Raw genomic sequence first — 267,500 nt, forward strand, 5'->3', positions numbered from 1 at the left:
GGGTGAAGGGCAGGGGTCGGGGGCGGGTGAAGGGCAGGGGTAGGGGGGCGAAGGGCAGGGGTAGGGTGAAGGGCAGGGGTAGGGGGGGTGAAGGGCAGGGGTAGGGGTGGTGGTGAAAGGCAGGGGTAGGGGGGGTGAAGGGCAGAGGTAGGGGGGGTGAAGGGCAGGGGTGGGGGGGTGAAGGGCAGGGGTGGGGGGGGGGGAAGGGCCGGGGTAGGGGGGGTGAAGGGTAGGGTCTAAAGTGAGGCACAAATTGTTAGCAGGAGTAAAATGTCCCTCTACACACACACACACACACACACACACACAAACACACACCCACACACAAACACACAAACACACACACACACACACACACACATGACGGGAGTGAGAGGTGGGGGAGAGTGGGACTGGCGCAGATCCGAGGAGGCTGCTTGGCCCCCCAGCGGCCGGGGAGGTAGCGCCGGGGAGTTAAGGGAGCACCGGGGAGTTAGCAGCGAGGAGGTAAGGGAGTGCCGGGGAGGTAAGGGAGCGTTGGCGGCTGGGGCAGGAGGGCCGTGCAGCGCTTACCCTCCGTCCGGGAGCCGGTTGAGAGCGAGGGGGGAGGAGCCTGACGTTGGCGGCAGGGGCTGAAGGGCCGCGCTTCCCCTCCGTCCGGGAGCCGGTGCAGGGCGGCGCACGTGATGGTGTGTGTGTGTGTGTGACTTTTGGCCCGTCACTCTGCCTCAGGCCAATGAGAGGTGTGCGGGGGCGGGCGGGCCAAGGGAGCAATCTCATTGGCCTGAGGCGGAGTGACAGGCCAAAGGTCCAATGTGATTTCCTCTAGGGACACAGGGAGACTCATACAGACACCGACACATACAACAGTTTGAGAAATATATAGATAGATGTACTACACAGCCTTAGCTGCAATACAGACTTGAAACAAATGTTATATCTATGGCGCTGGGTACATAACACAGAAATAGATAAAAATGTCATACAACCAGTATTATGGTGAACTCCTCTGGTGCTCTTCCAATGAATGCAGTAATTCATGCAAAAAAGATAAAGACAAACATAGCGTAATACAATCACTAACAATACATCAAACCCTACTAGACAGACTATAACACTAATAGACAAACATGTGCTGAGACACAAGACTGAAGTAAAATATCACATTTAATAAAACAGCATTTAAAAATTAAAGGTCACGTCAGCACAGCAGCCTCAGATGAAATGCCCGCTTACCAGATCACAATCAGTGGATAAATCGGAGAGTATCCCCTCTCATATGAACCACACCGCGTGTGCTGGCATCTGGCTGGAGCCCAGGGAGAATCCCCTGCCGTCTGTTGCGTCACGAACCTCTGCTCCCCACGTGCACCGGCTGGTGTGTATTTGGAAAGCCGCCAAGATTTCCTCAGGATGCGCGTCAGGACCCACTACCGGTTGCTCTGATGTGTTGGGGGATCAGTGCACCGACCGCCGCAACCGGAGACCGCAGGCAAGGCTTCAGATAAGGCTCGATGGCGCAACAGGTATGGAGGCAACAACTGCACCGACGAAGACCACCCTACGCGTTTCGGAAGACTGCGCTTCCTTCCTCAGGGGTAAACAAGTAGTTCCTATGCCTTGCAGAGTCCGCATCTAAATAGTCCCGGTTTAAAGGTACATGGACCCAATACATGGATTGCACATGCGCAGTAGCTCAAGGATAGGATGCTTGGTCTCAGCAACACTAACAACAACATAAAATGACATATAACACATATATTATCACTAAACAATGATTGAAACAACATATAAATTCTAACACTAATGAACATCCTTCTAAAATACCTAAAAATGAAACAAAAAACAAAAAATGTATAAGGTTATGCATGACATGGACACATAACAATGATGCACAATAACACTTAACCCCTTGTGGGATAAGGGACCCATTTATTCTCTAAGAGCTGTATAATAGGGAATTAAATGGTCCACTGAGAGTCATATTGTACTCTATATCAAGTGCTCTGATATTATATCATATATTGGACAGTGTGCAAAGGGGGCTGGTATGTGAGAACATACATATATACAAATGCACTGCCTGCTATAACTACACTGACCTTCAAGCAGCTTCCAAGCAGGACGAAATGTACAGTCCAAAAATAAAAATAAAAAATAAAAAAAAGGAAGGTGACTACAATACCTAACATGCATATAAAGACAGTAGAGAAAGTGTTATGAAATTAATATTAGTAAACAATGTAAACTTACAATGTGCTATATATATATAACGTGATTATACAGGGAAAATCCTTTGATACTAAATCATCATATTATCCATAGAAATGTAATACACCCTACTATGTGCTGGCCAAAAAAGGACTTATTTGTTAACTAGAAATACTTTGAGGTCAAATTCAATGTTCAGGCCCATAGGGGTCAGGGTCTTAAGCTCGTATATCCAAAAGGACTCTTTTCTCCCAAGGAGACTATTGATGTTGCCCCCTCGCCAATTGGGTGTTAGTGCCTCTATAGCCACACATTTCAGTCCCGTAGGGTCTCTATTATGTACTTGAAGAAAGTGATTCGATACGTTGTGCGTGATTAAACCTTTCTTAATATTGTACACATGCTCGTACAAGCGGCGTTTAATAGGCCTTGTGGTCATTCCCTCATACTGCAGACCGCAGGGACATTCCAACAGATAAATTACATTTGTGGTATTGCAGTTAATGTGGTGTTTAATATTGTAGATCTTGGATGTAACTTTGGAGGTAAATTTCGTACTTTTGATACTATACTTACATGCTGTGCATGTGTTGCAAATGAAGTAACCATTGAGGCCGAAATTGCTAGAAGTTTTATTACTGCGTAACAGGGGACAACTGGGTGCTAGACTGCGTCCAAGATTTGGAGCTTTAGTAAACACTATGCTTGGCCTCTTCGGTAATATAGTAGACAAGTCTTTATCCTTCAAGAGTATAGGCCAGTGTTTATTTAGAATTTTTTTAATATTTGGGGCCATTGAATTATACTGTGTAATAAAGGATAGTTTTGGACCTGTGTTGTTTTTCTTTTTATATTCAAGCAATGTGTCCCTGTCTAGCAATTCGACCTCAGATAAAGTCTGTTCTAATCGATTTAGTGGATAATTACGATTGACAAATTTTTCTTTTAGCTCTTGTGCTTGTGTGTGGAATGTGCTAATTTTGGAACTATTTCGTTTCAACCTTATAAATTGACCTTTGGGTATGTTATTGATCCACGCAGGGTTGTGATGGCTTTTTTGTTTTGTGTTTTTTTGTTTTGTGCAATACAGACTTGACAAAACTTGACAAAACTCACGAAGCTAAACCCAACTATCTCTAATGAGGCCAGCAAATACTAATTAACATTCACTTCCCAATGAAATCAAAGGGGATAAAGACCCAACAGAAGAACCTAGCAAAAAAAAAAAAAAAAGAACCCTTTTGCTTTAATTCTCGCCTGACACACATCTGCTCTTTCTCTGCATGCTTCAGACAGGTTAGAAGTGCACCAAACACTGGGCTTTCACAGTCACGGAAGTCCTATTTCAAAGTGAATAAGGAAGTATGTAAATGAGATCACTTTTTATGCTAATTCAATGAATTATATGTAGATCAGTTACAAGCTGAACTGACACTGCAGGGGTGAAATTCATTCATGAAAGAGACTTCTGTTTTGACCTTTCTAGTGCCAGGACACTGATTATGACAGTCCTTTTTTTTTTTTTTTTTTTTTTTTTAAGAATGTTCATATATTATTTAAAAAGATACATGTTCTTTATTTTAAGGAAGGGCTGTATTTAGTAAATGGCTCTGTTTTATGGCCCATACAAGTACGGTCCCATAAAGGCTAATACTGCCTATTAAATAGTGTCAGGCTGGGTTTCACTAAGCCGCAATATATTAACCTTTAGAGGGCCCCTATGATGTCCCAGGTATGTCATGGGCATTGCTCATTTTCTAGGGGCGAATCTGGCTGACCGATCTGCTCTGAGGGAACTGGAGCTCCCTCTACTTCCGTTCCCGGGCACCAGTTGCGTCATGTTATCGCTTCACGAGTAACCACATGATACGGAAGCATCCGAACTCTGGTAGCTCTCTGATGCTGCTAGACCCTAGGCAACGTAAAGATTCATTTTGATTATAAAATACAATTGATTGATGTCCATAACCCAAAATGGTTGATGTTATAGGGAATAAATAGCACTGTCTAGAGCAGGGGAACCCAACTCCAGTCTTAAAGAGCTATCAACAGGTCAGGTTTCCAGGATATCCCTGCTTTAGCACAGGTGGCTCAATCAGTGGCTCAGTTGAAGACTGCACCACCTGTGCTGAAGCAGGGATATCCTCAATACCTGACCTGTTGGTAGCTCTTGAGGACTGGAGTTGGCCATCCATGGCTTAGAGCAGGGGTGCACAAACTGGGGGGAGATTTTCTGGGGGGGACAAAGCGGTTACAGAGGCCCCGCACTTCTCCAAAGGCATTTAAATTAAATGCCGGGGACCGCACAAGTTACATACTCTGTAACTTCCCTTCCCTTCGTGTTGGGCGATGCGTCGCCATGACAACCCAAATTCAAATGACGTGTTGACATGGCAACGTGACCTCATATGACCCCGTGGTGTCATTTGACGCTGGAGCCAAGCCAGGTGGCAGGGTGGGGGACGGGGAGAGAAGGCAGGGGGCACACAGGGTAGAGAAGGCAGGGGGCGCACAGGGGGAATAGTTTGCGTCCCCCTGGCCTAGAGGTTAATTGCACTTCAATACTATTGTAGGATGTCAGAGAAAATGGGTGTTTCAACACTTGCACAGCATTGAATTGCAGGTAAATCCACCTCTATGTGAGCTGAGACTTGGAAGGGATTTGATTTTCTCTGGTTACTCCCTTTTCGTCTGATATCATTGTGTGTGTTACTGTCCAGCAAATGTTTAAATATTCAGAGCCCCCTCTCCCCATCTAGCCTTATCTAATTGCTAGATTTGTTTACTCAATTAGACCTATTACATTGTCTACACAAAGTTGTTTTCTGCGAAGCTACATGGAATTGCACATATTAGGTGTAGCCAGGTCCCCTCTGCGTGTTGCTGCCCCGCGACCTTCCCCCTCGTTTTCTCCGCTGCCGGGGATCACTCGATAGACTCGCCGGCATTTCTGGAGGGTGGGGGCCAGTGCAGGGAGCGGGTTAGCGTTCCGGCGGTTCCCGGCGGCTCCCGAGCAGGGCGCCGCCATTGTGTTATATATCGCGCATGCGCAGTAAGTCCCGGCGGCCCGGCAGAGTTCGCGCATGCGCAGGATAAGCGCGCGAAGCCCTAGCCTACCAGGGAAGGTAATAGACAGGGACTAAAGATCCCATGAGCCTTAGGGGACCCCATGTGACGCCAGGGAGCCAATAGGGCTGCAGGAGCTCTCTGCTTGCAACAAATAGATACAATTCGCGGGGTTTAGAGAGAGAGGAGTTGGTGACCGGAGCAGCTAGGGGAAGGAGGTAGGGTGCAGGAGTCAGTGACTCCCTGCACTAGGCCAGCAACCCCCCCCCCCTAGGCCCCAGATAGGTCCTGAGTCCCTCTGATAGCTTGTGGTGCTGTAGGGACAGGCCCTAGGTTAGGGACCCTGCCCCATTAGCTGTTTACTAGTTAGGGACACAGCGGACGTTGCGTTTCCCGCCACGAGGCTTGGGCTCAAGCCCACGCATTAAAGAGAGCTGGACTATCTTCACGGAGGCCAAGCAAGCAGTGACTGCGGCCTGCTGGCAGCAGACAGATCCTCGCCAAGGTACAGACGGTGTGGAGCTGCAGTGATATTACCCACGCCGGAATTCACCACACGCGTAGGAGGATATCTGGCGGATCCAACCCCAGTGGTATAGCAGCACCCGTGGCTGGAGCCAGGGCAGGTACCGTTATAAAGTGCACCGACAAGGCCTATCATCAGACATAGTGACTGCGCAGTCACACACGTACATGTATATGACTTGGTAGTGTGAGACAGTGGGATTACTGGACATGGGGTGGGATCCTTCCGTGGGAAGGGCGGCATAAAGTGTTGGCATCCTCCGTGGTGCATAAAGTGTTGGCGTCTGCCGTGGCGCAAGATAGCGGTAGCGTCTTGTGAGACGCTGTGATTAGTGTTTCCTTTAAAGAGGGACACCTGTTGTTATGGTATTGATGTGAGATGTTGTATGGCATGTTAGTAAATGGTATTAGTTATTATACCTCACTGTGTATGTGATTATTGTGATTGTCCTGCGAGGAATCACTCCCCCTCTGGTGGGAGCCATCGCAGGTGGAGGCGCTGCACCGATGTAAGTGATTACCCCTAGTATAATTGCCCCAGGTTCCCCGTGGCGGAAGCTCAGCCCTCCTGCGAGCCAACAGGTAAAGCACCACACCTGGTAACATTGTATGTTCCCTTTCACCCCACACTATATCTGCAATTGGGGGGGGGGGAATACCCGTTACATTTGGAGGCGTTGCTGAGATTTCAGACCTGGGGTACCCTATTCAAAACAGTATCACCAAAGATCAGCATCATGGTAATTCCCTCACGTCAAGAGGTCCACGCGTGGGTACCACCGTCCGTGAACCATCTAGACATGTTGTTGACGTAAGGAACGTCCCGGCATAGTGGCAGAAACTGACATCCGGGACTCACTGAGAAAGCTCTTAGGACCAGATAAAGTGTGGTACCGTGGCAGGGTGTTCGACTCTACTTACCATTGGAGTGCCCTACTATTCACCGTGGGGCGGGACATATGCCCAGAAGCGGCCCCGAACATTCTAGTAGCCCCCGAGTGCCCGCCAGAAGGATACCCTCTCCACCCGACCCCGTACCCCGCGAGGTGCACCCCAGGTATAGCAGAGAGAGGGTAACGAACGAAGGTTCCATAATGGGGGTGACGCTACCCCAATTCATAGAAGCCTTCACCATGGCCTCCCAGTCTCAAGGCTACCGGAAACTTAAGGCCTTCTCGGGAGTACTACCAATACCCCAGGGGGAGGAAGGAATAGACCTTTGGAGGGAGAATGCAGTAAAAGTCGTAGAGGAATGGTCGTGCACTGACCCTGTAAAGCGGCAGCGTATCATGGAATGTCTCAGGCCTCCCGCCTCTACCATTGTGACCATCCACAGGGACCAACACCCAGAGTTGACGGCGTTGGAAATGGTGGCGTTCCTGTTGGAAGCGTACGGACTAGCCGAAGACGAAGGAGCGATCTGGACGAAGTACTTCAATCTTTATCAGAAGGAGGGAAAAGACTTGTCGGCATTTATTCACCGCCTGCAGCTAGTCTTGGGAATCCTACTCAATCGTAAACTGATTCTCGCCTCTGGGATGGATGAAGCGCTCCATAAGCAGTACTTGCGGGGATCAAGCCTCATTCACCCCATAGCCAACATGCTCCGCAGCAAAATAATGGACGGGGGTCCCTCTCCGTTCACTGAGTTGCTGCGCCAAGTGAAAATGCAGGAGGCACATGTTATGCTACACTCTACCGCTAAACCTAAGAGTCCCTCCACCTCAAAGGGAAAGGGCTCTATGGACGAGAAGGAAGAGTCTGCTGCCTCGTCCAAGGAGTACAAGCCAAGACCCACCGGTAGACCACCTTCCCCGTCCAATGTTCGTCCGGAACGACGCGAGGTTTTGTGCTATAACTGCGGTAAGAAGGGCCACGTCCTTCGTAACTGTCCGGAGAGAGAGGACCCTCCAGAAGAACACCCTCCCGATATGGGGAAATCAGCCCGATCAATGGTCTGCAGTGTACCAGTGGCAGAATCTGACCCAGAACTCCCTCATTCTGGAACCCAGGATGCCCCTTCTGACGTCTCACCCAGTGGAGATTACAGTCAAGTGGGCCCCGCGGCCATCGTGCCGTTGTACTGGAAGGGATCTACGCATCGGCCCTACTAGACACAGGGTCACAAGTAACCATAATATACCGCAAGTTCTATGACCAGCACCTCCAACATTGCCCCCTGAGGCCGGCCGAACATATGAAGGTTAGGGGATTAAGTAATGAAGACTACCCCATCAATGGGATTGTAAGGGTTCAGCTGGAAATACTCCAACTGAACACCGGCAAGAAACACCCCATGCATGTAGCGGCAATGGTATGCCCTGAGCACCAAGACCAGTGCAAGTATCCAATAATCTTGGGAACCAATGCTGATATAGTACAAGCTGTAATCAGAGCCTACTTGAAAGAGACCAACGAGTTGCCGTTGGCCAATTCGCTTCTAGACCCCGTCTTACGAGAAGAGTGCCACCGGGTATATGTTCTGGAGCGTCATGGGGACCTCTACAATCGTCAACGCGGATTGACGACCATATTACCAGGGGGAGTACAAAGAATGGCCGTCTGGTGTTGTTACCCCGATAGGCAGGAGGACGATCAGTTCTTCTCTCTGGAGAGTACCCCCGAGGACGAAGTTCAGAGAGGGTATAGGGTACTACCCAAAGTGAGAGAGTGGATGACTAAAATCCCTCTACGAACCCACGTGTATGTGCAGAATCTCTCCCCTTTCCCGATGGAATTTGATGCCGATCAGAACTTGGGTTGCATATATCCAGTCAGCCCTGTGAACACCGTGCCCCAAGTAAAGGCGGCGACCGTGGCTGGACGGTTAGCCGACCTGGACTTCAACTTCGGCGAGTCGACGTTGTCCCCTGAATGGAAAACACGGTTGACAACTCAGTTGAATAAACGGCGGAATGTGTTCTCCAGTGAGATGGATGTGGGGTGCAGTCGCAGCGCCCAACATATCATTCGACTGAGTGATGCCACCCCGTTCCGGGAACGCTCTCGTCGCATCGCCCCGTGGGATGTGGACGATGTGAGGGACGCCATCCAAGACATGGCAACCGCTGGGATTGTGACGGAGGCTCGGGGGCCCTACGCCTCACCCATAGTGGTGGTGAGGAAAAAGAACGGGTCCGTACGACTGTGTGTCGACTATCGAACTCTGAACAATCGTACGATACCGGATCAGTACAACCTTCCGCGCATTGAAGAGATCCTGAATGCGCTAAATGGAAGTCAATGGTTTAGCGTGCTCGACCTCCGATCCGGGTACTATCAGGTGCCTATGAATGCGGAAGATCAGGAGAAAACAGCTTTCGTCTGCCCCTTGGGATTCTACCAATTTACACGTATGCCCCAAGGTATATGCGGGGCCCCTGCTACCTTCCAGAGACTGATGGAAAAGACTATCGGGGACATGAGCCCTCGAGATTGTCTGGTATACCTGGATGACATCATTGTCTTTGGGAGAACTCTGGAGGAGCATGAAGACAGGTTGCTCAAAGTAATAGACCGTCTTGGGAAGGAATGGCTGAAGTTGTCCCTAGACAAGTTCTGGATTTGTCACACCTTGGTGACCTACGTGGGGCACATCGTATCGGCTCAAGGGATCGCCACTGACCCAGCCAAGGTAGAAGCAGTCGTGAACTGGCCGCGTCCCGAAAATGTCACAGAACTACGATCCTTCCTGGGGTTCTGTGGGTACTACCGTCGCTTTGTGGAAGGGTACTCCAGTAGAGCTAAACCCCTGAATAATCTGCTGAAGATATACCCCACAGAAACCGGGAAAAAGGCTGTATCGGCTCGCCAACCGTTTGGTGATATATGGACGTCTGAGTGTGAACAGGCCTTCATGAAATTGAAGAAATGTCTGACTGAAGTGCCGGTGCTTGCGTATGCTGACCCCGAACAACGATACGTTCTGCATGTGGATGCCAGCCTCAATGGATTGGGTGCCGTCCTACACCAGAAGCACCCTGAGGGCCTCCGGCCTGTCGCCTACATCAGCCGCAGTCTGACGCCCAGTGAGTAGCGATACACGTCCACAAGTTGGAGTTCCTGGCTCTCAAGTGGGCGATCACTGAGAAGCTCCATGATTACCTTTACGGGGTTACATTTGAGGTCAGGACAGATAATAATCCTCTCACGTACATCAATACGTTGGCCAAATTAGATGCAGCAGGCCACAGATGGCAGGCCGCCCTCAGCAACTACAGCTTCTCCTTGAAGTATAAGCCGGGACCATTGAATATCGGGGCGGACGCCCTCTCCCGAAGGCCAGGACTACTTGCTACTCCAGATGATGAGGAATGGAAAGAACTTCCAGGACCCGGAGTGCGGGCTATGTGTAGAACTGCCGCCATCGTCAACGACCAAGTGGCCTTCTCAGAATTACGAGTGGCCGATTCATTGGGATGCCAGTCGCAGGCTGTCCCAGCCGCCTACTGCGACCCAAAAGGGATGCACATCACGCATGACAAGGTGTTACGGTGGAAAGATTTGGTAGACTATCAAATACGAGATCCTGTTGTCAGTATCATCCGACAAGCCGTTGTAAGGAAGAACCCAGCCCTTCTGAAGCGTGCTCCAGATGACTTAGTGGCTTTGCTCATGCGGGAATGGGACAAATTTGAAATAGACAATTGCTTACTCTATCGGGTGGTGCAATATCACAACCATCCGGATAGGCGGCAACTAGTCCTCCCTAGGAACTTACAATACCTAGTGTTGAGGTCCCTACATGATGATCATGGACATCTTGGGATAGAAAAGACCTTTGGGTTGGTTCGAGATCACTTTTTCTGGCCCAAAATGCGGGAGGCCGTTGAACGCCACTGTCGCCACTGTACCAGGTGTATACAGCGCAAGACCCTGCCTACCCGAGCAGCCCTCATGGGCCATCTGAAAAGTTCTGGCCCCATGGACCTTGTGTGTATGGACTTTCTGTGCATTGAGCCTGATAGCCGGGGAATATGCAACGTGTTGGTCATCACGGACCACTACATCCGGTATGCCCAGGCCTTCCCCACAAAATCAAAAAGCCATCACAGTGGCGAAAATATTATGGGAGAAGTACTTTGTGCACTACGGTCTTCCCAACCGCCTTCACTCCGACCAAGGGCGGGACTTTGAGAGCAATTTGATCAGAGAACTCCTCAAAATGCTGAACATCACCAAGTCATGCACGACCCCGTATCACCCGGAAGGAGATGCACTGCCCGAGCGATTTAATCGAACCTTACTGGATATGCTCGGAACGCTACAGAATGCTCAGAAAACTGAATGGAGTCAACACGTGGAGGCCCTGGTGCATGCGTACAATTGCACCCAACACGAGTCAACGGTATTCTCCCCCTACTTTCTCATGTTTGGGCGAGAGGCGAGGCTACCAGTGGATGTACGTCTTAGAGTTTCGACGGATGGGATACACAATGCTATCCATTTCAAATATGTGCAAAGACTTAAGACAGTTTACAGCAGGCCTATCAACAGGCTGAGAAGGCTACAGCTAAGTTGAACGCTGGAAATAAAAGGCGATACGATCATAAGGTCAAGTATCGGGAACTTCGTCCTGGGGACACTGTTTTACTTAGAAATCTGGGAGTCCCTGGAAAATACAAATTAGCTGACCGATGGAGGGACAGGGTATATGAAATAGACCGGGAGGCCAGGCATCTGAGACTCTATCGCATCAAAGACACTGAAGGCCGGGTAAAGGTATGGCATCGTAATCATCTTCTCCCCATTCCACAAGTGGGAGATGAAGAGACAGAGATACTGGCCACACCGCTCAATGGTGAACCCAAATTATCAGAGGTGGGTCAAGAGACCGTCGATAATGAGACCCACTCTGAAACGCATGAAGACCCTATGGAGGGACCCTCTCAAAGGGACTACCCTGCGGATGGGGCATCTCCCAGAAGAGCTACGGGTAAAGGGCCCCGTGGGCCAATGCCTACTAAAGTAGCACCAACAGGCCGGCCTTTGGATGCGCAGAGCCTGTGCTTTGTGCCTAACAGAGACTGTTCAGAGACAATTTTTCCCTCAAGGGACGAGGCTGAGCCTCAGGACTGTGGTTATTACTCCCCCGAGGGAGTTGCCGAAGAACAGCTTCGCCAGAGCCAGAGAGTAAGGTACCCTCCAACCCGGGTAACCTATGATCAAATTGAGGCACCCCATTATGAGGCTCAGCAGTGGGCTCGCAGCAGAGTGCAGTCCATCATTGTGATGTTCAGTGAAATGTGCAATCTGATTTAGAGCTGATAAGTGTAAGGTCACGTTTGATTGTTGCATTTTTGTTATATAACGATGTGATGCCATTTTCATTATATAACTTCTGTACATAGTTATATTCAGTTGTGTCCCAAGTGAGGACGTTGGGGTTTTTACCAGGGGGAGGATGTAGCCAGGTCCCCTCTGCGTGTTGCTGCCCCGCGACCTTCCCCCTCGTTTTCTCCGCTGCCGGGGATCACTCGATAGACCCGCCGGCATTTCTGGAGGGTGGGGGCCAGTGCAGGGAGTGGGTTAGCGTTCCGGCGGTTCCCGGAGGCTCCAGAGCAGGGCGCCGCCATTGTGTTATATATCGCGCATGCGCAGTAAGTCCCGGCGGCCCGGCAGAGTTTGCGCATGCGCAGGATAAGCGCGCGAAGACCTAGCCTACCAGGGAAGGTAATAGACAGGGACTACAGATCCCATGAGCCTTAGGGGACCCCATGTGACGCCAGGGAGCCGATAGGGCTGCAGGAGCTCTCTGCTTGCAACAAATAGATACAATTCGCGGGGTTTAGAGAGAGAGGAGTTGGTGACCGGAGCAGCTAGGGGAAGGAGGTAGGGTGCAGGAGTCAGTGACTCCCTGCACTAGGCCAGCAACCCCCCCCCTAGGCCCCAGATAGGTCCTGAGTTCCTCTGATAGCTTGTGGTGCTGTAGGGACAGGCCCTAGGTTAGGGACCCAGCCCCATTAGCTGTTTGCTAGTTAGGGACACAGCGGACGTTGCGTTTCCCGCCACGAGGCTTGGGCTCAAGCCCACGCATTAAAGAGAGCTGGACTATCTTCACGGAGGCCAAGCAAGCAGTGACTGCGGCCTGCTGGCAGCAGACAGATCCTCGCCAAGGTACAGACGGTGTGGAGCTGCGGTGATATTATCCACGCCGGAATTCACCCCACGCGTAGGAGGATATCTCGGTGGATCCAATCCCAGTGGTATAGCAGCACCTGTGGCTGGAGCCAGGGCAGGTACCGTTATAAAGTGCACCGACAAGGCCTATCATCAGACATAGTGACTGCGCAGTCACACACGTACATGTATATGACTTGGTAGTGTGAGACAGTGGGATTACTGGACACGGGGTGGGATCCTTGCATGGGAAGGGTGGCATATAGTGTTGGAGTCCGCCGTGGCGCAAGATAGCGGTAGCGTCTTGTGAGACGCCGTGATTAGTGTCTCCTTTAAAGAGGGACACCTGTTGTTATGGTATTGATGTGAGATGTTGTATGGCATGTTAGTAAATGGTATTAGTTATTATACCTCACTGTGTATGTGATTATTGTGATTGTCCTGCGAGGAACCACTCCCCCTCTGGTGGGAGCCATCGCAGGTGGAGGCGCTGCACCGATGTAAGTGATTACCCCTAGTATAATTGCCCCAGGTTCCCCGTGGCGGAAGCTCAGCCCTCCTGCGAGCCAACAGGTAAAGCACCACACCTGGTAACATTGTATGTTCCCTTTCACCCCACACTATATCTGCGATTGGTGGGGGGATTACCCGTTACATAGGGATAACACCACTGAATATGGATGTTAGTATTTAGAACTGAGGAGAGAAACAGAACTTGGGTAGATTACACACAGCAGAGATGGGTTTTGGAGAAACAAATTGTTTTGTTGCTCACCCCAATCCTTCAGATGCTTATAGTAGATAGCGTGACCCTGTGATCTTTAGGCAAGTTACTTCATTTTTTTGTACCTCAGCTGTAATTGGTCAGTAATAACATAGCAATGTAATGCCTTTTTAGGAAGGCGTGGCTTAGTGAGTAAAGACACTCACTGCAAACAATGACACTGAGTTTGGGGCAGGCGAGCCTGGTTGAAATCCCAGTGTCAGCTCTTTGTGACCTTGGGCAAGTCCCTTTATCTCCTTGTGCCTCAGGCACCAAAACATAGATTATAAAGTAAGTATAAAGTAAAATAAATAGTTAATATGTTGTACCTTTATTGGGGTAAATGATGAAAAATAATTGATTAGCCTGAAGTCCCTGAATAAAAATGTTTCATTTACTTTATAAATGAGTTATTCACTCATTAACACCCCTGGAGCTATTGTATGTATGAAGATCCACAAATGGCTATTATCTCGCTAAACTAAGGGAATGAAACTTGCTAGAGTCCACAGGCACAATAATACCATATGATTATTAATGTTGGAACCTGTAATCAATGCTGTATGTGTCCTTTATTAATTACTGTAACTCTACCAGCACTGAGGCAGATGTTAGCCCAAGATCAAGAGAGATCAAGTCCAAAGAAGATACATGATTAGCAATATTGTCTCAAATTCACCTACAGAAAATGTCTTGCGCAGATTTTAGCATCTTGGTACACAGGCTCCATATGTCCTTCAGCAAGGTATAGTTATTTTCCTATTTTTTTAAAGTTGTATTTGATTTTTTTTTGTCTTTTTTTTACAAGTTATATTTAGGGAGGGGTTGAAGGGGTACAAACGAAAAGAAGGGACCGGAGGGGGGGGGGGGGCGGGTAGGAGGGGTGCATTTCCATTTTATCTCCTTTAATAGTACAGACATTTATTTATGCTTTGTTATACATTCAGTTGCTTTTCACCTTGGGTCTCGCCGTGGTCGCTTAATTCTTCTGTGGAAAATCATTGAACAGTAGCTTCACAGTACGTCACTCATGGTTCCCATATCTTCAAAAACCCAACATAACTGTCCTGAATTAGATTACTATGTTTTTCCATGGTCAATATATGGTTTACCTTGCTTCTAACCTCTTCTAATGTTGGTGAGACGTTTTGTTTCCAGCTTCTAGCTATAATTGCTTTAGTCGAGGAAAGAATATGTACCAACAACTTGTCTATATTCCGCTCTATATCCTCTATTGGTTTTAGAATTAATACTGTTTCCATATTCCATGGACAGTCCAGCCCCGTAATTCTCTTTATTAGCTTTTTGGCCACAGCTGCGCCAACAAAGGGGGGAGAAAGTTGGAAAAAATTAGTGGAATCTAGCTGGAGTATAATACCACCTGTGTAGTATTTTAAGATTAACCTTGCGGACTGCCGAGCATCTACTGTAGATGTCTTCCCACTCTTCTCTATCTAATGGTCACCCTATATCATTTTCCCAATCTAGGATATTTTTATTTGTTTGTTCCGTGTTCTGCGTAATAGTTGTGCTATTGTTCCTTTATGGTATATACTTGCCGAGTATAGATTCTCAAATATAGTTAATGGTCTAAAAACTTCCTGCTTGGGTTTTATCGACGTAGTGTCTTATTTGGAAATATTGGTATAATTGTATATTTGGTAAATCAAACTCCTCCTTAATTTCTTGGAATGTCTTAATTCTATCCAGTATGTCTCGAAGTCTTCTTATACCTTTTTCACCCCATGTTTTATATACCCTTGATTGGAGGGCCAGAGTGAAAGCTAGATTGGACATAATTGGGGTCAAGGGTGAGGGGGTAGATGAAATAGATTTGGCTCTACAGGTCTTATCCCATATTCTTAGGGAGTGTGATCGAACTGGGTGGGCCCTAGTGTGCTAGGGTCTCAACTCTTTCCCTAGCCATAACAGTGTCGCCATATGTTGTTTGGGCTTCTGCTCTTTCTATATCTACCCATGGCTTCACCCCCCTTCCGAGTGATATATCATCAGATGTGGTTGAGACAAACCCCCTAGTTTTTTGGTAACACCATAATTTTTCTCTTTAGTCTTGGTTTTTTACCATTCCATATAAACGTTGTTATTTCTTTTTTTAACTCTTTAATATCTTTTTTGCGGAACTGTGACTGGTAGTACCTGAAATAAATACAGCATACTGGGTAGTGTGTTCATTTTTACAGAGGTTATTCTGCCTGACCACGCTACTCTATCGAAAGCCTTCTCTGCATCCAACCCCAGAATCAGGGTTGGATTTTGGCTCCTATTGCTGTTGTGGATTATATTTTAATTCTGCGAATATTATCCGAAGCCTGATGCTCCAGAGTGAAACCCATCTGGTCTGGGTGAACCAGTATGTTCAGAGTTTTATTTAGACGTGATGCCAATATTTTTGCAAATATTTTTATATCTGTGTTAATCCAGTGATATGGGTCTATGATTAGGGCATAGCATGGGGTCCTTGCCCTCTTTAGGGATTACGATTATTGCTGCTTCCAGCATTTCCTTCGGTAAGGCTTCTCTTTTTAACATTGCGTTGAATAGTCTAATTAGATATGGTATCAGGATGGCTTAAATTTTTTTTGTAGTATAGGTTTGTGAACCCATCTGGGCCCGGGGTTTTAGAATTTTTGAGGGCTTTTACGGCTTCCGATACCTCTTCTGCTGCTATCTTAATGCCCAGCAACTGTGACGTATGTTCGTTTTAATTTAGGGAGTTCACATGTATCTAAATATTCATCTATATGTACTTTTTGTCTCGGATCTGTTACCTCTGCTGTATTTAAATTATATAGAATGCTATAATATTTTACAAATTCACTATTAATTTCAGACAGATTATAGGTTGTTTTATCCTGGTCCATTTTTAGTCTGGATATTTTTTTCTGCAGGTATCTATCAGCTTTATTGCCTTTCTCGTAATAGAGTTGGTACGTCCATCTCATTGCTTTATCTGTGTCCTCTATCATTATATTTTTGATTTCTCTCCTGTCTTTGTCTATCTGTTCCCTAATAGCTGCTGTCGGTCTCTGTTGGTACTCTTTTTTTTGTGTTTTGACATATTGTCTTTCAGTTTAGCTTGTCTCTTATTCTTCTCTTTTTTCTATATGATGCTATGCTGATAATTTTACCTCATATAGTTGCCTTGTGGGCCGCCCATAAGATGGGTTCTTTGATCTGACCATTGTCATTTTGCAGGAAATATTCTTGAATATCTATCACCTATACTGTAGATACTGTAGATTCGAGGATCCCTAATGGAAGACCATTTAATCTCCATCTCCCCTTAGGGGAATCCTTGTTTTGTATCTTTTAATGTTAGCACTACTGGAGCATGGTCTGACCAGGTTATGTTATCCATCTCAGCGCTGAGTATACTGTCTGCTAAGTCTCTTAAAATAAGAATATAATCTATTCTTGTATACTGGTCATGTGGGGCTGAATAGAACGAGTAGCTCCCAGATGTGGGGGTTCATCGCCCTTCATGTATCTATCAGGGTATTCTCAATTAGGTTTTTTTTCAACACCTTAGATCTTTTTGACGCTAGGTTATGTTCCATGCTGGGATGTCTTGCCTTATCTCTTGTCGTCCAGTATGGTGCTTAAGTATTATTAATTATTAATCATCCTCTCCTATGTTGCGTTATGTTATGAAAGGCCTCATCTAAAAATAATTCTTGACCTTCATTTGGGGCATATAGGTTTGCTATGATTTAGGTCTACTGTTCCCAGTTTACCTGTAATAATTATCATCCTTCCTGACATATTCATTTTTATCTTTTCTGTGAAAAAGGTACAGTAGTTCTGAATACTACCGCCACTCCTGCTTTTTTTTTGTTCTGAGCCGACGAATGATATATCGGGAAACGTTTTATCCTGTAGTCGTGTTATATTCTCCCTATTTAGATGGGTTTCTTGTATGATATAGATATTCCTTAGTTTTTTCTTAAAATCTCTAAACATTAGTCTTCTTTTCCCTGGTGAGTTCAGTCCCTTAACATTTAGGGAGCCTATTTTTTGTTTGCTAGTCATTTAGCTATTTATGTCTTAATCTGTGTGTGTCTCGTATCTTTGTTATCCTGTTCAGACTGAGCAGGCTTGAAAACACATGCGTACACAAGCTAATGGCCTTTTCGGTCTGGTGCAGTGATAGTGGAAATGATTGGGTGTGTTTGAGGAAAGAGGAGAAAAAACTTGGTTAAAAAAAATGGGATGTTTAACGCGGGTGTGGGTGGAGCCCATATGCATCCTGGGACTTTGACTACTTTTGGGGTGATTGTGGTGTGCAGAGTCGGGAAGTGTGGGTGGGGCGGGCTTTGATACCTGAGATCCATAGTTCGTCTTATACACCCTCTCGTTGGTTCTGTCCCAACCTGTGTCCCCACTGATAAGGACCTCCTTTGAAACTGGATTTATAAGTGAAAAACTTTTTCTTTTAACCTGTACAAAATACACATATTATAAACTTTAACTTTGGTTTTGTCTGCAGCAAAAAGACTGTTAATCAACAAACTGTTCTAAATTTCTTAGCTTATAACTATTCTAGGCCCTAGCTTATATAAAATGTATACAGGAGAAAACTGTAGTGTTTTACATTGGTCTTGTAAGTTCTGGTCCAGCCTGTAGATCTTAAACATCAGCCATCTTTTCTCAGACCTATGCTTTTTTTTTTATCTCTGGTTTACTAATAAGAGACTATATTTTAACCTGAGCCTACTAAACATATTTAAACCTTTCACATTATCTTTGCTAACATCTCTATTACTGTTATCTAGGTGTCTGAACTAAATATCTCAACTTAAGTCCGATCTAGTCTGTTGTTTATAGACAGTCTAGGCGAAGAGCTGCAATGTTCCTCATTTCAGACGCTGCTTAGCTTTTCATCATCCGTTTAATTCTCCTCTAATGTTCAGTATATCTTTTCTTCCCTTTTGTGGAAACTTCACATTCAGCGTGCTGGAGCAATCTCACCGCTTGTTGCACGCTGGTCCGGGTATTTTTTCGTTCCCGTCTTTGACTTTGCCACCATTCTACTTCATCTCTCTGCTTGAAAGGGGCTGTGCCTGTTTGAGCCTTTCTGGGGTGTCTTCTAGCACCAGGGATTTGATGAATTCTGGGCCTTCAGCTAGTCTCCTCATTATAGCCTGTTTGCCGTTATGTGTGGCCAGTAGACAGAAGGGGAATCCCCACCAATATCTAACTCCATGGCCTCTAAGTAGAAAAGTTATTTAAAAGGGGGGGATCTTTTAGCACTCCAAGTTCAAATGTAATGATGTAATAATTAAAATATAAACTTTAATAGTATCAATAATTTAAAATATACAGTAGTTGGACAAAATAACAATAACACAACTAACTCTTAGAAGAGTGATAATACACACTTGTACTGTGTCACGGGAGACTCCTGTGGCGGGTAGGATCTCGGTGGCCGGAACAGCAGGAGCGTAGTAGGGGTCACAATCAGAGGTCCGAGGCAGGCAGCAGATAGCGCAGTCGGGTGACAAGCAGGGGTTCGAGGCAGGCGGCAGACAGTGTAGTCAGGTAACAAGCAGAGGTCGGCAACGAGGAGACTGGAACAGGACAGGGGAGCAGGGACAGGTCTGGGAGCAGGGACTGAGACCAGGGAACAAACAGGGACAAGCCAGATACCAGCAAGGGCCTTTACTGCGAACAGAATCAAATACAGGACTGGTACAGGAACAGATCAGGATCAGAGACAGAATCATGTGCATAGGAGTCTGACTCAAAACAAAGGCAAGGGAAACAGACAGGAAGCAGAACTATAAGAGGAGCAACAAGAAGACAGACAGACAGAGGAACCCAGAGCAAACAGAAGGCAGCAGCACACCCGGTGGACAAAGAAGAACTATGGCTAGGCAGGAGGTCTAGGCGACCCTGACATACTGCTAGGCTAATGTCTATGGTGTAATCAACTACTACAAGAATGGTATTATGTCCACTTGATCTGGGTAGGTCAACAATAAAATCCATTGATATGGACCCCCAAGGACGAGTAGGAATTGGAAGATGCTGTAGCAAACCCACAGGGGATGCTCGAGGAGTCTTGGTCCTAGTATAGGTGTCACAGGAGAGGACATAGTCTTTAACATCTTGTGAAATTTTAGGCCACCAAAACCAGCGGGACAACAGTTCCTGTGTCTTCAGGATACCTGGGTGACCTGTGGGTCGGGAGTCGTGCATTAATTTGAGCACTTCTAATCTTACCTCATTATGGATGAACAGATGGTCCTTACAGTTCCACAGACCCTCACACAGAAATAGTTCAGCTTCCAGTGGAGGTTTATCAAGAAAAGGGTAGTTTGAGTAGGCTCCCTTAATTCGTGTGAGGAGATTGGCGAAAAACATAACTCCCAGAAATTTTTTCTTTGGTAGAATGGTTCCTTCTTGCGCTTCATCTGAATAAAGATTAGGTAATAACCGTGACAAGGCCTCAGCCTTCCCATTCTTGGAGCCAGGGCTGTATGAGACGTGGAACTGAAATCTTGCGAAGAATGGTGCCTACCTGGCTTGTCGCACAGACAGTCTCTTTGCGGATCAAATGAATTCTATGTTCCTGTGATCCGTAAAGATGGTAACTGGGTGATTGGCCCCCTCAAGTAAATGCCTCCACTCTGAGAATGTGGCTTTTATCACCAAAAGTTCCTTGTTTCCGATGTCATCATTTCTTTCGGCTGTTGACATTTGGTATAAATAGAAAGCGCAAGGTTGAAGGAGTATCATGGTTCCAGTTCTTTGTGAAAGGATGGCACCAACAGCGGTGTCGGATGCATCCTCTTCCATGATAAATGGTAGTTCTGGCTTTGGGTGAATAAGGATAGGGGCAAATGTGAAAAGTGACTTCAACTGTTCAAGTGCCATATCCGCTTCAGGAGACCATTTGAAGGGGCATTCTTTCCGTGTGAGTCGGGTGATTGGGGCAATAATGCCAGAGACATTTTTAATAAAACGTTTATAGAAATTAGCAAAGCCCACAAATGTCTGAATGTTCTTCTCATTCGAGGAGTTGGCCATTCTATCACGGCTTGAATCTTGCCTGGGTCCATACTCAAACCCTCAGGGGAGATGAGATAACCAAGAAATTGCATGCTGGTCTTTTCAAATTCACATTTTTCTAATTTGATGTACAATTTGTATTTTTGGAGATGCTCTAGAACACTCCAGGCATGTTTCTGGTGATCCATGATATCTGAGAAGACTAGGATATCATTCAGGAATGCCACTACAAATTGGTCCAGTAGCTCTCAGAGAACATCATTTATTAAATGCTGGAAAGTAGCAGGAGCATTACAGAATCCAAAAAGCATCACCAGGAATTCATAGTGCCCCTAACAGGTTCGGAAGGCTGTCTTCCAATCATCACCGGGTCGGATGCGGACCAAATTATACGCTCCTTGGAGATCTAATTTAGTAAAGATCTTGGCTGACCGAATTCTTTCCAATAGTTCGGGAATCAGAGGTAACGGATAACTATTCTTAACTGTGACTTTATTTAGTTCCCGAAAGTTAATGCAGGGACGTAGCGAACCGTCTTTCTTTCCCACGAAGAAGAGAGCAGCACTGCTCGGGAAGTAGAAGGTCGGATCATACCCTTCGACGGGTTCTTCTGTAGGTAGTCATTGAGAACCTTCAATTCTGGCTCTGAGAGGGAATAGATTCTTCCGAACGGAATGGCAGCACCCGGTAATAATTCAATGGGGCAGTCATAAGAACGATGTGGGGGAAGCGTTTTTGCGTTCTTCTTGTCACACACATCCAAAAACTCAGAGTATGGAGTTGGCAGTAAATTTTCTTGGGACGAGGAAATCTTATGTATTCCCACACACTCTGGAATTGGAGTTTTAGGTAGGCAGGCTAGCTTGTAGTGCTCTGAGGGAAATGTGAGTATCTTGGTCTTCCAGTCAATTAGCGGGTTGTGGATCAAGAGCCATGGAATTCCCAGGATCACTGGAAACAAAAGTGAAGGAATAAGACTAAATGAAATCTTCTCCTGATGATTGGGCTCTATGATTTCATGTTACATTACTTGTTTCATGGATAACAGGTCCAGAGCTCAAAGGAGAACCGTCAACGACTTCCATCCTTTGTGGCGATTCCTTGGCTTTAAAAGGTACCGAATTGCTCTTGGCGAATTCTATGTCCATAAAATTCCCTGCCGCACCTGAGTCGACCATTACTATGGTTGAAAAACGATGTGTTCCCTCATCGATTATAATAGAGCCAGGAGGTGTGGATGTAGAGAAGGAGGGTTACCTTTATTTTGAGAAGCAGAGAAAACAGTCTTTGAAATGGCTTGCAACTGATTTCTCCTAGGGTTCTGGAAATAAGACCGCCTAGACTTATTTGGGCAATTGGCAAGATAGTGTCCATCATTTCCGCAATACAAACAGAGATCTTCTGTTCAGCGTCTATTCCTCTCAGGTTGAAATAGGTCCCCGCAATGTGTTTACTTGCATCGGCTCCTCCTCAGTCTCCCGGGAACATCTTGGGGTGCTGATATCTCTAACCCCGGGGTTGCTCAGTATGAAGCCCTGTCTCTCCAATCGTCTTTCAGTAAGCCTTTGGTTGATTTGAATACATAGATGGACAAATTCCCAAATCCCTCAGGAGGCACCACCCGGGCTAGTTCGTCTTTAATTTGCTCAGAGAGACCCTGCCGAAAATGATATCTCTGAGCGGCCTTGTAAGAGATATGTGCAGAGGTATGCATTGGAGAACGTTTTTAAGGTGAAATTAAAATAAGGCTTTATTGCACCTGTCCCTTTTAACACAGCAAAACATATGAAAACAACAAATGCCTATCCCTGTTTAAGGGCTAACTTAATTCCCCAGTCCCTTTCTCCAGGGCTGGAGGGATAATCCCATTACTATCCTATTCCCCAAAGTCTCAAGAGATACCTTAAAGCATGTGTCCCTTCATGTCAGTCTCTGGTAGGTTCCTGGGTCCCCTGTGTCCAGGAATACAGTATGTCTTTTGGTGTCTTGTTCTCAGCATAGCCTTTTTGCTCAAGACCTCTTTCCTCTTGTCAGCACCCTTGTGTACTGAGGAAAATCTCCTTTCCTGTCTCTGAAGCAGGCTTTTTTGACACCTGTAATCAGCCAGGTGGTGTTGGTTAATTGTCTACCAGCAGTTAACCACCACACTGCTGGATTAGAGGCACATTTCTGAACAGGGATAAGTCCCCTGTTACAGGCAACATTCCAATCAGTATCGGTAACCCATCTGCGGAATTCAGCGGTGTACTCAGAAGCCGAGCGTCTTCCTTGGCGAAGGTTGTTCAGAGTTGCTTCAGCTGTTGCACCACGGTTTGGGTCATCAAAAATCAGACTCATGGCTTTGATGAATCCCTCCAGATCCCTTAGTAGTGGACTATCCTGTTCTAATATAGGGGAGACCCAAGCAAGGGCCTCATCCTTGAGCAGGGTTATGATCAGTCCAAACTTGGCTTCTTCTAATATAGATGGTGGGCTGTAGTTTAAACTGTAGTGTGCATTGATTAAGGAAATGCTGGAATGATTGTTTTTTTCCCCAAAAAAATTCCGGAAAGGGTACACGGGGAGTGGTTTGCATGGGCACAGTGTTCTGAACAGATGCAGCGATTAGAGCTGCACGCGGTTCGCGTACTTCAGTTTCTGCGGAGGCGGTTCGTTCTTCTGAGCGGGTGGCACGTTCGTCCAAGCGGACACCATGTTCTTTCCTGCGACCAAGATGGTTGAAAACATTTCTCTGTTGTTCTTGGAAACCAACCATGGCACGTTGCAATTCAACAATCGTCTGAGCCTGGGTTAGGTCAGTTCTGGTGGAATCCATGGTAGGTCCTGTTTATTCTGTCAAGGGTTGATCTTCAGCTGGAGTGAATCCCAGTGTCAGGAATAGCAGGGATCGTGGTTGAGGTCACAAGCAGAGGTCAGGGGCAGGTGGCAGATAGCGTGGTCAAGGGCACAAGCAGAAGTCAGAGGCAGACGGTAGATAGCATAGTTGGGGTCAGAAGCAGAGGTCAGCAACGAGGAGACAGGAACAGGACAATAGCAATAGCAGCAGCAAACACAGGAACCTAGCAGGAGCTGGAGGAACCAGTATAAACAGGCACTGACAGACAGGAAGGGGACGTTTATATAGACAGGCTGAGATTTAGAATACAGGTGCAGAGGTGACAGGTTTCAGGGTCTGGACTATTCCTTGAGAGAGCTAGTAGAGCAGCATCAGTCCCGGTGGAGAAGCATGGGTATTGCAGGCTAGAACATGACATTGAGAGAGCCAGCAGAGCAGCAGCAGTCCCAGTGGCCAAGCATGGGTACTGCAGGCTACAACATGACATCACTGCACTTGCTTGTGATTGTCTATGATCAAAGATTTGCTCAGGTGTTTCGACTGAACCAGTATCTCATGTGGCCATTTTAAGTGGTGTCTTGCATGTCTCTCTATATATTCTTCCTTTAGCCCAGTTTGCTTCTCAAGACTATATGTATTTTAATGTGTCCTGTTTTAGCAGGTCTATTGTCCGTTTCTGTCTGTATCTGAGGACTGGGTGACATCAGCTCTCCGCTGTTCTCTCTGACTCTCATCTGGGACCCTAGCCATCAGAGCCAGACATCAAAAGCAAAAGAGGGATGTCTGGTCCTACAGTCAGTGCTCTGGACTGTGCTGGGCGGCAGATTTAGGGGGGAGGTTCATGCTGTCTCTGTCCTCCTCTTTTACAGGGCCCCAGTAGCCATCTTGAGCCTGGTCAGGCCTAGTCTGCAGTCTGGTCGCGTCACTCCTCTCTGTCTCTGCTTACCTGTTGCCACGTCCACCTGGGATGAGTCTCTCCTCTCTCCCCCAGCTTCTCTAGTGGGTCTGATTGATCCGGAAGGTGAAGTTAGGCCCGCTGGCTGCGCCGCTGCTCTTCCCCATCACTTTCCCCTCTTGCAGCACCACTCTGGTAGCCCAGTCTGCTCTCTCCTCTCCTCCTCCATGCCGCTCCTCCCTCCTGAGCCATGCTCACCCGCTCTGCAGTTCGCTCCCGTTCCTGCCCCTGGGTCGTTTATCTGGTGACCATCTTGTGCCTCTGCTACAGTGGGGAGAGAGGCCCGCGATCCCGCTGTCGGCGGCTGCTCTCCAGCTTTCGGAGGTCCCGATGTAGTGGTAAGTTCTGGTGTGCCAATTCCCACCTGTTAGCAGTCTATTTCAGCTGATTCTGGGGCTCTTTTGTGCAGTTCCGCTCAGAGTTTGAGCCGTTTTTCTGGCAGAGCTGAGCTAGTGTGCGACCAGCTCAGTCAGTGTCCAAGCCACACCCATATTTTCCTAATTTATCATGACAAGTAGTGTATATCCTGAAACAATTATCACTTTACTATTGTAATCCCATAACACTCTAATTTTACTCTACCTAATATTTTAATATCCTTGAATGATGGTGCTTTTTTTTTTTATAATGTTTTTGAGAGCTCCAGTTAAACAAATTGGATTCATGTAGTGCTATAAGGAAGTAGTTAGACCCATCATACAGTGAATCAGATGAAAAAGATCTGGGAGATGACTCCCTGAACTAAAGAGTGAGGAAGCTTTTGTGTGCAGTGGAGACCTGGCAGGATGCCACATTGATCAAAGCATATCAGCACCAGTCTTTATTGATGATTCAGTCTTCTCCAATGTTGCCTCTTACTAATGACCTATCCGGGACCCATCCCCAGCTGTGCATTGGCTTCCAGTCTATGACTGTATAATTCCAGCTGACATGCAGATGGCTTCCATTTTTTTGCCAAGTGCTGTCAAAATGACAATCCTTCCAAAAAAGACAGACCAGTGATCTGCTCCGACAGTCTCTTTGGCAGTTGGCAGTATACAGGGGTCGTGTGGCAAAATATGTTCACTCATTCACTGAAATTGCCTGCCAAATGAGTAATGTATTACTGGCAACATTGGGTCAGTGAAACTATTAAAACTGCGGAAAGGATTTTATATCATAAGAAATTACTTATCTTGGTTCTTTGAATTTGTAAATCTGCTTAGCTGGGATGCTTACAGTAGCTGTGCAAATTGGCAACTGATGAAGTGTGAATAGTAATAATGCTGGCTTTAGATGCATAATGTGGTAGATTCAATATCAGTGAGGTGCAAAATAGGGTAGCAGGATTCACTGTACTCTTTTTGTTGTTGTGGTATCTTGGGGTGTACAGCAGTATTCTAGTGCAACATTACCATTGAATCCTATGCAAACTGAGTTATGTCTGGGTATGCTGAGACTAGACTAGACACTATATTTGTATGTGTGAGATGAGGGGATTGCGTGTGAGGAGGGGAGAATTGAGGGGGGATTGTGTGTGGGGAGAGGGTTTGAGGGGATAGAGAGTGCGAGAGGGGGGAAAATGTGAGGAGGGGTAGAGGAGAGGGGGGGAGTGTTTGGAGGGGAGAGAGTGTGGGAGGAGGGGGGAGAGAGTAAGAGAGGAGAGTGAAGATGGGAGGGAGAGTAAGAGGGGGTATAAAATAGGGATTTAGGAAGAGTGAGAAAGGGTGAAGAGAGGTGGACTGTGTGGGGGGGGAAGAGAAATAGATGGGAGGGGGAGTGTGAGTGTGAGAAGGGGAAGATATAGGATGAGACAACAAGGAGGTGTGTGAGAGTGGGGGATGTAAAAGAAAAAGAGAGGTGGGGGGTTTACAAGGTCACCCTGGAGGAAACAAGATTAATTTTGCATGTTTTATTTGGGGGGCCCTTTAAAAAAAATTGAAGGGGACCCAAAGGATTTAGTTACACCACTGCCCTGAAGGATTTTTGAAATGTTGGGGGACCTTTGCTCTTCAGACCTTACTCATCCCCTCCTTGCTTACACACAACACACTTGCCCTTCATTTTACAAGAAAGCACTTAATACACTGCCAACCATCTTTTGACACACTCACACATCATACTCACCCTTTTACTCAATACACAATGCACATTTATCACCCCTTTTTACACAGCACACACCCTTTTTCTTAACCATAAACACCACATTCACCCACCTTCTCTTACTTACACCACATACTTTTCCCCACCCCACAAAAAGCACTAGCCTCCCTCACCCTCCCTACACAAAACCATCACACACCCTCCACTCACTAATCCATTACTTGTTCCCTCTTTCCTCTCACATGTCAGCTGCTCAGCAGGTACATCTGGCACTGTCTGGAGATGAAAACTCTTCTCTCTCCTCTGTGCTCGGCTGAGAGTGGCGAAGCGGATCACAGCCTTTGTGTCTCCAGGCAGCATGAGAGGCGCCCGCTGAGCATCCAGGTGAGTTTTTCCTTTGGGGACCAACACACCAGGGTTTCCCAGCACCCTAGTTGAGAAACTCCCTACACCATACAAACTGAGGAGTATATAAATAATTCTCAGAAGATCATCCACGTGACTCAAAACATTCCCGCAAACCTTCACCGTTTCCCAAACATGATATGCTATGAAAAATACAGATACTGTATTATGAGTAAATGCATCTCGATTTATTTATTGGCTCTACACATCCATAACCCACGCATAGTTGTCCACGTTGTTATGGGCCAGGCTAAAGTCCTACTTTGTCTGTAAAATCCACTGTAACCTCAAAACAGTGAACACTGCAGCCATAACCTGTAAGGGGAAGTGCTGGGGACAAATCCAAAGAAGTAAAAAATGCTTGAGATAGACGCAAGAAAGTTACTGGTTAGAATGTATTCAATTCAAGTCTTCTGGTAAAGTGAATGGAGTCTGTATACAAGGCAAATACAGTCTTCTTCTGACACCATTATTTTCTGCTTGCAGGTAAGTTAGGAAAGCTGTTAATTATCTTTTTTTCACATTTTATTAAGGTTGGTAACAATAACCTTGTACCTTAGATCTGCAAGAGTTTTTTTTTAGAAATAAGTGGTAAAATAATTAATGGAGTGAGACACAGCATTTGGTATGTACCTTTATAGTATGTATCCCATGCAACTCATCTCAACTCAACAGATCAAATTGCACGTTGACGCATAACAGGTGACATTTGAGCTAGGAACATTTGTATATAAATGTGAAGAGAGGTTAAATAAAAAATGTCTCACTTTGCATCATCAAAATTGTATTGGTACACAATTTCCTATGTGTCCCCTAGTGACAATTAGTAAATATGGACAGTCTAGGTGTGCAACATGCTTCCAACTGAGCCCTGGGGACTGTATATGTCACATCAGAAGCATTAACATATTTTTGTGGTATATTTATGGATATACACAGACTACTCAATGATATACATGTAAGACATAAATAATTTCTGAGAACAAGAGAGACTCTAGAATGTTAAAAAATAGAATAAAAATGTGCACATCCATCTTCATTGAGAAATCTCACTTTCTGTTCTTACACACAAGTCTAATCCAGTCTGTGGTAAAACGTCCTTCTCAATGGAGTGAAATGATTGAGTTCTACACAGAAGTTATGGTTTGAAAAGTATGAACAAGGACATCTTATTAATACAAGTTCAAATTGTAGGATGTTTTTTCTAAATGTGAATCAATGCAAAAAAGCATTGGAAGCCGTAAGCAAAATGTTGTGTTGCAAAGAAACTAGCCACTACCAAAAGGAAGATATAGCCCTTTACAGCTGCCTTCTATACAATGTATTTTATCAGGTAATCCTCTAAGTGTAAACAAAACATCTGTAGACCCTGCTGAAAAGACACAAAGATTGTACTCCACTGTACATTTGAGGCTGCAAAGGTATTATCATTAGAAAACCATTTCATTTCTCCAAGTCCATGGCCACTTAATTCTAGACTCTTTTATGCATTGTTGTACTCATCTCCACTAGACGAGTCAATCCTAAATTGCAATGGCCACAATACCATTGATTGAAAATTTGGAGATTATAACTGTTGTAGATTATTATTCTTTCCATCTTCATCTTCTTCTTTGGTTTGGACTACCGTTAGGTTTTCTTGGTTTTCATTGAGGTCTTGTCTGCTCCTATAAAGGAAACAAAGAAACATTCAAAGTCAACTTGTAATTCAACCAGAGAACCCCTTTATTTAGGAAAAAAAGGTCAGGAAGGCTATAGGAATTGGGGGAGATGTAGCTATGGCTGCCATCATAACTCATTACTTAATATGTGAAGTGCTGCAATATCTTCCTACTTCTGGACTATGGATTTAAGCAATAGCCCTGCTTCTGCAACTCAGACAGAAGCCTAGAGATACTGTAACTATTTTTGAAGTGGAAGAAGCTGCAATCCAAATACTTATTTGACACCAATGTTATTCTATATTACATCCCAATATCTCAGGGAACTTCTGCTCAGAGACCCTAGTGTTACAATATAGGCATGAATGCACTTGGAATTGTGAGAAAAATACAAGTAATAAAAATCCTGCCCCTACCATTTTTGAATATGGAGTTTTCAAGAGATGAACACACTTGTATGGCTATTACTAGATTCAATTATGTGCTGCTTTGATTGTCCCCCCTGTACTGGGATTCCACTGCCTAGAGTTTGAACTTGGATAGACTTGCCTGTTCAACATACAGCGGCTGATGATACTGATATAACCTATGGACCTGATGGAGATATTGAATCAATGGTTGGTATGTAATGTTGAATGGGTTAAAAAACAATTTTAATTGGAGAAATCCTCAAATATTTTTATTTTATTTGAGGATTTCTCCAATTATTTATTTTATTTGAGGATTTCTCCAATTAAAATTGTTTTTTAACCCATTCAACATTACATACCAACCATTGATTCAATATCTCCATCAGGTCCATAGGTTAAATCAGTATCATCAGCCGCTGAGTGCTCTCACTATAGGGGTTCTTCTTCTCCTTGTTGTTGATCAATATTTCCCCTGATTGTAGCACCTGTGTCTGTGGCAGTAGCGAGGGCTCCCTCCACCCCTTCCCCTCCCCCATCCCTGGTGATATATCTGTTCAACAAACATTGTGATTGATTCAATGTTATGCTATCCTGGGATTACCAGCTCTATTTTAGATTACATGGTCTAGTGAAATATATGTAGCTTTATATGTGTGCATTTCTCTGCTCTATAGACAGTAATTTTCTGATACTTAACATTTTTTGAGTGTGACAGTGCTTGTATATTTCTGTGTAAATCAGAGTGGACTTATCTCTTGACAGATTCAATTTTGGATACATCTAATATCGGAATTTACACATCTTGGTGTGTTGTATACCATGTAATCCAAACTGAGGGAGGAGTGAGTGGTCGGATCTAAGGGAATTACCACAGGCCCCAGGGGTCTGTGTGAACGGACTGAAGGAGAGGCTTCCTGCCCCAAAACGTTGCCCCCCTCATCCTACCATATTTATCTTTCCCACTGTTGTCTTATTCCCCCTCTTTTCCCCCCTCCCTTCCCCACCTCCTTTGTATCTTTCCTCTTCCTTCCCTTCCCCCTCCCCTCCCACCCCATCATGTTTGGTTGGTACTGTGACGGTAGGGCTAGCTGGCATCACAAAACTGGGATGAAGCCCAGCTAGCTACCCCTAAATCTATTTCACTTGGCCACCTTTGTAAGGCTTATTTTGGCCAAATGTACTTTAAATATCTGGGGAAGAACAGGGAATGTGTAAATATATTTCCATGTCTGTAAGAATGTATTTCAAAGTCTGTATTTGTTATTCCCTGTAAATGCAATCCCACAGTTTAGTGAAACAACATTGTTCTGTGATGTGATTTGGGATTCAGCCCTGTAAAATGTTAATTGGATTATGTGTACATTAGTTTAGAGGGGACTCTGATTTAATCAGGGACGGGGATGGATTCTTAGCATGCCCTCTGGCTGTTGTGGCACCAACCTAATCAATGCTCTGATTGTCCAGCAGCCCCTCCCATGTAAAGGATAGCCACAGAGGGCTATATAAGGGGTGCTGCTGATCAGAGAATGAGATCTACCTTCAGAGAGCATCTGAGAGCAAGAGAGGCTAACACAGACTGAGAGACACTCTGGAAAGGAGTGTGGAGATTTCCTTAGAGAGGCTAACAGAGGAAGAGACTCTCTGGGAAGGAGTGTGGAGATTCCCTCAGAGGACCATCTGAGAGAGACACTCTGGGAAGGAGTGTGGAGATTCCCTCAGATGACTATCTGAGAGACAGAGAGACTGAGAGACATTCTGTGAAGGAATTTGATCTTTACAGTGACCAGCTGGAGATGTATCTCAGAGATCAGTGTGATCAGCCCTGTGAGATCTGGCTGAGGAGCGGACAGGACAAGCCTTCTTGAAGCAGGCCCCTGTACCTAGCGAGGCTAGAGTCTACTCCCCAGGCCCCAGCTGGTATTGTATCTTGTTTTGTACATCTTCGTTTTGTCTGCTGGCGTGCCAGAATAAACCCCATTTTATTCAACAACTTTGTCCTGTCTGGTGCTAGTGATCCTGGTGATTTTGGTGTAAAAGTACTGGTCTCCTGTGACAGGTACCTTTTGAGTAACCCTTGTTCACAGTGTCCATATATAGCATTGTATGTAGCATCTGTTTTTCAATACATTTTCTCTATTTTGGCAGATACCCAGTGTCCAATCTTTATTTACATAGTGTGCTGGGAATCTCTGTATTTAATTGTATTATATTGAGGAGGGTTTAGGGTCCCTCCACTAATTCTCCTTGCACCTACCTCACACTTCTACAATGTATTACTTTTGGAGTGCTGCCTATACTCCATATATTTTGTAGTTTTAGAATACTGTCCTAGGCCCCAAATATGATATCTTCAGGGCACAGATTAATTGTCAATGTAATTTCAAATATAGTGGTTCATACACTGTTAGAGCACTGCATATAACTGATTATTATGTATGTACACATACTGTAGGTTTGATGTAATAAAGACAGACTAAAAAGGGAAGATTTATTTGTGAAGGTGCTTTGTCCATACACTGGCTTTAGCCTAAAAATGACTACAGTATATCAGGTAGAAAGCTAAATACTTTGCATGTGACCAATATATAAGTAAGACAAAGACTATCTTGCACTTACTTTTCTCGGTTGAAAACAATGAATTCTCTCTCCACTGAGTCCAAGTGTGTCTGCAAATTCCCATTCTTCAATAACGCATACAATGCAACATGAATATAAAAGTAATTAAAACGTCAAAATCTTAGAAACTGTATTGTGAACAAAACATAAGGAAATGATAACTGAGCTTAACTGCATCCAATTTTGCTTAAAGTGCAAACATGATTCTGGTTTTGCTCCACCATTTGTAACCTTGAGAGTAACTGAATCTTTGCATTGATAAAAAGGAAAATTCTCAAGCACAAAAAGCATTTGCTAATCTCCAATACCCACAATAACCACAGCCAAAATGACCATTATCTACTCAAATTAGGAGCAGAATATATGTATATTTCTATGGAATAATATTACAATAAGAAACCCACATTTGTTTGATGTAGATGGCACTTTTATAATTTAATTAATGTTTTAGTTACAGCATAAGATTAAGAACCACTTAAGTTAAGTGCCTTTCAAATCCATCATCAGTGTTTTACATTTTCTCGAACGTTTGTTGCCATCATCTATCAAATTGTATGTGCTGTAAGCTGGCACGGGATCTTTTCTTCACTTGCCAAATACATTTCTTTTTAATGAAACCGTCAGAAAGAATATAACAAGCTGGAAATAAAAAGAACAGCTAAACATTGCATTTTTAATACTATGGGGGTTATTCATTAAACTGCGATAGTGCCGATTCGTGCACTATCCCACGTAAACTCCCACTGAAGTCAATGAATGACCCCGTATGTCTCATCGCTGATCTAGATAACTGTACTGTTTTAACATGGCTTAATGGGAGTAACATTTTGATACACTGTAATGCACAGCTGAAGGTACAACATTTGATACAGTACAATTTTCAGTGTCCCTACACTAATACATTTCATATTGTCTTCAGTAAGTAGAACTCTCATTCTGTGATCTGATTACACATCTTTTGATAATAGACTATACTGTACCTATGAAATCTTAGCAAAAATGTAGAGTGGGCCGGAGGCGAAGATTAATGTCACTCACTTCCTGCTCTATCACTTCATATAATCTACAAGAACACAAGCAAATACTGCCAGAGGGGGAATAAAACATTTACCATTATGCCTTTGTTCAGATGCTGTTTACTTCTACAGTACTTTTTTCAGCTCAACAAGTTAATTCACCTTGCAGAAAAGTTATTTAGTGACTCTCCATAAATTATTCTAGCTTTAGTCAACAGTGCACTCTAAAATAAAATCTAATGGGTAATTTGCTACCCATTAATTAGACTTTAATCCGCATGAATCCAAATGAGCATTTTAGATCAAATTGGTACATTAATTAAGTAAGTCAATAGTTCACTTAATTGATTATACGTTTGTTTGTGCCATTGGAGTACCTTTGATGCCTTTGTCAAGTGGGATTCCAACACACAGATTATAATTATTTTTTTCTTTCTTAGTTCTAAGGCTGCAATTTATTAACATTACTAACCTTGACATATTTCTTGGTACAGAACCTCTTGGTTACACATTATTGGCCAAAATATAAAAAATCAGCCCACCAGGTATGAGAAATACCAAATGAAAGATCCTACACATTAATTTAAGGAGTCTGTAGATCAATGAACATTTGTTCTGATGTACTGATCATCACTTACCTATACCTCAACCCTTGCGGGTTGGGGGGGAGCATTGTGAGATCCTCCCATAACCACCCTTTACAAATAAAAACATACGCGTGGTTGGTAGAAACAGGTCAAAGCTTTATTACCATTATACACCATAAAACCAAAACTAAGGTACCCTGCTAAATTGCTCTGTAAACCATACAAAAGCCAGAGGGATACCCCAGGGTTGTAACAATTTCTTAAGTAGCCACCTAAACACCCCAACCACTGGAAGGACACTACCACACCAACCGCCCAAACCAAGTATGACTACACCTTTCCCAAATGTCTACTGGAGGTACCTTGGACCTCCCCCCATGGAACCAACTTTCCGCTAGGGTGCCTTACCCCTGTAGTGCCTTCTCGCCAACAGGAAGGGTATTTTACTCACTTAAACTTCCCTTGCAGCTCCTACCAAAATGAACAGCATTCTGCAAAGCCGACTGCAAGCTTAGATTGAATATGTGGTTCCCTATATCCGACATATGGACTGCATCACTTCCAAACTGTCCTGCCTGCCAACCATCCAGATCCACATTTCTCCCCACTACAACCCCCCCAGGTCAATCATAATCCCAGCCATCACTCTATTCACTTTCCGTCTGAGTGCTCAATTGCCTTCATACTCTTAGCCCCCCTCTACACAACTCTGGGAGCTATCGCTGACCACACCAAAAAGGGGTTTCCCAGATCTGCCAATACCCATACTAAATCCCTCTGCATAAGCCTAATCAAATCCAATGATTGCACCGCTGTCAGATAATGTCTCTTCACATGCAATACCAACATTCAAGGCAAACCAAAAATACCCATCTGCCTCCACACTTCAGACAAGATCTGTGATACCCTTATACCAAGCTTCCCAAAGCACAAGAACGTAACCACATTTCCCCTAAAATCCAACTGCTCTCCACCATGTATTTCCCCTGCTCTACTCGATGCGTAGTGGACATAGGAGTCCCAGCAAATCAATACGTCTGCCCGGAACCTATAATCAAATAAATTGCACTAACTCACACATGGCCTCATGTTACAGTACTTCTGAACCCAGTAGAAGACCATCTCCACACATGTACACTGTATAATAGCCTTCTCACTATCTCACGAAGACTTATCCCTTGATGTGTATTGTACAAATGCCCTCACAGAGAGCTACTATGTGAGTAACCTTCTGTTACTGTGCTCTATTTTAATACACTAGTGACATTCTACACCATTGTGTTTATTTGTCTTTGTTCCATATGGTCCGTAACATATGTAAAACAAGAGTGGGATTTAACCCTTTGCTGTCCAGTCCCCAGTGAGACCCACTATAGGAGTCCTTCCCTGGGGCAACAAGCATGCCATTTCTCTGTGCTACATGTGAGTGTATACTTATAAGAAGTGTACTTTACCAGCTGCAAGCACCAGACAACATTGCACAATTGTGTGTTTTTCTCTTTTCTTTATTCCATTGTATGTATTCACCGGTTAATTGCGCTCCCTGAAACCTTGCTCCAAAACTACCATTGAGGACCACGAGGGAAGGTCCAATGAAGGTTAAGCAGCATTATACTGGTTGTTATACTCTTTCCTACATATTGCATTGATTGTTATTTATATTTTGTTCACTGTAATTAGTATGTTTTTATCTGGATTTACACTGTCACGGAAGCTCCAAGTGAAAATCTGCTTACCCGTTTGAAGCTACGGGCTGAAAAAAAGCCATGGTTTATTTTCCCCAAATAGGTATCCCTGGTTGTACCTCTGCACTCATCTCCTACATATGGTGTCAGAAGTTGGGATACTAGGTGGCCCCTGAATTTCAAATGGGCCTCGGAGAGCGTCTGGGAAAATGTGTTGTGCTTTTGTTTCCCTACAGTCCCTGTTTACAGTTCCTGCAACAGCTTGAGCAATCAAAACCAAGAACAAAAGTGCAGAAGTGACCAGAATTAAAGAACTACACATCCAGGCAGGAAAGCTATACTGCACGCAACAGTCTGATTGGGGGGACTGCGACAGATGGTGACCCACACAAGGTACTGACTCGGTGACAAAAGTCTGCCACAACATGTGTGCGAAACTGAAAAATAAAATAAAAAAAAATTAGGTTTTTAAAATGGCCGCTCAGAAAAATAAAAAGTCTACAGAGACATCTGTGAGAGCCACAAACTCCGCAAATGAAGTCTACCCACCTGTAGGATTACCAGCTGGGGTTCTAGTTTATAAGGAGATAATCACTGCAATGGCACCTCCCGAGATCAGGGGGAAGAATACACCTGATACCACCAAAATGGAGGGCACAATGTGGTGTTCCTGTAATGAACCCGGCCACATGGAAGAGTGTCCCTTCCGGTCCTATGAAGGTACTGATGATGACGATGTCTCTTATGTGGGCCCAGAAACACGATGCACCCACAAAACACCCCTAGGATGGTAGAGCTGCCTGAACCCTGTACGCACCAAAAAGACATGTCTCTACGACCATTAATATGATTGGCAGGAGCAAGAGCAGTATCAGCTAAATACCAAATATTTCTGCAAGCTAATGCAACTGCAAGAAAAGCATGGTGAATGCAATTAAACTGCTGAAGTTTCAAATAAAGATGACCCCAGTAACCCACATGGGAAGGAATCATCCAAAGTAAAAAGGCGGAAAAAGAAACGAGGTTCTATGCTTACCATTGAAGGGTCAGTCACGTCCGGAGATCGCGCGAAAAAGAAGGGGGTCCGAGATGCCTTGTAGCCTAGAGCAAGTTGAGGATTTGTCCCGGGAATGACAGAATCCCTAGAGGGCCCAAGGCAGAGGTTGTGTACCTAGAAAAAGTGTCTCTCCAGTCCTGATAGGGAGAAATCCTCAACCAACCATACCAGGGAAGCGGAGCTGAACCAAATGAGTGATGATCCCTTGACCAACCATGAAGATGCACTGCAAACAGACCAGGAAAAGTTGTTTAAAGAAGTTCAGGGCAAGCAAAACCTGACACCATGGCCTACAATAGCACCATCTGTTCCAACAGGGTGAAAAACAGATGCCACTGTTGACAGCGTTGGGGATGGGAAATGGTTAACTTACCGCCATGGACGAAGTACAGGAACAACTGTTGACATCTCTGTAGATGGCAAGCACTGAAGTTACCGCCATGGACAAGAAGCAGGAGGAGGCTCAAAGGGAGGTCATCCATCTTGGTAGAGAGCTGGGACGCTCTGAAAGGAGTTTTGTGGCCTCAGTTTGGAGCTCAAAGTCTCTTGGGAAGAGATTTGCAGTCTCCGTGTGGAGCTGGCAGTCTCCTAGAAAGAGTATCACAGTTTCAGTACTGAGCAGGAGGTCTTCCAGGAAGAGATTTATACTCTCAGTACAGACCTGGATGTCTCTCACCAGGAGGTAAGCGACCTCAGGATGGACAGACATCTTCCTGAACATGATGCCTCAAATCAGGTAATCAGCTGTTCCGCACAGAACTGAAAATCTCTAAAAAGGATTTTTCATGGTCTCGTGGCGAAGCTGGGAGTCTCTCAAACAGATGTTCGCAATCTTAGTATGGAGCTAAAAGTCGATGCCAGGAGACCTGTAGTCTCCACAGAAGTACATAAATGGAAGTAGGACTACTAGGAGGCCCTGAGGGTTGTAGAGACTCTGGAAAGGAAGAATAGAAATCTGACAGAGGAGGTTTCAGACCCGGCTTATCAAGCCATCAAAGGAGTTAAGGAGAATCAACAACTCCAACGAGGAAAGTTTGAAGTACAGTTAGCACTAGAAGAAGCGGAGGGCGCTCTTCACCAGCAAAAGAACAAATCCCAGTGTATACAATAGGAACTCTCGCAGATCAGAGCAGACTCTGAAAGAAAGAAGAGCAGCATGCTAACCCATCGGAAATATGGCCAACCTGTCATCCATGGAAAATTGGAGAGGGAAAGTTACCTGTCAAAACGCACCGTGACGCTTGTCAGACAGGCTGCTTATCGAGGAATGAAAACTCACCAGCTTTATAAATAAAGCAGCCCGCTTTCTCTAATCAATGTGGAGAATGCAACTACAAACAATCAGTAATTGTAGTCCACTCAAATGTTCGGAAGTGTCTGCAGCAAAGATACTATAGGAATATTAAGGAAGCTGCTTGTGTGATTTAGTCCAGACATAAGTCTCACTGTATGTTGCAACCAACCAAGTTGTGCATTGCTATATGCACATCCACAATACAGTCTCAGTACTACAACCGGTGTTACATAAAACCCAGAACAAAATGACCGAATTTGGACTGAGAAGAACAATACAAATCCAGTCCTCTTACAGTACCCACAGGGCAACAATCAGTTTCCTTATGATGAAAATAGCCAATATAGAGATTGAGTCTTTGGCTAGATTAAGACAGAATGGTGTCGGTGATCATTCCTCTAAAGATGCAACCATAGTTACCCACTCAACTGTTCAAGGGAAAAAAGCACAAGACTACAGACTTGAGAACTGCAAAAGGAGAACGACAAAAAGACTATTATATTGGAATTTAGTAATACTAAACCACACACAAATGACCCCTCAATGGATAAGGGATTGGTAATTTTTGCAGGGTAAGCCCATGAGGGTTAAGGAAGCTGTAGGCTGTGGTCCCCTGGTACAGAAGGGGCTTCCAGATGGCGCTACTGCAGTAGAAATGCCCAGCCAGACATCACTGAGGACTTCCCCACATGTTGAAGAATCGGTCAGATTAGAAAAAGTAATACGTCAAGAAAGGGAGGCCCAAGACGATAAATCTACCGACTACCAAACAGATGCTATGGGGGGTCAATCAGAGTGGATAAAAACTTTGCCCAGGTTGAACCACCTGGGATCATTGATGCTGAACCAGATGCAGGTGATCAACCCAATCTCAATGAAGAAAATATCACCTAACACATGGAAAAACGTCTTGCCAAGCGGTTAAAAGACTTGGTAAAGTGGAAAAAGGAGCTGGAGCCCAGAGTCCTCTACAGAGATGAGAAATCTAAGCACATAATGGAAAACCTGTCCTTGAAAAAAGTCCTCCTCGAGCGACCAAAGAGCACAGAATTCAAGCGCATACAGGAAAAAGACCCTGGTTCGCAGGACCAGGCACAAGGACCACGTATCGGGTGTCATCTTCAACCACAGCCACATATCGGGCCCATGAACTGTTAGAAAAATGGCAACATTCACTGGGTAAAATCAGGAATGCCAGAGGGTGGCACAAAGGTGAACCCCCAAAATATTGCGAGGATTGAAGGCACCTGGAGAAAGGGCTCCAGTCCAAGAGTGACTGAGGATTTTCACCCTCCAACCATTTTTGTCTCGAGCCGCAGCCACATCTGAAGAGAGAGAGTGGACAGGTGGGCTTCAGCCGTGGCTATCCCGAGCTGCCCACAAATGGGGGAGGTATTTAACTGGACCTTTTACCAGTTTAAAAAGGCAGTACATATAGAGCCTGTCTGTGACTTACGAGTCCAGCAGGGAGCTAGTTAATTGTAGCTACAGATGTAGTCACCAGTATCGGATGACTTGCCTGGGAAAATACTGTGGCTATCTCACAGTAAATGCTGCAACATTTCTGTGAGATTCTGCAGCCATCTAATGACTAATGGCCCATCAGATTAACATGGCGGGGTCCCTGCAGTCCCATTCAGTGTAAATGGGACCTTCAGGGACCCCCACTCTGTTAATCCGATGGCCATTAGCCTGGCGGCAGTGATCTCACAGAAATGTTGCAGTTTACTGGGAGATTGCCCCAGATTTTCCAAGGCAAGTCATCGGATACTGGTGGCTGCATCTGTAGAGTCAATTAGCCAGTCTCCACATGGCTCATAGAGCAGCTTTAAATGTGTGCTGCACAAACTGCATAAATCTCTTGAGCACAGGGGGCATTGCCAGAAAATATTCCCAGGGAACCAGCCCCATTCCAGGATGCAGCAGTGGGTGGCTACCCAACGGAAACCAACACAGACCTGGAGTCTTTGGGGGTCAGAGGTTGGCAAGAGGCCTCTCCTCCCAGCCCTGCAGATAGGGACTGGGAAGTGAGTCAGCCCTTACAAAGGGATAGGTTGTTTGTTTATTTGTGTGCTTCATTAAAGGTGTATTGTTTGAAGCTACAGGCTGAATAGAAGCCATGGTTTAGTTTCTCCCTGGTTGTACCTCTGCACTTGTCTCCTACAGTCATCCTCCGCTGCTCCTCCTCCGGAAAAGGCTCTCTCATCTAGGCCAGCCTCCAAGTCTGCCATTGCACATCCCACGATCCATCAGCCAGGCCGCGCCTCTTCTCTCCTACTCATCAGGCAGTCATGTTGTTCTTTACCCAGGGGCTCTGGGCCTTGCTTTCTGCTTGCATTTCCATCAAATGTAAGAAAGAGTTCCCTCTATTTGACCCGGGTTGTAAATCCAGTATCTCAGACCTCGATCAGATTTTTAAGCTATTTAAATGCAGAATTAACACATCACCAGGTATAGTACTGTTTGTGCAATGTGAAGATACTCACAAACTTTCCCCAAACTGCAAGCTTAAGCACAGGGGAAAAAGTGAAGGAATATACCTTTGTACCTTGATACAAGACACACACGATAAAAATGATACCACACTTTGCCTCAATTTTACTCCAAAACTGTGGCAATATATCATCCCCTAAACCTTTCCCATGTCTCATGAGCAGATGAGACACAATTATACATTCGTTCTGCAGAGTATTAAGAAGCCTCCACAACAAATAGTGTGAGTTGGTCAATGTGTGCACAACCCAAATATTTTTGGGAACTTTTTATTTGCCGTACAAAAGAAGTCACATTCGCTTATATAGTACAAGTAGTTCATCCTCATCATTGTCCTTTACATATCCACTGTGTTCTTAAATGTTAAATCATCAAGCTTGTCCAAGCAGACACAATTTTATCCTAATAATTCTAACATTTACTACATAGCAGAATTTATATTTATTTATTAACTAAAAATAGAATTTGGTAACACAAGCCAAAATCTACAACAAATGTTCAACACATACACTAAAAACCAAAATATTATCGTCTGCATATGGCTATGTGTATATACAGATGCACCGGCCATTATTCAAACAAATCACGGTGCCATTTTCGTGTGCGCTGCTGTACTCCACACGGCATTAACGCCGCCAATCGCCCCAGGCACACGTGTTTATCGTGGATGCTTTGTTTGAATTTCATGGATTGTGTGCAATTAAATGCAATTAAAAGAATGAATTGTCATGTGTACAGTACTGTGCTACTGTAAACAAAAGGGGTACCGGCGCCTTGAAAGATTGAGGAACTGCAAAGTCACCTCCTTGGACATTCATCCTCCTTTCTTGAATTCTCAGGTCTATTATCCATTTGGACTTTCAAGGCGCCGGTATCCCTTTTGTTTCTTGTATCCAATTCTGATTGTGCTATCAAGTTCCACCAGGCAGCCTAGTACCCCAATAGGGGGTCCATCCCTAGCTAGGGCCTATTATATATTATTGTCTCCTTAGCGCTATTTCTACATCACTCTTTTTTTACTGTGCTACTGGGTCAATTTCAGGTATTTAAAAACCAGAACACTAAAATGCCATTTTCTGCACTCGCGTCTAAAGGTGGTACGGTTGGAAGAAATGGCACGCCATGACATGGGTATTCCGAGGTATACACCGCGTGAGGTGTTTCAATAACGGCTGCTGCATTTGTAAGACCTAATTTATAAACATTATATTAACTACAGTAGTAAGAGGAGTACAGGGAAATCTTATACAAATGAGTTATGTAGATAACAAAAAGCTTTACAAATTGCTCATTCAATGTCTTGTGGCTCAGCGGAACTATATGGCAGGGATAGACTAAGTCTAGTTTATTAAATTCATAGTTTCCTGAGCCAAGCAAGGTGAACACATGAAGTGTATACAATCAAATCAGTTTTTGCTGTGTTTGATCACTGAGCCCAAATCAATTATGCTGAAAGGTGAATATTAAAACAGGAGCATGATGAGAAGTGTACTAAGGATATGTTGCTTTAAGTACAGCAGCATTCCAAATTCTTTTGTTCGCTATACTCCTTAAAAACACTTGGGGCAAAAAAAAAGTCTACAGTTCTAAGTTACACTTACTCACCAGTGCAGAGCGACTTTTCCCAGTGTCCTTAATTCTTTTTGCTAACCGCTTCTTTTTCTTGTGCAGAGGTTTAGATTCTAGTATCATTTCTTCAAGTTCAAATGTTGGGTCACAATTAAGCCGACCTTTCTGTCATGAGAAACATGAAACATGATAAGCAGAAACAACTATTCACCATTGATTTTAATTCCTTCTTCCTAATTTTATGTCTTGAACTATTCTTCAAGTGTTGCTGTGAAAAGCTTTGGTGACATGTTGTCTCCATGCTCCCGTCCCTTCCAATCCTTATCATGCTGTTGTCTTCATGTAATCTAATGGTTGATGTGGCATTCTCATAAATGCTCCTTATGACATAAATGTACCGTATGCGCCTTCAACACTTTTCTTAAGGCATTTAAAATCGCTGAGGTGTAGACAGAATCTAATGCTTTTTCGTAATCTATAAATCTGAAGAGGAGTGGTAGATCCTATTCATTACTTCTGGAAATCACTTCTTACAACTTGAATGTGAGTCATTGTGTTCTATCTACTGCAAAATCCCCCTTGTTCTCTAGGCTGGGCCAAACCCTGGGTCTGTGGTAGCCAATTAGTGAGTACAGTATCTTCATAAAAATCTTGTAAGTAGGCTGATTGGTCTCTAGTATGATGTACTACTATTCCAATCAATGGGTACAGGGTGGGTATAGTGGGTCCCGAGTGGATGGTTAGGCCTCCCGGGTGGGTAGTGGGGGAGGGTGGTTTTAATTACTATAGCGGTTATTAACCGCTAGGGTGATTAAGGGGTTAGGGGCCATTAGATTGTATTTCTGAATGTGTTCTTGCTGGCATCGGAGGACATGGCCCTGCAGTATGCTGACGAGGACGCCCTTCATGATGGCAGGGGTAAGTACAAAGGTTTTTATTTACTTTATTTATGCTGCCTGGCTAATGTTTTGTTTCATAATGGGCAAATGATCTATTATCCATATCTGCATAATAGTTAGTTTGCACATTACTGTACTGTATGTGTTGGGGGGCAGGGGGGAAGTGTATTTATTGAAATGTAGACCAAGTATTTTTCTTACAACACGAATGGTACCGCAGGCCAGCGGGGATCCAGTGAGGACCCCCGAACGCCCGTGGGGACCACCCTGCTCACCTACACTAGTAATAACATTTAATTAAAATGTTTTTATTTCGATCGAGATTTGCGCAGAGAGAGGCGACTCTCTCTCTCTGCAGCAGAATCAACTCGCTGGGTGAGCCCTTTTCAGTTGTCGATCATCTCGTTGCCGGCTACTCGCCATGTTTGCAAATCTTGCTATCAGTTGTATTCGGGGCTTTCTGCATACCATGAAAGCAATGCTGTCAAAAATGACGAATTTAAAACACTGGCAATTTTTACTGCATGAGGCCCTTTGTATTATTTAAGCTTTTGTTTTGCTATTAAAGCTCTTTTTCTAATGGCTGATCGTAGAGCAGTAAATGTGATCAGATTAGAAGTGGCGCACCCTCCACTTCCTTTCACATTACTGGGTGCGGGGAGGGGGGGGCGAGAATATGTGATCACATGGACATGATTCAGGCATTATAAAGTTTAAAGGTTACAATTGTTAGATATAAACATCTCATTTTAACCTCAAACATAACTTTCTATCCATGTTAGGCATGAATTGAGTCAGATTTTCTACAATCAGCTGCCTCACTCCAACTAATGAGGAGTTAGCTCAGTCTTACAAATAATCTTACCGTAGATTAGACAAAGCACTCTCGGCTACGTATCATGAGCAACAATCAGGCCTTACCATTGGGGTAAACTCTGGTAACAGCCTCTTCTGTAGAACAGCATCCCAGTTTACTTCCGACAGATAAGGAAAGTCCTGGACATCTGCCAAGCAGGAAAAACGCTCCTCTGGATTCCTATCCATCAGCTACACAACAAAATAAGCATATTTTGTAATATGGATATATCATGATATTGTAGTAGGTAATAGAGATGAACTAATAGTTTACTGTATGAATCAAAGTAGAAATTAGTAGCTCCATTGCTTTACTGTGTATCAGTATACAACAAAACTATTAGAATAGCGCTTGGCCTATAGTTTTATAATACAACATAGGACAAGTCCTGAGAGGGTGCTTCTAACGTATCGAGGAGTTAGTAGACATCATATCCACTTGTAATAATGAATTCAGCAATGTAATTGGCAGAACGGACCCTGAGGTATAATAAATGCAAAGTCCTTAATACGGCTCTATATTGTGTGGTGTGCCACTGGTGATTCCGTCACTGGACAAACACAGGGATATATATATATATAGTTTTATATACTGTATTAGAATAAAACTTAACATCAAGAGGAAAAGACTATTGATTATATTGATTATGTAATTCAAGAAAATTAAATGGCAAAGCATCCTGGCACCTTCTTGCACATCTCGTCTAGGGATAAATTATTTGTTGGATAGTTTATGTTTGCTTGGAGCAAAACAGTTTATTGTGTCTAACGGGATTGATTCAAACCCTTTGATGTGAATTACTGAATGATACAGAGATAGACAAGCCAGTTGTGACTAGCAAATATTCCAGACTCCCCAGGTAATTGTCCTAAATAACCCCGCCTTGTGATTATGTGAATTACACAGCAAGAAAGAGCACATAGTTAAACCAAGAAGAAAATAAGTGTAACATAAGGAGCTGGAAACATTGAAATTTGTTTCAACACTGGAATTTGTGGTAAACTTAAGAATGGGAAGTCAGCATGACTACTGCAGAAATGACAGATGGTTAATGGACTGAAAAAAGGGAGAGCTGTACTGCTAAAAAAAAATTAAGAGAGCGAAACATAATGCGGAAAAAAAAATTATCCCCATTTATAAACGGCCTTATCAGGGAATAACGATATGCATAATATCCCTCTGCAACTTGATAATGTCACTATTGTTTTTACAGCTACTGCCTGTCTTTCATACTGATGACTCCAGTTTCAGAAATCAAGAAAATAGAATTATAAAGTGCTGCTCCACTCTTCCCATCTGACCTATTTAGGGGACTTGTTTTGAATTCTGAGTACAAAGAGCTTTTTTTTTTTAAGGAATATTGCACTTATGTGTCACTGTATTCTTTGGCATGAAGAAAAGAAGGGTTGCTTACTTTGTGCAGTAAAGAAATGATGTCTTCAGACCAAGCAGGGGGGAAGGTGACAGTGGCTGTGTGAAACACATGCACAATGTCGGTTGCTGCAGTACTGGAGTGGATGTGAAACGGTCTCTGGAAACATAAAATATAGTACAATGATCAATAATGTCATTTGGAAAAGAAAAAAGTGAATATCTTACAATACAGCCATGTTATCTCCTCCTCTTGCCTAATTTATTAAAGCCACAATCTGATTTAACCGAGACAATGTGTCCAATCTCGTAGGCCCATAATATAGTGCGCGCACGGCACCTAAAATTGGCTGTGTTAAAGCCTGGCTTTATATAGTTCGGCCGCGCGCGCGCGGCAGTGAGCGTTGAGCTGGCAAATCGGGGGAAAGACTCTGAATAGAGTGTTTTCGCGCTGCTGCCGCTTGGCATCACATTCTAATACCCAATCAGGATATTATGTGTGTGAGTACTGTGTGTTGTGTGTGTGTGTGTGATGTACGGAAAGCAGTGCCTCTTTACTAGAGCATTATGTCCAGTATATATACACAGTATGGAGAGCTGTCCTGTCCCTGTGCTGGACACGTGTCTCCACAGGCTCGGACCCCCTCGGACATGGCGGTGTTCAGCCGCAGAGAGTTCTATGAGTAGCTTGTTCATGGTTGTGTCATCCCCACGCCACAGCAAGGGCTGGGGCAGATCTGAGCTGCTTCTCGTCTGCCTGGGTTGCAGGGTGCTGTGGAGTCTGGGTGAGACTCTCCCCCTGTGTATACAGCCCCCCATATATACAGAGAAATGAGAGATCCCCTCATATACAGATGCAGCGGCCGTTATTCGAACATGTCACGTGTTCTATACCTCGGAATACCCATGTCATGGCGCGTGATTTCTTCCAACCGTACCACCTTAAGTCGTGAGTGCAGAAAATAGCATTTTAGTGTTGGGGCTTTTAAACACCTGAAATTCACACAGTAGCACAGTACTGTACACATTACAATTCATTCAATTCTGCCACGGATACGCGAAGAATTGCACCCAAAGAAACAGAATCCATGAAATTCAAACAAAGCAACCACAATAAACACGTGTGCCTGGTGTGATTGGCGGCGTGAATGCCGCGTGGAATACAGCAGCACACACGAAAACGGCTCTGTGAAATATTCGAATAATGGCCGCTGCATCTGTATACAGAGACGAGAGATTCCCTGATATATATACACAGAGAGAGGAGAGATCCCCTCATATATACAGAGAGAGAGGAGAGACCCCCTCATATATACAGAGAGAGGAGCCCCCCCCCCCCTTGTAAATACAGAGAGGAGAGATCATTTAGCCATCTTTTATAATATTTGCAAATATACTTTTATATGACAAAAGGAGAAAATACATTTCCTTCAACATTTCCTCAACTCCTGGGGTAAAGGAAAATAAATCATTCTTCCTGGTAATGCACAGGTTATTAAGAATTTATATTAGTGTTAGGGACCCCTGGAAATGTGGTCTGCCGTGCAGTGGCCCAGGGGCTTACAACAATTTTGGCCAAAAATGTTAAACTAAAAGACCATTTTATTTAATAGATATTTATACATATATATTTAGGCACTGTACCGTGTATGGGTTTCAATGGATGTGCACTGAGCTCTGTCTGTGTTTTATGTTCTGTCTCTGGTTTTAAAAATATATATTGCCATGCTCAGTAGCACTCTTCTGTGACACTCATATGCTTATATATATGTTGTGGTTATTTTGGGGGTTCAATAGGAGCTTGTTAGGTGTCCAGTATGTAAAGGAAAACGAATCTGTCAGGGTCTACATTCAATTCACAATGCATGTAACTATACTGAATATAAATCCAAAGTCTAAAAAGAATCCCCCCATAGAAACAGAACTTACAGGGCTTCTTCCCAAGTGAAGCTTATTTTGGGCTATTTGTCCCGTCCTCAAAAAACGTCATGGCCACGCCTACCCGTGCGTGTCATAGCCACGCCTACCTATGCACGTCATAGCCACGCCCATCTGTCGCTCACAGCACTGAACTCTATACACACAAAACGTGAGTTTCACATGCATGAGCTGTAGCAGTCGCGTGCACGAGCTGTAGAAGTCACGCGCGAGCATGCACGTTCGCGGCTACTATAAAACAAGCCTTAAACGGCAAGATTTACATGCGTGGCATTACAGCATATGCATAATACTTTATATCATTATGGAAATTTATAAGGTAGGTCGATATGATACAACTGGTATACAAAGTGGACTTTATTCTATAAGATTGTTTTTCGAGGTCCTTATCGTTGAGGATTGATGATCATTTTCATACAGATATAGAATTAAATTCAATGGATAAAAACGTTAAGGAATTTGTAGTACTGTAAATAGGTTTTTTTTTTTTTTTTTTTTTACTCGAAGAAAAACCATAAGGTAAAAAAATGAACAAATAACAAGAGATCACCACTGCTAACCACTGTTGTTGAACACATGAGACATATTGGAATGCATCTACTGTACAGTATCCTTGGAGATTTTAATTATGGCAAGCCGTTACGAGGTAAATGGTATATGGCAGGGACAGATGAGCCATGGGCTCTACGCAATACACTTTTTTAAGTGATTAGTCTTTAACTACTTGTGTGTTTTATGCTTTTTTTCTAACAAAAATGTGTCAAAGATATACAGTATTGCAACACAATAGTTTCTGAACTTACAATGTACCATACAACCAACATCCATCCATTGAAAAAGACTTTGCGCAAACTATAGAATAAGTTTTAACTTACCCTGCCTCTGAGAAGTTCATAGGTGGTGACCCCCAATGACCACCAATCAACGGAAAATGAATAGCAAATCTGCCCTCTGGGGTAGAACATCTCAGGAGCTGTGTATAACAGAATGTATGAGGACAGTGGGGAAATATCACTGAGGGTACAAGAAGAAATGTGATCTTTCTGTCCTTTAAAAGCCTGTGATCATTCTTAGAAGTTAGATATTTATAAACGACGTAAGCAAAGATATTAACAAAGCCTACCAAACCACATCAAAGGGCAAACCCTACTAGAGCAATGTGATGAGAATTAAAGCCTGCCTTTTTACAAAAGTCTACTTGCAAAAAAAGGGATTTGTTTAATACAGTTCACTGTTTCACAGGATGAATAGGGGATACAAAACAGGTTACTGAAGATAGATACATAGATATACTGCATGTGAATACTAATACATTAGTAATCAATACATCATACAGTAGAAGTTTATTTTTACATGTTTCTTGCTCAGATGAGTCCGTTAAAAAAAAATGTATTTAGTAACTTGTAAGTATGGCCAGGTTCTTGGGTTCGTAATCTGAATTTTGCGAACTTCAAAGTTCATTTGGATGTTCACAATTCAACCAAAAACCCAACAAAAGATCATGCTCAAATAAAAAAGTTTGAAATTCGAATTTCGAAAACAATTTCCATAATTTTAAACAAATCCAAAACCAAACCAAATTGAGCTTTAGCAAAATTAAAACACCAGTGAAAGTGCCTACCCTTAGTAATTTACAGTTACGTTGCTGTTTGCAAGCTGAATAGTATTCAACTTCCAATTTCACTGTGAGACTATAATAATAATAATTTAGAGAAACGGATATTGATGAAAATTCACGTCTCGAACAAAATTTCAGCAAACTGTTGTTGTGTAAATTAAAGGAATTTACACAGACTGCACAGGAAACAAACCAACACGAACACAATGTTCACAGATTGTAATTCATAAAAAAAGTTCGTATTTGCTAATAGATTTTGTTGAAGCAGACCTGTAAACTACTTGATATTTCCAATATAAGAAACTAATGGGGAGCCCCCGCTACTGCTAAATATAATATGTGGGTGATGGTCTTGGGTAGGTGTAGACAGTAGGAGAATAGAAAGAGAAGTAACCCAAATTGAGCACTCAAGCTCACGCTCTGATTGATACACTAAAATATTGGGTATTAAAATGACAAACTTAATGCACACTGGATCTAATGCTGAGTGTTGTTCGTACTCAATATCCTAACAGTAAAGGTTGATGAGAGGTGAAAATTCCAACCACCTACCTAATAGGTGTCCATAGTTCTGTCCATTTGAATTCAGCGGTGTGATCATAGCTAATGTCTCTTTGCATATGTGCTATGAAGATGGACAGGCTGGATAAGGGGGGGGGGGCAAAATGTCCCTCTTAAATTATAAAAAGGGTAGTGTGTCAGAGTGTACTTGTATGTAGAAATAGCTCCTGTTCGTATCAGGATAGTAAGCTACATATATGCTGGGTATGATCCAGTATATTCCATGGGTACAGGGATACCCTCTATAATAATGTTAAAAAACATGATATCACGTCTGGGAATGTGGTGAACCTATACCTCATACGTAGGCAGGATGAGGGGTACAGGAAGACGAAGCAGATAATAAAGTTAAAAGCTGTCCATGATAAGATGACAACGTAGCGGACAGAGAGTTCATTCCATCAGATACCCTTGCTAGATGGCTTGTCCTGAGGTCAAATAAAAGGGGTGAACAGGTATCCCTCATTGGGTCCTCTAGATGCTAGAGTACCAAGTGTGTAGATCCACTTGGATTCCTTCTGTAAGAGGGCTACATCCAAATCACCCCTCCTTTGGCCACTTCAGAACTAATCAATTCCACAGAATTGAATGGCATTGAATAGAATTCCCATTGTGGCAATTATTCACATGCCTAGACAGTGGCTTGTCCATTTTATTTCGGATTGTCCCGATGTGCTCGAGGACCCTCTGCTTCAGACAGCGTTTAGTCTTTCCGACATTTATCTTTCCACACATGCAGATACCCTGATAGATCACTCCAGTGCTTAGATAGTTTATCTCTCCTTCTTTAATCTACAATTAAGCGGATTCCGAGTATATAAGAACCGCATTAGGTAGGTGGTTGGAATTTTCACCTGTCATCTACTTTTACTGTTAGGATCTTGAGTACGAACTACACTCAGCATTAGAGCCAGTGTGCGTTAAGTTTGTAATTTTTATACCCAATATTTTAGTGTATTGTATTAAATAAATCTAGATTGTAATATTTATCACTTATCATTCAGAGCGTGAGCTTGAGTGCTCAATTTGGGTTACTTCTCTTTCTATTCACCTATTTCCAATATAAGCACTGATGAAGAAATATGCAAACAAGAGGACCCTAAACATTTGTTTGACAGGTAATGTTTTAGTGTCCTATCAATATGCAATAAAACTCTCTTCCCTTTACTTGGGAAGATGTCAGCTTCAGTCAAGTCCTCTCCCTGCTTGGTGAGATTTCAGATGAATTCACGTCTGCTTTAGAAAGATGAATGCAGCTGAAATCATCCTGAACAATGAAAAGACGGCTTCACAGCATATTGGAATGGGGCCTCAATGTCAAACTTTCAATGAAAATCAGAAAACATAAAAGTTTACATATTCAAATAAATATATTTGTAATGAATACAAGTTACAAAAACACATTAGCACTCAAATGCATACAACACAAATGTTCTTGGCTACACAAAAGAACAACACACATATTAACATTAGAATACTGTATGTCTAATCAATTGAGTCATGCTGTTGATAAATGGTTGACACTGAGAAAGGGCAGCCTGTCGACTGTTTGACATTGATGAACATACTGTATCTGGTGGCTTTTTGAGAGTACAGTATATCTTCTCTAAGGGAAGAGCTGGCACTTGTGTGATGCTATGAGGTAAGTAAAAGGAAACCCCCAACTCTCCAAGGAGAAGTTTCTATCTCAATCTGATATCTTCCCACCATAGAATTAATTACAGAGTTTATTAGAAAACATATGTTTTATCAGGATTAATGGCTCAGAGCTTTCCAACCTCATTAAAATAATCCTCATCTAATGCTGTGTGCAGAAAGAATAATGGATAGATTCCCTGGCATGGCAATGCTGAAATTAACTTGTAGATACCTTGATGTCATTGAACATTATCAATGAAAATGAAATCTCAAGGACAAGTTCTGAAAGATGTAGCGTGACACAGTACAGAGACAGAAGGGACGTCTTTACACTTTTTCGCTGTTTAAACCCTTTGCAACAAGGAGGGGCCATTGATCTTCAAAGGTGAAAAAACTTTGCAGGAGACAAGGTAAAAAAATGAATGTTGCTAAGAATAGTTGAAACAGTGATGTTTTGACAGGAACTGCAATAACAATACCTACAGTACATTTAGGTACTCAATACATTTTAGTATCATGACTCATAGGGAAACAAACCTGATTGGGTTATAACTTGGTTATAACTTGGATATATAGACAATTAACCGATATTACTGCCAACCAAACACAGGCCACAAACGTCAGCACAATGATCAGCAATGTCTAACAGTTTTACTTAGTGCTTGAAATAAAAAGTACTGTATCCACAACACGGCATCAACTCAGTGGTCTGAGTTAGTTCAATTAGCTCTGATATTGCCCTTTAAAAACGGATGTGTTAGACCCTCAGCTGTAATGTATGTATGTACAGTATGTACATTTTTATTTATATAGTGCCATCCAGGTACACTACATAGCGCTTTACAATACACATTACATAATATTATAACACAATGGGAATAAGCGCTTCAGATATAAAACAATAGGAAAAATAGTCCCTGTCCCAAAGAGCTTACAATCTAAGCACTAGTGACTAGTTTGATAAGATTAAAAGTATATTACAATGAGTTACTTTTTTTACTAGACATTTTTGTCACTCTGGTATCTTACTATATGTTCTCTCCCATCTATAGGCGATTGACACAGATAGCCATCGTGTGATGCTTACTTATATATTTTTTGTACTATGGTAAACTGACTAAATTTGAGTTGAATACCTTGAAAAAAATGACTAGGCCTCAAAGACCTTTTAAGTGCTTATCAGCAAGTCTCTTTAACATCAATACAAGCTATTGGAAAGTACTGTACATTTCCCATATTTAAAAGATCTGGAAACACGTCACATCAGCAGATTAATTTCCAGCTAAAGTAAACTAGAAGCAGAATGTAAGAGTGCAGCAAAGTATTACTTACCCCCTCTCATTTGAGTCTGGATATTTAGTTGCTTGTCCTTGACTCTGTGCACCTACAGTATCTCTTACTTCAATGCATTATGGCTTGGAATGAAATCATTGCTACTTTACCTTTTGCACATCGAATAACTTAGTAAAGAAAAACAAAGCATTGAAGCAGTACAATCTCCTTGGTCACTTTAGGCAAGTGAAAAAATAGGTATTCCAACAGATATTTTAGGGTATGTGAAGCACCTATCACACACAGTTTTGGCCTACCATTGAAACGGATAGGCGTTCTTAAAATGTACCAACATATTACACTATTTAGCTCTTTTATAGTATCCATGTGCCTTCTTACTATTAGGGAGTAGATACAGAGAAGAGTAGTAGGAGGAGACTTATACAGTGCACAGATTTTAAAGGTACTGTATCAACTTTTGTGCCTAGGGCCATTACTTTTCCCCCCTGCAGAAAAAATCTCCACCAGGTCTGAGTATCATAAACTGCTCTGGCTAGTGGATTTGTGTCATATGTGAAAATATAATATGTAAAAAAAACTGCAATAACAATGTTCTTACAGATGCAGCCACTTGTATCTCTAACCTGCCGCAACACATGTGCTGGTGAAATGTGGGACCAAAAGTGGAGCTTTCTCGGCACAGTGCTTCGCATGGGGAATGGCCCATCAGGATTAACACAGCGGGGGTGTCTGCTTCTGAATGGAACTCCCGCTGTGTGAATCCTACCAGGCTGCATTAGTCTGGAAGAGATGCGCAGTGAGAGTAGACAGAATCAGTCACTCTCTTGGCGTATCTCTAACAGGCAATTGCGCTGCTTTAATTTTATTTGATTAACATATTATTGATGCAGCGGTCTCCGGAGCTGAACTGCATTAATTTCAGCCCCAGGGACCCCCTTCCTCCCGAGTTCAGGCCCCAGTATGGGGTGTCTGTATCTCTGTTATGTTTAAATGTCCCGATCATGTGACGCGGGAGAATTAATCATGGCGGGGATACTGGCACCCCATACCTGGGCCTGTATCTTGGAAGCAGGGGGTCCCTGGGGCTGAAATTAATGTGGTTCAGCGCCAAAGAACCCCTGCTTCAATAATATATTAATGAAATCAAATAAAAGCAGCGCGAATGCCTGTTAGAGATACGCAGAGTTACTTACTCTGTCTACTCTCATTGACCGGCAAGCGAGAGAGGTCACGCTACAGTTGCTCTCTCATTGCGCGTCTCTTCCAGCCTAATGCTGCCTGGTATGATTCACACAGCGGGAGTTCCATAAAGAGGCAGGGGCCACTGCAGTGTTACTGCTGATGGGCAATTTATTCTGGTCGCGGGGATTCCGCGAGAAGGCGCGTGTCACTACCATGCCATTGGCGGATTCTGTGCAGACTTCGAGACAAACCATCAGGCTCCATTTGTATGTTTCAAGGAAAATAGAGTTTAATGTGCACTGTCCTAGACAGAGACAGTTTCTAGGAGCTTGATACACCCACCTCATAGCAGATCAGGACTTTTTAGTACTATGCTAAGGGTTATGTTCTACATGGTCCAAAACTGCCATTCAGACTGTTTTCAGTCAAAAATCTTACTCGACCACTTACTTGAAAGCATAGCAATGCAGTTGCTTAGAAAGATTCTTCTATAACTTCTATGGTGGTGGGAACAGTGCAAACTGCAACTACCCATCCACTTCACCCTGGGAGCCATACATTGGATTCTAAAATATACCTGGCGACATAGACAGCGCAGCCCCCAAAGCCTCAGAGTTATAGGTGACACTCATAAATCAACAGCGATGCATAAAAAGTATTGATATTGATGTAAATTATTAGTTTGTATACGTTATTTGTGGAAAAACCTTAGCAATTATTTCTGCAGCATGTTGCATGAATGTCTGATTCATTGTTTGCTTCGCGTTGGTTGGAAAAAGCATCTAGTTCATGTCCACTTATCCACAGTGGTGTGAGTTGTTTTGCTATACAGTACATTTGTTTGTAGTACATATTGCTTGTGTTGCAGCGCATTTGCAGATATCAGATTCACCTTATGGGCCTTATTCAGAAAGCCCCGATAAGGCCCTTATCGAGCACTTATAGACCAAAATGGCTACTGGTATTCAGATAGCCTCGATAAGTGCTCGATAACGGCCTGTATCGATGCAAAATATTTATCTCCGTCCGAAATTCGCTGACTGAGCAGCGATCAGGCCCTTATCGACCATTTTCGGAGGGTTGATAAACTCCCGCTATTCAGAGACCCGCGAGTCGGGTGTCGCGGCCCATCGCAGCCCATCGCAGGCTTAAAAAACGATTTTCTCCCCAAATCCACTTCCCCACAAAATTGTTGGGCAATTGGTGGGGAAATGCCTCGATGAGCTGCGATGGGTCGGGACTTAGAAGAAATCAGGCCCCTTTCCTGCCTCGGATTGATGCCGGGGGTCTCCGGAGCTGATAGCCATTAATAGCAGCTCCGGACCCCCCCGGCATGCATCCGAGGCAGGAAACATGAATGTACAGCAACTTCATTACCTTAGCGGCTAACCACTAAGGCAATGAAGGGGTTAAACACCCGTGCCAGGCTTACTGTAATAAACATACAGTACAATACAATACAGTGGCTATCGGGGGTGGGTGAAGGGGGAATTTGGCCCTTAGTGGCTGTTTAGGCATTGCGGGGGGGTTGCGGGGGGATTTAACCCCTTCATTACATTGGCGGTTAATACCGCTAAGGTAATAAAGGGGTTAACCCAACCGCTACCCCCCCGCAAGGTCTAAACACCCATCCTTAGGGCTAATACCCCCTTCAATCACCCGTGAGGCCTAAGCACCCACCCCAGACTGACTATACCCACCCTATACCCATTGAGTAGTATAGTGGTACATCATACCCATATAATAATAATATGGGCATGATAAGCCTCTATAGCACTCAATGGGCACCCTAATAAAAATACAGTAATACACAAGACACACAGTAATAAAACCTAACTATACTCCCAAAAAACACACTTCACTAAATAAAATCAGTAGCCAGCTAATCCAATCAATAGAAGCAATTACAACATCAACAATGAATTAATTAAACCATTACCCAATCAAACCAATTAATCCATAAAGCAACTCAAAATGAATAGTAACACTAACCAATGTAAACAATGAATTAATCCTACATTAATTAATGCAACCATTAAAAGACAAATAAATACATTAAAACTATCTCTGAAGTATCCATAAAACACATTAGCTAACATAATATAACTTTAAGTACAAGCGAACACCAATCGCAAACCTTTTAATACATTAACCATAAACAAACAATCACATCCACATCAATAACAAGCGAGAAATGCCCCCCAAATATTGGCATAATAATGTAGTAATCTGTACCCGAAAGAGGTACAGATTAATATATTATCAGTCAATGTGCCTCCCCCAAAAAATCAAAAAACACACCCAAAAAATAGACCTGTAAAAAGAAACATTTACAAACATAGAATATCTTACTTACCATTAGAAGCGGTGGCCCCTCCGACTCCCGGGGTAACAGGAAGCTCACGTACCTTGAAGGCCTCCAACAGCATCCGATGCCATCATCCATCAGGATCCGGCTCAGGTACCCCAAACTTCTTTTTTCTTTCTTTAATCACCGTCTTCTATCTTCATCTGTAACCATATCTTGTTGTTCTTTATCTTCTTTCTTCATCTGTCAATCCATAAAACCCCATGTTAAATCCCAGCCGATGCTGTCTCGTCGGCTTCTTGGGCTCAAATGAGGCGTCACAGCCTTAAATATGGCTTGTGACGTCACATTTACCCTCACAATGGTTAACAACCACCTGATTGGCTGTTAAAACCATGTGCAGAATTAAAAAAATTTTTTTTTGCTGTGACGTCACTTAAAGGGAATGATGCCAGCCAATCAGAATGGCTGTGCTTCATTTACCTTTAACATGACGTCAGTAAATCCAAGATGGCCGCTGTGTCACAAGGTATTTCAGCCAATCAGCGTGTGGAATTGGTTCCCACGATCTGATTGGCTGAAATACCTTGTGACACAGCGGCCATCTTGGATTTACTGACGTCATGTTAAAGGTAAATGAAGCACAGCCATTCTGATTGGCTGGCATCATTCCCTTTAAGTGACGTCACAGCAAAAAAAATTTTTTTTAATTCTGCACATGGTTTTAACAGCCAATCAGGTGGCTGTTAACCATTGTGAGGGTAAATATGACGTCACAAGCCATATTTAAGGCCGTGACGCCTCATTTGAGCCCAAGAAGCCGACGAGACAGCATCGGCTGGGATTTAACATGGGGTTTTATGGATTGACAGATGAAGAAAGAAGATAAAGAACAACAAGATATGGTTACAGATGAAGATAGAAGACGGTGATTAAAGAAAGAAAAAAGAAGTTTGGGGTACCTGAGCCGGATCCTGATGGATGATGGCATCGGATGCTGTTGGAGGCCTTCAAGGTACGTGAGCTTCCTGTTACCCCGGGAGTCGGAGGGGCCACCGCTTCTAATGGTAAGTAAGATATTCTATGTTTGTAAATGTTTCTTTTTACAGGTCTATTTTTTGGGTGTGTTTTTTGATTTTTTGGGGGAGGCACATTGACTGATAATATATTAATCTGTACCTCTTTCGGGTACAGATTACTACATTATTATGCCAATATTTGGGGGGCATTTCTCGCTTGTTATTGATGTGGATGTGATTGTTTGTTTATGGTTAATGTATTAAAAGGTTTGCGATTGGTGTTCGCTTGTACTTAAAGTTATATTATGTTAGCTAATGTGTTTTATGGATACTTCAGAGATAGTTTTAATGTATTTATTTGTCTTTTAATGGTTGCATTAATTAATGTAGGATTAATTCATTGTTTACATTGGTTAGTGTTACTATTCATTTTGAGTTGCTTTATGGATTAATTGGTTTGATTGGGTAATGGTTTAATTAATTCATTGTTGATGTTGTAATTGCTTCTATTGATTGGATTAGCTGGCTACTGATTTTATTTAGTGAAGTGTGTTTTTTGGGAGTATAGTTAGGTTTTATTACTGTGTGTCTTGTGTATTACTGTATTTTTATTAGGGTGCCCATTGAGTGCTATAGAGGCTTATCATGCCCATATTATTATTATATGGGTATGATGTACCACTATACTACTCAATGGGTATAGGGTGGGTATAGTCAGTCTGGGGTGGGTGCTTAGGCCTCACGGGTCAGGGTGGGTAGGTGATTAAGGGGTTAGGGACCATTAGAATGTATTTTTTTTCAATATATGCTTTCTGGCAACGGAGGACAGAGGGACCTGCTGTTGTGGTAAGTATAACTGTATTTATTTATTTTATTTATGTATGCGACTGCAGTGTTTAATAATGGGCAAATAATATATTATCCATATCTGGATAATAGTTAATTTGCCCATTACTGTACTGTATGAATTTGGGCAGGGGGGGGGGGGGGGCGTGTATTGATGTGTTTTTACATATTAATTTAAATATCCATTTCTTTAATAGTGTAGAGGTGCAGGGGGTCTCCGGAGCTGAAGCACGTTGGTTTTGTGTCCGGGGACCCCCTGCTTCCCGAGATACAGGCCCCATTATGGGGTGCCGGTATCCCTCTGCATTGAAATGTCCCGCGTCACGTGACCGGGACATTTCCTTGCATAGGAGATACCGGCACCCCATAAAGAGGCCTGTATCTCGGGAAGCAGGGGGTCCCCGGACACTAAACCAACGTTCTTCAGCTCCGGAGACCCCCTGCACCTCTACACTATTAAAGAAATGGATATTTAAATTAATAAATTTCGGCCGACATTTCCGCTGGGAGAGGCGGCTCTCTCAGAGCAGCTCTCTCTGCAGCAGAAATGAATCGCTGGTTTTTGCCTTTTCAGAGGGTTGAGGCTCTCGCTGGCAGCAACTCGCCAGGTTTGGGCATTCTGCTATCACAGGTATTCGAGCCTTTCAGAATACCGTGATAGCAACGCCCAAAAAACATTCATTTTAAAATCCATGGCGATTTTTTTTATGAATGTTCTCTGAATAAGGCCCTATGATAGCATGGCAACCGGAGACACTGCACACATCTTTTAAGGTACAGTACTGAGTTGTTTTCAGTGTATATGATTTATAGAAGTGCTTTGGCTTTGCAATGAAGCTGCTGCCCTAGCTGAAGTATGAATGCTCTGCTTAACAGCATTCCGAAAATTCCATAATTGAAAGTCCTTCAACATCAAAAATGAACCTGACACTTTAAACTCTTTACAAGTTATGCAAGCCTTTTAGACCTGATTACATTGAGATACAAAACAATTGAGAAAACTTTAGAATGTAGAACAATGATTCTCTGGTTCCTTGAGAATTCTGTCATGTGCAGTGTCCCCTTTTAATGCTGCTTCACAGGATTACCACCCAAAGCAAAATAAAACATTAAAACAAAAAAAGTGCAGTAAATACCTACCCATATAAGGTTTTGTTCCAGCAACTGTAGTGATCTTCGTACCTTTACTGACAAATGTCGCAATATTGAAATCTGTTACATGTACATGTCCTGGATGATAGAAACGAAAGAAAATAACATTAATTAAATATACTTTATAGGTTGGGATAGCTTTTAATGGACAAACATATCAATTGTACAAGGTTCTTTTGTATATAAACGTTTGAGGTCTCTTCATGAAATTTGCAGGGACTTGGCCTTTGGTCAAGGGACAGCATGTCCACACTGACGATGCCCCTTGGTGCTACAGGTTCTGATTGATGGTTGGGAGAGTGCTGGTAGGTGAGCAGTAGTGGGGGATGTGAGTGGTCAGTGCGAGGTCTGTGGGGGGAGGTTTTTTAAAGAGGGAAATGGTAGTTGGACAGTGTTTTAAATTAACACTATTGGTAGCTGCAGCTCTTGATCGCTTAGCTGTAATGGCTGCTACTAATGGTGATGAGCTGGAATCAATTTTACATTCACTAAGAAAAAGGGGGGCTGAATATCGGCATATGTGATTGCCTCTGTATCCAACAAACATCCGGGGAGGAATGTGGCTCCACATCACAAGGCTCTGATTCTACGTAGGTAAAAATGGATGGCGGCGTCCCCAAAAGGGGTGGGATTTCACAAAACCCCAGAGACCGGCCAGGGAGAGAGGTCACGCTACAGCTGCTGAAGTGATCAATGAATCCAAATTGATTAGGCCTGGAAGACTAGTACTTCCAGAGGATGCAATGTATATTCTCCTGGCTGGGAGGAAGGATGCTGAAAAGCTAGGAACATCTGGAGTAATAACTATATCTGGTGAAGCATCTAGTGGTGAGAGTCCATCTTTTTCCAATTTTCCAGAGGTGGTTTTAGCTTCTTTGATAACTTTATTGGAGAAGTTTGGTGAGCAAGATAAGGTGAACAAAGATGAAACAGTAGAGTGGTTAGTGCTTAGTTAGCAGTACATCAGGAGACTAATCTGTCAATGCTACAAGTTAAATGAAATGGAATTTTTTGAGAACGGTTCACATGAAAGTGATTGGTGTTATAAAGATGTAGTTGGTTTATGAATACATTTACCTTTAACTGTTAAAGAAAACATTTGGAAAAAAGAATACATATATTTATTGTTTGGGTTATCAGGTGCTAAAGGAAATGGTTTTAAAAGTGATAAATCCCATGAGGAAAAGAAAAAATACATTCCCAGATATTTTTAAAAAACTCATTGCAAGCTTTTGCATTTATGTAAATGTCATAGCAGTAAAAGATAAGTCAATTAGTAGCTCTTTATTTAAACATATTGATATTATTCTTGAAGCACAGACATTTCGTGGCTTATTATGGTTTCTATATGATGAACAGTTTTGACAAGAAATATCAGTGCACCCAAAGTGTACGTGGAGCATAAAAGATGTAGACCTATGTTTGTCTTTTATGACACCTCGTGGGCTGGCTCCCTTTCTGCCAGCTGCCGGCCAGCAGAAAAATGCAGTTGGGTAAGTTGGAATTTAAAAAAGGTATCTGTTAGGACTTTAACAAATCTTAATGCAAATCGGTAGGGGCAGGGCCGACCTTAGGGCAAGGCGGCCACCATTGGGCCCTGCGTCTTTGGGAGCCCTGTGCTTACTCCTCTCCTTCCTGCCAGTACTGGGATCCAACTTTCACCCGACCGGAGGGGGGAGCTGGAGCGCCGGGTCCCCCCCATCTCCATCTCCCCTCTCCATCAGAAATTAGATCCTGGCGCCAACTGGAGGTAGAAGAGGAAGCGCGGGGCCCCCGGACCAGCAGAAAGGTAGGTGAGGGGAGTGGTGGTGTGTGTGTTCACTCTAACCATCTCCGCAGCGGGCCTGCCACCTGCAGCGTCTGCAACACAACGTCACGGCGTGATATGATGTCGTCTTGCCATGGCAATGTCATGTCTCTGCAACTCTGCCGGAGGAGGCCTGCTGGTCTTGTTAGTCCCCCTGTTTTTTTACAGTGGGACCCCGCTGCAAGCGTGCTGCCTTAGGCCAAGCACAGCCTTTTATTAAATTAAATGCGATGCTTTCGCAGGGGTGGAATTGTGAGCACATTTACAGAAAAAATTCAGGGGCTAAAGGTGAAGACCCCAATGAGAGTAAAAGAGATGGCATTTTGGCTACATTTGTATCCCAATAAAAATAAGGTTTGACTATTAAAGGAAGGTTTTAATTTAGGTTTCTGGATCCTGTCAGTTGAAATACAGTAGAATTGCCTGAGAATATTGAACATTTAAAATCAGTTTAAAAACATAAAGTGGTGGTAGAAAACCAAATAAGAAAGGAATTATGCCTCGACAGGCTTGCAGATCCTTCCATACAATCTCCACATAAACATTTTAGGATTTCCAAGTTTGGCATCGTACCAAAGAAAGAACCTTGGTCCTTTACATTAATACATCATTAGTCACATCCTGCGCAGGTCTTTCAGTAAATTATAGCAGTGATAATAATAATAATAACTTTACTTCATATAGCTCTGTTCTCCCAATGGGACTCAAAGCGCTTCACAATTACAGTACAATGCGTGGTAAACAGCATTGTACATAAGATAGGTACATAGGAGATTCCAATCTATGTTTTTGGTGCCTGAGGCACAGGGAGATAAGGTGACTTTCCCAAAGTCACAATGAGCTGACACTGTGATTTAAGACAGAGCCCCCAACTTCAAACTCAGTGCAATTGTTTTCAGGTCAGTGTTTTTACTCACTGAGCAGCCTTTGCCATGTGTCTTATGCAACATTTGAACAAGCGGTACGGTTAATCAAGGTGACGAAAAACCCTCCACCGTAAAGCACAAAGCAAATAAAAATATCCATTGTGAGCACATTCCTCAGTCAGCGCGCCTGCACTGTAGGCAGGCGGCGCGCTGACAGGCAATTGACCGCTACCTGCGGTCTGTAGGGAGCGGGAGCGGCGGCCGTGGGGCGTGGTTTGAGCGGAGGGACCCTCTACTCTCCCCCTCCTTCCTCCATATGCCCTCTGCTGCTCCCGTAAATCCCCCCCCCCCCCCCTGCAGATGCTGCAGCGGGGGTCGGTCTCCCGGGCTGCAGGAGGCGGTCTGAATCAGCTGTGCTACAGCTCAGCGGCATCGGCAGCATCTGGTTACCAGCGCATCACTAATACGGTCATATTCATCCTCTCCATGCTGACACACACACACACACAAACCAACACCACCCCCCCTACCTTTTGGAGGAAGCTCTCTGACAGCTCCCGCTCCCGCCGCTGATAGGCTCATCAGCGCACCACGTGACGCGTCACCACTCAGGTTCGCAATTTTCTTGCATCCCCTGGCGGCTGACGCGTCACAGCGTGTAGTGAGCCGTGCAGCGAGGGGGAACTGGGACCGGCTCAGAAGGATACCCCTGCTGGTGAGGAACGCGCACACAGCCGCGCGCTTAACCGGACGAAGCGGGACCAAAGCCTAAGGCTGCGTCCATGGTCAGGCAGACCATGGGGTGGCATGCGCACGCTGACCGATCAAACTGCCCACCCCAGCCTGTCTCTCTCTCTCTCTGCTCTCTCCTCACCAGCCTTGCTCTCTCTCTGCTCTCCCCACTCCAGCCTGTCTCTCTCTGCTCTCTCCCCACTCCAGCCTGTCTCTCTCTGCTCTCTCCCCACCCCAGCCTGTCTCTCTCTCTCTGCTCTCTCCTCACCAGCCTGGCTCTCTCTCTGCTCTCCCCACTCCAGCCTGTCTCTCTCTGCTCTCTCCCCACTCCAGCCTGTCTCTCTCTGCTCTCTCCCCACTCCCGCCTGTCTCTCTCTGCTCTCTCCCCACTACAGCCTGTGTCTCTCTGCTCTCTCCCAACACCAGCCTGTCTCCCCCTTGCATCTCAGATCCCCCCCTTGCATCTCCATTCATCCATTCATCGTCCCTTGCATCTCCGGTCACCCCTCCTTACATCCAACCTTGTTCTTCTTGCTCTGTGCTGCACAACCATCTTTCACCCATTGTCCATTCTTAACCCACCCCTGGCCTGACCTCACGGCTCCTTATGGGAGGGTCCCCTCAGCCTTAAGTCATGTCTCCACTCCCCTTACAGGTCCGGGGCTTTCTTTATTCTCCTACCCCTTTTCATTATGTTTTTCTATTGTGTCTGAAGTTGCTCTTTGCAACATTGGCTGTGTTTTGCTTGACTATCTTGAAAACATTTATCGGACTGTTGTAAGCAAACTGAAGTCAAACCTATTCTTGTGCTGTACAGAGAGATAATGCTGACCCTACCCTGCTGTGCCATTTACAACTAAGAAATTGTGTTTTTTCCTGACACATTATATAAGTGAGATGACAAATCTCTGCAAGCCTGAACAAACCAGTGAGATGGAAATACTCTTTCTGCAACAAAATGCTTCATCTGGACAAAAATGGATTTTGAATTATGTGTCCATGATGCTGACAATGTCCTATATTCTCTACAATAGTTTCAGTGCTGGAGAAAATCTGGGGTGCTCCAATATATTGGAATTTTTGGGGGGATCAGTGGCGTAGCTAGAAATGCGCGTTCCCCGGGTAAAAAAAAATTTCAGGGCCCCATTAATATTAATACTGACTACAATTTTTTCTCCCTCCCCCATCCACTCTGAGATCTCTTCCCATCCCTCCTCATCATCATCCCTCATCATCATCTTTCCCCCTTCTCATCCTCTCTTCCTCTCCTCATCTCTCCCCTCCTACCAATACATAATAAAACATACACCCCCCTACCAATACATAATAAAAAAATACACACCCCTTCCCAATACATAACAAAAATACACCCCCCGTACCCCCATAACATAATAAATACCAACACCAGCTTGGTCTCAGGCCGGGACCCGTGGCTGCAGGCGGCCTGGCGGCCGCACAAAGCATTTGCCGCTGGGTCTCCTCCTGCAGGCTTCTCTCCCTCACATGTCAGCGGGCACCGGAAGTGAGCCAAGCTTACTTCCGGCGCACCAGTGTGGAACAGAGTGCGAGGGAGAGAAACCTGCAATTGGGGAGAGCTGGGCCGGGTGGCAACTGCGTTGTGCAGCCGCCGGGCCGCCCACAGCCACCGGGTCACGGTCTGTCCCCCCCGGCCGGCCGCAGCATACCAGAGGGAGAGCGGGCCCCAAGAGCATGGGCCCCCGTGCTTTGCCCGAGCTATAGCTATGTCCTTGTGGGGGATGCAGGTGGATGAATCAGGACAAATCCTACATACTATATACGTAAAGAGAAGTGAGTTACACCATACAGTGTGGCAGAATGGCCTCACGGTGGGTTCAGTAAGAGCCCTTAGACAGTGCTTCACTATAATATGGGTATTTAGGTAATATACTTCTGTTGCAGACACACTTTGTAAGTATGTATAGAGTAGTGAATGTACAGTTAGGTCCGGAAATAATTGGACACTAATGCAAGTTTTGTTATTTCGGCTGTGTATAAAAATAAATTAAAGTTACAGTTAAATAATGAATATGGGCTTAAAGTGCAGTCTATCAGCTTTAATTTGAGGGTATTCACATCCAAATTGGAGAAAGGGTTTAGGAATTACATCTCTTTAATATATAGCCCCCTCTTTTTCAAGGGACCAAAAGTAATTGGACAATTGACTCAAAAGCTGTTTCATGGACAGGTGTGGGCTATTCCTTCGTTATTTCATCATCAATTAAGCAGGTAAAAGGTCTGGAGTTGATTCGAGTTGTGGCATTCGCATTTGGAAGCTGTTGCTGTGAACCCACACATGCGGTCAAAGGAGCTCTCAATGCAAGTGAAACAAAGCATCCTTAGGCTGCAAAAAAAAAGGAAAATCCATCAGAGAGATAACAGGAACATTGGGAGTGGCCAAATCAACAGTTTGGTACATTCTGAGAAAAAAAGAACGCACTGGTGAGCTCAGCAACACAAAAAGGCCTGGACGTCCACGAAATACAACAGTGGTGGATGATTGTAGGATCCTTTCCATGGTAAAGAAAAACCCCTTCACAACATCCAGCCAAGTGAAGAACACTCTCCAGGAGGTAGGCATATCATTATCCAAGTCTACCATAAAGAGAAGACTTCATGAGAGCAAATACAGAGGGTTCACCACAAGGTGCAAACCATTCATAAGCCTCAAGAATAGAAAGGTCAGGTTAGACTTTGCCAAACAATATCTAAAAAAGCCAGCCAAGTTCTGGAACAGCATTCTTTGGACAGATGAAACTAAGATCAACCTGGAACAGAATGATGGGAAGAAAAAAGTATGGAGAAGGCTTGGAATGGCTCATGATCCGAAGCATACCACATCATCTGTAAAACACGGTTAGGCAGTGTGATGGCATGGGCATGCATGGCTTACAATGGCACTGGGTCACTAGTGTTTATTGATCATGTGACAGAAGACAGAAGCAGCCGGATGAATTCTGAAGTGTATAGGGATATATTATCTGCTCAGATTCAGCCAAATTCAGCGAAGTTGATTCGACGGCGCTTCACTTTACAGATGGACAATGACCCAAAACATACTGCGAATGCAACCCAGGAGTTTTTTAAGGCAAAGAAGTGGAATATTCTGCAATGGCCAAGTCAATCACCTGATCTCAACCCGAACGCGCATGCATTTCACTTGCTGAAGACAAAACATAAGGCAGAAAGACCCACGAACAAACAACAACTGAAGACAGCTGCAGTAAAGGCCTGGCAAAGCATCACAAAGGAGGAAACCCAGCGTTTGGTGATGTCCATGCGTTCCAGACTTCAAGCAGTCATTGCCTGCAAAGGATTCTCAACAAAGTATTAAAAATTAACATTTTATTTATGATTGTGTTAATTTGTCCAATTACATTTGAGCCCCTGAAACAAGGGGACTGTGTATGAAAATGGTTGCAATTCCTAAACGTTTCATACAATATCTTTGTTCAACCCCTTGAATTAAAGCTGAAAGTCTGCACTTCTATTGCATCTCAGTTGTTTCATTTCAAATCCATTAAGGTGGCGTACAGAGCCCAAATTATGAAAATTGTTACAGTGTCCAATTATTTCCGGACCTAACTGTAAGTGTACATGCTGGCATGTGCAAACGGATACAACAGCATGTTAGACCGCCTCATTTTTTGCACATGATAATACTTTTAAAATGGCTGTTGCCTGTGTCATAGCATTGTGTTTGTCCTACTGCAAAGCACCAGCGGAAGCTTTAACGTCTGCTACATCTGTTTGTGTTTAGTTATCGTTATGTAAATTTGTATAAGCTATCACTACGAGCATTATTTGGAACAGAGGTTTGTCCAAATACGTTTACACCTGGCACAGGCAATAGAGAGAAAAATGACAGCCCTAGATACAGAATTTGATATGCAATATTATCATGTGTTATGAACTTCTGCCCTTCATTTTTCTTTTTCATACTCGGCTACACAAGTTTGGAATTTGAGAAGCAATGTATTCTATTTGGCTACTCAACACATCTGCCCTACCTAACACATAAATCCTGGTACCAGTGCAGGCAATGTTAGAATTAATCCAGGTTTTTCCCTGCAGTAAACAGCTCCCTTGAGTGACAGGATGGGCGGGCTGAGGCCTGTGTTCTGCCCAATCAGGGGCTCAGTAGTTGTAGGGGAATGACCCCCGTATTGTCCGGTGCTTCTAAAGTTCCAAAGGAAAAACTGGGTGTATTGTAATAGCAGTCTCTGACACATGAAGTATGAGGATGGCCACTACACGGGCATGAGGATCCTGTGTGAGGGAAACCAGCAAGCAGAGCGTGCGGCAGGATAAAGGATAAAACCTGGGTGGGGGGCTGTTGTGCAGGGGATAGTTAGAGACAGGGAGAGAGGCAACCAAAAAGCTACCCCTCCCGTGTACTCACGGTGTTATCGCCTGCTGCCCTGACCCAACCCGGTGTACTCACTGCCCGTGCCTGGCTGGTTCCGTCTCCTCGGGCGTCGCGCTGGCGTGTGACGTCATCGTTCCTGTGTGGAACTTTATCAAAGAGATAAACTTTGATAAAGTTCCACACAGGAACGAAACGCGTCAGAGTGTCTCTGTGATGCGCAGCACTCTAGTTTAATAAAGCTGTTTTTAAACATTCATGTTTCCGGTTGAATTCCTGCTGCAGTGACCATCTACACACCACGAACAATCAGGGGCTCAGACCTTACACCCTCCCCCAGGGTACTTGAGGGGCTGCACAGCCAAATTAAGTGGGTTCCCTCACACTGAGAGTGATTGCTGGGAGTGTGGAATCAGGGCTCTGTTCACCTCCATCCCCTCCCTTAGGGGAGTGCGACAGCTACCCCTCATCCCACCAGGGGGTGAGAGAACAGCTGAGGAGAGACCCTTGAGGCCTCAAGCCTTCTTGGTTGATTCCAGGGACTATCCAGAGGAAGGACTAGAAGTGAATCAGTTATATGCTGTATTCGTGTTGGAGAATAAAGTGTTTCAGTTTTATATAATACCCTGCCTGAGACTGCAATTAATCAGGGGGAGTATCAGAAGTGAGTTCTCCTGCAGGGATTGCCTCCAGCACTCCTGGAGCCTGCAAGAGATGGAGGCGCCGCATCAGTAAGAAAGAACCAACCATCACCCCAAAAGCCTGTCCTGTCTTCCCCACTAACACCGGCGGAAACTCAGCCCTTCTGTGAGCCAGCAGGTAACCAGCACAACACACCCTGTAATAGTGAGATTTCCCAGAGGGTGGGGGAAAACCTGATACACTAGTGTAGCCATGTATAAAAATGTTATACAGATCCTTCTCATGCTGGCAGTAAACCTGGTAAGTATGCAGGGTTGCCAGCAACAATCATGGAGGTTTGCCCTCATACCCTGGTGAGGTGTCATATGTAACAAGGGAAGTGACAACGTGCTCTGTGTCCACTGTTAGTGACACAGAGGGCTGTCTTTTCTGAGTCTATATAAGACACTGCACTGCCTAAAGTTAGTGGTTCTGACTGTGTTCTGTAGGAGGTTAATCAAGTGTTCAAGTTCAAGAAGAGTCTGCAGCAGTTCAAGGCTGGCAGATCTGAGTATTAGCTGAGTACACACTGTGTCAGGGACCTGACACAGATGGTGATCTCCCTTAGGGGAGAAGTGACCCAACTCTATTGAGAGAGGAAGAACCTTCTGAGAGGAATGGACTCCAACAGAATGAGCGGCTAGTACGACCGCAATCAGGGGCAGACTGTCCAGGATGATGCCAATAAAGATGCCCTTGTTCACTACAACCCTTCTGTGTGAGTGTGGAGTCATTCTACAGAAGGATGTACCACAGAGGAGGTCCCCATCAGATACATCCCCCTGCGGCCGCAGAGATCCTGATGGGGTGGAGGCGCTGCATCGTATGTGAGTAGGACTCAGAGCACACCACCTCAGACGCCTGTCATGCTGATATCCCCATACCAACCAAGTGGGAGACTCAGGAGTCCTGTAAGCCAGCAGCTGCACCACACGACATACAGACATGTAATGGGGCCAGTAGACCACAGGGGCCAATGTGAGATTCGGTGGGGCAAGGTGATAGTGTAAAGAAGGCGCTGAAACAATACTGGTGTTCACCGTTCTATAAGTGAATAATTAATAAAGTGTATAAAAATATTTATAATACTTATAATACCTTAAGTGCATACAATAAGTGACTAATGATAGTGAAAAAAACGTATATAAATAGTTGTAACCCCTGCTCAAACCCTCTGGAAGGGACTGTCTTCACTGGTCCCAGATGATCGATATATGTTCTCACAACCCAGGGGGAGCATGAAGGAAAAAACAACAAGAAACACAAACTAAGTGCAGACTGTAAACTTCAATTTAGCTGTATGTGAGGAGACTTGGCTCTTCTGTAAAGCCTACTCACAGGATGGCAGATAATAAAGGGCAATAACTGGATCTGGTGAATCTGTGATGTCGTCTGGATAGACAGGACAGCTCTCACACATAGGCATCAGGTAGATAGGAACATGCAAGAATAAAAAGAAATCTCCATGGTGCAGATCAGTATAAAAAGGATAACTTTATAGTGTAGTTTAAAAATGTGCACTTACAATATTACAAAAAATAACAAGCATTTAGCACTTATGCCAAGTGACTCAGGAGTGTCTGTGACCACCGCTCACCGCTCACTGCACCGCAGCTGCTTGTCCTCTCCACACGACAGTAACACTGGAATTGCCTCCAGGAACAGGCTTGACCGCCACACCTCCAAGGTAGCCCCTCTGTGCCCCGAGAAGGCAGGCTCGATCACCGCGCTGCTGTATCTGTCCCAATTTTCCTGGAATGTCCTTGAGGGACAGATGACATCACTGGAGGCGTAGCAATGCTGGAGGCGGGGACAGGAGTAGAAATGCTATGTTGAGCTTGAATGGTGTTATATTCTTCAGCAATGCTGCTGTGTGGAGCTGTGTTCCAATTCAGGGGGATTTCCTTCTTTCCTGTGGCTGTTAAATCTTGATATTTCTCCTCTTAGCTGTTGCAGGGCTTCCTGAGGTGTCACTGTACTTTGTACTGGCCAGCAAAATCCACCAGTCTCCTCACTCCATGGATCGGTCAGGCCCTTGCAGAGTGTTCTGCCGCAGCCTCACCATATCAAAACCACAGCTCCACACAGCAGCATTGCTGAAGAATATAACACCATTCAAGCGCAACATAGCATTTCTACTCCTGTCCCTGCCTCCAGCATTGCTACGCCTCCAGTGATGTCATCTGTCACTCAAGGACATTCCAGGAAAATTGGGACAGATACAGCAGCGCGGTGATCGAGCCTGCCTTCTCGGGGCACAGAGGGGCTACCTTGGAGGTGTGGCGGTCAAGCCTGTTTCTACTGGCAAGCTAGTGGCGGCATCTTAACCCAGGGTTCGGGCTTGTTTTTCGCAAGCGTGATTCTCAATGCTACGTATATAGCATATGCTGCGTGCAAGATTCACAGGTCTAAAACCGACCAAGCGGGAAGGGGAGCGTGGGCCACCTCACGATGGAGAATAACGGAACTGCCCAGTGGTGATTAAGCGGAACGCAAGGCACAGGCCCAAGGTAGGGGGCAATTTCCTCATCCATCAGGATGCAACGCCACTCACAAGGTACCAGTTTCAAAGCGTTTTAGACGGTGCCTTGCCGCTAGGGGGGATGGATCCAAGTGTATTTGGTACCCATTCCTTCAGAATCGGCGCCGCTACAGCGGCAGCTGAGAACAGCTGTACGCCGGAGCAAATAAAGAAACCAGGGAAGTTGAAATCCAGTGCCTATAGGGGTTACATCAGGGCCAAAGGGCACTGCAACGTGCGGATGCAAGAAGATTAACATGTTTTTCACTCTCTGTAGACAGCTGCACAAGGAACCTGGAAGTGGGGATCATGGGTCATTCATTCATTCATGGGGCGCACGCATGGGCAAAGGATCAGCGGTGCGGCCAGCAGCTGTGTTTTACGGAGGAGGAGGTGAATTGGCGTTGGCCTGGGAAGAGAGGAATGTTCTTGGTTGATCGGTAACCGGCTCTGGACAAGGCACTAGCAGAATTTCAGTGGTAAAACTCTTAAGCGCAGAGAGATTGACGCCAATGATGGCAGCTGGCACAGAAGGGACGGTGTGCATCTATCGCCAAAGGGGTTGGAGGTGTTCTTAAGTAACATCAAGGTTTTTTTGCGGGAAGAATTAAGGTCAGAGGTCGCAGCTTTGGGTGGGCGTGTCGGCCCCAAGGTAGCCAGTGCCCGGCAGAGGGGCCTCCGGGTGGCGGAGCAGCAGCGTCAGCCAAGTTCAGGAGATCGAGAATGGGCGAGGACTTTAGGATCCGCCTGTCAGCTGGAGCCCCTAGAAAAGCTCGGCAGGCTGGAGGCGCCGGCTGTAAGGCTGGGCTGGCCTATGCCCAATCAATGCTGGTAAAAGGCTGGGCGCCAGCTTTAGGGCTGGGCCTAAGCTGACCCTCGGGGCTGGAAGGGGAGGGAATGCAGCCCAACATCGGCTGATAAGGATCTCCCCCTCCCATTTTACAATGCTTTGGGCGGGGGGGAGGTAACGGGCCAATTGCTGGTCGCTGGGCAAGGATCTCCCCCCCCATTCACATGCTTCGGGGGGAGGGAGCGGGCCAATTTCTGGTCGCTGGGCAAGGATCTCCCCCCCATTTTGCATGAGCATGCAGGGCTGGCGGGCAGGCTGGTAGGATTTTAACAGCGGATGTTAAAATAAAGCTGTGACCTTTTCTTCCAACATTGTGTGGTCTCCATTATTTGGTTTAGCGTCACAAAGGAGGGGCGGCGCATAAATCCTTTATACACACAAAACAAAACAGACTGCCACCTCTACATCCACAAAACACACCAGCAGCCCCCTCCCTACACCCACTACAGCCCCCTGTTAACCCACACACTGCAGACACACACACCAACAAAACACTCTGCACCCCTCCTCCACCCACAAAACACACACTGAAGACACACACTGCAGCTCCCCCTCTAACACCAACAAAAAACACACACAGCAGAAACACATCAACAAGACTCTGCTTCCCCCTTTACACCCACAAAACACACAAACCTTTCCCCTTTCTCCTGTGCGGAGCTCTCTGCAGGAAGGGTGGAGGAGGAGTCAGTGCCTTCTGTCCAATCACCTCCCCTGTCTAAGAGCAAATTTCACTCTCTGTGAATGAAAACTGAAAGTTGATTGGCTGAAAAACTTGGCAGGGTACCAAAAATTACGGGTCATTACTGATTGGATAATGCCTGGAATTTTAACCAATCAGAGAGCAGAGATTTCAATAATGCCTGGAATTTACCAGCTTTAGCCTATAATTCAGTATAATGCTGCATTATCTTATAATGTGACTTTTCTTTAAGTCTTGACGTTACTCCCATCAAGGTATTGACATTTTGCTAGGGAGAGAGGGAACAGGTGTGTTAACCATATGGATATGGTTGCAAGGTGTCAGGTTTTGAACCGGACAGACCAGCAAAATACCGATCTGTCCGGTAAAAAAATGAGAGGTAATACCGGACATATACAATACCGTATTTTCCCTCTCTGGACGTGCGGCGGGCAGTGGGAGTGTGAAGGGTGGCCGGGTGCAGCGTCCCCGCTCTTACCTCCAATTCAGAAGCAGGCTGCAGCGTCTGGTAACCAGAGCAACAGGCGGTGTCCTCCCAGCCAAGGAGAAGACTAACCAATGGGAGAGCTCGATGTCATTAAGGAGCATGCACAGCTCCCCCATTTGCATGCTGGGAAATGTAGTTTCCTTCCAGCTTTGCATGTGGGAGAGGAGAGAAGAGTTTCACTGAGTCCCTGTCTGCCAGGAGGATCTTGACAGGTAATATACCAGAAGGAGGAAGAGGACGAGGAAGGAGGAGGGAGGGGTGAAGGTGAAGGAGGAGGGGGGTGAGGAAGGAGGAGGAGGGGTGGTCGTATGAGAGAGGATGAGGGGGGGTGAGAGGATGAGGGGGGTGAGGAGATGAGGGGGATGAGGGGGTGAGAGGATGAGGGGATGAGAGGACAGGGGGGTGAGAGGACAAGGGGGGTTGCAGCAATCTTTGAAGTAGTGAGAGAGGAGCATTAAGATCAGTATTGCTCGTCATGTATGACTGCAGGTATGTTATTTATAAATGATCTGATCGTTATGTAATTTTGTTTCTAAATTTCACTCCACGTATGCACCAATTTCATATTCTATTTCTTAAAAAATGTTGGGAGGTCTCTCAATCCCCAAACCTCTTCCAGAATTTTTAATGAAATAGAATATGAAATGGTGTAAATTGGTGCATACATGGAGTGAAATTTAGAAAAAGTTACGTAACGGTCTGAGTGTATAAATAACATACCCCCCCACAGACTTTTTGAGCGCGCCGCATTTTTCGCCATTGTGTCCAGTATTTTTTGGGAAGCCACCTGGCAACCCTACATATGGAGTTTAGATTATCTATTGGGGGTTATATTGTATGTCACTAGGCCCTCACCTAATGGGCCCTATTTCAGCGTCTGAATGGGAGTAATACCAGAATTAGGTATGACCTACAGAATAATGTAGTTTTATTTCCTGGCATTGACCCTAACAGAATTGAGTGAATATTAGGTTGTATTGAGCTTGTCATTTAGAATAACAGCAGTTACAATAACACCATGATTTTTACAGGTGTAAATCCTGATTAATATCACATTATTTGCTTTAGTGAGTACCGTGTTAGGATTAAGCGGCGTTAACGTAAATTAACCTTATGTTAAATAGGCTAACAGAACTTAGTGAATCTTAGCCAAGAAGCGTTATCTATTTTTATTTTTTTTAGATCTTCCAGGATTTCCTGGCACTAAGAAACATGGGAACATGACTGGAGCAGAATCACGTAATCACGCAGTGTTCTAAAGTACATGGAATTTTGCAGGCAAAATAAATACCTGCTTGAAGAGTTTACAATGACATGGTTGGTGCCTGACGCCCAGGGAGATTAGGGCTCACATTTACTAAGCTGCGCCGTTCCATAAAACAGTTTCCAACAACAGAAGATACCGTTAGGCACATTCAAGTGAATAGATTGCAAGGGTGTCTTTCAGCATCAGAACATGTCTTATGGAATAGCACTGCTTAGTAAATATGTCCCTAAATTTGGTCACGGTCATAGGGAGAGTTGACACTGGGATTCAAATCAAGGTCACCTGCATTAAAGGTAGAGTTTATACCACTACGGTGCTCCACAATATGGTCCACTAATTTGCTAACTAAATGTACAGGTTGACCTATCCAAAGTTGGCACATACATGGCAATACATGAGCACCTTGGCATGCTGACATTAAAATATGCATAATGAACATCTCATCAGTTGAGTAAGAAAACACTGTTGTGTCTCTACCTGCAGTATGTTAATTGTCAGGCATCTTATTTTCTTTCTTTTTCTACAGTGCATCATGCGGCTGAATATACTGCTTCCACTCCAAAGATAATAAATTACATAGTACTGATGTACTGTATGAATAATTTGTTATGTTACTTAATCAGAGGGCTATTCATTAAACTGCAACAGTGCCGATGGGAGTTTCTGTATGATAGTGCCCAAATCAGCACTATTGCAGTTTAATAGATAAGCCCCTAAATCTGTAGTGGGACTTTATGAGCAACACAGATACATTTATGTAGATATTCCTTAATGCATTAGACATGGTGTTCACTGAAGAAATAGAACAACTAAATGTCAGGGATATACTGTACCATCCCCAAAAGCTGTAATCTGTAGTGATACCTAAATGCCACTTACTCCTGTGCCCATGTAACAAATAGAGATGCTCTGGAAGCCCCTGGCCCCATTCCTATTTGTGAGGGTTAGTGGAACGTTAAGATTTGCTGTGATTATTTAACTACGCTGTGAAGCTCCCTTGTGCTGTATTTCAATCAATTCAGTACATGCTCTATGGGATTACCTCTGAGAAAGAAAGTCCCAGTTGAGTTCTATGCAGCTTCCTGTATGAATATTTAATACAGTGATACTTTGACAAAGAGAAGGATGCCTAAAGAATTTACTAGTGCAGCCAATGCTTGAAGAATACAGTACAGTTGCTGTCACAATCCATAAATCACACACAAGATTAAGATTAGACAGTATTTGTCCTCCCCTTTGCTTGTTCTTTTGTTTGTGTAGCCATGTATCCTCTTGGCTACTAATCTGCCTGCCTAACACATGAGCCCTGGTACCTGTGTTAGGATTAATCCGGGTTTTCCCCTGCAGTAAGCAGCTCCCTTGAGTGACAGATGGGGGTGGGCCTAAGGCCGTGTACTGCCCTATCGGGGCTCAGACCTGGGACCCTCCTCCTGGGTACAAAAGGTTGCTGCACAGATTAAATTTAGTGGTTCATTCCTGGTGTTTTCTGAGAGTAGGAAGTGTGGAGCTAGGGCTCTGGCCACCTTCCTTCCCCTCCCTTAGGGGAGTGGGGCAGCTAGTCCTTATTCCATCAGGGAATAAGGGAGGTAAGGATAGACCTTTGGGGCCTTGGTTGAGTCCAGGACCATTTTAAGAAGTGTACTGGTTGTATGCTGGTTCTTCTTCAAGGTCTGCACTCATTTCTACTGGAGCCTGCTGGAGATGGAGGCGCTGCACCGAGTGAAGAGCTAAGAATGTTCCTAAAGCCTGTCCTGGCTTCTCCACTAACACCGGCGGAAACTCAGCAATCCTGTAAGCCTAGCAGGTGAGCAGCACAACCACACTGTGTAATAGTGAAATCTCCCAGAGGGTGGGGGAAAAGCTGTTAAATTTGCATTGTTACTCAAGTTTCAAATAGAAACCCCTACACATTCAAAGTGCATTGCAGCAGAGCACAGACATATGCATATACTAGTGCATGTGTTACCAAACAGTCAGTTAATTTAGTGTGCTTAAGGAAAATAAAGATTTCTAGCCTCCCAAACAGGTGATATCTCCTGTTACAAGCAACAATTTCGTCACAGCTACAAATGGGGAAGAAAAAATTGTTCATTGAGCTTTTCATTTGAGGGGGGAATCATGGAGACCCACATTCTATCTGTAATTAAAAGTTTTCTGGTCCCTCTATCTACTGAACATGTCCTGTGTAGTGGAGAAGTCTTTTACTACTTACAATTGAGGGGTTTTGCACGCCCTCCTACCCCAAATCCCAGTCTTACAGTTTTTGAAGAGATTTGTCTCAACTCCCATAACCAGTCAAAGATAACGTCAGTATTTTATTAATCTAGTTTTCTCATTGGCCTACAGGAGGCTTGTAAGTTTATCCATGAATGGGAATCAGACCTTGATAGGGTATTAGATCCAGAGGAATGGGGGGGACATCTTTGCGGCCGCTTCAAATATATCTATTTATATGACCATCAAAGAAAACGCTTATAAGGTCCTATATCAATGGTACCTAACTCCAGTGTTGCTCTCAAGGATGTTCACTGGGACCTCGCCCAATTGCCCTAGAGAATGTGGGCAGCAGGCTGACTTCCTAAACGTGGTGGTTGTGCCCTAATTTAGCCCTACCCTGGACCAAACATACAACATACCTTGCCCTAAGCTCACCCCATACCTCCCCCCCCTTAACCCATACCCCCCCTTACCCCATACCTTCCCCCTCTTACCCCATATGTTCCCCCATACCTCTTTCTCCACTTAGCTCATACCTTCGCCACTTACCCCATACCTTCCTCATTTACTCCATACCTTCCCCCCCCCCCCCATACCTCTGCACCCCTTACCCCATACATGCAAAATCACGATATTACTCTGACAATCTTCTCCAGAATACATCAAACCTAGCTAACTTCTGGTAGGTTATCAACAATATATTCCAGCCTTCTAACCATCAACAACCAAGTAATATCACTAAGGCTTTGGTCCCGCTGCGTCCGGCAGCACACGTTCCTCACCAGCAGGGGTATCCTCCCGAGTCGGTCCCAGTGCCCCCTCGCTGCACGGCTCACTACGCGCTGTGACGCGTCAGCTGCCAGGGGATGCAAGAGAATTGCGATCCCGAGCGGTGACGCGTCACGTGGTGCGCTGGTGAGCCTATCAGCGGCGGGGGCAGGAGCTGTCAGAGCTTCCCCCAACTCCAAAAGGTAGGGGGGAAGTGTGTGTATATGTGTGTGTTGGTGTGTGTGTTGTGTGTTGGAGGAGGGACGGACCGACGGAGGGACCAGGGGGGAGGGATCAGCACGGAGAGGTGGGCATGTGTGGGGGGGAGCTGCTTACCTTCCAGCATACAGTCGGCAGCAGCTCCCTCCTGCAGCCCGGGAGACCGAACCCCGCTGCAGCCATCCGCTGGAGGGGAGGGGGGGGAGTAGCAAGGAGAGCAGTAGAGGGCATGTGGGGGTCCCTCCTGCAGCCCGGGAGACCCCCGCTGCAGCCATCCACTGGAGGGGAGGAGGGGGGTATCGGACGGGAGCTGCACAGAGAGCAGCAGAGGGCATGTGGAGGTGGGGGGAGTAGCACGGAGAGCAGCAGAGGGCATGTGGGGGGTCCCTCCTGCAGCCCGGGAGACCCTCGATGCAGGCCTCCGCTCAAACCACTTCCCACGGCCGCCGCTCCCACCCCCTACAGACCGCAGATATCGGTCAAGTGCCTCTCCACGTGCCGCCTGTCTGCAGTGCGGGCGTGTGGTCTGAGGCAGCGGGGCCTTAGCCTAAGGAGGATATTACTGTTCTATGACAAACCCTACTGACATTGCAAATGCATTCAATGATTACTTTGTGGGGTGTGCTACTAACTTATTAGCGAAATGCATCCCAAACTGCAAACATGAATCTCATTCTGTGAGTACCCCTATAGTCCCACCCTCTCCCAACACAGCCCACAATTTTCAATTTGTCCTAGTATCCGAAGAGGAGATTACACAAATTCTCCTCAAATTAAAACTAAGCAGCCAATGTGGACCTGACTTACTGCAATTTAAGTTCCTAAGACTTGGTGCCCCAGCCATCGCCAAACCAATTACTTCCATAGTCAGCTCTATCCGGTCTGCAGGCCATATCCAAAGATCTGGAAAACTGCCAGAGTTGTCCCAATTTTCAAAAGTGGGGACAAAAACACTGTCACAAACTACAGGTCAATCTCTCTTCTCCCAATACTATTCAAAGTCATGGAAAAATGTGTTCACTGCCAATTAAGCGATTACTATACCAAGACAAATTTCCCTAGCCAATTCCAATCTGGCTTTCACTCCAAACACTCCACCGTAACTACCCTGCTGAAAGTGTGCAATGAAATCCAGTGTGGAATGGAACGGGGACAACTCACTGTGGGGGTGCAATATTCCTAGATTTTGGCACGGCTTTTGATACTGTTGATCATGCTATCCTGCTTAACAAACTCCAGTGCTTTGGTATAGGGAAGCATGCTTTAAACTGGTTTCATTCCTACTAATCAGGTAGATCCAACATGTGTCCATCTCAGGCTCTAACTCCAACCCCCTGGATATCACCTGTGGTGTTCCGCAAGGCTCTGTTCTGGGGCCCCAACTCTTATCAGTGTTCATCAATGATCTTCCTTCAACTTGTAGGGGAGCATCAATACACAAGTATGCAGAAGACACAATCTTAAATGCACACAGCATAGCCTCTCTGATCTTGAACACATACTTCAATCTGACTTTTTGAGACTTGAAAAATAGATTTCCCAAAACAAACTGTTTTTAAACACTGACAAGACTGTAACAATGGTATTTGGGACCAAGGCTACATTTTTAAAGCTTCCAATTACTAAGCTCCAGATCAGAACCAACGCTGCCACCACCCTAACTTCTGTTACTAGTTTTAAATACTTAGGTATATGGTTTAACCCCCATTAATAATTGGGATGCACATTGATACCCTGACATCCAAAACCTATGCCAAACTAGGTGTACTTTACAGAAACAAATCCTCCCTAAGTCTGCTAGTCAGAAAGCGTATCACACAGCAGATGCTAATGCCAATTATCGACTATGGGGGCATAGCATACGGCTCGGCACCCCAAACCCACCTTAGCAAACTGAACACCCTCTACAATTCAATATTCTGTTTTGTTCTCCAATGCAACTACAACACACATCTGCGAAATGCTCAAAGAACTAGATTGGTCATCACTTGAGTCTAGGTGCAAAGTTCATCTCTCCTGTCTTGCCTTCAGATACGTCTGTGCAAGCTACCCGTCTATCTGAACAAGTTGAGCATTACGAAGGCTCTCACATATATGGCAACATCAGCTAGTTACCTAGAAAGCTGCATGGACAGAATATAAGGTTGCGATTTTCTGAGGACAGTGGTTCCAAACGCCGCGTATATAGCCAATAGTTAGCCTTACCTCTTCTGCCAGACTCAGTGAGTATAGCATAGCACCACGCATGACTACCTACAGTATGTTCCCTTCAGATCATACATAGATGCCTATCATTTATTTTGCTCCAGCATCTTACAAAAGGTCGTACTGGTATACTGTGAGTACCTATAAGAACTACATTGAATATTATATACAATTGTTATGTTACGTTTTGGCACAGGGCTAAGCAGCATTGCTATACTCTACTACTGCAATTTTGAGGCTATATTATCAAGTTACACATTACTGAGCCTCAGACGCTATATATTTAAGTTTGTTCAGTTACAGCACTCTGAGCTCCTGAGTATAGCACAGCACCGCACCTGATTACCAACGGTGTGTTCCCTTTAGATCACACACAGACGCTGTGTGTATATAGCATTCATATAAATTCATACCGCTACAATGTCGCTAAGTGCATATAACAACTATACTGAAAACTTAACACTCACCCAACACAACTGCTACATTATGTATTAACACAGGGCTAAGCAGTATTCAGATACTACTGTAATTTGAAGGCTACATTACTAAGTTAGTTACTACTGAACCTTAGCTTCAGAGGCTATTCATTTAAGTCTGTTAATTATACATATTACAGCACTCCAAGCTCCTGAGAGGGGAGCCCACGCATGAAGCAATTACTTGCTAAATTACCTATCTGATTGACAATATGTATCGCAACTAAAGATATTTCTGTCGTAATCAGCATTATCACAGATAAGGATACGGACCAAGTACCTCTTCTTTGGGGGACAAAAATACAAACTAATCCCACAAGGGACAAAGAAATTATGCAACAACTCTATCTGTTAATTAGAAAAAACGTTGTTCTAGAAGACATTAACTCATTTAGTAGTGGGACGTGGATCACACAGGCGATCGGAGGGCAGCTCAATACGGGTCCTGCGACAGCCGCAACCCGGAAGCAAGACCTGAGCTTTGCCGGGCAAGACAGCCCCAGCGCGCGGGACTGATCTGCAAGTACCGGCTATTACCCTCTGCGTCTACCTATCCCTTCGGATTCACCACCCATGCACTGGCCGCTACTGGACATTTTTATTTTGATATGTAAGTTTTTACTGTTATTATACAGGACTACTATTACACTGCCCTAGAGTAGCGTGCACCTTTCTGTGAAATGTAGAAATTGGGACCTTGTCCTGCAAAGGTACAATTAATTATATGTATTTAGGAGCATTATTTCAGACTGACTTATGAGCCAGTCAATCATTGCTATGGGCCAACTTATGAGTCAGCCAATCATTGTGTAGGCAGTGGTATATTAAGCAACTCAATATCGTAAATAGTATTACCCCTGATCAGTGGCAGATTTCCCATTAGTCCCGGGCCTAGGGTGGCAAAGTTTTGGGACGGAAAAGCTGTCTGCCCCCATATACAGTTGCCCCATCCTTTCTGCCACCATTCTCCTCCTCCCGATTACGCAGCAGACATCACCGTGGCGTCACACAACCTCTAAATGCCATGGCAACATGACGTTGCAGTGTCAAATGACGTCGCGTTACCATGGCAACGAGACGCCACGTGACTTCACTTTGGTGGTGTCCGTGGCGTCATTTGACGCTGCGAATTGGGAGGAGGAGGGCGGCAGAAAGGAGGCGGCCGGCATCTGTAAGTGCCTTAAGGCGACGGATTTCAAAGTATGATTATACGTATGATGCGCGTTGAGGTTGATACATTTGTGTGTATGAGGTTGATACATTTACATGAGTATGTCATCACGAAGACCTTGGTGTGTTGAGTGCATCATAGCTGCAGACTTTCCATTGCTCCTTGCCGCACCATATCTGTTCAGGTCGTGTTCTTTTGCTGATGCATCACTCGATGGGCCCCTGAATTCCTTTGTTAAATGTAAGTTATGTACAGTATACTTACTTTTATTTTAAAGACTTACTATTTCTAGACATCTCTGGTGCACTTTTTTCTCATTCTTTTCCCTTTGATTTTCAATGCGCCTAGCTTGTAATTATATTAGTTTTGTTATTGGTGTTTAGTGGGTTAAGACCGAAAAATGACCATTTGTTGCACTCCAAGCAATAGTAAGAAGTTAATGAATACTTATGCCCGTGCTCCTTGCTCGTGGTCAGACTCGCTGCTCTCCGTGACATCAGAACAACTTGAAAAGGAAAAAGGGCACTACGGATTTACTTAAATAAAAAAAGATTTAATGCCGTTTCGTCTGTGGTAGGATTTCAGGGGGGAATCCACAGGGAGAGTCTGGAGATTCACCTGGGGTTGTCGCAGATAACTGGAGCTAGGAATCCGCATCGGTGGTGTGATGGTCAGTTGAGAGATCAGAGATGAGCAGGCAAAAGGGGTAGTCAGGAGATCCAAAGTCAGAGCAGGAAGCAAACAGAAGAATAGTCCATCAAGAGTTCAGAACAAGAAGAGAAACAAGCGCACACACCATGTAGTGATGTATCTTGTGTACACACTGGTGATAAATAAATATAATACTTAGGGAGGTAGTGCAGCTCCGGAAGAGGGACTCAATCCAAAGTCCAAATAACAGATGATTAGAACAGGGAATCAGGAGCGCAAATACATCCAAGTGATATTAAAAAAAAGGAGAAAATATACATATAGTGCACACTGTGTATAATAAACAATAAATGTGTAATATTACAGGTGATCCACTCACAATAGTGCAGAAGAATGAAGGCAGTATGGTTGTTCCGAGTGACCAACTCAAGGTTTAAATCTTCAGATGAATCTGAGCAGTATCCCTCAGAGGCAGGAGGGAAGTTCAGTATATAGAAAATGGAGAATAGAGAAGGCACAAATAGTGAAGTATGCCAATTTAATCAGGTAGACAGAGGTAGTACACTTACAGAACTACTGTAGAGAGAGGCAATTGGACCACCCTGGGTCAGAGGTGATGAGGACCTGCAGCAATCCTGCCTGGTATAGATGCCTGCGGTGGCCACCCACAGTCAGCAATGTCCAGATCCAGGTAAGAGCAGAAGGAACAGATGGTATGAGTCCAGGATCCTCAACAAACTCCACCAAAAACAGATTTCCGGTCTCTAGGTGCTTCTGTGTTAACCCCAAACTTGTTTCTCTCATAAGAGCTTCATCAGTAGTTAATATAATCTTATTTCCGCCTAATTTCTTCTTTTAAAGCCTCCTCCATTTTCGCCAGCGCTGATGTCACGAAACGCTTGAAACGCGTAGGTGTGGGCCTCCTGCTTGTGTATGCTGTTTTTTCCATGATCTAATAAATTAGCCTTTTTCCACTTTGGGAACGGTCTCCTTTTTTGATATTTTATCCCATCTGGATGTAGTGCTGTGTCTTTTTTGCTCCTGTTTCTAAACCTGATGAAAGATGGAAGCACTCCAGTACTTGAGGACGTGGATCACCACCCAAGGATGCTGCACTATATGTGAGTCCTTGAGATTTATCTAATTTATCATTCATTACACTATATCAATATATATGTCTGGACACTTTATTGTGTGTACTCCCTACTGCAGTGCTAAGTGGGATGTTTCCAGTTGAATTGATCTTATGTGAGATATGCCTCATCATCTGATACCTAAAGGGTACTCCAGCTAAGGACTTTCTACCTTTATCTTTACCAAGTCACTTGCTTACTGTATGTGTTACGAGCATTCCACAATGTTTCTGTGTTATTGGGGGTCTCGGCTACAAAACTTACCTTTCCTAGTGGAAATAGCACAGAGAACAAAGTCTTTACAAAGTTTTTCAGATGACCGTGACTAAACCGAAAAGTCCTGGAACTGAAATCGGCATGCAGTTCCTGACGCCACCGCTCTTTACACTCTGGAGGTGCTGAAATACCTTGACCGGGAGCGAGTACTTACTGCTGCGGCCGAGTTTATTTGAGCATTTGCCCGTTCTCGGCCGCAGCAGTAACCTGGCGCGCGCCAGAGGGTGCCGGGCGCGCGCCGAAGACACGGAGGAGCGCCCTCCGATCGGGGCTTTCTCTCTCCCTCTGCCGGGTCTGCCGGGTCCCCCGGAACCCCCTGCCACCGTCCCCCACATCGCGGGACACTAGGGCTCCCTCGTGCTGGGGGCGCAGGCACCCGATGACGCGTGACCGCGCGTCGATGAGGCGCTGCACGCCGAGGGAGTGCGGCTAGCATGCCGGGGCATCCCCAGGCTTGCGGAGCTAGCCGCACTCAAATAAAGTGTGCCGGTAGTGTAACGTCCTGGTACACTTTTCGGCCTGCAGTTCCAGCCGCGACCTCTACGAAGTATTTTGGAACTTGGCACAGAAATGTGGGACTTAGAAAAATTCTCGCCTTGAAATTTCCGAAGCCGGCTCACTGACATCTCTCACAGAGCATCTTTGAATTTACCGCTGCTGTTTTGGCGCTTAGAATCTGAGGACCGGATTGGCTGCTGGGTTTCTTATAGTATTTCAGATTCAGGGTTAGGTGCCTCCAAGTCTGGGAAGGTAAATGCTGGCCGCGATGGCTGGCATTATTTCCCGGACGAAGGTACTCAACCTAACCATCCTGCCCAAATGGCTTTAACACCTCTGGCAGCATCTGTGACTTTGAAGTACGGACCTAGGGAAGACTCAATGGCACCACAAACTGGTAGCCCACTAGCCCCCCTCAGAGAACCGTCTTTGAAAGTCCCAGCTTATAACACCATGTATAAAGCATAATACCATACAAACATTCAACGTTAATAAAATATACTTTTACACTTTTCCTGGCTAAAATGTCTAAGTCTTTTTGGTATTAGGGATAGAATGAGAATTTTTACTTTTTACTCCCACTAGCCATATGCCTAACACTCTGCCAACCTGACTTACATTTAAAAAAACAAAAAAACACAGCTTTATAACTTAGCTGGAGTACCCCCTGAATCCCTATACCAGGTTCAGGGTGACCTGGGCATCCCCCCTTATACTAGGAACCCCTGTACCATTCTTGGGATAACTTGCACCCCTATGGCCCTTTTACCTTTCTGGTCTGTGCTGAACCAGGGACTCCTGGCGGTGAGCTGCAAGAATGTTTTCAGGGTAGGATTTTGACTGGAACATTGCGCCTATATGTATCCGGGATTCTGATCTAATTCCCGGCTACATTATTGGGGTATCCAGCAACTCTGGAACCCCGCTACCTAGACACAACCTGACAACACTTTCTCTGCAAAACCCACCCTGAAACGCATAGCCTAGCAATCTCTGCTTGCTGGCACCCCTGGAAAGGCAGAAGCATAACAATTCTTTATTGTTGCATATTTTACATACAATGCATGGCAGTACATATACAACAGTCAGGCCCAAGAGCTGACATTCTAGGACCCAAAAACATGGATATGGGGCAACCAAGTGGGCTTGACCTTTATTAGTGAGCCTGGTTACCCCGTCACAGTTACCGAGTACTATCTTACAGTTGTTTGGGTTCAAAACTGTCCTGAATTCATGTGGAAGTCCCATATTTGTAGGGAATGCTCTAACTCATGCTGATCAGTACAGTATCTGATTTGGAGATATATCAGTAGGAACAGGAATGAGGTGAGAAGGGAGACACAGGAAAAGGAAAGGAGAATGTCAGGCTTAACTCTTTATATAGAAGCTGCAAAGTTGTGATTGCAAGAAAAACGTGTGCTATACATTTAGTACTACGGTGTTATCCCCAGCCATGTTCTGTTATACAGAGGATGATATACTGTATTTTATCATGGGTATAGTAGCTCTTCTTCCCTTGCTTAAAAGTGGTTAACCCTAATAAGAATAAGTACACAACACTCTATTCATGAAGGAGATGTCCAATAGAGAGAAAAGGTTAACATTTTCTACTTTCGTCATCATAAACAATGTCAACAACTAATGCATGTGAATGAAAGATGAAGATATTTCGCTCATTTTCCTCTGAAGTCTTGCGCATATCAGCTTCCATATAATTGAGAGTAAGCAATAATATCACTCTGAGAAACCAATGGGCTCCTGGGATGAAAGATCACTCAGGAGTTAGGTCAACCTTAAGGAACCTGGGAATTTCCCTGTATGTATTAAAGCTACTGCTAGAGCACCCAATAACTTCTTATTGACCACATTGGCCATTTAAGTAACATATCTATATCATGAGATTAAGTGGAAGTCTTTTTCTCTCGTACGGTATGCATGGGAAAAAAAACCTTAGGTGGTATAATAACTATTATTGGACTAACACAATTTACAGCATACAAGCTTTAGAACCTCACATGGTTCTTCTTCAGCTGAGGCAGTGGTTCATAGCCTCATAAATTATATACAATATGTAATACAATATGTAATATGATGATTACTTACTTTTGTACCTTTTCTTTTCCATGTTTTTATACTTTTCACATGAAATAAGAACCAATGCGCCAGCTGACATTCTTTTTTGTCTCTTACATTTATTTTTTCTCGAGGACTAATTACCCCAAAAACGCAAAAGCAAAGCATTTAATTTATTTCAGATGAATTCACTAATCCGTTCAGATAATAATGTACCTTTACAATTCTTTAAAGGAGAGAGCAGGAATGGAGGGGTTAGGAGCTGAAGTGGAAAGCTTTCTCAAGAAAGAGAGGGATTAAGCAGGAAAGACGATTTGCTTAGATTTCTTAAATAAATAAACACCCATTTACACTGAAACGAGAGGTCATATGCAAAGCCGGAGGCTTAGGTGGAAGCAGGAAAACACATCTTGTGGTAAGATTAGTCAGAAACCCCCTAATGACTAAAAATATTGTAATCAATTTACATCCATTTCTGAAAATGTTATGTAGCTGTTGTTATCCCATTACAACTTGCAACTTTTGGTACTGGACTTAGTTATAGCCTAGGGCCGGATAATGAGAAAGATAATATAATTCTTAGGTGTGTGCGTATATATATATATATATATATAAAATAATTTCCCAGAATCCCTTGCTGCAGTGGTAGCGCTGGGTGATAATGGTGAAAAAAAAAAATATATATAAAAATAATTTGTCTATCAATAAGTCTAATTGGGTGATATCTTGAAATAAGATAAATTATTCAATACTGAAACAAATAAATGTACCAAGTGCTTCAATCTATATACAGTTGTGTGAAAAAGAAAGTACACCCTGCTAAGAATCTTGTTATTATGTCCTCATATGTAAAACCATAGAATGCAAAGAGGGTGTACTTTCTTTTTCACACAACTGTGTATATGTGTGGTATCTATCTATCTATCTATCTATCTATCTATCTATCTATCTATCTATCTATCTATCTATCTATCTATCTATCTATCTATCTATCTATCTATCTATCTATCTATCTATCTATCTATCTATCTATCTATCTATCTATCGCAAATAAAAAGATCACGTGAGCACATTCACATATCTGAATGCCCGTGTGGCTTGTTCTATGTAGGGCGCACCAAGCGCCAATTAAAAATACGTATACAAGAACATATACGAAACATAAAGAATGGTCTGTTACCCCATAGCCTCTCCAAGCACTATGCCCTACATCATAATAAAGACCCCATGTCCCTGCGCTTTAAGGGTATCAAATATGTCCCTAGGAGCAGAAGGGGTGGGGATAGGGTAAAAGATTTATCCTTTCAAGAGACCTTCTGGATATATAAATTGGGCACACTATATCCGGGAGGCCTCAATGAGGATATAGATATATGGTCCCTCTACTGACCACCTCACACTGGTGATGTAGCTAGGTTATGTATTTACAAATAACATTTATATTCTGAGCTGGCATACTTTTTTTAAATAAATATCTTAACCTTTTAAATTTCTATTAACCTTAATTTATGGTTTTAAGCTATTCATTGATTTTTTAGCTCGTGCTTCATCTTCAAATATATTTTTGTTTGTTTTTTAAATCACTAAATATGTTCAAATACATCTGCCAATAGTATTGTGTACTAATTCTTTTTTCTTTATTTTAGAGTCACCGTTTTTTAATTGTTTGTCAAAATATGTATAAATAAAGTTGTTTTTAGTTTTTTTGTTAGGATGCATTCTCTGTTACCATGGAGCTCTTTGACTCCTCCCCGTTGCTTTGCGATTGGTTAAAACCCTTAATGGAGGGACCAATTAGTGACGCATGAGGGGTATTTAAATGTCAATAGACTGATTAGTCTTTATTCCCTGATGAAGAGACCCATGTGGTTTCGAAACGCGTTGGACTAAGAACATTGTGAACCCTCTATATCCCAACACTCCCAGAGAACCGGTCCGGTGTCTTGTAGACTTGCGACGAAGTCTCGCGTTTTTGTGACGTCACAGACCCGGAAGCGCTCGACCAGGACGCCAAACAGCGTGTACTCCGCTGCTCCGTTACAAACGAGATCCATGCAGTGACGGGCATAACGCATACAAGCGGAGGTCTTTTCTGGACTGCTGAAGCTGCACTAGCCTTACCCTAAGGCGAGAGGCTGAAATACCAGCGTTTGGAGTTGAGATTTTCCAGGCCCTACACCGAGGTTGTTGGAGTGAGAAGGAGAGAGCCACGAGACTATCACGGGCGTCCGTTGGTGCTTGGGTAACAATAACCCTGAAATGCTTGTTTAAATTTTATTTAATGTACGCACAATACTTACCTCCTTATTTTGGTTACTAAAGATATCATTTAATGCACTATGAGCGTTGTGCGCTGTGTTTCTTGTTTTTTTGTGTGCATATAGGGGGGACCAGAGCCATCCCTGGTGTCACAGCTGCAGACGCTCCATACTTTTCAAATTATACACAAGGTCACCTATTTAATTGATCACACTTATCACGTTATTTATATATTGTTGTTGCGCACTTTTCTTTTGTTCACCTTTTTCACAGGTCTGCAACCCTGCCTTTCACCATTATCCCCAGCATGCAGTGCTTCCACTGCAGCAAGGGATTCTGGGAAATTACATGCAAATGAGCACACTGTGTCACCTGCACTGCCCTGAGGAAGATCCCTCTGTGAGGACCGAAATGTTGGCTGCCTTGTGTTCACAATACACCTTTTTTTGGATTATCTGCGGTGTGGTGTCTTTTTTGTTATCAGGTTCCCCTGGTTACTGTGTGCCTATACTTCATCTATGGGACAAGCATCTGCCTTCTTTGGAAACCGTGAGTGCAAACTACACTACCATTGACACACATATATATATATATATATATATATCAGTGAATGTGATATCAGTGAAAGAAAAACATATATAATTAAAATCTGGTGAATTATGTTCCCTGTCTACTGCTAACCTGTTGAAAACACGTGGCACAACAGCACAAAGATACCTTTATGCACATTGTAAAAGATTGGAATTTGTGAGTACAAATTTCATTTGATTTGGGAAGAAGGCATCATCTTAAAATCACCAGACATATTGCACCATTGTATGTATGTTTGTTTCCACATATATATATATATATAAATATATATATATATATATATATATATATATACACGTGTGTGTGTGTGTGTGTGTGTGTGTGTGTGTGTGTGTGTGTGTGTGTGTGTGTGTGTGTGTGTGTGTACTGTAAATGTATGTACTGTTGAATAGTAAGGCAAGTGTGTTCAAGATTATTGCCAATAGCCACTGGTTTTACACACCTGCTGGAAAAAGGCCTTCAGTACAGAAAACTGTCTCATGACAGTACAGATAATATTACATATAACTAAAAAGGCTCTTACCTTGCTCGTCAAGTAAAATATTATCTGGTTTGATGTCCCTGTAAAGCAAAAGTGAAACATGCATTAGCATCAGTAAATATACATCAGCTAACCATAGTTACATTATTGTAGGTTATGGATTCAATAACCATATTTGTTCTGCTTTTGCAAAGGGCTCACCAATAACTGGGAAGCAACATGAAGTGATGTTCCTATTTCACCATCACACGCCATGTCAAGAAGTGCACCAATAAACTATTGTTTCTAAATATTAAATGGCAACATTATACTGTGTTTATAAATCTTCAAAATGAACCACTTCTTTCATTGGGCTTCCCATGAACAGAAATTATCCTTGTGAGCCCCACAAATCAGAATTATTATTTTTCAGGCAAATTGAAAAATAAATTGTGATTTACAATAAGTTAAAAAAAAACAAATGAGCTCTTATATTAGTGCACGTCCAATACCCTATATGTGTCTCCAACTAAACTGGCATACATGCTTCAAAAGTTTGTTCCTAAGGCAGAAGTCACAGGTCAGTTCAACCAGCTAGTAACTATTAGAATGATCAATAGGGCAATTAAAAATACATCCCAAGCACAGGTTTGTTCCAATCATGTTGATGTTATTTTCTATACTGTGTAGGGCAAAGATTTCAACTTGAAAATGTCCTGAACATGGAGAGTGACATGAGAGTGAAAATGGACAGATAAGATTACAGGATCAAAACATCACCCCTGGATCATCCAGAAAACGATAACCTACGCGTTTCGGGCCGTGCGCCCTTTATCAAGGTGTATTCAAACTTGTTGTGCAGGCCTGTTTTATAGTATGGGTATGTTTAATTATATAGACTTCAAAATAAGGTTATATATATTTTTATTATAGTTTTTGGTGTTCTTTTTACACTTACACTTTTTCTTAAATTATTCTGTGTGTTCTTTAATTACATATCGAAGTCTTGTCCACTTTACCTCTCTTCTAGAAAAATACATTGTATATATAGGATTACTATAGGAGGGGGACATGGTGCTGTTTTGTTTTGTTTTATCTTAATTTTATTTTATTGATTCTTCATTAGGTTTTGGATTATATTAATATTGAATTATTTAATTTGAGTAGAAGGGTCTACTCACTTTATGTTCTATATGTCAACACAGCATATGGTGTGGTTATTAATAGGGTGGTTCTCACATACTTTTTTCCCTTTATTTAATTTGTATATTTACATTTTTTATGTATACATGGATATTTTTATTTATATATGTTTTAGGTATAGTACACATTTAGTTAGGTTTGGGGATCTGTGTAGTGTATGGGGTGACGTTTTTTCTGCTAATTTTGATTTTAATATTGTTTGTGTCATGTGTCTCTCTCTTTTTTTACTTTAAGTTTTAAGTTCAAAGGCTTATTCCCTGTTACCAATCGGAAGCTCCGCTTCTATACCCTTGGTTGTTTCCTGAGTGTTTCTGGGGAACTAATAAAGTTTATTTTGATCTATGGTCTTCTGGTCCTATCAGGACAGGGTTACGAAGGGGGAGCGTTCCGATTGGCTATACGAGCGGTGACGTCACTGTCATGCCGCGAACGGCGCATGTATTTATATTTGTCTGTTTGTTAAGTTTGTATACACCTTGAGAAAGGGCGCATGGCCCGAAACGCGTAGGTGAGCGTTTTCTGGGTGATCCAGGGGTGATGTTTTGATCCTTTAATTTATTAAAAGGTTTTTTTGCTACCATTAGCCTCCTCCATTTATTGCAGGCAGTGCACTGCCTTTTTTCACCTGTTCTACTTTTCCTGCTTATTTGATTGCACGCTGTTCAGGATACCTGATGGGACTGCTCCTCTGGCACTATAAGGGAGTGTTTTCTTACATACTATGCCTAGTTATTATGGTTGGGACAATCTTTGTACTGTTCATTGTGCTGGCTAGCACTAGATACTAGTTCCTTGCCCTATCAAGGTATGTTTTCATTGCTCACCATCATATTGGAGTGTTCCCTACAGAAGAATTATTACAAAATTATTGGGACTCATATGTTTTGATGCACCGATTACCCACATTTTACAGATAAGATTACAGCCTGGGAAACCATCCGGATTCAGCTTCTTATAAAATAATGTAGGGGATTTTTTACTAAGAATGGGCAGAGTTTAAAACTAGGCTTATTTCTAGTGCTTCAGTCAGAAGGTATCACAAATGATGGTGCTCCAGTGTTCCCCACACGTCTGGCTGAATACAGATATAAGCCTAAGTATCAGCACTATCTCTTTTGAATCTCCGGATTGGACTTTGTTTGATCATTTTTGCTAGATCATTTTTTTGATCTGATTGAGGGAAGTACTAAAGTACATGTTATGCATGTAGGAATGGGCCAGAAGAAAGGGTTTATTACCCTGAAACGTTAACGTTGCCCCCCTCCACACTATTGTGAATATTATTGTTATTTTTTTCTTATTTTTCCTTTTTTCCCCTTATTTTTCGTTATCCTTTTGTCCTTCCTGTTCACACTATGTTTGATTTCTCTGTTATCTGTATGCTTAAATTGCACAGTATTTCACTCATTTATTCTCATCTTTATGAGTAAAATATATTATTTTTTAAATATTTCTGACTTAAGTATTTTTGAGTGCAGGCAGGGTTGCCATTTGTTTCAATATACAAACCTAAGACACCATTCTCTTTATTTTAGAAACAGTACTGTAACAATTTTAAAAATGTCTTAATGAAGTTGAGTATCAGGACAAAAATCAAATGTTGACTATGTGAAATATCAAGCTCCATTTTTCTAGTTAAATTCTACCATACATTTTATCTATTGTACTTGTATCGGATTTTAAAAAATGCCGCCCTTAGGTGGTTATTGCTGATAAAGGTGGTTCTACAAGCTATTGAATAATAAGTGGTACTTAGTTTTTCACACATGGCTTCTCCATTTTGGCTTTATTTTTGTTAACTAAATCATGACACAGTGTAATATGTCATGTGTTGTTGTTCATCTGAGGTAGTATTTACTTAATTTTTAGACCTGCTAAGGCAGCGGTGCGCAAACTGGGGGGCGCGACCCCCAGGGGGGGCGCAAGACTTCTGGTGGGGGGGGCGCGGGGTTTACAGAGGCCTCGCGCACTTCCCGAAGGCACTTAAATTAAGTGCCGGGGAGCTGCAGAGCCTCTCTAAAACTTTACTTACCTTGGCTCTAGTGGCTTCCTACATGCGTCACCATGGCAATGCGGTGTCAAATGATGCCGCGAGGTCATGTGACGTCACGTTGCTATGGCAACGGGACGTCATGACGCCAGAGCCGCCGCTGGAACCGAGGTAAGTGGGGTGAGGGGGGGCGCGGGTGTGAGGTGACCGCCAGCAGGGGGGCGCAGGGAAAAAAGTTTGCGCCCCTCCTGTGCTAAGGTAAGTGGTGCCCGCATGGGAGCTCCATTTACATATTGCTACTGTTTGCACTATGTTTGTCTTTTTTTCTTTTTAAAGGTATCAATGCTCCCCTGGTTTTTCTTACCTGTGTTTCGTGTGGACCTTGAAACAGTCCGTCTAAGGGTTTGAGTGTCTTTACCTTTTTTGTGTTTATTATTTTCACATTTTTCCACTAAGTGTTTATATTAAGATTTATTGCACTGTGATTAAGATATTGAGCGCCATCTAGTGTGTATTACTGTATATCCTCCTGTGCTAAGGAACAGATGATTGTTATTATGTTCTGATATGTAAAACCATGGAAATCAAAGAGGGTGTACTTTCTTTTTCACATGACTGTGTGTGTATATATATATATATATATATATATATATATATATATATATATATATATATATACTGTACAGTGTTCGACAAACCTATACATTTGCACGCCCCGGGCGAGTGGATTTAACACCGTGGCGAGCTCCTATTGGCCCAAGCAGCACACGTGTGGTACTAGGTGGCAAGTAGATTTTTTTGTTCGGCGAGTAGATTTTTTGGTGATTTGTCGACCATTGTATATATAAATAAATAACTATATAACTATAAAACATACACATACAGTAAGATAATTGCACATAGTTTTGCCTTAGGGAAAATAAAGGTCTTGCCTGAACAAGACACTGGTCTGGCTCTATTGTGGTTTAACATATGTAGCAGGGTCACCTTACCCTGCCTCTGGGTTGGGGAGCCCCTCCGGGGCAGGCGGCAGCCATTTGCGGGGCTATTGCGCCTAGGACCAGGCCACAGGATCCTGAGACATTCAAGTGAGACCCTCCTGCTGGAGCTCACCCCGTAGGGAGGATCAGGACCCTAAGGAGTGAGGGATTGGTGTCGGAGGCCCCGCTGTGTGGGACCTGACTGTTCCTTACTCTACCAGCTGCACCTGGGTACAGGAGTGCTCAGGAAGGTATATAAGTGCACCGACAGTTCATACAGGGGTAGCGCTACCTCACATTTGGGTGGAACTTGCTGGGACAAGACACCAGGGATATTGGTGCCCAGGGCACCCTCAGTACTTTGGGGTACCACCATTGATGTTAGTGTATTGTATTGATGTGCTGTATGTTATCTTTGTTCTACTGCAATACAGTAAAGCCGTTATATTATACCAGGCTGCATAGTGATTATTGTGTCCTATGAGGAGTCATCCCGCTTGCGCTGGGATCCTCATAGGTGGAGGCGCTGCACCGCGAGATATAGTACCCCAGGATCCCCAGAAGCGGAGGCTCTGGCCACCTGTGAGCCTCACTGTTAACAGCAGCATGTATAATCGCCTGCAGTTTCCCATAGGCATAGGGAAAAAGGGTTACACATACAATGAACGAGTTTCCCTAGCCGAATAAAGCATACACATGATCTGCTTGTTGGATGCACTTGAATAGCCTTACAAGACATTACCTGGGATTAGTAGCCCAATTACATCACTGTTCAGCTACTGTTTTGATCCTGCAGGACCTCAGCTGCAACATGATACTTTACAAAGAATAACCAGGCCTACTAGAGTGAAACTAATGATACCATGAGCAGGCTTAATCATATTAACACATTGAGTGCCTAACACATTAAGTACTAAAGAGATTATCATAATAATTGCACATTGCATATTTTTCCTTTTTTTCTGTTGAAAGGGCATGCAATAATATAGAGAGTTTTTTTGTAGGATGTTGCGATATTATGGCCTTATTCAATATCTACAAAAGTGACTGACTCGACCATTTTGGGCACAGAAAGCCCCATTGAAAACAGCCCAAACTGCTGCTTCGGTTGATATAGAATTACCCCTTAAATATTTAACAAATTGTAGTATAGATTATATAGTATGTAACAATAGACAAAAAGGCGCCAATGCTACATCCACTATGTATGTACGTGTGTATGTCTATGTTATTTATATAGCACCAAAAGTGTACACAGCGCTTCACAAAGACAATACAGTGCAGGGAATGATAATAATACAATAAGCGCAGCAAAGTCAGACAATAGGAAAGGAAATCCCTGCCCCGGAGAGCTTACAATATGACAAAATATTTACTTCAATACTAACTTGTTTTTTCTTCCTCTAAATATGGCTCATTTAGTTCAATGCTTTTGACCAAAACATTTCAAGTCTGCAACATCAAGATATGACCCCCTCAGCAGGTCCTACACTATCACATTATTTACTGTCTTTTATATTTCTTCCACTGCATAGAGAAAAGAGGAAACAAACTAACACAGCAGCCAACAGCATGGGGTGCATGACGAGTACGGTGCCTCATAGGTTTACATTTAGAAGCACAATGCGCTATGTATCAGTTTCAGTGCAGTTTTAAACCAGAACTGCCCGACTGAAGTCCAATGGACACAAATAAATATATATAATGCAGTGGTTTGGGATTTTGAGTTTGCTAAGACTGTGTATGTCAAAATGTAAACAAATTGTGGAAGGTCTGTGACCCCTCCTCCTTAGCTTAAGCTCACCCATTCAGCTTTTAATTAGTAGGTCCTGATACACACATGTGAATGAGGAGTCTATTGAGAGATTTCTTCCCCCAGGAGAGAGCTGGTGACTGGTGAGATCCTTTAGCAATAAACATGGGAAGTATAAATATATTTTTCAGATTTTCTTCCCACTATATTTATTAGTAACCAAGTAACTCCTCATAGTGATTTATATAACCACTGCTCTTATAATTAGAAAAGTTCCCATTTGTCACATCATTGGTAAACTACCCACAAATGCAACTTAATAAACAGTTCAGACAATACTGGTCTCATTTGTGACCCTTGAAGTCCACAGAGCTGGTGTGTTACCATCTGTAATTCTCCTCATTAGCAGCTCAGCAAATAGGACTACTATGACCAAGGTATTCATTACCATAAAACAGGTATTATTTCAAAACAAGTTAGGGATTCATCTTAAGCCCTTTCTTTGTTTCCAAGGAAATATGCTAGGTTATTCGCAATGAAATCCGCTAACCAGTATTTTAGAAAAAACGGCAAATATACACGTAGGACATTTGCTGCTTGAAAATTTTATACACTCAAATATTCACTCAGAATAGAAAAACTAACCTACAGTATTTAACTTTTAGTGACATCTACAGTATATTGTGCCAAATCTCGGGGGTGGGGGGGGCGGAGGGGGAAACACTTTTATTGCAAAAAAAAAAAAAAAATGCAAATTTCCTTGCAATGTTTTTGTATGTTATTCTTATTGAATATTCAAACAATTGCAGATTTTTATCTCCAGAGAACTGCAGATATTTATCTCCACAACTGTCTCTCGTTTATAACATTGTATCTTATTCTACCTGCTCATGTACGGTACACACCAAATCTGACCAGTTTGCAAAGAACAAAACAAACAAAGTACCTAAATAACATTTGTTCAACAGTTGGGAATTGCGAAAACTCTTGAATGAATACAGCTAGGTGTGTTTTCATGTGAGATAAAAATTTGGAATTCTCATTGTATTCAATAAATATTTATATATGAATAATTCCATATGTTTTTGTGACAGGAGTTTGTAAGAAATAACAGTGTTATGCCGACAGAGTATATAGAAAGAAGAGGAACAAACCTCTAAAGACCGATGCTCCAAAACAGACGGGAAAATTGTACTCTCAAAAATAAAGTCTAATGCTGCCACTGATCAGGCTAAATTGAATATGTTGGCATTGTTGACTCCCAGTGTGTAACCGGACTCACCATCAGGACGGGGGTACTATTATGCGGTAAGGGGAGGCAGAGATGTCAGTGAACGTTAAGTGCATCCCACGGCAACCTCAAAACGTATCCACCACTGCCCTCACTAAATTCTGGCGTCCCATACAGTATAAGCAGGCATGTACTGACAGTCTTGTCACGACGTTGCTGCTGATACAGTATGAACGCTGTAAGGATATAGTTGAAACCAGTGCGCAGACTCGGCGTGCTCCTGCCCAAAATCCAAAGGTAGAGAAAAATTGCTGCAATGGCAGTTCACTGCCGTCTGGTAGGTATTTAAAAAATCTGGTACATTACTTTTGCACTAGTTCTGACCCAGTTTTGACAAAGTCCTATACCTGGGACGAAACACGTCAGTTATTTTTGCCATGTGTATGACTATCTTTGCACATAAATTTTTGTTCATTTTTTTTACTGATTGCACTTGGTTATTTTTAAATACCCACCGGACGGCAGTGAACCGCCATTGCAGCAATTTTTCTATGCCGACAGAGTACACAGCACTGCGAACCTGTTTTCTACATGGCCTCTTGCCTCATTATTTTAGACATTTTTGAAATTTCCTGGGCTGATTAAATCTGCCCACAAAATCTGATACAAGGTGGCAGCAAAGGATAAATAAAGTGCCCTACTGGTCAACATTTGGTAAGTAAATGTGGGAGATCCCTTCATCTTCCATTGACTTGCTGTGGGTTGAAGGAAATGTTTCCACGTAATAAAGGAGAAAGATGATATATATTTGCTGAAAAATGTAAGTAGGGAGAGCTGGTCAGTACACATGAGGTCAGCAGGGTCATACAGTACCTGCACAATAGGTTTATTTTATTTTTACAGTGCCTCATTTGTAGGTTTTTCATACTCCATGACAATATTGTGAGGGATGGTTTGGTTGCAGAGAAAGTTCAATGCAGTAAATATACCACTTCTAACAATTAGATCAAAACATCCTTTTTATTGTAGTTCATACATGTATATGCAGATTTCAGTTAACAGTTACGTATACCTGTATTACTGTGAATGCAATTGCTTCTTAGCAAATTTGGAACATAGATTATTGGGATATTATTGATCACTGTTTTCCTCTGTTCTGCATCATTTCATAATAAATTGCTGGCTCCTCTGGCACTCAAGGCCTTAAACTGCCCCATCTAACCGAGCACAAAATCTGCTAAGAAATTATGATCAAATGTATGAAATGTGCTATATTATTTTAGAAATTACATGGGACATAACTGATAAATGACAGTGTTAATCAATAATAATAATTATTCCCTTGTACAGAGACTTCTCTATGTGTCGTACCATTTATTACAATTACTACTTCACCAGCAGTTTGCTATTATTAGGTGCTTTGAGCTGTTTCAGCTCCTATGACACAAGTGTTGGTACCATGGGGTGCCTTTTGTTCTTCCTGAAATGGCTGGAGACTTTTTGCTATTTTATAGAGCTGATCATAGCCACTGATCTCCAAATGTCAACGTGAATAGAAGGGGAAAACTACCTCTTCTGTTCATGCTATCGTGGGAGAAAATGCAGAGGGGAAAAATAGTGCTGGAGCCAAGATGTTCATAGCACACTGGGCCACTACACATGTTGGAATACAAGAGGGTAAAGAGTTCTTTGTTCAGATAGGAGTCTAAGCAAAACCACTGGAAAACATAACACCACATTTATACTGTATATAAGAAAGGAGCCCCAATGTGAAGCAATGGGATTTTAACTGTGATAAATCTGGTGTAATACTTTTTCACTGGTTCTGACCCAGTTTTGCAGCCGGAAAACTTTAGTAAACAAACCCACCTAGTGTTTATTTTTATATTTTATAATGGTTCTTTAGATATTTCATGCTACAAACGATTTATTCCCAAATCTCATATGAAGTTATTTCTCTTCGCACTTTAATTTTGTGTGTCATTTACTCTCCTTGTTCTTTGTTCTCTGAACCCACTGACCTGATGACCTTTAAGTGCACGGCAGTTATAACTGCGTGTTACCCTGCTCCTCGCTATATTTTAATAGGGGTAAACCTCTTAAAATGATTTTATCTAAGAGCTCACTATTTATATAACATATTTTTAAAAAATCAGATTTTACTGCAAAATGAGGTTTAAATATTTCTACAATTAAGTAACAAAGACGAGATGACGTTACAATTGCTCGTGTCTTTCAAGCTCATTTAGGCAGGTGCGTCACTCAACCTAGAAACAAAATGTAGTGTACTAATGAAGGGATTGAGTTCATGTCCTAAGCCCTACAGCTGCTCCCAGGCAACAAATAATATATGAGTGTCTGTTACACAGTGCAGAAGGGTACTTGGTGCTTTATGGACCATGCGATGTGCAAAATGAGCAGAAAGTCTTTCTTCAGGTATACCACTTGGAATGGAAACTTGGTTTTATCAAGAAAGAAGAGGGAATATTGATATCTCCAATACAAATAGTAAAATGCTCTTAAACCGCAGCTGTCCATGTAAAGTTGTGTAATGAAAACACTGTAAAAAACAATACAGTGCAGTAAAGACAACACGCAGGAGCCGGTACACACACCTTCCCCAAGCCTCTTCTCTTCATAAAGTGCTTAAAAGCTCAAAGTTCTTAGTCATTTTAATTGAAATTGTAAATGAACACAGGGAAGTCACTATTTCAGGCATCACAGACATCACTGTCATTTGATGTAGCTTTCAGCTGAAGCTAGATGACAGGAAGATACAGTACAATGTAACTAAGTTATCTAGCAATATACAATAGATGCCTTTAAATACTAGTGTACAGAAACTCTGTCTCAAAGGAAAACTCCACACTGATGTCTGATTTCCCTAATCTTTAGCTTCTGAGGTTACCATGACAACCATTAGACTGCAATGGGCATGGGAAGAGCTTCATTGTAACCTCCCGTAGACATAATATTTATGATGGTTATATCTCCTGAACGAAGTATCAGATTTAAAAAAAAAATAATAATATAAAAACAGATTTGGAAAGGGCAAAAAAACTGGCGATAAGTATGGACTGCTGTTTTAATACTTTAAAACGAGAGGTAACTCTCAATGTATTACTTCCTGGTAAAATATTTTATAAATAAATAAAATAAATAATATGATAGACCCTGGTATGATTTGGAGTCACGCTATACATACAGCCTATAACTGACTAAGAGGGTAATTCTGTATACTCCGAAGCAGTTCTTGGGCTGTTTGTGCCTAAAAAGCCCCATTGATGTCAGTCCCTAACTTTGCTAGACATAGGGAGTCTCCTGGACACAAAATTGGGCCAAACGAACTCCATAAGGTTTATCAAAGGAAAAAGTTGTATTGCTTTAAATGGGATTTGTCTTACTTTTGTTAGAAATATGGCGCTGCCTTTTGCACTGATCTTGCAGCCAGAAACCTTTAATAACTAGACCCCATGGAGAAGAAACAGGCAGTTCTAAACAAGACAAGCAGTTCTCAAAGACACCGTTCTTTACACTATACTGCTACCAAAGGCAAATGACACCAAACAGACCGTCTGGTTCACAGATATTTGCATTTGTATTACCGAAGATTCAAATACTGGTAACTAAGGTAGGACCGTTGTGGTTAACAGTTTAATATAAAAACACGTGAAAAAAGTCAGAGAAGCATGGGTAGTTGCTACTGTAAAAATGAAAACATTATTCTTGCAGTTTGCTTTAAAAATGTTGATGCATTGCATGCTAATGTGAACATATTCAGCATTGACGTTAAAAGAAAGAAAAAATTAAATTACTCAGCCAGAAGAAATTTTAACATATTTACAATGGAGATCGCATTCAAAAGAGTATTCCAGATAAGTTCTGTGATGTGAATTGTGAGTAAATGGGTATAATTAGAACATCATTCAAGCCTGGAACTACATGACGACATCACAGTAGCTGTGCATGATGAAAATAAATTACTCAAGCTGCTTTAGGGTATGTCCATAGTGAAAGCGAGCACGAGCGCGAGCAATGGCAAATTGTGGACTGTAGGTTTTTGGAAAGAGAGTGAGGGGTGGGCGCAGTCGTGATGTGGAGGGGCGTGTCAAGGAAGTGTCATGTATGAGAACACCTTTAGCAAATAATAAAATGCATAATGCCATGCAATTTACAGAAGTATTCTGCAAACTTAAATACACTATTATGCATGAAAACATGCCTTATTAAAAAAAATTTCTAAAATGTGATGCATTGAAATAACCATTGTACACTACAAAATTTTTTTTTAACAATTATATAAAAGTAATGGACAATACATCAGAAATTTCTCTCCATAAATTATCAATGATATTTCTGTCATGGTATGAATTAAAGGTTCACGTTTGTAAACCTCAAAAATCAAATTTTCAATAGATGAGTCGCCCATATTCTCACAGGAAGCAAGCACAACTCAAACAAACAGAAACAACATAAGTTTTTAAAGATGTCACTATGATCCAAACTGATCTATATAAAATAAAAGTAAATAAATGATGCTCCTTCCAAAATTAAAGCAAGAAAAGAAGCTGACAAAGCACTGCTACCAATAAAATACATCACCAGCCCACCCCAATTGATTAATTAGGACAAGTTTTCGTAATTAATTGTAGGCAATCAAGTATCAGAATGTGAGCAAACTATCAAGCTATGCAAGGGAAAAGCAGCACAATAAAGTCACAAAAGAACAAATGTAAATCATCCTATCAACAGTGAAAAATAAAACAAAAGTTACCAACAATCGCCCTTACATACAGTAAATAGAATTTTATGGATAATCAGTGAATCAATTATTTATGTATAACCACTTCTCAATGGGTTTAGCCAAGCTATCTCGTGGTTAGTGAAAATGATTTTTCATTTTGTGTGTGTGTGTGTGTGTGTGTGTGTGTATGTGTATGAAAGAGAGTTGAAATCTTCAACAAGAAATTGTACGAGAACACAGATAACACAGGGCATAATACAGAAGATGAAGGGCAAGAAGAAACCACCAATGATATACCATGCGTTCTTCCAGATAAAGTTGCAAAGACTATTAAATCCATAGAGAATGGGAAGCCCCCCAAAACTTTGAAAGAGGTTTGGGACAAAGTAGAGAAAATACGTGCAAAACTCTTTACATACTGTACAGCATGGAGAAGAGGAACTATGGAGCAATGCCATAGTTATCCTCATCCATAAAAAAGGAGACAAAAGAAGACCTTGAGAACTTCAGACCAATTAATCTACTTCCAATCACTTACAAGATTTTTATGAAGATCCTCACTAATTGGCTGAAACAGATCCTGGACTGTGCGCAACCTGGAATACAGGTGAGATTTTGGTGTAAAAGCTATGTAATGAACCTCATACCAGTTGTTCGGGAAGTGATTTCCTAAAGTAATGAATATGATCAACCAATCAGTTTAGGATTAATAGATTATGAAAAAGCACTTGATTCTGCCCACACCAGCAATTTTAAATGCCTTAAGAAGACACAGTGTTGAAGGAGTATACATTGATGTTATAAGGAACATTTATGAGCATGCCACATTGATGATTACATTACATGAAAACCCAAGCAAGATAAGGATAAACAAGTGTATGGGAGAGTAACATACCATGTCAACAAAGCTTTTTACAGCAACACTTGATGGTTCCAGAAAGTGAATTGGGAAGAAAATTGAATTCAAATCAACAGTAAATACTTGAGTCACCTACGATTTGCAGGCAACATTGTTATTGTTGAAACAGTCCAGAAAACCTCCAACCACATAAGAGAACTAGCTGAAGCAAGTAAGAAGGTGGTTCTCCATATGAATCTCAGCATGACCATGTGATGTTCAACAATTGTGTCAACTATACTGTACAAATATCAAAATAAATGGAATAGAACTAGAAGAATTTGAACGCTATGTCTATCTTGGCAAGCAAGTATCAATGGATGGGAACCTTTTGAATGAAATCAATAGAATAATGGAGAAAATCTGGGAAAAAAAGAAGAAAAACTTTCAAGGGAACCTTTCCTCAATAGGAAAGTATTTGACCAGTATTTTCTGCCTGTCCTCACATATAGATGTGGAACTTGGACCCTAAAGGCAAAGAAAATTCAGACGGTTCAGACAACCCACCGAAGAATGGAGACATGTATGCTGGGTATTACTCAGAGAGAGCAAAGCAGAATTGATCTGCTACCAGTGCTCAAGGGCCAAAAAGCGTAGGAATGTCCTTAATATTATAACACACGTATGAGGCACTAACATGAGCAAATGAACAGTTCTCAGCGGACAAAATAATGCAGGTTGGGAGGAGGGGTGATAAGGGGTGACAATAAGAATCGCCGACTGTCTTCAATGAGAACAGCCTGGCTAATGCTACGTCACCCTCAGCCCACTCTGCCAATGAAATACCTGCTATCACGCTGCTTGTATCCAGTGTATCCATGCTGAAGAGGAGATAATCCACCGGAGTAAGTATATATAGAAATCCACGTGCCACCAGTAGGAGTAACCGGAACAATGAGAGGAGGGAGCGGTGCACTGAGGTAAGTAGGTAAACCAAACGCAGCTCTAACAAAAACGACTATTTATTGAAAAAAGGGACAAACATCACAAAGCTAGAAACCTCTGATGAGTTTCATCCCACAGGGGACTTTGTCAAAGTTTGTCCCTTTTTTCAATAAATAGTCGTTTTTGTTAGAGCTGCGTTTGGTTTACCTACTTACCTCAGTGCACCGCTCCCTCCTCTCATTGTTCCGGGTATTACTCAGAGACAGGAAAAAATTATGAATGTGTTCACAAAAGCAAACAAAAGTCTGTCATCGCCACAAGGGTGAAGAAATGAAAATGGCAGGGAGCCAGACATATTACCAAAATAAATGACCATCATTGGAAAAAAATGGTACTCAACTGGATTTCAAGGGATATTAAAAAGTCAAGATGACAACCAAAATTAAGATGGGAGAATGAAATAACAACATTTGTTGGAGCAATATGGAGAGGCTTGTAACCGCAGTACCTGGAAGATCATTGGGGAGGCCTTCATCCAAGCAGAGGGTCAACAAGGGCTAAAATGATGATGATATACTCTATTTCACTGCAAAATGGAAATAAACCAACACAATTCTAAATGCAATGACTGGTTCGTTTTGGGAAACTCACATGGGAACATCAAGCACTGCAAAGCTTGCAGGATGAACTCAACCTAGCACATGCAACATGATGAAATATCTTTGCCAATTGAAAGACTTTAATAGTATATAATTATGTTTTTGCCCAGTGGGGACAAAATAAACACAGTGAATGAATAGGTTGATAGATTCATATCCCTTTCAGAACAGCTGTACATTATTTGTAACCCACAAGAGGAATCCAGAAAGCATGTTTACATGAATGCAAACTGCACAACTTAGCAAAGATAATGAACCACGAACACATGACCCAATCACTTCTATAGTTCACCAGCCCCTGCAATTTTAGCTGATTCCCATAATACTGATATTTATGATCTAAATAGATATACTGGAGAGCAGCTTTAAATATTCATTCATACTGTACCACTTCTCATCTCCACTATAAGTGTTTTTACAATTTTGACTAATAGTTTTAGTTGGCCTTTGTTAACTTTTAGATATGATGTGTTTTAGACTGAATGATGAAGGAGTTAAATTTACATGACAAATATCATAAACTGCACTTTTTGGATAATACTTGCTGCCAAAACTGTACAGGTTAAAGCTTTTTTTATGCAGTACAATTCCCAATGTAGTTAGTCAATGACATCTGGGACAATTCTATAGTGAAACCACAAAGCAAAAGTCTGGACATATCACAGTGTGAGATCAAATATTTAAAGAACATAAAAGGGCTTCAGCACCCTTAAATGCCTCCCCTGTAGACTCTGACATCTTTCTCCTCTTCTTTCTCTATTTGCAAATTAGACATAAGAGTAAAGAGAACAAATCACCTTTCTCTGTAAGAAGTAATTATCTGTTTGAATTGTGAAGCACCAGTAGCTGCTAATATGTAATTATTTCTCACAAGATGAAGCAGCTCATGTCTATTGTAGACATCTTAAATCTCAAGTGCCCGATCATTTTATGGCTGGAGTTACCAACTCCAGTCCTTAAGGGCCACCAACAGGTCCATTTTTTTAGGATATCCCTGCTTCAGCACAGGTGGCTCAATTAGTGACCTGTTTGTGGTCAGTGATGACTGGAGTTGGCAACCCCTGTGTTATGGCTTTGTAAAGGTGAACGTTGCATTTAAATAGTGTGAAGGTAGGAATATTATGCATTTTCTCCTTTAGGCAGCTAAATGTGAAGGATACATACAGTAAGTTGATGATTAGTAGTGACCAAGATAAATAAATAGTTAAAGTGTGTTTCAGTTAGCAAGACATGGATTTGACTTCCTTTTTTGGGGGGGTTTGCACACAATTATGTTAAAACAGGGATTATGAAATGAAGGGCACAGAGATACAAATTGTCAAATAATTCCTGGGAGGAGGGGGAAAAGAATCCTTCAATACATTCTTAAAAAAAGGAAATGTCAGCCGCCTGCACTAAGGCAGTGGCCTCACGGTGGGTGCGAGCCCCCCATTCCCCCACTGTGGGACTTTCTGCATTGCCTCCCTTCGCTCCATTCTGCCCCGCCGGCAGCTCCGGAATTAAGCCTGGGGGAGTAGCTATTGATGTAATTAGGAAGGGAGGTTATATGTATGGAATGCGCTAGGAGGTGGGCCCATAGATAGTGACCACCAGGTAGCCTCCTGGCAGAGAATAATTGGTCAATTCCAATTCTGATATGGTTGTTGAATTGAGGTAGAATGGCAGATGAGGTAGAGTAAAAGCAGGCAGCTCTTCTCTCTCTCTGACAGCTCCACAGAACTAAAGTCCAGCAGGGTGTGATAACTTCTCCCATAACTGAGACAGAGTCCTGGATTGGTTCTTGGTGTGTAGCCCCTCACCTAGGTGGAACACAGAGTAGGGCTGGGCGAACCAAGGAGTGACTAAGCTCCGGCTGATCCATTCACAATGATGGGCGGTTTAAGCGTTTGCCGCCGAAGAGGATGCAACTTGTTTTGCAAAACCCATGCGGTCCCGTGGATTTAGTCGGGAATGCCATCTTGGTTGCACAATACATGCTATGTACTCCATTTTAGAGTGCACAGCAAAGTCCATTACATTAGAGGTACACAGGATCCCTGGTGACGACTCAGGGGCCCATTACTCACACTTTACATTGTAGAACAGGCCATGACAAAGGTGCACAGGGTCCCCCAGCTCCAACTGAAAGGTGTCCGTCCCTATTTTGAACAAGATGCGGGGTTCACGCTCTGGATGCTTTCACACAGGGTGCGCCACCATAACACGATTTCAGGTACTCAGAGTCCCCAGCAACACTGAAAGGAGTCCTGACACCAGTATTTTTCTTGGTTAGGAGCTTGAAGGGTACACGCTCTCTGGTAACATACCCTCAGGGTGCGCCCCAACTAGCACAGTTCATCGTGCAAGGTACACAGGGTCCCCAGCCTACAACTGAAAGGGCCCGTCCCTGTCTTGAACTTGATGAAGGGTCTTCACGCTCCCTGGTAAAATGCCCTCAGGGTACGCTCCAACACCATCTGTCTTTCGGAAAGGGTCTAGGCTAGCCACCTCCCAAGTGTCGCATCAGGGAGAGGCTCCCCCCTTCCTTAATGCGGATGGGTGCCCAGGGTCGCTGGTGGAGCATCAGGGGTCTGGCCCTGGCCTCATTTACTGCTGCCGGCTGCAAAGTCTCTAAAAGCCTGCCCTGTTGCTGCATCTCAGCAGCGCCTCAATTTGTAGCGCTGCTTCCCCCCCACCCCCCTCTGGTGGTTTCTGCTTAGACTACAGGTATATGTGGTGCTGGCTACCTGTCAGGGTCCAGGAGAGATGAGCTTCCACGATGTTGTGGGGAACAGGACAGGCTTTAGGTGATCCTCAGGTTCTTTTCATTCAGTGACAGCACCTCCAGTCACAGCAGGCTACAGCAGAGCTGCAGGCAGTCCCTACCATGACAGTTCTTTTCTCCTATACTTTTCTCCAATAGACTGTGACTTAGCCAGAAGTACAGTATATAAAAGGGGTCTTTATTTGATGCAGCCACTGCAGATGGTATAACAGCATTTGCATATAGTGGAGAATGGGTTTCGGGCCCTTTTTAAGTGTCCTTTGACATCCTTGGACCACACTCCAAAATATGGAGGAACTGTACCTTTTAACCCTGTTAAAATTTTGGACAAAGTTTACTATGGAATAATAAATGATATAATCCTACTTTATTTGTGAGTCCTGGAGAATGACAATCATCAGATATTCATTTAGCAGTTCCTCAAAAATAAATGTTATGTATATTCCTCATTAAATTATTACTTGATAATATTTTTTTATAGAAATTAAATTAATAAACTATTATAATATGTAACTGTGTATATACTGTTTTATATTTCTATTCAATAAACAGCCCCTGGTTTTGGCAACCTTTATAGAATCCTTTTAACATGTATTACCACAAATCTGTGCATTTGTGATATTGCTAGTAGTGATTATTTAATCATACAATATTTTTTTCATCTGAACTGAATGCATAAAGTGACATTAACATTTGTATCACAGTATCAGACTGAAAATACCTGATATTAACTCATCTCTGTGTCATACATAGAGCAGCAATTAATTTCTGAAGAATCAGCTTTCACATACTTGATTTGCTGATTGCAGTCATCTAAGTGTGAGTCCCATAAGACATCTCACTGTTACTAATGTTATCTATTAAGGGTGAGTATTATGTTCCTCTTCACTTTAATCAATGTTTCTCCTCCAGAACAGTACTTTGACTCCCCTCTGATAATTTATGAATATTAACCTTTAAAGTGCCCTTTTGATATAACAGACATGTCGTAAGGACTGGTCAGACCTAAACGTACCAGGTATGTCATGTACACCCCTCCCAAACCCCATTGTGCAGCTGGCAGGGCTATTACTCTACCAGCTGCAGCAGCTCATAAGTACTTCATAGTGCCCCAGTCAGAGGGCCGATCACTGATTAGAGCAGCCTGGCCCCATGTGCAGGAGCCTGTCTCATTGGCTGCCCCCTCACCCTGTCGTTTAAGTTTCAAGACACCCGGAGATACAGCAATACAAGTCAATAATTGCCTTCTTGAACACACCCTAAGAACATGACTGACAGGTATAAGGATGGGTGGGCGGGGGGAGGTGTGAACAGAGTTGTAGGAGAGGGAGGGGGTCGGAGTTGTAAAAGGGGTGGTAAGAGATGTTGGAAGGGGATGTAGGGTTAAATCTGTATGTAAGGAGTCAGATGTAGGAGGGCATATGGAGGCCTACCTACTTACTCGCTTCAGCAAGTTCTATGATTTGTTGCTGGAAGTCTTCTGGACTTATGGCAAAAATAATAATGTCGTCTTGGTATTTTAATCTCTCTTGAAAACCATTAGAGTATCATCTTGGTCCAACGATGATCATTTCTTCTTGCGTTATATCCGGCCCGCTGCCATTTTAATTTCTTCACTCTTGCGATGATGTCACAGATTCTTGTTTGGTTTCGAAACCCATTCATTTTTTTCCCTGTCTCTTCGGGTAATACCAAGTATACATCTCACCATGCTTCTTTCTGTTGTCTAAAACATCTTAATTATATTCGTATTTAGAGTCCAAGTTTCACAACTATACGTGAGCATGGTCAGAACACACTGGTCATAAACCTTCTACTTGAGGCACAGAGGAAGGTTCTCTTGAAAGATTGGCTTGTTTTTTCCAAATGTGCTTAAACCCATATTCATTCTCCTATTGATTTCATTCTAAAGGTCCCCATCCATTTTTATTTGCTGGCCAAGGTAGACATAGTCTTCGACGACTTTTAGTTCTAGTCCACTTATTTCAATGTTTACAGACTTGACACATTTGTTGAGCATCACTTTTGGTCTTGCTAAAATTCAAATGGTGGCCAACATTCTTACTTTCTTTGGTGACTTCTCCAATTTGTTGCAGGAGGTCTTCTGAACATTTTAAGTGAAACTTCTTTGTCTTTTGTCACATAAATTGTATTTGTGATGGGGATGTTTTTTTTTTTTAGAACTTGTATTTTATTATACATAAATGCATGATATACATAAAAAAAAAGACATCAGGTGCATATTTAGCATATCATATACAATAACAAAAGCATAATAAACTCACGTAGTTTTTCGAGCCCTACTTAACCACGTGAGTGGGAATCGTCATGTGTAAGGTACTGGGGTAAATAATAATAAAAAAAAAAAAAAGGGGGTTGGGGGGGGAGGAGGTAAAGGAGGGGGTGGGGGGAGAGGAGAGAGGGAAGGTGTATCCAAGGATAATAATACATCTGCCTCCGGGGAACACCTGGACAGCGTGAGGACTATGTATCAACTAGTGAGGCCTTTCGGTAGAATAAGTGATTGGGCGTAAGGAGTATAAGGTTCTAGGTGTGGGGTAGGTTCTTATGTCCCCAAAGGAGAACGCATTTATTACTATTATAGCCAAATTGTGTTACGCTCTACCCCAGGGATGTCTGTTTGGGCAAGCCAGGGGGCCCAAACTTTTAGATAATTGTCGCCAGTGTCATTAACTAAGCTCGTTAACTTTTCCATCTGGCAGATAAACCAAATACGATTCCGAATCTTTGGGATAATTGGAATATCGGGGCGTTTCCATAGTGCTGCGATCTCGCACCGCGTAGCTAGAGCAAAATGTGCAATTAGTTTATTGTGTGATTTTGATAGGCCCTTTAGGGGTCTGTTCATGAGAAACAGCCACGGGTCTGGGGGAATAGTGAGATCAAATATTCTCTGAATCCAATTTCTGATCTTTTCCCATAGTGGGTATATCAGCGGGCAAGACCACAGCATATGTAACAGGTCAGCTGTTCCTCCACACTGTTTAGGGCACAATGGGGAGGACCCTGGTACAAACTTAGATAATTTGAGTGGGGTGAGGTACCATCTCATAAGAACTTTATATGCGTTCTCCTTCAGTGTGGTGCATATAGAACTTTTTGCGGCTCCTAGGAATATAGCATTCCACTCTTCGTCGTCCAGGGTCTCCCCTAGGTCTCTTTCCCATTGGGTACGAAATGTAGGTGATTGGTGCTTTGAGATTGCAGGCTCGACTACCTCTCTGTATATCGTAGATATGAGTCCCTTAGTGTCAGTTTCTGCCCGACAGAGCTTTTCAAAATTCGTTAATGGGGGGTATGGGGCAAATTTATTATAAAATGATCTGAGCTGGAGGTATTTATGGAATTCAGCGTGGGGAATGTCTTTTTCTAGTCTGAGATGGTCAAAAGATTTACATTTTAGATCATGACCCTCCAGATCTTTGAGTCTAGTATAGCTTTTTTGTTTCCAAATTGAGTGATTATGACCAATAAGACCCGGCGCAAAGCTAGGATTATTCCAAATGGGTGACATCAGGGAATTTGCTGAAGTAAGTGAGTTTTTTAATTTTGATGCTTCCCAAACAGATAAGGAGTTAGTCATTGAGGTAAGCGGTAGAATAGTGTTTTTCCTTGATGTTTTAGGTAGCCAAATCAAATTGTTAAGCTCTAAAGGGGAGCAAGCCGCATGTTCGAGCTCTACCCATCTTTTTAATTTGGGGTCGGAATGCCATTGTATGACCTGGCTTAATTGAGCCGCTTTAAAATATGACAACAGGCAGGGTACTGCTAGGCCACCCGCTAAGGTAGGTCTCTTCATAGATAATTTATTTACTCTCGGTTTTTTACCTCCCCAGATAAAATTAGATATTCCAGACTGAAGTGAGAGTATGTCCTTCAGTTTGAGTGGCACAGGTAGTGTCTGGAAGAGGTATAGGATACGGGGAAGTAGATTCATCTTAACGCTGTGAATCCTTCCAATCCAAGAAATCTTCTTGGAAGACCATCTGATTAGGTCTTGTTTTAGAGTCCAGATCAGTTTGGGATAATTTGCTTTATAGATGCTTTTTGCATCTTTGGTGATATAGGTCCCCAGATATTTTATCGAGTTCTTTTGCCAGTTAAAATTGAAATTTAGTTTCAGTAATTTCTCTGTATGTCTAGGGAGGTTGATATTCAGAGCTTCAGATTTGGATTGGTTAATCTTGAAACCTGAGACCTTGGAGAATTTATCTAGTAGGTCAAACAGGTTAGGTAATGACGTAAGGGGTTTGGAGATGATTAATAGGATATCATCAGCATACAGGGCCGCTTTATGTGATTGGGAGTAAACGTTTAACCCTGAGATATCCGGGCTATCTCGAATTCGTGCCGCGAGGGGTTCAATACATAGGGCGAACAGGAGGGGAGATAAAGGGCATCCCTGTCTTGTGCCACTCTGGATTTGAAATGGGACCGAGGGGAAGCCCTGATGTATGACCCTGGCGGTTGGGCCTGAGTATAGTGACATAATCGCTCTACTCACCCGATTTCCGAAGCCAAATGCCACGAGCGTCTCTTTTAAGTATGGCCAGTCTATCCTATCAAAAGCTTTTTCTGCATCCAGACTTAATAACATGCTTTGTGTGTTATTTTTGTTAGCCAATTCCAACAGATCAATAAATCTTCGGGTGTTATCCGCTGCCTGCCTCCCCTTAACAAAACCGACCTGATCTGGGTGTATTAATCTGGGTAGGATATGACTTAATCTGTTGGCCAATAATTTCGCATATATTTTGATATCGGTATTAATTAGAGATATTGGCCTATAGCTTTTACAATTTAGCGGATCCTTGCCAGGTTTATGTATAAGTGATATAGACGCCCGCAGCATGTCCCCAGGAATAGGGGCTCCTGCTAAGATAGCATTAAACATTTGGAGCAGCCTCGGAGCAAGTGATTCAGAAAATTTCTTATAGTAAAGCCCCGAAAAGCCATCAGGGCCTGGTGCCTTTGATGGCTTAAGCTCCTTGATGGCCTGCGACACTTCTTCCAATGTGAAGTCAGCGCCCATAGCTTCTCTGTCTAGCTCTGTCAATCTCTCCAGTTTTGAGCTGGCTAAGAAATCTCTCAGTGCGCTGCTCGTGTTTTTATTGTGTGCCACCTTCTTACCGTCGTATAGGGAGCCATAGAATAAACCGAATTCTTCCACTATTTTTTTAGGGTTGGCCGTAAGTACACCCGATTTTAAGCGTATAGCTTGGATATTAAACTTAGATTGCCTATCCTTCAGTGCGCGCGCCAGCATCGTATCCGGCCTGTTAGCTTTTTCATAAAACTTCCTCTTAGACCAACATAGGGAGTTATCCGCCCGGGAAGTCAATAACATATTTAATTCAATTTTTGTATCTTTAAGTTCCTGTGTCGTAAGTGGATCGGGATTGATCTTATGACTCGCTGAGAGGGAATGCAATTTGGATTGGAGCGTCCGAATTTTGGAATCCCTCACTCGTTTTCTTTTAGCAGTGAGATTAATTATTATGCCCCTTAGCGTTGCTTTATGAGCCTCCCATAAAGTCATATGGGATTCCACAGAGCCTGTGTTTATCTCAAAGAATTGAGTTATTTCTTGACCTATCTTTTCGCAGGTTTCGGGTATTTTAAGAATAGATTCATTAAGTTTCCAGTTTGCGCCTGGTCTATTGGTCTGAATATTGTTGCACCTGAGCTCAATTGGTGCATGGTCAGACCATGAAATATCATGGATCATTGTTTGAGTGACCTTAGGAACCAAGTGGCACGAAACAAAGAGATAATCGATTCTGCTGTATGAGGTATGTGGGTGGGAATAGAAAGTGTAGTCCCTTGTCGTAGGGTGGAGCTCCCTCCATATATCTACTAGTTGAGTATCTTTTAGGGCACTGTGTAGGGAGTTTTGAGCTTTCTTGTTATCGGAATCACTTCCACCTGATCTGTCTAGTGAAGATTGCAGTGTGATATTGAAATCTCCTGCTAATATAATATATCCCTTAGCTACCGAGGCCAATAAGCGGAAGAATTTGTCAAAGAAGGACGCATCCTGTGTACATGGGGCGTAGAGGGAGGCCAATGTGATGGGCTGTTCATGTATGGTTCCTGTTAAAATGATATACTGACCCTCTACGTCTTTTTTGGTTGTCTGTAGCACGAATGGGATTGAGTTACTAAATAAGATGGCTACTCCTCGTTTTTTGACTGATGCTGATGCTGTGTAAAATTGGGAGAAGCCCTTATCTAGGAATTTAGGGGAGTTACTATTACTAAAGTGTGTTTCCTGTAGGAATAACACATCCGCTTGTTTTCTCTTGTAATCCGTAAAGGCAAGCTTCCTTTTGATTGGGCTATTAAAGCCCTTCACATTGTGAGAGATTAATGTTAACGCCATGCTTTACGGTGCAAGAAATTATATGTGTAGTGAACTGTATGCTTACTTGTGATATCATGTCTGAGGTTTCCTTCGGTTGTGTCCATGTCCATCCCGTTGGCAAGATGTTCTGGGTGGGATCCATACGTCCTAGAGAGGGGGGGGGTAGGGGAGAGGGTAGGGAAAGGTAGACAAAACAGGGAAAGCGACAAGCGGGCTAAAACGGGAACGGGAAAATAATAATAAAAAGGAAGAAAATGTGAAAAGGTATGAACAAAAAACAAGGGCGTATCTCGGGAGCCCCCGAGAGTAGCCCTTGCGCCCATAGGGTGGGTCATCTGACTCCATCTTAAAGATGGACCAGTCTCCTGTGTTGGAGACATCCCACCCTGGGTCTTGGTATCGGTCCCTCGAATCTGGGGACCGAAAAAGGGGACACATGCGCGAGGGAGGGTACTTCCCCCGGCACTTTTTGTAAAGGAAATGTATATTTTGTAGACTTTGACAGCAAACGTGACAGTGATCATAACATAGTGCAACTGATAGCGACAAGTGATTCCTATTTGTAACGTAAACAGTGATGTTAACATTAATAATAACGGGAATAATTTATGGAATAACAGTGACCGTAGGCCGAATAGCCTATATGTTTGTGTACTTATCTAAAGTGAACAGCATCTGAACAACTTTTAACAAACTTTCTTATCCGAATTGAAATAGGTATATATGTATCTGTATACTATCTGCATAAACATTCATGACAGATATGATAATTAAAATAAACAATGTATTTTAGCCGATTAGGTTGTTGTCAGCTATATGTGGTATAATGAAGTACCGGATTAAATATATTGACCTTATCAATAACTGAGTTGACCTATCTGGGCTCAGTAACCTATGTACCAAAGCATATGCATACAAAACGTACGGTAATTATAACACGTAGAAAGAGAATACCCGAAGTGTATTGCATATATCTCTTATATACCCTACCCTTCATGTAGATATATACCAACCCACCTGTACCGCATGAATGTGTTGGTGCTGGAGTGTCTCTGATATTGATATGACAATTATGCCGTGATATAGAATATCCTTTTATAGCCTATCTTTGCCACCCAAACTGACGTAAGGTGGGTATCATATTAATACCCTATAGACCCTGTCTAACAATAGATTTATATATATATACATATACATATATATACATACATACACATACACACACACACACATACATACATATACACACACACACACATACATATACACACACACACACATACACATACATACACACACATATACATATAACACATTATGACATGAATATTATAACAATACCTTATATAACATGTATTACCTATATTATATTACAGGTGTCAGGTATACTTTGTATTAGGGGTGCATCCATAGTAGTACATAGACTGACCATATCTAATCTTACTTAACCAGAAGTTGCTCAGCTGCATGGGACTGTATAGGTCTAACTCATTGCTTATGTTGTTCCTAATCCTTGTGTCACTCTAAGTGGGGCAGCGCTTATTAAGGGGTTAATCTTTATTGGACATTGGGGATCTCATGGGGAACAGGGGCATGTTTGGGGAGATCAACGGGGGATGAACACACTCCCCTCAGCTGCTCCGGGTGAGTGGACCGAGATCCCAGAGTGGGGAGAGGGACCCGGTCTCCGAGCCTCCCCCTCCGCCTCTCATGGCTTCTGGGGCAATGCCGAGGCTGTCTCCTGCTCTGGGATCGCAGCCACTCTGACGTCATCAATGTGCGGCTGAAGTCTCGCGCGAAGACGGTGCTTGCCGATGACGTCACCTCCTTCGCGCCAAAACCATTGAGGTTCCCGCTCTGCTCAGGGGAGGACCGGGTCAATATGGCTGCCGCTCAAAGTTAGCATGCGGATCCGATCCAGGCGAAAACCGGTAGCTGACAGGATGGGTATGTCGAGGAGACAGCCGGCACTGAGGAGACAGCAGGTATGGACTGGGGTTCACTCCGGGAGATATTTAAGGTTGTAGACTTGTATTGCGAGTGTTCAGTTGGGGCCTGAAGCTTTAGGTGCTGCATACTGTTTAGCGTGGGTGGCCCCTGCTTTGTTCCATGAGGGAGAAGGGGGGTTGGTGTTAGCGGATGGGGGGTGTGCTGGACTATGAATGGCTCCAGTGACACCAAGTTTGATAAGGAAGCCCTCTCCGTCCTCTGGATTTTTTAATGTATGAGCAACACCATTTTTAATTGAAAGGAGGGCACAGGGAAACAGCCATCTATATCTGATGCTGTGCTCACGGAGAACTTTTGTTATAGGAGCCAGAGCCTTTCTTTTGATTAGGGTAGCAGGGGCCAAGTCCTGAAATATCTGAAGCTTGACCCCCTCGAACTCCAGTGTCCTAGCTTCCCGGGCAATCCTGCACACCTCCTCCTTGGTGCGGAAATGGTGAAATCTTGCCACTATGTCCCTAGGGGGGTCACCAACCTGAGGTTTTCTACGTAGAGCTCTATGGCAGCGGTCCAGCAGTATCTCAGAGTCTGGCTTATCTGGAAAAAGGTGTTCCAGCCACCTATTGGTAAAGTCCTCAGGATCATTTATATTTTCAGGGACCCCCCGCAGCCTGATGTTGCAACGACGGTCGCGGTTTTCCGCGTCCTCCGCCTTGTCCTCTAAGAACCTGACTCTGTCATTCAATGCAGTGACTTGGTCGTGAGTTTGAGCTAGGACAGTAGTTGTCTCATCCATTTTGGTTTCAATGGAGTCAGTCCGCTCCCCGAGAGCATCAAGGTCTTTTCTAAGCGCCCAAAGTTCTGTCATAAAGAATTTCTTCATATCTGTGCAGAATGCTTTAAGGTCTTTGCGCCGGACTATCTCTTCATCCCCCTCCTCCTCTATGAGAGGATCCACAACAGGGGCCTTGTCTGATGTCTGCATAGGGATCTCCTTATTTTCGGCTGGGGGTGCTCCATTTTTCTTGAAATAAGTAGTAACCGGTTGGCTTTTGGACCGAGCTGTTTTGCTAATCGGCATCTCTGGTTGTTTATAAATGATGTGCTGTGTAGCGATCAGGTAGAATCACACTTTTGTCGCTTGTAATTGCGTTAATAGTGCCGGTGGGAGAGGAGCTCTGGAATCAAGTCTCCATTCCCTCCAACAGCCAGCAGGTGTCTCCGATGGGGATGTTTTTAATTAAAAATCAAAACACTTTCAGTGCCAAAAGGCAAAGAAGTTTGACTTAGAATGCGTGTTTTAGCTATTTGAACTTCTATATTTATAGTAACTGTGAATTCCTTGTGTGTGGTGCGTCACTGTGTGTGTGTGCATCACTGTGGGTGTTTGCATCAGTGTGCGTCACTGTGTGTGCGTCACTGTGTGTGCATCACTGTGTGTGTGTCAGTGAGTAGGTGTGTGTGTGTATCAGTTAGTCAGTGTGTGTATCAGTATGTGTCTTCCAAGTGTGGCGGTGTGGTGGAGGGTGCGCTCAGCATGTCCCACAGGCTCTCCCAGTGGCCCCAGCATGAGCTCGGCATCCCTCTGCTTGCTCTCTCTTTGCTCTCTCTCTGCTCTCTCTCTGCTCTCTCTGCTTGCTCTCTCGTTGCTCTCCCTCTGCTCTCTGCGCTCTCTTTGCTCTCTCTCTCCCTCATGTCTTTCTTTTCCCTCTTATGTATTTCTTTTGTGTCTCTTCCTTCCTGTATCCTTTCCTTTCCATGTCTTTTAACCCTGTGATTTAACCATTCCCCTCCCGCTTACCTTTCTCAGCCTGTCTCTCAGGCTGCAACTCCATCCCCATGCTGCACTACTTGAGGCCCGCCCCCTGACCTAGGCCCCGCCCACATACGGAGGATCTGCAGAGTAGGGATTTCCCTATATCCTTCCTGCTGCATTTCAGCAGACCCCGAAATGTGCTGCCGACAGGAGGGGGGGGGGAGGGGGGTTGTGTGAGAGCTCTACAGGCGGGTTCACCTATAGTCTTCTAAATCAGTAGGGAAGTGGCAGTTCCCAACCCGGAATGGGATCTAGTCGTTACCTGCGCAGAGCTGGAGAGGATCCCAGTAAGTGCCCAAAGTAGATGGGGGATAACAGATGTCACCCCGAGGGGGGGCCCGGTCCAATACAAGTAACACAGCAAAGTATATGCACCTGCCTGTGTTAAGAGTGGGCATCTAACAAAGTACAATGTCATGAGTAATACAGAGTGATGTAAAGTAACTTACATCTATGTCAACTATGTTGAGTATGTGTGTGAAGTGTCCCCGGCCTGGGTACCTGAATAAACATTGGAGTTGTACTACAAAAGTGCCTGTCATTTTCACCCTTGCTACCTTATCGGCCAGCCTCTGGAATCCAGCCCGCCGAGTTCAGGTAAACTATTCTGAGTAGTCAAATATTGTACACCAATGTAAACCCTGTAGGAGCTGGGCAGGGATATATATACACTCCATAAAAGTTTGACAATTTAATATACAATAGAAGGGAATACTGTTGCACTCACAAACATCGCAGAGTAAAAAGCTTTAGAAGTATATAATCACCAAACAGCATCATCAGGATGCCATGGGACTGCTCCACATCTCTGACAAATCAGTAAAGATGTCAGCATCTTATTTTTGAAGAACTACCAGAGAGCGGAATCCAGAACAGAACAGCACACTGCCGAATATGTGCTCCATGCAGGAAGGTGACAGCTCCCCTCTTTACTGCACTGCAAGCGGCAGTAGGTTCATGTCTCTCATAGTCGACGTTCTACAAATTCTAGTCCTGGGCCCCGGGAATGCGGTCAGCAGCCCTGACTGAGCTTGTGTGAGGAACAACTCACGGCCACAATTTGTTAGTTACACGTCTAAATTGCTTGAGGCCTGTATTTTCAGTACATCTATACATTCACGGGTGTTTTTTATGCTAGAGGGTAGTGTTGCCTTGCCTAATGGCATTTTGCATTCAGCAATAAAGAAGTTATACACAATCTTACTATTTTGGCGACTGTATTTAAACCTACTGTATAAATATCTGGTATCAATGTACTCAGAGGAACCAAGGCAATACAATGTAGTATGTATTCCCATTCTTACACTAAGCTTGTATGTGAAAATGGAATGCAAAGCCTGAGGTTAGTGGTCTTGATATTTTACATTTACATTGTTTTCAAAAAAGATTCCAAGCCAGAAATATTTGTGGGAGAAGACATGCTACCCAAGTTTGAAGTCCGTGGGGCAAGTACTTTCAGAAAATATATACTTCTTTCAGCGTATTTTAAGGCTGCAGGGTAGTTTTGCCTTGTCAATGATAAAATAATGTACACCTATACATATCTGGTAATGGTGTACTCCAGGAACAAGGGGCAATAAAATCTAGTATTCATTTTGATGAAAGGATGACATTTGTTAGATAAATCTGGAAGAATGTTAATAAAATAAGTACATTTTTTAATCATGGTTATGATATTATGCCTTGGGCACATCATGTATGATACATTTAAGGCCAGGTCTCTGCTGGCTACTGCAGCGCCTGCTGTGGCGGACGCTGCAGGGACAAGAGCCCTCCCCTCAATGGGGCCGCGCCGAGTTTATCAGGACCACCTGAAAATGGAGATGGCCACGGGCGACTGAGCGCTAGGCCACGCCCCACGGCGGTTCAGCCAATGAGGGCGAACCTGCCGGGTGACATCGTGGCTGCACCCCGTCACTTCCCTGTCACGACCCCCCCCCCCTGTCTTTCCCCCTGCAGCTCCCTGCAGACCGGGGAATTCAGCTGCACATGCCGCCAGCCTCGCGGGTGCAGCGGAGGCACTGGGGCCGCAGACTAAGATAGACACAGATGACAAGCTCATCTTGTGCTGAAAGAAAATTATATTGTTTTTTTATAAGTACATAGAGAGTCTCTTGCAGGAATTATGGTCAAACAAAAGTATAGCAAAATGTTGAAAATTTGCTTAGATTAGCAGGTAGCAACTACCCTTGACACCGAAAAGGTTAACCAGAAAAATAGCACTTGAAACACTGTGCTTACTACATTAGACACCTTTAGACCATACATGTTCCGCTCTATACATTCTCTAGTGGACTGCTGTTTAAATTTGAACTAAATGGCTATCTACCAATAATAGGGTATAAGCTTTTACTGTTCAACATGAAAGCCATTGTTGTGAAGCGGTATTTCCGTGCTTGAGATTGTAGTGTCATTGATTGGAGCTGAACTCTTATCCAGCACTGCATTATTCTCAGCATATTGAATAGGAGCCAAAGAAACCTACTCTACTGCAGTCTCATTTTATAGACATTCATACAGTATATGTTTCTGATTAATACTGTACTTACTATAATTAAGGTTTCTGCAAAGGGGTATTTATGTATACAGTATATAATGATAGCAGACTGATATTGGATGCATACACTTTTTGAATGGACGCAGCTAGAGGTATTATTTAACACAGGTATGGCCAACTCTAGTCCTTAAGGGCCACCAAAAGGCCAGGTATTAGAGATATCCCTGCTTCAGCACAGGTGACTGCCTCAATGTATCCCACTAATTGATACCTTTGGGTCATGGTAATCAGTGATGTCGTTTGGTGAAGTAAGGAGTGGTATTTGGCTTTACTGCTGGACACTTAATGCCGGGGAAAACTTACTTTGAACATCAGCGGGGACATCCGTAAGAGGGAATCTTGCGGGACGTTTGCTCTGAGGAGGATCCATCATGCCCACCTGTGAGGGGCCACCTACCGCGAGGAGAGCGACATCTTCTGAATACCATCTGGGAGTGACCAGACAACGACGGTTCCTCTACTGTACATGTCCAGTTCCAGTGTTCGGTAACACGTCTTGTAACATACAATGCTTTTAAAGATTTGATCTGATGTACGCAGATTATTTAACCCCACTTTTTTAAACTATTTTTTTATACACTACATTTTACTACACTATGAGCATTGTGCGCTGGTTTTTTGTCTTTATTCTATTTTAGTGGCTAAATCAGTGGCTCAGTCATTCTGATTGATCCACCTGTGCTGAAGTAGGCATATCCTTATAACCTGACCTGCTGGTGGCCTTTGAGAACTGGGGTTGGCCACACCTGCTTTAACACATACTGGAATTAGAATGGTGATCCATAAAATAGGGAGATAAATATTTTTGTTGTGTATGATGCCAGTAGGGAGACACCTGAATGAAGTGTCAGACTAAAGATACTACCCTAGTAGCTTTACACCAAAATCTAATCTTGAAAATCAGACTCACCGATGAATGATGTGGTTGCTTTGAAGATAGTCGAGTGCCAGTGCCAGTTCACAGATGAAGAGCTTTACTGAGGCTTCAGTGAAACGTATATTTTGCTGTAGATGATACCTCAGGTCTCCACCAAGAAGAAGATCTACCACCATGAACATGTCCTCCTCATCTTGGAAAGAATACCTAAAATGGAAATATGGAAATGGAAAAGTTATACTACTGTGATAAATTATTATTATGATTGCAACATCTAGAAAGCTTCCAAATGTATAATAGTTAATGTTACATGTGTGGATGGAGATGCAGGAAGAATGGGGACAATTTCAAGACTACTGCAACAGGTCAATTTGCTAAATTGATTCTTATAACACAATGGGGCCATATTTAATAATTGGGCTATGAGGAGGGAGTGGCAGTGGCAGAGACCTATTTTGGCAGAGTCCCAAGTGTGCTATACTGTACATAACCCCTCAAACGACATACAGTATGGAGAAACACTTGTGCTGAAAAAGGAGCACACCTAAGATACCTGAAAGATATGCAAAGTATATTAAAATGAGTCACACCTGACACTTCCTAAAAGAATTTCCTTAAGAACTATACAGACAAGCCTAAGGCCCCTCGTGATGAAGGGGATACTAGTGTTAGTCCCAACAGGATCAGGACCCACAACCTCTGTTATTCAGGACAGCAGCTCAAGCATAAAACAATTACAGATGCTGGATAGCTCCACTCTCCCACATACTTTCGAGCTCTACTGCTCACTCCTGGAAGTGTTCTTCCAGGACAGTGTCCATGAGTATGATTAGCTACAGGTGTTGTGGCTTGCTGCAATATTCTGTAGCAATGTTACCCATCAATACTATGGAAAATCTGTGGTATTCTGAGGCATGTTATTTGTTTAATGTTTAAGTGAGCTACAGAAGGATGCTCCCTAAAGCAAAAATATATGGATGTTGGTTTGCTGCACACCAAAACAAAAAATAAAAAAGTAGTGATAATTTTACCAGTGCTTCTTAGTCCCAGGGAAGACCTGTATTTCATCCGATGAATCCAAAGCTATTAATGCACATGGATTCTTAATCATAAAGCATTTATTGTGCCATAGAGCAGGGGTGAGCAAACTTTTTATCCCGAGCCCCCCTTTTTATCCATGAAATTTCTCGGGCCCCCCGCCTCATGTAATTAAAATCACATAAAAAAAAAACCTTTATTAAACGGTATACAATGTAAATACAAATATGTCTAAGGCCGCGCATAGAGTGCCCGCGACGGCGACGCTAGCGAAAGATGTATTTCGCTTTGCGGCGGCGGCGTGGGTGACCAGGCCATTGATTGGTTCAGGGGCTGTCACATGAGGCGACAGCCCCTGAAAAATCAAATATTGTCGGCTTCAAAAAATTGCGTCACCACGTTACACTTACTATAAGCGCACGAGGCGGCGGCGACAATGCATTTGTTTTCGGGCGACGTCGCGTCGCCGGCACTATAAGCGCAGCCTAAATACTTACATACTTGAACAGCTCGCTCTTGCAAAAATAGGCTGCGTCCACGCTGCCGCGGAGAGCGGTGACATCACCAACTCTCCAAGCATGAGCACAGGGTGTCCTGCATAATTTTGCAAGCACGAGTGTTTAGACTTTTTTTAATTATTATTTCTGTACATTCATAGTATGAGTGATATAGTGGCAGCCTACCCTTCCCCTCGCAGAGGATCACAGCGAAGCAGATTGCCAGCGGAGGAGAGCAGGAACACAGCGCTATTGTAGGGCAGACACCGTAAGGAGGGCACAACCAACAGGCACAGCACACACACACACACAATCACAACACACAGTCACAACACTCACATAATCACAACCAACACACACAACACTCAATCACAACACCCACACACACTCACAGACAACCAACAGGCACAGCTCACACACACACACACACACCACACACACACACACACTGCAGTATATATATATACACACACACACCACACACTCAATCACAACACACACACACCACACACTCAATCACAACACACACACACACACTCACAGACAACCAACAGGCACAGCACACACTCTCAATCACAACACACACACACACACACACACAGCAGTATATATATACACACACACCACACACTCAATCACAACACACACACCACACACTCAATCACAACACACACACACCAATCACAACACACACACACACACACACACACACAATCACACTACACACACACACACACAATCACACTACACACACACAATCACACTACACACACACAATCACACTAAACACACACAATCACACTACACACACACACTACACACACACATATATATACACACATCAACACACACACACACACACACACACACACACACACACACACACACACACACACACACACACACACACACACACACACACACACACACACACACACATACATATATACACACACACACACACATACCTATATACACACACACACACACACCTGGTGGGTGGGGGGAGGGAGTAACTAAACCTGCTCCGGTCCCCCCCCATGTGCTGGTGAAATGGGCGGGTAACAGACAGGAGGAGGAGGGCTTGTCTGTGTGCAGGGAAATCCCCGCAGCAAGGCCCCGTCCCCTCTGCAGGCAGACACAGCAGGGAACTGGAATCAGCCTCAGCACGGAGCTTCTGGCCGCCCGTGCACAGCTTTGCCCGCCCCCAGGTTTCCCCGCACGCAGCTTGCGCCCCCCCTACATAATCTCACGCCCCTCCCAAGGGGGCGCGCCCCCCAGCTTGCGCACCGCTGCCATAGAGTAAACAATGTTTTGGTCTGCTGGCTTTCTCAAGTGAAGTACAACAATAAATACTTTATGATTAAGCTTATGCTCCCTAAAGCCACAGCGTTTAGAGTACTGCTGGTTTTTGTTCTGCACACTAACATAAGAATGGCAAAGGACATGTTTAAAATAGTGACTCCCATTACAACCCCTAAAACTTTTATAATTCTGTATTGAGTGTGGTGACCAGTTCCAGGATCAGTCTGTTCTTGTTTAAGAGATCTCTGTCCTTCTAGAAGCTCTCTATTCTTCTAGATACATCTGTCAATAATGTATTCAGGTGGAAAAATGGGGGTTGAGTGAACCCAACGATGAGCCACACATTCCCTTAAATTTCAAGTCCATTTAATACAATGAAAACCGAGTACTGAAGGCTAATAATTAAATAAGTGGTTTGCATATAGTATCCTTCTCCACTAAGATGTAAATCTTCAAAAAACATAATAAACGTAAATAAATACATAAATAATGAAATCACTGAACTGAAGAACCAATGATGCGAGAGAAAGGATTGCAAGTTGGCAATTTGGTGGGGAAGAGACCTTATATATACTTACTACTTTACATATATGATGAACACTTGTGTTGATGAATTAAAAAATATAATTCCTACTGTAGAAAAAAAGGTAAGGCCCATATTCAATAAACTGTTGAAGTTATTAAACAAGTTCTTAGCCACGCTGCTCCCACTCTCTAGTACAGTCTGCCTCGAAGAGTTCGAGACACTCCTCTCTGGAAATCTATAAAAACAGGTTCAAGACCTACCGGATTACCCAGGCATTTCATTAATGAACCACAACCTGTCCAGTATTTAATAACTACAGTACAGTACCATCCCATCCTGAATTGTATCTTTCCTTGTGTTTGGTCTTTTATAACCTTAAATGTTTTATTCTTTTTTCATTTTTGTAACTGTGAAGCACTTTGACTCCCGTTGGGTGAAACGCGCTATATAAATAAAGTTATTATTAATATTAAATTGTCCTTAGTGAGAGGAATCAGCATCATACACACATCATATTCATTAGGGGCCAGTTAGCCACTTATTTAAAGCATCAAGAGCCAAAACATAAATCTTGAAAGAGGGCGCTAGAATGCAACTCTTTCAAAACTAAACAGGGGCTATTATTTTCTCTGTCACATCAGGGACTGGTGAATCAAATGAAGAAATGAGGATTATGGCACTGCATCGTCTCTCAACAATCAGTCAAAACATCACTTGCACATTTAACATCAAACCATGAGCCGTTGCATGGAAATGATCGATTGCTGTTAGAAGTAAATAATAAAAAGTAAAAAAACCTCCTTGATGAAGATATTCCCTGTAGAGAAACCCATGTTTGTTCTTTACGATATGCACTGTGTTACTTTGAAGACTGAATACAGTCATTATTGTCGAGGAACAAAACGTTATTACAAATATGCCATGCTGTATCCTGTGAGCCCTGTTAACACAATCACCTTCTTGTTTGAGGTTTTCGACAGTACTAGTAAGTGAATGTTTGATGTGTTGCTTTCTGAAAGCAAAAACATCTGAAACTAAATGAATCAGACTGCACATTAAATAGAAATTAAATAGAAATTGAAAACCTTTTGTTGCTGAGTAACAACATTTCATGTTTAAGTGACTGCACAAAATCACAGTTTTTCAGGTGACAAACATTCAATGGAGATTTACAAAGTAATAACAGATGTAACCAATTTATTTGCTCCGTGATCACATTCAGTGGTGGCTCTGTTCTTCAGGTTAACCACAGGCACATAAATAACCTACGTACAGATATAGTCTGTCTGTATGTTCAGTTTTCCTTAACTAACTGGAGATGTAATCAATATACATCCCGTTTAGTTGTAGACAACTGGAGACAGCTCTTTGTGTTGCTATTCACACCTGAATTAAACAGGATATGCAGACAGATTTCAGATTTGTTTGTTTGAAAGTCAGTGCCTGTGCGCCAGATGACACAGTGAATGTGTTAAGTTAGTTAGTCTATGTAGAGTGCTGTAAGTCTTAAGCAGGTGCAATACTGATCCAGCAATATACAGCAATTTATTACAATTCCTCATTGTTTTATGACCTTGACCATTCAAGACGTTATCAAAATTTGGTTGTTTTAATATTTTGTTGCAAAACACAAATGTTCACTGTGTTCTACTTATAGTTATACTTTGTAGCCACTCATGCATTACTTTTCTGTGAGCTGAGAAAGAATGCAATGTCAATTGCTGTAGGGAAACCAGATTGTAGTATAATCTTTCTCATTTATTCAACAATTAATGATGCAGCAGATAAGAAAGCCACTGTATCAGAAATATATGGCTATCTTATTACCAATTATGAATACTTCAGGGATTCAGCTGACTCTAGTAAATGGAAAAATTCTGTGTGCTTTACTTTGCCAATTAATGATTGCTTCATTCACATCTCTCTCTCCTCCCCAATCTGGGTGTCAGAGGAAGTTTTGGGGTATTGGAACCATCCTTTGCGAATATGTTTGATCATGGCAACTTCAGAAGGAGATAAAAATGGGACTAGCAGATTGAATCATACTTCCCAATCTCGCAAAGGTACACCATCTGAAAATCATCATGAACAGCAACCCAAACCTGATTATACACTGGCGACACACTTTATTCGAGCTTGGCTAGTCCCACGAATTCGGGTATACCCGGGTGTATTGAGGTTTGTGACTGTTTTCTGCCCGAGTGCATTGAGTTATTTTCCAAGCAGGGATTGAAGCATTTTATTCCCGCTGGCTGCAATACTGCACAGTATATATATATATACTGCATTACAATTCATGAATTTATGCCATCTGGTAGACACGCGAAGCATTGCAGCCTATTAAATCTTAATCATTATCATTTAACAGATCAGCCGCCCATCAGCCAGGCATGAACCCAGGCTGGGAAGGCAAATGCAACGGGGCTTGTCAGAGGTGAGGAGCGGCGCATTCCAGGTATCTGCCAGGTACATACCGGGTATTTGCTCGAATAAAGTGTGTTGGTGCAGTACCTTGACCATCTGTTAACCTGGTCCTACCTGACTACTATCTACAGCAGTCGAACCTTGATTTTACCTCTAATGCTCATTATGGACACCTATCTGAATATGATCCTGACGAATATAGTCCGCATCAGCAAGGTTGGCAAGGATTCTAACAAAGGTAAATATAATCTAAAATATGTTATTAACTTCTATGCCCTATGACGCGAATAGCCCGTAATACTGATCATTGATTGATATGAAAAATTCTGTGCGCCCCAGTTTGCGCACCCAAGGTGTATAATACCTGTATACTTTAAGCATCCTGTTGTTTTTTTTTTCAGAATCGATAACGTGCTAAATCAACATCCACAGCACACAGCCATCAAATGATGAAGATGATGGTGTGAGATGTAAAAAAAATATATATATCACTGTCCCTTTTATTACTCTTCTATGCGTTTATACACTTTTTATAAATATTCTAATTCACACTTGTTTTGCAACTGTGCTTACTAGTCCACTGTATATGATAGGTACGGTGCATGAAATATTATCACGTTGACTAAAAATTCCCACTGAAATGTTTCCTGCTTATTTCACCTCACATAACTGTACTGTGAGTGGGTGTGTAAATACACATACTGCAATCTGTGTGTACTATACATATACTGAACTGTATATATGTGTGTTTGTTTATTACATTGTTTGTGCTCAACCTTTTTTTTTATGTTATGGTTAATGGATCAGCTGTGCTTTGACTCTGCAGTGTCTCCTTCCGTGATGCCTACAGTACTATAGCCTCTGCAGACTCTCCATACTGTACACACTGTTAAATGACATCCACAAGCCCCCAACCCCCATCGCCAGCCAAACTCACTCCCCCATACCTGAGAGAACAGAATGTAATGTCTGTAAGACAGCATACTTCGCATGCACGCACGCATGCACAATATTAACAACCATCCCGCAACCGACCCCCATCACCAAGACAGGATTAGCCTCCGAAACAAGATACCAATTCAATTGCGTAGTGAAGCAAATTAGTAGAGCATTTTACACGGATTGTATTTCTCACAACAGTACTGTAGGACTGAATAACAGAATACCACATATTTATACATACAATATACTGTATATATACATACGTACTGCATGTTACAAGGGCTAAGTTGAGTGACAGTCACTGTACTGCATGTTACATGAGGACAAGGGCTAGGCTGAATGTGTACTGCATGTTACATGTTGACAAGGGCAAGGCTGTATGTGTTATGAATGTTACATGTTGGCAAGGGCTAGGTTGAGTATGTAAGGATCGGGGAGTCACGCCGCCCTCAGCGCGCTCCCCACTCACCTCTGCTCCCCACTGCCGCTGGTAAGGACGCCGCTCCATCGGGTACCGCTCCGTACGTGCGCACCCCGCTCCAGGCTTTATGCCTCTACTGCGGGTACGTGTTCTCACGCCGACGTCGGGGGCGCATAGCGCACGCATGCAGTGCGTGTCCGGCGCACACAAGTACCTCCTCAGAAATTATCAGGAATACTCATCCCACCTGATTCGTGCTCCGGATTCACCAACCACGTCTCTCACTGCTGACGCACCTCCATGCTGCAGGGTTCTCATTGGTTGCTCTCTCCTACTTATGCTCAGCTGCCCCACTGGCAAATTGGCTGAGCATAATTCAATGATCCGTTGTGTTCATTGCTTCCTAGCCTCGCAGTCTCGTCTTATCCTCTTGTTCGCAGCTCTCTGTTATTGACCGGGCTTGTTTTTGGACTCCGCTCTTACCCTATCTATATTCATACTTGGGGTATTTAGTGCCATACTCACCATCGATTGAGGGCTATGCACATAGAGCTAACTAAATGCCTAGTGAGCTATTTGGATATGGATTTCATGTCTTACCAACTGACAACCCACTTATCTGGCAAGTTTGCAGCATCCAAAGGGTGACACAAAAAGGAAGACAGAGACAGCCACATTTAGGCATATGTTATACTTTTTATTGTGTGCCACTGTACTTGATCCGTTTTCCTTTCCCTATCACAAGATATTAGGGTTCAAAGTATCAATAGTCCTCTATTACCCCTCGAGCACTATGATATGCTCCTTAGATTGTCCATCACCACAGTGGAGTGTGATTGGGGAGGTTTCCAGTCACGCCCCTTCATATGTATATAAATAAGAGTCACCATGACTCAATAGGGACCTCCTACCTTGAGAAAGCGCCGCCCCCGAGCGCGAAACGTACGTCGGGATGACGTCATCACGCTGACGTCGGAGGTCACGGGAGAGATTGCTCCTTGACAGGGAAGGGAGGGTGTTTGGTGCTGTACTGGCTACTCCTAACTACAGTTACTTTGCCTGAAATTGAGCACCATACTGGCACTTGCCACTCTATGTAACAGGAGAGCAGGTGCTGTACAGACTGCACGAGGTGACACTGCAATCACCAGAGCAGTGGGTAATGCACCCGTATCTTACTGCAGCACTTCTGATCCACCTTAACTGAGGCTCATTCCTCCGGTACTATTACACTAGTTGTATAATAGATACCCATTACACCCTCCCAGGGCTTTAGGTGATTCATCAGCATATATTGCTAGTTCTCAATTAGGCATATTTACCTCACCGCCCACTACCCCTATCGGAGCCACCTATGGAGGTATCTATTTAAGCAGTGGTATACCTCATATTAATCCTACCACCACCTCCTTATACATCCGTGCCTGTGTTTTAGTTGTTTTTATTACTCACTACACTTTTTGCGTCGTGACAATGTGCGTCTACATAGATGTTTAATAAAAGTTTATTGTTTTGCCCATAGGGCATTTTAGGTGATTGTTCTATCCCAATTTTGGGTACAATTACCAGGATCCCCCTCCCCTCAATCCACCCCCTGTAGCAATACAAGCTACTCTATCTGTACAATATATTCTATTAGCCTGTGTGCAGCTATCTGGGATCTGTGGAAGATTTACCTATTGTCTTCCTGCTTACTTGCGATGTCAATACTATCCCTTTGCACCGGTTACATTATTTGCTATTTGGTGAGCGGTGTACTACCAGTTATTTTTCATTGCTTCCTAGCCTCGCAGTCTCGTCTTATCCTCTTGTTCGCAGCTCTCTGTTATTGACCGGGCTTGTTTTTGGACTCCGCTCTTCTGTACTCCTGACCCCGGCTATCTACGACAATCCGCACCTCTCCAACACTGACCTCGACATTCGTACAATGACCATTCTCCTCTCTCCAACCTGGACCCCGGCTAATGGTACCTGCAACGATCCGTACCTCTCCAACCAAGACCTGGCTACCTTGACCAACCTACACTCCAGACGCGCCCACGCGGCTGTGGGTGGTGTTTATATCCATCCCCACCTCGGCCCCGCGGTCACGCCTTGTTTGTGGTGAGCACATCGTGACAGAGTGACACTCGCTGTACTGCATGTTACATGCTGACAAGGGCTAGGCTGAATGTGTACTGCATGTTACATGCTGACAAGGGCTAGGCTGTATGTGTAAAGAATGTTACATGTTGACAAGGGCTAGGTTGAGTGACACTCACTGTACTGCATTACATGAGGACAAGGGCTAGGTTGAGTGACACTCACTGTACCTCGTGTTACATCAGGACAAGGGCTAGGCTGTATGTGTAATGAATGTTACATGTTGACAAGGGCTAGGTTGATTGACACTCACTGTACTGCATGTTACATGAGGACAAGGGCTAGGATGAATGTGTACTGCATGTTACTGTACATGAGGACAAGGGTGCAATCTGTGTGTATACAGTACATACGTGTATATATATATATATATATATATATATATATATATATATATATTCAATACTGAAGTCTGTATACTTTAGATGTTTGATGTTTGTTTATTGCATTGTCTATGCTCCAACATTTTTGTTGTTGTTGATGTTACGGTTACATTCATGTAACATTCCTTTACACATTAATTCAATACACATACTGTAGTGCCTAGCCCTTGTCAGCATGTGACATGCAGTACACATTCAGACTAGCCCTTGTCAGCATGTAACATGCAGTACAGTTTTACCTACAGCTAGATGGGAGGGTACACAATAACTCGCGATCACCGACTTGAGGTTCTGGCTGGTATTGCATATAACGCCACATATTGAATTTCTGCCCGCCTTGAGGTCTCACTTCACCCAGGTTAAATCGCGGATAACTCGCGTAAATTTCTTGGGAAATCTCACGTAAGGGACAGGCTCGGGTCAGGAAATCCCTGGATACAAACAGACTACATCTGTATATGCACATGGCACGCAGAACACATGACCATGCAGCGAGAGCATTCAGCTATAGTCACAGGGAATGTTAGGCTGCGGCCATAGTGTGCACGCAACTGAGCACACGTAGGCACGCGCACCTGTTGCCTCAGCGATTTGTGGACCCTGTTAATGCGAGAGACGGAGAGGCGTGTTCATCCCCAGGCTGGTTCGCCCTGATTGGCTCAAACGGCTCATGTGACGGGGCCGTGATGTGGCCGTTGTGCGAAAAATAAAAAAATTGTCTCCAAATGCTGCCGCCCGTGTCGCATCGCGCGCAGCATGACCGGACTGGTACATTTACAGTACATAAATTTGTATGTGCCGCATGCGCAGTTGCGCGCACTATATCTGCAGCCTTACATTGGTTATACTGTGTCTATAGGCACCAACTACAAGTTTATGGAGAATCAAGGTAGAAGAGCATACTCAAACCACAATTTCTGCAAGCTTCATTACTGCAGTGTCCTTTTCAGTCCTCTTGGGGACTACTAGTTCTATAAGGGGTTAAGAACCGTACTGGGTTAACCAGGGGGGCTCACTCTGGTATTTTCCCTCCCCTGCTTCTCTGGGGAAGCAGACCAAGTAATGTTCTAGAAGCGGGTTCTTCAGAGTTCTGAGTGGGGTCCTTACTGTGAGTTCTGTAAATAGGTTTGTGTGTATAGTCATGTGCTATAAGAAGTATCCTGTCCCTGTTTGTTGTTTTCAGTTAGGAATGTGTCCTATAAGTACGCGTCAGTAAGGTTCTATGATTGTTCTCGCTATTGATAAGGATGCAGCATGCTCTTGATAGGAGTTCTCAGCTTAGTATCTCCGGAGTATGTTTGGACTGGCCGAACCGGAAGATTCCCTGCGCATTCCTGATCGAATAGTTATGGAGGAAGCATGCGGGACATAATAGCAGGTTGCTAATTCAGAAACCCGAAGTGTATGCCTGAAAGGCCCATCCAAGTGGTGGGGCATTAATAACTGTGCAAGAGAGTGACAATTTATACTTCACTGTGGGTAACAAGTAATCACCAATGTAGGAGTGAGAGCTTCCGGGGGATGAAGAATCAAAATAAATTGTTTGCCACAAGTTTTCTGTTAAGTACCAAGTATGTCAATATTTGTGGAGCATTATTAACCGCTGTCAAATATATCACCTTTTTATTTTTAAAAAGTTCCTTGCACTCAGCTTTTTCCTATCTGCTTACTCAGACCCATCCTGCTCCTTCCCAGCACCCTGCAAAGGCCTGAGAGACTGTGCACTGAAATTGTTTATACAGTATTTAATTTGATGTGACCTCTTTAGAGTCTGGTAAGGAGGGTTACATATGTTTATGAAATTAAGATGCAACATTGTTCACCAAACATATAGTAACTTCCTCTCTCTGAAAATTAATAAATGGGAACTGTTATTATTATTTTCTATTTGCTCAGCTACTGTGGTTTCTAAACTAACCAGCAGAGTTTTCTGGTATTTCCTTTGTTTGAGGCTATGGGCCACGAAGACATCATACGCGGCCAATGGAAAGTCATGAGGATACTAAAATAGGATTTAACACCACTACACCAAAAGTTGTGAAAGATACCAAAAATCTATATTTGAGTGAAACAGAATGGGCTGCTGTTATAAAACATTTGCTACTGAAGTAAGCTGCAATACAATGCATGTTATTTGTAAACCCCTGAAAACTGTATCTAGACTCACAACTAAAAAAAAATCCTAAAAAATAGTTTTTTGTTTGCAAATGTACAGACTAGTGAACCAAGTTTCTACCGTTAGGAGCTGATGGGTAATCACTAGCGTTTACTTGAAACTGAAAAAAATTACAGACCAAAAGCAGATTTTGATTGTTCCCATCCTATTAAATGGCACTTTTACAGCAGTGATACACGTGACATAATATTATAACACATAATGGGAATAAGCGCTTCCAACACAAAACTATAGGAAAAGGAGTCCCTGAGAGGTAAGTGAGGAGAACTTACAGAGAGAGAAGGAGGGTGTTCTGTTCAGTGCATACTGTATGAGATGTATAGAATCAGCTAGAGCAGCTACCCATACCGTATGCTTAGTTAAAGAGGTGTGTTTTAAGAAAGTTCCTGAAGATGGAGAGAGAGGGTGCCAGTCGGATATTGATGGGATGGGCATTCCAAAGGTGTGGAGCAGTGAGAGAGAGAGGTATTTGATGGGAGAGGACTTTAGATACACAAGGGGTAGACAGAAGACATCTTTGGGCAGAACGCAAGAGTCTGGGAGATGTATAGCGACAAATTAGGGCTGAGATGTAAGGTGGGGCAGAAGAGGATATACTGTAGCTTTAAACGTGAGGAGGAGAATTTTTTAAGTGATTCGGGATTTAACAGGAAGCCAGGAGAGGGATTTACTTACATCTGGTAGTTCTCTTCTTTTTCTATAAACAACTCCACAATCACAACTTGACACAGACAGAAGTAAAGAAGCAAAGAGTACCTTTGTTGATACTAACATCCCTACTCAATATGGTAAGAAGCAGAGTAACAATTAGGTCATTTGAATTCAAGTGAATAGATGCTGCTGCATTGGTACCTGTTCATTAACCTGAAGTTCAACATAATGAATAAGGTAATTAGACAGGCATATACTTATCCTCCATCTCTAAGTGCCACTTTTAAATCATGAAATACACTGGCATCCTTTGATAAAATAACCTTCGATATCCATATGTTTATGCTAGCTGGTTCCATCTCAGACCAAAACATTGAATGATGATGAAGTTAATCTGTCTTTCAATCCATTTGCAGCACTATTCAATTTTTGTAGAGTGCCAGTTCTTCCATTTCTTTATTGAAATAAAGTGGTGCGGGGAAGCTTAGGTTCCCGTCGATGGCTTTAATGGTGGAAACATGCCAGAGCTTGCTGCTGAAATAGTAAGTGTTTCTCTAAAGTTAAATAAATAATAATGTCTGGACAGCTACAGTCTATGGGGTTCATGTATCAAAGAAAATCTGGTGCATTTCTGGGTAAAATACATATATGTGATGAATACAAGAACAACAAAACTGAGGGAAAAAATAGGCATTTTTGGTCCCAGAATTGAACCTAATTTGCCTTGATACAGTTAACATATTTTACATAGGGTTTTATGTATCACATAATTAACATATCAGAAGATAAATCATATAACGAAGTGCCAACGAAATAAAGTGTAGCCCAGTCTCCCAGGACTACTGATTTCCTGGCCTCATAACAATGTAAGTCCCTTTTAATAAGTTGGCAGTGTTAGCAGCAGACTATGCTGAATATGTTATGTTACTATGCTGAGTATGTTCATTGTGCATGTTCAATAAAGTTCAGGAGTAGTTTGTGGTTGCAGCGGTTCTGGAATAGTCTTCAGAGTGTGCAGACACTGAAGAGAGTTCTCCTGCTAGAGGAGTGTACTGAGGCCTAGTCCCATAGGGGATAGGGTACTAATGATATGTAATCCAGTGCGTGTATCTTGCTGTCCAATAAACCTCAGTCATACAGTACCAACAACTAGCATAGTATTTGAATCATGGCTATAGATCGAAGAAGAAGTGTCCATGAGGTGCATCCTGAAGCCTCAGGATCCTCTTGGACTGGAGGCATTGACCACTGAAGAACCACCATGGACCTGTCCTGATGTCCTCCCCACAAAATCGCAGAGATCTCCTGCCTCCTGTTACCACTCAGGTATGAAACAGCAGCCACAGAATACACCCGTAGCAAGACCATTTCCCAGAGGGAAGGGGAAAGATGGCTACAAAAGCAATAAATAGCATAAAAAGAATAATAAAAAAATATATAATAAAGCAAGAAATGAATACAGGCAGTCCACAAATGTTCTTTCTGTGGACTAAAATATAGATGTAAATTATTGGAATGAGATCAAATGCAATAATCTTTGAGATTCACATTTTTCCATGAGACAGCTAAAACATTTTTTGCCTAATTATTTGCAGTACTTTTTATACAAAGCACCATTTGGATTTTAAGTCCCTAATTGATTTTTGTTTTGGAGAGCTTCCCCTAATTTCATTATTGCCTGGACACTGAAACATTTATTAAATTAATGTACCATTTTAATTTCAAGGTATGACGTTGCCAAGCACCTTCCTCCTATGGCATATCTCACATTTAAACATTTAAGTGACTGTGAGCTTCGAGCACCATGCACATTGGTACATTTCGATTTCAAAGGCACTTTTACTTGTGCATCCCAGTGTAACGGTTTTTCTGGCCCGGCCCGACCCACCCAATCTCACATTGGCCCCTGTGGTCTAACCGGTCCCCATTACAGTGTGGTAGTGTCTGGTGGTGCACCTGTTGGCAACAGGACTCCTGAGTCTCCCGCATGATGGTGTGTGGGGAGGACCCGTCCAGACAGGCAGCTGAGGTAGTGTGCTGAGTCCTACCTAGTTCCAGTGCAGCGCCTCCACCTCATCAGGGTCCCTTCGGTCACTTGGGGATGGTCCTGACGAGGAACTCCTCTGTGGTGCTCCTCTCTGTACATTCACTCCACACATGTACACGAGAGGGTTTTGGATTGAGAACATCTTTATTGCCTGAGTGGGCTAACTGCCCCTCGCAGTAGTTTCTTTAGCCACTCATTGTCCCTCAGTGCTTCCCTTTGAAAGGTGTAATTCTCCTTTAATAGGGATTCCCTATCCCAGCCGGGATGTCTTTACCCTGTGCCTGGTCCCTGGACACAGTCTTCCTGTTCAGCTACTATAACATAACTCTTGCAGACTATTCAGAACTCCTGCAGAACTCAGGACTCAGATAGAACTCTGGCAGAACTCCCCAGAACCCCGCAGAACTAACTTTTAGACACAGTGCTGTGCCTTATGTACACTCTGGAAGCTGACACACCTCTGACATCACTAACCATGGAGTCAGAGCATGTGACCACTCCCATCCATACACAGGGCACCCCACCAGGGTGTGAGGGCAAACCTCCATAATTACTGCTGGCATGCCCACAACTTACCAGGCCTTATTGTCAGCAGGAGAGATGACTGTAGCCATTTTACATGACGCTACATTCTCCCCCTGGTGAATCCCATCGACCTCGCAGGGACCTAAATTTGTACGCCTTCTTCCAGGAAGCACTGTAACACATGACATAATTATGTTAACTTCACATACAAATTTTCATAATACCATAACAAAATGTCTACAGTACATTCCGCCAAGCCCGCCCGACCAGCAGCCACGAGCCCGCAAAATGCCTTAGTACTAATAATAGTGGCTCGGGTCAGGTTTCTTAACCTCTCTACCACCCATGTCCAGGACCGTGACATGATAGTGCCTAGGCAGTCCCCTCTCGGGCCTATAGGTCACCCTGTGTTTGTGTATATTCCTCCCTATACTCCACACTCGCATCAGGTGATCTATTCTGTCCTCTGCCCTCCTTCCAGTAACTTCACTCCCCTTATTGACTAGGTACATCTCAATGGTTTCCCTAAGCCACCTTTCCCTGTTCTCTTCTATCTCCTCCATGAGGGGTTCAGGGACATAAGGGTACTCCAACCCGTGGGAAGACTTGTATCGAGCCATTATTGCCCGCTCCGCCCTACTGACCCTAATTAGGTCAGCCCTACCTGCCCTCCCAGGTAGCACCCATGATAGGGGTTCGTCAGGATCCACAGGATCGGACAGTGTCTCGGGACCCATGGGCTCAATCTCCCTGTGCTCAAGCTTATACCACCGTTCCTGCAGCTCTCTGTCTCGCTGTTCAGGGGTGAACTCTCCTACGGCCCACCAATAATCTACCACATCCTCCCTCCGGATGAGAAACCAAGTGCGGTCCATCCATGCGGCATATCCTTCAAAGAGTGGGGCCCACCAACGGTGCTCCTTAAACTTATGCGACTCCCCTGAATCGCTTTCATCCCCCCCAGAGAATACCCCCGATGTCCGTGCCGATCGTGGTACAGACCACCGTGATGATCCCAGGGCCTTTTTCACTGGTTCGGGGTTCACAGGAGGCAACCACCGGCCTACCGCGGCCTTACCTAATTCTCCCCCTCCCCGAGAAATGCCCTCCGTAGCGCAACTGCGCTGTCGTTCCCCAGTCCGTCTCTCCTCCCCCCCCAAAGGTATGTCCACAAGTTCCAGGCTAGGCGGGGATCCCGTGGAACAGGTGACAGGGGCAGGGGTTTTATCTAGGGCGTGGGATGGGACATAAGGGCAAGCGATTGGACCCCACGGGGTTACGATCCGTTCTCGGCTGTCCGTAGACTGGTCCAATGAGGATATCTCACCCTCCTCAGTCCTCAGATCGCTCATCCAACTCCTGGGCCTTTGAGGTGATCGGGGACCTTCCCCCGATCGCCGAAGCGTCGCTGCGTCTTTCCCGTCTGTTCCGCCGTCGCCACCGGAAGTGATGTCCTCCCCGGAATCGGAAGCGCCACCATCTTGGGTTGGACCCCCATGCGGGATCTCTTCCTCGATGACGACATCCGGAAGCTCCGCTGTCGTCTCCACCGGAAGTGGTATCTCCTCCGCACTTGCGTCTTGGGCCTGGCACGGCCTTGTTTCCGCTACACCATCTACCGGAGCAAGATAAGGGAATGGCTTTTTCTTACCATTCCGCAGGGGTGTAGGCGTCTCTCGCCCATCGCCACCGTGTCCTGAGGCGGAGGGACTCCGTCTCTCGGCTCGCCGATCTGCGGGGGACGCCCTGCTTTCCAGGCTGCTACTCACGCTACGGGGTGTCGTCCTCCCCGGTTCTGTCCTGGGCCTCGATTTCACCTCCGCTAGCTCGCAGAGATCCTCATCTGAGTAATCACCCTTCCCTGACTTAGGGGTCACCGATCGGGGCGATAGTCTTTTCTCAGTGCGGTCAGGGGATGACCCGACCGTCTCGGTTGCCGCTGACCCAGCCGATTTTATCGACTCCAGTCCCCTTTCTCTGGGACTTGCACGATTGATCCACAGTGCACCAGGGGACTCGGCGGAGCGCCTAGCCGTATCCCCCGGGGGGTCAGCAGATTGAATTGGAATGAACGTCGGCATCGGCCATAAGTATATTGTCCCGCATTGTGGGCAGCGTGCCGCCGTATTAACAATGCCTCCGGGCAGCCCGCATTGTAGGCAGAGCCCGACCACCGTCTCGGTGTTAGCCACCCTGACTACCAGTACCCCGCCGGGTACCGAGTAGGGCTGGGTGGAGACCATAGTTCCCACAGTGGAGGAGCAGGCCATTCTTTTGGTAGGGACCACTTTCAGTATGGGTCTCTCCAGGTCAGTGGTTCCTCGCAACTGACCGGTAGAAGCTTCTGGGCCAGCCACTTCCTGCTTCGGCTCTTCCTTCCGCTGGCATAGCTGGAACCCGCCCCCAGGGGTTGTAATTATGGGCGGATCCCACAGGGGAATATCATGCCCCTTAATTAAGGCCGCACCTTTCTCAGTCCTGGTGGGCGCGGTCTGCGTTTTCGCGCCAATTTCCTCATCAGTGTGGGATTCTTGGGCTGCGGCTAGTTCCCGCCTTCTCCTAGCTGCTGCTTTTCGTGCAAAATATCCCTCCTTTTGCACGTTACCTCCGCGGCCGGAACTACTTCTTGTAGTGGCGCCGTCTGGATATCAGTCGCTGGGCCCAGTGGGTGCAATCTCACAGGCCATAATTGAAAGTCACTCCCCCTGGTGGAAATCAGGGGAGGGTCCCATAGACTAAGCGGTTGACTCAGCACAGGGGCCGAGTGAGTCACTGTCCATGAAGGCGCAGCCATAGCTTTCGCGCCATGCCCCCCATCAGGGCGGGGCTCTGCTGTTCGCGCCATTCCCGGCCAGCTTTTTGCAAGTTCTGGATCAGCCATTTTCTCTGCGACTGGCCCATGCGGTCTCCCTAGCAAGCGAGAACCGCCATTTTGGTTGGCTTTTAAGCCCGAAATGTCAGTTTGTTTGCTCTCCTCGCGGGGTTCCCCCCCAGTTATCACAATGTCTTCACACTCTTCAAGGGTGGCCCCTCGGTGTCCCAGACAGGACAAAAACGGGGCAGCCACAGCCTTCGCTCCACTCCAGAGCAGATTAGTTAAAGACAGCTCAGCGACAGTTTGCTCTTCAGTGGGGCACACGCCACGGGTGCCTTCCCCATCAGCCTCTGGTCGCCATTTTGGGCTCTCCGCACCACGCGGATCCTCCATTCCTTGGGTTGTCACACTCTCGTACCAATTATCGTACATGGGGCTCCGCTCTGCGGGGCAGCCACCACACCAGTACAATAAAGATTGCTCAGATGCACCACCACATGTGTACCTGATCTAGGCTGGACTCATGTTGCACTACCTCAGGCTAGGCTCACTCTCTCAGTGTCTGCTGTAACTCCTTCCTCCCAGTCTGTGCTCCCTATGGTAAGTGTCTGGAATGGGCTAGAGTACTCTGGCTCTGCCATGCAGTACTTGGGGCGTCTACCTCTCTTGGTCAGCCTAGCGCAGACCCTCTCCAGGATTCCTGACCACGTTAACAGGCTATCCCTTCTGGCGTCCTACCAACTAGCACTACCTCAAAGTGACTCGGTCAGCTATAGCCCGGCTCCAAACCCCTCACTCCTTTCAGGCCCCTAGGTCGTCCCTGCGAACTGACAATACCCTGTCAGCCCCTGACCACCCCTAGGTCCGTCCCTACGCAGCACAGAGTGGCAGCAGATGCTCTCCCTGTTTCCCAGTGTGCCTAGCTAGAGCCTGTCCTGATGACAGATCTGATCTCAGCAGCGCCTCCAAATGTAACAGTTTTTCTGGCCCGGCCCGACCCACCCAATCTCACATTGGCCCCTGTGGTCTAACCGGTCCCCATTACAGTGTGGTAGTGTCTGGTGGTGCACCTGTTGGCAACAGGACTCCTGAGTCTCCCGCATGATGGTGTGTGGGGAGGACCCGTCCAGACAGGCAGCTGAGGTAGTGTGCTGAGTCCTACCTAGTTCCAGTGCAGCGCCTCCACCTCATCAGGGTCCCTTCGGTCACTTGGGGATGGTCCTGACGAGGAACTCCTCTGTGGTGCTCCTCTCTGTACATTCACTCCACACATGTACACGAGAGGGTTTTGGATTGAGAACATCTTTATTGCCTGAGTGGGCTAACTGCCCCTCGCAGTAGTTTCTTTAGCCACTCATTGTCCCTCAGTGCTTCCCTTTGAAAGGTGTAATTCTCCTTTAATAGGGATTCCCTATCCCAGCCGGGATGTCTTTACCCTGTGCCAGGTCCCTGGACACAGTCTTCCTGTTCAGCTACTATAACATAACTCTTGCAGACTATTCAGAACTCCTGCAGAACTCAGGACTCAGATAGAACTCTGGCAGAACTCCCCAGAACCCCGCAGAACTAACTTTTAGACACAGTGCTGTGCCTTATGTACACTCTGGAAGCTGACACACCTCTGACATCACTAACCATGGAGTCAGAGCATGTGACCACTCCCATCCATACACAGGGCACCCCACCAGGGTGTGAGGGCAAACCTCCATAATTACTGCTGGCATGCCCACAACTTACCAGGCCTTATTGTCAGCAGGAGAGATGACTGTAGCCATTTTACATGACCGCTACACCAGTATCATTTTTAATGGTGTTTTAAGCTACTTTCTCTATGGCTATTCTATTTTTTGGTGAGCATAGGTACTCTCAGTGCCTTCCATGCTCCTCTACAAAAACATTTTGGTTCACTACATATGGTTTAGTGTTTACGGTGTGTGGTGATATGTACTCTGTATAGGATAGTATAATTTATAGCAGGCCCCATATATTGAAGAGTGTTATTAATAAGGGAGTTTAGAAACAATTCCTAGCAGTGAGGCAGGCTGATGCAATCAGGAAGACACTGTGCTCCATAAGATGTCTGTTGCTTGTTATTAAAAAGTGTGTCTTTCTCATTCAAATGTTTTCCTGCTTTATAAACCCACAAATAACATTACACAGTGTTCTGTTGATTGATGTGTTTTTCAGGAAAGAGGGACTGAATTACATTTATCTAACCTCTCCTTGCATAGCACCAACAGATAACTATTCAACAACAAAATCATGTCTAATCCTACAAATAGACCACAAAAAGTGTAGAAAGAAAGAGAACCGCTATATAACCCTAATCTTCCTCTTTCTGCATATAACACTGACATGAGTTGTGAGATATATTAAAAGAAAAATTATGTATGCAAAAAAAAATTGTAATAAACTTTGGTTCAATATCTTTCCCTCTGTTGTATGTTACGACTGAGATACAAACTGTTCCATATCGCACAAACAGTCCATGTACACTGTATGAATAGTCGTGGGGTCTAATGTATTAGTAAAGATTAGGTGAATATGGTATACCATTCATCCAATAATGGTAAAGTCAAACAAAGAAAAACATGAGCCAGTGCATAACACCTATATAAAACAACAGATGGAAAGACAAAAGACCAACATGTTGGCTTCCACCGGGGGCACAGCAATGGGCACTTCTTTCGCACCATCCTATAATAATTTATTAATGGGGTTATGGGAGTCACTTTTTATTTATAGTGATCTTAATCCATTTAGACATCACATAAGTTTTTTCAGACATTATATAGATGATCTTTTGTTTATTTGGTATGGTGATGCACAGACATTACAAGATTTCATTAATTTACTTAACACAAATGATTATAATTTGCACTTCACTTATGATCACAATATTAACCATATTTATTATTTGGATCTTATGTTATACATAGATCTTAATGGTGATATTCATACAACTATGTACAGGAATCCCAACTCATTGAATTATTTTCTGATGGCCAGTAGCAACCACAATAGACCTTTATAAAAGGGAATACCGAAAGGACAATTCCTTAGGTTGCAGAGGTTGTGTTCCACAGACGAAAGTTTTGAAACTCAATCTCAAGATTTGATGGCCAGATTTATGAAAGAAGATATAATCTTCTAGACCTGCAGGAAGCACTTGATGCAGTAAAACTATTAGATCGGAGAGATCTTCTCTATATCAATAGAGGAAAAAACAAACAAAGGCCTCAACAAAATGATATAACATCATTTTTTATCACACAGCAGAGTAGACAAGCAGATGCTGTAAAATCTATCATTTTAAAGCATTGGGATACATTGAAATTAGACATGGGACTGAAGCCTATTATAGACAGAATTTGTGTTCAGAAAAGCCAAATCTGTGGGGACATTCCTGTCCCCTAGTCTATTCAATTCAAGACATGTTGATGGTGGTATAAAAAGCATCCCTAAGGGTTTCTACAAATGTGGTTTTTGTATAATGTGTCAGTATGCTCATCCCATTAAAACAGTTGAGTGTATTAAACCTAGGACACGTAAGACAGTAACGACATTCATTAATTGCAATACCAGTCACGTCGTATATATATTCTTAAATGTGGCTGCCAAAAGATATACATATATACATAGATATACATAGATATATATATATAGGACAGACCATTACACCCTTCAAAAAGAGGATCATGGAGCACGTCCGTACAATTAAAATTGTTGATCTTTTACATCCCATCTCTAGGCACTTTGTTGAATGTCCCATGGGTGGTATCCGTGGCTTTTCGTTCTCGGGTGTTGAGCATGTCCAGGTCCCCATCCGGGAGGGGGGGGGGAGGGGACAAACTGAACATGCTCAACAAACGATAAATGTTCTGGATATTCAGCATGGACTATTTACACCCAATGGGTATAAACGTGGTTTGGGAGCTCACACATTTCTTATAGACAGTAGGTTTTGTGTCAACCAAAATTGTAGGTATATGGTTTTGTACCATCAGGTATTAGACATTATGATATATCCTTACATGTCGGATCATACATCTGAGTGAGTTTATCGATGGATGATACATGTATGATTAATATTGGTGGTTATGCACTACGTGTGTTATTTGTCTTCTTCTTAGATTTCTCACTATGCCCACCCTTGGTCCAGTCTGATATAGACAAGGTCAATATATGTTTTGAGTTATAAAGATATCTCATGTTAATTTGAGTGTTAAGTATTATATGGACTAATACTGTTATTACATACTAAGGTACTGATATTCACATATATGAGGGTAATAAAGGTATGATATTCATAATGGATGTACATTATATTTGTAGTGATGTAGCCCCTAGTTGGATTCAATATTGCTACATTGTATAATCTACCATAATAGGTCTTATGGTGTGTGGACATGTTGTATCCTCCTGTTGTCCATATTATTATGCATATATGGAAAAACTCCTTTTTAATTTAGGTTCTTATCTATCTATGGCAACTCAGTTATGACTGGATTGCCATTTAATATACAGTATACATTATTTTGTTTTTATGTTCACAGCATGGTAGAATAAAGTGGTGCTTGTACTGTATGCAACACCATTCCACTAAATGTAGTATTTGATTTTTTATATTTTTAGGTGAGTTATGAGGGTTTTTGGTTTTTATACACGTGTATTTTTTCTTGTATGTGTTATATGTGTTTTGCTACAGTAGGTTCAGTTTCTTATGTTAGTCTAATCATATTGTATCAGTTTCCTTTCTCTAATGGACTGCTGGGCTGCTGTTTGCTTTACCTATGTTTACATACAATATAACTGCATTCTATGGACTATGTCTATGTCAGTGATACATTTGGATTCCAAGTGTTGAATAGTTACAATTACACAGTGGGGTCCATTGAGAGGGAAGTGCTACAATGGTTAAACATGTTATGTATGTACATGTATGTGTGTGTGTGTGTGTATATATATATATATATAAGAAAAGGGGGAAGAGAGAGCGCACACCCATAGCGTAAAATTGTAAAATTTAATGAGGGGAAGGGAGGGAGGGGAATAAGAATTGCACTTACAAAGGTACAATATAAAAAAGCATTCTGTGATATATAATCACCACCATCCGGTTTAAAACTGCAGCCTCATGGTCTGTGCAGTCCCAGGGTGTCGTCCCAATCCAAAGCCAGGATAGTACTTCTTCTCTGCATCAATGGGGGAGTCCTGTGGAGTAGTTCCAAGCTGGGAAGCCTCTGCAACAATCGCGCGGGTCAGTGAGTCCCAGCGCGCGGTGATGACGTCAGACGTCATCACCGCGCGCTGGGACTCACTGACCCGCGCGATTGTTGCAGAGGCTTCCCAGCTTGGAACTACTCCACAGGACTCCCCCATTGATGCAGAGAAGAAGTACTATCCTGGCTTTGGATTGGGACGACACCCTGGGACTGCACAGACCATGAGGCTGCAGTTTTAAACCGGATGGTGGTGATTATATATCACAGAATGCTTTTTTATATTGTACCTTTGTAAGTGCAATTCTTATTCCCCTCCCTCCCTTCCCCTCATTAAATTTTACAATTTTACGCTATGGGTGTGCGCTCTCTCTTCCCCCTTTTCTTCTAGATTCCCTGTGGATGTGGTTTGTCCACTTTGAGAGCAGCCGGAGACCCTCTATACCAGAACTGATTGGATTCATTGGACTATTTGAGGACTGGTTTCTATACCTCCTTTTTTCCCTATTTGTGGAGATATTTATTTGCTGTATGAGTATTTATATTTGGTTTTTATTGTAAGCTTGGTTTTAGGTTTTGTTCTATTATAATTGATTTATCATTCATCTTTATTTTCATATATATTTTTCATTTTTATACTTTTTTCATTTTTATTGTCATAATTCAATTTGTTTATATATACACCTAATTCACAGAGTTTTTACTCATAGTGAGTCACACTATATATCTATAACCATTTGCAGAGGCGCAGCTCAGTCCTTTTTCTTTGTGTTCATATATATATATATATATATATATATATATATATATATATATATTTATCAAAAAACACAGTAGCGAAAAGAGATAAGAGGACAATAATAGATTATGATAAAATTATATCAGTCTAGGTTGGTGGAAGGAGAAAACAATAACTATATAAATATAAGAAACAGATACTAATCCACTCCTTGAAAAAATGTGTCCAGTCCAATAAGTACGCTCAGATAGGGTATATGGCAGCTTTCATATGGGAGAACCACATCCAATGGAATCTAGAAAACAAAAAGAGAAAGCACGCAGCCCATAGCGTAAAAAACGTAACATTTAATACAAATATAAAGAGGAGGGAAACAAGCTCACTCACAAATGAAAAAGTATAAAAGGCATTTGAATATCACCACCACGGGAACAGCAAGAAGTAATCTCCACAGCACAGATGTATCAGACGCTGTCAGCTGCTTGTCCAAAAGTTCAGACCTCATGGATAAGGTGATCACGATCAATGCGGAAGTCCTGAGTAGTCAGTCTCTTCCTACCAGTTGTGTTCTCATCCGAACCAACACTGGAGCGCCGTGCAGCAGGGGAGGAAGCTCGTCACAAGCCAAACGCCCCACAATGATGACGTATCGCCCTCGCTGCGTTCCTGACGCGTTTCGTCAGATGACTGACTTTGCCAAAGGATGAATGTAACTCCACTCAGACACAGATATATACCAGGAAGGGGGCGGGTTGCTGAACAACTAATAACCAATCAGAGAAGAGGGACAACCCCATACATATTATGCTACAATTCCTATACAGTATATAGATTCGCCGATATAGCTAATGAGAAAGAGAAAACAATGATTAACAAACTCTAGGTTGTCTGAAAACCACAGGTGTGGCAGGTCACGCTGCATCACCTGTGGACATCTGTCAGCATCTGACCAATTTGTCTCTTCTTTCAGGGGTAACACACACAGAGTCTTAGGGTCAATCACGTGTTTAAGCATGTATGTCATTTACATGCTGACGTGTAGTTGCGGCAAACAATATGTGGGCCGTACCGTGTCCGCTCTGTGCTCGGTTCCTTGAGCACCGAAGAAACATCATTAACGGTGTTAACAGTCATGGCATTTATAGACATTTTGATGCGGTTCACAAAAAGGATCCAATTTCACTAAAGATTATCAGCTTGGAATATGTTTCACCTCTCTCATTGGGAGGTGATCGATTCAAAATATTATGTAAGCGTGAGACTTATTGGATTTATCAGTTAGCTACGCTGGCGCCTGGTGGATTCAATGAGTCTCTAGATACGAGTACAATTGTGTGAACTGTGATTCTTATATATGTTTATGGAATTTCATTCGCTCAGCCCTGTCTCCTCGTTTTTTTGTTTTCTCTCCCATTCATTTACTATATAACAGTGACCAACAGGGATCTATTTGATTCAAATACATATGTACAGTACAAGGTTAACCATTTATATGAAAATGAAATCTGTGGGTTTATTTCAACCACTTATAGTCCTTGTAAAGATTATGGGGTACATATACCATCTATCCTCATTTGGATGTACTGTTTGGTCACTGTTAATATAAGTAATTTGTTTACTGAGTGCATTGGATATGTCCTTTGCACTCAGTGAATAATCAACCATTATCCCTGTGCCATTTACTGATTTGTTTTTATTATATATATATATTTTGTCTTTTATCATTATTTTCTCTTTCTCATTAGCTATATCGGCGAATCTATATATAAGAATTGTAGCATAATATGTATGGGGTTGTCCCTCTTCTCTGATTGGTTATTAGTTGTTTAGCAACCTGGTCCCTTTCTGGTATATATCTGTGTCTGAGTGGAGTTACATTCATCCTTTGACAAAGTCAGTCATCTGCCGAAATGCGTCAGGAACGCAGCGACGTCGATACGTCATCATTGTGGGGCGGTTGGCTTGTGACGAGCTTCCTTCCCTGCTGCACGGAGCTCCAGTGTTGGTTCGGATGAGAACACAGCTGGTAGGAAGAGACTGACTACTCAGGACTTCCGCATTGATCTTGATCACCTTATCCACGAGATCTGAACTTTTGGACAAGCAGCTGACAGCGTCTGATACATCTGTGCTGTGGAGATTACTTCTTGCTGTTCCCGTGGTGGTGATATTCAAATGCCTTTTATACTTTTTCGTTTGTGAGTGAGCTTGTTTCCCTCCTCTTTATATTTGTACGCTATGGGCTGCGCGCTTTCTCTTTTTTTTATTATATATATATATTATGCCCAATAATGTAATCCGATGTAGTAATAATAAATGTCCTGCTTCATATGCACATTGCGTATCCCATCTCCATCAGAATCTGTGAGTTTCAGCTGGAATGTGCATCTCCGAGGTACCTGAATAGCAAAATTTGTTTTAAAAAAAAATGCACGTTTTAGCATTTTTTGAGCTACCTCACGGTTTCTCTGAGCGTGAGTGCTATCTATCGGGAAGAAGCACTTTTCTCGCGAGTTTGGCATGTTATCGGGGCTCTCCGAATAGCTACACAAGCAAACTCTCTCAAAAAGTGCTCAAAACTGTCGATATGTCACTTATCAGAGCTCACTGAATAGGCCTCCGTTGTTGGATAATGTTTAACTGTTTTTTTTTGTTTGCCTTCCTCTGAATCAATATATTTTAACTACAAATATAAAGGTATCTACTATGTAACTAGGCACTGTAACTATGTAACATTCATCACATTGGCTTCTGCTACCGGACATAATATCCAGAGAAAGGAGGCAGTACCTTAATAACATAAAACAGTAACTGAAGTGTGAGCAATTCATATCACCACATAACCCTAATTAATGGTAAAACAACAACATAATAAAACAATACAATAACACAGAGATAATAAATATGGGGCTGAATACTCTGATACAAATAATTGCTAGAAAAAAAAGAGGTTATCAACATATTTATACCATCAACCATTTATATATAGTTGTGACGGAACGGCCTGTAGACGAGGTCAGTTAAGAGTCCACACATGCATTTTATGGTGAACCAAAAAAAATGAGTGGTTTATTTCTCTTCAAACAACAAAACATTGGGCAAACTGTCCCTTTAAAGCAAAACACTTAGCATAAAAAGGATCCTACTCCACTTTGGAGACTAAATAAACAGTACAGGCCCTAACTATCTGACTGGCTGGATAGGCCAGTTCCCAGTCCAAAACACATAACATACAATCAGGGAACAATGTATATGAAAGTCTTATCTTAGTATGCTGGTCTGGCATTTTCGGTTTCTCCAGGCAGACATCAGATGTAGATGTTGCAGTCCTGCTTGTCCCAGGAAGTCTCTTACCCTATTTCTGTGCAGGCTTCTCTATGGTGCAGGGCTTTGGATTCCCCACTGTTCCCAGACAAATCTCTGAACATGAAGCCTGGATCCCTGCGGGCTGGAGCTCCACTGTTGCTGGGTGTGAATCCCAGCTGAGTCACAGGCAATCCTCTGTAACCCTCCTCTCTTGAAAAACAAGAACAGGAACTCTTACAGAGACTCCAATAGGTGATCACTTCCTGCCTTTTAAACCCTGTTTAATCAGTTCATTTCACACACCTCAGGCAGCTCAGGCAGCTCAGGTAGGAAACATGACACCAATGTGTAGTTTCCTGATCCTTGCAGGGAGAGTCAACTCCTTCACTTCCTTACATTACTCCCTCCTCAGAGTGTAGCCCTGCGCACACTCTGCCATTTAAACATTCCCCCCTTCTCAGGACTAAGCTCGGCCTCATGGGAGAGTCTTTTGGACTCCTTTTCTTCTTTTTTGACTTCCAGTCCATCAAAGTTCCAACCTTCTCTTTAGTCGTTTCTGTGTCTTCCACACTTTCGGACTTCTGAAGGACTCTATGGATCTGGTTCTCCTTAGTGCCATGTCTTTTCATAAGACCATCTTTACTACTACCAGTAACTTTGGTTTTCCGCTTTAATTGCATTATCTGGTACTCGGGACATGAAACCCATAAATTCGCTACCTCTTCATCCGTTTGGTGCCACAATGTGTATACATGATTGAAGAGAACACTAGGGACAAAGATTTTGTAACTTGTACACTCAGTGTCTCCGCAAGTATTCGCTGTAGCTCAGCTTTCCATTTCACCAACTCTTCTTTAACTCACTTGTCAACGAGTTCTTCCACGAGTTGTGCGTTCTCTTTTTCCCTGTGACCATTTGCATCTGGTTCCACATAATTAATCTTGGTCTTTCTACATTGGATTCTGTGGACAGCAGACTGTATCACATCAACGGCCTTGCAGTTACGCTTATAAGAGGGCACAGCTTGCTTGCTTGCTTATAACGTAGGATCTGTAGCTGGACTAAATCAGACCAACAGCTTTTTTTTACGTCACTGTAGCGTCTTTGCTGGGGATATTTCCTAACATTGGACTGTAGTAGAATCACACATTCCTTCAAGTATTCATACTTCTTTCTTTGCTGTCGTATTCTCCAAACTGACTGAAGAATGCAGGCTGATTCATTCTGGCGATATATTGTAGCTGATGAGCCTTCATCACTCTGTAGGCAACCTGTATGATGACAGTCACAGAGCGTTTACGCAGATACCTTTCTCTCTCCATCTTTCCTTGGATAAGAGCTCTGTAATATTTCTGAAGTGTTAGAATTCTCTTCTGCTTTCTCTCAGAGTCCGCTCTGATCTCAGAAAGTTCTAAATGGAAATATAAGGATTTGCCTCTTTCATGCTCCAAGGTGGACTCTGCTTCCTCAAGTGCTAATTGCATCCTTGGCTTTTCTTGCTCCAAAATTTTCTTCACTTTTTCAACCTCGTGAAGCTTCTCATCTCTTTCACTGACCTGGTTTGTCAAATCTGAAACCTTTTCTTTTAGGTTTTAGTTCTCTCCTCTTACATTCTCTAGAGTTTGCCCGACCTCTTCAAGGGCATAATCATACAGATGCAGTGCTGTGATGAGACGGTGAATCTCCTATTTAGAGACTTCCACCTCATCCTTTGCCTCTTCATCCCTGGTGGCAGCAGCTTCATTTGACTGCTCCAGGTAAGTCGTCATGTCCTCAAACTCGCTCTGCAAGTGACGCTTTGTCTTTTCCAAAGATATACACTTGGAAATCACTGCGGACAGACCTCTCTATAGCTAAGTCTTGCTACTTCTTGCTCTTTAACAAACTGTTAACGGAGGAGATCATAGTCATGCTTGGCACTTCAGAATGCATCTTTAAGTTGGCTCAAGGAATCATCAACCTTTCTCTCATCTTTTTCCTTCGCCGTCTCCTTTTGAATCCACGCCTTCATCACGGGATATTCTGCCATTCCCAAGAGAATTCAGCCAGTCCCTATGGGCTGCAGAACGTCTCGGCACCCTTCGGAATTGCGATTTCCTGACGTTGCAGGCTCATTAACCCTTTCTATAACTTCCGCTGTAAGTTGCAAACTTGTATTCTTTTTCCTCTTTTTTTTTTGTTTTGATAGACTCTGAGGCATGAGCAGTACTGAGCTCACCTTCATTGCTCGAAATTTCTGCATTTTTCCTCGCCCACCATGCGTTGACTGCTATCGCTGTCTCCAGCGACTATCTTCCTCATACTGCCGGTACTCTTCATACTCATGGACATAAGGATATGCCTCTTTCGAGTGCCCTGGGTCCTCATACTCCATACATACTATGGGCATTTTGCTGTTGCATCTCGCTGTCGCTGTGCAGCCTGGACTTCAGCAAAGCATCAGTTAAAACTTTTGCATCCACATTTCACACGTTTCCTGCATACTGTATACTCCAATCACACCTGTAGTCCTATGCGGTGTGGCAGACATTACTTCCAGAATCAGTACCTCAAATAGGTCAACGTCTGTATTCGTTTCACTGCTTCAGCACAGCCATTTTGAAAACCCGCTGGTTTTTTTTCCACACACCTGGTGGTGCAGACTTCACTTCCAGAATCAGTACCCCTCGTAGATCACTGTCTGTTGTGCAGCCTGGTTTTGTTGCTTCATCCAGCGCAGTGATCTTCGTTTTTCTACCTGGATTTGTGGATCTTTGTTCTGGTTCCCTCTGTATGAGTTTCTTTCTTCTGACCTCTGGAGATGCTGCATCCCACATCAAACAACATATGTCATGGAGTGGCCTGTAGGCGAGGTCAATTAAGAGTCCACACATGCATTTTAGGGTTAACCAAATGTTGAGTGGTTTATTTCTCCACAAACAACAGCAAAACATTGAGCACACTGTCCCTTTAAAGCAAAACACAAAGCATAAAAAGAAAGCCTACTCCACTTTGGAAACGTAATAAACAGTACAGGCTCCAACTATCTGACTGGCTGGATAGGCCAGTCCCCTGTCCAAAACACATAACATACTCTCAGGGAACAATGTTCCCTGAGAAAGTCTTCTCTTGGTATGCTGGTCCGGCATCTCCGGTTTCTCCAGGCAAACTTCAGATGCAGGTGCTGCAGTCCTTCTGCTACCAGGAAATCTCTTGCCCTATTTCTGTGACGATGCGCGGAACACGCCCCCTGCGGCGTGTTCCTTCCTTACCTGTTTAACTTCTGATCGTCGCCCTCTATCCTGTGTCTTTAAGTATTCTGAAGCAAGCATTGCCATCTTGCTTTCTGGCAAATCCTGCCCTCTTCCTCCTGACAGGAAGTAAGCCTCACTCTGACTCACATTGCTTTCAAGTCAGTTGCTACCTGCCCTGGTTCCTGCAAGTACTATCATCGCATGCGGTTCCTGCCTGACCTCCTTGGGACCTTTACTCATCTCCTTTGGATTCCGGAAGACTGGGACAGTCGCTCATTTACTGCTGAGGTTAGTTTACCGTGCGGGTAGTGTAGGACCTGCTGATTAGGGTTTACCTTGACGTGATAGCAGGCTTACAATACTTTGGGCAAAGCATTCAACTAATCAACCCTTACTTTGAACTTAGTATTTGCTGTACTCTTCTGGTACTGGCACTATGCCTTTAAGGAGGCTGGGTGTCCTTCAAGAAGCATTTCTATTGTGACCTTGTGCTCTGGACTCTACTCTCCCCTGCCCCTCTCTAGTTCTCGATATTAGTTCCTGAGTATCCTGAGGCCTGCTGCTACTCTCCACGCATATGCCTGTGTTCCCGTGTTCCCAGAGGCCTGCTGTTACTCTCCACACAGAGGCCTGAGTTCCTGTGTTACCATGTTTCCTGAGACCTGCTGCTACTCTCCACGCAGAGGTCAGTGCTGCTACTCCCCACACTAGGCCTGTGTCCTGAGTTCATAAGGTCTGCTGCTACTATAAACGCAGAGGCCTGTTCCAGACTCCTGTGCTGAAGCGTTGGTTTCCCCCCGCGTTGGTGCCTGAGAACGCGTGCATCCCGCTCTGCTGCCAGAGCATGCGCACACATGCAGCTGGGCTAGTCGTGTCCCTGAGCTTGGCTCCTCACCTCCGGACACATTGCGCATTCTCCTGCGCGCGGCGCGCTCACGTGACCACGTGTGCCGATCCCCAGCTGCGTGGCAACTCACTCCCATTCTTCTCTCCTGCGGATTCCCCACCTCTCTATCGGGTCCCTTCCCTTTCCATCGGCTTGTGTGTAGGAGCACAAGCGTAACAATTTCTATACAGGCTTCTCTGCGGTGTGAGGCTTTGGGTTCCCCAGTGTTCCTAGGCAAATCCCTCTGTGAACAAGAAGCTTGAATCCCTGCGGGCTAGAGCTCCGTTGTTGCTGGGTGTGAATTCCAGCTGGGGCAGAGGCAATCCTCTGTGACTCTCCTCTCTTGCAAAACAGGAAAAGGAACACTAACAGAGACACCAACAGGGACTCCATCTGGTGATCACTTCCTACCTTTTAAAACCTGTTTAATCAGTTCATTTCACACACCTCAGGCAGCTCAGGTAGGAAACTTGACACCAGTGTGTGGTTTCCTGATCCTTGATGAGGGAGTTAACTCATTCACTCTCTTACATACCTCACCCCTAAGAGTGTAGCCCTGCACACACTCTGCCATTTAAACGTTCCCCCCCCTTCTCGGGACTAAGCTCGGCCTCATCACTTAATCAACGTTTAGTCACATGGTCTTTAACTAATTTTCAATACTAACTAATATTTGATGCAGTGGGAGTACATGTAAGTGAATTGATTAATAGAGCATATACAATGCCATGGCTAACTTTCCCGGGGCTCAGGACTAGAGTTTCTACTTGTCCCCCCATTTCAGTGTCAGCAACTTTGTGAGACCCCCCCCATCTCCTCTGTCTCCCTCACCTCTCTGCTCCACCTATCACGCCCCTACTTCTCTCCCTCTCTCACCTCCACCTCCCTCGCTCTCTTTCCCCTACCTCTTGTTCTACACCTCACGCCCTATCCTGGAACAAGATTCATATTCTCTTCACCCCCCCCCCCCTTTTGCAGCTTCTGCCTGTCAGTTCCTTATTTTCAGCTGCATGTATATTTGCTCTGAACACACGCACAGTGCCTGTGTGATAGACACAATTTTGCAATCCCTGCCTCTGTACATGTAGTCAGTGGGTTGCTATAGCTACCTCTGAGATCCTTCTCAGAATAGGCTTTTCTGCCCTCCCCCTGTTTTGCTGACAGTTAGTCTGTCCCTGAGACTATTCCTGTTATCCCGATTCCCCCACACTTCCTTTTCATTCCTGACTCTGGCTGAGTGAGTACCCTTCTATGCTACACTCCCTTGGCAAGGCCATTTCCTTTTTAACTGCCCCTAACTACAAAGCACCTATAGAGAAGCCTTCTCTCATCACAACATACCTTCCACAAGTGCCTGTATATAAATTATGCTTTTCCAATGAAGTGAAGAAAATACAGCAGGACTTGGTGTGCTTTGGAAAGGGGGCTGAGTTAAAGCTAACTGGAGCTATTCACACATCACACGTGACCCTGGTTCCAGGATACACCCTCACTACCCTTCCCCACCTCTTACCCCACACCTTTCCTGCCTCTACCCCTTTCCAGCTCTCTCCCCATATCTATCCTCTCACACCCCTTCCTCTCTCCCTCTCTCACCCCCACCTCTCTTCCTCAATACCCCACCTCTCACCACACACCTCTCTCAACCTCACGTCTCTCACTCTCTCACCCCTCACCTCTCTCACTCACCCCAACCTCTCTCTCAATCCCCCTCTTCCAACACAATAATGCCCCATAACACAATAACCCCCATAACAAAATAACCCCCCATAAGACAATAACACAATAACACACACAGACAAACTCACACACACACACACACACACACACACACACACACACACACACACACACACACACACACACACACACACACACACACACACACACACACACACACACACACACACACACACACACACAGAGACAGAATAACACACACACACACACACACACACACACACACTAGCATACACAAACCTTACCTTGGGGAGAGGCCTCCGGTACTGCGCCGATCCAGAAGTGGAGCTCAACTTCCGGGGCGCGAGTGCAGGCAGGGCTAACACCAGAGGCCAGGCCAACTGAATGGAAGGAGAGAGAGATGGGGCCTGGCAGCTGGACTTGGGTGTTGGGCCCAATGTCTGGCCGGGCTCAACTTCCAGCACAGGCTGGGCTCCCCGCAACTGCTGAGCCTGTGACAGCTGTCCTGGCTCCCTCCCCCTGTTGGCAGCCCTGAGCATATATTACAGGGAAGTACGTGTATAAAGCAACACATTTAATACTTTGTAAGGACTTTAAAAACATATTTCTAGACCTGCAGAGACCTCATATGACTCTCTAACCTAATAGAATGTATCACACATATATTTATAATTGCAAAGAATGAGAAATGAATCTATAAATGGTGCTTCCAACATCCAAGTATAAGTGGTAGCAATATAGCTAAGGAGTCCAGGGCACTGTAAATGAGCATTATAGAAGTAGTGAAAGGGTATATGGCTCACAATGAAAGCCTAAAAAGGACAAGTATATAAGAGATAGCCCACAAAATGAATGCAGGGAGGAGCCCATAAATGAAAGACCTCCCAGTGCAAACACCATAAAGAGGGGTAGTCTACTCACCCAACGGCTGGAGCCCTGCAGATACCCATATAATCACAATGACATAAATGTCTAATCCTAGGAAATATACATGATAAGACTCACAGTGATGTGTCCCTGCTGCTCCTGGAGATTGCGTGCAACCGTCCAGTGAATACAAAGTAGGATGAAGAAAAATGGTGGTGCACTGCTACAAAGATAGGGCTGGAGGCTAATTACAAAAATAAAAATGCTTTATTGAAAGTGCATAGTAGCAGATGCTACAAAGGAGGTCCTCTAACGCGTTTCACGCTGAAATGGCGCTTTTTCAAAGAATAACTCGTGTTCCTATTATGCTTCCTTCATATAGCCATTCCAATGCAGGGGAGAATTCGAGCCAAACCAGCCAATCAAAATTAACTAGTGTGGAGTCCCCGTATGTAACTACGGAAGCCTCACAGGGGAAAAACACCTCGGCATGGGATAGGCAAACCCGGAAGTAAAAAAACATAAACAATGCAAATACAAAACGAGCTGTGAAACAAACATGTTGAGCAACATGAATGACAGAAAAATACAAATGATTGATAATCAAAAACATATAAGAAGAACTAGACATTAAAAAATGCAAGGAAAGAAATATAAAAATAATAAAAAAATGAACTTATAAACTGCATATAACAAATATATAATGAAAACCATATTGAAGAACACATACAAACCCTTCAAGTGACTTAACACTCACATCCATAAAGTTAATATGTAAATATAATAAAAATATATTCATATATATATAACCCATAATGTAATAGAAAGAAAATAAGTGATCTATCTAAAGCTATGAAAATATATAAATATATTATATGTTAATATAATAAAAATATATTCATATATATATAACTCATAATGTAATAGAAAGAAAATAAGTGATCTATCTAAAGTTATGAAAATACATAAGATAATATACATTCTATAACATTGAATATTATATGAAAGAATATGTGGTTATCATATATATGTATATAAAAGAATACCAACTTAAACACCAATGTGGATATATGATAGCTTGGATCTCAGTAATCAATAAATGTAAATAAACATTAATAAAGACAAAATATTAGAAAAATTATATCTTAATATCTCTCAGTAATCCTAAATTATAAAATTAACAAAAAATAATAATAATAATAATGTCATAATGAAAATACATAAAATGGAAAATATCTAAGAACATAAGAAAAAAAACACAAAATTAACTAACAAGTTTAATGTATCATCTGAAACTCATATATGACCTATCCAGAGAGTTGGGATATATATTTATAAAAAATGAATTAATTCCCAATCTTGGTTAATCCCACTTGGTTGTAAAGAATCCATACTAAAAATCCAGAACATCTCTCGTTTGTTGAGCATGTTCAATGTATCACCTCCCCGAATGGGTGGGGGAACATGCTCAACAGCCGAAAAAGAGAAGTTCTGGATACCGCCCTGTGGACAGTGGGCAAAATGTCTTGACACTGGGTGCGTGGTAGTACACTTTTTAATAGCTCTCACATGCTCCATTATCCTTAACTTCAATGGCTTTATGGTGCGTCCAATGTAGTGTCTGCCACAGCCACAATTAAGTATATAAACAATAAAACTTGAATTGCAATTGATAAATGTGGATATTTTAATTTTTTTCTTGGGTTTTAAGGATTGGATATTCGTCAGTGGAATGGTATATTGGTAAACAACACAATGGCCGCACTTAAAGAAACCTTTTGGTATGTTAGAGATGCACTGTTGGCGATGTGAGTGGAACAAACTAGGTGATAAAAAACCTGCCAACGACTTTGTCTTTATTAATGTTTATTTACATTTATTGATTACTGAGATCCAAGCTATCATATATCCACATTGGTGTTTAAGTTGGTATTCTTTTATATACATATATATGATAACCACATATTCTTTCATATAATATTCAATGTTATAGAATGTATATTATCTTATGTATTTTCATAGCTTTAGATAGATCACTTATTTTCTTTCTATTACATTATGGGTTATATATATATGAATATATTTTTATTCTATTTAAATATTAACTTTATGAATATGAGGGTTAAGTCACTTGAAGGGTTTGTATGTGTTCTTCAATATGGTTTTCATTATATATTTGTTATATGCAGTTTATAAGTTAATTTTTTTTATTATTTTTATATTTCTTTCTTTTCTTGCATTTTTTAATGTCTAGTTCTTCTTATATGTTTTTGATTATCAATCATTTGTATTTTTCTGTCATTCATGTTGCTCAACATGTTTGTTTCACGGTTCGTTTTGTATTTACATTGTTTATGTTTTTTTACTTCCGGGTTTGCCTATCCCATGCAGAGGTGTTTTTCATCTGTGAGGCTTCCGTAGTTACATACGGGGACTCCACACTAGTTAATTTTGATTGGCTGGTTTGGCGCGAATTCACCCCTGCATTGGAATGGCTATATAAAGGAAGCATAATAGGAACACGGGTTACTCTTTGATAAAGCGCCATTTCGGCGTGAAACGCGTTAGAGGACCTCCTTTGTAGCATCTGCTACTATGCACTTTCAATAAAGCATTTTTATTTTTGTAATTAGCCTCCAGCCCTATCTTTGTAGCAGTGCACCACCATTTTTCTTCATCCTACTTTATATTTGTAATTGGCAAAGGTTAATACTGATATTAGAACTTGGATTCCTTTTATCTTACATAATTTGTTGCTTAAATTGATGACATGTACATTGTCTTTTTGCAAAATATTACAAATAGATTAATGCTCTGTGATATAGTAATGTTTGTAAAGATAAAGACAAAAATGTGGTAGGATAAGACTCATGCTTACAAAAAACCTTATTTCACATTTTCTACCTGGGTCACTGCTACCTAAGCTCTTTCATTTAATGATGCACCATTACAAACCCACTCAAAATGTTCTCAAATTGTGTCTAACAAACACACATATAAAGTATATTTGATTGAAATAAGATTCTAGATCCATCTATATCAGTATGTGGTCTCTATATTGTCCTATTATGTTGAATCAGAGACGACTGTATATCAATCACTAAATACAGCTTCCACATTTATCTCAAGACACCCAAATGTGAATGACCAATACAAACCATATTTAAAATAAGACTGCTGAAATAGTTCTCTTTGTCCAAGAAAACTAAACATTTTACTTTAAGTTGATCTCATAATTTGTATAATATATTGCCATTTCTCATGAAACGCATTCACTTTAATCTTAAATTCAAATGCTGATTTTGAAGTCACCACCATCTGGTTAAACAAAAACCACAGACTAATCTTTCTTTTAGTTTTTCAAATGTCTTGAGTACAACACAAACATTAACTTTTTCAGGATGATATAAAGCACGCCAACAACATATTTATTCAGTCAGAGATGGTCACTTCTATATCAAATAACGAGTAAAATCCCTGCGTGTACTGTAGTTTCAAAGAGCTACTGTAAGTTGAACTACAAGTGGAAAAAAGCACAACTTTTTGTCTTGGATTCTGGAAGTCTATGTATGCTACACTTTATATTCTAAATCATTGAAACTTCTCTTCGTCACTTTGTACAAGACTGCTGTTACGAGTTCATATCTCTTAAATCTATAATGTTACTAACTGCATTTCTCTTCATTACTGTAACTTTACTTGAACATCTTACTCTTTAGCAGTTAAATAACTCTTCCTCTGTGTGTAATCATACACCCTAGCTTGCTCAAAAGCTTTTCATTACTGTACCTACTGAATGTTGGTGGTGCGTTCTGAAATATAGCACACCTGCACCAGTAAATCAAATGGTCATTGAAAACATCATTCCTTTGCAATCCACAAACCGATTATTTACATTTCTAATATTTTTGTTACTATTATTGGCAGGTGATATGGAATAAAACCTAGGCCCTCCCTTTTCCATAACCATCCACACCATACTAAAACTTCCAAAGGGACTACCTGTCATCCATATAAATATTTGTACATTAGTTTACTGTCCAAACTAGATGAACTAAGGTCATACTTGTGTAGCCATCTTTCCTGCTGACATAGAAAAGCTACTAATGCTGTATATACCTGCTAGCTCAGCGATATCTGGGCCTCCGCTAGCTGGGAGCCTGGGGCAACAATATGTACTTGGCAGCGCCTCCACTTGCCCAGGAACCCTAATAAGTAAGATTCCCCTGGACAAGAATAACAGTAATAGTCCACAACATTGTAACCTTTTACTATTACGCGAATGCAGAACACGAACATACATATATCACATATATAACCACCGGCATGCATATATGGCAACTCAATAATCTGATACCTGTGGCCTTGCCACACTCCACCCTGGAGTAATGTCCCTTCCCCACCACCGCGTGTACCCCACACCGTGTCCAATGTATTGGACCAGTCCTTTGGTCACTCAACCCTCAGTGTCCCCAAAGAACCCTCCCCCAAGGCGGGATCAGCACCTGGAGGTACCGGTGTTGGTGCACTTATTATAATACCTTCCGGCCGCTCCAGCTGCCGGTAACTGTACTTCGCAAAGGATCCGCCGATCCAGCGTAGTCTCTCACGAGTCTTTACTTGCAACCAGCAGCTTGATATCAAACCACCGATCGCTCAGCAGCGCAAGAAGATACTGTGTCCCTGCCTGCTAATCTCAGCAAAGGGTATGCTGTCCCTGTCTGTGGCTGTTCCCTGCAGTAGAGAGGGAGGGGGGGGGAGAGAATCCTGCTCAGCTAGGAATTGTAACATATAAGAGAGGTGCTACCAGGGATGACGTCAGCGTGACGTCAGGTGTGCGACAGATGCATAGGTGTCTGATCGTGGTCAGCCGCAACAGAGAGATATAGTTAAACTAAGATGTGGGCCACAGATGTGGATCCCACTAGCTAGAATTAGCAGTTTTGAGGTTTGTGCATCCTGGCAGGAATACTGTTTACTACGGGAGACAGCTGAGTCACATGTCGGCATCTAGGAGTGTCTGCTTAACGTGCAGACACCACAGATCACTGTAAGTATATCCAGCCGTGTATATCCCCAGGTGGATCTGTATACAGACCACTGGGGTTTATTTGATGCTGGGTTTCTACCAAGCTCTTATGTGCAGGCTAAAGTGTCACTTATCATTATATACAAGAAAAAAAGATATAGTGTTAAAAAGGCGCCGGCAGGTAAAGGATATATTCACCAACAGGAAGAAACCGAATTGGATTCCAGACGGTAGAATCCGTCTGGAATCCAATTCGGTTTCTTCCTGTTGGTGAATATATCCTTTACCTGCCGGCGCCTTTTTAACACTATATCTTTTTTTCTTGTTCTGTTATCTGACCAGGGGGTCAGTTTTAGTGTTTAGGCAGCCCCTTATGCAAGGGTACTACCTGCATTAGGGTTACATTATATATAGTTAGCGCCACCTATTCTGTGTTTGTTATCATTATATACAGATACATTATGATAACATTGCTACACTTTATAGTTTCAGCTACAGTTACCAGTTATTAATATACATTGTCTCATTCCACAGGATTACCTCCTATCCAAGCTACAACCCCACGGGGATCTAGCTTAGTAACTGTATACACTGTTTTCATGTGCATGATTGGCCATACAAGGGTTAATATACCTATGCCATTCGACTAATTGAGGAATCCACACATAGGATTTCCCAAAGCACACCTCCATAGGTTTTAATTATTTTCTATGTTTATGTTTATGATATATTAATAAATTATTTGTTATTTTGAATCAGTAGAGTAGAGTGCACCGTTTAGGGATCTTTCCACCCTCTCTTTTGTATGTTCCCTGCAGTACCACAAGCTGGTGGTGACTCAGGGCCTGCACTGGGGCCGAAGGGGAATCTCTGGCCTATGCAGTGGGTCACTGACCCCCTGCAACACACACCTCCTCTCCCCCTTGCTTCCCCAGGACACACTGGCTAGCGTGGTCTCTGCTGCCAGCTTCCCTTTCCTGCTTGTCAGCAATCCTCACATTCTATTGGCTGCTGAGCCCCCTCTGACCCTACTGAGGCTCATGGGAATTGTAGTCCTCCTATCTATTGGCCAGCCGTTCATGCGCTTACCCTGCGCATGCGTGACCTATCAGGGACTCCCCGCCGCACATCTACACTGTGCATGCGCAACGATCCAACATGACGACGCCCTGTGCTTGCCGAGCCTCCGCGGAGCCTCCGAAGCACCGGAACACTCCCTGCTCGACCCCCACCTTCCTGAAGTGCCAGCGGTCCTGCCGCTTGTCCCTAACAGCACCCGCAGGGGAGGTACAAAGGGGGGGGGGGCAGGAGAACACCACTACACTTGTATAAACCAAAAGCTAAAGCTCTTACTGAAACATGGCTAAGTCCCAAAACTCTTGATACATTTATTTCTATTCAAGGGTACTCCATGTTTGAAAAGGATCAGTCAAAGAGAGGATGACGGGTGTTATATATTTATGATTCCTAGTGTAAGGGGGTCACCCCCGGTTCCCCTGATCTTCCTTTGCCCCCTGCCTTACCCCTGTGGCAGTGGAGGAAGGGGACGGCGACTTCTCCCGACGGGCACTGCCCTCTTGGTTATGGCGCGAGCTTCGCCCATGCGCAAGAAAGATCGCGCACGCGGTCCCCATAGAAAAGAGCTTTGCCAAGGACTACAATTCCCAGCAGCCTCTGGGGACTGCATTTTCACCCTTGTCACAGGCAGCATTGAAGCCAATAGAGCTGGCAGATTCTCATGCTGCAGAGTTGCAACAATGTTGTGTGCAGACAGGGTTTTTGTCAGTTGGAGCACGCTAGTCAGTGAGAGACCGGAGCAGCCCAGGGAAGGAGGTAGGGTACAGGAGTCAGGAACTCCCTGTACTAGGCCAGCACCCCCAGGGCCCGAGGTAGCTAAGTACCACACAATAGTGAGTGTTGCCAGGGACTTCCCTAGGTTAAGGGACCCTGTCACTCAGGATTGTCAGTTGGAGTCAGGGAGCTGTGAGGGAAGGAAGGGTGCGGGGAGCGAGTGCAGCTCCTGCACCCCTATAGGTACCCACACCCCAGGTAGGCCCCAACTCCCCACTAGGTTAGTGGGTAAGTGCTGAGGGAGGCCCAAGATAGGGATGCTGCCCTTAGTGTTAGAGTGCTGCCTAGTCAGAGTCACGGCTGTTACTGCTGTGAGGTCTGACAGGCAGGCACAGTGTTGTGTAGCACGTTGGCTGCACACATCCAGTGGGTCACAGCTTGTTGCTGCAGGCGCTGGGATTAGTTTAGTAACAGTCAGGGCTGGGAAGAGTTAGGGGAGTGGGGCAGGTCATTAACCCCTGTAGACCCCTAGGAGTTTTCCCCAAAGCCATTACAGGTTGCTGTGCTGTAGGGACAGCCTATAGTATAGCGCGTGTCACTTAGTGCTGTAGGGACAGGTCCTATGTTAGGGATCCTGTCACGGTAGGGTAGATGAGAGAGGGACACAGCGGACGCTGCGGTTCCTGCTAAGAGGTCCGGATCCAAGTTGGGGTCCGCAGAGACTGTTTTCAGGTTCGGATCGTCCCTGGCGGTCCGCGTACAAAGGAGTCCGGTGTAGGATCAGACGGAACCATCACACGACGGATCCTTTGTGAAGCCAGTTGGAGATCCGAGCACGGGAGTGCTCGGCAGGTACTATCTAATACACAAGTGCACCAACGGGCCCTTAGTATAAATAGTGACTGCGCAGTCACCCATTTCCTCTCTCTGCAAGAGTGCGGGACATTGCGTGGGGTACTTTGGACACTGGGTGAGATCACCTGGTGTTGGGGAAGCGTCCTGCGAGACTTCGCAGTAAGTGTCTCCTCGAGAGAGGGACACCGGTTATGTTGGTACATGTCATGATATGTTATCTCATGTTCCTAAGTAAATGGTATCAGTTATTATATATCACTGTGTGTGAGTATTGATTATTGTGATTGTCCTGCGAGGAACCACTTCCCCCCTGGTGGGAGCCATCGCAGGTGGAGGCGCTGCATCGTTGTAAGTGAGTACCCCTAATATAAATGCCCCAGGTTCCCCGTGGCGGAAGCTCAGCCCTCCTGTGAGCCAACAGGTAATGCACCACACCTATGGTAACCTTGTATGTTCCCCTGCACCCCCACACTGTATCTGCGATTGGGGGGGGGAGGGGAAACCCGTTACACTTATAATGTGTGTTACTAAATAACCCTTGTAGCCTACAGTACCATCACTTTCAATTTAGTTTGTACAAGTTACCTCCTTTTTTTCTAAACCTATTATTATTGTTGGCATCTATCGCCCCCTCAAGGCCCTGCTACAATCCCAATGGAATATGTCTAATTTTCTTGGCAATATTTCTTCTTTTAACAAAAATAGTGAGCTGTTAGTACAGTACTTGGTGATTCAACCTCAATTGACTTGACCCTAAAAACTACAAAATCTGTGCAACATTCAAATTACAACATTTAACTCAACAAATTTCTCAAACGACTCAACCAAATTTAAACAACTCACTGATAGAATGATTAGATCCAGTCTGTCTCAACAGAATCCAAATCTCTGGTAAATTGCCTGACATTTTCAGTGATCATGCGTGTATTTTGTACGTAAACCCAAACTATTAAAATCTAGCCCAAAAGTTCTATTCACTGGAACATTTAGACATTTTAACCTTTAACTATTTCTTGTTGCCCTTACCAACTGCCCTTGGTAAAGAATCAATTTGATTCCAGACCCTGATTTTTCACTCAACTATTTCCCGTCAGAGTTCTTAAATCTCTGTGATATCCATGCTCCAATGGCAGAGTCAGAGTCTGTGGGGCCTATCTTCGCTGGGTTACATCCAATCTTATTGAGTTTCACGCTTTATCCTTTGTGGAATAGAAACAAATTGACTGGCTCTACACAAGATCTAAAAAATTATAGAGCCCTCTGGAATACATTCAAGAGGCAAAGAAGACTTGTAAAATCACAATACTACTCTGACAATTTTTATCAAAACACATCAAATTCTGGAAAATTCGGAAAGATCATCAATAATATTTTTGAGCCCTGTAGCCATTAAGAACCTTCCATATCAAAAATAATAATGCAATTTTATCTGATCACTCCATTGCCAACACATTCAATGAATACTTTGTGAGGTGTGCTGCTTATTATGAAGATGCAAACATAATCTTCATCTGGAAGCCCAGGCTGAGCGGACCCCAAAATCAGTACTCCTTCCTCACTGTATTCATGAATTTTAAATTAGCCCAGTGTCTGAAGAGGAGATTGTACAGGAGCTGCTAAAGTGGGCCTGACCAATTGCATTCTAAGTTCCTACAGTACGTCTTAGTGCCCCCGTCAATGCTGAACCAATTGCTCCATAATCAGCTCAATTTTGTCTTCCAGACAAATCCCTGAGGCCTAGAATAATACTAAAGTTATCTATGTCTTCAAAAGTGGTGACAAAGACATTGTCTCAACGTATAGCAACGTATAAGTCACATTTTCTTAGTTAATTCCAATCTGGCTTCCAATCAAATGAATCCAAAATAATGAGCCTCTTAAACATTTGCAATGAGATCCAATGTGGTTTGGAACATGGACAGGTGACTGGTGCAATAATCCTAGATTTTGCAAAGGATTTTTCAATTGTTGACCACACTATTATGTTAATCAAGCTCCAGAACACTGGTCTTGGATCACATGCTCCAAATATGGTTTAACTCTTATTTAATCAGGAATATCCCAACATGTATCTATTTCAGGCTCCAGCTCTGACCAGTATTTCCGTCTGGTTTTGCATTGTGGACTTAACGAAGGTACCAGAATACCAACGAGATTGAGATATTTTGGAGATATCTTTTTGCATTACAGTAGATAAACTCTGCCTCTACTTTATTTAATATTTGCTTTAATGAAAGCCCTATACATTCCCTGCCTGCCTCTCTATCCACTTCTCTCATGCAAAGTCCTGTATGTTTTGTCTTGTCTTCTTGTTTGCATCTGCAAGAGAACATTTTTATAATATTCCCCATGTTAACATTAATCATTCTTTCTTCCTGTCAAACGTGTGTGTAATGCTATGACTGGTTAAATCTATTGTTAGTGATGCAGCTTTCAGCAGTTACACATCTTAAGGCAGGGGCACGCAAACTTTTTTTGCTGCGCCCCCCCCCCACGCCTGCTCCTCTCCGTTCTGAGCCCCCCCTCCTTACCTGACGTCACGTGACCCGCAGAGTCCAGGTAAGTTTTAGAGTTAAAGAGGCCTCACGCGACCCCCCGGCATTTAATATAAATGCCTCGGGGAAGAACGCGGGGCCCCTGCAACCGCCGGCGCCCCCCCAGAAAAATCCAGTGCCCCCCACTTTGCGCACTGCTGTCTTAAGGAACTAACTGACTCACCATAGGTTCACTAGAAAGGGGTGCTCCAGACCTTGCATTATCTGGAGTTCTTTGAAAACATTCCGCACTTCATTGCGCTCCACACATTTCTGTTTGTTCATGTATTTCATGGCATACATTTTCTTAGTATCATTCTTCTGAACAACGCAGACCTGGAAAGAAGGCAGACTTATTGCAAAGCCAGGAAATGTGTAATGTGCTATTCAAACTATATTGAACTAACATGTTTATCAACATAACATTGCTGAGTTACTCACCTTCCCAAAGCTGCCTTTTCCAATAGCTCGCAGAATTTCAAAATGGTTAAAGTTGACTGAAAAATAATCAAACAAATATACAGACATTTAGACATTTGTTTGAAACTTTTATTTATTTAGAGAGATCATAAAAAATGCAATACAAATTCCACATTTTTATTTTATTGTATTATGCTTGGAAGAACAAGGATGTGGGGAAATATTGAGTGGAGCCTATTTCTGTTGCCTATTTTTTAAGTACATAGCCATTTACACATCCTTCTGCGGCAGCATCACATTTATTAAACTTAATATAATAAATATCAAATAAAAACATCACTTGTGGGTACATTCACATGTATTAGACAGGTCTACAACACTGCTTTTCCCCATTATCGCTTAGCAAACAATGCTTCCACTGCAGCAAGGGATTCTGGGTAATGACATTCGAATGAGGAGACAGTGTGTCACTTTTTGCTTCTTGTGCATTTTAACATGGAACATCCCCCCCCCCCCACATATGCCTGCCGTATTACACAGCTTTTATGACAGGACAAATATGGATGAGCAGCTTCGTCCGGCTCGAAATCTGAACTTCGCAATCTTTGATGTTTGTCCAGAAGTTTGAGTCAAACTTCCAAACAATTGATAAAATCCAAGCTAAATTGGAGCCAAAAGTCTAATTTTCCAATAAACTGAAAACATTATTGAATCATAAACAAAAAAAGATGCAAACTTTTGCAAAAAAGATCAAAGTTAAAATATTCCACAAAAATGTCCAGCTTATTTTGTTTTCCCCATCATTAAAAAAAGAAAAAAAAGAATCCAAGACCAAAACGAATTAAGTTTTTGCAAAGCCAAAACAAAAAACACAAGCATTTAAAAAAAACAAAACAAAAGACCAGTGAGTGTAAGGTTTCTATCCACAATCTTCAAACCTGGAGCATTTTTGACAATTTGCAGATATTGTATATATGGTCAATAGGCTAAGTATTTGCACAGGACGATGTGTCGAGGAGGATTTTAAAGAAAGAGCACAGGGGACTTTATTGCAATACTAAAGTTGTTCATTATGTAACAAAACTCCAAATAAATGCAATGGTTCTTCAGTAAAACCATCTAAATGAACAAACATAATTTCCACCCATCAAGGAAAGAGTATTGCATGCTGGGACAGGAAGCTGTCAGTCAAGACCTGGACCTTGAAGGTGCAGGTAGTGTCCACGGAGCTGTACTCCAGGGACTAGGCTAGAAGTTATCCCCAATGGCCCAGTTAGTCCCCTGAGACACAGTAGAGGAACTTATTGCTACAGGGAAGGCCTTAAGGTAGGGAACCTTCTCACCATAGCATTAGAGTGAGAGATGCTGCAGGACCCTGCCTGAAGGAGAGTGCAGCTTGCTATTTGAGAGCAGATCAGGACTGCTTGTAAGGTGCCATCCGGCTGGAGGCCCCCTCAGAGAAGTCAGCCTGAGGATCTACCCAAGGGAGGAGCATCAGACCGCGCCGCGGAACCACGTCGCGGGTCTGCCCATCGCTGCTGTTTATCCTGGTCTGGACAAAGACCAGGGAGGTATTCTTAAGTGCACCACCGGGCCCCAACACAGGGAAGTGCGCTATCCCCTCACACACATATTGAAGGAGAGATACTCAGTGGTTAAGTGCATCAGACATTCAGTGTTTGGGGACACTAATACAGACTGTGTGTTGTTGGGTCACATGCTGGGCTGTGTTACTATGTTATATTATGGTACCTGCATTATATGCTAGTTAGTAAATACTGTTCTTATACAAACGTGTGTATTTACTGTGTAGGTTGGTTCCGGTGAGGGAATACTTCCACCACCCTGGGATCCCTTATCAGTGGAGGCGCTGCACCGTGTATAAGTGTATCCCAGGCTCCCAGTGGCAGAGGCTCAGGCCTCCTGTTGGCCACACAGGTAAAAGCAGCACGCGTAGTTTCAGTACCCAGGGGGTACAAGGGCTACATATATATATTACACATATATAATATGTATATTATACATATATACATAATAAATATAATACATCATATCCATATTCACAACTTACTGTATTACAACATCTGTATTATCCTGGGCCATAAGACAATACACAGCCTAATAGATCTTACATGTAGAATGCTACACAATGATGACTAAATTCTCCCTAATTCTTACTATCGACACTATCAGAGTAAGTCACTTACTATAGCACTAATTTAATGACAAACTAGTTGCAGATGTGGTGCTATTCAAGCTGCTCTTTGCGGCACTTTGAGTGGTTGGAGCGCGGCCCAAGTGCAGCCGTGATCATGGCCCCGAAAACAGGGATATTCCCAGAAGGATTTTATGCAGGGGGGGTTCCTGCTTCTGATTGGGACTCCCGCAGCGTTAAACCTATTTGGGCCACCACGAACCAGTCTCTCTCTCTCTGTCTCCCGGAGCAGCTCTTACCGCAGATCTCATAATTTTTATTATTATTTTTAGTACATAGGATTGAAGCAGGGGGTCTCTGGAGCTGAACCGCATTAATATTAGGTCCAAAAACTCCCTGATTCCCGAGATACAGGTCTCCATATGAGGTTCCAATATCTCCTTGCAAGTTTAAATCTCCCGCGTCACGGGCCACATTTAAACAGCCCAAGATACCGGCACCCCTCAACAAGGCCTGTACATCGGGAAGCAGGGGCTGCCCAGACCCGAGATTAATGCGGTTCAACTCCTGTTTCAATCATATGTAATAAAAATAAACAATAGGCCAAGCTTCATTACCTTAGTGCATTCATTTTTCAATTGTGTTTGCTATCCAGTGGTTTCCTGTGGGATTCTTAGCATACTATTATAATGCAACTTCTTCAATATTTTGATATCTGTTATTCTTAGCATGTGTGAATGGTGGAATGATTGACTTATATGATCCATTCATCTAATAAATGTACCTACAGAAAATAAAAGAGATAATAAAATGTGTTCGTGACCATGCATATGGAACATTTACATCAAATACCAAAGGCAGCGCTGACCTTTCATAGAAAGTATAATGGCTGATGATTGGGGTATTGTATGAATGCTTGTGAAACAGTGCTCTTGCCACCCAGCACGTATTATTAGGTGAAGCAAAATACAATGTATACATTTAGCTGCTGCTAGGAAATTTAAGAATACTCAAATGGATCTTTAAAAGGTTCCATACCACATAGAAGACCCCAAAAATAGTTACTGTATCAGTATCATTGACACCCATAAAAAGATTTAATCACCCTTAAAGTAATAGTTTTACTTATTTGCATCCTGTTAAAAATGAACATGTTTCACGTTGATTAATTATGTCTTCATAATTACTATATAAACAATAAACAAAGCAGCAAAGAGAACAATTCACCTCTAGTTTAGAGGACTGAACATCGTATTTCCAAAAGATACTAGATAAGGATTGTGAAAAAAATTATATACTGTATATATATATATATATATATATATATATATATATATATATATATATATAAAGCAGAAAATATATATATATGTTTTGTTTATCATACAAAAGCTAAAAGCATTAAAAAAAATACTTATACTTGTCGGATTTATTTAGAAATGGCGTCTATCTACTAATAGAGTCATGGACATGAAAAAACAGACTGAATATACCCCAATGGAACGTTGGATAGGGAAGTTGTATGTTCTAACATCACAATAAGAAGCCATACAATGCACAGCGTTGTCAGGCTGTGTAGTTGCAACAGTATAGTAATAGGTGGAGAGGTCTGGTCTAGCCCTTAATAGAAATGCTGTGTGGAGCACAGCCCGGCTCTAGCAGGCCGCATAATTGTACCACTAGTTGTTAGTTAATAGCCAGACACATCCTTATTATCCCCATATCCTGCTCAGAAAAACTGATAGATTGTAGCACACGGCGGTGCAATGTTTCAACACTACATGTCCTGACAGAGAATGCGAGCACTAGATCAACCTGCTGTCGTGACGTCACTACATCACCCCCCCTCCCCCCCCAATTAATGGAGCTATTTTTTTATTAGCCAGCTTTTTACTGAACCATATTGGCATGTGAGTATGCAGTAATCAGTGTATATATATTTGATAGTACAAGGTACCCTGTGCATACAATCTAATCAGATTATACATTGAACATCACATGATATTCAGCCACTATTGTTTGTGATTGTGAATACAACTGCACAGGAGTAATGCGATCCTACCTCACCCCCTGTCATTTTTATGATTTTACTATACACACTATAACATTAAAATTGCAGGTGTAGACATATATTAATTGTGGTAACAATAAATGTTACGTTTTAAAAACCCTGGTGTGCACCACTAGTGTGCTTCTTGTTAGAGATTAGCTGGTTATACCAACTTTATCGCTATTTTGAAAGTGATCAAGAAAGCCCTGGACTTGTAAGGAAGGGGTATCAAGATTTTAAGGCCGAAGGGCCCCACCCCTAAGTTGTCTTGATGTCAGACCAGGGGGAGGGGTTAAGTAAGAAGTACTTAAGGCAAGTGGGAGAGATCCTAGTTTCCTTTTTCTTCTAGGATCTACTGGAGCAAAGTCAGATTTTCTTGATTCCTGGTATCCTGGCCCTGAGAGATGGCTACATGGCACAGAGGAAGACAGACACAGTCTGAGGGCCCAGTGGAGATGATGATGGTCATGGTCGGTGGTGGAGATTCGTGGATGAGGGAGCTGCAGGAGGAAGCGTGGCGGTGCAGTCTACAGAGGCTGCTGGCTCCGTGCTTGACTGTAAGGCGGGGATTTTGGCTAGAGAGATCGTCCGGCAGAGTGGAGAGGCAGCAGAGAGGGATGGCAGAAGGTAGAAAAAGGGAAATTTTACTATTGTGGGATGGTTTTTCAAGCCGGCATGGATCGGCCTTTTTTGGGGTCTGTGAATTTTGTTGGTGTGGGTTTGTGAGGAGTAGTGCATTTGGGTGTGATTTCCATGGTTGGACAGACATGGATTCCGGAATCCGTTTGTGGATCCGTTTGTGTCATTTTTATGGTGGATTCTGTGAGGGTGGGGAGCTGTCACGGAATCAACAGATTAGTGTGGATTGAATGTGCAAGCGGATTGTGGGTATGTAGCACAGAGCTTGCACGTATTTTGGCGGGGAGCTCAGGGTTTTTTGACAGGGCCGTGGATTTTGGGGTGAAATTCATGCAGATTTAGTAAAGGGGGGCAGATTTTTGCGGATGGACATGGGGGTGAATTCCCAGAAGAATCTGCGTGGATTGGACACGAGGGCTGATTTCAGGAAAATCCATGCGGATAGAGACTTGATCAAATCTGTTGATGGATTTCGCACCACGGAGCGGATTGTGGAGTAAAAGGTTATGGAAACAGATTTTGATACTTTTACCCATCTTTAGAAGCAGAGCGGGCTCCATCAACCCAGGCCTGGAGGTGTCAGGATCTGGACCAGCAAGTGCAGCAAGGAGATGATGCATCATGAACAGAGGGAGTGGGGGCGAGGCTACATGCGGCAATGCTACCCCTGTGTGGGACATCGCAAGTTGTGGATCAGAGCTTGTTGCCACCCAAGGCAGCAGGGAGCAGTGGAGTAGGAACCGCAGCAGAGAATGGCTTGGATTATGGTGGTCCTGGTCTCTACTGAGGCTGAGTCCATCAGGGTAGCAGAGGAGGGATGTGGGTATAGCGCAAAATGCTCGGGTGGCGCAGAAAAGAGCAGCAGGCGGCTTGTAAGTCATGCCAAGAGAGGGGCGCTGCTGGGGGGGGGGAGGGATATCTAGAAGGGGACAGGGTTGGTTTTAGGGGGGGCAGGTACAGCTGGAACTGAGTAGTGAGGGATCAGGGGAGGAGGTGATTGAGGGGAGGCAGAGAGTGCGGGAGGAAGTGGTTGCTTCTCTGCCCTGCCACAGGGGGCATGGTGAGCATGTCAAGTGCAGGATGGACTTCAGGAAGCGTAGGGGGTTGCGAGTGTGCAAAAGGATCATCGGGGGGGCAGGGATAGGGTTTGGGTAGAAGTAGTAAGGCCAGGACAAGGGGCAACGGAAGAGATGTTCAGAACCTTGGGGGAGTTCTTCTTGCCATAGGTGAGAGCAAGGTTAGTGTAGGGTAAGTGGGGGGTTCAATCGTTGACAGGGGTGTGGGTGGGATTTTGAGATGACATTGGGGCAGTTTTGGGCAGGGATCAGGGGTGTCACAGGGGGGGAGTGGCCCCTCTGGGGTTCCTCCATTGGTGGTAGAAATTATGGGGATAGCTGGGGTAGCAGTTGTAGTGAATAGTGTGGCAGCTGGGGTGAATGGTGGCAGTGGGTGAAAAGAGGGGGTAGTGGTAGTGGCTGCACCAGTGGGGGAACCTGAGAAAGGGGTTGTGACAGGGGCATCATATCATTAAAAAATGGAAGCCATCACATGGTACTGTACATTCACCAATCGGATTGGTGGATGTACCATTTGTTGGTCAAATGTGACGTAACAGGCCTTATATAAGGTCGGTCACGTCTCATTTGACCTCATGAGCCGTCAGATCAACATCTCCTGGACCGGTTGGGGAAGAAAGAAGAAAAGAAAGAATAACTACTCCCAGTGACCTCCTTTTCAAGCAACTGAGGATCATGGAATTCTTCACATCATGCTGCTAAGGATCATGGCGTTGTTGGGCAAGAGTTGGTGCCGCTGTTGGATGAAGAGAATGAATGTTCATCCAGGCAAAAGGTAAGAAACACATTGATTGTATTTTATTTGTGTATTTTTTGTAGGATGACATTGACTGGCAATGTGTTTATCTATGCCCATTTCAGGGTATAGATAAACACCTTGACAATCAATGCATTTTTTGGCAAATGTTTTTTTTTATTTATTTAAATGTAGTATTTTATTTGGTGTTTTTTTTTTTAAATGTTTAGGTTTCCCATTTATTGCCATTGTTGCAATCCATGCCCATATTGTGGGCGTGGATTACAACAGTGACATTCATTGGCATTCATTTATTGGCAAATGTTTATTTTTATTGAATTGTGATGTATTTTATTTTGTGGTTGTTGCTTTTGCCCTTTTGTATGTGTGGTGATGAGGATAGAGAGAGTGGGGGATGGGGATAGTTGCCCCATGAAAGGTGGTTAGGCCTCTCGGGTGGGTTGCGGGCAGGTGTAACCCATTCATTACTATAGAGCAGGCCTGCCCAACTCGTAAAGTGAGAAGGGCCGAACTGCTCCAAGGAAAAAACATTTGGGCCGCACGGGTTAAATCATCATCATCATCATCATCATCATCATCATCATCATCATCATCATCATCATCATCATCTCTCCTCCAGCACCTCTCATCATCATCATCATCCTCATTCCCCTCCCCTCAATATGACACTCTCTCCCAATCCCCTCAATATGACACACTCTCCCCCTCCCCTCAATATGACACACTCTCCCCCTCCCCTCAATATGACACACTCTCCCCCTCTCCTCAATATGACACTCTATCTCTCCCTCCCCTCAATATGACACTCTCCCCCTCCCCTAAATGACACTCTCTCCCCTTCCCTAAATGACACTCTCTCCCCTTCCCTAAATGACACTCTCTCCCCCTCCCCTCAATATGACACTCTCTCCCCCTCCTCTCAATATGACACTCTTTCCCTCTCCTCTCAATAAGACACTCTCTCTCCCTCCCCTCAATATGACACTCTCTCCTCCTCCCCTCAATATGACACTCTCTCTCCCTCCCCTCAATATGACACTCTCTCTCTCCCTCCCCTCAATATGACACTCTCCCCCTCCCCTCAATATGACACTCTCCCCCTCCCCTCAATATGACACTCTCCCCCTCCCCTCAATATGACACTCTCCCCCTCTCCTCAATATGACACTCCCCCCCTCCTCTCAATATGACACTTTCCCTCTCCCCTCAATAAGATACTCTCTCTCCCTCCCCTCAATATGACACTCTCTCCCCCTCCTCTCAATATGACACACTCTCCCCCCCCTGCAACTCAAGTCACACCCTCCCCCTGCAACTCACATCACTCTCTCCCCCCCTGCACCTCACATGTCATCAGCCCCCCCTCACATGTCAGCAGCCCCCCCTCACATGTCAGCAGCCCCCCTTCACATATGAGCAGCCCACCCCCCTCACATGTCAGCAGCCCACCCCCCCACCAGCCCGTTTTTCACACCCACCCCCCCCACAGCCCGTTTTTCACACCCACCCCCCCACCAGCCCGTTTTTTACACCCACCAGCCCGTTTTTCACACACACACACACACACACACACACACACACACACACACACACACACACACACACACACACACACACACACACAGCACATCCTCTCCCCGGTACTAAGCCCCGCCCCCCGGCATGCTCTGACCTCCAACCCGCCCCCCGGCATCCTGCTATTGAAAAAAAAAATACTCACGGCTGCCGCATCCTCCTCATGCTGCTGCTGCCCCCGCGCACCGCAAAACCCGGGGACAGGGAGGGAGGAGAGGGGATGAATCGCCGACATTTTTTTAAACTTTTTAAAAAATAATTATTTAATTAATTAACTGGCGCCCGGCCGGGGTCATTGCGGGCCACACAGAGAGGCCAGGCGCGCCGCATGCGGCCCGCGGGCCGTATGTTGTGCAGGCCTGCTATAGAGGTTAATAACCACTAAGGTAATTAAGGGGTTAATTGCCAGTAGTTCGTTTTTTAATTTGAATGTTTCTGCTCACGGAAGACACTGAGGATAAAGGTGAGGGTGAGGGCGGCCTTCATCCTGGCAGGTGAAAGTACAACTTTAATTTACTATATGCTGGCTGGGTAATATTTTATTTTTAATGGCCAAATGTGCTAGTATCCAGATTTGTTTAATAGGATTTTGTCCATTACTATACAGTATGTGTTGCAGGAGGGGGGGGGGATTGTTGGGGGTTGAGAGGGTGGTTGGTAGGGTGCCCATTCATTGCTATTTGGGTTGTCTGTGCTCCCATTGAGGACATAGGTAACGACACTGGCAACCAGTGGGTGTATTGGATAGTATTGGTGGTTGTATTGTATTTGAATGTTTATTGGGTAGATGGGATGGGTGAAAGGGTTATATGCCCGAGAGTGGGTGGTTAGGCCTCTCGGGTGGTTAGCGGGAGAGGTTAACCCCTTCATTACTTTTGCGGTTACTACTAATGAAGGGGTTAAGCTATCCCGCAACCTTCCCGGTAGGCTGAAACACCCACCTTGGGACAACTACTCCCTTCACCTCCCCCCATCTACCCCCAACAAACCTGGTACTCTGGTTTAACCCCTTTATTACCTCCATTACATTAGCGTCTAGCCACTTAGGTAATAAAGCTGCTTTTATTTTATTTTAATAACACAGTATTGAAGCAGGGGATCTACTGAGCTGAAATGCATTCATTTCAGCCCCGGGGACACCCTGCTTCCCAAATTACTGGCCCCGGTATGGGGTGCTGGTATCTCCCTTCATTGTTTAATTCTCCTGTGTCACGTGACTGGGACATTTATACTTTGTGGAGATACCGGGGATCCTGGAGGCTGAAATGAATGCGGTTCATCTCCGGAGACCCCCTGCTTCAATACTGGGTTATTAAAATAACATAAAAACTGTCCGTTCGCCTGTAAGAGCTGTGCAGGAAGATGCAGCTCTCTCTGTGCAGCTCTTACAGACTGTAAGCAGATCATGGGGCAGAACAGAAAAAGACACAGCAAAAGGCACTGCTATCACGAGCGGTACAGTATGGCATTTTCCAACCCAACGGTATCTGACTTGCGATAACTCTTACCGAATACCGTAACACAGACGTCAAACTGTAAGGTAGTTCATACCAAAACATTTGATATAGCAGTTATTTTATCAAAGCTTTTAGATGAGATAATCATGAGCTTACCAAAGTGTGGATTTTGAATTGTAGGAGATTTTCACTGCATATTAGGGTTGGTTTCACTGTGAAATCTAATGCAGGCAAATAAACTCTTAGATATGCTAATTATCTATCTATCTATCTATCTATCTATCTATCTATCTATCTATCTATCTATCTATCTATCTATCTATCTATCTCATCTTGACATTCCACTGCTGGATAAAGACCTCCCCAAAGATCTTCCAGGTGCTGCAGCCTCTCTTCTCCAGGTTGCTCCAATAAATGTCCTAACTTTATCTTTCCATTTTACTTTTGGTCTGCGTCTTAGGCTTTTGATAACAATTAGAATCTCATCAAGTAGCATCTTTGTCCGATGGTCATTTCTGCTTCCGCATGACTGGCCCACTGCACTTTTTACATTTCTTCACCCTCGTGATGAGGTCCCAGAATTTTATTTGCCTAGGTACCCACTCATTCTTTTTCCTGTCTCTTCGGGTAATACATATACAGTATACAATAGTATTCAACTCAGTCTACAGAACACATGATCAGAACTACTGTACAGTAGGTAGCTGAACAGAATCCATTGGAGGCAGAGTGGAGTTCACTAAGGTTCTATAATGTACTATAAATCCCTTAAATAAGTAAATCTCTTGCACTGTTCCATTTTAATGTATTGATTTATGTTTGCCACTGCATCCTTACCCAGAAATATTTCCATGCCACAGTTTGTTGCCAGAACATGAATACACATCACCAGCTGTCAAAAGTAATGCATACAACCAGGGTTATTTTAAGGTTAGAATGTAATTCTTTTTTAAAGAGATGAACCATAAACTCCACACTATGATTATGGAATTATTAAATATGGGGCTACAATAATACAGTACTTAGGAGTCGACAATGTTTTTTTCTTCCACATTTTTCAATATAATAATTTAGTATAGTTTAGATATACCCTTTGCATCTTTTATCCCCCTAAAAAAAAACACTACCCCCTACTACTCACTGATCTTAATGCTCCCCAAATGCCCCCAAATATCAAAATATAATCAGGACATTTTCTTAATGGTTACTTATGAGGTTGGAAAGCAGGGGCAATGGGCGTCATATAACATAAGCACAACAAAACTGGTAATGGTTTTTAGTGTGGATACCATACTATCTTGAAGGAGAACTTTGAATGGTTAAAAGTATATAGATATTATTAGACTTAACAATACAGTGAATGAGGTTCATTTTAACTGTACTGTATGTAATGTATACAAAACCTTGGGGGTCATGCACTTAGCTCCGTTAAGTCACTTTTAAAGCGCAAAGTGCTCTTAGAACGTGATTTTGTGCTGAACACGATGCACTAAGCAATGCAAACAGGCACTTTGCGCTCTAAAACTGACTTTTTCCCGGAATTTTTTCTAAGTCCAACTTTGCTCGTTCGTTACCCTGTTTGCGTTAAATTCCTTCCTTAAGCGGGATGCACTAAGCAACGCAACCTTAGCGTACGTGAAAGTTGCGTTGATCAGAACACGTCAGGTCAAGGTAGATGCAAAAAAAGCTGGACTTTGAAAAAATTATTGCTTGACATTTTTGCATGCGCAAAACACTTACAACAGGCCGCCGGGTGTCCCCGGCTTACCCACGCGGGGGTCCCCATCTGACTCCAAGGGGGTCCCGGGTGTGTTGGGGGATCCGTGGGTGTTTGGGGTTCCCCATTGGCATGCGGGACCAATCGTGTGCCATCCCCAAATACAAGTATCCATACAAATTAATACAAACCCAAAACACATACAGTACAGTATTGTAGTGTAATAAAATAATGTTCTCCACATATGTATAATTCTGCATTTCACCTTTTAACATACATTCAGATGGAGAAAGAAAGTACATTTACTCAGAGGGGTACAGGGGTGGTCCTCGAAGCTGTCTGGGGGTCCACGGATGTTGACGTGAATATATCTGTATCCCCCAGAGATGATAGTCAATAATTCAAATTAAAGGTGAACACATGTTTGTTTTTAATTTTATATTAATTTAATTACATGTATCTTCTAAACTTTATAGTGTTCCATCAAACATTAGCAGGGGGTTAATGTAAAGGGCAATAGTCCCGTCATCACCAAATATCTTGTTAATAATCCACCCTTCTGACACAGCTTTATACAAACAAACCTTTATTTCTTGAGATTTAACACGTTCATGACAACATGTTACATACAAATGTAATGATAGAGTTATTATTTTATGTCAATTACTCATATTGTGTCGCAGCATCGCTTTCATTGTGGATTTTCGAATGCTGTGTAATTGCTGATGACATCACATTTCATTATGTGTGTAACACATCTAAATTAATGTACAATGAATTTTAGAATGACTACAATTCATATGTTCACAATACTATCCAACACACGTGTCATCATTTATAATCATGTGACTAATTAGTCTGCCTATTTAAACGATAGAAGAAGACACTTACGTTCCACGGTGAAATGGATGCGGCACCAGATTGCGCTTTTCTGTTATTTTGTGCGAGGAGGAGGAGGGAGATTATGTTGGAGATGAGAGAGAGGAGAGAGAGGAGAGAGAGGGAGATCCGTGTTGTGAGACACATAGCACCCCGCAATTTTAGGCAAAGAACCTCCCTAGAGGGGTTGACTGATGAAGAGGTTATCAGCCGCTACAGATTGAGCTCAGCGGCTAACTTTGAACTCTATGAAGTTTTAAGAGAAGATTTAGAGCCAACAACAGACAGGAGTCATGCAGTGCCTGGCCTTGTTAAAATGCTGAGCTCCTTACATTTTCTTGCTTCGGGCTCATTTCAGACAACTGTGGGCACAGTAGGCGGGGTCTTGCTGTTGGCTTTCTCGCAGACCTTTAGCCAGTTTCTTTGTGCACTGACTCGACGCGATAGTGATTATATACATTTTCCTAGCGAGCAGGTAGAGTGGCAGGCACTGAAGACTGCATTTTATAATGTTGCTGGGCTACACAATGTGATGGGTGCTATAGATTGCACACATGTTGCGCTGACCCCGCTACGTGAAGAGGAGAGAGATTTTAGGAACAGGAAACATTACCACTCACTCAATGTGCAGGTCGTATGTGACGCATTCATGAAAATTCTGAGTGTGGTAGCCCACTTCCCAGGTGCCTGCCACGATTCACACACTCTCAAGAACTCATTAGTGTTCCGTAAATTTGAATTGGGGGAATTCGAGGATGGTTGGCTATTGGGTCAGTCAATGTTACAGAAACTGCACTTACAACTACCTTTAATGTACAGTTTTATGTTTCGTTGTGTTGCTAATATTGTAAGTAACCACAAAGACTTAACTTTTGTGAACTTCTATATCTAATCCATGTCATGCATTGTTAGGGCATGTGTTGTATATTATTCACTGTCGTATTATGAAATGGCAATACACAATGTTTTGAATCTTGTTACATATTTTAACCTTTATGTCATTTGACTGTCTTATAGGCGACTCAGGATATGGAAGCCGACCTTGGCATCTGACCCCACTGGGTAATACTCAAACCCCTGCAGAGGAACGATATAATGCCGAACACATATCCACACGCTCGGTGATCGAGAGGACATTTGGAGTGTTGAAATGTCGTTTTAGGTGTCTTGATAGATCTGGTGGTGCGCTCCAGTATTCGCCAGCGATGGTTGGTGACATAGTGATTTGTTGTTGCATTCTGCACAACATTGCCCTATGCCACAATCTTCAAGGCAACATTCGGGAGGATTTAGAGGAGGATCTTCTTGTGCCTCCTGCAGGGGCTAGGGACCATACAGCCAGTGGGGTGGAGACTCGCAGGACGTTAATAGCGAATTTTTTCACATGCAAGCTTTTCAAATACATATAATCTAATCTGTAATCATCTCGTTATGTGTGTTACATTGCATTGTGTGTATGTAATCTTAGGATGCTGCTCTCTCCAAAGAACTGCACATTTTGTAGTGAATGATCAGAACTTCGTCTGGCTGCGGTATGTGAATTTTTAACACCTTTATTCTTGTATTAGTCATGTTTCAAACCAACTATACAATGTGTGCATCGTTAAATGTAGAATGTTGTGTATTAAGTTAAGAAATAATGCTGTATTGAGTACTCTGCATAGTGTTATCTTACAACTGAACTACTGTAAATGATTATATATCTTTTTTGGGTCATACTTTCAACATCATGATAAACTTAGAAAGAATTAATGGCGTTCTTAAATATTTAGACAATTGTTATGCTTCACATTCCTTACTTAATATTATTATTGTCACGTATGTAACTATTACTACATACATAATTGGAGTGCCTGCATGAGTATAAGAAGATAAGATGTTGATATCTTCTATCATTAACCTGGCATGTATCCCTATCATAAGTAATATTTTTAATTTAAATCCACACATTTCTATATTAATCTGTCATGTTAATGTTTCGTACAATTAGTCATATATAACTTTTAACAATACATTCTTTTCAGTAGAAGTACATGTGTGTTTCTTCAGGCGACATCTTAAAAAATTGATTGTATTATTTGAGTGATGTCAGTGTAATCAGCGTCACATTGTTAAAAATGGAGCACTAAGACAAGATGTAATGTCAAAGTTTATTGTAATGTTTACACACATTTCAACTTAGTCTCAAATACCCTAACATCTATATTCATTCTTTGAAGAAAATTATATAATGTATGATTAGCTACGATATATAAAAGTGTGCATGTTCAGTTTGAGGTATCATTGCATGAGTGGCCATGTGATGGGTTTGGCATGTGGCCATGATGGAAAAGCTCTCAGTTGGTCGGTCTTTGGATACATGCATTCACATTATCTTCAGTCTTGAACGGAGCTGTGAACATCTGTTAAAAAAGTAGATATATAATATTAATGTAATAAAGTTATCGGTTACATACAAACTTAATGATGCATCTAAACACACGTTTTTTATACTGTACCTATGTACTATACGTGAAGCATTTCATTAACAATTTAGGCTACATATAACAAAAAAATGCTTACTGCATCAAAACAATATATTTATTTAAATAAACATTATTAACCATATTTGCATATATATATATATATATATATATATATATATATATATATCTTCATAATCAACCACGTTACATTATACTTATGTTTGTACAGGCAGTCCTCGTTTTAAAACGAATGGCTTATCCAACGGTCTTACGACGCTTTGCTAAGTATTATATATATATATATATATATATATATATATATATATATATATATATATAAAAACCAATATACGATACCGTTTGAAGCACGAGATCAGGTGACAGCACTCTGGTAAGTTTGATCACAAGTTTTTGTATTGAAAAAGACACATAAACCGACATTTCGGTCCCCCAGTGGGACCTTTCTCAAGGTGGGGCACCTGATCTCATGCTTCAAACGGTATCGTATGGTTTATTATTGCTTTATGGGACAAGCACCCGATATTTTTTACTTGCAAGTGGAGTGCCGGCTGCTTCTGTGGATTCTATATATATATATATATATATATATATATATATATATATATATATATATATATATATAGGTGGCGAGTAGATTTTTTTGTGTGGCGAATAGATTTTTTGGTGATTTGTCAACCACTGTGTGTATATATATATATATATATATATATATATATATATAGTCAGGTATGGAGATTAGCACTCACGGTTTTGTTGCAGGAGGCAGATGCTTGTCCCATAGAGAGTATGTAGACATATGGAGACCAGGGGATCCTGATAGCCAAAAAGAGACAGCACACTGCAGGTATGATATCAAAAAAGTGTATTCAGTAACACAAGGCCGCCAACGTTTCGGTCCTCCCAACGGGACCTTGCTCTATGTATCTATATCTATATATATATATGTATGTATATCTATATATATATAGATACATATATACATGCGTACATACATACATACATACATACATACATACACTGTATATAATGTGTGTGTGTTGCATATATTATTGTCCGAGTACAATATTCGGAGTATATTAAAAAAAAAAAAATTCAGGAATGGAACGTTCAATTTTAACAGTGTTCCTATGAGAAAGCGTGTTTCGCTTTAAGACGTTTCGCTATACAACGCCATTTGGAGTTAAGCATTGTGTCGGACAACCGAGGACTGTCTGTATTACCTAAGGTTTCGTTTGTTCACATGCTATCACCACAAACATGTTAGATACAGAATGATCAACACCATTAACTAGTCTGCATAATGTGACATAATGTCATGTAAACTGCTGCTTTGCCTGCCATTTCTATAACTGAGTAACCAAGATTCAACAGGCACATAACATTATTATGTAGCCATATGCTAAGTACACAAATTAGGAAGATATGTACTGCATTTCTGCATATATAATTTTTTCTTTATTTTAAAATTATTGTAGTTTCACAAAGGGGCGTACACGTAGTCAACTGACATTTAAGGGCTGCGCGCGAATATCTCTGATTTCACCCGCCACTGCACAGCACTGTTCAAAATATTGGCACGTATTTCGTTAACTAGATCTTACCTTCTTACAGAACTGTGTTCTGGCATATTGTGATCTTCACAGCGCGATCTCTGTAATATTATCAGAAGCAGCCGAAAAGGTAAAAGAGACACGTTAATTTACACAAAGAAAAACTTTTTTCCCGTATGGTACGCGCATGCGTCATGAATCTAACGCATATGGCTGTCATTCGGGAACAAAAGATTCACACAGTGTATAAACTATTTACACTATAGTTACCTGCATTATATTGCATTCATATTCAGTGCAGGCATGGAAGGGGTGTTTGCAAAGTAGCCACTGTAGTCAATCAATTCGTTGTTCTGTGGGTTCAGCTGTGTAGGGTTGTAGCTTACTCCATAACTGTTTGAATCTTGTACAATGTACGGAGGCGGATACAGAGAGTAACTTTGTCTAATTTTATCTGTTTGAGCAAACTCGGTATTCTGCATGTTATCGTAATAACTTGCTCCGTTATGGTTCTGGTATTGGTAGGCCAACTCCGGTTGAAAATAGACATTCTGCTGAACATTTAAGGCACCGCTGCGGGCACCTAAATCAATGGTAGTTGTGTCCGACAATTGTCTGTCTTTTTAGATTTCCATTTGCACACATACGCATACCGGATTCATGAACTGACCAACATCCACCCCTGTTTCCGCCAGATGGTGGGTTTCGAATAAAAGAAGCATTGGTTGATAAAGTGCGGCAGATCGAATTTTTCCAGACCTTAGGTTGCAGATGATTTTGATAATAATGGTAGTTATCCGTAAGATATTGATAGATCTGTGAGACCTTAGCTTTTTTGTTCCTTTGATTTTCAATGGCGCTATATATTAACTTGGCGTAAGAAAACGGAGGCTTTTCCGTACAACACATCTCAAACGGCATGTATTTTCAGGGAATGGAGTACAGTAACCAAAACTATTCCTTAATTGAAGGTTCTAACAAAGTATCAAAAATGTCATTATGTGCACAACACTGTACAAAGTCATTATACAAAGGAAGAAGTGTCCATGTATTCTTCTCCCACATACAGGTGTTCTGTATCTTATGAAATTTGTGCTTGCATATTATACAGGATTCAGTAGCAAATCTCAGAAACACACTTTGGATAGAATATTTGCTGGAAATAACATGTTCAAATGAACAACTATTATAATGATGATTTTGCTAAGTTAAGACATTATATATATATATATATATATATATATATATATATATATATATATATATATATAAATATATATATATATCAGATACATTATTGACACATGAAAAATCATATGCTGTTTCGTTCACATGTATGCACCTGAATTATATTACATACACACTTGATTATTGCACATTGTTAAGTATGTTGTTTGGTGAACCTTAATGAATGCTAATAATTGAATCAGAAGACTTACAGGAAGAATTATAAGACATTAATTTATTTTTTTGGGATAATCTTTGGGATGAACGTGTGGGAGGCGTTGGTGTGGGATTACGTCCACGGTTACTTGCTCGTTGCCTTCTTCTTGCCGTTGGATGCTGGGCCAGTGCTGGGGGTTGTGCCAGTTGTTCATCCAATGCTGGGGGTTGTGCCAGTGGTTCATCCAATGCCGGGGGTTGTGCCAGTGGTTCAGCCAGTGCCGGGGGTTGTGCCAGTGGTTCAGCCAGTGCCGGGGGTTGTGCCAGTGGTTCTGCCAGTGCCGGGGGTTGGGACAGGGTTTGAGCCACTGCCAATGGTTGGGCCAGTACCAGTACCAGTACCAGTGCTAGGATTTGGGCCAGGGGATGAGCCTGGGACATAGGATCCTGCGCAATAGGATCCTGCTGTAGCATTGGCTGTGTCTCTGGCTCTCTTTGCATCTCTGGCTCTCTTTGCCTCTGTGGCTCTCTTTGCCTCTCTGGCTCTCTTTGGCTCTCTGGCTCGCTTTGTCTCTCTGGCTCGCTTTGTCTTTTTGGCTCGCTTTGTCTCTCTGGCTAGCTTTGTCTCTCTGGCTCGCGTTGCCTCTCTGGCTCTCTTTGCCTCTCTGGCTCTGATATTAGATCAATATCTGAAAGTAGCACTAGATCGGATAGTATGTGTATATCCGAGTGTGCATGTGGCTCGCTTTGTGGCTGTAACTGTGCCTGTGGCGGGGGCTGTGCCTGGACATGTGCCACAAGCTGACCCATACATTTGGCAATGAGAGAGAGGCTATTTGCCATGTTACCCAGTGTCTTCTGTTGTTTTGTCATTATATTGCTCATATGTTTCATTTCTTCATATATTTTCTCATGTGTTTGAGAGTGTATGTTTGACTGACCTTCCTAGTTTTTGATAAACCTGGCCTCTAGGCTGGTTAAATTTAATAATGCTTCAGCACAAACCTGGTCTCCCTGGCCCGCTTGGATCTCCCCATTGTCATCACTTTCGGGATTTTGTTGTGTATCCTGTAATCCAAGAAAATCAGGTCCTGAATCATCCGCATCTGGGACAGTAATATGTGTGGGATCGACTCTCATCTCATCCTCACTTCTGACACGTTGTTGTGGTGATGCAGACACATCAGAATCCATGTCCCCAGCAATCACTATATAATAAATAAGAAGGTTTTAAAATCAACATAATGACTAAGTAATTTTGTGCTCCTCTTTATTTGCCTGAACATACTATGTTAATGCACATTTTTTTTATTATATATATATATATATATATATATATATGTGCATCAGTTCAAGCTGCAGTTCAATGTCCTGTTTATGTTTTTGGGATGGAATTTTTTTCAATGCAATAGTTTGTGTGCAATCTCTAATTTAATAAACAACTGCATAGCTGGCGAACAATTAGTTGTCCTTGTATTGATGGGCGAAGTTTGGCGACATCTTTAAATATGGGTAATGTAAATGGTTGCTACAGGAACAAGAGGAACAAGCATGCTTGTTCAAATACAATACAATTGTTATTTCAAAGTTGTTTTGTTTAAAACTGAACATGCTACAAGTATTTATGGTAAGTACACTAGTGATTTATAACAAAATACACACATGCAGGATATTTATTGAACTGCACCTTTACAGAAAAAGCATATTTGAAAAAAAAATGAACAGTGACATGTGTAATGTTGCCATTTCCTGTTCACATCATCTAAACAGATTATTGTAGTTGTATGTACTGTATGTTTAAATGCTTGAATTTCTCAATTTCTCAAGTAAATATTGATGTCATAGCGTACGACTCACCTGGTGTCGAATGTGAGAGAGATGGCCCAATATCTCTGTTCCCTCCAATTCCAAATATAAGGCGGGGAGTCATAATTGATGCCATCTTTTCCTCGTAGGACTGTAAATGGAGTGATGCTGGAGGTCCGCCTCCTGTCCCACGTGTGATGCGTCCGGCCTGTGCCATCTTATTCTTGAGCCTATGTTTGATGTCCCCAAATCTTTTTTTACACGTCTCAGGGGTCCTTCGAAAGACGCCTGCTGATGACACAGCTCTGCATATCTGTGCCAACAATTTTGACTTCTGACTGGTCTTGGTTTTACCTGTGTACATGTAACAATGTGTTCATATACATTTCAGTAGTTAATTCATACTGTATGTTAATATTGTAACAATTTTAACAACATGTACATATAATTACAGACACCTATTAGGCTAGGTCATGCGCGCATTCCTGACAAATTACATGTGAACAATCAGCTACACACCTCTGTTACAGCATACATGTTTAACAACTACAGGCATACCCCAGTTTAAGGACACTCACTTTAAGTACACTCGCGAGTAAGTACACATCGCCCAATAGGAAAACGGCAGTTCACGCATGCGCCTGTCAGTATGTCCTGAACAGCAATACCGGCTCCCTACCTGCACCGAAGCTGTGCGCAAGCGGGGAGACTATAGAGCCTGTTACAAATGCGTTATTTACATCAGTTATGCACGTATGTGACGATTGCAGTACAGTACATGCATCGATAAGTGGGAAAAGGTAGTGCTTCACTTTAAGTACATTTTCGCTTTACATACATGCTCCGGTCCCATTGCGTACGTTATTGCGGGGTATGCCTGTATGTAACTTTAGGCATGTCTTGAATAAACATTTATGGCATCTTCATACTGTTGCGGCTAAGCTTAATCTAAAGCTTAACCGCAATTGTTCGGGGCTTTTTTTTTTACCCGCCGAACTTGGCCGTGCGCCAGCCGCATCTCGCGGCCGCGCGCCGGCCGTTTCTCCATTCAGCGCTAATGGCGCTGAACAATGGAAGCGCCTGTGGCGCCGGAAAAAAAAATGCCCGTCTGCACGTGGTTTAAAAATATCCGCGGAGAAAACCGCATAAGACTAAAGGCGGCCGCCAATGTGCCATTTCTTTTAACAATGTGATGAAATTACTGTGAGGGAGTCGGTAAGTAACATAGTACCACTTTGTGCTGACTATGATAATGTGCCTGTAAAAGGGGTAAGTGAGCACGAAACGTCACGTTCCCCTGCGTCTCATCGCAACCACTTCCTTCCCTGTTAGGGATATATATCATATCCCTCACTTTTTAATAATGTCACTTTTCCCCCTTCCCTCACCATCCCTTACCCTTCTGTTAATTGTATGTGATTAAAGTTTTTAGGCACATTGACAATGAATGATCCTCACTTTTACTCATTCATATATATCAGCATTTAAAGTATCATTGATTGTTTAGTATTCATTATGAGTGCGGGGAACACTTTTTATGTTCTTTATGTACTTAAGAGAGATTAGAGGTCTCTTCATTGTCCACAGCACCCACAACTTACACATGTGAAATATAGTTAATACATTACAAAAACTTACATGCTAATGATCCATAGAGTTGTTCATAGGAATCCATGACACTTTCAACCAGAATGTGAAGCGGCTTTTTTTTCTATCAGCTAGCGTACGTAAAGGTTAAGAACGCTAGCAGTGGGGAAAAAAGCAATACGTACGCTGTGGCTGTTTTGAGCTATTTTGAGCAGGTACATTAAAAAATGGGCTCAAGGCCTTAGTGAATCGCGTCCCCGGCTTCACTTTTTAACGAACCTGCTTTTTTGGAAAATCAGAACGCAAAGCCATTGAGCTTAGTGCATAGCCCCCAATATCTCCACATCAATGACTACTGATTTATATGACCACACTATCCAAATACAGTATGTAAGGTATTGCAGATGAGCGGAGAAAATGCTGTCCCATGATTCTGTCATTTGCACTTTGATAGATATTCCCCTCCATTGCAGAGACAGATCAAGTGTGGAAATCAGTATGCTGGTGGATTTTAAATAACACATCATCCCTAATTAATGTGACCCCAACACTGTCAGACACCAATGTGACAGATACAGATATTCCTCAGCTAATTCTCCTTGGCCGCAGCTTTACTTCCAATCAATTAGACAGAGGAGGGTGAGGGACAGCATCTGACCTGTTTTTCCAAAAGCAACTTACATGCTGAACGTTGCTGCACCTTGAGGATGGCAATGATAGATTGAAAGTGACAAGCAGTGAGATGTTTTATTACTCACTTACGCGGAGCCACTAGTATTAAACACCCCCAATTTTTTGGCAGGTTTATTTTGCCATAGCACATCTTTGTTTCCTTTTTTGACACGTTCACTTTTTACCTCATTTCACTAATTAACTCAGAACAAATAATACAGAAAGGTCAGACTGAGGTTGGTACATGAACATCAAGGGATCAATTAATGTAGAAGAGAGAAACGACTGTGTCTATTATTTAAACAAAGCATTTTTAGCTATGAGGAGTCTCAAAATGTATTCTACATTTTTCATATATTGGCCACATTTCCAACACTTATACCAGCACTTATATTAACAGTGAAAACATGGGACAGACAGCCTTTAAACTGCAGTGATGTTTGGAGGGACAGAGGGAACAGAGATACCTGTATTTAAGGCCCGTAATATAGTGTGCCCGTGCGCCTGCCTGTGCGAACAAGCGTGCACGTGACGCACGCTTTTTGTGTGTATGCTGTGAGCGACAGTCTTGGAAGGTACTGTGTGTTTGTGTGTGTGTCACTGGGTAACTGTGTGTGTATGTATGTGTATATATATATATGTGTGTGTGTATGTATATGTATATATATGTATAAGTACTTGCGAATGTAAATGTGTTTTTCCCAATCTTCCCCGTTGGCCGGTTCCACGCTCACTGCCATGTGCGCGCGCGCGTCCCTATTATAGAAAGGCTGACTAACCACAGCCAACTATAACTGCAGCGCGCACGGCGCAGCAAGCGCATGCACTATAGAACAGCCCTAACATTCAGCTACATGAAGGTCATTGACAAAACCAGTGGGCCCACACAGGTCAAGAACCAGGAAATAAGTAAGAAATAAGACATTCTTCCTTGCTTTATTCTAATTGAGAAATTGAGGCATGGGGTTTATTTATTAACTTATTAAAATCTCCCAAGAGTCCCAGCTCCATACCTGGGGGGGAAAAACTGCACACGTTTTATTAAGGAAAAAATATTCCCATTTTCACATTGATTTTACAGCTGGTAGACTTTGAAATCTGACCACCATAGTGTAAAACAATTAACAAAACATTAAAATAAGCAGGAGGTGCACGTTGGATCAAGGTGTGTTGGTGCAAGTTGGAAGGGGAGGTGGTGCTGAAACTTACCTAGTCCTTACCTTACTTACCTAGGAGAGCCGGTGGTCAGTGAGGGCCCGCAGCGGAGGCGAGCTCGTGCCCCGTGGGGCAGAGAGGCCATGGCAACTGGATGCATAAATTGGGCATGACTTCTGGGCAGGCCAGGTTTCTGACATTAGCCCACCATTCCCTCAGTGCCGCCAGGCCAGGGACACTTGTCCCGACTCTCTCCCCCCCACCCCCCCGTCAGCGGCCCGATTCCTGATGCATATATCTAAAGCATGATAAAAAAATACCCCATATAATGGAGTTGCAATAAAATCATTCAGTTATTCAACTGCTTTAAATTCAAAGTGAATACAGTGGCCTGTCTATACTAAGTTGTGCACTGTCATAAGACATTTTATGGCATTGGAAGACACCTTTTTGGTGACTGAGCTATATATGGCATAGCACTGCTTAGAAAACATGGGCCTGTAAATGTGTCCCCTGAAAGCATAGCTGAAAAAAGTAAATAAATATCAAAGCATATAACAATTCACACTGATTTTCTTTAAGGGTCTGTAGATCAGTGATTTTGAACCAGGTTCAGCGGGAACCCCTTAAAAGTGTCAGGGGCAGAGAGCTGGGAAAACTATTTCAACTGTCCCAGGCCCGGTGACGTGACGGCACCCCATGCCGCAGTGACCCGGCGACTCCACAGCAGCAGCAGCAGCTGCCCGGTCACTGCAATCCTCTTGATCTCCCTCCTTTGGGGGCCGGAAGGTAGGCGAGGGTGTGTATGTAATGGGGGGAAGAGAGACACAGGGATAGAGTCTAAGGGGGGAAGAGAGACACAGGGAGAGAGTATAAGGGGGGAGAGCGGGGTGGGATGGAGAGATGGGGGGGGGGGAGAATTGGGGTTCCCCAGAGTTTTCCAAAAAAAGATGAAAACTGCTGTGTTAGAGTTTTATACTCAAAGATGCTGCAGAAGTTATAATGCTGTTTATAGGGAGTGGCAATGGCAGATAAATATATTTTTGCTTCAGTATTCCACATCAGTATATTATTATTTTATCAATATCTCCAAAATATGAAAAAGGTAAAGCACAGGTAATTTGTAGAACAAAATGTTTTAGGATTGAGGAAGTGGAATAATTTAAGGGCAGTCTATCCTAGGACCAAAGTGAACGATTGACATGTTAAATGAGTAAAATATAGAAGATTAACACAATTTCAAACAAATAGGACAAGTGTAAGTATTTGAAATCATTTTTAACATTTCATTGTCTCCATAGTAACACAATGCATTGGGGTGTTTTTAGGATCTTTACTTACAGTACAGTAATCCCATTTGTGATAAGACCATTTGTAAACTGTTGCATACGCGGGGGATAGTTCATACAGAGACTTTGCCTATTGATGTTTTGCTAGGTTAATGATGGCACCATAATTAGTTTAAAGAAATTATTGGAAAGAACAATAATTACCAGATAACATTGACAGATTAATTTTGACATAAGAAGCAATGAAGTCAATATCATTCTAATTAACCTAATTACATTGATTAGTTGTTTTAAAAACAAAACTTTTTTTGTGAGAGGGGAAAGGGGGATTTCCCCTTAAATATACAATTTCATTCTTACCATGGTGTTCTGTTAATAGAATGTAATTCTTGATAGCTATGTGAAAATCCAGACAATGTTGTAGATAAATATTAGTAAGTATAGCTGATTCTTGCTATAATATAAAACTTGTAAATGTACAACCCTTTTACTATTTTGCAGAACCTCTGAAGATACAGAGAAGCTGTTTTTTGTCTCTTTATATCTGGTGATTAAAGCTGCAGTCCAAGCTGCCGTTAAAAAAAAAATTAAAATAATATATATATATATATATATTTATCCCTTTAATATGTGCATCAATACAATCCACACAATTATAAGTAATTAGCTAAGTTGTCGATCAATCCTTTCTCCTGTGATCGATCGGCAAAGATTTGGCTTGGGGGTTCACCAAATGGCTGTAGAAGAGGACCAAAGATGCAAAGTTCTGTGGGATCATGTGATCAGGCAGTAACTAGATACAGTACAATACAGTGGTGTGTCAGAGCCTGTTTCAGAAGAGGAAGGGGAGGTGACTTTGTAAATGGTTGCTATAGAAACAAAAAATACTTGTTACATTATAATACATTAAAAATATCATTCAGAGGTTTTTTTTTTTTTTTTAAATGCTACAAGTATTTTCTCATAGTACAGAACTGATTTATTAAAGAAAACACATGTCAGATATTGCTTGGTCTTCAGCTTTAAATTTCAAGCACAACTAGACTCTTCTCTACTTCCTTCAGAAACTGCCTAAGATTGTTCTCTTGACAGGAGCATTTCAAATTCAGGACACAAGCCTCCTAAACACATTGTACTGTATAATAAAGCAATACCAGCTATTCAAGTCGTACCTTACAGTACATACTGTTCTAACAAAGACACAATACTATTACAGGAGAGTAAAGGTATGTTTAAGCAGGCCCCAGACAGCTTGTATGGGGTCCAAGACAGAGCGTTGACCACAGCCCCTGGGTTGTTCAGCAAGTGGGTAGGGGTGCAGAAGGATGGTGGAGCAGAGGTGGGTGAAAGGATTGTTAAGCGGGAGATGGTTTAGTAGGCCTGGTGACAGAGGGGGGCACAGACACAAGGTGAGCGAACAATCACAGAACTTGTGCCCGACATTCGGTCTGACCCTACTTTCAATATTGGCCTGGCAGGTATCTCAAAGCCGCCGGCCCTGGGACTGTTGTCTTGACTCTTCTCCCCTCTTAATAAGAAACAATGGGCAGAATTCAACAAGACCCTATGCGGGGTATCACACCCCGATCATGTGGTCATTCAATAGCAGTTAACACCAAGGCACCATGGGGTGTAATACCTGCATCACAGCCAATTTAAACAAGAATACATTATTTATTTACCTAATGGCTGCTTTTGCATTTATTTTCATCATTGTATGTCTTTGTATTGTATGTCATTATTTATATAGCGCCATTAATGTACATAGCGCTTCACAGTAGTAATACATGTGGTAATCAAATAAATAACAGATAATATAAATAACAGATCATGGGAATCATTACTGTAGGTCACTTTTAGCTGTTTGAATGGTAGTTTTACACAGGGCTTTGAAGGTGAAAATTGAAAATGTTACTTTCATATTTCGATATTGTGTCTTAATGTTAGTCTTAATCTTGGGTGATTTTAACGAAACCCCTCCGACTTTAAGATTGGCATCCCTCGTTTACAGTGGCCACTTCTTTATATAAATCCTTAGTGCCATTTGATGTCAATTTTTGCACCTGAGGTGAAAATAACTTCTAAATTAGTCATAAAATAGCATTTGGAGTAAAACCCCATTTTACTCCAAACATTAGTAGAGTCATAGAGCAATTCTAAATCTAGCTATTCGTATCATCATACAATAAATCCTATTTTTGCAGAGGGGGTTACAAATGTTCTGTCCCTCCACAAAAGGTGAAATGCTTCTTTAATTAGCATGGTGTCCTTTAGCTTAGTTGTATCAGTCAGATTTCCATGGGCTCGAACTTCCAGCAACAATAGTCTAATAAGGATGTTTATTGAAGCAGCAGAGGGAATCTTTCCATAAATACAAGTTCAAAAACAACAACAACAGCAACAGAACAGGGATGAGCATTCAAGCAGAATAATAGTAAGGAACAAGTGCTATTCCCAGGGGGGTGCCCAGGCCTGTGCAACAAAGCTGTAGCCTAACCTATAATGACAGCTGGATACAAAGCCAATGTGTAATACTGTACATGTAACACACGATGGAAGAAACAGATTGTGCTATAAATCAAATAAACTATCAGACCTTTCATTGTAAATATTCATTTATTTCCAGTGTAAAGTGCACTTATGGCAAATCAGAGGGAAATTAACAAGATATACTGGAGCAATCTCTTCAGATTATGAAAACGAAGGAATTGAAATATTCACAGCCTAATCCCCAGTTTATCAATATAGCCAAATTATGCTTTCCTTGCCCACCTGTGGGTAAATAAATTCATTGTCATGCCAGAGAAAAGATAACATTATACTGTGTACCACATTTATTATCCTATCTCTGAATACTTCCAGACCTCAAAGGTCCTTGCCTTAAAGGAAACATAACCTCAACAAAGACATTACATTTCTGTCTGCTCAAACCCTTTTGGGTTGAGGACATTGGTGTGCAGGGCAGCAGAGTTTCACAGAGCTGTGCTGATTCCGAGTGCAGAGATCTGGGTGCTGCTTTCACAGTCACTTTCTCATTAAAGGTATACTAGGAGAAGATGTTCCTCCTGCTCACAGGAGTCTCTACACACTATGATTTTAGAATAATTACTGCTGTCTTTGATACTGTATTTCTTCATGTAGATTCATTGTAGGTTGTGCTTAATTTTATTGTTATTAAAAAAAATGGACTTTAGCAACTTTCAGTTTATGAAGTTATTTAGGTTTTTACTAATATCAGGTATTGAATTTCTTATGTAGCCTTGGTAGATTTGGGCTATTACTCTATCTTCCGCCTGATAGTAATCCCTGCATAAGGGCAGGTTTGCCAGGAGTAATCATGGGTTTTACCCACTTCAGGCGGTACACCGAGGCAGTGAAGGCAGGTCATCAGACCCTGTGTCCAATCAGAAGACACAGGGGCAGTGCCTGTTGGAGCTACTTAGGGTATTGCCATTTCCTATTTAGTGAGTCTGTCCCTGGAGTGGAAGGAACAATTGTGACACAGACCAAGCTGCCAGGGCTGGCAGGCTTGAGGCCTCCCTCCGGGGAGTAGAGTGTGCACCCCATACCTCCTAACCTGCCTAAACGGTAGGAGAAGAGCTAGACCCACTCTTGGTGCCCTATGCCGGGAGTGAGGTCAGGGACATCCTGAGGGAAGAAAGCCTGCGGTGTAACTGTCTGCTGATAAAGAGAAGAGACAATAAAGAGCTTACACTTTTATCTAAACTCCTGCCTGAGAGTGAAGTGTATCGGGAGGAGGGGAAGAGAACTCTCTTGTAGGTACTTCACCCCATACAGCTGGGGGCTTCAGGAGATGGAGGCACTGCACGAGTAGAAGCCTGTCCTGTTCTCCCCCATGTCATCGCGGGAGACTCAGGGCCTCCTGTTGCCAATAGGTACGCACCACACTGAGACATGTAGCCTGAGCATTAGACTCCCTAGGAGACCCTATTTGAGATTTGGTGGGGGTAGGAGGGTTACACACATATACAGCATCCCTTGGACTTCCCTTCACTTACTGCTTGATAAAGGACATTCGTGTCCGAAACGCGTAGGAGGACTTTTTTCCACCTCCAGGGGTGATGTTTCTTTTTGTATCTGTGCTGAATAAATAGAATGTTATTTTATACCACCTGACTCCCTGGCAATGCGCTGTTATCTCCTTCTTTCTCTACTTCTGGATCATTGCTCGTACGGGTGGCGCGCCACCTTGGACTCCCCCAGACTGTAGGAGTGGGTAAGATTTTTTGCAATTTTACTGTTTATGTATAATCATACATGGATGAGTACCATTACCTGTTATTTTCCGCCAATGAGGCTACATCAAGGTGACATCATGCATTTGTTTTGTTCCCTCCAGGAGAAGTGAGGTTGTTATTGAATTGGTCACTCACAGGTCATACTTAAGTTTATACCCACTCCGTAGTACAGTTGTTTACAGGAGCCCTTTTGGTGCACAAATATTTTTGTACATATCTTAGAAATTTGCTCAAAGTCAATTTATTTGTGCGTATATTCACTAAATTAGGGTGAGACCCTTAATCATTTAATAAGAAATTGTTTAGTTTTTTTGAGATTTTGGGGCGAACTTTGACTTTTTTGTGACTTTCCTGAGATTTTGCAAAAATTCACCAAATTTGTGTTCATGTGCAGAGGTTTCGACAACCTTTAGTCCTAATGCATTAGACTCAGTTTGTTGAAGTCTTGACAACTACTACTTTTGTCACTGCTACCACCTTCCTACCAAAACAATAACCAATAGGAGAGATTGCAACATGTGAACTTAAAGGGAACCAAGAGAGATTTAAGAGTTCTGCATCAGCAAATAGCATTTGAATGGAAAAGTACTCACTGTAAAGAGGATTAATCCCAACAGGCTCCAAATAATTGACATTGACATCTATTTTTATTAGCAACACACTGGTTAAAATGTACTTGTTCAGGGTACTGTATGATGACGCAGTTTAGCGAAGTTTGTTTACATATAGATACAGCTTGAATTTTTATATGGACTTGCGGTTTGATGTCATACATCATTTTGGAAATGTATTACCCATAAAAACAGGTTAGGATGTAGCTGCCAGCAAACCGCAGTGCTAGGGCATGCCAAAGAATGCTGGGAACAAGAACAGAGGAAGCTTTCAATCAAATACAGTACACCAGACTAGAAAGGACTGCTTTTTTTATTCCATTACATCTCTAAAAGTTTATTACAGGGAAAGGATTCATACTTCACACAAGCTCATTGACAATGTTAATTTTAAGCAAGTGAATGTTAAAGGTCTCTCTGATTTCTTTTATTACAGCAATTTAATTTCAAGCTTTTCCGGGTAGGAATTTATTATGCCAGATTGCTTTAGTTTATATACTGATACATACAATGGCAGCACTGTACAGGGAATTAACACAAGACAGGTATTTTTGACTTTGTTTACGTAGATAAAATTAGAAATTAGAATTGCCTCAACTACCACACTGCATTAGTTATGTTGATTACTGCTTTGGCAGATTTTGCAATCAATCCGTCATGCAATCAGCACATTAATATACAGTAGCTGCTGATGTGCCACTATGAAGCTGACAATTTAATGGTGATTCAGGCTGTTTGATAGCTTTTAAATTTAAAGGTGCATTACCTTACCTTTAGGGGACCTATCCCCTTCAAACTAACAACGTAATGCTGGTATAAAATCTAATTTCCAACCAGATAATGTTTCTTCCACTAAGGGGACAGAAACCCAGTAATCATCAGGAGAGCTCACCAAACATTTTAACCAGAGCCCCACTACCTACTCAGGATGCCCAAACATCAAATTCACAAACTGTATTGGGATTAAGGACTCTCCTTTCTATCATTGCTCTGAGTTGAGGGATAGCTGGACATGAACAATACAACAATGAGAAAAAGTTTAATGAATATAGATGCTCTGTAATTTGTTGCTACAAGTACTTCACTTCTGTGTTGTTTATGCTGTAGGAGCTGTGAGAAGCTGGAAGTGTATAGAGATTCCCTGAATTATTATACAAGGAACAATGTTCATTTGTACATGGGCTAAAATCAATAATTGAAAAAACATTTTTTTATACTATTATTGAGATGGAGGGGTACATTGCATAAGACATATAGGACAAAAATGCTCATGTACAACATGTGCGATTACTGACAATGTGCAAAGCAATATCTATCATTGTAAAAGCAATATCTTACATAGTCAAATAAAGCTCTTTTCTACATCAACGGATTCAGCAATCAATTACTCTTTAAACAAGCAGTGACGGCTTAGATATGTTTAAAACTGACCAACCTACTTAACCCAAAATCCTGTTTCTTACCAGAGGTGAAAAATGTTTTATTCTGTTTGTGGCGCTATGGAATCCTCTGCCTCCCAACAAAAAGGAGGCACGGAAGAAACATGCCATTTGTAGACAAGATAATTAATAGAATTCAAGTGGTCTTTTCTAAATATAATAGTCATGTTTCATTACTAGATAGTGCTGACAATTTACAACATGAATTACATGTTAAAAATATGATACACTGTATCAATACAATGGTATATGCTACAGACATAAAGGAAAACAATAACAGATGGTTTAACAATAGAGGCCGGCAGAAAGGGTGAATTTGCATTGTCAGTACAGTAGGTGTAGAGGAAGGAATGGGGAAAATAAGGAGAGAGGTGATAGTGAAGGAGATGTTTCAGTGGAGGAGATGTTAAAATGCTTCCTTTAGTGAGTTTTGAAAATAGGAAAATATGGAGCCTGTCTTACAGTAAATGGAAGTGAATTCCAGAGACAAGTTACTGCTAGGGCACATGCATAGAGATTGGTGATGGGTGATGGGTGATGGCTTATTGTACTGTAAGTCACAAGCCCCAACTTATTGAGAAACTTTTTGTTATATTACCAACTACCGTATGTGGAAATGCATGAATACATTTTAGCTGCTGTTATCCCCTGGTAGTTCTCACCTAGGCCCAGATCTACAAAAGGGTTCTAAAGCTTTAGCACACTTTTACTCCCATTCAAATCATTGGGAGTAATGGCAAGCTAAATCTTAGCACCCTTTTGTAAATCTAGATTTTAAAATTGGTCAAATCTGGACTGAGCCCTCCACAATATCAGTAATGCATCAAGCTGATGTAACCCCTGTGTTTGCTATCATGGACCATGTGACTGTGCTTAGCCAGTGAATGACAGTTGGTGTCAGTTGGAAACGGATTGCTGAGGGGATTGGGATGGCAGTTTGTTTTGATATGGTGAGACTGCTGCAGAACACTCTGCAAGGGCCTGACCGATCCATGGAGTGAGCAGACTGGTGGATTTTGCTGGCCAGTACAAAGTACAGTGACACCTCAGGGAGCCCCTCAACAGCTAAGAGGAGAAATATCAGGATTTAACAGCCAGAGGAAAGAAAGAGATCCCCCTGCATTGAAACACGTTATGTTTTCAAATTAACTGTAAGAAGCAGCAGCCTGCATCTGTTTGACTCCAGAGCTCCAACGAAAGGTTATTGTACAATAACCGTCTGATCTCCAGCGTATGTGAACTAATATACAGTGACTGTAAAATATATAAAGACAGAAGTGCAACGTTAGTGATTTGTTTTAGTAGGATTGCAGAAATACTGTGTGGTTATGTGGTAGCCCTGTGCATCTATCTCTGTTAAAAATGATAGATAAAGTAATAGAAAGTTTTTGTTATAATTCCTTCCAGTTTTTGAAGTGAAACTTCTTTAGTGGCACCTCATTCGAACTGGGGCAAAAATGGATTGTGGAGACAGAAATTAAACGGATGTGACGCCAGTGCTGGCAGTTGAGGCCGGGCTGTGTTCTGGCTCAGCCCGACCACAACACTGACATCCCACCCGCTCAAAAAAATCAAAGGCGGCGGCGGCGGCGATAGCCGCTGGCGCCGCTCCTAATGGCCGCCGCACCCCCCACACGGCCGCTGACATATGCGGCGGCGATAGCCGCCGGCGCCGCTCCTAACGTTTCCCGCCCGCTGCCCGCTTCCATGCCGCGCATGCAGTTGCCATGGCGCCACTGACTCCAATTACCGCGGGAGGAGTGGGGAGGGGGTGGCGCGCAGCCACTATCTGCCCCCGGCGGGTGCAGGCCACGCAACACACTGACCTGGTGCTCTTGCAGGTCTTCCTGCAGCGCCGGCAAGCTCACGGCCGCTGTTCCCCGCCCGCTGCCATGCCGCGCATGCGCAGTTGTGATGGCGTCGCTGACGGACATGCGCAGAAGCGGCTGGCAGCGGCGCCGTTCCACCCACACGCTCCCGTTTGCCCCACACGGCGCCATTCCGCCCTCCACTGAAGCGGTGGCACACGGCACAACCCGCGCAGCACAGGGGCTCGGCGCCGGGGGCAGGCTCCTGCTGCTGGAAGAAAGGGTGACTCGGGCAGGCCGGGCAGCGGAAGGGGGAGGGGTGTGTGTTTGTGTATATATGTATGTCAGTCAGTGTGTGTGTGTGTGTGTGTGTATGTGTCAGTCAGTCAGTCAGTCAGTGTTTGTGTGTGTGTGTGTGTGTGTGTGTGTGTGTATGTGTGTCAGTCAGTGTGTGTGTGTGTCAGTCAGTGTGTGTGTGTCAGTCAGTGTGTGTATGTGTGTCAGTCAATGTGTGTGTGTATGTATGTGTGTCAGTCAATGTGTGTGTGTATGTATGTATGTGTGTCAGTCAGTGTGTGTGTATGTGTGTGTATGTATGTGTGTCAGTCAGTATGTGTGTATGTATGTGTGTCAGTCAGTGTATGTGTGTCAGTCAGTGTGTGTGTGTGTGTGTGTGTTTGTGTGTGTGTGTGTGTGTGTGTGTGTGTGTGTGTGTGTGTGTGTGTGTGTGTGTGTGTGTGTGTGTGTGTGTATGCATGTCAGTCAGTGTGTGTGTGTATGTGTGTCAGTCAGTGTGTGTGTATGTGTGTCAGTCAGTGTGTGTGTGTATGTGTGTCAGTCAGTGTGTGTGTATGTGTGTCAGTCAGTGTGTGTGTATGTGTGTCAGTCAGTGTGTGTGTGTATGCGTGTCAGTCAGTGTGTGTATGCGTGTCAGTCACTGTGTGTGTGTATGCGTGTCAGTCAGTGTGTGTGTGTGTATGCGTGTCAGTCAGTGTGTGTGTGTGTGTATGCGTGTCAGTCAGTGTGTGTGTATGTATGCGTGTCAGTCAATGTGTGTGTATGCATGTCCTGCTGCAGCCAGGGGCGGGGTGTAACATTGCGCTCCACCTCCCTCCCCCCTTCCGCAAATACTGCGTATCCCCCCCACACTGACTGACACACATACATACACACACACTGACTGACACACATACACACACACACACTGACTGACATACATACACACTGACTGACACACACACACACACACACACTGACACACATTGACGGACACACACTGACTGACACACATACACACACTGACTGACACACATACACACACTGACTGACACACATACACACACACTGCCTAACACACATACACACAAGGAATTCACACTTAGTGCAAATAGCTAATACAGGGGATGTGTGCCGAGCACGCGCATTATAAGTCAAATTTATTTGCGTTTTGTCAATGAAATTGTATTTTGATTTTGAATTAAAACATCACCAACACAAATACAATTTCTGTGACAAAAGTCAAAGAAGTTTCACTTACTATGCGCGTGCACAGCACACACAGCTTCTTTTTTGTGTCTAATTACTTCTGCTTCCCTCTCTGTGTACCACCCACAAAATAATTAAACCCCCAGTTACAGGACTCAGGCCCCACCTCAGTGACAGGTTCTATAGTCTGAGGTAAAGTAAAGAGGGGTTACTCTACAGATCTCATCAGAGCGACTTTAAGTAGAGGTGACATAATTGAACGTCATAACTCTAACGCTTGGTTTCTGAGGACACACCATGAAACAGTCAGCATTTCAGATGTTTAAATGCTGCCCACATGCTCTGCAACTTTAATGAGTGGTACTGCTTATTAAACCCAAAGAGAATATCTGCTTCTTCTCATCTTTATATTTTCAATGTTTCAAAAGATAAAGCACAAACTCCATCTATGAAGAACTCATGTCTGTCACTACCTGCCATAGAATCATTTTTTTATACTGTAGCTCACTGTCAGCTGTGCATAGAATTGGTTTGGGCACCATTACTTGCTTGTAGGAGTGTGTTACAAAACACAAGTTATAACCCCGCTCGCCTCTCCCCCATGCCCATACCTCCGTACACCCCCTCCTGCCTCTCTTCCGTGACTTTTAGAGCTAGAAAGGAATGTGAGAAGCCACTACAGTTTTGCAGCACAAATTGAATCCTTAACTCTCCAGCCTACTGTCCTTTATCATGATAAAAATAAAGAAAAAAAATGCAAAACGAATGTGTCCCTCCCAAGGGTATAACAAGATCTCTTGGTGTAAAAGCAGCCAGAAGTATATAATTACTGCCAGTAATGACTAAACTTGAGTCAGCAACCAGAGAGTTCAATCCTTATCGAGCAGAAACAGGGCAGTCTGACTTCTTTAGAACTCTGGCTCCAAATTCTACTGAAATGCCTCACTACAGCAGAGCACTTCTATATCCCAGGGAGTTTATTAATATTGAGATGGGTTTGAAAATATAACAAAATTCTGAAATGTTTATATAATGCACCTACCTGACTATTCCTTTATAATGAGCACAAGTTTTGATGTCCATATCACTCTACTGGTTTTACACTTGAAAATCAGTGTTGATCATTCAAAAGCATCTTATTTGTTGTCATTTAATTTATATAAAAAAAGAAAATATACAAATAACTTGAAGTTTGCCTTTTTTTAGAGAAATTGGCAACAATTGTATAGAAAACCATTCACATCGCTGTATAATGAGAATCTCTGCACTAGTCTTTCATCAGTAACATGAAGCCTCTCTTCTCCATGTTGCTCCCACAATTTTTCTGATTTTATTCTCCCATCTTACTTTTTGTCATTGTCTTGGTCTTTTAGTATCCAATCAAGTACTTCTTTGTCCAACGATGGTAATTTCTTCTTGCGATATGTTCGGCCCACTGTCATTTTAATTTCTTCACAATTGTTATGATGTCACAGGCTTTGTTTGGTTTCACACCATTCATTCTTTTTCATGTCTCTTCTGGTAATACCCAGCATGCATCTGTCCATACTTCTTTGTGTTGTCTGAAGCTTCTGAATATTCTTCGCATTTAGGGTCCAAATTTCACATCCATAAGTGAGCACGGGCAGTATACAGTACACTGGTTGAAAACTTTGCTCTTGAGGCACAGTTCCCTTGAAAGATTGTCTTGTTTCTTCCAAATGCGCTAGTCTTCAACTTCTTCTAGCTCTGTTCCATTTATTTCAATCTTTGCAGACTTGACACATTTGTTGACAATCACTTTGGTCTTGTTGATATTCATACTGATGTCCACATTCTTACTTGCATCAGCGAGTTCTCCAATTTGTTGCTTGAGGTTTCCAGGACTTGTTTGGCAAAAATAACAAATGTCATCTGCAAATCCTAGGTGTCTCAAATATTTACCATTGATTTTGATTCAATTTTCTTCCCAATCTAATGTCTTGAACAATTGTTCAAGTGTTGCAGTATAAAAAACTTTGGTGACTTGGTGTCTCACGGTCCCACTCCTGTTCTCATCCATATCTTGCTTGTATCTGCATGTAATCTAATAGTTGATGTGGCATTCTCCTAAATGCATGAAGGACCACTGCGGTGTAGACACATGCTTTGTCGTAATCTATTAGTACTAAACAGAGTGGTATATCGTATTCATTACTCCGGGAAATCACTTCTTGTGCGACTTGGATGTGGTCCATTGTGTTGTATCCACTGTGAAATCCCACTTGTTCTCAAGGCTGGGTAAAGTCCAGGGTCTGTTGTAGCTGATTAGTGAGTATCTTCATAAAAATCTTGTAAGTGACTGGAAGTAGACAATTGGTCTATAGTTCTTGAGGTTTTCTTTGTCTCCTTTCTTGTGGATGAGGATAACTGTGGCATTACTCAATTGCTTTGGAATTTTCCTGTTCTTCAAGCAGCATGTAAAGAGTTTTGCAAGGATTTTTTTTCTACTTCTATTTATATATGGAAGACTAATATACAATTGTAGCACCCCTACCAAATTGGCTTGCAATTTGTTAGTGACAATCCTACATTTTGAACTTAAATATAATAACAAAGGAGCCATTTATTTGCATAATTTCAAGCCTGCTAACTCAAAGGTGAACTCCAAATATAGTAGGTACCAATACTAAATGAATACAATTTCCTATGGACTAAACTTGGTGACATTTGTGAAAGTGCCCAAAATGTTAAATTAATGAAGCATAATGCTTTTTGTGATTTTGCGCAATTAAAAACTGGCACAAGCCAGTAACAAAGAAACATTATGAAAGAAAACTGAGGGTGCACAAATTCCTTAGTGAAAAATAATAATACATACACATATTTCTCTTATTTCGGTCTGTCATAAACACTCACCACCTCTTCAGTGGAGGGGGAAGTTTGGACTGACCCTGAGGTTTATTACAACTTTTTGCTAATTGGAGAATTGGTAAGGAGCTCAAAACCTGAAAGGAGGGGCCAGAGGGGTCAGACTTCATTGGATGAGCAAGCAAAGTGAGGACTGCAACTAAACTTTGTGGCCACATTGGGTGTGTGTTTGTCTGTTTTTTTGTTAGTGTGCTCTCTCGCCTTCACTGATTCTGATTTTGATGACCTTTCTGCCATCCTAACTTAGACCCACCAGACTTTTCAACCACATCGGTGCAGCTTCCATCTTGGAATTTTTTTTTTTTTTTTTTAAGTGATTAAAAAAAATAACAAACCGAACATCTCACCAACCAGATTCTTGATATAAAACATTAAATGTGTAATTTTGCAACTTCTACTAAATGTTCAGACAATTTGCTTGAACCATTTCAGAGAAATTAAATATTTGAAATTAAAATAAATTGGTTACCATGGTAACAAACAACACTGTACTACAACAACCTGTTGCGTTACTTTGACATCTAGGTGGGAGTGATAATTATTCACTGCCCAAACGTTTTTGATAGTTTTTTTCACGACATCCACGATGTCAGATCTAATCTTGCATTAAATGGGGGTATGGATGGAAGGGAAGAAGGCATAATTATGACACAATGTAAAGCATTAGTAAGCTCACACCTTGAATATGGAGTGTAGTTTGGGGCACAACTCCATATAAAATAAATTATGGAAATAGAAACAGTGCAGAGAAGAGTCATCAAATTAACAAAAGGGATGGAAAATCTGACATATGAGAGGCTAGCTAAATTAGATTTGTTTACATTACAAAAGATGCATTCAAGAGAGGATATGATAACCATATACAAATATATTCAGGGTTAATACAAGGAGTTTTTAAAAGAACTATTCATCCCAAGACCAGAACAAATGTCACCCTTCTTGCCCGACTCTAGAGGAATTTACATCAGATGGACTATAAACATGGCAGTGCTTAGTCTCTCGCACCTGTTTAGGGTGCTGGTTCAGTGCAGGCTGGGCGTGGATATGCAGATAGAATAAGGTTGGTCGCCAGGAACCTTTATAGTACAAAAAGGGCTTTATTCAAATCCGTTGATAAGGCTTGCCATACAAAACATACTTCACTGACGGCGCGTGTACAGACTACAGCCACGATCGGCGGTCTGTATGGGAGCTCTAGGGGAGGGGGGATGATGGCATCCTGCAGCAAAGGCCAGCAGCTGGCGGCAGAGGGAGAGTTGGATGATGGCATCCTGCAGCGAAGGTCAGCAGCCAGTAGTAGTGGGAAAAGAGAACCATGTGAGCAGAGCAGGAGCGGTATAGGAGGAGAGCCGGGAGGAACGTGCCGCAGTGGTCTGACCCAGAAGTTTTCTGACTTCCTGTGTCTGCCGCTGCTACAGCGCAGCTCCTCCCCGGCCATCCTCCTGTCCTCCATATGAGTTTTGTGTGTTATTTTGTCTTTTTCAACTTTCGGACAGTTTTTTGCAAATTAGACTGTTTAATGAAAGTGTTTTGCAGTATGGGATATTATATTAAAATTATACTATTATTTTCAAGTAGCATTAATGTGATAGTTGAAGGGGTATTCAATATTTACATTTTTGTTTGACTTTAAGACAGTGCTTAATCATTGTAACTGACAATAGCTGCCTTTCTGGACATCTTTGTTGCCGGTGACTCGAATGTCAGTGGAAACTAGGCTTATTTATTGGCTTGTATAATACCATATTTTAATGGTTGGGCTTCAGCCCTTTATTGGAATTATCTGCTGGTGCCCCTGGAGATGAGGAGGGTGGCCTTCATCCCTGTTGAGAGCTTAGGTAGCCACAGTGACAATCAATGGATTAGAAGGCTAGAGTTTGATTACTGTATGTTCTTATTTTATTGTAATGTATATTTTGTTAAATATGTTTTTTAAATGCTTTTCTATGGGCAATAACCCTATTAGCCACACTTGGCTAATAGGGCTATTGCCCATTACTGTGGTGGGGATCATTTTGTTGGGGGTAGGGAGTGGGAGATGGGGGTAGTTGCCCCGAAGAGGGCAGTTAGGTCTCCCAGGGGGTTGTCAGGAGGTTTTAATTCCTTCATTACCTTAGCATAATGGCAATGCTTGACTACCCAGTAAGGTGGACAAGCGGGGTAGGTTGTGTAGTTTTATGTTTATATTACCCCTTTGTAGCCCTTTTTTGAAACCCATGAGTAGCTGACCTGTAGGCTAGTAAGGGATGAATATGTACTGTAATGTATTTTAATTACTATTTTATCATCTCTTCCAGGTTGGTTTAGCTGTTCTTGCCTATGTATATAATGGTCAATATATAGGCTATTATATACAGAGGAAAGACAGGGTCAATGCCATTCTGGACAAGGTGACAACATAAAAAAAACCCATAGGTTTGAAGTAAGTGGTCTCGGGAGCTGTACCCCATTACTTTCAGCTCTGGTGACCACCTGCTCCCCGAGATACACACCTCCGTAGGGGCTTCTGGTATTTCTCTGCAATTTAAATGTCCCGGTTATGGCTTCCTATTGGTCCGCATGAACTGGACATTTAAACAACAAATAGAAACCGGCCCCCTATGGAGGTATCTCAGGAAGTAGGGGTCCCCAAAGCTGAATTTAATGGGGTTCCGGAGACCCCCACTTCACACACATTTAAAAAAAAAATGATTTTGGAATGAGTCCGGAATATTAACAATCCGCTCTGATGTTTTTAATGCCAAATTCGTGGGCAGTTTTTGTTGGTGGGGATGGATTTTGCTTAAAATATCTCTACACCTTTGTTAATAGACTTAGGTTCAAAATTCAGCCATTTCTCTAATAAATTGCAAGCCAATTTGGGAGGAGCACTGAAATTCTATATTTGTTTTCAAGCAAATATACAATTCCAGCGCTCTTCCCCCATATACTTCTATCGTTGAAAATTTGTATGGCCTTTTCCATAACAAAACATATTACATTTCAACAAGACCACAAAATACCAGTTTACAGTGATTACAATATTCCTTTACATTTAACAGTGCACTAAACCAGTAAATAATAAATAAAAATGTCATATACTTTAGACAATAACAGACAAAATGAAATGAAATTTTAAATCAATGAGTCAGTTCTATCTGTATCATTTCCCTCTGTACCTTTTCCCTCCTTACCCGCAGTTCCTCTTGTTGTTTCTGTGCTGTGGGTCCTAACCTTATCAAGGGATAACAGACATTAGATATTTTATTCTTTTCCCCATTCATCACCTTCTGTGCCTCTTACGCACCAGACTTCTTAGTAAATACCACAACGTTTGGCCAAACGCCCACATCACAACCTCTTTGTCCCCGTCTGGTAACATTTCAATAAAGGGATCCCATTTTTTAAATAATGTTTCCATCTTTAGCTCTTTATTGGTCTCGGCTTCCATTTTATCTAACATGAATAATTGTGTTAAATGTTTGTTTAGCATCTCCATTTAAGGGAGTATATCCTTTATCCATTGTAACATTATGGTTTTTCTGGCTACCAATAATGTAATTTCTGCGAATTTTGATATTCTCACCCCGTTATTCATGATCTTCCATTCCTCCAAGTTGCCCCCCCATATACAGTACTTCACACAGATCCAAAGGACAGGGAAAGAACACACCGCACATTAGGTAAGTCAACAAAAGGCTTATTATTGCATACAAAAAATACAACTATTTTGGGGTCAACTTAGAGCCCCTTCATCAGGATTTGTAGCAACCTGCAACAATTACAGTATAATAATAGCAGATAATGTACTATTTGAAGTTAGTGGGATTAGTTAAAGGGACATAGGCTCACCCCAGTCAGAAAATAATTCAGACTTCATTAAGATTGCTGCTTGTTTCTAATAGAGGAGATCCAACCAGACCAGGTTTTAAAATGTGAAGTTTTAAAAGTACATTCTGGCTGAAGGGAACTTTGCCGCAATCGTATATATTAAGGGAAGTCTCAGCCAGTTAAGTATTTCATTCTAAATTAAAAAGTCTGCTTTAGCTGGACCTGGTCGTGTGATGTGCAGCCAGATGGCAATGATAATACTGATCCTCTTTAAAACATACATTTTTTTTAATGTGACAGCTCTGAATCAGCACAATTGAAGAGTATTAAATCATACAAATTAGACGGAGGGGGAGCCAAGCTAAAGCGAGAAAGCGGTCAGAAGATATATTACAAATGCAAAAGCATTCATGTGGATAAAAAGTGAACCCCCAGGCATTCAGTACTATAGGACAGTCACAGCTGTTCATTGAATGCCCAAGGGGCTGAAGCAGTGGCTCAGTGAGTAAAGGAACTGACGCTGAGAAAACAAAGACACTGAGTTTGAAGCAGGGGAGTCTGGTTCAGCTCCCTGCGACCTTGGGCAAGTCACCCTATCTCCCCGTGCCTCAGGCACCAAACACATAGATTATAAACTCATCTGGCCAGGGTCTGTGTTTGTAAAAAATCATATGTACAATGCTGCTTACCATGCACTATATTGTAATTGTGAAGCGCTTTGAATGCTATTGGAAGAAAAGCACTATATGAAATAAAAGGTATTCTTATTATTATTCGCTGGGTAAACAAAAAAGAGAGCTTGGGATATTCTGGACACTTGTGCGTTGCCGTATCCAGCAGAGTACACTCAAGCAGAGTCCACTGGGACGGTGTCAGAATTTGCCTCCCAGTGGGCATTAGATGGAGTACTCTGCTCGGTGTCCCCTAACTTGGATTTTTTTAAACTCATCTCCCTGATTTAGTGCACTTTATTTATTTTACAGTGCACTATGAACTGTTTTACGTTATTTATTAGTTTCTCCGATTTTTCTTTGTGGTCATTGGATAACACCAACGAGTAAGCTTGTTTCCGGCTTTGCTGGCCAATCAGTTCAAACCCAGTAGAAAATAAGCTGATTCAAGAAACTTACTCTGCAGTCTTTATGGGAGAATCTAGTTCAGCAAATATGTAATGTTTTATTTGGATGTATTAAAATCTCTGGACAGGTAATAATGACATTGCAGCTCAGGGTGTCCACTGCAAAGATTTACACTGATATATATGTAACGGGTTTTCTGGACTGGCCTGACCCACCCAATCTCATATTGGCCCCTGTGGTCTAACCAGCCCCCATTACAGTGTGATGTCTGGTGGTGCACCTGTTGGCAACAGGACTCCTGAGTCTCCCGCACGATGTTGTATTGGGGATTGCCAACAGGCAGCTGAGGTAGTGTGCTTGAGTCCTACCTAGATCCAGTGCAGCGCCTCCACCTCATCAGGATCCCAGCGTCCGCTTGTGGATGGTCCTGGTGAGGAACTCCTCTGTGGTGCAGCCCCTTGTGTAATCACTCCACACTTACACACGAGGGTATCTTTTATCAGAGTAATCTTTATTAGTACGGTGGGCCAGATGCCCTCCACAATGGATGTAATTAGCCCTCCATTGTGCAGCGTACTTCCCTTTGAAAGGTATTGTCCTCCTAATGTAGGGATTCCCTATCCCCGTAGGGATATCTATTCTGCGCCAGGTCCCTGGTCACAGTCTCATTAGTCCTTTAGTGTACTGACTCTGAACTCTTCCAACTCCTTAGCAACTCCAGACTCGCTACCTCCTCAGAAGAACTAAGTTTTGATCAGTGCTGTGCCTTATGTATCCTCTGGGGGCTGACACAACTCTGACATCACCAACCAGGGAGTCAGAGCCTGTGACCACTCCCATCCATACATAGGGCACCTCACCAGGGTGTGAGGGCAAACCTCCATGATTACTGCTGGCATGCCCATAACTTACCAGGCCTTACTGTCAGCAGGAGAGATGACTGCAGCCATTTTACAGCACGGTTACATTCTCCCCCTGGTGAATCCCACCGTCCCCGGCTGGGACCTACATTTGAACACCTTTCATCAGGAAGCACTGTAAAATGGAACATACATTATTATTAGAACATCATCTGGTTATAACATAACAATTCACATCGCGCCAAGCACGCCCTGACCAGCAGCCACGAGCCCGCGAAATGCTACTCAGTACCTCCTAATAGTAGTGCCGTGGATCAGGTTTCTTTACCTCCCAACCCCCCATGTCCAGAACAGTTACATGGTAGCTACGCGGCAACCCCCTCTCAGGCCTGTATACTACCCTGTGTTTGTATACACTTCTCCCAATACTCCAAACCCTTATCAGGTGCTCAATCCTTTCTTCTGCCTTACTACCCGTAATGGCACCCCCTTTATTGACCATGTACTCCTCTATGGTCTCCCTTAACCACCTATCCCTATTATCCTCAATCTCCTCCATGAGGGGTTCAGGTACGTACGGGTACTCCAACCCATGGGAGTACTTGTATTTTGCAACGATCGCCCTTTCAGCCCTACTACTCCTAGTTAGGTTGGCGTTCCCTGCTCTCCCTGGTAATACCCATGATAGGGGCTCATCCGGATCTACGGGGTCGGACAATATGTCAGGGCCCATGGGTTCTATTTCATTTCGGTCTATCATGAGCCACCGATATTGCATCTCCTTTTTCCTCTCGGCGGGCGTGAACTCCCCTCTAGCCCACCAGTAATCTACGATGTCGTCATTTTGTAACAAGAACCGCGTGCGGTCCATCCAGCCCACGTATCCCTCAAATAAGGGCGCCCACCAACGGGTCTCTCTTGGCTTCTCGTTCCATTCTAGAGAGTCTCCCTCCTCTGTACCTCCCCAGGAGCATACCCCGGAAGTCCCTACAGAACGGGGCCTGGACCACCTCTCATGCTTTGGGGCCTCCCCAGAAGGTATATCCGCCTCTTTAGGCACCCACCGGGACTTAGATACCTGTCCCAATTGTCCTCCTCCCTTTGAGCCCTCCCCGGAATCAAAGCTGCTCAGTCTTTCCCCAGTCCGGTTCTCACCAACCCCCGAAGATCCTTCCGACACCCCCAAACTGGATGATGATCCCCGGGAACAGGTGACGGGGACAGGGGCATTACCTAGGGCGTGGGGTTGGGCGTAGGGATAGGCAGTCGGCAGCCGCGGGGTTCCGACCCGTTCGCCTTCCTTGGATTGTCCCGTACCACTGGACGATGGTATCGCCGGTTGCGTCTCACCCTTCTCCGGTCTCCGTTTACTCCGGTTCTTCTTAGTTGATCGGGAACCACCACCCGATCGCCGAGACGCGTGTTCTCTGCTTCCGCTGGTTCCGCCGCCTCTGCCGGAAACGCCGTCATCACTAGAATCGGATGTGCCGCCATCTTGGGATGGACCCCCATGTGGGATCTCTTCCTCCACAATCAGGTCCGGAAGTCCCTCTGCGTCCACGTGCGCCGTCCTGGCCTGGCACGGCCTCTCCTCCTCGAGCGATGGCATCGGAGCCTGGCAAGGACAAGGGCTATCCTTACCAGTCCGCAGGTTGGGCGTGGATCGCCCGTTACCACTGGACCCGCCGGTCCCGAGAACAGCTGGGCTCCGCCTCTCCGGTTTCTGCTCCACCGGTGACACCCGGCTCCGTCCGCTGTCACTTCCGGTAAGTGGCCTTTTTATCCCATTCCCTCCACCGGACACCGCCACCGGCCAGACCAGAGTACTTGTTGGTTCTTTGGGTCCCTCGTCCGAGGGATCTGCACTTAGGGTACTTGGGGTTGCCGAGCGCGGTGACCGCCTTCTTTTCTCTCTGTCGGTTGCTGGACCGACCACGTCACATTCCTCGGGATCCGCACCCTTGGTCCATAGTGCACCGGGGGACTCGGCGGACAGCATAGCCGTATTCCCCACTGGGTCATTGTTCTGAATGGGCACGAAGGTGGGCATTGGCCACAGATATTGTGTGCCACACTGGGGACAGTGCGCCGCCGTGCCCATGCTGCCGCCGGGCAGTCGGCATTGCAGGCAGAGGCCCACTACTGTCTCCGCGCCCCCTACACGGATCGCCAGTACCCCGCCGGGTACTGCATAGGGCTGAGTCGAAACCATCCGGTTTACATCTGGGGAGCAGGCCATGGTCTTAGTGGGAGCCACTCGTAACTCTGGTCTGTCCTGGAAGCTGGTTCCGCGTGAGTGACCAACAGGGGTTGAATGGTCAGCCACTCCTTGGTTCAACTCCGCCCTCACCTGACACAATTGGAATCCGCCCCCAGTGGTAGCGATTATGGGCGGGTCCCACAATGGGATAGGATGTCCTTTAATTGAGGCCGCACCTCTTTCAGTCCTAGAGGGCGCGGTCGCGGATTTCGCGCGCTTTTACCCAACAGGGTGGGGCTCCTCTTTTGCCGCCAACTCCGATCGCTTCCTTTCAGCTGCCTTGCGTGCAAAGTATCCTTCTTTCTTGCACACAATTTCAGCTGTCGGAACTACTTCTGGTAATGGGGCCATCAGCGCACCAGCTCCTGGGCCCGCGGGATTCATACCCACGGGGCATAGTTGGAAACCACTCCCCCTAGTTGATATTAGGGGAGGGTCCCACAGACTACTGCACCGACACACTTTATTCGAGCAAATACCCAGTATGTACCTGGCAGATACCTGGAATGCGCCGCTCCTCACCTCTGACAAGCCCTGTTGCGTTTGCCTTCCCAGCCTGGGTTCATGCCTGGCTGACGGGCGGCTGATCTGTTAAATGATAATGATTAGGATTTAATAGGCTGCAATGCTTCGCGTGTCTACCAGATGGCATAAATTCATGAATTGTAATGCAGTATATATATATATACTGTGCAGTATTGCAGCCAGCGGGAATAAATTGCTTCAATCCCTGCCTGGAAAATAACGCAATGCACTCGGGCAGAAAACAGTCACAAACCTCAATACACCCGGGTATACCCGAATTCGTGGGACTAGCCGAGCTCGAATAAAGTGTGTCGCCAGTGTAAGTGGTTGACTCAGCACTGGGGCTGAGTGAGTTACTGTCCATGAAGGCGCGGCCACAGCTTTCGCGCCATACCCCCCATGCGGGCGGGGCTCTCCTGTCGGCGCCACTTCTAGCCAATTCTTGGGAACTTGTGCATCTGCAGAATAGTCTGCCACCGGCCCACGCGGTCTCCCAGGGAAGCGGGAGCCGCCATTTTGTAAGTCCTTTCCATCAGCCACAATTGCAATGTCCTCAACACAATCCTCCAGGGTGGTGCCTCGTTGTCCTAGACAGGACCAAAACGGTGCGGCCACAGCTTTCGCTCCACTCCAGAGCAGGCTTGTAAAAGACATGTCAGCAACAGCTTGCTCTTCAGTGGGGCGCACGCCACGTGTGCTTTCCCCATCAACCTCCGGTCGCCATTTTGGACTATCCGCACCGTGCGGATCCTCCATTCTCGCGGTCGACATTCTCTCGTAGCAGTTATCGTACATGGGGCTCCTCTCTGCGGGGCAGCCACCACACCGGTACAATAAAGATTTCTCTGATGCACCACCTTGTGTACCTAATGTAGGCTGGACTCGTGTTGCACTACCTTAGGCTAGGCTCACTCTCTCAGTGTCTGCTGTATCTCCTTCCTCCCAGTCTGTGCTCCCTACGGTAAGAGGTCTGGAATGGGCTAGAGTACTCTGGGGCTTCCATGCAGTACTGGGGCGTCTACCTGTCTTGGTTAGCCTAGCGCAGACCCTCTCCAGGATTCCTGACCACGTTAACAGGCTATCCCTTCTGGCATCCTACCAACCAGCACTACCTCAAGGTGACTAGGACAGCTATAGCCCGGCTCCAAACCCCCCACTCCTTTCAGGCCCCTAGGTCCGTCCCAACGCAGCACAAAGTGGCAGCAGACACTTCTCCCTGTTTCCCAGTGTGCCTAGCTAAAGCCTGTCCTGTTGACAGGTCGACATCTCTCAGCAGCGCCTCCAAATGTAACGGGTTTTCTGGACTGGCCTGACCCACCCAATCTCATATTGACCCCTGTGGTCTAACCAGCCCCCATTACAGTGTGATGTCTGGTGGTGCACCTGTTGGCAACAGGACTCCTGAGTCTCTCGCACGATGTTGTATTGGGGATTGCCAACCCAGACAGACAGCTGAGGTAGTGTGCTTGAGTCCTACCTAGATCCAGTGCAGCGCCTCCACCTCATCAGGATCCCAGCGTCCGCTTGTGGATGGTCCTGGTGAGGAACTCCTCTGTGGTGCAGCCCCCTGTGTAATCACTCCACACTTACACACGAGGGTATCTTTTATCAGAGTCATCTTTATTAGTACGGTGGCCCAGCTGCCCTCCACAATGGATGTAATTAGCCCTCCATTGTGCACCATACTTCCCTTTGAAAGGTATTGTCCTCCTAATGTAGGGATTCCCTATTCCCGTAGGGATATCTATTCTGCGCCAGGTCCCTGGTCACAGTCTCATTAGTCCTTTAGTGTACTGACTCTGAACTCTTCCAACTCCTTAGCAACTCCAGACTCGCTACTTCCTCAGAAGAACTAAGTTTTGATCAGTGCTGTGCCTTATGTATCCTCTGGGGGCTGACACAACTCTGACATCACCAACCAGGGAGTCAGAGCCTGTGACCACTCCCATCCATACATAGGGCACCTCACCAGGGTGTGAGGGCAAACCTCCATGATTACTGCTGGCATGCCCATAACTTACCAGGCCTTACTGTCCGCAGGAGAGATGACTGCAGCCATTTTACATCATGGTTACATTTACATGATATTATAGTAGTACATTGCACACTGACAATTCCCGTTCAACACCCGTGCCAGGATTTTCCTGGTTCCAAATGAAAGATAAAATAATAAGAACTATTTCCATAGGTCCATTGCTCCAAACTTTTACTGTATGCACCTCTGTATTGGGAGCATTTTCATTATATGGGTTAACATAATGTAATAATTCACAGTATGACTATCATAAATCCTATTACACTAATAAGAGATATTTACTAATACTAGTTATAAATAAAAAATACTCATATTTTTTTTATTTCAATTGCATCAAGCAGGTGATTAACATGATGGGTGCGTCAAAAATAATTTCAAACAACAAATTAAGGAAATAAAAAAAAAAGTGCGGTGCACAGCAAAAAAGTTCCAAACGCAACTAATGTGAATGAAACGCGTCAGAGGGCGCTTGGTGATGTAAAGTTCTTGTCCGTTTTTTCATTAAAACAAGCCTTTTCTATTTAGTTGCGTTTGGAACTTTTTTTTGCTGTGCACCGCCCTTTTGTATTATTCTCTTCACACGATCTACTACACTGGAAGCTCGCTTCAACTTGCAGACAAATCACGGCCGTCTTCGATTTCATCAGTGAATTCATTGCAGGAGCCTACAAGCACACTGATCCTCGGTCTCAGCGTGACAGCAGGTATCGTGGGGGCAGTGGGCTAAGGAGTTACTTTGGAGTGAGCCGGATTGCTCTGCATTGGGGCGGTTGGCTGCTCCTGATTATACCTCACTCATCACCCCTCCCCCTAGCCTGCATACCGGTCCGCTTTGCTTTTAGACCGAGTTATTTATGATGTGCCATTTTTTGTCTGATGGGTTATATACCCTCATTTAAAATAAGGATTCTACATTCTATTGTGCAAACAGCCCTTGAGCACTGGATGTGGGATTACTATCCCATTTTTTCTATCCAAACAACAAATTAAGTGTCATATGAATGTAGTCTTACATTTTAGTACTGATGTCCCCATATTCTTTTCAGGTGACTTTAAGATACTATTGAAAATCTCCACAGAAATATATACTGCGGTGTTATTATCCTGTATCGTATTTTAGCATAATACTATACATATTATAGGTTAACACGGTACTAGGTTAAGTTTGTTATGTTTTAGAACTATAACATACAGTATTAGTAGACTCATCCAGAAAGATTTCCTACTATGACATCACTCACCTATGAGTGCAATTACAACAAAGTTAATTTGTAAATATAATTATAGTTCAATGTCCTGCGGTGTTTTACCAGGCTGGTAACAAAAACATGTTGATGGTGGAAAGTTGGATGCAGGCACGCAGTGCCTCTATACTTAGCTGGAGATCATACTATACGTCCTGCAATGACAACAACATTTATCCACTCTGATTATATCAACATCCATCATCAGAACGAAAGGTAATGGATAATGTTAAAGTGCAGCAAACAAGGCATTGATGTTGCAAATAATTTTCTTTTTTTAAATGGTGCATCATATACAACAAAGTAAATAAATATAGCTCTTTCTTAATAAACAAGATGATCACCATTTCCTTCCATTTATATTTAAGGAATTATTCAATATGGAGTAAGAGAGATACTGTGTGTGTGTGTGTGTGTGTGTGTGTATGTGTGTGTGTGTGTGTGTGTATGTGTGTGTGTGTGTGTGTGTGTGTGTGTGTGTGTGTGTGTGTGTGTGTGTGTGTGTGTGTGTGTGTGTGTGTGTGTGTGTGTGTATGTATGTATGTATATATATATATATATGTATATATATATATATATATATATATATATATATATCTGTACCGTGTTAGCCGAGCTTAATAATCAAAAATGAATAGACAATACCGTTCTGTGGCTAAAAATATGCTTTTATTTGTGCGAGCTTTCGAGATACACTGATCTCTTCTTCTGGCGCTGTTACAGTGAATAAAGCAAGCAAGGGTTTTACTTAAAAACAGTGCATATTGGAATGTTATCTGTGCTTATCCCTCTCCCGTGTGTAGATGCGATTTATGGCAAGGTGTTAAATAGTCCCTGAATGTTAGTGATGTAAGAGTCTGTGTGTGTATGTATGTAAATATAAACGAATGAAGAGCTCACAGTGTATAGAGCGCTTTACAAAAGGTGTGTGTGGAGTGGGAGTGTATATAAATGGTGTGGGTAGGTGTGGAAATGTGAGAGAGTGTTGCATTACTAAAAGTGTGCAGATACTATGTGGTCCCTATTGGTATATACTGTAGAGATGGAATTACAAAGAGTATATGTATGTGTAAGAGATAGCTGTGTGTGCATACATATAGCACAGTACAGTATTTATAGACATGGCCTTTAGCACTCATGGGAAGAGAGTTCTCTCGTATCAGTAATGACTCATAAAACTTCAGTCTCGGTTAAGACCACCGCTAAGTGTCCCGAACAGTTTAATAAATTTGTATTCATGCAACCGTCTCTCACGGTTGCATGAATACAAATTTATGAAACTGTTCAATGACGTCTGTTACTGTCCAGTATGTAATATGTTGTGATATATTTGTAACATACTGTGCAACCATTACTATTTAAGCCTAAATAAAATCAACTCCATATTGTAAAAAAACCTTTGCAAAGTACATTTATATGACAAAATTAAGTGGTTGAATTGTATTTAACAGTTGTTCGTTACATTGTTTGACTGTTGTAATGTTCCTAAATTAAGAACAATTACATCTTGTTGGAAACAATTATCTTTACATTCATGCTATAAGAACAGAAGGAAATAGCCTATTTTTTAAACCAGAGAATGGATATATTTAAGCACAGGCTGGAAGTAGTTTTGACTGATATACTACACTTGTCCTGAGAAAAGCCTAAGGCAAACCCTTAGGCTTTTTCTTCCCATTGAGGAAGCCTCAAAGTGGAGCTCAAGCCTCCTGAGTGGGCAGCACTGGTTAAAACAAGAAGAAGATCCACTAGAAAAACAAGGTCACTTATACGTTAAACCACTGTCACATGCTAATTTATTGGTTTCTATTTCCCATATTAGGTTGTTGACACCTTTCTGCAATGTCAGTAACAGTCTTGTCATTAGGACACTGACCTCTGTAGGTAGCAATCCTCACCCCCCCCCCCCCCCCCAAATAAAAACTATTTTTCTATTTTTCTTCTTAGCTTATTAGAACTGGGGGGTCTTTGAGGTTCAACTGTGGTGCTCTCAGCTCCAAGGACCCACAGATGCCCGTAACTGTAACTTTAAAATGTGTCCAGGTTCTGGCAAAAAAAAACAAAACCAAAACAACAAATATCGCCATAGCGTCACTAATCGAAAACTGTGATGTAATCACCTGGAGTCAAAGCTGCCTTGGCAGACATATTTATCTCCCAGGCAAGTATTATTTTCCCAGCAGATATTTAAAGGTCTATTAACCAGAATCACTAAGGTAGGAACAAATACCTCTCCTACCCTAAATAAATTGGAGTGCTGCTTTAAGTGAAAGCCCAATGCCAGCTTTGTGTGGTTTTGAGCTCATCAGTTTATCTTCATTGGATTGGATACTAAATTAGTTTGCAGCAACAACTTTTGTTTCTATCAACTAAAGCATACATTCATATATATCGTCTGTATTAATAATAAGGGTGGGCATTTTTACTAAAGTTTTAGTTCAAATAACTGTTGTATTTTGCTTTTGGTTCTAGTTGTTTATTTTCTGTTTAACATTTTTACCACATGATGATACAAATTCTAAATAAGCAGGACAATGCTAATATTGAATAATTTTTCAAAACTGATGATAAACACCTAGATGTAGGCACTTCTGGTTCTGGTTCCAAATCCTTTTGTTATTTTTTTTGGTTTTGGTTCTTAAACATCTTAAGGAGTTTGGTTTTGTATTTGATTTTAGAATATAAGGTTCTGGTAAGTTCTGATTTCACACACCCAGTTTTGCCCATCTCTGATGACTAATATATTGAATTTGTGATAATTAGTTCTCTTGTTATTCCTCCAATATTTCTGAAGACGCACATGGATAAGAGACCGGGTTTTTGAAGGCTCTTTGCACTACAATATCTGCTATGAAGGTCTTTCTTGTTGCTCCATTAATTGATCACAAACTGTGTTTAGTAAAACTTTACAAAACACAAATGCACAAATTGCTCTTGTGCACTTTCCTCCATTATATTGATTACTTCTTTTCCCCCCTAATGCTTATTGTGAAAGAATGGTAAACATAATTGAGACAGCCAAAAGAAATAATTTTCTATTATCAAGCTGGAGATTTAAGTACTGTCTAGCACTTTAGCACCATGATCAACAGATTTCAAAGAAAGTGAGTGCACAAGCATTCATTTAGGATTAAACGTAGGTAAAAGTCATTAAACCTACAAATTGACTGTAAACATGTACAGTAGAATGCTAGAAATATTTGCAAAACAATGACATCAGATGCAGTGAAATTCTGGGGTCAAACAACCACAGAAACAATACATTTAGCTTAGGCTACGGGACTCTTTCTAGAACTGACACAGTGCCTTACCTTCTTCATTTGCATCAAATACAAGGGTTTTGCTTGAATTATTGGCTCCCATAGTTGACTGTGCCAAGTTGAGTGTTCTGTAGTTACATTCTCCTACAATCCACCAGGTAGATGATCAGTTTTGATGTATCTGGCACGAATACCACTTATTTGTCCCACTCATCCTAAGTAAGTCAAGACAGAAGAGTCTTTTATTTATTTTTTTGGAGTCAAATTTACGGCTTCATCACATATTGAAAACTTTTTGGTAAGGACAAAACATTTTAACATATTCAAAATCTGCTGTGTACAGTATGTTGCTGCCATAAACATTACTCTGACATTGTTTGGACTTGGGAGAGCATTAGAGTCTTGCTTCTGTTATACTGTACTAGTGCAGGAATGGGAAATGCCAGGCCTCAAGGGTCACCAACAGGTCAGGTTTTCAGGATATCTCAGCTTCAGCACAGATTGAGCCACCTGTGCTGAACCAGGGATATCCTGATAACCTGACCTGTTGGTGGCCCTTGAGGACTGGAGTTGGCCACTCCTGTACTAGTGGCTGATTTATCAATGAAAACATTCACAATTTTTATACATACTAATCCATACCAGAAGGGGGAATTTTCTATATTTGTGCACACATGTAGGTGACAACAAGAGAAACGAATATTTTTAACCTGCTTAAAACTGTAATGATATACTCCATGGGTATACTAGCAAACAGTAATTAATACATCAATGATAGAAAAAGCCAAGAGAGCAGCTATTAGTAGTGTTTTTGATGCCCTCCTGAGGGACACTGAATAAGATTAACTCTTACACTGCAAAGAGGGAAACAATGTGAATTGGCAGGGAAGAGTTTACAGTGACAACATAACCAATATTAGAAAACAGCACAAGAAGGGTGATGTGCCGGAAGCGGGGGGAAGGGGGTGGGGGGGGGGGACATGTATTCAATATTACATTCCCCGGGCGAAGACGGGCACAAAAGCTAGTCTACTATACAATTATATATATAATTATAATTATACAGTGAAGTAAGGCACTCCTATAATGAACAAATCCAAGGTCTCGTGGATGAGTGGGTATGTTCAGCATATAAGCAAATTGATCCAGCATCCTTGGGGATTTCAATAGAGGTGATTTTATTATGATGTGATCGATGTTTCTGTTCCGCAACACATATACATATATAGAAAAAAGAAAAAAGGGACAGGCACTCCTATATAAGGGACAGGCGCTCCTATATAAGGGACAGGCGCTCCTATATAAGGGACAGGCACTCCTATATAAGGGACAGGCACTCCTATATAAGGGACAGGCACTCCTATATAAGGGACAGGCACTCCTACATGCAAAAAAGTGCAATTTATTAACTCAACGTTTCGGTCCTCACTGGGACCTTTCTCAAGAGCGGGACCGAAATGTTGAGTCAATAAATTTCACTTTTTTGCATATAGGAGTTCCTGTCCCTTTATTCTTTTTTCTGTATCTTTCTGGACAGTATGCACCCTAAAAATCAGAAAAGGGGGGGGGAAAACACAAAATGAGTGTGTCTCCTAAAGAATTCACTATACTGCACTCCTACTTAATATAAAATTTAACTTTTAATATAATTACATAAAACATAAATTACCAAATCGTTGTGTATTGTGCATTAAAAATAAATTAAATTATCAATTAAAATTAATTTATTTTTAATGCACAATACACAACGATTTGGTAATTTATGTTTTATGTAATTATATTAAAAGTTAAATTTTATATTAAGTAGGAGTGCAGTATAGTGAATTCTTTAGGAGACACACTCATTTTGTGTTTTCCCCCCCCCTTTTCTGATTCACTTTTCAGTTCACAGTTTGCACCCACTTCTTCAATTACCACATATTTATTCATTACTTTGCTTCAATTGGTGTGGTCTTGTGATCACTCCCTAACCCTAGTGTTTTCTCTAAGACAGTATGCACCCTCCCTTTACCTTTATTTTTTATTTTGTTTTGTGCATGCTCTGTTTCTGATTTTACACACACACACACACACACACACACACACACACACACACACACACACACACACACACACACACACACACACACACACACACACACACACACACACACACACACACACACACACACACCGGAAATAGCCATGTTAGTCCAGTTGCGATAGTGCAAAATAAATGCAGTACATCTCTATTGTTTTTTTTCTGCTCTCCTAATCCCTGTTTTATCCATATATTCCTTTGTTAATCAGTATTGCTGACTTGAGGAAGAGAGAACTCTCAAAATCTTGTCCTATGACATAAAATGTTAGTCCAAATAAAAAAGGTATCACCTAATACTGAAGTACTCATTTATTCTGCACTATATATATATATATAAGAACCACGACAGCCGGCACTCCAATAGTCATCCAATAATTTGTTGGTGCATGTCCCATCTAATAAAGACAATAGTACTATACTGTGTTCCACGAAATCAGCAGACAGCACTCAGGTAAGTAAAGAAAATCCATAATTGTATTAAATAAAACACAAAATTCCAACATTTCTGTCCCAACAGTCGACCTACCTCAGGGCACTTCCCTGAGGAAGGTCGACTGTTGGGACAGAAACGTTGGAATTTTGTGCTTTGTTTAATACAATTACGGATTTTCTTTACTTACCTGAGTGCTGTCTGCTGATTTCGTGGAACACGGTATCGTACTATTATATATATGTATAAATATATACACACACACACACACATCTAGTATGAAACACATCAAGGTCACATGTTCTTTATGTTTGTCTTGTGGGGCCGAAAGCAGTTCTTGAAGATCTTCTTTTTCGGTCTGGGTACACGTGGAGTTTCAGTACACACTGAATGTGTTACAGTATTGTATGTGTGTTTGTGTGAGGAACTGAACTATCTCCTCAAATGGTAGTCGATAACCATTGGTTTTAACAGATACGTGACAATTACATCTTTGTAATTGTGCTAAACTATATTTTTACTTACCTGTGATGCGCCCCTGTGTGTTTTTCTCTCCCCTGTACCAAAACTAAGGTTCAAAGAAAGAAGAGGTAGCACATCGTAGGTAAGTGAGCAAAAATATAGATATGCAGATAAAGAATCCAATGTTTCTGTCTTAGACATCACCCTGCTGATGATCCCAATGTTGGGACTAAAACGTTGGATACATGTTCTGCAAATACATATTTTTGTTCACTTATCTGCAATATGCTGCCTCTCCTTTCTCTGAATCTTGGTTTAGGTAAAGTACTGTATACCTATAGATGATTGTTATGATGCATGCACTTGCCATTAGATGCCAATGTTTGTTGCTGGGGTGCCTACTGTGTGTGTGTGTGTGTGTGTGTGTGTGTGTGTGTGTGTGTGTGTGTGTGTGTGTGTGTGTGTGTGTGTGTGTGTGTGTGTGTGTGTGTGTGGTTAGGTGTGTATGTATGAAGATGGAAGAGTATTTACTACTTTTCATTTGGAATCATACAGTATAACACGCATGTAAACAAAATAAGGCGCAAACAAATAAAATTGATATCTTGTGAACAAACTCAGATGCTGCCTAAACACTTGCGGTAACCCAAACCGCAAAACACACTAAACGAAACAAACTGGTGTTCGTGGGGCAAACAAGAATGTGAATATAACAGTGCAATATAACGTGCAATAACCCCAGTGAATATAAATAAACACTGATATCACTTACACTGCAACTCCATGGTACATGATCCTCCGGAGTGGTTCCTCCTTGGAAAACCTCATGTAGAAAAGAAAGCACAGATACATGCAATATGGTGCATTCACTTTATACTTTCATTGACAAACAACAAAGGGGGGAAAAGGACAACTCACACTTTCCACGCTGGTCAAAAGCAGAAAGTGACTTTGGGCGCACTCCAACCCTACTCCAGAGTCAGCTCCTTGCTGTGTGCGTGTCCGTGTGCATGGGTTCCTTGTTCTGCATCTGTCACTGACACGAGACTGATGCAAGGCAACTCGGGAAGCGAGTGAGAGAAGCAGAAAGGGGAAGCCATGCACATGGACACGCGGACACGCACACAGCAAGGAGCCGAGTCTGGAGAAGGGTTGGAGTAGGGTTGGAGTGCGCCCAAAGTCACTCTCTGCTTTTGACCAGGGGGGAAAGTGTGAGTTGTCCCTTTCCCCCCTTTGTTGTTTGTCAATGAAAGTAAAATGTTAATGCACCATGTTGCATGTATCTGTGCTTACTTTTCTACATGAGGTTTTTCAAGGAGGAACCACTCCGGAGGATCATGTTCCATGGAGTTGCAGTATAAGTGATATCAGTGTCTATTTATATTCACTGGGGTTATTGCACGGTTATATTGCACTGCTATATTCACATTCTTGTTTGCGCCACAACCACCATTTTTTTTAGTTAAGTATAACACACATGCGATTAATAGAAACCAAAACTGTCAATTATTTAGGACTGAAAACAGCAATTGTATACTGTACACCCCCCCAAAAATGATACATTACAAGTAGATATTTTTGGTTAGATGAAAAAAAAAATGAAAAGTTAAATGAATCCTAAAGTAAACAAAAATAGATGAATCAATGGAAAGACTAGAGAACAATAAAATATTTAATAAAATGCTATATCAGCACAAATTGTGATTTCTAAAATAAAGAACCGTTAACGGCATTTAAAAAAAAAGTAGCAGCAAACATTTCAGAGTATATCGTATTTTCAACAGTTCTTTTTCTGCATTTAATATTTTATGGTATCAATATACTTTTCAGTAATTTCCTTTTTGTTTTCTTAATCAATCACTTCTTACTGCCTCTTTGCTTCTTCATATATACTGTAAGGAGGATTCCCCCCTCACTATTTTCACACTAACTATTGATTTTCTTTCACAGGAAAATGATGTCTTCAAAAAAAGCCATCCCCAAGGTGCACCACTAACCAGATGTACACCTGCACTGCCCCACAAATATGATTTCATATAGCAATCACACTGCCACAGGAAGAAGAGAAGGAGAAGCCCTGGAAAGGAATATGTTCCTACTAATCTTTAACTTTGTTTGATTTCTTTCCCCTTTGTTGTATTTACATTGTTACAGTATATGCTTGTTCTGGAATACAATTAGTGCATGTGCATCACTGTACAAGAATACATTAATTAAAAAAATAATCATGATACCGTATGCCAGTTCTGCCTTTTCTTCTCTTAGTAAGTATCCACAGCCCTAGTCACCTGGTTTCTCTTAACCAATTCAGTATTTGAAAGGGACAGGATACAACTTTAAGCATAAGGTCAGGTGAAACACTACATTTACAACTAGAACTGTGACCAATTAGTCTCCACTACTCAAATACAGATTAAAAGGTAGGAAACATCCGTTAAATCCCATAACCAAGTGATATAAAAAAGGCAATCCACATTAGGAATTTATATCAGTAAAACATTATTTTAATAATGTATCTTTCCTATCGAAACGTTTAAGGAATAGATGAATAAGAAAGGGATCTGGGTGGTCTTGCAAAACCATTTAAAAGTCAGTTTAAACCACTGCATGTATTATCTATTGCACTATTTTCAAATTTTCTTATGTCCCTAAAAATATGTTAAGATGTTATGTTATTATCCTCAGTGATACTTATGGAATTGCTGAAGAGCTGCAAGAGATAAAATGAAGGTGATCTCAATTCAGAAGTTCGGGAGAAGTAAGTAACAGGCACTTTCAATAAATGAAAGTGTCGCAGAACTCGGATAAAGCAAGTTAGTAAAAGAGATGGCATTGAAAACAGACAACGCACACATAACCTACCTTGCTGAAACAGACATGCGATGGACACAGGGATTGAGTTAGGTTCTGTGGTTGGAGATGCTGGGAGTTAAAGATGAGTTCTTCAGGTAACAAAGCAGCAGGGCAGGGAGTGAAGATGCTGCAAGAGGTGAGAACGGGATACTGGCTGACAATCTTAGAGGGTGGTCCTTCTGATGAGCAGTATAAACAAGTTCGGTACAGAGGGATGTCCCTGGAAAGTTTCCTAGCTATACACTGAAAGCAGCTTTTGGAGCCCCCTGAAGGCGTCTGATAGGAATTGCACAAGAGCAGCAGCGTCGGACAAGCACACCAGTGTTTCTCACTGTCCCTTATTTACAGGACAGTATATCATCAAGTTGCTAACTGAGCCCCTCCCACACCACTTTATTCATAGCTACAGTACCAAGGGAGTCAGCACAATTTTTTTGTAAGAACACATTTTTACCACTTTTATGGTAACTCGTTGCAAAGCCCCTCTGGTAGCAAAGGGGTCAATGGTATCCATACTTTGTATAGCTGCAGATGTATGCATGCATGTACAGTATGTATATCTTTATTTATATAGCACCCACAGTGTACTAAGCACGCTACTAAGATGACAGTACAAGGAATTATAATACAATAAGTGCATCAAAGAAAATCAGACAATAGGAAAATAAATCCCTGCGCCAGAGAGCTTACAATCTAAATTGTATGTTGGGAGCATTAGGCCACGTCCATAGTGATCGCGACCGCGTGAACAAGTGATGGCTCCTCTATGAGGCCGTCCATAGTGCGCGCACGATGCAGCGCGATGGCGCGGCAGCATTTCTATAAGACAAGATTTTTTCGTTTAGGCACAGCGGCCGAGCAACGGCCGCGTCAAATGGACAGTTCAGCCAATGAGGGTGAACCTGCCTCGTGACGTCACGGCCACGCCTCCGCCACCCCTCCATCATGCATCAGCCACGCCTCCCCGTCGCTTGCATACTAGTAATCCTACAGCCCATGGATCGCCTCTGCAGCAGGCGCACACAACGCCATGCGCTCCGTCATGTGCACGCCTGCATTATAGCCTTGGCCTTACAGACACAGCAGGTGAGGGAGTAAGTGCTGTAGATGGCAGTGCTTGGCCACAATGGTTGGTAAGTGACTGTGGGTGTGGGACAATAGCCCTGAGTCTAAGCTATTGCAATGCTTCAATTAAGAGGTGTTTGAAGGTTTTAGACATATTAAGTTTAAGGCAGCGGAGCACCATCCATGAGGATATAGCCAGGATGTAACAGAGACTTGGGACAGCATTGCAGGAGTGAGTGTGGGGGTGGATAGATTTACTGTATCTGCGTATCATCTGCATAGAGATGTATGTATGTATAGCTTTATTTATATAGCGCCAAAAGTGTACTCAGCGCTTGACAAAGAATACAGTACAGGGAATTAAAATACAATAAGCATAGAAAATCAGACAATAAGAAAGGAAATCCCTGTTCCAAAGAGCTTACAATCTAAGTGGTATGATGGGAGACTTACAGAGACAGCAGGTGACGGAATAAGAGCTGTAGATGGTAGTGCTTGTCCACAAGGGTTGGTAGGAGTGACTGTGGGTGTGGGACAATAGCCATGAGTGGAGGCTATTGGGATGTTTGATTTGTGAGGTGAGTTTTAAGGTTAGTTAGTATTAAATCAGATCGGTTAACACCATTAGCAGGGGAAGAGGTGGCAAGGAGGTGTACCAGGTGTGTATATGGCTGGGTTCAGGATTAGGAGAGATCTCCAGCAGCTGGAAGGAGTAGATAGAGAAAGGGTGTGAGTAGAGGATTTGTTAGAGTGCTTTTTATTGAGGGTTAAAGAAGTTGTTGGAAAAGAGGTGTATAATTAATGGTGCAGTGTATGGGCACATGCATAGGTGGAGGGGAGGAGAAACAAAATAAAAGTCCTACTCTACTTTGGAGAAATAACAAAACCTTTACTCCAGCCATATCTAACTAGGAGAGGGGGGGGGGGTGGTATCTAGGCTGATTACCACCCCAAATTAAAAAAAAAAATATATATATATATATATATATATATATACACACACACACACACAAACACACACACACACACACACACACACACACACACACACAGCAGTCCAACAAGAAAGTCTCTTATCTATTTCTGTTGTTGTTGCTGAAGGAGAAGGCCTCTCTGTTCTCCTGGGTCAGCATCCTTGTGTGCTTTGGCACTCTCCGTGTCCAGGTATAAGGTCTTGTCCCCTTGTCTTTCTGTCAGCATTCAGTCCTTCTGGGTGCATCAAGACATCATAATTTCCTTGGGTCAGCACAGTTGTGGGCTAAGGAAATCTCTGCAGCCCTCCTTCTCCTTATGTCAGCCCAAATGTGAGCTAAGGAATCTCTGTCCTGTGTCTCACATGAAGCATTTTACAGAGCTCTCATTAGTCCAGATGGAGACTAGTTAAATGAATGGCTGCAAATAACTATCTCTCTGTTGGATTCTCAGAGCTCTGAAGCTGCTTTATTTAAACAGTGATATGTCCCTGTTACCTACCTCCCCTGTTTGTGGGAAGATCAGGCTTGCCACGGCTAAAGCCCATTATTCCACTCACTCAAGATATCTCTGCGGTTCGAATGAGAGTGGATGGAGGAAGAGAACCCTTTATCCCGCTGGGATTGGAGCCCTTTCTCCAGGTCAGTAATGTCTCCTCAAGAACGTGCTTGAGCTCAGCACTCTTCAGTCTCTTTAGGAGGTCTTTTCCCAATGTGACGGTGAAGGGGTACCCAGCCCAATAATAAAGGTATTATGCCCAGCTGGGTGCCCCATAGCCATATTGTGGAATTATGGAATGTCAGCTCTGCAACCCAATCATGCAGAAACACTGTAAATGTGATGAAAATGTATGTGTGTCTTACTATTCCAGGAGTGTACAGCAACGGAGATGTCCTTGCTTCAGCACAGACCAGAATAGTAAGACCGGGCAGGGGAAGATATCACATTTAAGGGTCGCCGGTATATGCCCAAGATTCAGTGTATCTCCCACCAGGTATAAGGTGGAGATTTGTATACAGTCATATAAAAACTGATGAATGAAAGGGCCCCTATTTTAGTTGTACCAACATATTAGGCACATAGGGATTTTCATTTGAAGCGCCAGAGACAGAGGAAACACTTAATTTGTAATCACTGTGTTTAGAAATGCATGGCAGGAAATAGCTGCAAATGAACGGAGCATATACAGCCCAAGACTTCTAAGACACCCGCTGGCTTGCTGCCAGGATTCTGAAAAAGCCCGGAGTTGAAAGGCTCCGACCTACACAGGTGCGAAGTGGGGAGGGAGAACCCAAGTACCCCCATCTTAGTGTAATGTCTGGGCAGTCTAGCAAATGGTGACTCGCCCAGACTGAGTGTCGCCAGGTAAGGAGGTTGTGTCTCATATGCTAAGCGGCAAAGGTGTGAGGTTCGCGCATGCCATTAGCAGAATGAGAAGCCACCTCTGCCAAGCTTGCTAACTATTGGCAACTCCGGGATAGGTGGAGAAAATTATTCCCACGGAGTGATTGGCTGCACATGTTAGGTATACTACTTATTTTGTTTGCCCCCGTCTCAGTAAGTGTATTTTCAGTGTAATTGTGTAACATAGTGTGAAAACAAAAAAAGACTTGCGCTCATATGTGGTCTGTGATAGAATTAGTGACTTAAGAATAAAATATACAATACAACCTTGATGGGTGAGGTTTTGTGCTGCTGGTCAGTGGGAATGGCTCAAACACCAGGCTAAATGGAAACAAAAAAAGAACCGCGCAAAAAAACCATTGTGTAGTATAATAAAATAATTATTTATAGTGTAAGGGTGAGTATTGCACGTACATCAACAAAAAGGGTTATTAGCATGACATGTTAGGGACATGTTACCACTCGGCAGGCACAGCAGGATACAGACACCGGTTACTGGACGTCCTCCCTCAGAATGCTGGTATCCGGTTTCGGAGTAAGCAGCTCAGCGTTGGGGAACCTTCCTGCGCCTTCACGGAGCCCTCAGCAGTTATTATTAAGGGTTGATCACCACGCTTCTTCCAGGTTGGTCCACGCCGGCGTGTGACATCATCCGGCAGCGTCTCTCGGCCGGTCGCGTCTTTAATGCGTCACTGCTTCACGATAAACAGCCGAGCGGCAAAACAAGTCCCGAGCAAGTCCCGCAGTAAAATAAAAGTTCGAGTATAAAACCGCAATGGGGATATGAGTAAAGAGTGAAGGAACGCGCCCTCTCCTACGCGTTTCGTACTTCCGTACTTCGTCAGGATTCCCTGACGAAGTACGGAAGTACGAAACGCGTAGGAGAGGGCGCGTTCCTTCACTCTTTACTCATATCCCCATTGCGGTTTTATACTCGAACTTTTATTTTACTGCGGGACTTGCTCGGGACTTGTTTTGCCACTCGACTGTTTATCGTGAAGCAGTGACGCATTAAAGACGCGACCGGCCGAGAGACGCTGCCGGATGACATCACACGCCGGCGTGGACCAACCCGGAAGAAGCGTGGCGATCAACCCTTAAGAATAACTGCTGAGGGCTCCGTGAAGGCGCGGGAAGGTTCCCCAACGCTGAGCTGCTTACTCCGAAACCGGATACCAGCATTCTGAGGGAGGATGTCCAGTAACCGGTGTCTGTATCCTGCTGTGCCTGCCGAGTGGTAACATGTCCCTAACATGTCATGCTAATAACCCTTTTTGTTGATGTAACATAGTGTGTATGTCATTTGTGGAAATAAATTACAATTTATTTTATTTCTTCACTTTGCTCAATCGTATGATCCCTGGGTATAAAGGTGTTAAAAGTGCTGGTCTCCCGTGACACCCAAGCACAGTCTTTCTTCTAACCGCTTGGTCACGTATTTTCTCCTCCATCAGGTGATCCTTTCTTCCTTGAGTTTAGGGTGACCACCTGCATCGGGTTCTGTAGCCATACTCACAGGTGGCTCAAGCTGGGCAGAGTTTTTATCCATACCGATTGACTCCCGTTGCATCTCAGTTTGGTAGTTACCTAGTGTTGTAGCTGTAGAGGTGTGAACACTGAAACAGTTATGCCTCAATCTAGTCAAAAATTGCACCTTTCTAGCGGCTATTTCCATTGTGAGGTTTCTAGCTTGGGCCTTGGGGCCACAGTAGTATAACTGTATTGGTATTGTGCTTCTCAGTTTTAATTCGGTTCTTCTTTCCTGAGTTGTGTGGAAAGCCGATCTTAGTATGGAAATGGCATTGTGGATGTGCTTATAGCAACGCACAGCTTGCTTGGTTGTGATGTAGAACCTATATCTGACACAAACAACAAATATGACACCAGCACTCCTAGTGAAGCAATAATGGATAGGGTGAGCGGTGCAGTACGGGTGAACAAACGGTAAACACACTTAGAAAAACTGGTGAGTTACCGACTCAAGAAGGGCCAAAAGACCAGTAAGGTCCCCTACAAGACATCACTCAATCACACTATATGGTGGATGATAATGGTATTACCAAACATGAAAGGCAGAGCTCAGAGCACCCAAAAACAGTGATGATATGATGTATGTAATATAAAAACACTTTTATTGATAATATAAAGTTAAAATAAAGGGTGTTAAAAAACTCCCCAGAGCAAAAATGGGCTTCAAAAATGGAAGCTCCAACACAGTACGCATGTAACTATAACCCACAGTGGGGATACTGTATCAAGGCTGGATAGCCTAACAAAACTAGACAGATGAGCCTACTAAGAGGAAGGGAGGGTGTAAGCAAGCTTCCCCCTCCTACGACCACTCTACAATTGATACTATAATCCAGAAATATCCATACTTAGACTAAATATGCAGCAAGTGTAACATTCATAGATGACTGCAGATGAGTGACAGATAGGTGGACAGATTAATGGACAGTACGCTTTTATACATAAAGATGTATAGTAGAACAGCTGTGAGTGGTTGAACCATTACATCATTATATATATGTGCTACATCTGATCTCTAATATCTCACCCTTGTATTTCACTCCATTATGTTGATTAATGTAATCCTTATTGATAACCAGTACTTCAAGTATATAACATTTTTTTGTGATCTCGTGACTGACTTTATATACACGAGTTTTTTTGTTCAGCTCGTACATTATCACCATTTTTAGGGCTACTCTAATATGCCCATACAGTATCCTCATCCGTATCCTCATAGGACCGGAAGGGCTACTCTTCCGTGGGGTAGGGTTCATTACAGGAACGCCACATCTTGTCCTTGTTTTGGCGGTGTCAGGTGTATTTTTCTTTCTGACCTCGGTAGGTGCTATTACAAATGTTTTCTCTGTATTCGCTAGAACCCCAGCTGGTAGTCCTACAGGTGGGCAGACTTTTCTTGCAGAGTTTGTAGCTCTCACAAGCGTCTCTGTAGACTTTTTATTTTTCTTCTTTACTTTGGTATATTCTGAAACATCATCAGTACTGTGCACACATTCTTTTTCATCAGTGATACTGGATATGCACTTGCTAAGAAAAACTTGTGTCCCTTCCTTGTGATGACAGCGCATTGCTTGCTGCTGCATTTCCTTGGCTCGATGAAAAAATTATTCCTCTGGCTGCTGCACCTTTTTCTGGGGCCATATAGAATCATCCTCATCATCCGAATAAGGCCTGAAGGGACATTGCTCCGTATGGCTGGGCTTTTTACACCAGGGACACATTTTCTTCCCCATTCTTGCAGAGTCTGTATTTGACTTCAGCTGGGCAGCCATTTTAAAATCCCATGGGTTTTTTTTTCTTTCACAAATGGTGGGATAGACTCTGGTCACAGCATCAGTCCCTTGTGTGGGTTACCGTCTGTCACAGTCCTCCCAGTCAAACTGTGGTGTTGTGGCTTTCTACAGTGCAGTTGTAGTTTTTCTGCCTGGATATGTTGCCCTTTAAATCTGGTCACTTCTGCACGTGATTCTTTGTTTTGTTGTTCAGGCTGTTTGCAGGAACTGTATGCAGACAAAAGCACAACAATTTCACAGGCAGTCTACAGAGCCCCTTTTAAATTGAAGAGCTACCTCTCATCCCACTTCTGAAACCATATGTAAGAGACGTGTGCAGAGGTATTTAATGGAGACCGATTAGGGTGAAATTAAATCCTGGATTTATTGCGCCTGTTCCTTTAACAAGGCAAAACACACAAAAAGAAACAAAATAAAAGGCCTACTCCACTTTACAGAAATATCTAAATCTTTACTCAATACCCTATCTAACTGGGGAGGGAACGGGGGGGGGGGGGTAGCTAAGCTGATTACACCCCAAACAAAGAAAACATATATACAGTTAGGTCCGGAAATAATTGGACACTGTCACAATTCTCATAATTTTGGCTTTGTACGCCACCACAATGGATTTGAAATTAAACAACTGAGATGCAATAGAAGTGCAGACTTTCAGCTTTAATTCAAGGGGTTGAACAAAAATATTGTATGAAACGTTTAGGAATTGCAACCATTTTCATACACAGTCCCCTTATTTCAGGGGCTCAAATGTAATTGGACAAATTAACACAATCATAAATAAAATTTTCATTTTTAATACTTTGTTGAGAATCCTTTGCAGGCAATGACTGCTTGAAGTGTGGAACGCATGGACATCACCAAACGCTGGGTTTCCTCCTTTGTGATGCTTTGCCAGGCCTTTACTGCAGCTGTCTTCAGTTGTTGTTTGTTCGTGGGTCTTTCTGCCTTATGTTTTGTCTTCAGCAAGTGAAATGCATGTTTGATCAGGTTGAGATCAGGTGATTGACTCGGCCATTGCAGAATATTCCACTTCTTTGCCTTAAAAAACTCCGGGGTTGCTTTTGCAGTATGTTTTGGGTCATTGTCCATCTGTAAAGTGAAGCGCCGTCCAATCAACTTCGCTGAATTTGGCTGAATCTGAGCAGATAATATATCCCTATACACTTCAGAATTCATCTGGCTGCTTCTGTCTTCTGTCACATGATCAATAAACACTATTGACCCAGTGCCATTGTAAGCCATGCATGCCCATGCCATCACACTGCATAACTGTGTTTTACAGATGATGTGGTATGCTTCAGATCATGAGCCGTTCCAAGCCTTCTCCATACTTTTTTCTTCCCATCATTTTGGTACAGGTTGATCTTAGTATCATCTGTCCAAAGAATGCTGTTCCAGAACTGGGCTGGCTTTTTTAGATATTGTTTGGCAAAGTCTAACCTGGCCTTTCTATTCTTGAGGCTTATGAATGGTTTGCACCTTGTGGTGAACCCCCTGTATTTGCTCTCGTGAAGTCTTCTCTTTATGGTAGACTTGGATAATGATATGCCTACCTCCTGGAGAGTGTTCTTCACTTGGCTGGATGTTGTGAAGGGGTTTTTCTTTACCATGGAAAGGATCCTTCGATCATCCACCACTGTTGTATTTCGTGGACGTCCAGGCCTTTTTGTGTTGCAGAGCTCACTAGTGCGTTCTTTTTTTCTCAGAATGTACCAAACTGTTGATTTGGCCACTCCTAATGTTCCTGCTATCTCTCTGATGGATTTTCCTTTTTTTTGCAGCCTAATGATGACCTGTTTCACTTGCATTTAGAACTCCTTTGACCGCATGTTGTGGGTTCACAGCAACAGCTTCCAAATGTGAATGCCACAACTGGAATCAACTCCAGACCTTTTACCTGCTTAATTGATGATGAAATAACGAAGGAATAGCCCACACCTGTCCATGAAACAGCTTTTCAGTCAATTGTCCAATTACTTTTGGTCCCTTGAAAAAGAGGGGGCTACATATTAAAGAGATGTAATTCCTAAACCCTTCCTCCAATTTGGATGTGAATACCCTCAAATTAAAGCTGATAGACTACACTTTAAGCACATATTCATTATTTAACTGTAACTTTAATTTATTTTGGTACACAGCCGAAATAACAAAACTTGTATTAGTGTCCAATTATTTCCGGACCTAACTGTGTATATATATATATATATATATATAAATTCCCTGAAGAAGTATTTCGATACGAAACGCGTAGGAGAGGGCGCGTTCCTTCAATTTCTTTTTATACTCCCATTGTGGTTTCATTTTATTGCATCTGTATTGATTGGGACCTGTTCGGGACTTTCCTAACCACTCGATAAAGCTACAAGTGAGGGAAGACACAGTAAGACGCGACCGCCGGAGAGACGCCGCCAGATGACGTCAGACGAAAGTGTGGACTAATCCGGAAGCGACCAGGAGATCACCCCCTCTGAACCGCCGCCTGAAGTATCTTCAGCACACGGGAAGGCTTCCCTAAGTGAAGCTGCACACACCGTTCCTGGATACCAGCAGCTAGAGGGAGGACGTCCAAGCTACACCTGTCCTGCTGTCCCCGCCGAGTGGTAACATGTCCCTAACATGTCACGCTGTTAACCTTGTTTTTTGATGTGCGTGCAACACTCACCCCCACCCTATAAATAGACTTTTAAATTTACTACACTATGGGTTTTTTGCGCTGTCTTTTTTCTGTTTTCACATCAATTAGATGTAATATTTAGGGCACTCGTGAATCCACAGTACTTATTTCAGCAGTCAGTCTTGCTCCAGCATCCTGTGTATTATCTCTGTGAACCTTGTACTGTCTCTTGCTGCAGTCGGATCTGTCCGCTGTGCCATGCTGCTTCTCCCTTCTCACCTCTCCCTCTGATCAGTGTCTCTGTTGGTCAGAGGTGCTCTAGAGATAACATCAGTTCAGTGCCTATGGCAAATGCTCAGTCAGGAGTTCAGGATATCAGACCCTGTCAAGTCTAAATGTGTGGGAATTCTTTATTTCTACCTCAGGAGTATAATGTATGTTGGTTGTCTGGGGCTCCTTAAATGGTGAATCCCATTAGCCCCTTAATCACTAAACAAAGATCACCTGTGCCTAAATTATGAGTTTGTGTAAGTAGGTGTATGACTACCTTCTCATAAATTAAGTATTCTGTTCCTATTATTTCAAACCATGGAGGTATCGAATGTCATTTTGGTATTTAAGAGGCTAATGGGCTTAACTATTTAAGGAGCCCCAGACAACCATCGTACAATATAGCCCTGACTAAGCAATATAGAATTCAGAAATGCGTTGGCTTGACAAGGTCTGATCTTCATAATTCCTGATGCCAATCAGAGGGAGAGGTGAGAAGGGAGAAACTGCATAACACAGCGCAAGTCACAGCGAAGAGATCAAACTGCAGCCAAAGATCGTACAAGGCTCCTGGGATAACATATAGGACGCTGAAGCAAGAAATACTGCGGAAATAAGTACTGTGTATGCCAGAGTGCCCTAAATATTATATCTGATTGATGTGACAAGCTTTTAAAGATATTTAATATTGTGAGTATAATTTTGGCTTACTGCCTTTTTCTCGTTATAAAACATAATACACTTTTGGAGACATCCTGCGCTGTGTTTCTTGCAGGATTTTTTAAAGAAGGTGGAAGGACGTTTTCTCAACTTGCTGCAAAAGCGAAAATAGTGGACCTATATGGAATCATAATATGTATTCACAGCATTCTACAGAAGTAAGTGTGAACTTTTTAGATCGTCTGCTGCACAATTTTTTTGCATGTAGGCACATCTCTGGTTTAATAAGACACTTCGTAACGATTATACACTGTGGTTATACTTACTGGATATATTAATCCTAGTTTTGATATATTAATTTTAGTGGATAGATAGAGAGAGATAGAATATGAATATGGATATTACTGTATGGTCATTTGCATGTCTTAGACAGGTCTGCAACCCCCACCTTTCACCATTATAACCCAGCACACAGCACTTTCACTGCAACAAGGGATTCTGGGAAATGACATGCAAATGAGCACACAGTGCCACCTTTTGCTTTAAAACCATTCAACATGGTTCCCCTATAGGCCCTATGGATCCCAGAATCCCTTGCTGCAGTGAAAGTGCTGTGTGCTGGGTGATAATGGTGAAAGGTGGGGTTGCAGACCTGTCTAAGACATGCAAATGAGCATACAGTAATATTTCCATTTGCTATATGCTTTGCTGTGGAGGGTTTTTGTCACTTTTTTTACCCACCATAACTTAACTGTGTGTGTGTGTGTGTATATAAATATATATTGTATTGTATGTCTTTATTTATATAGCGCCATTAATGAACATAGCGCTTCACAGTAGTAATACACAGGGTAATCAAATAAATAAATCAAATAAATAACAGATAATATAAATAACAGGTCATGGGAATAAGTGCTTCAGACATAAAAGTAAAATTAAGGAAGATTTGTCCCTGCTCTGAGGAGTTTACAATCGAATTGGTAGGTAGTGCATCTGCCGAGGGCCAAGCTTTATGTATCATGTGTCTAGTATTATCCACAGATCTATTCATATGCTTCTTTAAGCAACTGTGTCTTAAAGTGGGGTTTAAAGGTGGATAGAGAGGGTGCTAGTCGGGTATTGAGGGGAAGGGCATTCCAGAGGTGCAGGGCAGTCAGCGAAAAAGGTTTAAGGCGGGAGAGGGCTTTAGATACAAAGGGGGTAGAAAGAAGACATCCTTGAGAAGAACGCAAGAGTCGAGATGGTGCATAACAAGAAATTAGGGCTGAGATGTAAGGAGGGGCAGTAGAGTGTAAAACTTTAAAAGTGAGGAGGAGAATTGAGTGGGAGATGCGGGATTTGATTGGAAGCCAGGAGAGGGATTTTAGGAGGGGAGACACGGAGACAGATTTAGGAAAGAGCAGAGCGATTCTGGCAGCAGCGTTAAGGATAGATTGTAAAGGAGACAGATGAGAGGCAGGAAGGCCAGACACCAGGAGGTTACAGTAATCAAGACAGGAGAGAATGAGGGCCTGAGTTAGAGTTTTAGCAGTCGAGCAACAGAGGAACGGGCGTATCTTTGTGATATTACGGAGGAAAAAGCGACAGGTTTTAGAAACATTTTGAATGTGAGAGGAGAATGTGAGAGGAGAATGTGAGAGAGGAGTCGAGTGTGACCCCTAAGCAGCGTGCTTGGGCTACTGGGTGAATGATCGTAGTTCTAACAGTAATGTGGAAGGAGGTAGTAGGGCCAGGTTTGGGAGGAAGTATAAGGAGCTCTGTTTTTGCCATGTTGAGATTAAGGCCACGGAGGGCCATCCAGGATGATATAGAAGAGAGACATTCAGAAACTTTGGTTTACACAGCAGGTGTAAGGTTGGGGGTTGAAAAGTAAATATGTGTGTCGTCAGCATAGAGGTGATATTTAAATCCAAGAGATGTTATTAGGTCACCTAGAGAGAGTGTGTACAGAGAAAAGAGAAGAGGTCCCAGAACAGAGCCCTGGGGTACCCCACAGAGAGATCAATAGAGGAGTAGGACGTGTTAGCTGAAGATACACTGAAAATACGATGGGAGAGGTAAGAGGAGGTCCAGGATAGAGCTTTGTTCCAAATACCAAGAGTATGGAGAATGTGAAGGAGAAGAGGGTGGTCCATGGTGTCAAATGCTGAAGAGAGATCGAGCAATATGAGCAGAGTGAAATGACCTCTGTCTTTGGCAGCATGGAGGTCATCAGTTATTTTAGTGAGGGCTGTTTCTGTATTTCACACATATACAGTTGTGTGAAAAAGAAAGTATACCCTCTTTGAATTCTATGGTTTTACATATCAGGACATAATAACAATCATCTATTCCTTAGCAGGTCTTAAAATTAGGTAAATACAACCTCAGATGAACAACAACACATGACATATAACACAGTGTCATGATTTATTTAACAAAAATAAAGCCAAAATGGAGAAGCCATGTGTGAAAAACTACAGTAAGTATACCTTATGATTCAATAGCTTGTAGAACCACCTTTAGCAGCAATAACTTGAAGTAGTCGTTTTCTGTATGACTTTATCAGTCTCTCACATCGTTGTGGAGGAATTTCGGCACACTCTCTTTACAACGTTGCTTCAGTTCATTGAGGTTTGTGGACATTTGTTTATTCATAGCTCTCTTAAGGACCAGCCACGGCATTTCAATCGGGTTGAAATCTGGACTTTGACTGGGACATCGCAACACCTTGATTCTTTTCTTTTTCAGCCATTCTGTTGTAGATTTGCTGGTGTGCTTGGGATCATTGTCCTGTTGCATGACCCAATTTCGGCCAAGCTTTAGCTGTCGGACAGATGGCCTCACATTTGACTCTAGAATACTTTGGTATACAGAGGAGTTCATGGTCGACTCAATGACTGCAAGGTTCCCAGGTCCTATGGCTGCAAAACAAGCCCAAATCTTCACCCCTCCACCACCATGCTTGACAGTTGGTATGAGGTGTTTGTGCTGATATGCTGTGTTTGGTTTTCGCCAAACGTGGCGCTGTGCATTATGGCCAAACATCTCCACTTTGGTCTTTGTTCTAGAAGTCTTGTGGTTTGCAACTTTGCAAACCTAAGCTGTGCTGCCATGTTCTTTTTAGAGAGAAGAGGCTTTCTCCTGGCATCCCTTCCAAACAAACCATACTTGTTCAGTCTTTTTCTAATTGTACTGTCATGAACTTTAACATGATAACTGTGGCCTGTAGAGTCTGAGATGTAACTCTTGGGTTTTTTGCAATTTCTCTGAGCATTGAACGGTCTGACCTTGGGGTGAATTTGCTGGGACGTCCACTCCTGGGAAGATTGGCAACTGTCTTGAATGTTTTCCACTTTTGAATAATCTTTCTCACTGTAGAATGATGGACTTTAAATTGTTTGTAAGAGGCTGGTAGAAAAGGAACCCAAGTGTAGTACTCAGGCTCTCTGGTGATCAATGTAGTAGTTAAAACGTAATCTTTATTATGCAACCACAAGTAAAATAATGGGTGTTAAAACGACGAGCTGAAGGTGTACACTGGATCCAGATGCTGATAGCCGTATTGGCTCAGGATCCTAATGTAATAGTGTGTCAATAGACCAATGCTAATACTACACTAGATAACAGTCCTTGTAAAGGATCTGTAGGTAAGTGGAGACGTGCAGGGAATTCTCGTGAGCAAGATATCATACAGTATACTGTAAATCAATTTAACAGACAGACTGATAAACCAAAATGTGATGAATAAGACGGTTTGATTTACAGTAGCCGGTATGATTCCTGTGGTGTCCAGTTTATAATATATTGGGTGTACCACAGTTCAACCAGCAAATAAAATGTTTGATCAGAGCTTAACTGGGTCCTCCACATGTGACTGTTAATAATGATGTAGGTAAATCCGCACAATTACTATTGCTGACATGACCTCAAATAACCTTTCAAGGAGTGTGCAGCAATGATCTAGGTAGATCTGTATGATACCTAGACCATCTTTGCTAGATATAGCTGCTTAATAGATGCCGAGGTGAGTAGTGTGGACCGATAATAGTATATAATGTCCTTTGGATTGAAACCCCTGAGCATTAATAAGTATGTGACTAGCTCTGCAGTCACACCAGTATTTTTGACCTCAAGTAACCTTGGGGTTAATCTTATATTCACCCTGTGTGGTTAGAGGTGGTACAGGATAGGTTCTTTTAATATCAGGAGAACCATACACTTATAAATCGTAAGTCAGCTGAGTGGAAATGGATCACAGATGAGGCAGATGCTAGTGATCAAAGGTAATGTACTGATAAGTAGCCCACGGGCCCTGCTATTGTAGAGAGACTCTTATACTGTGGTGAGTATATTAGCAGGAGTGTATAACGTTGCAGGCTATTGAGATACAATATCTCTCAAACTTATCAGAAGTACATAAATCTTGAGAGAATAGTATCCCTGTATGTCTGAAGGAGGTTTTGTGTGTCCGTCGGGGCACTTAGAAAACCTATATTGTGCAGGGGCAGAGAGCCGCACCAGCTCGCAGAGCGAGACAGTCAGGTGCGGTGGCGATCAGACTCTGCGCGTGCACGTCTGAAAACAGAGCCGACACGCGCGTTTCGCGAGAGACGCTTTTTCAAGGCAGATTGGTGAGTAATTGTTTGGAAATGGCCTTGTAACCCTTCCCAGATTGATGGGCAGCAACAATTGCTTCTCTAAGATCATTGCTGATGTCTTTCCTCCTTGGCATTGTGTTAACACACACCTGAATGGTCCAGACCAACAAATTGATCAAATTTCGGCTTTTATAGAGGTGGTCACACTTGCTGATGATCAATTAATCAAGGGCATTTGATTAGCAGCACCTGTCTGCTACTTAGCATCTTAATTCCTATGGAAGCAGTAAGGGTGTATTTAGTTTTTCCCACATAGCTTCTCCATTTTAGCTTTATTTTTGTTAAATAAATCATGACACGGTGTAATATGTCGTGTTGTTGTTGTTCATCTGAGGTTGTATTTTCCTAATTTTAAGACCTGCTAAGGAACAGATGATTGTTATTATGTCCTGATATGTAAAACCATAGAATTCAAAGAGGGTGTACGTTCTTTTTCACACAACTGTACATATGACAGCAGGTACTCCATACTACAGAATTTTATTTAACATTTTGGCTCCCAACACAGTCTTTGTAAAGAACAATTGAAACAAACAGACTGTCTTAAAACAGAGCAAGAATCAAGAATGTGAAGAATGTGTAATGTCACCTTCAGTAACACCAACTGATAGAATCCCGGGAGGTGGGCCCTGAAATAAAGAGTACAGAAACAAAAATACCACATACATTGTAACAACAGTGGCAACAAAACAGAATAAATAAATAAACATAGTTCTAACAAAAGGTGGGGATCAACAGATACCAGAGGCAGCATATAGTGTACAGCATTGACTGCAGCAGAAAATTAGCGTGAGGGGGAAGGGTTTAATGACCACACATTGAGTAACACACATAAGATAAGTATGAATGCCCATACACATATTACCAAAAAAAGTGAAAGGGGACTGAAAAGTTCATTGAAATAATCACAAGAAAAATATCAAAACATCCCTCAGCTGACTAATAATGGAAGAAAGAACGAATATAAGATATGTATCTGCTGATGTCACCAAAGGTAAAGCAACTCTGGAAATAAAGGCACATATAGTAAGGCATGTGATGAAAATATGCCTTCTGTGCAAGAAAGCAGAGGGTTGGTAGTTCACCAACAATGGTGACCGACTTTGATATTCCCAGGGAGGAGTATAGTTAATTAAAATAAGGTGGTGCAAATTCATCTATTCTTGTTTGGGTAAAAGACAGTAAGGCCTATTGCCCAGGGATGAGTAATAACTGTAGGGCTCCATTCCTGATTGAAAAGAACAAGAAAACTCCAGAATCACCTACAGTACTTTAGATGGTGAACTGCTGACTGAGCCTTACCAGTCCTCAGAGGTGACGGTGCATCAACCAGAGCTGGTAGTTAAAACACTGCTTGCGATGATCTTCTCCGATGAGGAGCCCACTCTCGAACTTCTGAGAGACTGGGTCATGGCAGTTGCCATAATTTCTCTGATGTACCTTAAAAACCCACTATTCGCCGCTTAGAGGCCCCCTTCTGCCAGATTTCCAACTTCTGCAATCATTCTAAAATAGGAACTGAAGAAATGTCCTGAAAATAGAGCTGCGATACTCCTCGTTACATCCTAAATCCACTTTGTCAGATGAGTAAGCTCTTTGGGCACTTTAGCTTTTTTCTTTAAATAGTGTGGTCTGCTGAAGGGAAACCGGAAGTCCTCCGGACACCTAATAATAATGTTGTCTGGGTGCTACTGTACCTAGGGTGCCTCACAAGGGACAATTGACAAATATGTCAGGGAAGAAGGGTTTATCCGTCATCATATTTGTGAGGAGTAAGATTATGACTAACCGTATGTCCCCTAATGGCTCATGGATATAGTCGAAATTTACCATCAGGAGTAGGACTGAAATAAGGTACATATGGAGTACCAGGGTCATTCAGCTCTGCAACCAATGAAGGAATGAGAGATTCAACTATTGCATGTGTGGTTCTTATTACATTTCAGAAATCCAGAAACCCTGTGTGTATGTGTATGTATGTATGTATATATATATATATATATATATATATATATATATATATATATATATATATATATATATATATATATATATATGTATATACAGTGTTCGACAAACATATACATTTGCACGCCCCGGGCGAGTGGGTTTAACATCGTGGCGGCTTCTATTGGCCCAAGCAGCATACGTGCGGTACTAGGTGGCGAGTAGATTTTTTTGTTCGGTGAGTAGATTTTTGGGTGATTTGTCGACCACTGTATATATATATATATATATATATATATATAGTCAGATAAGGCAGTTGGCACTCCAATAGGTGCTGGTAAGCCACAGGTGCACGTCCCATATAGAGAATGTAGTTATACGTTACCGTTCCAAAGATTGGTAAACAAGAGACAGCACTCAATGTTGAAAATCAAAGTGTATTAGTGAAAGCAAAAATACATCCAGAAACCCAACGTTTCGGTCCTACAGAATGGGACCTTCCCATATATATATATATATATATATATATTGTGAATAGCGTGAATAAATAAGAGTCATAATCTGAGGATCATTGCAGAATGACAAATAAGTTTATTGCAGTGTACGGTGCACACGCAGAGGAGAGTTTCAAAATAAAACTCTCCCAATGACATGATGGCATACAGGCCTTATTTATACACAAAATACTAAGCCCACGCCCCCTAAACGAGGTTGCGTGTGCGTCACTACGTAAGTATATAAGATAAACAAAATATGAACATGAACACATTGAGTTAACAGCATTATTATGGGATTCATATTAGAAATGAAATGACTCAGCTAATATTCCTTACACAAGCCGTTGACCTTTTCTCTACATATGGGACTTCATGGGCACCTCCCTCGGAATGCGAGACAGTGTGTTATCTGTCTCTTATTTTCATAACATTGGCACTTTTCTCTTCTCTTCAAGGTTTTTTGTAGTTAGCTGAACAGCTTAATACCATTTAAGACTTCATGAGCAGGAAAAATAAAAATGTCTTTAAACTAACTTCCTGTAAGGAATCCGCTCCACGGTTTACTGGTTGCCTTACCTTGCAGACCGGTGCAGTTCTGGATCAGCTCTCCTGAGGTTTGCTGCAGCCTGGATTCACTCATCAAAGCAATACACACTCCCTCTGGTATCTACTGCAGCTGTGCAGCCTATCACTGCAACCTAGACTTGCATTCATTCATTGGAGCAGTACCTTCACACCCCCCTCCGGGGATTGGCCCGCTGGCCTTTAAGTACTGTCTTCCCATAATGCTCCCTGCCGAGCATAGTCCTAACTGGATGTCTACTGTTTTGCCACAAGCCCTCGCTTGTTCTCCTATGCTGATACCAGGTTCCGCCCTGCGTCCTTCAGCTTCCTTCAAGCCGCTTGTTCTCCTATGCTGATACCAGGTTCCGCCCTGCGTCCTTCAGCTCCCTTCAAGCCGCTTGTTCTCCTATGCTGATACGGAGGTTCCGCCCTGCGTCCTTCAGCTTCCTTCAAGTTCCCGCTTGTTCTCCTGCGCTGAAGCAAAGGTATCCCCTATGTCTTCAGCTTCCTGCTTTCCTGCACTGAGGCAAAGGTATCCCCCACACTCTTCAGTCTCCTGATTCCTGCACTGTAGCGGAGGTTTCCCTGTGGATCTTCAGCTTCCTGGTTCCTGGGGCCTACTCTTTCCCTAATCTAGAGAGGCCGTGTCCTGGTTCCTGCGCTGTTACAGAGGATTCCCCAGCCGCTCAGGACTCTTGCGCTGTAGCACTGGTGCACCCGTGCAGCAACGCGGTGTGCTATTCTGGTCTGCCTACCATCTCCTGTGACCAGTACCATGGGCCATGGTCGTCGCTCGCGCAGAGGCCAACCCCGCGCTCCTAAGCTGAAGCGGGGCTCTCCTGACTACCTGTTGCCGAACTCTTGCCTGAACAATGGTTATCCTGATATCTCCTGTCCTGACCCTGGCTTGTACAACGACGACGCTGTCTTCTCCTTTCCTGATCCTGCTACGTTTGACAACGAACTGCGCAATCCGGATCAGCCTGCGCGGTCTCAGGTCGGTGCTTTTACAACCCCACCTCAGCCTCGCGGTCCGACCCTGGTTTGTGGCGAGCAGAACCCTGACACTTCCATACCAACTTTCATACAGACAATAGACAATATCAAGCACCTAAGATGGAGGCTGACTCAAAATGGTGGCTTAGATCCCAGTGCTGTTTATGTCAGACCTCCCCCCCTCCTTGCATCATATTCTAACTTTGTCAGTTCCCTCCTTTTTTATTCTAAAAACATACTTTTGAGAATTAAGTTTATGATGTTAGTCCAGGGGCACATAGACAAACTCGTATTGTATATTGGGGTGCTCCATCATCTGATACTGCTCATTGGTATAACTCAGAGGACAAGGGCACGTGTCCTTCACTGTCATAGTCTCGTAAGGCGCTGTGGCCCCAACATGTCTTTTGGAGTTGAATAACTGTGATCGGCATCTTCTTTCTTCAAGGGACTGCTGTTTCTGGCATCTGCAAAGAGTGGCATCAGATTGGAGGAGGGGGTAGCACACTTGTGGATCCTACCTCTGCAACACGTTGCACACACATATATGACAACAAGTAACACCCCCAAACACCAAAGCATTCATATGTTTTTTGCTCCAAGTGATTTAAGCCATCCACCTAACCCCAAGGGGTGATATTCTGTCCCTTCACTTTGTAAGCCTATTTTAAATCTCTTCTATTTCATTGAATTCATGCTGTACATTGCTACACTAATCTTGAATGAAAACACAATATTGTTCCTTAATTAGGACACATACCCCTCATTTTGGAGCTAAAACATAGTCTAAAGCAATTCTGTTTTGTAGGGCCATAAACCTAATCTGAACCTGTTCTTGGTTTAATGATGAAATTAAAAACTGCAAAATTAAGGCCACATCCTTCCTGTAAATTGTTATCTGACTAAACATACATTTTTACACAGGTTTCATTGGTTGGTGGAAACACTTGACCCATAAATTGATTCTTGTTCCTGGTGTGTGATACACCCTTTAAAGAGGTTCCCTTAAAAAAATACAGAAATTATACACAATACTAAAAACCTTATTTTATGCAAGCAACCTTTCTTTGGGTATGCAGTTGCTAGATAAAAGAAAATGGCATCTATCTCTAACATCATATATTTTCAGAATCATCCCAACATTCTATTAATGAGAATTGAAGGGGGTTTGGTATCTGTGGAAGCGAAATGCATGATCATCACCCTGCACGCACTGTATACATCATTCACTCAGAATATCAGAACAGACGATGTCTGCGATGGTCAAAAATGGCTGACTTATGATCCTTCCCTTGTGGCTGAAACACGCCCCTGGGTGACCCCCTCCTTTCGGTCGGTGTAGGTGCAACACACTTCTGGATCAAAGTTTTGCTGCACATGACACATACATATTGAGTGATGAGTACTGCCAAAACACATACAAGAGCTTTCACAAGCCACGCTTCCCGGAAGCCAATCCTCCCATCAAGGCTCAATTATACATAATCATCTTAAATTTCTAACTTAACACACTCTAAAAATAAAAATATTGAGTCTTTGAAAGAAGAAAAGTGAAAATAAATGTTCGGATTAAGACCGGGCCTTAGCCTGGTGTCTTATTTTCCTCGTTGGTTAACGGTTAGAGTTTTGACTCGGCAAGACGTTAACTTGATGCGGCTGTGCTTTAGGTGACTTTGGTATTTGGTGGAGCTGGAACGAGCTTTACTGTACTTTGGGTCCAGGGAAAGAACTCTGCCACTTTAATTGCTGTAGTGGTGGTTAATATAGGCCTTTTCATCTGGGATGAAGAGCATGCTTGCGTAGGAAATATTTGACTATTAACCCCGTCTCAAGTAGGTGCACTTTCAACTTTGCCTAGAGAGACTCAAAAAATGTATTAGTTGCATACAAGACTTATTGTTTTATTACCAATAACATGGTCCTTAATTCGTTCCTTTGGACTGCTGATAATTATAAGTCATCCCATAGTTTCTCATAGGGAGATAATTTATACCTAGGAATAAATTCTTGTATCAATGTCTTTACTCCTGTCTTAGCATCGCATATAGACAGAGGTATTCCCTACTAATGTTCCTTAAATTAAAACTGAGTAGCCAATGTGAACCTGACTTTGATACAATCTAAGTTCCTGAAATTTTGGGGCCTCATCCCTTGCCAAACTAATTGTTTCCATAGTTAATTCTATCCTGTCTGCAGGCCATATCCCTAAGACATGGAAAACTGCCAGAGTTTGTCCCAATCTTCAAAAGTGGGGACAAAAAACACTTTCTCAAACTACAGGCCAATCCCTCTTCTCCCAATACTATCCACTGTCATGGAAAAATATTCACCCCCAATTAAGCAATTATTTTACCCATACAAATTTCCCTAGCCAATCCCCCTCTGGCTTTTACCCAAACAATCCACTGTAACTATTCTGCTAAAAAATTGAAATGCCTTGTATATAATGTATACCCTGTACACTTATGTAACTGCTTTTGCAACTTTGACCCTATGCACAAGACACACCCAAAAATGAGAGGTGACTCCCAATTCACCCCTTCCTGGCAAACCCATTCTAGATTACACAGCAATTTTGACAATAACCACTGCTTACGGACACCTTTGGAAAAAATAAATGGTTAAAAGTTATAACATACATCACATATTCAGTTAATAGGCAAATGATTTCGTATAAGACTTCACACTAATGTCTTGCTTTATATAATCTCTTTGCACAGTGCTGAGCACATGGTCAGCTTTATATTTTTAAAGACACTCTGCATATTCATCTGACTAAAGAAAAAATATTTTCAAAGCTTGTTCCCGGGCAAAAAGCCATCTTGTTTCTGGGCGTTTAGCCAATTGACCCTGAACAGATAAGATAACGGCACACAACGGCTTATTCCTGAAAAATAATAATTATTGTATTGGAACTTTTGCTTAAAGTTTAAATACATGGAGCTTTATGCAGAGCCCTAAGAACTACATTTTTTATGGCCTCTCAAAAATTAAATAGCGGGCTTTTATATAGCTGAGGTTATATAACTTCTTAACACACAAATAGCTCCCACACGCTAATGCTATCTCCCTCCACTCATTTCTTTTTAATGCCTTCTGTTTGAACTTTAATACTTTCACAGACTTCCTTCACTACAACTTTATGCTAACCTGTTTCAATTCTGCCCTTTCTCAAGCTAAACAAACCTACTTCTCTCCATTAATCAACACTCACAAGTCTAACCCCACACTAACTCTTCCTTCATCTCACCTCAGGACTTTGCTGACTATTTTAAGAAAAAGGTGAAATCCATACATCAGAACATTCCCTCTGTTTCCTCCTATTCTACTTTGCTTCCTGCTTTCCTTGACTCATTTTCCACTGTATCAGAAGAGAATGTCACCATCACTGTTGATCTCCTCTTCTCCCTCTACTCTGATACATTTCCATTCTCCTTCAAACATGTAACAGTTATACCATGACTCAAAAATAGCAAGCTTGACCCTACCTGTCTTTCTAACTACTGAACTTGTCTTGTATTCATTTGCTTGCTCCATTTTCTCAACACCCATTCTCTCCTTAACCCTCTACAATCTGATTTTTACACTGCTCCCTCCACGGAGACAATTCTCACTAAAATAACTGATGACCTATATGTTGCCATAGACAGAAGTCATTACACTCTGCTCATATTACTCCACCTCTCGAAGCATTTGCTTCTGTGGACCACACTCTTCTCTTTCCTCTGTACACACTCTCTCTAAGTGACCTAATAACATCTCTTGGATTTAAATATCACCTCCATGCTGACGACACACACATTTAGTTTTCAACCCCTGACCTTACACCTGCCATACAAACCTAAGTTTTGGAATGTCTTTCTGTTATCTCATCCTGGAAGGCCCTCTTTCGCCTTAAACTTAATATGGCAAAAACAGAGTTCCTCATACTTCCTCCCAAACCTGATCCTGTAATCTCCTTCCACATTACTCTTGAATCTTCCATCCCGTAGCCCAAGCACGCTGCTTAGGGGTCACTCTCTGCTCCTCTCTCATATTCTCCTCTCTCATTCAAAACATTTCTATAACCTGTCGCTTTTTTCCTCCACAATATCACAAAGATACACCTGCTCCTCTGTTGCTCAACTATTAAAACTCTGATTCAGACCCTCATTCTCTCCCATCTTGATTACTGTAATCCCCTGCTATCCCGCCTTCCTGACTTACACCTCTCTTCCCTACTATCTATCCCAAACGCTGCTGCCAGAATCACTCTGATCTTTAAACTCTGATTCTGCGTTTCCCCTCCTGAAATTCCTCTCCTGACTTCTAATCAAATCCTACTGCTTCTGTATGCGCTCCCTACCTACCAATTAGATTGTAAGCCCCTCAGTGCAGGGACTTCTCTTCCTTAATGTTACTTTTATGTCTGGATCACTTATTCCATGACCTTTTACCTCTACCATTTGCTACCTATATGATTGCGACGTGCACCACTCCTGTGAAGCGCTATGCATATTAATGGCGTTATATATATAAAAACATACAATACAATATATACTTCAAACAATGCTTGTGAGCTTTTACCCACATTTTTAAACACAAAATATTCCCAAACATATCTTAATCCTATAGAAATAAAATTGAAATGTGTTTTTACTGGTTACACACAATACAGAACACACAATACAAAAACTTCTCTCATACACAGCCAAACAACATCACAAAAATAGCGAACAAATAAAAGAAAAACATTTCTCACCTATTACCAAACAATTTCATCCTGCAACTAAATTAATAAAAGTTCCCTTCTCTTTCTTTATTCTCATAAGTAACCTGAATTTATGACTACTCTGATGCTCCGGAGCTTTTGAGTTAACTTTTTTATCTCCTGTACATTCTTCTAGCTGGAGAAAAAGGTGGGGGCACGATCTGTGCTGCTGCGATTCTGATTCTCTTTCTTGCAGACATTTGACTTCATTGTGAGAAAATAATATTCATGTTTTTGTACGTACTTGCAAGTTTTTGGATGGTGACTTGTGTACACGTGATACTTAGCATGGTTTATCTTTCACACAGGTAATCATTCAGGAAAAATTAATTAGGGTATCAAAGCCATCTAGCAACTCTCCATTAAGGGCGCAACAATTTTACTTGCCGGCACCAAAACTTGAATTTATATCAGGAAATGATTTATAACCACTTATTGCTTGTGGGGAAATGGAAGGAAAAGCTGATAAGTTCACACCTGATTTCTGCTGCGTCCGCCAGCCGGTCACGCCATGCTTGACTTTAGCCACAAAAACCTCATAAAATCCAAAGATTTATACTACCACAGACACACAGGGATTACTGAAAGTTAGAAGGTTCCACTATGAGCCCTTGTGTTCACATTCTTACGAATAAGAAAACCTGTGCGGCTGCCCAGAGGTTCACGCTTCCTTCCATAGTAATTTATTGCAAACAAACTTTTTTCATTGGGGTGGCGTGTTTTTCACTGGCACTTGCATGTGTTTTTTCACTTGAACTTGCATGTGTTTTTCATTGGCCAACAAAACATATTTATATTGTCTCTTCTTGTTCTCTGTATCCATTCTTTATTATTTTTGTCTGCAGACACACAACCTCTAATGGCAAATTTTGAGAACTTTGGTTTCCCATTATTCTCCTGTTACAGTGATCACATTTAATTGACCTGTACAATACTCCTGATACAATAATCAGCGCAAGCTGATTGCGTACAACTCTTTTGGCATGTTATTGTTCTGAAATATGCAAATGAGGACCTGTCACGAGACTGTTCCCCAATCATATTTTTTCACCATAACTATACCCAAGAAAACACTTGAATTATTTCAGCGGGTCCAACCCAGTCCTGATAAACCTTATACTTTTATAACATGGATACAGATAAGACCTTCTAAACAGATATCCATAAATAAACTCACTTGGTATATTAATGACAAGACAGAGCAAATGTATAATCAGGGACCCTTCCTGCTCAGACAACAAAAGTATTTATCACAACCCAGGACGGTCTGAACAATCCCTTAAGCATACAAACACTCACCTTCATCACCAAAACACCAAAACTTTTAACGGAACTCTCACCTTAGTCCCAATAAAACTTAACAACTATAACACTTTAAAATGGATACAGGAACAGACAAATAAACTTATTTGAAACTGCGAGGTAAACCCGTCAACCCAGATTGAGACACCTTCACAACACATCTCTCTTTTACCGTGATTCTTATGAGCGCTCAGATTTGATTGACCGAGGAGTGGTTTCTTCAGGTGCTCAGCTTCCGGTATATTTGGGTCCCTATTCGGGCCCCATCTGTGAAAAGCGTGAATAAATAAATGTCATAATCTGAGGATCATTGCAGAATGACAAATAAGTTTATTGCAGTGTACGGTGCACACGCAGAGGAGAGTTTCAAAATAAAACTCTCCCAATGACATGATGGCATACAGGCCTTATTTATACACAAAATACTAAGCCCACGCCCCCTAAATGAGGTTGCGTGTGCATCACTACGTAAGCATATAAGATAAACAAAATATGAACATGAACACATTGAGTTAACAGCATTATTATGGGATTCATATTAGAAATGAAATGACTCCGCTAATATTCCTTACACAAGCCGTTGACCTTTTCTCTACATACGGGACTTCATGGGCACCTCCCTCGGAATGCGAGACAGTGTGTTATCTGTCTCTTATTTTCATAACATTGGCACTTTTCTCTTCTCTTCAAGGTTTTTTGTAGTTAGCTGAACAGCTTAATACCATTTAAGACTTCATGAGCAGGAAAAATAAAAATGTTTTTAAACTAACTTCCATTCCAACTTTCATACAGACAATAGACAATATCAAGTACCTAAGATGGAGGCTGAGTCAAAATGGCAGCTTAGATCCCAGTGCTGTTTATGTCAGATCTCCCCCCCCCCTCCTTGCAACATATTCTCACGAGAGAGAGAGAGAGAGAGAGAGAGAGAGAGAGAGAGAGAGAGAGAGAGAGAGAGAGAGAGAGAGAGAGAGAGAGAGAGAGAGAGAGAGAGAGAGAGAGAGAGAGAGAGAGAGAGAGAGAGAGAGAGAGAGAGAGAGAGAGAGAGAGAGAGAGAGCTGAGTTAAGTTATGGTGAGTAAAAAAAGTGACAAAAACCCTCCACGGGAAAGCAAATATGCAAATACAACTGTATGCTCATCTGCATGTCTTAGCAACCCCGCCTTTCCCCATCATCACCCAGCATACAGCACTTCCACTGCAGCAAGGGATTCTGGGAAATGACATGCAAATGAGCACACAGTGTCACTTTTTGCCTCAAAAACCATTTTTAACATGGTTCCCTATAGGCTTAAGCTTGCTGCATGGTCACAGCTTTGAGCACAGCCTATAGGGAACCATGTTAAAAATGGTTATTTTAAGCTCTAAAAGCAATGTATTAATGCCAGGATTGATATATAGGTAGAATCACAGTGGATAATAGTTACCGGGTGTATAATTACAAATTGTGCAGCGGAGGTTAAAAAAAAAGGTTCACACTTGTTCAATAAAATATTGTAAATATATATTAGTCCATATACTGTAAATCCACTAATTAGGCGTTTGAAGCTAGTGAAGAAAAAGTCTTTCCATCTTCTTAAGAAAACCCTGGTAAAAAAAAAAAACAGAGCAGGATGCCTCAAATGATATAATATGTTTTAATGTAAACAAGAAAAAGGCAGTAAGCCAAATTTATACTCACAATATTAAAATCTTTAACATTGATATTATAAAGAACATTTACGAGAATTGCGCATCAACCATTAGACTACATAAAGAAAGATAAGGATCACCAAGGGACTGCGGCAGGGAAATACTACAGTATGTCACCAGAGCTTTTAACAGCAACACTTGAAGAATTGTTCAAGACATTAGGTTGGGAAGAAAAGGTAATCCAAATCAATGTTGAATATTTAAGTCAGCTACGATTTGCAGATGACGTTATTTTTGCCACAAGTTGAGAAGACCTCAAGCAAAAAATTGGAGAAGTTGCCGAAACACCCTACATGAGAAGATAATTCAGAAGCTTCAGACAACTCAAGTCAATCATGGCCCCAAACAGATCTCAGAGATACAGTAGAGAATGCTAATGTCATCCACCCTTCAATCCTGCACATGACCCATGGATGCCCCATTTTCCTTTCTCCCTTACTCCCACCCCCCAATAACCGACATGGACACACATAAAATGCCACACTGTATATGAGGTATAATGGCCACAGCTTTTATTAAACTCCAACATTTTTATATAACCTCCATACCGAACCATGTCAGACTGCCCATGGCCGTGTCTTGAACCCACACATATACGTGACTCCCTGGCTCAGCCACCATAGTAATACGTACCAACCAGGCATTACACCTTCTGCTCAAACAGCCCAGGACATTAGCCCACCATCTTCCCCAGGAGCTGGTCTGGCACTGCTGAAACCCCCGCTACAAGGGGGGATGACTAATTACGGTCTTAAACTAGTCTCACTGCTCCACCATACCTCCTACTCCCTATGCCGTATTATATCCCATTGTCTACCACGAACACCATCCCTACACCCAGGACGATATTATTAATGTACCCAAATCTCGCTTAGTTTCATGACGCAATCCAATGTCCACTGCTGAACATGCGGTCACCTCCCACATGGAAAGAACACAGAACACCTGAACACCCAACTACTGTCTGTTACACAGGACATCAGAGAGGACACATAACCCATGTACCCCTCTTACCCATGTTCTTTGATTAAAAATATCATGACTTTAAATTGGATAAATGAGCCAATAAATCTTAATGTGGCTTGCAAACCTCCTATACCCCACCTGCCTAGCCTCTTAACATCTGCTCGCTACTACCCCAGTACAGAATTACCATCTTTACTCCCACCGTGCACCTGCCACGTGTTCAAAGCTACCTTCCACCCTCAGCTGCTGCCCCTTTTGCCCCTGCTCCCCCGACAATGCTTTTAAACTGTTTAGGAAACCCTTAAGCACAGCAAGCATGCCCGCCACGACTGAATTACCCTGCTCCTGAGATGGTAGTTATGTCGCTGCTCCTGGTACGTCTCCTGTTCCATCGATGAAGCTCCTGTTCCATCAATGAAGCACCTGGAGGGGCAAGATTACCTGTACTGCTGTCCAGCCATGATCACCACTTGGATTTTTCTTTTCTAATTAGGCCTCTAGCGAGCGGCTTGAGTGCTTGTTATTGGGACTTTCCTGTCATCTCCCCTTCTCTGGGGTGCCCTTGCCGATAGGACCTCTTCTTTTGTTTAGCATTTGGAGGGGAAAGAACCCAGGGCACCTGTTGACGCCAGTCCATTCCCTCTAATGCTTTAGGCCTTCCAGGCCCAACTGGGCTGACAGCCACCAGAACTGAACTGCCTCCCTGCGTACAAGCACAAGAGCACACAGCAGGTAAGAGAACAGAGCCAACATTTTGCACCCCAAAAGTCACCCCCCCCGTCCAGTATCCATGGGGCATGACTAGGGACTTGGCCCACCACCAAGGGGTAAAAAATGTTAGCAACACTAGGAGCCACTGGGATACTGACCTGATAGGGCGAGCTGGGAGCCCCAGACTAGAAAACATGCTGTTAGCCACTGTGGCAGGGGCGGGAAAAGGAGGCAAGGTTGGCATAGGCCAATAGAAGTATTATGGAGATGGCTCTGAGGCAATAGGTCATGGGGCAGGTTAGGGATGCAAGAGGCCCCAACAGAAGAAAATTGGGCCTGGGCCCTTGTGAAGAGACCACCACTGCTAGGGCATTATCCTGGTCCCCCACATCCATTGTCCCTGGCATAGGGGAGTACCTGGCAGGCCTAGTCACTCCTATGCCCACTATCTGAATAGACGCGAGCCGGCTTCAAGGATTTTCAACTCAGAAAAGTTTCTAAGTCCTGCTTTTGAGAATGTAGTGGTCGCAGCTGGCATTGCATGCTGAAATCAGTTCAAGGACTTTCTTGAGTACCTACAGGTCAAGAAAAACGGCTCCTGCAGAGGTTATTTTTGTGAATTTCGTTTAGAGTATATATTTATTCGTTTGCCCCGTTCCCAGTAAGTGTGTTAACCCTGTAAATTGTGTTACGTTGTGTGTATGTCTTTTCCTGTAATAAATTACAATTTATTTTACCTTCTTGCTTTGCTCAATCAATGATCCCGATATAAAAAGATGTTGATAAACCTGGTCTCCCGTGACAGGCAACTCCTACCATGGTAGGTATCTCAGGAAGTAGGGGATCCCTATAGCTGAAATTAACACGGTTCAGCTCCAGAGACCCCATGCTTCAAACCTAGGTGTAAAAAAACTATTTTTTGAGGAAGCATATTCTCTTTTACTCTACATTACTCTACAGATAAAAGGCTTCAGAAGGTCAGTCATATAGAATCTGATTATTAACATTTCCTTTTCCTAAACTCCTTCTTATGGTGACAGTCTTGATTTGACATGTTCCTAGAGTTATCATTTACATGGTTAACATTTTATCTTATCTTATGTTTTGTTACAGCCTGTAGTTTATTCAAGTAAACCAACAAGATAACGAGTTATCTTGAACTCTCTTCCCCCCTGTAACGTTATTCAATGGCTGTTTCTTTGCATTGGAGTGCCTGTTATTTTTTTAATATATTGCCTGGGTCCCCTGTCTCCCCCCGGCCCCCTGCTTACCTCTGCTACAGCGGGGGAACTTGCAGAGGTGATCGGATCGCCGGAGGAGCCAATTGCAGGGCGCTGCCATCTTGAATATGGTCGTACATGTGCAGAGAGCAGCTGCAGGGTGGCCATTATCTAAATAGAGCTATGCAAGGACTACAGCACACAGAATGCACAGGGGCAAGGCATTGCATGGCGTGAACAAGCCAATAAGGCTGTAGCATCCGCCTGCTGAGGGAAATTGATATTTTTCGCGCGCTAGGAGCACGCCAGCCGGAGCTGGGATGCGGAAGGGGTAGGGTGTGTAGGTGCAGGGCATCTGCGACCCCTGCACTAGGCCAGAGAACCCCCCTTAGGCCCCATCTAGGCCCTGACTCCCCTCAGTTTGTGGTTGCTGCAGGGACCGGCCCATCAGTTAGGAACAAGGCCCCAGTAGTGCCAGACAGAGGGACACAGCCAGGATGCGGCGGCAAATTGGCGATCTGGTGATCTTAGACCAGACCACCATACAGAGAGACTATCAAGGTGGGACACTCCTGCTAGAATCCACCCAACGCGGAGGCGGACTCGTCGCTGACAACAACGCGTGGGACCGGATGGCTCCTTATCTACTCCTGGCGCTACCATGTGCTGGAGTACACGGCAGGTATCATCAAGTGCACCTAACAGTGGCTGGCTACTTGTGGACACCAGGGTGGTTGGGTGCCCAAGGGCCCCTCAGTACTTTGGGGGGATACTCCATCCAGGTTTGACATTGTGTTGGAGGACCCTATGAGGGTATGGCCATGCGTGGCCCAGTTGGTGTGGACTGGTTATCATTGTTATTCTTATGCATGCAGTTAAACTGTTACTCTTACCAGTGTGGGTATTATTGCATGGGCTCCTGTAACAGGGTTATCCAACATAGTAGGATCCCGTACAGGTGGAGGCACTGTCACCAACAAATCAGGCACAATCCAGGCTCCCAGCAATGAAGGCCCAGGCTTCCTGTGAGCCGCAGGTAACGCACCACATACACAGTAGCTGTCATACTGTATCTCCCGGGGTGGGGGAAAGTGCGCTACATATAGTTTATAAAATAACTGCAAGAAGTCTTCAGGAATCACTTAGTGATAATAAAAAATATCTATTCCATCAGATTAACAAAAATGATAAAATTGGGTGACGTTTCAAACAACAAGTCCTTTGTCAAGCTCCTCCTTTAGTGTATCCCACACTAACTCATTATAGCAGTAGGTATAGGACAATTTGGCTTCAAATTCAAGATTTTCAGTCTGGTGGTGACTCACAGTGAATGTTTCAACTGATCATACTGTAGTTTCTGTAATGACTGTGTATGAGTTCAGGCATCCCAGGAAATCTCCATAGCAAAAAACATACAGAACCCCTGTAAGGGGTTCAATCTTGGTGCGCTTTTGTGTTTTTCTCTTTTTTTCTTGGGACTTGGTATCGCTGTCGGAGTTTTCTGCTGGGATCCACATTGGAGGTGGGGGAAGACACCTTCAACATCAAGAGCTGCAAAAGATTAGAGAGGAACCACCATTCCAGTTTCTTAAAGAGCAAGAGCGCGGACTGGACATTTTTTCAGAACCCCTGTAAGCTCATATTGAACCCCCAAAATAACCACAACATATATATATATATATATACATATATATATATATGTAACGGGTATTCCCCCCCCCCCCCCAATCGCAGATATAGTGTGGGTGCGGAGAACATACAGTGTTACAAGGTGTGGTGCTTTACCTGTTGGCTCACAGGAGGGCTGAGCTTCCGCCACGGGGAACCTGGGGCAATTATATTAAGAGTAACACGGTACTCGGTGCAGCGCCTCCACCTGCGATGGTTCCTAGCAGAGCAGGAATTGTTCCTCGCAGGACACATACAATAACCACACACTGTAATGTATGATAACTAATACCTTTACTTGGGAAACAGCATACAACACAATACTGTCAACATAGAATAACGGGTGTCTCTCTCTAGAGGCGACACTGACTACAGCGTTGCGCAGGACGCTTCCCAAACACCGGATGATCCCACCCCGTGTCCATAGGATCCCCACCCAATGTCCCGCACTCTTGCAGAGAATGAGAATATGGGTGACTGCGCAGTCACTATTAAGCTAAGGGCCCGGTGGTGCACTTGTGGATTTAATAGTACCTGCCCGAGCACTCCCGTGCTCGGATCTCCAACTAGCTTCGCAAAGGATCCAGCGACCGAAGAACACCGGAACCACCTCCAGGACGATCCGTACTACTTCCTCCCCCTGGTGGAAGGAATAGCACAGTGTCTCTTGCCCAGACCTTTACCCGGCCATCCGCGACATGGATGCGGTAGGCCAAGAGGCCATGACCTTTTCCTCGGTCCACCACATGGTGAATGGAGCGCTCCTTGTTGGGCGTAAAGGAGGCCACTTTCACGGTATCACTCGCAACACAGTCCTTGTCCCTAAGGACTTGGAAGGCTTCCACTGGGAAGTGAGCAATTAGCACTGTCTCTGGTACATCCTGCAGGGGGTAAAGGGTTGATACCTTACCACTGCGGTGATTCACGGTGGCCAACAAGTCCTCGGGGACGCTGTCAGTTCCCACCTCGGCTGTCTTGGAAACTGTCCCCGGCACTTCTGGGGCAGTCCACCTACTTGCTGGAACCTCGGGAGCGTTGTATCCCAGTCCTGGGACCATTTGGGTCGGAGCACATGGGCTCACACTCGGTTCAGTTGGGATGACACACGGATGTCCAGCTACGTTCTTCTGCTCAGCATGAACTTTAGTTGGAGCATGTTTCATGGCCACTTCCACCGGAGCCAGTGGGGAGTAAGGAGATTCCTCACCACTCCGCTGCCTTGCGATGGGTTCCTTTTCCTCTGGAACATGATCAGGTAGGTACAGGTCCACTCGCACCACTGGACAGCTACCTTCTAAGGAGGACACCTCCTCCAGGATGCGATGCTGAGTGGAGCCATTCGCCCTGGTGGCCAGACTTAAGGAGCTATCATGCTTCGCGGTCACCTGGAGGCTCACACCCAACACCCTGGGGCAGTCGACTCACCCTTGTCTTCGGTAGGTACTGGTCCCAAGCCTAGGACCGATGGTACCATTGGAGTAGACCGGACTGGCCGGGGTAGGGCACACGGGCCCACAGCAGGGTCCGCAACATCTGGATACACCTCCTCTAGGGCCCACGGGCCCACAGCAGGTTCTGTATTCGCCAAAATAGTTGGTTCGATGACCACTAGAGTTGTCCGCCGGCAGGCGCATCACCACGAACGGTTGGTTGCTGGAAGTACTAAGTAACTTCTCCGTGAGGACAGACTGGACTTCAGCATAACTCATAGTAATATAGAGGTCAGGCTCCTCCTCCTCCTCTGTCTTCTTTGTATCGTCGCTGGGGTGGTTCGCCGGTCGGCGCATCGCCACCGATGGGACTTCAACCACTTCCTCGGAGAATATCATGATCGGATCCTCCGCCTCTGCTGGTTCTGCAGCCTACAGCAGCACGGGCTTCAGGAGCTGATCCCCGCAGCAGACACAGTTGGGTCCCCAGGCCACCTTACAAAAGGAGCAGTCACATACAGATACATTTTACGCATCACTCCTCGCTCGCGTTTGCCAACTGATCTTCTATTATTTCCTTCAAAATATCAAAGCCCATACTACCCGACTCACTCACTAATTTGTTTATACACGGACACAAAAGGAAAGATACGTACCCTGCCTTAGTCTGCCAGACTCCATACGACGGAGAGTGGGTTTCTCTGCACCCAGTGCTTCCGTTGGGGGAGACAGCAGTTACTGATGGAAGCTCACGGTGTTTGGTTCCCCTGGTGAAATTTAAAGCAGGGGCGGCACACTCTTTCAAGGAATGTTTCCGGCACTGCACGGTGCCACTCAGTTGGTGGGGGTGGGGCTTAGGTTTTCCCACCAATCCCGGACAGACGTTTGCAACATTGTTCCGCGCGGGTGGGAAATCAGCACATGGCTTCTTCATGGCGAGCAAAAATAGCACAATTTAAGAAAAAAAATACCGGGCACCCCAGGTCTATCTCAGCAGCGCCTCCAAATGAAACGGGTATTCCCCCCCCCCCAATCACAGATATAGTGTGGGTGTGGAGAACATACAGTGTTACAAGGTGTGGTGCTTTACCTGTTGGCTCACAGGAGGGCTGAGCTTCCGCCACGGGGAACCTGGGGCAATTATATTAAGAGTAACACGGTACTCGGTGCAGCGCCTCCACCTGCAATGGTTCCTAGCAGAGCAGGAATTGTTCCTCGCAGGACACATACAATAACCACACACTGTAATGTATGATAACTAATACCTTTACTTGGGAAACAGCATACAACACAATACTGTCAACATAGAATAACGGGTGTCTCTCTCTAGAGGTGACACTGACTACGGCGTTGCGCAGGACGCTTCCCAAACACCGGATGATCCCACCCCGTGTCCATAGGATCCCCACCCAATGTCCCGCACTCTTGCAGAGAATGAGAATATGGGTGACTGCGCAGTCACTATTAAGCTAAGGGCCCGGTAGTGCACTTGTGGATTTAATAGTACCGGCCCAAGCACTCCCGTGCTCGGATCTCCAACTACTTCGCAAAGGATCCGGCGACCAAAGAACACCGGAACCACCTCCAGGACGATCCCACCCGGAGGACTGCTACAGCCGCAACGAAGAACTGCACCCACTCGCTGCACGGTGGCGCCGCGTCCGCTATGTCCCTATGTGGTTCCTTCTGAACTACAGTGACACGTGCTGTACTATAGGCCATCCCTACAGCACAGCAACCTGTAATGGCTTTGGGGGAAACTCCTAGGGGCCTACGGGGTAGCCTCTCCTATGCAAGTGGTCCCTGACCCCCTGCACCCGCACTACCTCCTCCCGTACTGCCCAAGTCCCCTCTGCTCCTCACTACTAGCTAACTTGTCTCAGCGCCTGCAGCAACGTACTACAACCTGCTGGGTGCTCGCAGCCAATGTGCTGCACAACACTGTGCCTGCTTGTCAAACCTCACGGCACTGACAGCCGTGACTCTGACAAGACAGCACACTCTCTCACTAAGGGCAGTGTCCCTATCTTGGGCCGTCCCTTATCAATTACCTGCTAGCCGGGTGGGGAGTTGGGGCCTACCTGGGTTATGGGGAACCTTGCGCGGTGCAGGAGCTTCACTCGCTTCCTGCACCCTTCCTTTCCCTTCTGCTCCCCAGCTACAACTGATGTAAGTGACAGGGTCCCTAACATGAGGGCTGTCCCTGGCAACACTCACTCTACTGGGCGACTCAGAGTTAACTTGGGCCTTGGGGGCTGCTGGCCTAGTGCAGGGAGTCACTGACTCCTGCACCCTACCTCCTTCCCTTGGCTGCTCCTCACTCTGACTGATTAGCGTGGGCTCAGCGCGCGAAATGTATCCACTTGCCTGCATGGAGATCCTAAGCCCTATTGGCTCCCTGGCATCACGTGGGGCGCGCCGAGGCTCATGGGACTCGCAGTCCCTACCTAGAGCCTTCCCTAATAGGCTAGGGCTTCGCAGGCTTTTTCTCCACTGTCCTGCGCCTGCACGATCTCTCTGGGGCTGCCGCAACCTTTCCTGGGCTGTTCTCCCCCTCGCGTGACTTCTCCCTGGCTCTAGTGACCTTCCTGCGCATGCGCGATCACTGCGCATGCGCGAGTCACTGGGTAATGGCGACGCCCTGTTCCGCGAGCCGCCGGGACCTCGGCAATGCGATCACAGCCCTAACAACGGGCCGCTCGTGTCCCCGGCAACCGGCCGCATCAGGGAACAGCGCGCTGCTCATGCTCCTGCCCCCACACGTCCCCGCGAACGGCCGCAGCGAGGCACGGGAGGGGGGTTGTCCACAAGGGCAAAGGAGACCTGGCTACATCTATATATTATATATATATATGTGTGTGTGTCAAAAATGAGTGCTATTGAGCATGGCAATATATATTTAAAATCAGAGACAAAACATAGAACACAGACAGAGCCCAGTGCTACATTCATTGACACAAATACACAGTACAGTGCCTAAATATATATATAGATATCTTTTGAATAAAATGGTCTTTTAGTTTAATTCTTTGGCCAACGTGTTGTAATCCCATGAGCCCCTCCAAGGCAGACCACATCTCAGAATTGCAAAACATACAGAACCCCTGTAAGCTCATATTGAACCTCTACAATAACCACAACATATATAAATATGCATATAGGTGTCAAAAAGGAGTGCTAATGAGCATGACAATATATATTTAAAATCAGAGACAAAACATAGAACACAGACAGATCCCAGTGCTACATCCATTGACACAAATACACAGTACAGTGCCTAAATATATATTGATATCTTTTGAATAAAATGGTCTTTTAGTTTAACTCTTTGGCCAAAGTGTCTTAAGCCCATGAGCCCCTCCAAGGCAGACCACGTCTCATGGGTCCTAACACTAATATAAATTCTTAATAACCTGTACATTACCAGGAAGAATGATTTATTATAAATCTGTCAAAATTAGTTGCATAGTTCTAAGTCTGATTGAAGCTCTTATTAACCTGTACAACACCAGGAAAAGCACTCTGTATTAGATTTGTCGCAATCAAACTGCATGCAAGTTCCCATAAGTGTGGAAGGTGAAATGGAGTGAGCTTTAACCATTTAAAAGTGGGAGGGGGTGAGCTTCAAACCTGGGAAGGAGGAGCCACGCTCCAAATCAGCTGGGAACAGCAGAACAGAATTGCAAAACATACAAAACCCCTGTAAACTCAAATTGAACCCCCAAAATAACCACAACATATATATATATATATATATATATATATATATATATATATATATATATATATATATATATATATATACATATAGGTGTCAAAAAGGAGTGCTAGTGGGCATGGCAATATATATTTAATGTACAGGTTATTAAGAATTTATATTAGTGTTAGGACCCATGAGACGTGGTCTGCCATGGAGGGGCTCATGGGCTTACGAAACTTTGGCCAAAGAGTTAAACTAAAAGACCATTTTATTCAAGATATAGCTATATATATATATATATATATATATATATATATATATATATATATATATATAGGCACTGTACTGTGTATTTGTGTCAATGGGTGTAGCACTGGGCTCTGTCTGTGTTCTATGTTTTGTCTCTGATTTTAATCTCCATAGCAACCAATGGTTTCCAGAGTCCAGGGTAAATGTGTGAGGGAAGAACCCAAAACGGTCATTCTGTTTGAATTCTCTGATCTCTTCCATCAGGCACCTGGTTGCAGCCTCTGCATGACATCTGTCTCTATACACTATCAACATCTTTGATCCTCCGTAACAGAGTAATCCTTAGTCACGCAGTGATAGAATCTTAGAGACTCCGCCTCTCCATCTGCCAACAGCTTCCTTAGCAATGTGTATAGTGACCTGTTTTAGTGATACTCAGTTGTCACTTGATAAAGACCACATTTGGGAACCACTATGGTAATGAAGGGGTTACCCACTCCGTTACCCACCCGAGGCCTAACCACCCACCCTTTGTAGGGATTCTGCTCGATCGGGTTTTTAAGCAGTTCGGGTTTTCCAGGTTGCAGTTGTTTAGGCTTTTGATTGATTTAATTGTGTTAAGGCATTTGATTTCTTTCATTCTTGTGTTGTTTAGGTGCTGTTGTTTTTTTTAGAAGACAGGTCCGGTTCCCGGGAAGGTGCAGACACAGGCAAGGGGAAGACTCAGGACTCAGGACTCAGAACCGAGGAACCGGACAGGAACACGGCAGGAGGTAATACGGTCCAGGCAGGGGTCAAGACAAACAGGATCAAAGGCAGAGCAAGACATAGATTACTTTGCATGAGCAACGTCAGGTAGCAACTGCCTGCTATTGAAAGGCCAGCGGCAGCTGCTGGCAATAAGAAGAAGAGTGAGGCTTACTTCCTGTCAGGGGGATAAGAGCAAGTTTTGACAGGAAGTAAGATGACCACGCTTGCTTGTGAGGATGAAGACACTTTCTGTCAGCAACTGAGGGCAGGATTTGCCAGAAAGCAAGATGGTAATGATTGCTTCTGTAAGGATGTCACTTAATGACAATGGCAATGGCAATCATACTGCACCGACACACTTTATTTGAGCAAATACCCGGTATGTACCTGGCAGATACCTGGAATGCGCCACTCCTAACCTCTGACAAGCCCCGTTGCATTTGCCTTCCCAGCCTGGGTTCATGCCTGGCTGATGGGCAGCTGATCTGTTAAATGATAATGATTAGGATTTAATAGGCTGCAATGCTTCGCGTGTCTACCAGATGGCATAAATTCATGAATTGTAATGCAGTTTATATATATATACTGTGCAGTATTGCAGCCAGCGGGAATAAAATGCTTCAATCCCTGCTTGGAAAATAACTCAATGCACTCGGGCAGAAAACAGTCACAAACCTCAATACACCCGGGTATACCCGAATTCGTGGAACTAGCCAAGCTCGAATAAAGTGTGTCGCCAGTGTAGGTATCGAACAGATCCCTTATAGCCTAACATGGACCCCACTGAGGTAGCGCAAGCCGTATCTTTCCAAGGGGAACTACTCAGAGATCAGGAGATGCCTCACCCAGCAAAACCAACAGATGGCATTTATTTCTATCCGACTTCAGGACATTATCATCTGACTGGATACACTCCAGGTGGGCTTTACCCCTGCACCGCCATTACTGGCAGTGTCTCCAGTGCCTGCTATGTCATCCCCTATGCCCAGGGAACCACGGATCCCGATGCCTCTATGTTATGGAAGGGACCCTATGACTTGTTGAGGGTTTTTGAACCAGTGTTCGATTTAGTTCAAACTCCAGCCCTTCATGTTCTGCACCCATCAATCCAGGGTAGCCTATGTCATTTCCCTACTGACAGATGAGGCTTTGGCCTGGGCCAACCCTCTCTGGGAAAAGGAATCCCCACTGGTTAACAAAGCCACTGCCTTTCTCCAAGCATTCAAAAGAGTTTTTGACACTCCCGGTCGTGGGTCTTCTGCTTTTTCTTCACTCCTTCGAATACGGCAAGGAACCCGTACTGTGGGCCAGTATGCCATTGAATTCCGAACCCTTGCTGCGGAGGCAGGCTGGAACAATGAAGTTCTGCTGGCAGCATTTTGGCAGGGTTGAGTGTTTAAAGGACTAACTGTCTTGCCGGGACACCCGCAAGGATCTGGAGGAATTAATTGCTCTCTGTATCAGAATGGATCTCTGGATGCGAGAATGTCAGACCAAGCGAGACCGGTCATCAAAAACCTTGGCTTGCCCCCACTTTCAGACCCATCTTACTACACCACTCTTAGAGGAGGAACTGATGCAATTAGGTGATACCAAATTACCTGAGCAGGAGATAACTAGGAGACGTGTCAGGGGCTGTGTCTGTACTGTGGGCTCAAAGGTCAAATAAAGTTGTTGTTTTAAAAGTAGAATTAAATCTTCCCTAATACTTTGACCATAGCTCAGATGATTGGTCCAACTTTAATTGTTTGACCAATGAGACATCTCTGAGAGGTATTTAAGACCTCTGGGTAATGGCCAAATTATTCCCTGAAGAAGTAGTTTGATCTACGAAACATGTTGGATGTATTAATGCCATAATTTTGCCTATATTCATCCTTTGGATCTGTATCACCATCAGCTTATATTGGCTGCTACCGTGCTAACTGAGCGATTTCTGCGCCGGTAAGAGACTGTTAAGGACTCTCCTTCTTCCTCCCTATTGATTCCTCCATTGCCACGAGAACTGTGACGTCACTCCGCTACACCACGTGACGGAGCGGCATCGTGGCACGCTGTGTAAGCCCCTGCAGTTGCGGAAGTGTTTGCAGAGCAATTCCAACAGCTCTGGACTGCCCTAAGATCATAGCAGCTGGGAAAAGCAGCGAATCTACACAGGAGAGACGGGGGACTGTAGGGGAATTCCCCTGGAGGCAGTTTATCGCCGGTTGCGGAGCGGTCCCACTAAGTACCTGAATCTGCAGTATTACCAGGCTGCTTGAAAGGAATCCCCTTGTGAGCAGCGTCCTGCTGTGTGAGGAGTGCATGAAGGATCCCATGCCCCAGAACCATCATAGAGGCTCCTGCAGAGACAGCTGAGTGTGAGACCGTCCTGTTTTACAACTACAGAGTGGTAACCAGTGTGATATGCACTAAATGCACATGTTATTTTAATCTGATGAACGCAGATTTATTACCCCTTTAATATTGTAATACATTTTATTACTTACTTCACTATTTGGCGTTGTGCGCTGTTTTCTTTTTGTTTCCAAAACCAACAGATGGCATTTATTTCTATCCGACTTCAGGACATTATCATCTGACTGGATACACTCCGGGTGGGCTTTGCCCCTGCACCGCCATTACTGGCAGTGTCTCCAGCGCCTGCTATGTCATCCCCTATGCCCAGGGAACCACGGATCCCGATGCCTCTATGTTATGGAAGGGACCCTATGACTTGTTGAGGGTTTTTGAACCAGTGTTCGATTTAGTTCAAACTCCAGCCCTTCATGTTCTGCACCCATCAATCCAGGGTAGCCTATGTCATTTCCCTACTGACAGATGAGGCTTTGGCCTGGGCCAACCCTCTCTGGGAAAAGGAATCCCCACTGGTTAACAAAGCCACTGCCTTTCTCCAAGCATTCAAAAGAGTTTTTGACACTCCCGGTCGTGGGTCTTCTGCTTTTTTTTCACTCCTTCGAATACGGCAAGGAACCCGTACTGTGGGCCAGTATGCCATTGAATTCCGAACCCTTGCTGCGGAGGCAGGCTGGAACAATGAAGTTCTGCTGGCAGCATTTTGGCAGGGTTGAGTGTTTAAAGGACTAACTGTCTTGCCGGGACACCCGCAAGGATCTGGAGGAATTAATTGCTCTCTGTATCAGAATGGATCTCTGGATGCGAGAATGTCAGACCAAGCGAGACCGGTCATCAAAAACCTTGGCTTGCCCCCACTTTCAGACCCATCTTTCTACACCACTCTTAGAGGAGGAACTGATGCAATTAGGTGATACCAAATTACCTGAGCAGGAGATAACTAGGAGACGTGTCAGGGGCTGTGTCTGTACTGTGGGCTCAAAGGTCATCTTGCCTGAAATTGTCCTAAATTGGGAAACTCCAGTGCCCAGTGAAGATAGAGGAATATTCTCTGGGCATTTCTTCTGTTCCTTCTCCATCACAACCTTCACGTCTGCTCCTGACGGTTTCACTCTCCTGAGGACCAGCCTCCATCTTTACTCAGGCTTTAGTGGATTCAGGAACTGCAGGGAATTTCATTGATCACTCATTTGTGGAACTCCGCTCCCTTCCTCTCCATACTAGGGAAATTCTGTTAGCAGTAGTGGCCATTGATGGAAGACCTCTTATACCTGGGTCCATCACCCTCGAGACTAATCCTTTGCTGGTTACATTTGGGGCACATCACAAAGAGACACTCATTCTATGTCATTTGCTCTCCTTAGACTCCATTGGTCCTAGGACTTCCCTGGTTGTGGCACCACAACCGTAAGATTGATTGGGTGACCAATCAAGTGACAGCCTGGGGACATCATTGCCATGGATCTTGTCTTCCGGTGTTTCGCACCATCTCCAAGGTTCGGCTACCTATTTAGACTTCCTCATCATGCCTTCCAGTTTCTTACCAGGATTTTTGCCGATGTATTCGACAAAAAATAGGCAGAGGAGTTACCACCACACTGACCTTGTGATTGTGTAATTAATCTACTCCCAGGGGCCATCCCTCCTCAAGGCCACACTTATCCCCTCTCAGAACCAGAAACCAAGGCTATGCGGCAATAAATTTCAGAGAACCTTGAGCGCAGGTTTATTCACAAATCAAGTTCTTTCGCTAGTGCGGGTTTCTTCTTTGTTTCCAAAAAAGACGGCTCTCTCAGGCCATGTATCGATTATAGAAGCCTAAATAAAATCACTGTAAAAAATCGTTATCCTCTATCCCTCACACCTGAACTGTTCGACTGCTTACACAAGGCTACGATCTTCACCAAACTGGATCTTTGAAGAGCTTACAATTTAATTCTGATCAGAGAGGGTGATGAGTGGAAGACAAACTTTAATACCCGTGACGGCTACTACGAATATCTGATCATGCCATTCAGCTTATGCAACGCACCGGCCATATTTCAAAATGTCATGAATGAGATTTTACGGGATCTACTTGACCAATTTCTCGTGGTATGTCTGGATGATATCCTTATTTTTACCAGTTCTTTGTCCGAACATCGGGCACAAGTTAGACTGGTCTTTCAAAGACTTCGGGACATCTCCCTCTTTGCCAAGCTCGAGAAATGTCAATTCGAACAGAAAAGATTTCCTTTCTTGGGTATTTCATCTCTTCCCTTTGGTTTGAGATGGATCGTGCGAAAGTATCAGCAGTAATGGATTGGCCTTTACCCACAGGCCTCAAACCAACTCAATGATTTCTTGGGTTTGCCAACTACTACCGACGTTTTATCAGTAACTTCTCCAAGGTGGTTATACCCATTACGACATTTACTAAGAAAGGGGCAAACCCTTAGATATGGCCCTCTGAGGCTCTTCTTGCTTTTGAGAAGCTCAAGTCCGAATTTTCGTCCGGACCTGTGCTGATCCATCCAGATCCTACGAAACCCTTTGAGCTTGATGTGGACACATCTGATCTGGCAGCCGGAGCTCTTCTTTCTCAAAAGGAGGATTTTCATGGGAAACTCCACCCCTGTGCCTTCTTTTCTAAAAATAATTCTGCAAGAGAGAAATTATGATGTTTGAAATCGGGAACGTCTGAGCATGAAAATGGCTCTAGAAGAATTGAGACATTTTCTTGAGGGAGCAACTTCTTCGATCACAATCCTTACAGATCACAAGAACCTCAAATACTTTGAAGGAGTAAGGAGACTCGGTAGCGTCATGCGAGGTGGTCTTTCTTCTTCCCTCGGTTCAACTTTGTGATCTCTTTTCATCCAGGATCGAAGAACGTCAAGGCTTATGCGCTATCCAGGCAATTCTTGTCTGACGGTTTCGAGGAGATAGATCAGGGTCCAATCATTCCATCTTCACAGATCATGTCTGCCATATCATCATCACTTCTCGATCGTTGCTGGGTTTTGCTGCAGTTCGGGTATTCCAGGTTGCCTGCCCTTTCTGCTCAATTTGGCCATTTTGAGTACTGGAAGCCTGAAATCGAGTTTGGTGCAGAGGAGCAAGAGTGACTGACGGGACTGGGAAGGAACCTTGCTGAGGGCTACTGCTTTTTCTGGGCGGCCGCATACGAAGGCAGCAGCCGCCAGCAACCATCAACGTTCCCTTTTTGGCGTCAGTGATGGGTGAGATCGCCACCTCTCAAGAATGGGCTCGATGCAGTAAGCACCGAAAAAAGGGTTCAATATCGGCATGATTTTGGCGTGTTGCCTCGCAGTATGCAGGAAGGGCCGAATCACTGGCGAATCACTGCGAAAGCAACACGCAGAGTAGCCGGTGGCGAGACAGTCTGTCTGCTGATAACCTGGTGATACGCCGTCCCCTGCCGAGATGTGTCTGCAGCAGAGAGAGATCCGCCACTCTCTCTGCGCAAACATCGGCAAAATAAAAAATATTTGCAATCAATTTTTATTCATAGTGTACATGTGCAGGGGGTCTCCGGAGCTGAACCGCATTGGTTTCAGATCCGGGGACCCCCTGCTTCCCGAGATACAGGCCCCTTTATGAGGTGCCGGTATCCCTCTGCATTTAAATGTCCCGATCACGTGACCGCGGAATATAAACAAAGCAGTGGGATACGGGGTGGGGGGGTAGTGGGGGAGGGTTTGTAGGCCTCCCGAGTGGCGGTAGAGGGTGGGTTAACCCCTTAATGACTGTAGCGGTTAATAACCGCTATGGTGATTAAGGGGTTAGGGGACATTACATTGGCTGTTTTTATTCATGTTTATGTTTTGCAGCATCGGAGGGAGCATGGACGGTGATGAAGATGAGGATGGCCTTCATCGTGGCAGCTGGACAAGGGTGAGTGCAATATGTATTTAATGTTTTTATTGTTCTTTATGTATTTAAAATAGGCAAATGCACTATTATCCATTTGTGGATAATAGTAATTGGGCCCATTACTATACTGTATGTGTTAGTGGGGAGCGGGTATTTCTTTATAAGTATGCATGTGTTTTAAAATTAATTTGGGGGGGCACAGAATTGGTACTGCAGGGCCGCGGGTAACACCCGAGGGCCCCCGCCAGCCTATAGTATCATTGCTGTGCATATATGTACTGTATGTTAGGGGGTATAGGGGTTGTTGGTGTAATATATATATATATATATATATATATATATATATATATATATATATCTAGTGTGGGGCTGTTGTGTGTGTATTTTTTTTATTGTGGGTAGCGGGGGTGGCCGAAGTGGGTATTAGCCCCAACGGTGGTTTGTTTAGGGCTTGCGGGTGGGTAGCGGGAGGGCTTAACCCCTTCATGACCATAGCGGTATTAACCGTTAAGGTAATGAAGGGGTTAAGTCCACCCGCAACCCACCGCAAGCCCTAAACAGCCACCAAGGGCAAAATACCCCCTTCACCCACCCCCGCTACCCACAATAAACCTGGCACGGCTGGTTAACCCCTTCATTGCCTTAGCGGTTAGCCGCAAGGGTAATGAAGTGGGCTTTAAATGCATTTTTGCCACCTCGGATGCATGCCGGGGGGCTCCGGTGCTGGTATTAATGGGTATCTGCTCCCCGGCATGAATCCCAGGCAGGAAAAATGCCTGTATTTTTCTAAGTGTCGACTTTGCCGATGCTTCTCCCCCACCAACTTGCCTAGTTGGCGGGCCAGATTGCCGTGAAAATCTCAATTCTAGAGTGCTGATCAGCAGCGAAAAGCTGATCGGGGCTACTAAAATTGAGCGCATTTCAAAAAGTGCCGATAAGTGCCAAAAAGTAGCTTATTGGCACCCGGCTGCCGAAAAGTTTTTTTCTGCAATAAAAAATACTGATTTTTGGAGCTTATCGGCGCTTATTGAATCGGAGAGGCAATATTGGCGAGAAAATGCACGAGGCCCTTGGTTTTATGTGCCCTGAATGATTTCGAGAATATATTTCAAAATTTCAAGAGAATATATAAGTATTTTACTGTGTATTTTTGTCATGTTGGATGTAGCATTGGGCTTCTCTGGCGTCTGTTGTATACATATGCCACGCTCAATAGCACTCCTTTTTCACACTTATATACATATATATATTTTGTGGGGGCTCAGGGGTTCCCAAAAAGAGCTTGCTGGGGTTTTGTGTTTTGTTAACCTATTCTCAGCTGTTTCAGCTGCTGGAGGTTGGTGGCTCCTCCTTCCCAAGGTTTTAAACCCGCCCCTCCCCACTTCCCAAGTTAGTAGGTCCTTTCATTCTACTGAATATAGATCCAATGTGGTCTTTCTCCCTCCTAATAGAGGTAAATGAGATTTTTAACCCTAATAGAGATATATTAGTATTTTATCTGGTAGTGTTAGGACTTGCGAACAGGTGTCTGCCTTCTCGTGGCTCGCAAGCTTACAACGCTTTGGCCAAAGGGTTAAACTAAATGACCGTTTTTCAAGAGAATATATAAGTATATTACTGTGTATTTTTGTCATGTTGGATGTAGCATTGGGCTTCTCTGTCGTCTGTTGCTTTCAAGGAAGAAGAGCCATTTAATAAAAAAAAGTCTTTGTCCAAAATACGTAAACGTAACCGAGTGGGGGGAGAGACTCCAAGTACACCCAACCGGAAAAGATAAGCTGTGAGAGAGCCCTTCTCTTCCGGAGCAAGCACAGGAGGCGCATTACAAGCTGCGGACGGCATCCTCATGTTGTTTTGAAACGCATGTATTCATGTGAGTACATGTGAGTAACCATTCACTTGTTTTTAGTGCAGGCCTACTAGCCGGTTTTGCAAGGCTTACTATAAGCCATTTTTTAAATAAATTTGTGACCCCCCTTTTTTGCTATTGTTCATTTTCCTCATCTGGGGGTTCGTGAAGTTCGGGTGATTCTGGGAATCACGAAATCCCAAGAGATCAAGGAAGTACCCTGGGGATTCGAGGTACATAAGAACATAAAGGGAATAAAGCACAGATTGTCTCCACTGTACCCTGAAAGAAACACTCTTGTAAGTGTATTCAGTCCACACTGGGGAAGATGGAATAAGGGGTTAACATCAAACATCAGTAGTACTGCGCAATGGTGTACCCTTTTATCAATTTCAGGTGTATTGAAGAATAGCAGCAGGAAAGAAATACTACAGCCATCCACTTCAAGTCTTGGACTTTGAGACACTCTTCAAAGACTGGTTTTGTTTCCTATGGACACAGTGACTCTTTAAGCGCCAGGTATCCTAATTTCACCTTCACATTGAATGTATGTAATTTTTGTTTTTCAGGTTTTTTTATTGTATTTTTTGCTTGCCCATTGGCTGCCAATGTATTTATCTGTGCCCTTTTAGGGTATAGATAAATACAGTGACAGGCTATGCATTTTTAGGCAAATGGTTGTTTTTAATTCATTTTTTTGTTTTCTATTTCTGTTTATTGTTTTGAGTTAATTGTTATGTATTTGTAGGGTTTGCTTTTATTTAATTTTTGGATTGTTTAGGTGTTTGATTTTTTTTATTCTTGTGTTGTCTAGGCTTTTGATTTTACAATACAATCGGTTTATTTTAATATTTTCAACAAAAGACAAAAATACCCAATGCTACATCCAATGTGACAAAAAGCCTGGGGGGATTCAGTATGGGCCTGGAGTGGAAGAGGAGGGTAACAAGGCCAGAGGAGGGGCGTGGAGGGGGGGAGTTGGATGATCAACTTTGTTTGGGCCCGGGCGGGAGGATTTGACACAGAGAGAGAGAGACAGAGAGAGTGAGAAACCGAGAGAGAGAGACAGAGACAAAGCGAGAGAGAGTGGGGGGTAAGGTGGTGGTTTGGTGACTGAGTGACACTTGGGTGACTGACGGGTGGGTGGGTGACTATGACTGTCTGTGGGTTTTCTGTCTGTATTCATACACACACACACACACACACACACACACACACACACACACACACACACACACACACACACACACACACACACTTTGACACTCACACACTCTGATACTCACACACTCAGACACTCACACACTCGGAAACTCACACACTCAAACACTCACACACTCAGACACTCACACACTCAGACACTCACACACTCTGACACTCACACACTCTGACACAGAGACACGGGGGCCAACAGAGCGGGGGGCAAACAGAGCGGGGGGGCAAATGGAGCATGTGGGGGCAACGGAGGAAGGTGGAGCAAACAGAGCAGGGGGGGCAAACGGAGCAGGGGGGGCAAACGGAGCAGGGGGGGCAAACGGAACAGGGGGAGCATGGGAGGTAAGGGGGATGCATGGGAGGTAAGGGGGAGGCATGGAGCAGTACTTACCTTACTTGCTCCATGCAGGATCTGTGCAGGAAAAGGCGATCTCGTTGTACAGAGCTTGGTGCGGCCAAAAAAAAAATCCTGGCAGCGCGCCAGCATGGGCAGACAATCAGGAGGGGAGAGCGTGCGCTGCTTGGCGGCTCGGCAGCGCGCAAACTCCTGTCACCCCGTGGTGACTGGGCGACGGGATTTGTTGAGGGGCACGGCGACGCCAGTACCTGCTGTCCCCCCCTGATGGCGGCCCTGCTTACATTGCACCCCCAAATACATTCGTACACTATCCCCCCAAATACATTCTTACACTT

General features: G+C 43.2%; 1 protein-coding gene across 1 annotated transcript; it reads right to left on the minus strand.

The window, feature by feature from the left end:
- Positions 1-27,161: 27,161 nt before the first annotated feature.
- STK32A (serine/threonine kinase 32A) lies at positions 27,162-220,345 on the minus strand. The gene is made up of 13 exons (XM_075601025.1): positions 220,133-220,345; positions 214,350-214,513; positions 162,523-162,578; positions 162,266-162,417; positions 118,060-118,233; positions 87,401-87,438; positions 58,031-58,120; positions 47,301-47,398; positions 44,531-44,647; positions 43,182-43,307; positions 41,398-41,526; positions 31,661-31,725; positions 27,162-28,640 (listed from the first exon to the last, which is right to left on the minus strand). Exons 2-13 carry the CDS (start codon positions 214,399-214,401, stop codon positions 28,541-28,543), a joined length of 1,197 nt encoding a protein of 398 aa, XP_075457140.1. The 5' UTR covers positions 214,402-214,513; positions 220,133-220,345; the 3' UTR covers positions 27,162-28,540.
- Between the last annotated feature and the right edge of the window lie 47,155 nt (positions 220,346-267,500).

This window comes from Ascaphus truei, chromosome 5 (genome assembly GCF_040206685.1).
Source record: "Ascaphus truei isolate aAscTru1 chromosome 5, aAscTru1.hap1, whole genome shotgun sequence".
NCBI classification, from domain to species: Eukaryota; Metazoa; Chordata; class Amphibia; order Anura; family Ascaphidae; genus Ascaphus; species Ascaphus truei.

Coding starts and splice junctions, on each gene's coding strand:
- STK32A (XM_075601025.1), bottom strand. CDS start 214,401: ATGGGAGCCAATAATTCAAGCAAAACCCTTGTATTTGATGCAAATGAA. Junction 87,439..118,059: donor AGCAACCACATCATTCATCG/GTGAGTCTGATT, acceptor TTTGCTTTACAG/GGACATCAAACCAGATAATA. Junction 43,308..44,530: donor TCATTTCTTTACTGCACAAA/GTAAGCAACCCT, acceptor TTTGTTGTGTAG/CTGATGGATAGGAATCCAGA.